Source organism: Aulonocara sp. 'chitande type north' Nkhata Bay, linkage group LG16 (assembly GCF_057382095.1).
Source record: "Aulonocara sp. 'chitande type north' Nkhata Bay isolate Kocher_YH1m ecotype deep benthic linkage group LG16, A_spYH_male_GT1.1, whole genome shotgun sequence".
NCBI classification, from domain to species: Eukaryota; Metazoa; Chordata; class Actinopteri; order Cichliformes; family Cichlidae; genus Aulonocara; species Aulonocara sp. 'chitande type north' Nkhata Bay.
In genome coordinates, this window is record NC_141359.1 from 8900132 (window position 1) to 9139906 (window position 239775).

The 239775-nt window shown below is 40.4% G+C and overlaps 11 protein-coding genes and 1 long non-coding RNA gene across 28 annotated transcripts in view; 9 read left to right on the plus strand and 3 right to left on the minus strand.

Annotated features, from left to right (window-relative positions):
- Positions 1 to 570, plus strand: part of LOC147310946 (interleukin-1 receptor type 2-like) — a 7200-nt gene extending 6630 nt beyond the window's left edge. Inside the window, exon 10 of the mRNA XM_086266305.1 lies at positions 1 to 570. This exon is cut by the window's left edge and continues 656 nt beyond it. The gene's annotated coding sequence lies outside the window, so the exon portion shown is untranslated.
- Positions 571 to 10000: 9430 nt separating this feature from the next.
- On the plus strand, positions 10001 to 18952 carry LOC147310947 (interleukin-1 receptor type 2-like). Of its 2 annotated transcripts, none has more exons than XM_086267251.1 (9): positions 10001 to 10399; positions 12634 to 12711; positions 13147 to 13399; positions 13917 to 14109; positions 14504 to 14672; positions 16341 to 16403; positions 16582 to 16714; positions 16818 to 16972; positions 17921 to 18952. In XM_086267251.1, exons 1-9 carry the CDS (start codon positions 10309 to 10311, stop codon positions 17950 to 17952), a joined length of 1167 nt encoding a protein of 388 aa, XP_086123377.1. In that variant the 5' UTR covers positions 10001 to 10308; the 3' UTR covers positions 17953 to 18952. The 2 variants fall into 2 exon arrangements, with proteins under 2 accessions (XP_086123377.1, XP_086123378.1); XM_086267252.1 differs by lacking the exon at positions 10001 to 10399 and adding an exon at positions 12241 to 12510.
- Positions 18953 to 20102: 1150 nt separating this feature from the next.
- On the plus strand, positions 20103 to 50033 carry LOC147310948 (interleukin-1 receptor type 2-like). 5 transcript variants are annotated; one of them, XM_086266800.1, is made up of 9 exons: positions 20103 to 20249; positions 43715 to 43792; positions 44203 to 44455; positions 44973 to 45165; positions 45572 to 45740; positions 47415 to 47477; positions 47656 to 47788; positions 47892 to 48046; positions 48996 to 50033. In XM_086266800.1, the coding sequence occupies exons 2-9, from the start codon at positions 43717 to 43719 to the stop codon at positions 49025 to 49027; spliced, it is 1074 nt and encodes a 357-aa protein (XP_086122926.1). In that variant the 5' UTR covers positions 20103 to 20249; positions 43715 to 43716; the 3' UTR covers positions 49028 to 50033. The 5 variants fall into 5 exon arrangements, with proteins under 5 accessions (XP_086122926.1, XP_086122928.1, XP_086122929.1 ...); XM_086266802.1 differs by lacking the exon at positions 20103 to 20249 and adding an exon at positions 28967 to 29075; XM_086266803.1 differs by lacking the exon at positions 20103 to 20249 and adding an exon at positions 33389 to 33460.
- On the plus strand, positions 20796 to 24479 carry LOC147310949 (uncharacterized). Its single transcript, XM_086265614.1, has 3 exons — positions 20796 to 21045; positions 21141 to 24414; positions 24462 to 24479. The coding sequence occupies exons 2-3, from the start codon at positions 22003 to 22005 to the stop codon at positions 24477 to 24479; spliced, it is 2430 nt and encodes an 809-aa protein (XP_086121740.1). The 5' UTR covers positions 20796 to 21045; positions 21141 to 22002.
- A 1150-nt stretch (positions 50034 to 51183) lies between the features above and the next one.
- Positions 51184 to 83217, plus strand: LOC147310950 (interleukin-1 receptor-like 2). 4 transcript variants are annotated; one of them, XM_086265473.1, is made up of 12 exons: positions 51184 to 51330; positions 71905 to 71982; positions 72404 to 72656; positions 73174 to 73366; positions 73773 to 73941; positions 75606 to 75668; positions 75847 to 75979; positions 76127 to 76281; positions 77428 to 77568; positions 78585 to 78752; positions 79563 to 79843; positions 82129 to 83217. In XM_086265473.1, exons 2-12 carry the CDS (start codon positions 71907 to 71909, stop codon positions 82414 to 82416), a joined length of 1920 nt encoding a protein of 639 aa, XP_086121599.1. In that variant the 5' UTR covers positions 51184 to 51330; positions 71905 to 71906; the 3' UTR covers positions 82417 to 83217. The 4 variants fall into 4 exon arrangements, with proteins under 4 accessions (XP_086121599.1, XP_086121600.1, XP_086121598.1 ...); XM_086265474.1 differs by lacking the exon at positions 51184 to 51330 and adding an exon at positions 56556 to 56688; XM_086265472.1 differs by lacking the exon at positions 51184 to 51330 and adding an exon at positions 56620 to 56778.
- On the plus strand, positions 67995 to 69028 carry LOC147310951 (uncharacterized). The gene has a single exon (XM_086267392.1). It carries the CDS (start codon positions 68157 to 68159, stop codon positions 69012 to 69014), a length of 858 nt encoding a protein of 285 aa, XP_086123518.1. The 5' UTR covers positions 67995 to 68156; the 3' UTR covers positions 69015 to 69028.
- A 368-nt stretch (positions 83218 to 83585) lies between the features above and the next one.
- LOC147310952 (uncharacterized) lies at positions 83586 to 109202 on the minus strand. 5 transcript variants are annotated; one of them, XR_015125274.1, is made up of 6 exons: positions 108917 to 109202; positions 108442 to 108477; positions 107925 to 108077; positions 106828 to 106870; positions 100140 to 105945; positions 83586 to 83896 (listed from the first exon to the last, which is right to left on the minus strand). It is a non-coding gene; the product is annotated as an uncharacterized LOC147310952 (long non-coding RNA). The 5 variants fall into 5 exon arrangements; XR_015125276.1 differs by having other exon boundaries at positions 100140 to 106870; positions 107925 to 107997; positions 108450 to 108477; XR_015125273.1 differs by having other exon boundaries at positions 100140 to 106870.
- LOC147310953 (interleukin-1 receptor type 1-like) lies at positions 86561 to 103946 on the plus strand. The gene is made up of 11 exons (XM_086265475.1): positions 86561 to 86760; positions 91502 to 91715; positions 92487 to 92661; positions 98064 to 98238; positions 99114 to 99185; positions 99541 to 99667; positions 99925 to 100064; positions 100168 to 100314; positions 100491 to 100655; positions 102596 to 102784; positions 103086 to 103946. Exons 1-11 carry the CDS (start codon positions 86694 to 86696, stop codon positions 103277 to 103279), a joined length of 1665 nt encoding a protein of 554 aa, XP_086121601.1. The 5' UTR covers positions 86561 to 86693; the 3' UTR covers positions 103280 to 103946.
- Positions 109203 to 109354: 152 nt separating the features above from the next.
- LOC147310954 (interleukin-1 receptor-like 1) lies at positions 109355 to 131016 on the plus strand. 2 transcript variants are annotated; one of them, XM_086267160.1, is made up of 13 exons: positions 109355 to 109434; positions 110104 to 110335; positions 116326 to 116392; positions 116786 to 117035; positions 117189 to 117378; positions 119023 to 119173; positions 119423 to 119491; positions 124291 to 124417; positions 124716 to 124867; positions 124977 to 125114; positions 126356 to 126517; positions 126732 to 126877; positions 127180 to 127300. In XM_086267160.1, the coding sequence occupies exons 3-13, from the start codon at positions 116329 to 116331 to the stop codon at positions 127186 to 127188; spliced, it is 1458 nt and encodes a 485-aa protein (XP_086123286.1). In that variant the 5' UTR covers positions 109355 to 109434; positions 110104 to 110335; positions 116326 to 116328; the 3' UTR covers positions 127189 to 127300. The 2 variants fall into 2 exon arrangements, with proteins under 2 accessions (XP_086123286.1, XP_086123285.1); XM_086267159.1 differs by lacking the exon at positions 127180 to 127300 and adding an exon at positions 129643 to 131016 and having other exon boundaries at positions 109356 to 109434.
- LOC147310955 (uncharacterized) lies at positions 111454 to 115922 on the minus strand. The gene is made up of 3 exons (XM_086267609.1): positions 115232 to 115922; positions 115028 to 115145; positions 111454 to 114896 (listed from the first exon to the last, which is right to left on the minus strand). The coding sequence occupies exons 1-3, from the start codon at positions 115331 to 115333 to the stop codon at positions 114736 to 114738; spliced, it is 381 nt and encodes a 126-aa protein (XP_086123735.1). The 5' UTR covers positions 115334 to 115922; the 3' UTR covers positions 111454 to 114735.
- Positions 131017 to 146344: 15328 nt separating the features above from the next.
- Positions 146345 to 169185, plus strand: LOC147310956 (putative ribonuclease ZC3H12C). The gene is made up of 6 exons (XM_086265561.1): positions 146345 to 146443; positions 163426 to 164251; positions 165186 to 165325; positions 165479 to 165713; positions 165926 to 166032; positions 166202 to 169185. The coding sequence occupies exons 2-6, from the start codon at positions 163539 to 163541 to the stop codon at positions 167713 to 167715; spliced, it is 2709 nt and encodes a 902-aa protein (XP_086121687.1). The 5' UTR covers positions 146345 to 146443; positions 163426 to 163538; the 3' UTR covers positions 167716 to 169185.
- A 4363-nt stretch (positions 169186 to 173548) lies between these two features.
- LOC147310957 (radixin) lies at positions 173549 to 220380 on the minus strand. Of its 4 annotated transcripts, none has more exons than XM_086265563.1 (15): positions 220247 to 220380; positions 206380 to 206477; positions 189797 to 189880; positions 185478 to 185573; positions 185045 to 185167; positions 183262 to 183413; positions 182980 to 183063; positions 182717 to 182863; positions 181773 to 181869; positions 181504 to 181667; positions 178972 to 179102; positions 176972 to 177132; positions 176495 to 176587; positions 176206 to 176415; positions 173549 to 174229 (listed from the first exon to the last, which is right to left on the minus strand). In XM_086265563.1, exons 2-15 carry the CDS (start codon positions 206389 to 206391, stop codon positions 174065 to 174067), a joined length of 1719 nt encoding a protein of 572 aa, XP_086121689.1. In that variant the 5' UTR covers positions 206392 to 206477; positions 220247 to 220380; the 3' UTR covers positions 173549 to 174064. The 4 variants fall into 4 exon arrangements, with proteins under 4 accessions (XP_086121689.1, XP_086121691.1, XP_086121688.1 ...); XM_086265565.1 differs by having other exon boundaries at positions 220252 to 220352; XM_086265562.1 differs by lacking the exon at positions 220247 to 220380 and adding an exon at positions 220022 to 220236.
- Positions 220381 to 239775: the final 19395 nt, after the last annotated feature.

Sequence of the window (239775 nt, forward strand, 5' to 3'; positions counted from 1 at the left end):
GCTCAGTGTCAAGCATCAGGTCCCAGATTTCAGGTCCATCAAAAACATCCATCCATCCATCCATCCATCTTCATCCGCTTTATCCGGGGCCGGGTCGCGGGGGCAGCAGCCTAAGCAAAGAGGCCCAGACCTCCCTCTCCCCAGCCACCTCCTCCAGCTTATCCGGGGGAACACCAAGGCGTTCCCAGGCCAGCCGAGAGATATAATCTCTCCAGCGTGTCCTGGGTCTGCCCCGGGGCCTCCTCCCGGTGGGACATGCCTGGAACACCTCACCCAGGAGGCGCCCAGGGGGCATCCTTGTCAGATGCCCGAACCACCTCAGCTGGCTCCTTTCGATGTGGAGCAGCAGCTGCTCTACTCTGAGCCCCTCCCGGATGGCCGAACTTCTCACCCTATCTCTAAGGGAGAGGCCAGCCACCCTTCGGAGGAAGCTCATTTCTGCCGCTTGTATCCGCGATCTCGTTCTTTCGGTCACTACCCACAGCTCGTGGCCATAGGTGAGGGTAGGGACGTAGATCGACCGGTAAATTGAGAGCTTCGCTTTTACACTCAGCTCCCTCTTCACCACGACGGACCGGTGCAGCGTCCACATTACTGCAGCTGCAGCCCCAATCCGTCTGTCGATCTCCGGCTCCCTTCTCCCATCACTCGCGAACAAGACCCCGAGATACTTGAACTCCTCCACTTGGGGAAGGAACTCATCCCCGACCCGGAGTGGGCACTCCACCCTTTTACGGCTGTGAACCATGGCCTCAGATTTGGAGGTGCTGATCCTCATTCCCGCTGCTTCACACTCGGCTGCGAACCGTTCCAGTGCGAGCTGGAGGCCCTCACCCGATGAAGCCAACAGAACCACATCATCTGCAAAAATCAGAGATGAGATTCTGAGGCCACCAAAGCGAAAGCCCTCCGCCACTTGGCTGCGCCTAGAAATCCTGTCCATAAAAATTATGAACAGAACCGGAGACAAAGGGCAGCCCTGGCGGAGCCCATCACCCACCGGGAACGAGTCCGACTTATTGCCGGCAATGCGAACCAAGCTCTTGCAACGGTTGTATAGGGATCGAATGGCCCGTAGCAATGGGCCAGACACCCCATATTCCCGCAACACCTCCCACAGGACACCCCGAGGGACACGGTCGAATGCCTTCTCCAAGTCCACAAAACACATGTAGACTGGTTGGGCAAACTCCCATGCACCCTCAAGTATCCTGGAGAGGATAAAGAGCTGGTCCAGTGTTCCGCGACCAGGACGAAAACCGCATTGTTCCTCCTGTATCAGAGGTTCGACTAACGGACGAACTCTCCTTTCCAGCACCCTGGCATAGACTTTCCCAGGGAGGCTGAGGAGTGTGATCCCCCTGTAGTTGGAACACACCCTCCGGTCCCCTTTCTTAAAGATGGGGACCACCACCCCGGTCTGCCAGTCCACAGGTACTGGCCCTGATCTCCACGCAACATTGCAGAGGCGTGTCAACCAGGACAGCCCTACAACGTCCAGAGCCTTCAGGAACTCGGGGCGGACCTCATCAACACCAGGGGCTCTGCCACCAAGGAGTTGTTTAACTGCCTCAGTGACCTCGCCCCCGGAAATTGGCGGGTCATTCCCCTCATCCCCAGACTCTGCTTCCTCCTCGGAAGACGTGTCAGTGGGATTAAGGAGGTCCTCGAAGTATTCCTTCCACCGCCCGACAATTTTCTCAGTCGACGTCAGCAGCGCTCCGCCAGCACTATACACAGTGCAGGTAGAGCACCGCTTTCCCCTCCTGAGACGTCTGACGGTTTGCCAGAATCTCTTCGAGGCAGTCCGAAAGTCTTTTTCCATGGCCTCTCCGGACTCCTCCCACACCCGAGTTTTTGCTTCCGCCACTGCCCGAGCCGCATTTCGCTTGGCCTGTCGATACCTGTCGGCTGCCTCCGGAGTCCCACAGGGAACAAACCCTCTCGTCCACCGGGAAAAATCCCAATGTACCGGCAGCAAGCCGAGGGTATATTAGGATACCCATCCCAGCCCGCCACCTCTCAACCTCACGCACTAACTCAGGCTCCTTCCCCACCAGAGAGGTGACATTCCATGTCCCTATTGCCAGTCTTGGCAGCCGGGGGTCAGTCCGCCAGGGCCTCCGCTCCTGGCCGCCACCCGGCACACAATGCACCCGACCCCTGTGGCGCCTCCTGCGGGTGGTGGGCCTGCGGGAGGATGGGCCCATGTCTCCTCTTCGGGCTGTGCCCGGCCGGGCCCCATGGACTAAGGCCCGGCCGCCAGACGCTCGCCCTCGGGCACCCTCCCCGGGCCTGGCTCCAGGGCGGGGCCCCGGTAACCCTATCCCGGGCAGGGTAAACTGTTCCCTCGGTGTCCTTTTCATAAGGGTCTTATGAATCGCTCTTTGTCTGGTCCCTCACCCAGGGCCAATTTGCCATGGGAGACCCTACCAGGGGGCAAAAGCCCCCAGACAACATAGCCCCTGGGATCCCTGTGACACACAAACCCCTCCACCACGATAAGGTAGCGATTCAAAAACATCTTCCTTAATTTTGGTTTCACTTTTCTCAGGACTAAACTTATTTCTTAAATGCTGAAGTGCTGTTTCTGTCCAGTTATCCTCTTTGTGTAATACTTGGAACATCATCAAAGTTGGCACAGGTGAAAACATTGCAGTAGCAAACTGCTTTTTTACCACTGTTACTGGTGTGTTTATACTGTGTATGTGTTAAAAAGTGCAATAAATGTTCTCAGGGAAGCATCGTGTTCTGTTGAAGAGCTTAATTTGCAAACTTTCATATCTACACATTTAAATGGAAAAACTGACTTGACCTATGTCAAGTACGTTACACATTTTTGTTTATCATCTCCATCCACTGCCATGCCTCAAAATGCCTGTGTATACCTTTTGAAGGGGTGAAACAGAAACGCGCACCATTTCAACGAGATTTTAAGATGCAAGATTTGCAAGTGCCATCCATCCATCCATCTTCTTCTTATCCAGGGCCAGCAGAGAAGCTCAGACCTCCCTCTCCCCAGCCACCTCCTCCAGCTTGTCCAGGGGAACACCGCGGCGTTCCCAGACAAGCCGAGAGATTTAATTTCTCCAGCATGTCCCAGGTCTGCCCCGAGGCCTCCTCTCGGTGGGACATGTCCGCAACGACTCACCCAGGAGACGCCCAGGAGGCATCCTTGTCAGATGCCTGAACCACCTTAACTGGCTCCTTTCGATGTGAAGGAGCAGCTCTCTACTCTCTCTCTTCACCGCAACAGACCGATACAGAGTCTGCATCGCTGCAGCCACAGCACCAATCCCTCTGTCGATCTCCTGTTCCCTTCTCCCGTCACTCGTGAACAGAGATGGGCAGTAACGCGTTATCCGATTACTTTTTCAAGTAACGAGTAAAGTAAGGGATTACTATTGCAAAAAGAGTAATTAGATTACTGTTACTTTCCCATAAACACGCTGCGTTACTGTGTTACTAAAACCGTGATTTTTTGAGAAGGGTCTGGCTGCAGCCACTGGGGAGGGTCATATTGGGACCTCCACAGTAGCCGGAAACACGTGACCTCCACAGTAGCCGGAAACACGTGACCGCCACAGTAATTGGAAACACGTGACCTCCACACTAACCGGAAACACGTGACCGCCACACTAACCGGAAACACGTGACCTCCACAGTAATTGGAAACACGTGACCTCCACACTAACCGGAAACTCGTGACCTCCACACTAACCGGAAACACGTGACCGCCACAGTGGCCGGAAACACGTGACCTCCACAGCAGGCAGAAAGACATTCCTGCATGGATCATCGACTGTGGAAACCTTGTGGCGTGTCTAGAAATTTTTTGTTGGGGGGGCCAGGTAGGGGCACAGATTTGGAGAAGGGTGGCAGATGCAATTGGCAGATAATGTTAAAAAAAAATTCTACCAACCGTTCACCATAATTCAATAACCCTGTAAACCTAATAACCGAATGCGCTTTTAACTCTTATTAGAATGAGATTTTAACCACTACGGTGTTACAGGGCAAAAACATTTTTGAATATTAAAATACGTACATTTTTAACATACAATTGGCAAATTAGCCAATGCCAATGTAAAACTTCATCTGCCTATTAAAAGATAATCTTCCTACAAACTGGTGTTTGATTTTGAAACAGGAAAAAAGTGGGGAAACAACTGAAAAGACTAACATTTGAATAAAACCTGAAAGCAAGTAAATACTTTCTATGCTGCCTTATGGTAAACTTTGGTAATATTGATCAAGAACAACACTGGCTGATGATGAAATACAGTCAGCTGGCATGGTGACACTTCCAGTATTAACCTGCAGGGCTGGACTGGGACAGAAAATCGAGCATTTTGACTACAGACCGACCCACCAGGTATTAAAGCCATGAAGCCTTTGACTGAAAACAAACCCTGTTGTGACAGTGATGTACAGTCTTGTTGGTATATGTATGATTTCTATACATTTTACGTCAGATAAAAACTTTGTTCGCATGATTCAGATAATTATTTAATAAAAGCGAGACATTTTAAATGAGAATAAGAAAGAAAAGTATTTCTTTGTGCCCCCCTCTCCCTGTTAATGCCCTAACAGCCCCCCTGGCAAAACTTTGCTAGACCCGCCCCTGCACAGTTACCAGCTGTCAGCTACTTAGAAAAGGATCCTGGTGTTATTTGTGTCTCAGAAACAGCTCATAACTTCCCTTCAACTCATTCATGTCACCTAAAAGGTAAACCTATTTCTCCATCACCTGTTCAGCTCTGATGATTCAGTAAGGACATCTCCTGGTTTCATCTTCATGTTTCCCTCTCACCACATATCCAAACCGACATCATGACCAGCAGCTTTACAGCTGTGGCTCCAGCAAACATCAGCTGATACTAGAAATTAATATTAAATCAATTCTAACAACAGCTGATCAAGCTTGAATGTGCTGCTGTTGTTTAGCGCGACATCTGCTGGTTTCCTCTTTCTGGCGCAAAGTGGGCATAAATAAACAAGAGAGAAAAGCCGATCAGCTGATCATTGATCAGTTTCATGATTGAAGTAGGAACAGGAGAGGCAGGGGAGAGAATGAGAGAAGAAGAGGCAGCTGTGCAGCGTAAAGACAGAATAACTCCAGTTTTGTGTCTTTTTTTCATTATAGCTAACGGGACAAACTGCGTCTCTTCTCAGCTCAACACAAAACGTGTAATATTTTCTCTGAATGAGGGACCATTGCATTTTTTAAGGAGCCGTTGGCAACTCTACTAACTAACCTTATGAATAAAATAAAGTTCACTATCAGTAACATCATAGCACCCACCCAGCTGTATAGAAACTCCGTCATGCTAGCTCACGCAGTATGAGTTATTGTAACTGACTGTAAAAGGTCAGCAACATGAAAATAAACTGCACCTAAACTTGGTTCATATCTGACCCAGATAGACTGCAGGTCATAACTTCTTACCTGAAGTTCAGTTCACCTGACACTCGGACCGGCGGCTGCCTCGGGTCTCTGCTCCTCCTGCCTCCCCTTCCCTCATCCACCTGCTGGCCTCTGTGGAAGCTCCGCCATAGCCACCACCAAACAACTTAGTTTTTTTTACACATCGGCCAGCATCTGGCCAATCCACCACCTCTCATTGTTCATGCTGTTACAAAAAAAATAAATAAATAAGTCATCAGCCCACCGGGCGAATGCCCGGTATGCCCGATGGCCAGTCCAGCTATGTTAACCTGTTAATCTTTCGCTGAAAAATTGTTTTCTGCTGCGCCGTCTTTTGTGCTTGGCTCTCCTACCTTTGCTAACATGATGCTCATAGTGCAGAAGCCGATGCTGCATTCACTTACACTCGGATATCTGAACTTCACTGTGAAAACATAATCATACATTTAGCTTCGGGGTGGCACCGGGGTTGGCCTGTGCCCCCCCAGGTCACCCCCCTGGACACGCCACTGGATTGTAAAGGTTGGGACAGAGTCTTTCATGTCTAAATTTGCTGTTAATAATTATATAATTCTAGGAATCATCTAGTTTGCTTACACTTTGTTAGCGTTACAACAACGGTCAGACCCCCGCGGTATCTAAACTTTAGTAAGGAATGTGTGCACTTTTGACACCTCTGATTAGCATTTAGCGGTCAGTTTCAAACGTATTTGATTTTTGCTTGTTATGAACAAATTCACTTCACTACTTTTCACAATCTGTAACATCAATGCACATTGTTCCATTTACTGCATATTGCACTTTGTTCATGTCTCTCATTCCACCTGCAAAAACATTGTAAAGGTCGTCACAGAGTTTTATATATGTATAAATACTAATATTCTCTATTCCATTCTGTTCTGCTTTTTTATTGCCCAGATTTTAGTTTGCCTTTGTTAAATTGTCTGTTATATGTCAATCTATACGTATGTCACAAATAAGTGTCTTGTAAATTATGTTTTTGTAAAGAATTTTCTCCCAAATCTCTTACATGCTAACTGTAACGTGTTATTTCTGCTAAAACCTGAACCTAAATGTGTATATGGTGTTTATCTGTTTTTCTATCTGTTTTAGATGCAAATATCAATTTGGAGTTCTGCCTCCAAGCCAGAATTGCAGGAATGCACCACGTGTTGGCTGTTTCACTGCCCTCTGTGCCCCACTCTCAGCCCTACTGTCAGGGCAAAGATTGAGCAGCATATAAATGGACACATTAAAAATGCTTTGCCTTCAAAGGTATGTTGGTATTAAATATACCTCATAGTTAAAGTTATAAATATGCACTTCTTTTCAGCACCTCTGCAGTCTCTTTGTTGACTTAAATGTTGCTTTTCACACTGTGCAGTTCAGTGTATTCATCAGCAAGAGAAAAAAGTGTTTTCATTAAATATTTTTTCCTGTTCACCACATTTCCTGACAGCTCTTGTGATCCACACCATTTTGCTTTCATTATTGAGGATGGCTTGGATATTTTTGTTAATATGTACAATCTGATTGTTAGATAAACTGATTGCATTCTATATAACTACATTTAAATTAGATGTTGTTGTTGTTTTTTTTCTTTTTTTCTCTCTTACAGACAAAATGATATGCCGGTGCACTTTCACTGCCCGGTCTGCAACATGACAGTCATACAGCGTGGGGATATGGCAAGTCAATTATTGTCATGTCAGCATGCAGGACTGCTCCCCACTGAACTCTCCGTGGAGCCCCATCTCCCTCTCGATGTCTTGTCTCCGGCATCTAAACCATTTTCTGAATCTTGGGTAGAACATTCATGTGCTCTACCCTCTGTGCTAAATGAAACTGTGGCTTGTGGAAAGTCCATGAAAATGAAACGCCCTCACTGTGGTCTTAGTCTTCTTACAAAAAAACTTCAAGGCTCACATGATGTGAAGGCATTCAAACAGGTCAATAGATGTTTGCCTGGCCTGTCATCTGCAGTGTTTTTGTGTAGAGGGACTTCTTCCTCTTTGTTTTTCAGTTTGCAGAGGACATGGAGCTCTTTTTAAAAGCATGTGCTGATGAGCAGGGACTACGGGTCAATGCGATGTTTGACATTTAATGGACAGATGAAGGTAATGGCTGTTTGTTTGTGTTTTTTATGTGTTGTTTGCTTTTCAGTGTACAGAATTCCAGTTAAACTTATTATAAAATGTTGTTCACTTGTTTCCATACTTGTAGTAAAGAATTTAAGTGTAAATGTAACAGCATTGTTTATACTTGTAACTTCAGAGTAAAAAGCTTATTGTTGATATTAACATTAATGTATTATCCTGTAATCAATATTTTTTTTATACATTTTGCGCATTAACCCTCTGATCTCTATCCTGGCCATTTGGGGCCACTTCACTTCTTTTTTTGGGGGGAGTTTTTTTTTACTATAATAATGGATTGGATTTATATAGCGCTTTTCAAGGCACCCAAAGCGCTTTACAATGCCACTATTCATTCACTCTCACACACTGGTGGAGGCAAGCTACAGTTTTAGTCACAGCTGCCCAGGGGCAGACTGACAGAAGGGAGGCTAACACCAGTGGTAGGGTAAAGTGTCTTGCCCAAGGACACAACAACCAGGGATCGAACCAGCGACCTTCCGGTTACAGATGCGCTTCCCAACCCCCTGAGCCATGGTTGCACTACTACACTGCAGTGGACCAAAAGAATGACACAGGTTTGATCTTAAGGATCTAATAGTTGTGTGTGTTTGTGCATGACATTGCAAACATGTATTTGCAAGATAGACTGGAATAAATTATGATGCATCAAATATTGCACAGGCTGCAGTGAATTGTTGTTGATACAGGTTATTGAGCTTTGAGTTTCCCAATCAAACTTAGCTTTGACACACAACATTTCATAACAAGATACCATAGCTGGGGCGGCAGCATCTCTGCTGGGGACAGGAAGAGACTGAACAGGGTGATCCGAAGGGCCAGCTCTGTTCTAGGATGCCCTCTGGACCCAGTGGAGGTGGTGAGTGACAGGAGAACGGCGGCTAAGCTGTCATCCCTGATGGACAACATCTCCCACCCCATGCAGCAGACTGTGACAGCACTGAGCAGCTCCTTCAGTGGGAGACTGCGGCACCCACGGTGTGGGACGGAGAGATTTCGCAGGTCTTTCCTCCCCACTGCTGTCAGACTCCATAATAAAGACTTTAACTGATCAAGCACACACATCCATACATATGCAATAATACTAAGTGCAATAATCCTTTCTGTCATCGTTGTATTTTTACTCAGTTGTATATAGTATTTGTATTTGTATTCTATTTTTATCTTATTGTATATTTATTTTATTTTATTCTACTGTATATAGTATTTTATTTTATTCTATTCTGTACAGTTGTGTACTGTATTTATTCTTATTGTATTCTAATTTTTACCTCATAACTTTTGCACTGTCCACTTCCTGCTGTGACAAAACAAATTTCCCACGTGTGGGACTAATAAAGGTTATCTTATCTTAGCCAAAATATTAACTCTCAAAAAAAAAATTCAAAGCTTCAGCTGCAGCACACACAGCAACAAACACTGTTAGTAAACGTGTCCTGGAGTTTATGCAGGTGCAGAAAGTGCTGCTGCTTTAAGTCAGCCGAACAGCTTCCAGATCCCTGGAAAACACCTGCACATGCGAGGTATGGATCGGGTAGACTCGATTTGTACGTGTCGCTACCAATGACTGTATAAAAGTCTTTTAAACAGTCATTGCTGTGTCCCTGAATTGGGACACAGCTATAGTGAGACAGGGCCGAATTTTTTTGGACAGGAAGTGATGTCATCACAGGCTTACCCAGACAAATAAAGTTACTTTTAAGTAAAACTAAGGGAAACGAGCCAGTTCTTCTAGACTTTAAAAATCACAATTGTCAAGATGTATTAAACACAAAAAACAGTCTCAAATAATTGCCTATAGGGCAGCACAGCCTTAGACAACAGTAGGACTGCAGGCAGTTACAGCACACAGTTTTGCCTCGTGCTAGTCTTCAGACATGCTTGCATGTGATAGGAGAAACAAATATTTACAAAGAGTTCCATTTATTAAACTTAAAACTTATTAAAACTTCACACATCGGATTGGGTGCTTTTGATTGTGGTCCCCTTGGACCCCAAAACATTTGGATTTTTAAAGCACTAATCAAAGTAGAAATGGAAAGCAATAATGTGACATCATTGGGAACAAACTGACTGACAATACTTCAGCGGTCTGTGCTCACCCCAGTTGCCAAGATGAAGGTTAAAATAATAAGTAAAGCAGTTTTTTTCTCCAACGCTGGCAGAGTCAGGCAGTGACTGACTGCAGCCATACCACCCTGAGCATGCCCGATCTCGCAAGCTAAGCAGGATTGGGCTTGGTTAGTAGTTGAATGAGAGACCACCTGGGAATACCAGGCGCTGTGGCTCAGGTGGTAGAGCTGATCACCTACTAATTGGAAGGTTGGTGGTTCGATTCCTGGTTTCCCCTGCATGCCAAATATCCTTGGGCAAGATACTAACCCCAAATTGCTCTCCGATGCATCCATCGGTAGGGATGGGTATCGAAAACCGGTTCTTGTTGAGAACCGGTTCCCACTGTTTCAATTCCTTGGAATCGTTTGCCATTTTTGCAAACGATTCCCTTATCGATTCCAGTCGCCCCGAATGACGTCACCACGTTGCGGAGCGTCATTTACCTGGCAGGAAACATGGCGCCTAAGCGGCTCAAACGCTCAAAAGTTTGATTATACTTTATGAGAACCGATGACAACAGGGCAACTTGCAAAGTAGATATTTCATTTAAGGGAGGAAACACTACGAATATGCAAAAGCATTTGCTCACAAAACACGCGATGACCTTAAATGAATGTCGTGTTTTTAATTCCGCTCCGGACTCGTGACTCTCCCAGCAGCAGCGGTAACGTTTGCACGCCCTCTTCCGTTAATGCGGCAGGTAAATAATCAACTAACAGTGCATATTATGTTAGCGCGATCTGCCTTATTACAAGACCTGCCATTACTGTACATGTAGGTGACCATGATGAGAGAGACAGAGTCTGTGTCATGGTCCTGGGTCGTGCGACCCAGTGTTTTGTGTTTAGTCTGTTTTGATGTTTATTGATTGTTTAGGTTCATTTAGTTATTCCAGCTCATTTGTAATTATATTACCCTTGTATATAGCCTCCCTTGCCCTTCATGTGTTTATGTCCGTGTGTCTTGTGTTGTCAAGTTCATGCTGTCGCTTCTGTCATCTTCCCCTGTACTGAGTCTCCCTGGTTCGTGCGTCTATCTGTCATGAGTCATGTCTGCATGGTTATGTTTAGTTCATGTCATGTCTAATCTCCATGTTTCCTGTTTTACTTTGAAAGTCTGTATTGAATGTCAGTGTATTCAGTTTCACTCCTCCTGTCTTAAGTTCATGTATATCAGCTGCGTTCCCATGTGTGGCCACTTCCCCTGATCATCCCTCATGTGTATTTAGTCTCTGTGTTTCTTACAGTCTGTGTCGCGTCGTCTGTGTTCCCACCCTCCATGTTTCCATGCCCAGTCTGTTGTATTCTAAGTCATAGCCTTACCTTAGTTCATTTCCAGTTTAGGTTTCTGTTTTAGTTATTGCTTTTGTGCTGCCCTTATTCTTGTTTGTTTCTCTTGCGTTACCAGCCACAATAAAAGGCTCGCTTTTGTTTAAAGTTCACTCCCGTCTGCTCACTTGTGTTCGCACCTGGGTCCACCACACACACCACCGCACGGTCTGTCACAGCGCACCGTGACAGTCTGGCTCAGATGCTGGCAGTTCTCGCTGCAGTCTGCCGGCAGCGTCTCCTTTCAGGCAGGATAGACGAATGTCACAGAGCAGTGACTCAGTTTGTGGTCAAAGGCTTGCACCCGTTTGCCACAGCAGATGATTTTTGGTAAGTGAATGTGTTTAATTGTAGGCAGGGACATTACTGGATATTCTTGTGTAATTGCCACAGAACAATTTATGTTATACTTTGTTATTGCTACAGAAGAATATTTATTTTATTATTTTACATTTACAATTTTTTTTCCTGGGGACCCTGTGACACCCCATTGAAGAGCCGTAGGCTGGATCTCTGAAGCTCTCACTGTTGGGTTTGTAAGGCCATGTTACTCCTAAGTTTCTATCTTGTTCAAAGAGAAGATATAAAACAAAGTTCTAAGCTAATCGACCTTAGTGTTCTCCTTTTTAAAAAAAAAAAAAAGAAAAAAGAATCGATAAGAGAATCGATAAAGAATCGAATCGTTAAACAGAATCGAAAATGGAATCGGAATCGTTAAAATCTTATCAATACCCATCCCTATCCATCGGAGTGTGAATGTTAGTTATAAAGCACTAAGAAAAATGTGCTTGAGAATGGGTGAATGCACAAGTTGTGTAAAGTGCTTTAAGTGCTCAGATGAGTAGAAAAACGCTATATAAGAACCAGTCCATTTACCATAATTGGAAGGTTGGTGGTTCGATCCTTGGCTTCCCTAGTTTGCATGCCAAATATTCTTAGGCAAGATAATAACCCCAAGTTGCCCTCCGATGCATTCATTGGAGTGTGAATGTTTATTAGTTTCCACTTGAGTTTAGAAGTGCTTCTATGAATGGGTGAATGAGGCATGTTGTATACAGTGCTTTGAGTACTGCGGGAGCGTAGAAAAGCGCTATATAAGAATCAGTCCATTTACCATGATAATTGTTTGGTTGGAGACTTTGTATTTTCCAGTTTACACTTGAAACTTTCTCTCTGGGCTGCACTGCAGTTGAGGAAACTTTGCATTGTTAGTTTCAGTCTACTTTTCTTTACAAGACAGTTTCCTTCTTCCAGCAACGCCTAAAATTGCAAAGTTCTGTTTCCACTCAAAGAGCATTATGTAGCATTTGAGGTTTATATAAACAACTCCTCAAACGCAACAACACAAGTCACTCATGAGGAATGAGGAGGGAGGAAGCTAGATCGTGAGAGAAAGAGAAAGGGAGAAGCAAGCAGAGGAAAAATCTGAGGCAGAGTAAAGTCGTTAATTTCTGCTGATCATTGATGGGTTTTAAAGGCTCTGGTAAGTTGTTGCTTTCACTGCATAAAATTTTCCAGTTGTTGCCTGACTGCTATTTTATGATGTTTATATACTTTCTAGCATGAATGCTGTGTTGTAAATGTTGTGTATCTGTGTGTTTTTCAGCCATGGACTTAAGTCTAGTTCTGGTAAGCTTTGTGTTTTTCTTCGGGCTGTGTGGAATATGTAGAGGATCTGAAGAGGGTGAGTAACACTATTTTACACACACACACACACACACACACACACACACACACACACACACACACACACACACACACACACACACACACACACACACTGAACACATTAACAAATTTTTAAATGTTTCTGTAAATTTATCATATGTCATGTTTTTGCCAAGCTGCAGTTTGAGCCACTAGCATGATCTGAAGTATTTTATTGCCCTCTTGTGGCCAGGGATAGAATTACAACAACACTGATTTTTAACTCTGCTTGGGAAAGTTCAAGTAAAAACACATGGAGCAGGAAATATGTCACATCTCAGTTCAGTTCAGTTCAATTCAATTAATTTCAAACAAATAACAACATTATATTTGACTTTGAAATGTTTGATTTCTCAGCAATAAAAGGTTAAATAACTATTTTCTCTATTCCACACTTACATGTATGTTGCAGAGAACTGTACTGACTACAAACTCCAGTTTGAGAGGGTTTTCTCTGTTCCTGGAGATGTGGCTATGCTGAGAAGCACACTGGTGTCCTCAGACGTCTTTGATTTCAAAACTGTCCCGTACAACATCACGTGGTACAACTCGGTGTCAGGCCAAGAAATCAGCAGTCAGACTGGTCACATCCTGGTGCACGAGGAGACTCTGTGGATTCTCAATGTAACCATGAATGACAGTGGGGATTATGTGACCATACTGAGGTAGGAAGCACTAGTAGAAGTAGAAATATTAGAAATGAGTAGAACACAGTATTAATTTACACCTTACACAACTCATCGAACTGCCTCCATGATCTATCAGTAATCACAGTGAACACAGAGTGGTTTATGGCTTTTACTGTATTGGAAATTATAATAGGAGAATGACGAAACCGCCCACATCTCAGTACTTTCAAACACTTTTATTCCGATTGCCGTTCACACACGGGCTGCAGCTTTGCAGCTTGCAGCCACACACTCCAACAACAACAACCGGATTCCGCTCAGGTGCGTCCGCCTCCCGTGCAGCGGCACTGCTGCAATATTATCTATCCCCAACACAGAATTTGATTTAGATTTTCAAAATCTAAGATCAAGATCCCTTACAATTCCAACAAATTTAATATTAATATTGTTTGATTTTTGACTGTGGAGAAGGTCAAACAATGACCGTCACTGCCAGGGCGAGTGTGCCCAATTATCTATTCATTTATAATATTTCTGCTTAATTTCCCAACAGGACTCCTTCCCACTGCTACAGGGAGGCCAGCCGACTGGTGGTGGATGAAAGACCTACAGGAGAATGTGGAAGGCCGAGGAAAGCTTATCAGCTACTTACAAAAGGAGTCACTGACAATCTGAACTGCCCTCTGAAGAACGAAATGAATAAGCTGAACAGCTACAACATCTCTTCCTCCATCAAGTGGTACAGAGTGAGTTCTCCAGAATTGTTGTTGAGTGCTGCATGAAACCTAATGGTTTTAATGGAGAGACTGCACAGTAGCTGCAGCCTCAACTATTTACTACCACTATTCCAACTTCTATCAATACCAGGAATGTATTGAAACTCTGGGGAGATACGAGTGTTTAAAAATTGCAATTTGACTGACAGCAGATCCCAGTCTCGGTGTGTTTGTGTGCGTGCCCTTTAATTTTGTGGAAGTTTAATAATATTAAAAATCATGGAACTCTTTAAATGTCTATCTGAACAGATTAGGAGCATCAAAACTATCCCAGTGGCTGTAAACTGTTCTCCAATTTAAATAGTTAACATTTTTCTTCATGCATTGTTAATTTGAAAAAAGACTTATGCGTTTCTCCCTCTAGGGTTGTGACCCCATAGAGGACGGAACAGGCAGCTATGAGTACTGGGGCACCAGACTGAAAATTACCAGTGTGGACCTTCAACACAAAGGCACTTATACCTGTACTCTGACATTCACCCTGGGTGGCATCAAAGGATCTGTGTCAGAGACTATTAGCGCAGAGGTCAAAGGTGAGATTGTAGATTAAGAGAAACACTGAAAGGAAGTGAGGGGGCTATGAAGTGGATGAAGTGTGGAAGGGCAGTTGGTCCAGATGACATACTTTTGTATGCTAGGAGAGGAACTTTGGCTCTGAATGACGTAGTCAGGAATGGTGAAGAAGTATGTGAGGGAGGCCATGTATGAGGACAACGAGACAGTGGTGCGGGGCGCATTCGAAGTGATAGAAGGTGTTTAAGGTGGGGGTGGGACCAGGGATTGACCATGCTGTTTGCGATAGTGATGGACAGGCTGAAGATGAGGTCAGACAGGATTATGATGATGTGAATTATGATGTTTGCAGACCTGTAGTGAGAGCAGGGAGCAGGTGGAAGACAACCTAGAGCAATGGAAGTATTGACTGGAGGGAAGATAATGATAATGGCGGTTTGGAGATGGTGGCAATGATAAAGAGACAGGAGGCCGAGCTGGGGGATTTGAAGATCTATATAGGTTTATACTGGGTGTGACAAAAATGATTAAGATTAGCATTGAACATATCAGAGAGGCTGCTAATGTTAACAGTTTGGAGATAAATGTAAAGAGGAAAGGCTGGGATGGTTTGGACGCATGCAGAGGAGGGAAAGGGGCTATGTTAGACATATAATGCTGAGGATGAGCATCCAGGCAGGAGGAAAAGAGGTAGAACACAGAGAAGATTCATGGATGTAGTGAAGGAGGGCATGTGGAGGGTGGGTGTGACAGAAAGGGGCAATAGGGATAGGGCGAGATAGAGGCAGATGATCTGCTGTGGCGCCCCATGAAGGGAGCAGCTGAAAAAAAGAGGAAGAAGACAACAGAGTGATTTTTTTTGTTGTCCATATGTAAAGATGAATTATAAAATAACAGTGATGATACAATAAGTAACTGTATAGATGTGCACAATGCTCTTCAGTCATAAAGCTGGTATTTCCGAGCACTCAACTTGGTTTTCATTTACTTGGGTTTGACTGTGTCATAATTATCCCCCGCTAAGCCTCATGTAGCTTATAGGTTAGCACCTAGATACCTCAAATTATGATTCACAGATTCACTTAGTGAAAATTGTTATGTTATATCTTGAACAAGCATGTGGCACAAGACGGGGAAATACAAAACAAAAACTGTGTTTGCCTTGGGCTACACAAGATAAAGACCTCGTCAGGAGCCCCCACACAGCTGAGAAGGGCAGCTGTGTCTTTGTTCTGTTATTCAAGCAAGGTTTATGTTTGACTGCTAACTGACCGTGATATCCACTTCAGTTAGTCAGGCATATACAGTAACGCCCTCAAACACAAACAAAACAGAACAGAACAGCTCCCAAACACTTGCAAGCGAGCTGAGGTATCGTGACTTCTATACTGAGCGCAGTTGAAAGGACAGAATCACGGTTGCCCAACACATCCCAGCCCAAAGGCCTCAAAGACTATCTTGACACTACTGTACGTTGACAAAAATCCGGTGAAAAAAGCATAATCGCTTCATTTTAACAATAAAAATAATAACAGAAAAAGAAACATCAGTTGTGTTAGTAATAATGGTTTCTTAGGTTTGCTTACTGTAAAACTGTGAAAGAGAAATATGATTCAATTTCCATTATATCTTTGTGATTATTCAACCTCTACTGTAAGATACACAGTATTTGATGTTCTCTGTTTCAGGGGATTACTCTTTGGTTCCACAAGTGCATGAACCCTCCAATGATGTAATCAAAGCACAGAGCGGTAAGTCCTCTAAGATCTTCTGAGAAATGTGGTGTTCTGTTGATTTCATATTTATGTATCTCAGGCTTCATTTAGGCCAACATATTGGGTTGAAAGTCACAGACTTCTGCAGGGAGAGTAAATGCTAAATATACAGTTTCATGTTTATACTGAGTCACTGTTTTGCGCATGTTTTCAGGGTACAACTTCAGTAAAAGGTGCCTGGTGTTTGTGCCGGGTGTTGGGAAGCCTATCGTTGATATTTATTGGTTGGACAAAGATGGATTCTTTGAGACTAACACCTCTCACCGTGTACACATGTTAGAACAGCGGTCAGTACCTTAAATCTCCATCAATTTGTTTTATTTGCTTACTTTTGAGAACGTTGAGACTTTTGGGAATTTTAGGACGATCTCATCTCATTGTCTTCAACAGTTTGCTGCCCCAAGATGGCTCCAGTAAAGGTGCGTGGTTAGAGACCTGGCTGATATTTTCTGAGCTGAAGGAGGAGGACTTCAACATAAACTACACCTGCCGTGCGTACAGTGGCAGGGGGTTTCCTGAAAGATATTTCAGTCTGCAACCAGCAGGTAAAAACATTATATCTCACCTAATGTTGCTTACTAACCTTGAGGACTAGTGTATGTTCTCCCAATCAGTTAATCAAGTAATCTTTTCTCTAAAATATGAAAAAGAAAGAAGTCAAACTGACTGGTCAGTAGGTGGTGATTTCTCTTATACCAAACAGAGCTTCAGAGCAGCTTAGGACTGCAGTGCAAGTTACCATGGCGATGTACTCCAGTAAGAAGCGAACCTTCGTAACAGTGAAAAACCTGGATTTGAGCTTAGTGAAGTTACCTCACTAAACTCAAACCATGCTTTGTGTAACAGTCCTCAAAGTGTGAACGAGCACAATGTAAAAAACTTTTTGAATAACATCCGGTCAGTGAAAAAATTATTAACATTTAATCCACCAAAGCATTTCTATTAACTTCTTTTATTCATGTTGACTAGTTTTATATTATTTCACATGGGATAACTTTATTACCATGACAACAGATGTTCAAGGTAAATAAACTCCCAGTCAGACTAATCACAGGTCTCAGCACAACGAACTTTTAACTACAAAATATTAAAGAAGTCTATATCCAAAACATTATCTGTAGAAGATATTTATAAACTGTTACAAAGAGTTATGATTATTGTTTAAGCTTTTTGTTTATTTAGTTTATTTCATCACTGCAGTCGGCACGCTTTGAAAGGACCAACCTGAATTGGACTGCAAGTCTTTGTTCAAAGTGATAATAAGACAGGAAAAATGTTAGCATAATTTAAACATCTATTTAATATCAATAATTACACCAGATGCAACATTTTCATTAAGGGAATTGTGCCAGCTTTGAATGATGATCTTTTTTATGAAACTGAAAAATAAAATAAACTAAAGGGAAAACTGTTGTAAAGTAAATCAAATGTTACATTTTTAAGGTTCACTCGCTTTTTTGACATTTAATTCTCTTGGTTGTTCATCTCCCCAGATTCAAACATCACCGTTGTAACTGGTGCCTGACTGTAACGCACAGTAACCAAACTGATGCATCAGCAAAGTACTCCATCTTTATCAGGTTTGCCTGTAAAATCCACTTATAATGGCTGCTAACCAGCAAATGAATAATTTTATGTTAATTATTGAGGTTGTAGTTTGCAGTGGGGATTTACTGGAATGAATTAACCAAATATAAACAATGTTTTCTTTGTAACGTGGGAAAAATGTAATAGAGCTGTTGTGTTGTACTGCACAAGATATTACTACTGCAATCAGTGTCCACTGTATATACACATATATATGCAATAAATATTCTGAGCATGTTGTTCAGTAGACGAGTGTTGTGTTAATTTACAAACCTTTATATCTACACATTTAAACGGCAAACCTAGCTATCCTAAAAGAAAGTGGTTTGAGAAAATCTTCAAGGTGACCTGAATGTTTGACTTAGTGCAATGTACCAGTCATGATGTTTTGTTGCTATAAGTTAAGGTTTTCATAGGTGGTAGTGAGACAATCTTTCTTATATGTGTAGTCACACCTGAAAAGGAATTGATATTACAGGGCCATCGTTACATGTGTTATGAAAATTATCACTGAACACTTGGACATTTGCTGGGTTAATGAAGTCCACTGAGCAGGTTGGGGAGGAGAGGATGTTGTCTAAGCTAACATCCATCATGGACAGCCCCTCCCACCCCCTGCATGAGACTGTACGAGCACTGAGCAGCTCGTTCGACAGTAGACGTTTACACCCACGGTGTAGGAAGGAGCGCTACCAACAGGTCATTCTTACCAACAGCTGTCAGACTCTGTAACACAGTTTAACAATTTTTTGGTTATCTTACTCATCAGCTTGTTTGTTCACTGTACATGCATACGAACTTCAGTTGCTTATGTGTATAGGACCACTTTGTGTCTTGCATTTATATTTTATATCCCTCTTGCTATAAGATCTGTGTAACCACCAAATTTTCTTATTTGTGGGATAATAAAGGTTTATTCTATTCTATTACCAAGGTGAGCTGACTCTGATGTAATATCTGTCCTGCTGTCCACATCATCCTCCACATGAGAGACCCTGCAAACCCGTCATCGTTCGGCAGGATGTGACACAGAGCAGTGGGCAAACAGACCCAAACATTTCACAGGAAAAGGTTTTCGAGTGGGATCTACGGAAACTTGTTTTCACCATTTTAAAAAAATTCCAACCATAATATTTGGGGTTATTAGCTCACAATTCCTTGTTAGGTGTCTCACAATTTTTACTTAACCCCTAAGTTTTAGCTAGTAAATTGAAATTTTGAAGTCCCTAATTTGACATTTTGATGCCTAGTATTTTTTCATTGGCAGAAAAAGGCTTCCATAACGAGCCCTTGTGTACAGTGCAGGCAGTGTCCCTATTCCACAAATGTAAGAGTGCCTCATTTTCTACAGTGTGAATTTCCAGAGAATAAATGTGATTCATCTGCAGAGCACAAGCAGTTTTAAACAGTTCTGTGGTTCTGAGTACCACAGAGGCCTATAAAAACAAGGCCATGGAAACAGTCACCTAATTTTAAAACCACATCCTTGTTTGCCCTGTTTCACATACATCCAGTAAAGGGCAGATATAGACAATCAAACACCGCCACACCAACATCTAACTGCCTGACTGACTTTGTACTGTAACAGGGGAGAGCACACAGACACAGAGAGAAACACGCAGTCCACACAGAAAGTTCTCGATTCATCCTCTCCCCAGAAACAGGCTAAAAAAGCGCTCAAAGTGCAGCAGGACCATTAAAATCAAAGTTTAGCATAAGTTGAAACACATTTCACGGCTAAAGCTCGACGTTGTGTCAGGCTGACTCCCCGTGCAGCCACAAGAGGGCTCAGTGTGACCGTCATAACACGCAGAAATGTGGGAGACAGACGCACTCAGGCTGCTGGAACCACTTAACGTGACAGAAAACGGAAAAAAAAATCACACACAACAACAACAATTGCACTTAAAATAAAGATTGTTTTAACAAGAACTAAAAAGGTGCTCCACAGTAATTGGCGTGGAAGAGATCAGTGTATGTGTGAATCACCCGAACAGCACGCTCTCCTCCCAAAGATTGCCCAACATGTTAGGACATCATTTGGCTTTCAAAATATCTCCCAAAAAGGAAATTGCCACATGTGCTTAAGTCCTCACAGAAAGAGGAAGTATGAGCTGCGAAGGACACGTCTAAGATGAGATTTTTTTGTTTCCACCTTAAGATGTTTTTACAAGACTTTCACGTAAACTAAAGAGGCGGTTGCCTTGACAGAAGGACTGACATAACAGCAGTCTGGTGAGTTTCCTGTGTTAAACAATGGTATCTAACACCATAACATCAAAACCTCTGAACTCTAATCATCCATGATGCTTCTGCATGTGTGGCACTCAACACAGTCTCATTTCTAGATCAGTGTCATGTTGACCAAAACAGATTTGGTACGAAGTCCTGTCGGTGACGTAAGCGCCAGACAGACTTTAACACATTTTTTTCTGTTCCTTCAAGAGACAGATTCAAATGATTTTCCTACTTTTAATGCTTTTACGTACATGTGCCCAGATATTTTACAAAAGCATTGCTCACTGGAGCCTGAAGTAAACCAACAGAGGACTCAGAAATAAAGAAAAAACACGTGATATTTATTTAAGCTACTTTCTTCTCACAAGCACACGCCCACAAACACGCTCACAAATGCAGTTGGCATGCTCCCTCTTAACCGGTGTCATTTAAACATGGCAGACCAGCGGCTGGATAAAGGATGGGAGTACAATGGTCAGTGTTGGGGAGTAACGGAATACATGTACCGCCGTTACGTATTTAGAATACAGTTACTGTAAATGCTGTTAAAATGTTAAGTTACATAATTTCATGAATATATATAGTTTGCGTTGAAATGTCTTTATTTGAAATGTACATGTGTAAGGTGAGAGCTAGTGTCTCGTGAGAATACCCTTAACGAGAGCACACGAGACTTTTCATGGACTGCGAGGGAGCAGATGTCTCTCATGAAGCGATTTAAGCTAAAAGTTTACTAAAAGAAAGGGCAATACAAGGACTTAAGGACCTCTTTTCAGGACAAGCAGCCAACGAGGTATTTGTCATTTGAGAAATGTTTTTTATTTGTGTTTGGACTTAATATGTGTACTGTAAAGTTGCTAATTGTTTGTACTGTTCGCTCGTGACCAGTTCTCACGGCGTAATGGCGTAATGGCGTATCGGCGTACTGGTGATGGTGAAGCTGAGGAGAGAAGGCCCAAGTAATAAACGCCCGTTTCAAAGAACCGACCTGTGTCTGTGTTGTCGTGAAGAGAGCTACAGTGAGAACTCGCCTGCTCAACACGGGTAGGAGAGTACAGGATCGCCGCGGATGACGAAACGACGCGGATCCGGTGCATCACGTCAGATAAGCAGAGTGCATAACGCATATCGGCACAGCATTAACAAGCAACGGTGGTTAGACTGAGTTAAAGCGCTAATTTTCACGTTTAAGATCAGGAGAAGCTCTACCACAAAGTGAAGTTAAGGTGGTGTGAGAAGTGGTTAAATGTGAAAATTGCAACTAAGGGACTCATCTGTTATTCTTGCTTGCTTAATGTAGAGATTAATCCAATGTGTTTGCATTTATAGTTGTTGTACATCACAAGGTTTATAGAACAAACAAGTAAATATTTAACAAGCTCACAGGTTATGAGTAATTTTGAGTTATACAAAATCTGCTGAGTTTAAAGGGCACCTTATGTGAATTTTAAAGGGGTACTATACTGATGTGAAAACTTGAAAACCTTTAGTAATGTAAATGATAAGGATTTAAGGTATTTCTAAGTACATTTACACTGTTATTGTATATTTGTGATAAGGTGATTTTTGTTGTTCTTGTCTGTTTGAAACTTAAGTTCAGTATTGAAGTCAACAGTGTGTTGGAAGACTCATACATACATTTATGAACCTTAATTCAAATTAAGTTTATTGCAACTTTCACTTACACATAGTCCAGAAGAAATCTAGTTGAAGTTTAATAGCTGCACAATCACACTGCTATAATCTCAACATGTCTAACATAAGCAGAGAGACCTGCCATAAAGATGCTGAACAATCCGCTCAAGCTGAAGCTACTGTCACTGAATCTGCAGCAGAACTAGAGGGGCTTCGAAGAAGTGAGAGGGCGCGTACCCTAACAGAAAGGGGAAGAGCATACCAAGATGAGAGACTGAAGCACATTCAACGCAAATACAAAATCATCTATGAGAAGTGGAGGTGTCATGCACGAATAGGCAAAGAGTTATTAAGTGGTGATGCTTCTAAGGATGAGTTAACTGAGCTTATTGAGAACATCAAAAGCACCTGTTCTGATGTAAAGGTGGTTTATGAGGAGCTGCGTCAAGCGCAAACCCCTGAACCAGACCTGCGGCGCAGGGTTGATACATGCATGTCATTCTCAGAATTTATTATTCAAAGAGCAGAGAGACAGCTTAAAGGTCATGAAGCAGATAAAGATGAAGAGTCTTGGCCTGATGCTGGATCTGTTCTAGGCTCAACAGGTTCTGTTTCTAGACCACTGTCTCGTCAAGGATGTAGTTCTACCCACTCTAGCAGCCACTCTGTCAAAAGAATAGAGGCTGTAGCTGAAGCTGCTGCAACTCAGGAAGTCTTGGCAGTGTTGGAGGAGCAAGAAAGGGAAGAAACAGAACTTCAAATGTTAGAGGCTGAGAACCTAGCCAGACAGCAAGCAATCCAAGATAAACGTAGAAAACTTGCACGCCTAGAAGAAGTAAAGAAGCTAAATGCTGCTAGAGCTCGAGTGAGGGTCTATGATGAAGCTGAAGAAAACATAGAAGCAACTGATTTGTCGTATGGTAGTGAAGTACTGCCAGAGCTTAGAGTCGCTGACTCCACAGTACTTCCAGTCACAACCCATTCTCTCAATGCATCAAGTCCCCCATTTATTCCTCAATCCCTAGCAGTCACAAGTCAAGCTCCTTGTCCACAACAGCTACCTCAGTCTCCTCCAGCCTCAGTGTTGAGGCCTCAAGAGCAGAATAGCTTAGATCTAGTCAATGCACTAGTAGAAGCTATGAGTGCAAACCGGCTCCCAACACCAGAGCCTGGGGTGTTTACAGGAGATCCCTTGAAGTTCAAAGACTGGCAACTGTCCTTTGAAACATTAATAGAAAGGAAGAACATCCCAAAGAATGAAAAACTGTATTACCTAAGAAAGTACTTAGGTGGCACAGCAAAGAAGGCCGTGGAAGGATTTCTTCTATTGGGCACAGAAGCAGCATATGACTCAGCCTGGAAGCTTTTAGAGAAACGTTTCGGAGACCCATTCCTAATTGGGAAGTCACTCAGAGACAAGCTGCATGCATGGCCAAAGATAGGTTCTAAGGATGCTTGCGAGCTAAGAGAATTTGCAGACTTTCTCAAGAGCTGTGAGGCTGCCATGTCTCATGTCAAGATGCTGGAGGTCTTGAATGACTGCGTTGAGAGTCAGAGGATTCTGCTGAAATTGCCAGATTGGTTGGTTTCCAGCTGGAATCGCAAAGTGATGGAAGTCAGACAAGTGAAAGCTGAGTACCCACCATTCAAGGTGTTTGTTGACTTCCTATCAAAGGAAGCAGATCTTGCTTGCGATCCAATTTCCTCAATACAAGCACTTAAGAGTGTTGAAAGCGAGAAACCAAGGCATCTACGAAGCCAAATAGTTCAAGCAAAGACTCTGACCACAACTACAACACAGAGCAGTATTACATCATGTGTTTTCTGCAAAAGGACAGGACACATCCTAGACAAATGCCGAAGTTTCACAGAAAAGACAGTTCAGGATCGTGTTAAGTTTGTACACACAGAGAAGCTTTGCTTTGGATGTTTGAAGACCGGTCATCACTCAAGAAAATGTGATAACAAAAGCACGTGTGAGAAATGCCAAAAGAGACACCCAACATGTTTGCATGACGATAAGTTCAAGGAACGTCAAAGGCCAATCCACCTAAATGCAAGTGAAATTTCAAAGGACAAGGCAGACACCACAGAAAGGACCGCAACAGCCACTTCCAACAGAGTTATTCAAGAGGGTCTAAGCACACGAACATCTTCTATCTTGCCAGTCTGGGTGTCATCTATTAAGCAGCCAGATCAAGAACTGCTAGTTTATGCACTCTTAGACACACAGAGTGATACCACCTTCATACTAGATGAAGTAGCTCAAGGCCTGAACACAAACAGAGAGAATGTCAGTCTGCGACTGTCCACAATGTCTGCCAAGTCGACAGTTATTCCATGTCAGAAAATGACAGGTCTACAAGTGAGAGGATACAACTCAGAGAAAAGGATTCCACTACCACCTGTTTTCACAAGAGAATTTATTCCAGTAAACAGGCTGCACATTCCTACCTCTGAAACAGCTCTAAAATGGCCACATCTAGAGCAACTTTCAGAAAAGATTCCACCACAGTTGGATTGCGAAGTAGGCCTTCTTATAGGCTACAACTGTCAACGAGCCCTCCTCCCAAGAGAGATCCTGTCTGGTGACGAAAATCATCCATATGCGCAGCGGACTGATCTGGGCTGGAGCATTGTTGGTTGCTCATATTCAGCAAGCGACAACAGCGATCCAATAGGATTCAGTCATAGAATCATAGTACGACAAGTGACACCAACTGTGCATCCATCAGTTCAGCTAAAGAAGGAAGTGCACTTTGCGTGCAGGACTCAAGTCAAAGAGATCAACCCACTTGACATAATTAAGACTTTTGAATCAGATTTCACAGATCACTCAACAGATGATAATCCAGTTTCTCAGGAGGACCTCCTCTTTCTGTCTAAAGTGAAAGCTGGAATAAGACAGAAGGAAGATGGCCACTATGAACTTCCGCTTCCTTTCAAGACAGACAAACCTAATCTTCCAGACAATAAACAGTGTGCAGTTCACAGGCTCAGCTCATTAGAGCGTCGACTGAGGAGAAATGAACAATATTACACGGACTATGTCAATTTCATGAATGAAATCATAAGTAGAAGAGATGCTGAGAAGGTGCCACAGTCTGAATTAGACAACCAGCCAGCATGGTACATACCGCACCATGGTGTCTACCATCCCCACAAGCCCGGGAAGATCCGTGTGGTTTTCGATTGTTCGGCACGCTACCAAGAAACCTCTCTAAATGACCATCTCTTGACAGGTCCAGACCTGACTAACACATTAGTTGGTGTGTTGTGTCGATTTAGAAAGGGTCCTATAGCCATAATGTGCGACATCGAAAAAATGTTTCACCAGTTCCACGTTGCAAGGAAACATCAAGATTATCTCAGGTTCCTCTGGTGGGATGGAGGTGATTTGGATTCTGAACCCTCAGTGTACAGGATGAAGGTACACCTCTTTGGGGCAGCTTCATCCCCCGGTTGCTCCAACTTTGGACTGAAATACCTAGCTTCACAAGGCCAAGGCAAGTTCAGCAAAGAAGCCATTAAGTTCATCCAAAGAAGCTTCTATGTAGATGATGGCCTGACAAGTGTAAGGTCGACTGCTGAAGCTATACGCCTGGTAAAGGAATCAAGAGCTCTGTGCAAAACAGGAAATCTACGGCTACATAAGTTTGTATCCAACGATGAGAGTGTGATTGCAACAATTCCACCACAAGAATATGTTCAGACCAAAGATCTAAACATGGCTCTAGGAGAACTTCATATCGAGCGAGCACTTGGAGTTCAGTGGTGTGTTGAGGCGGATGAATTTCAGTTCAGGGTGGTGGTAAAAGAAAACCCACTGACAAGGAGAGGCGTTCTCTCAACTGTTGCCTCAGTCTATGATCCACTAGGTTTCGTGGCTCCATTCCTACTTATCGGCAAACAGATTCTTCAAACACTGTGTAGAGACAAGGTAAGCTGGGACGAACCTCTCCCCGAGCACATCCAGCCACAATGGGAGTCATGGCTCAAAGATCTGCCTCATTTGGCAGTTCTAAAGATTCCAAGAAGCTACCTTCCATCAAACTTTGGTGAAGTCTCACTATATGAGCTTCACAACTTTTCTGATGCAAGCTTCAAAGGGTATGGTGCATGCTCATACCTTAGAGCGGTGAGTGAAACAGGACAGATAAGTTGTTCACTTGTCTTGGGGAAAGCAAGAGTAGCCCCTACCAAACTAACAACCATCCCAAGGCTTGAGTTATCTTCAGCTGTGACCTCAGTCCGCATTGGTGATATCATTAGAGGCGAGCTGGAGATTGAAAATGTGCAAGAGTATTACTGGACTGACTCAAAGGTGGTCCTTGGCTATGTGAACAATGATGCTAAAAGGTTCCAAACATTCGTGGCCAACCGCATCCAGCGAATAAGATCTAGCACAAAACCTGAACAATGGCGACATGTCAACTCTGAAAACAACCCAGCTGATGGAGCCTCAAGAGGATTGACTGCAGTTCAAATGAAAGAATCTAGCTGGCTGAAAGGACCCAACTTCCTTTGGCAGCAAAATCTCCCACATGAAGTGGGAATGGTGGGAGAAGTTGAGGCTACTGATCCTGAACTTCGGAGAGCACATGTTCATGCAGTTAAAGCAAGAGAACAGAATCCAATGGTAAACCGTTTAACTAAATTTTCTGACTGGTCCAGAGTGGTGAGAGCCATTGCCAGGCTCAAGAGATTTGTCAGAGAGTTTAAGGGATTTCAGTCGAGAACTAATGAGTCGACTAATCTTGAAGAACGAAGAGAAGCAGAGATCTTCATCATCAAACTCGTACAAGAAGACGCTTTCGCTGAAGACATAAAGAAAATAAGAGGCAAGAAGGAACACACTTTGAGCAGGCACAGCAGGCTACGCCAGCTGAATGCTTTCCTGGACGAAACCAATGTTCTTAGGGTGGGAGGACGGCTGTCTCAGTCAGCCTTACACCATGATGTAAAGCATCCTGCGATTCTTCCGAAAAAATCTCATGTGTCAGCTCTGCTGGTCAAACATCATCATGAGCTTATACACCATCAAGGAAGGGGCATGACCATGAACGAGTTGCGCGCAAGTGGAATATGGGTCCTAGGATGTGGAAGTGTGGTCTCCTCACACATTTACAAGTGTGTAAAATGTAGACGATACAGAAGAACAACTGAGGTTCAACAAATGGCAAATCTACCAGGAGAGAGAATTGAGACATCTCCCCCCTTTACTTATTGTGGGCTTGACTGTTTTGGCCCCTTTATTGTGAAGGAAGGAAGGAGAGAGTTGAAACGATACGGATTGTTATTCACCTGCCTATGTTCTAGAGCAGTTCACATAGAAACCCTTGACGATTTGACAACAGACGCATTCATGAATGCACTTCGATCATTCATAGCTATTCGAGGACCCGTGCGCCAGCTAAGATGTGATAGAGGCACAAACTTTGTTGGTGCTAGAAAGGAGCTTTCTGAATTGCTTGAAGGAATGGATCAAGACCGTACAAGGGCGCTTGGTTGTGAATTTGTGCTGAATGTCCCATCAGCTAGTCATATGGGAGGAGTTTGGGAACGCCAGATTCGAACAATCCGAAGCATCCTGATAGCTATGCTCGACAAGTCCGCCAGCAGACTTGACACCACAACTCTAAGAACGTTTCTGTATGAAACAATGACCATAATCAACAGCAGGCCACTAAGTGTCGAGCATCTTCACGATCCTACTGGTCCGGAACCCCTCACTCCCAACCACATTCTAACCATGAAATCATCTGTAATTCTGCCACCCCCTGGACAATTCTGCAAAGAAGATCTCTATCTGCACAAAAGGTGGAGAAGAGTACAGTTTTTGGCCAATGAATTTTGGCAACGATGGAAACGAGAATACCTGCTAAACCTCCAACAACGACAGAAATGGCAGAAGCTGTCACGAAACTTGCAACCAGATGACATTGTAATATTAAAGGATGACAGTGCACCAAGAAACCAGTGGAAGCTTGCAAGGGTTGTGGAAGCCCTGCCCAGCGCAGATGGCAAGGTGCGAAAGCTAAAGCTTCTGCTCAGTGACACTACTTTTGATAAGGGAAAACCAATCACTAAATCAGTTTTCCTTGAGAGGCCTGTTCACAAAGTAGTTACATTACTTGAGGCCACCTAAAACACACGTAAAGCTAAATGACCTACACTTAAATGTACACTCACACATCACTTCCTTATAATTTTCATTGAGGAAAATCTCTCATTTTAAGTCAATGAGTGATTTTGGTGGGAGTGTAAATGCTGTTAAAATGTTAAGTTACATAATTTCATGAATATATATAGTTTGCGTTGAAATGTCTTTATTTGAAATGTACATGTGTAAGGTGAGAGCTAGTGTCTCGTGAGAATACCCTTAACGAGAGCACACGAGACTTTTCATGGACTGCGAGGGAGCAGATGTCTCTCATGAAGCGATTTAAGCTAAAAGTTTACTAAAAGAAAGGGCAATACAAGGACTTAAGGACCTCTTTTCAGGACAAGCAGCCAACGAGGTATTTGTCATTTGAGAAATGTTTTTTATTTGTGTTTGGACTTAATATGTGTACTGTAAAGTTGCTAATTGTTTGTACTGTTCGCTCGTGACCAGTTCTCACGGCGTAATGGCGTAATGGCGTATCGGCGTACTGGTGATGGTGAAGCTGAGGAGAGAAGGCCCAAGTAATAAACGCCCGTTTCAAAGAACCGACCTGTGTCTGTGTTGTCGTGAAGAGAGCTACAGTTACTTTGTTGAAGTAAATGGATTACACAGCAGAACTTTCCTGTTTCATATTGTGGCGGGTCAGGACTGTTTGGGTTTGGTTTGACAGCTATGTTCTGTTGTTCCAGGCGGCAGAGTTACGGTTGCCATGGTTACAGGGCGACACGCGCTCTCTCTGTGACTGTGTGTTTCCTGGGTGAGAGAGCGCCTTTTTGTTGTTGTTGTTGTGCTAAGCTAACAGGCAGAATGCTACAGGCATAGCCCTAAAGAATGTAGCCTTATGGGCAGTGTAGTCCGTGTTGCAGGGAGAATGGACTGCCATACCCGTTATGTGTCTGTGAGCGCGAGGAGGGAGAAAAAGGAGAGTGGAAAAGTAGTTATCGTAGCAGAAACGGGAGCGGGAAGCATGTAAATATAATAATAACCACTGCAGCCAAGAAGAGTGCCTGACGAGCCCAGTTGTAAGTAAGCTATTACGACTAGACTGTATGCTGTGTTCATGTTTTCCTCCGAAACAATAAGTTCCGTTGGAGCAGCCTTTCAACTCCTCTCTCTGTCTCTCGCTAGCAAACTTGACCCAGACAACAAAGTAAAGCTATTTTTCGGCTACGAGCCCAACACCAGAGGTCCCTTTACTATGGTTCGGACCCGCGGACCTTCAGTAACAGTAATAAATCACAGCAATAGTACATTCACGTAGTTGTAAAAAGCATGATAATATATTAAGTAATCCAAAGTATTCAGAATACGTTACTCTCATTGAGTGACGTAACGGAATACGTTACAGAATACATTTTGGGGCATGTATTCTGTAATCTGTAATGGAATACATTTTAAAAGTAACTTTCCCAACATTGCTGGTGGGATGTGGTGAAATCTTAAATTGTTTTAATGGCTCAGTGTGGGGAAAAGAATCATAAGTCACAATCATTTCTATTGAGAGCTCCAGTAGATTTTCTTAGTGTGCAGGCTGTAATCAACTGACCTGCTGCCCTCTGTGGATGTCCACAACTGCAAACTAACCTGTTTATCCTGCACTAACCTGTAGAGCAGGGGTGGGGAACTCCAGGCCTCGAGGACCGGTGTCCTGCAGGTTTTAGATGTGTCCTTGATCCACTTGGCACCGACACTGGCACTCGAGGCCCGGAGTTGCCTACCCCTGCTGTAGAGGATTGTCATGCAACCTTTAAATAACATGGTTCGTCTACTTCAGTTTGTTTTGCAGCACGTTTCACATATGAAAAAATATAATGTCTCATGTACAGACCCAATATCTGATTTAAAAACATTTGAAATTTCCAGTTTATGAAATATCACTTAGCAGCCCCTACCTTTACATCTAACCTCTCTCCTTCCTCTCCTCTCCTGTCCTGTCTTTCTTATCTTTCTCTATCTCTGAGTGACGTTAGCTCTCTTTCTTCTCTCTCCATCTGAAATACAACAGCTGAACCTTTAGCTAGACTGTGAGACAAACTGCACACAAACGGTTAAAAAGCGTTATTTCTTTTATAATCGCTCCTCTTCTGTAACGCTAGCTAGGCGCTGAGGTACTGATATTTATGTAAATGTAGTGAGTAAAAGCAAAAGGTTGCCAGAAAAAGAAATACTCAAGTAAAGTACAGATACCTGAAAATTGTAAATACAATATCACAAGTCACCAACAGTCTACACAGTGAGTAGGCAGAGAAAAAGGGAAAAAACCTTCAGGTTACTCACTTAAACAGAAAAGAGAACATTTGCTGCGTGAGCTCGGGATATGTCTCACTGCTGAATTGTAGCTTTGAACTGGTACACATTTCTCGCAGCACATCCTGTTTGAAAATGTGACATTTACTCAGGGATTGTACTCGATGTAGGGCTTGACTCATATCTTGACGAATGGCTGTGGCTCATGGGGATTCCTTTATCCACTGGGGAAGCCCGGGTGTGGCTTCACACCTCTGTATAATTGCTTTGGGCTTGACTAAAGAGACTTTAATTGAATTTCTGGAGGAATTTTTTTCCCCTTATCATTTGTTGCTTTGATGGACTACCTCATCTCAACTTTTTGAATGGGCTCTAGTTAGGACCCAGTATGTCCGGATTCTAGGTTATCTGAGTCAAGTGCCGAATACACAGATATGCTGAAGCATGTTTTAAGGATGCCTTCCTGTGGTTTGTGTGCTTTGACATTCACAAACACGTGGTTGCCTTATTAATGCTTTAATGCAGCGGTTCCCAAACTTCTTTTGCTGGGCCCCCCTTTGTTTTACATGAAAAATGTTCGCGCCCCCCACACGCACACGCATGCATGCACAAACACATCCTCCAACCACACACACCCATATTTTGCTCCATTGCGGTTTATTTCACACCTCAAACATTTAGTAAACAATTAAGCAAATACAAGTAAACTGCAATAAATAAACCACTAACTCTTTTATGCTACGTCCGCACCTACGCGGGTATTTTTGAAAACGCAGCTGTTTCATCCACACGTAAACGGCGTTTCGAATCAGCGAAAACTGAGATTTTCCTCCTTTTTTGCGTTTCCGTGTGGACGAGGAATACAGAGTTCGTCACGCAGCGTCAAAGGTATGTGCCTTTTTTCATGTCACGCTGTGCGCCACGTTATTGTTTACATGAGATGAATTGCAGAATGGCAGATAGAGACAAAATACTGTTAATCTGACTATCTGCAGGTTTTACACGCTTACATATAAACACGCAGTTACTGTCCCTCCATTTACAAAGGCAGAGGCGTCACGGTGTGATTATTTTACGTGTAGTTTTTTTTTTCCTGTGTAATAATATTCAACATTGCTATCAATACATTTTTCAAAAAATGCCTCTCTGTGCAAAATGGGTTTAAAAACATAAACAGCTGTTTGTCTCTGATTTAGACAGGGGGTTGTTATTTGGGTGTTTTTTTACAGTTTCTCTGAGCATCTTGGGATGAATCTGCTGGGACGTCTACTCCTTGGGAAGATTGGCAGTTGTCTTGAATGTTTTCCATTTCTGAATGATCTTTTCACTGCATAATGATGGACTTCATATTGTTTGGAAATGGCCTTATAACCCGTCTAATATTGACGGGCTGAAACAGTTGCTTCTCTGTGAACATTACTGATGTCTTTCCTCCTTTGCATTGTGTTGCACTCAGCATCAAGGCAATTAAACCTCTGCGATATTGATCTTGTCCGTTAAGTGGCAGAGGGGGGTGTTAATTAATTTCAGCTGCTTTGATGTTAAATTAAATACAGGTGCATTAGAGGGGCAACAGTGAAACAATGGCATCTTCCATAGAATAGCAGAATTGGTTAGTTCACCAGTGATGCTCAGTGCTTTTCACAGATGAGAGCAGGATCACCCTCAGCACATATGACAGACACTAAAGTGTCTGGAGAAGCTGTGGAGAAGAAGGTTTTGCTTGCTGTAACATCATCCAGCATGACCGGTTTGGCGGTGGGTCAGTGATAATCTGGGACATATCCATGAAGGGATACACAGACCTTTAGAGGACAGGCAATGGCACCCTGACTGCCGTTAACATGCCGAGTCCAAGGGTCCCTCTCCACCTGCGTCTCAGCTTGAGTCCATTGATTCGTCTCTGCAAGTGTGTGAGCACAATCCTGAATCCAAGAGTTCCAAACAAACAGCCTGAGTATAAGGGTCTCTGTCTTAAATGCAGATACCTGCTGAGCCTTCTGTGGAGTTCCTACATTGTTCCTACCCCCAAGCCTACACCAGGGTCTCCTTTGTTGTCAGCATCAGCCTTCTTGTTGTCAACCACCTGCTGCGACATGTGATTGCTCCATCTCAGCTCCTGGGCTCCCATCCATCTTTCAGCGTATTTCTGTCTCAGTGATCGCTGGCTTCCACACAAGCCTCTAGAGGAGTCCCCTCTCCTCCTTCAACACAGTCTCTCACTGAACCTCCACTGCTGGCATGTTGTCCATCTGCCTGACGTGTCCCATCACCAATGCCTGTCACCACTCAAACCATTAGAGGGTTTCAGTCACTGGTCTCTCAGGCAGCCCACAGAGTTGCTTTATCTGCACGATTGGCCACCTGGCCGGCCGTACGAACCGCCATCTTCCCCATGCTTGCCTCAATGCCGAGCTGATCCCAGAACTGTGTCTTGTGTGTTTGATTTTCTGGCTCCCTGCTTTTTCGCTTTTTGTTTGTAGTCCTGCTTTGGGGTCTCGTCCTCATTAAATCTGACAGTAAGGATATACAGTTTTTCTGCTTTCTGCTTCTTCTGGCTTAATCTTTTCAATTAGAACTATAATAGCGTGTATTTTCTTTTCCGCCAAAGTAAAATGAAGCGTTTTAAACATGCTTAGGGTGAATTTAGTTCTTCTGTTAATTCATTACATTATAGACATTTCTTTGAAAGCAAAGACTTTTTTTCTTTTGCGGAAAAAAACAACACAAAGATTTCACATTTCTTGCTGAAATCTTGCAACAGTTAAATATCCTGTGAATGAAAAGTGAGTTTTCAGTCATATTTAACAACAAATATAAATGTGCTTATGCTCTTGTAGACAATATGAGCAACTAAATATATTGTTTATATTTAACATCCGTGTTTATGTTATGGGCGTTTTTTCTGGTTAACAGTTAGTGAACCAGAATAAGTTATTTTTAGTTAACATAGCAGTGAGGGATTTGATTTCGGGAAGGTTTAGCTGATTTAACGCTGTGTTGAAATGCAAAGGAAGGAGAACAGAGAGCTGAGAGGTGCAATCCAAACACACTCTTCCTCCTCTGTGTCTGTGCGTCGTCCTGTGGAGGTGGAACAAAGCTGTTGAGTCACCGGCTGGGCAGCACGTTTGAGATTCCTCTCTGCATGCAAGGGTCAGAGGTGAGATTTCCTCTCTTAGGTCTGCCGTGTCGAGTAAACTGTCTCATCCTTCCTTCGCCTGTGTTGTGCCTCGGTGTCTCTTTTTCCTAGGTGAGTCAATATTTACCACTTACTTGTTCCTAAGCTGTTTATGTTCTTAATAATTTCTGACTTTTCTGGGGCAAACTCTGCCACTGAATGTGGCCTCGGTGCTCGAATTCTTAGAAATATGAGGTCTACCATTCGCCTGTTTACTTTTTCGAAAAAGTGCGTTTGTAATGTTTACCACAAAGGAGGCACACTTCCTTTCACACTATAGTAAAGATGCCCACTGCAGCCAACACAAATGTTTGATTTTTGAGCGATGGATAGATCTCATAGAGCAGGAATAGCAATACTGACACCTTTTTTCTTGTATAAAACTGACAGATGATGAGAAGAAAAAGGGACGATTTTCATGCCAAATCAAAAACCTCACATTAAAGGAGTGATTCATTTAGGTGCATTCTGGGTGGTTGTTCAGTGTGGGTTGTACTGTGCGGTTTTCTCGCAGTTTGTCATCTCCAAAGCTTATGTAGGAGTTCTTCCTGCATTACCGTGACTGAACTTTGTCAACATTTATAACAGGTTCCTGTAGCCACAGTGCTGTTTGTTTTGTGTGTTATCAGTACCCTGCACAAATATACCCAATGAAGGCTTTGATGACAGGAATGAGAGATTTGATTTAGGGAAGGTTTTTCTGATTTAATAATGTATTGAAATGCATATCGTCAAATCAGTTCAAGAGTTACACAGAGAGGCATTTGTTTGTCATGTTGTGCGGATATTTCAGCTTCTGTCCTTCCCCTTTAGACCTTTCTACCTCCCTCGGGAGTTTGGACAGTTATTTATAACTGTTATTTGTTTTAATCCAAGAGCAAATGTAGATGGCTGCTGCAGATGTAACATATGCACAGTGGTTTGGCTAGAAAATAAGAAAAAGTTGTGTGGGACTTCAGTCATTTTTCTGTTGTGTTAAAACAGGTTATTGCCCCATGTTTACATCAACTGTACATTGACTCTCCTGCTAAGAAAGAGGACACTGGATTTATTCTTTAGCATTATAAATGATGCATATGGGGATTAGTCAATACACTTGGTTCAGCTCTATAAACAGCAGCTTAAACACCAAGCTTGAACTGTGAACAATCCACCTGCAGATGTATGAGAGGGTGTCTGGTTGGGATATTTTCATAAACAATAGCCTATGAATATTTCTGTGTTGAAAGAGCAGGGTGATGAGGGATAGGCTAGACTGATGCAGGAGGAAATTAAGCAAATTGTCAAATATTAGTATAAGGAGGAGAAAAGAGGAAATTGAAGCAGGCACAGCTTGCTTAAGGCAGGGACTGCAGGGAGTGTACACAGTGATTTGACAGCAAAGGGAAAAAAACAAAACACTTGTAGGCTTCAGCTTCTCATGTGGATACGCAGTATAATCCCTGAACAAAATCTTGTAATTCTGGAGCATTCATCTGCATTCCCAAGCCTGCAGTTTGTTCGAGTTTAATAATAATAATAATAATAATACATTTTATTTAAATAGCGCCTTTCAAAGCACCCAAGGACACTGTACAACAGATAAAAACTGGAAATATACACAATGATAAAAATAGAAGATAAAAGTTAAAACATACAGAAATTTAAGAATAGGCAATTTTAAACAGATGAGTTTTGAGGGTGGACTTAGGTGAGTGGCGGCCGGTGAGTAGCGGCAGCCAGTCGCGCCAGCGTTCACTCAACCGGAAGACCTGGCTCATTCACAGCTGTATGTTACTGCTGCTCTTAGAAACTGTGTTTACTTGGACATTTAGACCCTTCTACATTATGTTCTCTTGCATGTTTAAGGTAGATAGCTTAGAGGAAAAATAACAGAGCCACAATAGAAAAAAACGAGAGCAGCCTTCTCACTGAGGATTTCACCTCAAACCAAAAAGCACAAACAAATTACCATTTCACACTACCTGCAATATTGTTTCCACAATGTGAAAAAACACAGTCACACTATTCATGTTCTCAGGCTCGGCTGAAGGAAGGGTAACTCCCGTTGCTTTCCCTTTTTCAGAGCTAAATGAGTCATGTATTTTGATAACCTCCCACAAGCTCCATGTCTTAAACTTAAGCCATTAACCCTTGTTCAAGGATGGCACGGTTTCTGCAGGCTAGTTTTAGAAAACTATTCCATCACTATTTCTGAGACGTCTCCCTTTGCGCTCTTAAGGGCTGAAATGTCATTTATATTAGAAAATTCCCACATTGTTCGTCTCTTATCAGGCCAGCAGGGATGGTCATCCTCACATTTCCGGGAAGGCTTCCTCATACTGCATCTTTAATTTAAAACAGAATTTCTCAGACATGGTTAAAAATAACTTGGTTTAGCAAACATGAGAACAAGATTCAAAGTGTTCTTAAGGACAGCGTGTTTCCTTTCAGCTTGTGAAAATAGTCTGATCTGATGCTTAACAATCAAGAGGCGTGAGCATCCTGAATTAGAGTGCAGAAAATTCTCTGGGTGCAAATAAAAACCTAAATAATTAATAAATATAAAAATACAGATATTTGGTTAGGAAAGGCTATGCAAACCATGAAATTCAGGTGGCGCTTGAGAATGCAAACACTATTTATTGGATTTAAAAGCAGCAACAGAAGGTAGAAACTTGGAGGTGCAAGAACAGGCGCACAGATTCTCCTCCTCTGCATATTTTAACAAATCCACAACAACTATACAAAGGAAAATAATCCAAAAGTCTTAGGCGTTATTTGAGCACACTAGGCTGTGTGCTCAAAGATAAATAAGTCATCTTTATGACTGACCTACAGGGTGTGTCAGTCTTGTGAGCAAGTTGTTACTTTTATTGCTGGTTGATGCGATTCATTGAAGATCTGGGTTTCAATTCTCCATTGAAATCACATCCTCTTCCCCTTAAAATAAAAAAAAGTTTGTTGTTTTAGCTTAGCTAAGGACTTTTTCATCATTCTAGGAACATGGAAATGTTAAAAAGCTGACATTTGCCACGTTTCTCCAAAACATTTCTGCGCTGTTCAAACTATTCACAAGATGGGGTTAAATGAGGTTAAAGGCAAATTGGAGGAAGAGCAAACTGAAATTGAGTAAACATGAACATTTAAATGAGTTAAAATACTGCTTAGAATTTTTTTAAGGACAAACTTTAGCAACTTAATGTTGGTTTCGACTGATCAGTCAGTCAAAAAGATGAACCCTGAGCAGTGCTTGAGTATTGTGATATTTCCCTTCCTGAAGTCCAGAGTTTGTCTCCTACAGCTGCGAGCTGTTTGTTAACAGCAGTTGAAAGAACATTTTGTTGCTGTTGCACGTTTATCTGAATCACAACCGGAATCTGTATGTTTATGGTGACGCATACAAAGTTTGCAACCTCTGTTTAAAGCCAATCACTGCTGAGCTCACTGCTGTTTGTTTCCACATCATCCTTGATTTTAAATATTTGACTGCCCTACAGAAAGCACTTGTTGTTTCAGGCTCGTGCAGTTTTAAGCTGCTACACCAAACCTGCTGACAAACTAATTTAATTCCAACATAACATGGAATTGAAAGTAAAATCCTGAGCTACGCATGCATGTAAAGTGTCTGTCTTTTCCTGAGATGTTCGTGTTATCAGTACCTTGCACCTGTGACCGCTCTTCAGTGTATGTGGCAATCGCTGCCCTATAAACAGATGGACAAAGTTCACATGACTGAACAGATCTGTAGACCAAATGAACATTTAACCAAATGTAAACAGAAAACAGACGCTTGTTCCTCTCTGTCAGTTTGCTGTAGCGAAATTTAAACATTGCACAAATTTGGTCCGTTAGCGAGGCCCATTTCCCAACAGCTTCTGTAAGTTTTCTGCCATGCAAGCATTTTCAATAACACTGCTGTGGTTTACAACATACAGCTTGACTTTGTCCAATGAATGCAAACAGAAAAGGTCGTGCTGAAGATGATTAGCAGATTTTATAAACTGTAGATTATTGCTTTAAGATATCTTAAGATACGAAATGATTTCCAGCAGCCTTGCTCCTCTTGCGCCCTTCCCTAAAGTGGTTATCAACACTATGATAACGATATTCTCATCAGCCATTCACTCCTTCCACCATCTGTTCCCAGAAGCAGACATCTTTAGTGCTGCTTGCTCTGGAAAAACTGCATCACTTTCTTGTTTTGTGCCTTGACTGAAACTTAATCGGGGAGGTTTAGATTCAAAATGCTTTCTGATTAATTCATCCAAAACTTTTATTATTATTATTATTGTTATTATTGAACTCTAATGACATTATTCAGAATAGTCATTTATCTTATAGTGGGTCTTGGTACAACTGCTTAGTATTGGTGTTTTAGCTCCTGTCCCTTTAAGTCATTTTTGCTCTGATTGGCTACCCCTTGCAAACAAAAGGTCTGAACAGCAAGCGAGTGGATACACTGTGATCAAAGGCAGATTTGTGTGCCTCACGCCGGATTCATGGTCCTGTGTTAAATTGACTGAACGAGAATAGATCGAATTGAAGAGAAAACTTCACTATATAGCCTTTTGGCAGTGACAATACAAAGTAATGGAGGTGCACGATACACAAAAGTATAAATACTGTCATTGGCATCTGTGAAGGCTACATCATATGGGAGGTCTGCTGTGAACTGTGCATGGTGAAGCTAGCATGTCACAAGTCTGTCATAGCTGTGTGGCCCTTTGTAGATGGAGTGTGATCTCTGAATAACAGTCAAATAGCTCCCAGCGAATATTAAACAGTTATGAGCTATTATAGATGATCCCTTTCTACCTGATCTTGAAGATCTTAAAGTAGACCAAAGACTGAAAAAGAGTTTATCTCTACTTTTGTTTTACTGAGAACTATATTTAATGTGAGCTTCCACAGTTATTACAGAGTATTTATGAGGGGGAAAAAGCAAAATAAAGAGCATAAGGTGTCCGCTTGAAGTTTATTATTGACTGTAGCTGTAATAGTGCATAAACTGTAGATCTTGCAACACTGCCAATGACAAAAATGATAGAGAATTTCTCTTCCAAAAACCCAAATAGTGCTCAAAATAGGCAGATCTTGGCTGGGAAACCTGCTTCTTTCCTGCCAGGAAGCAATATTTTGAGCTGCACTGATTAGCCATTGTCTGCAGTTAAGGATGTTTCCAGTAATGTGTGAAAGTGGTACCAAGATAAGGTGCTGAAAAGTGTAATATTACACAACTATAAATCTATTTGGAGTTAAGGTGGTACACCACCATTTCACAAAGAGTGCATGTGTGGCTCTGAGTCATTCAAAAGTACAGTAAGAAAGAAAAAGTTAAGCGTCATCTGACTTTTGGTAAACATGAGCTCAGTCTGAATCCACTGCGCAGCCAACCTCTGGGATCCCTGACCTGCCTGCTGGTTTACACCTCCGGTGACTCACTCGTTTCTGTCTTCTTCAGCCTCATGTCTGCAGCGTGACCCGATGAACCAGTTCACTTCTTCCCACGCTCGCCCCTCTCTGCCTGAACTTGTCTAAATAGCTCAACTATGCACTGGAAGCAGACACAGATATTGGGTCTAAAATGAATTAAAATTCAGCTCTCCTTTTATACCTTGAAAATATTTTTTGTTTAAATCTAAAGACCACTTAGCCAACTTTATTTTAAGCCGTGCTTATTTTCCATTATTTGTTTTGCTTTTATGAACAAAAACTGAGTGAATATAAGCTTTAGATAGATGGAGCCTGCTTTTGCATGCCTGTTTCTCACAGTCAAAATGTTGTGAACCTTTTCTTCTTAGAAACGAGATTTCTTCAGAAGAGCTTCTGCTCAAAACAAACAACAACCACTTGAAAAGTGCACGTGTAATCGAGATCCTGTGTGGTTTGCATGCAGTGTAAAAAAACACAAGCCAACAATAAAAGCACTAATATTAGCCAAGTCTCGATACCAACCAATATTGCCTTTGACGGTTGGCCTGTGAACCCAGGATAACACTTATTGAAGGCACTGGCTTGTTTTTATCTGTGGTGTCACACTGCATACTGGTTACATTTTTCCCAGAAAGATGTGAAACATTTTGATGAAACAAAACTAAACAAACACCACTCAGTGTTAAGACACGTTCACAGCGTTCACTGGAGCCCTCTTTAACCACAAGCAATCTCCCATTCATTATAGTTTTCCCATCAGCAGTAGCTCTTCCTGTATCGTGATACACAGGTGAGAATTTTGAGGTTTCGATCATTTCCTTTCCTTCTTCCCACAGCAGCTGCACACATTTCGTTGCTACTGTGTTCTTCTAAAAGCCTTTGCTTGCCTTGGTGCAGATTGTCAAAACTTACCATACCGATTTGTGATATTATGTACCAATTTATTTCTTTTTACTTAAAATTGCAAACGACTCAAGATGTGCTGATAGATTCATTATCGGACCATCGCGAAACATCGGGTAGACAATGCAATGAAATCATGGTCATATACACTAAAAACAGTTTCTGCCCCAAAGCTGTTAAAGCATTATAAACGTTTTTAAATTACTACTGATGGGAGGGGGGGACAATATCATGAAAGCCGGGACTGGCACACACATTTGTTTAATATCTGTCATTTTTTTAAATTTATATTTCCTTTTATTTTTTTCTATATTTTATCACCTTTTCAACACAGGAAAGCACTGCACTTGTTTTGTGTGAAGTTTCCACACTATCTGCAGCTACAGACTCTGCGGGTGTGAAGTCACACAATGTTAGAAAAAAAATCTGTCATTAAATCTCATCTGAACGTGACCTCATACAGAGTATTACAGCTGCTGTTTCAACCAGTTCAAGCATGTATGCTAAACTACTATTCATACAGAGTTTCAGAAGATGGGTGGATGAAGTCGGTGGGGGTGAGGGGAATTTATGAAACAATTGAGATTTTATTTTAACTGCTTGTGTGCTGTTAATGACAGGTTTCTGTACCATATTTAGGAAAGCAATGTTTTGTTTTGTTTTTTCCTCTGGCGCTTTCCAACCACATCCATGCAAATAATTCAATAGGAAGTTAAAACCAGCAGTAACAGTCATTTTGGATCAAACATGAATGGATCTGTTAAGATGTTAATCACTCAGTAAATCAGCATGTTTGATTCAGATCCATGTAGAAAATGTACCGAGTAAGTCACTCCTTACTCAGTACACTCATGTCTGCCTTCTGCTTTAGTCGTGTACTTTAATTGTAACTGAACCTGATGACTGGACTCATGACTGGACTGATTGTGTAATACCAGTACTAGTTCAGTGAAAGGCTGGTAATATGTAATTCTAAGTTAAATGCCATTTTCTCTGGTCTTCTATTGGTTTTAATAATTGCCCAGACATATGCGTAAACCACACTGAACTGATGAGAAAACCATGCACATTTATGCAAACTCATGAACTGATGTCAGCCAGAAGAAACAAGGTGCTCAGGTGTGAAAAAACCCAGATGTTGCTTCTAACGGCACTTAAAGCTGGTACTGAATTCCTGGGAAGATTTTAAATTTTATTGCTTCTTTATTAGAAAATGTCATATGCTGGGCTTCAACTCAGATTCTCTGGAACTTTCAGTCACAGGAGCTGATTCAGGGAACTAAAAGGTCCCTTCAATCCACTGTTTTTACACATGGGAACTAAGTTACGGTTACTTTCACACAAAAGCTGGTGAAGCAAGACCATCCCTCTGGCTTGTTGGGAGGTGTGGGCGTGTTTATTTCTGCTTGAAAAAGTAACTGCTGGGACCGTAACATTTTACTTCTCTGATTCACTGCCGTGGTTGTAACAAGCACTGCACCTTCTTTACATTCGCCCTCGCTCTCACTCGACCACACCCTGCCCTTCTGTCTGTGTCCCTGTCGCCTCCAGAATGTTTTCATAGAGGTGGCCATACAGGGGTGACACACCATAAAACCAGAATTTCCAGTTTTAATATGCTGTCGGCAAATATAGTTTACTTGAAAAAGTATGACAAAGAGCAAAATGAATGTTCTGCCTGGTTAATTGTCGATATCAGCTGATATCACTAAGAATAGGTACATATCAAAACCAAATAAGATTTTAAAATCCATAATAATCTGTTTTGATTGATTGATTGATTGATTGATTGATTGATTGATTGATTGATTGATTGGAAGTCTCAACCATTGTTTTAATGATTCTCAGCAGAGCCGAGCAGAAGCATCGGCTCTCCCAGAATGGAGTTATCCTTTAACCCTGGAGAAACCATGGGGTCAAATTTGACCCCATGGTTTCCCTAGTAAGCCAATGGGGTCGGCTCTGGCCCCATTGGTTCTCCAGGGTTAAGAGCAAACTTGGTCAGGAAAGACAAATAAATATTACAATCATATAAGAATTAGAATCATAAATATTAGATCAGGCAAGAGTGTGAACTGTTGCCTGTCTCTATGTTATGTTATGCCCTGAGATGCACCAGTGATCTGTCCAGGGATTTGCACCAGCTTGTCTGCAACCTTATTACATTATTACCAACATAGGGCAGTCTTGCCCGGAGGCACTAAGGCGGGGCAGCAAATTTTGGGGGTTGCCCAGCGACCCCCTTGGTGGCACCCCTGCCCTGTACAGGCCCACATTTTGCACCTTTTGAAGACAAACTCTGGTTTATCTGCTTGTAAACACAGTCCCTGCTTACATGTTGTTTAAAACTAGATCAAATGTTCAGTGCCAAACACAACGGGCTAAACAGCCGCAATCTGTCGAGGTTACCAGGTTACCTCACTATGTGTAAACAACCACATTAAAACTACGGACGCATGCAGTTAAATCAAATCGGTCTCAGCGCGCACTTTTTTACTACAAGCCACATTCACATTCATATTCGTACAACACTTTAACAGTCATAATCACACTCGCACTCATCACGGTGGATGCGATAGGAGCAATTGTGGGTTTCAGTAAACCAATGACCATATTAAAGTGGGATTTGTTATTTGTTATTTTATTTAGTTCAAATTGTGGTGCTTTTATTTTGAAGGTCAAGCTTGCCTGCGTAAACAATCATTACGCTGCATGTGTGTGTAAGTGGGCGTAGGCTACCGATGTGCCAAAAAGTGATCGTCTGCCAAAAACTGATTTCTGGCATTTGCCAAAAAGTAATTACAAGTATTTAAACTGCCATGAATAAACTTTTGGCCTTTAAACAGCGAAGCATATCAAATGTATCCCTCAATAATATAAAATAAGTCATCTTGAGCCACAAAACAACATTGGTATCACAAGCTAGAAGCCGCAGTCAGTTTTTGACAAAGTGACTAAGAGGATAGCAGAAATTGCAACTATATAACAATAGTTCCATAAAGATATTTTTAGTGGCCAAAAGGGGACTGGATTGGTTTTAATGTTGGTACAATAACGCAGAGTCATAAAGATACTTAAAAAACAGGTCATTTAAAAATTTTATATATAACCCCGTAAACCCTGTTCACTAAAATCTACTTACCAATATAAGTAAAGACATTATACATCAAAACAAACAAACAAAAAAACACACACACGGCAACACTGGAAATCAGTTTTTGGCAAACGATCACTTTTGTGCTCGTTAAAAAGTTTGGGCAACCAAACTGTTCTAGAAGTGGATAATTGTAAAGAAACCTCGGAAGAATGGCGACTATCTTTGTTTATCTTAGTAAACTTTATTTTATGTGTTTTTGGCGAACTAATGGAGGCTTGGGTTGTGCATTTACTTAGTCCCACTTGACACTTTACTGTCTGGGGGTATGATTTGCATAGCAACAAATCTGATGTCGTCCGACACTCATACAAATTCACCAGTTTTAATTCAGTTCCTCCTGAGGGGTTAATACATTCCATGCAAAAATGTAGAGGCTGGCCAAGGGAGCAACACTTAACACTGGACTGTTATCAGGAATTCTGGGTCTGCTTCCAGTCATAAAGCATTACGCAGCATTTTGGCTTACACACGCAGCTCCTCAAATACCAGAGCGCTAGTCATTCACGATCAAGAGAAGGAGCTAGATGGCGTGAGAAAGGAGAAGTGAGCAGGAGAGAGAAAATATCAGGCAGTGTACAGTTAGCTCTTTCAGTTTCTCTGGTTTTTGCTGGATTTTAAAGGCTCTTGGGCTTTTCACATTCTCTGGATGTAATTTAAAGACGCAGGAAGACCTGGCACTAGGTCAGCTGATTTCCATTTCAGGTTTTTGCTGTGACTCTTAGCATGTTCACTTCTAAATGTTCTGTATCTTTGTTTTTCAGCCATGGGTTCAAGTTCAACACTGGCAAGCCTTGTGTTTTTCCTTGGTTTGTGTGGAATCTGTAGCGGATTTGAACAGGGTGAGCTGAGTAACACTGCTTCACACACACACACACACACACACACACACACACACACACACACACACACACTGAACACATTAACAAATTTTTAAATGTTTCTGTAAATTTATCATATGTCATGTTTTTGCCAAGCTGCAGTTTGAGCCACTAGCATGATCTGAAGTATTTTATTGCCCTCTTGTGGCCAGGGATAGAATTACAACAACACTGATTTTTAACTCTGCTTGGGAAAGTTCAAGTAAAAACACATGGAGCAGGAAATATGTCACATCTCAGTTCAGTTCAGTTCAATTCAATTAATTTCAAACAAATAACAACATTATATTTGACTTTGAAATGTTTGATTTCTCAGCAATAAAAGGTTAAATAACTATTTTCTCTATTCCACACTTACATGTATGTTGCAGAGAACTGTACTGACTACAAACTCCAGTTTGAGAGGGTTTTCTCTGTTCCTGGAGATGTGGCTATGCTGAGAAGCACACTGGTGTCCTCAGACGTCTTTAATTTCAAAACTGTCCCGTACAACATCACGTGGTACAACTCGGTGTCAGGCCAAGAAATCAGCAGTCAGACTGGTCACATCCTGGTGCACGAGGAGACTCTGTGGATTCTCAATGTAACCATGAATGACAGTGGGGATTATGTGACCATACTGAGGTAGGAAGCACTAGTAGAAGTAGAAATATTAGAAATGAGTAGAACACAGTATTAATTTACACCTTACACAACTCATCGAACTGCCTCCATGATCTATCAGTAATCACAGTGAACACAGAGTGGTTTATGGCTTTTACTGTATTGGAAATTATAATAGGAGAATGACGAAACCGCCCACATCTCAGTACTTTCAAACACTTTTATTCCGATTGCCGTTCACACACGGGCTGCAGCTTTGCAGCTTGCAGCCACACACTCCAACAACAACAACCGGATTCCGCTCAGGTGCGTCCGCCTCCCGTGCAGCGGCACTGCTGCAATATTATCTATCCCCAACACAGAATTAGATTTAGATTTTCAAAATCTAAGATCAAGATCCCTTACAATTCCAACAAATTTAATATTAATATTGTTTGATTTTTGACTGTGGAGAAGGTCAAACAATGACCGTCACTGCCAGGGCGAGTGTGCCCAATTATCTATTCATTTATAATATTTCTGCTTAATTTCCCAACAGGACTCCTTCCCACTGCTACAGGGAGGCCAGCCGACTGGTGGTGGATGAAAGACCTACAGGAGAATGTGGAAGGCCGAGGAAAGCTTATCAGCCACTTACAAAAGGAGTCACTGACAATCTGAACTGCCCTCTGAAGAACGAAATGAATAAGCTGAACAGCTACAACATCTCTTCCTCCATCAAGTGGTACAGAGTGAGTTCTCCAGAATTGTTGTTGAGTGCTGCATGAAACCTAATGGTTTTAATGGAGAGACTGCACAGTAGCTGCAGCCTCAACTATTTACTACCACTATTCCAACTTCTATCAATACCAGGAATGTATTGAAACTCTGGGGAGATACGAGTGTTTAAAAATTGCAATTTGACTGACAGCAGATCCCAGTCTCGGTGTGTTTGTGTGCGTGCCCTTTAATTTTGTGGAAGGGAAACAAACAGTTTAATAATATTAAAAATCATGGAACTCTTTAAATGTCTATCTGAACAGATTAGGAGCATCAAAACTATCCCAGTGGCTGTAAACTGTTCTCCAATTTAAATAGTTAACATTTTTCTTCATGCATTGTTAATTTGAAAAAAGACTTATGCGTTTCTCCCTCTAGGGTTGTGACCCCATAGAGGACGGAACAGGCAGCTATGAGTACTGGGGTACCAGACTGAAAATTACCAGTGTGGACCTTCAACACAAAGGCACCTATACCTGTACTCTGACATTCACCCTGGGTGGCATCAAAGGATCTGTGTCAGAGACTATTAGCGCAGAGGTCAAAGGTGAGATTGTAGATTAAGAGAAACACTGAAATGAAGTGAGGGGGCTATGAAGTGGATGAAGTGTGGAAGGGCAGTTGGTCCAGATGACATACTTTTGTATGCTAGGAGAGGAACTTTGGCTCTGAATGACGTAGTCAGGAATGGTGAAGAAGTATGTGAGGGAGGCCATGTATGAGGACAACGAGACAGTGGTGCGGGGCGCATTCGAAGTGATAGAAGGTGTTTAAGGTGGGGGTGGGACCAGGGATTGACCATGCTGTTTGCGATAGTGATGGACAGGCTGAAGATGAGGTCAGACAGGATTATGATGATGTGAATTATGATGTTTGCAGACCTGTAGTGAGAGCAGGGAGCAGGTGGAAGACAACCTAGAGCAATGGAAGTATTGACTGGAGGGAAGATAATGATAATGGCGGTTTGGAGATGGTGGCAATGATAAAGAGACAGGAGGCCGAGCTGGGGGATTTGAAGATCTATATAGGTTTATACTGGGTGTGACAAAAATGATTAAGATTAGCATTGAACATATCAGAGAGGCTGCTAATGTTAACAGTTTGGAGATAAATGTAAAGAGGAAAGGCTGGGATGGTTTGGACGCATGCAGAGGAGGGAAAGGGGCTATGTTAGACATATAATGCTGAGGATGAGCATCCAGGCAGGAGGAAAAGAGGTAGAACACAGAGAAGATTCATGGATGTAGTGAAGGAGGGCATGTGGAGGGTGGGTGTGACAGAAAGGGGCAATAGGGATAGGGCGAGATAGAGGCAGATGATCTGCTGTGGCGCCCCATGAAGGGAGCAGCTGAAAAAAGAGGAAGAAGACAACAGAGTGATTTTTTTTTTTTTTTTTTGTCCATATGTAAAGATGAATTATAAAATAACAGTGATGATACAATAAGTAACTGTATAGATGTGCACAATGCTCTTCAGTCATAAAGCTGGTATTTCCGAGCACTCAACTTGGTTTTCATTTACTTGGGTTTGACTGTGTCATAATTATCCCCCACTAAGCCTCATGTAGCTTATAGGTTAGCACCTAGATACCTCAAATTATGATTCACAGATTCACTTAGTGAAAATTGTTATGTTATATCTTGAACAAGCATGTGGCACAAGACGGGGAAATACAAAACAAAAACTGTGTTTGCCTTGGGCTACACAAGATAAAGACCTCGTCAGGAGCCCCCACACAGCTGAGAAGGGCAGCTGTGTCTTTGTTCTGTTATTCAAGCAAGGTTTATGTTTGACTGCTAACTGACCGTGATATCCACTTCAGTTAGTCAGGCATATACAGTAACGCCCTCAAACACAAACAAAACAGAACAGAACAGCTCCCAAACACTTGCAAGCGAGCTGAGGTATCGTGACTTCTATACTGAGCGCAGTTGAAAGGACAGAATCACGGTTGCCCAACACATCCCAGCCCAAAGGCCTCAAAGACTATCTTGACACTACTGTACGTTGACAAAAATCCGGTGAAAAAAGCATAATCGCTTCATTTTAACAATAAAAATAATAACAGAAAAAGAAACATCAGTTGTGTTAGTAATAATGGTTTCTTAGGTTTGCTTACTGTAAAACTGTGAAAGAGAAATATGATTCAATTTCCATTATATCTTTGTGATTATTCAACCTCTACTGTAAGCTACACAGTATTTGATGTTCTCTGTTTCAGGGGATTACTCTTTGGTTCCACAAGTGCATGAACCCTCCAATGATGTAATCAAAGCACAGAGCGGTAAGTCCTCTAAGATCTTCTGAGAAATGTGGTGTTCTGTTGATTTCATATTTATGTATCTCAGGCTTCATTTAGGCCAACATATTGGGTTGAAAGTCACAGACTTCTGCAGGGAGAGTAAATGCTAAATATACAGTTTCATGTTTATACTGAGTCACTGTTTTGCGCATGTTTTCAGGGTACAACTTCAGTAAAAGGTGCCTGGTGTTTGTGCCGGGTGTTGGGAAGCCTATCGTTGATATTTATTGGTTGGACAAAGATGGATTCTTTGAGACTAACACCTCTCACCGTGTACACATGTTAGAACAGCGGTCAGTACCTTAAATCTCCATCAATTTGTTTTATTTGCTTACTTTTGAGAACGTTGAGACTTTTGGGAATTTTAGGACGATCTCATCTCATTGTCTTCAACAGTTTGCTGCCCCAAGATGGCTCCAGTAAAGGTGCGTGGTTAGAGACCTGGCTGATATTTTCTGAGCTGAAGGAGGAGGACTTCAACATAAACTACACCTGCCGTGCGTACAGTGACAGGGGCTTTCCTGAAAGATATTTCAGTCTGCAACCAGCAGGTAAAAACATTATATCTCACCTAATGTTGCTTACTAACCTTGAGGACTAGTGTATGTTCTCCCAATCAGTTAATCAAGTAATCTTTTCTCTAAAATATGAAAAAGAAAGAAGTCAAACTGACTGGTCAGTAGGTGGTGATTTCTCTTATACCAAACAGAGCTTCAGAGCAGCTTAGGACTGCAGTGCAAGTTACCATGGCGATGTACTCCAGTAAGAAGCGAACCTTCGTAACAGTGAAAAACCTGGATTTGAGCTTAGTGAAGTTACCTCACTAAACTCAAACCATGCTTTGTGTAACAGTCCTCAAAGTGTGAACGAGCACAATGTAAAAAAACTTTTTGAATAACATCCAGTCAGTGAAAAAATTATTAACATTTAATCCACCAAAGCATTTCTATTAACTTCTTTTATTCATGTTGACTAGTTTTATATTATTTCACATGGGATAACTTTATTACCATGACAACAGATGTTCAAGGTAAATAAACTCCCAGTCAGACTAATCACAGGTCTCAGCACAACGAACTTTTAACTACAAAATATTAAAGAAGTCTATATCCAAAACATTATCTGTAGAAGATATTTATAAACTGTTACAAAGAGTTATGATTATTGTTTAAGCGTTTTATTTATTTAGTTTATTTCATCACTGCAGTCAGCACGCTTTGAAAGGACCAACCTGAATTGGACTGCAAGTCTTTGTTCAAAGTGATAATAAGACAAGAAAAATGTTAGCATAATTTAAACATCTATTTAATATCAATAATTACACCAGATGCAACATTTTCATTAAGGGAATTGTGCCAGCTTTGAATGATGATCTTTTTTATGAAACTGAAAAATAAAATAAACTAAAGGGAAAACTGTTGTAAAGTAAATCAAATGTTACATTTTTAAGGTTCACTCGCTTTTTTGACATTTAATTCTCTTGGTTGTTCATCTCCCCAGATTCAAACATCACCGTTGTAACTGGTGCCTGACTGTAACGCACAGTAACCAAACTGATGCATCAGCAAAGTACTCCATCTTTATCAGGTTTGCCTGTAAAATCCACTTATAATGGCTGCTAATCAGCAAATGAATAATTTTATGTTAATTATTGAGGTTGTAGTTTGCAGTGGGGATTTACTGGAATGAATTAACCAAATATAAACAATGTTTTCTTTGTAACGTGGGAAAAATGTAATAGAGCTGTTGTGTTGTACTGCACAAGATATTACTACTGCAATCAGTGTCCACTGTATATACACATATATATATATATGCAATAAATATTCTGAGCATGTTGTTCAGTAGACGAGTGTTGTGTTAATTTACAAACCTTTATATCTACACATTTAAACGGCAAACCTAGCTATCCTAAAAGAAAGTGGTTTGAGAAAATCTTCAAGGTGACCTGAATGTTTGACTTAGTGCAATGTACCAGTCATGATGTTTTGTTGCTATAAGTTAAGGTTTTCATAGGTGGTAGTGAGACAATCTTTCTTATATGTGTAGTCACACCTGAAAATGAATTGATATTACAGGGCCATCGTTACATGTGTTATGAAAATTATCACTGAACACTTGGACATTTGCTGGGTTAATGAAGTCCACTGAGCAGGTTGGGGAGGAGAGGATGTTGTCTAAGCTAACATCCATCATGGACAGCCCCTCCCACCCCCTGCATGAGACTGTACGAGCACTGAGCAGCTCGTTCGACAGTAGACGTTTACACCCACGGTGTAGGAAGGAGCGCTACCAACAGGTCATTCTTACCAACAGCTGTCAGACTCTGTAACACAGTTTAACAATTTTTTGGTTATCTTACTCATCAGCTTGTTTGTTCACTGTACATGCATACGAACTTCAGTTGCTTATGTGTATAGGACCACTTTGTGTCTTGCATTTATATTTTATATCCCTCTTGCTATAAGATCTGTGTAACCACCAAATTTTCTTATTTGTGGGATAATAAAGGTTTATTCTATTCTATTACCAAGGTGAGCTGACTCTGATGTAATATCTGTCCTGCTGTCCACATCATCCTCCACATGAGAGACCCTGCAAACCCGTCATCGTTCGGCAGGATGTGACACAGAGCAGTGGGCAAACAGACCCAAACATTTCACAGGAAAAGGTTTTCGAGTGGGATCTACGGAAACTTGTTTTCACCATTTTAAAAAAATTCCAACCATAATATTTGGGGTTATTAGCTCACAATTCCTTGTTAGGTGTCTCACAATTTTTACTTAACCCCTAAGTTTTAGCTAGTAAATTGAAATTTTGAAGTCCCTAATTTGACATTTTGATGCCTAGTATTTTTTCATTGGCAGAAAAAGGCTTCCATAACGAGCCCTTGTGTACAGTGCAGGCAGTGTCCCTATTCCACAAATGTAAGAGTGCCTCATTTTCTACAGTGTGAATTTCCAGAGAATAAATGTGATTCATCTGCAGAGCACAAGAAGCTTTAAACAGTTCTGTGGTTCTGAGTACCACAGAGGCCTATAAAAACAAGGCCATGGAAACAGTCACCTAATTTTAAAACCACATCCTTGTTTGCCCTGTTTCACATACATCCAGTAAAGGGCAGATATAGACAATCAAACACCGCCACACCAACATCTAACTGCCTGACTGACTTTGTACTGTAACAGGGGAGAGCACACAGACACAGAGAGAAACACGCAGTCCACACAGAAAGTTCTCGATTCATCCTCTCCCCAGAAACAGGCTAAAAAAGCGCTCAAAGTGCAGCAGGACCATTAAAATCAAAGTTTAGCATAAGTTGAAACACATTTCACGGCTAAAGCTCGACGTTGTGTCAGGCTGACTCCCCGTGCAGCCACAAGAGGGCTCAGTGTGACCGTCATAACACGCAGAAATGTGGGAGACAGACGCACTCAGGCTGCTGGAACCACTTAACGTGACAGAAAACGGAAAAAAAAATCACACACAACAACAACAATTGCACTTAAAATAAAGATTGTTTTAACAAGAACTAAAAAGGTGCTCCACAGTAATTGGCGTGGAAGAGATCAGTGTATGTGTGAATCACCCGAACAGCACGCTCTCCTCCCAAAGATTGCCCAACATGTTAGGACATCATTTGGCTTTCAAAATATCTCCCAAAAAGGAAATTGCCACATGTGCTTAAGTCCTCACAGAAAGAGGAAGTATGAGCTGCGAAGGACACGTCTAAGATGAGATTTTTTTGTTTCCACCTTAAGATGTTTTTACAAGACTTTCACGTAAACTAAAGAGGCGGTTGCCTTGACAGAAGGACTGACATAACAGCAGTCTGGTGAGTTTCCTGTGTTAAACAATGGTATCTAACACCATAACATCAAAACCTCTGAACTCTAATCATCCATGATGCTTCTGCATGTGTGGCACTCAACACAGTCTCATTTCTAGATCAGTGTCATGTTGACCAAAACAGATTTGGTACGAAGTCCTGTCGGTGACGTAAGCGCCAGACAGACTTTAACACATTTTTTTCTGTTCCTTCAAGAGACAGATTCAAATGATTTTCCTACTTTTAATGCTTTTACGTACATTTGCCCAGATATTTTACAAAAGCATTGCTCACTGGAGCCTGAAGTAAACCAACAGAGGACTCAGAAATAAAGAAAAAACACGTGATATTTATTTAAGCTACTTTCTTCTCACAAGCACACGCCCACAAACACGCTCACAAATGCAGTTGGCATGCTCCCTCTTAACCGGTGTCATTTAAACATGGCAGACCAGCGGCTGGATAAAGGATGGGAGTACAATGGTCAGTGTTGGGGAGTAACGGAATACATGTACCGCCGTTACGTATTTAGAATACAGTTACTTTGTTGAAGTAAATGGATTACACAGCAGAATTTTCCTGTTTCATATTGTGGCGGGTCAGGACTGTTTGGGTTTGGTTTGACAGCTATGTTCTGTTGTTCCAGGCGGCAGAGTTACGGTTGCCATGGTTACAGGGCGACACGCGCTCTCTCTGTGACTGTGTGTTTCCTGGGTGAGAGAGCGCCTTTTTGTTGTTGTTGTTGTGCTAAGCTAATAGGCAGAATGCTACAGGCATAGCCCTAAAGAATGTAGCCTTATGGGCAGTGTAGTCCGTGTTGCAGGGAGAATGGACTGCCATACCCGTTATGTGTCTGTGAGCGCGAGGAGGGAGAAAAAGGAGAGTGGAAAAGTAGTTATCGTAGCAGAAACGGGAGCGGGAAGCATGTAAATATAATAATAACCACTGCAGCCAAGAAGAGTGCCTGACGAGCCCAGTTGTAAGTAAGCTATTACGACTAGACTGTATGCTGTGTTCATGTTTTCCTCCGAAACAATAAGTTCCGTTGGAGCAGCCTTTCAACTCCTCTCTCTGTCTCTCGCTAGCAAACTTGACCCAGACAACAAAGTAAAGCTATTTTTCGGCTACGAGCCCAACACCAGAGGTCCCTTTACTATGGTTCGGACCCGCGGACCTTCAGTAACAGTAATAAATCACAGCAATAGTACATTCACGTAGTTGTAAAAAGCATGATAATATATTAAGTAATCCAAAGTATTCAGAATACGTTACTCTCATTGAGTGACATAACGGAATACGTTACAGAATACATTTTGGGGCATGTATTCTGTAATCTGTAATGGAATACATTTTAAAAGTAACTTTCCCAACATTGCTGGTGGGATGTGGTGAAATCTTAAATTGTTTTAATGGCTCAGTGTGGGGAAAAGAATCATAAGTCACAATAATTTCTATTGAGAGCTCCAGTAGATTTTCTTAGTGTGCAGGCTGTAATCAACTGACCTGCTGCCCTCTGTGGATGTCCACAACTGCAAACTAACCTGTTTATCCTGCACTAACCTGTAGAGCAGGGGTGGGGAACTCCAGGCCTCGAGGACCGGTGTCCTGCAGGTTTTAGATGTGTCCTTGATCCACTTGGCACCGACACTGGCACTCGAGGCCCGGAGTTGCCTACCCCTGCTGTAGAGGATTGTCATGCAACCTTTAAATAACATGGTTCGTCTACTTCAGTTTGTTTTGCAGCACGTTTCACATATGAAAAAATATAATGTCTCATGTACAGACCCAATATCTGATTTAAAAACATTTGAAATTTCCAGTTTATGAAATATCACTTAGCAGCCCCTACCTTTACATCTAACCTCTCTCCTTCCTCTCCTCTCCTGTCCTGTCTTTCTTATCTTTCTCTATCTCTGAGTGACGTTAGCTCTCTTTCTTCTCTCTCCATCTGAAATACAACAGCTGAACCTTTAGCTAGACTGTGAGACAAACTGCACACAAACGGTTAAAAAGCGTTATTTCTTTTATAATCGCTCCTCTTCTGTAACGCTAGCTAGGCGCTGAGGTACTGATATTTATGTAAATGTAGTGAGTAAAAGCAAAAGGTTGCCAGAAAAAGAAATACTCAAGTAAAGTACAGATACCTGAAAATTGTAAATACAATATCACAAGTCACCAACAGTCTACACAGTGAGTAGGCAGAGAAAAAGGGAAAAAACCTTCAGGTTACTCACTTAAACAGAAAAGAGAACATTTGCTGCGTGAGCTCGGGATATGTCTCACTGCTGAATTGTAGCTTTGAACTGGTACACATTTCTCGCAGCACATCCTGTTTGAAAATGTGACATTTACTCAGGGATTGTACTCGATGTAGGGCTTGACTCATATCTTGACGAATGGCTGTGGCTCATGGGGATTCCTTTATCCACTGGGGAAGCCCGGGTGTGGCTTCACACCTCTGTATAATTGCTTTGGGCTTGACTAAAGAGACTTTAATTGAATTTCTGGAGGAATTTTTTTCCCCTTATCATTTGTTGCTTTGATGGACTACCTCATCTCAACTTTTTGAATGGGCTCTAGTTAGGACCCAGTATGTCCGGATTCTAGGTTATCTGAGTCAAGTGCCGAATACACAGATATGCTGAAGCATGTTTTAAGGATGCCTTCCTGTGGTTTGTGTGCTTTGACATTCACAAACACGTGGTTGCCTTATTAATGCTTTAATGCAGCGGTTCCCAAACTTCTTTTGCTGGGCCCCCCTTTGTTTTACATGAAAAATGTTCGCGCCCCCCACACGCACACGCATGCATGCACAAACACATCCTCCAACCACACACACCCATATTTTGCTCCATTGCGGTTTATTTCACACCTCAAACATTTAGTAAACAATTAAGCAAATACAAGTAAACTGCAATAAATAAACCACTAACTCTTTTATGCTACGTCCGCACCTACGCGGGTATTTTTGAAAACGCAGCTGTTTCATCCACACGTAAACGGCGTTTCGAATCAGCGAAAACTGAGATTTTCCTCCTTTTTTGCGTTTCCGTGTGGACGAGGAATACAGAGTTCGTCACGCAGCGTCAAAGGTATGTGCCTTTTTTCATGTCACGCTGTGCGCCACGTTATTGTTTACATGAGATGAATTGCAGAATGGCAGATAGAGACAAAATACTGTTAATCTGACTATCTGCAGGTTTTACACGCTTACATATAAACACGCAGTTACTGTCCCTCCATTTACAAAGGCAGAGGCGTCACGGTGTGATTATTTTACGTGTAGTTTTTTTTTTCCTGTGTAATAATATTCAACATTGCTATCAATACATTTTTCAAAAAATGCCTCTCTGTGCAAAATGGGTTTAAAAACATAAACAGCTGTTTGTCTCTGATTTAGACAGGGGGTTGTTATTTGGGTGTTTTTTTACAGTTTCTCTGAGCATCTTGGGATGAATCTGCTGGGACGTCTACTCCTTGGGAAGATTGGCAGTTGTCTTGAATGTTTTCCATTTCTGAATGATCTTTTCACTGCATAATGATGGACTTCATATTGTTTGGAAATGGCCTTATAACCCGTCTAATATTGACGGGCTGAAACAGTTGCTTCTCTGTGATCATTACTGATGTCTTTCCTCCTTTGCATTGTGTTGCACTCAGCATCAAGGCAATTAAACCTCTGCGATATTGATCTTGTCCGTTAAGTGGCAGAGGGGGGTGTTAATTAATTTCAGCTGCTTTGATGTTAAATTAAATACAGGTGCATTAGAGGGGCAACAGTGAAACAATGGCATCTTCCATAGAATAGCAGAATTGGTTAGTTCACCAGTGATGCTCAGTGCTTTTCACAGATGAGAGCAGGATCACCCTCAGCACATATGACAGACACTAAAGTGTCTGGAGAAGCTGTGGAGAAGAAGGTTTTGCTTGCTGTAACATCATCCAGCATGACCGGTTTGGCGGTGGGTCAGTGATAATCTGGGACATATCCATGAAGGGATACACAGACCTTTAGAGGACAGGCAATGGCACCCTGACTGCCGTTAACATGCCGAGTCCAAGGGTCCCTCTCCACCTGCGTCTCAGCTTGAGTCCATTGATTCGTCTCTGCAAGTGTGTGAGCACAATCCTGAATCCAAGAGTTCCAAACAAACAGCCTGAGTATAAGGGTCTCTGTCTTAAATGCAGATACCTGCTGAGCCTTCTGTGGAGTTCCTACATTGTTCCTACCCCCAAGCCTACACCAGGGTCTCCTTTGTTGTCAGCATCAGCCTTCTTGTTGTCAACCACCTGCTGCGACATGTGATTGCTCCATCTCAGCTCCTGGGCTCCCATCCATCTTTCAGCGTATTTCTGTCTCAGTGATCGCTGGCTTCCACACAAGCCTCTAGAGGAGTCCCCTCTCCTCCTTCAACACAGTCTCTCACTGAACCTCCACTGCTGGCATGTTGTCCATCTGCCTGACGTGTCCCATCACCAATGCCTGTCACCACTCAAACCATTAGAGGGTTTCAGTCACTGGTCTCTCAGGCAGCCCACAGAGTTGCTTTATCTGCACGATTGGCCACCTGGCCGGCCGTACGAACCGCCATCTTCCCCATGCTTGCCTCAATGCCGAGCTGATCCCAGAACTGTGTCTTGTGTGTTTGATTTTCTGGCTCCCTGCTTTTTCGCTTTTTGTTTGTAGTCCTGCTTTGGGGTCTCGTCCTCATTAAATCTGACAGTAAGGATATACAGTTTTTCTGCTTTCTGCTTCTTCTGGCTTAATCTTTTCAATTAGAACTATAATAGCGTGTATTTTCTTTTCCGCCAAAGTAAAATGAAGCGTTTTAAACATGCTTAGGGTGAATTTAGTTCTTCTGTTAATTCATTACATTATAGACATTTCTTTGAAAGCAAAGACTTTTTTTCTTTTGCGGAAAAAAACAACACAAAGATTTCACATTTCTTGCTGAAATCTTGCAACAGTTAAATATCCTGTGAATGAAAAGTGAGTTTTCAGTCATATTTAACAACAAATATAAATGTGCTTATGCTCTTGTAGACAATATGAGCAACTAAATATATTGTTTATATTTAACATCCGTGTTTATGTTATGGGCGTTTTTTCTGGTTAACAGTTAGTGAACCAGAATAAGTTATTTTTAGTTAAAATAGCAGTGAGGGATTTGACTTCGGGAAGGTTTAGCTGATTTAACGCTGTGTTGAAATGCAAAGGAAGGAGAACAGAGAGCTGAGAGGTGCAATCCAAACACACTCTTCCTCCTCTGTGTCTGTGCGTCGTCCTGTGGAGGTGGAACAAAGCTGTTGAGTCACCGGCTGGGCAGCACGTTTGAGATTCCTCTCTGCATGCAAGGGTCAGAGGTGAGATTTCCTCTCTTAGGTCTGCCGTGTCGAGTAAACTGTCTCATCCTTCCTTCGCCTGTGTTGTGCCTCGGTGTCTCTTTTTCCTAGGTGAGTCAATATTTACCACTTACTTGTTCCTAAGCTGTTTATGTTCTTAATAATTTCTGACTTTTCTGGGGCAAACTCTGCCACTGAATGTGGCCTCGGTGCTCGAATTCTTAGAAATATGAGGTCTACCATTCGCCTGTTTACTTTTTCGAAAAAGTGCGTTTGTAATGTTTACCACAAAGGAGGCACACTTCCTTTCACACTATAGTAAAGATTCCCACTGCAGCCAACACAAATGTTTGATTTTTGAGCGATGGATAGATCTCATAGAGCAGGAATAGCAATACTGACACCTTTTTTCTTGTATAAAACTGACAGATGATGAGAAGAAAAAGGGACGATTTTCATGCCAAATCAAAAACCTCACATTAAAGGAGTGATTCATTTAGGTGCATTCTGGGTGGTTGTTCAGTGTGGGTTGTACTGTGCGGTTTTCTCGCAGTTTGTCATCTCCAAAGCTTATGTAGGAGTTCTTCCTGCATTACCGTGACTGAACTTTGTCAACATTGTATGTGCTTTTTCACATCCTGCAATGCCATGCAGCTGAGTAATTCCAGACCAACAGACTCATCAGGAATATTCTGTCCTAAAATGCCTAGAAAGTTTACAGAATATTATATAATGATGACATGACATTAAGGTCTTTAAATTTCAAATTTATCGATTCATGTATTTTCATGTATTTTCAAGAAAGGTAAAATGATCTTACGTGAACACTTTGCTGTCGCTGCACCCTGATAACAGGTTCCTGTAGCCACAGTGCTGTTTGTTTTGTGTGTTATCAGTACCCTGCACAAATATACCCAATGAAGGCTTTGATGACAGGAATGAGAGATTTGATTTAGGGAAGGTTTTTCTGATTTAATAATGTATTGAAATGCATATCGTCAAATCAGTTCAAGAGTTACACAGAGAGGCATTTGTTTGTCATGTTGTGCGGATCTTTCAGCTTCTGTCCTTCCCCTTTAGACCTTTCTACCTCCCTCGGGAGTTTGGACAGTTATTTATAACTGTTATTTGTTTTAATCCAAGAGCAAATGTAGATGGCTGCTGCAGATGTAACATATGCACAGTGGTTTGGCTAGAAAATAAGAAAAAGTTGTGTGGGACTTCAGTCATTTTTCTGTTGTGTTAAAACAGGTTATTGCCCCATGTTTACATCAACTGTACATTGACTCTCCTGCTAAGAAAGAGGACACTGGATTTATTCTTTAGCATTATAAATGATGCATATGGGGATTAGTCAATACACTTGGTTCAGCTCTATAAACAGCAGCTTAAACACCAAGCTTGAACTGTGAACAATCCACCTGCAGATGTATGAGAGGGTGTCTGGTTGGGATATTTTCATAAACAATAGCCTATGAATATTTCTGTGTTGAAAGAGCAGGGTGATGAGGGATAGGCTAGACTGATGCAGGAGGAAATTAAGCAAATTGTCAAATATTAGTATAAGGAGGAGAAAAGAGGAAATTGAAGCAGGCACAGCTTGCTTAAGGCAGGGACTGCAGGGAGTGTACACAGTGATTTGACAGCAAAGGGAAAAAAACAAAACACTTGTAGGCTTCAGCTTCTCATGTGGATACGCAGTATAATCCCTGAACAAAATCTTGTAATTCTGGAGCATTCATCTGCATTCCCAAGCCTGCAGTTTGTTCGAGTTTAATAATAATAATAATAATAATAATAATACATTTTATTTAAATAGCGCCTTTCAAAGCACCCAAGGACACTGTACAACAGATAAAAACTGGAAATATACACAATGATAAAAATAGAAGATAAAAGTTAAAACATACAGAAATTTAAGAATAGGCAATTTTAAACAGATGAGTTTTGAGGGTGGACTTAGGTGAGTGGCGGCCGGTGAGTAGCGGCAGCCAGACGCGCCAGCGTTCACTCAACCGGAAGACCTGGCTCATTCACAGCTGTATGTTACTGCTGCTCTTAGAAACTGTGTTTACTTGGACATTTAGACCCTTCTACATTATGTTCTCTTGCATGTTTAAGGTAGATAGCTTAGAGGAAAAATAACAGAGCCACAATAGAAAAAAACGAGAGCAGCCTTCTCACTGAGGATTTCACCTCAAACCAAAAAGCACAAACAAATTACCATTTCACACTACCTGCAATATTGTTTCCACAATGTGAAAAAACACAGTCACACTATTCATGTTCTCAGGCTCGGCTGAAGGAAGGGTAACTCCCGTTGCTTTCCCTTTTTCAGAGCTAAATGAGTCATGTATTTTGATAACCTCCCACAAGCTCCATGTCTTAAACTTAAGCCATTAACCCTTGTTCAAGGATGGCACGGTTTCTGCAGGCTAGTTTTAGAAAACTATTCCATCACTATTTCTGAGACGTCTCCCTTTGCGCTCTTAAGGGCTGAAATGTCATTTATATTAGAAAATTCCCACATTGTTCGTCTCTTATCAGGCCAGCAGGGATGGTCATCCTCACATTTCCGGGAAGGCTTCCTCATACCGCATCTTTAATTTAAAACAGAATTTCTCAGACATGGTTAAAAATAACTTGGTTTAGCAAACATGAGAACAAGATTCAAAGTGTTCTTAAGGACAGCGTGTTTCCTTTCAGCTTGTGAAAATAGTCTGATCTGATGCTTAACAATCAAGAGGCGTGAGCATCCTGAATTAGAGTGCAGAAAATTCTCTGGGTGCAAATAAAAACCTAAATAATTAATAAATATAAAAATACAGATATTTGGTTAGGAAAGGCTATGCAAACCATGAAATTCAGGTGGCGCTTGAGAATGCAAACACTATTTATTGGATTTAAAAGCAGCAACAGAAGGTAGAAACTTGGAGGTGCAAGAACAGGCGCACAGATTCTCCTCCTCTGCATATTTTAACAAATCCACAACAACTATACAAAGGAAAATAATCCAAAAGTCTTAGGCGTTATTTGAGCACACTAGGCTGTGTGCTCAAAGATAAATAAGTCATCTTTATGACTGACCTACAGGGTGTGTCAGTCTTGTGAGCAAGTTGTTACTTTTATTGCTGGTTGATGCGATTCATTGAAGATCTGGGTTTCAATTCTCCATTGAAATCACATCCTCTTCCCCTTAAAATAAAAAAAAGTTTGTTGTTTTAGCTTAGCTAAGGACTTTTTCATCATTCTAGGAACATGGAAATGTTAAAAAGCTGACATTTGCCACGTTTCTCCAAAACATTTCTGCGCTGTTCAAACTATTCACAAGATGGGGTTAAATGAGGTTAAAGGCAAATTGGAGGAAGAGCAAACTGAAATTGAGTAAACATGAACATTTAAATGAGTTAAAATACTGCTTAGAATTTTTTAAGGACAAACTTTAGCAACTTAATGTTGGTTTCGACTGATCAGTCAGTCAAAAAGATGAACCCTGAGCAGTGCTTGAGTATTGTGATATTTCCCTTCCTGAAGTCCAGAGTTTGTCTCCTACAGCTGCGAGCTGTTTGTTAACAGCAGTTGAAAGAACATTTTGTTGCTGTTGCACGTTTATCTGAATCACAACCGGAATCTGTATGTTTATGGTGACGCATACAAAGTTTGCAACCTCTGTTTAAAGCCAATCACTGCTGAGCTCACTGCTGTTTGTTTCCACATCATCCTTGATTTTAAATATTTGACTGCCCTACAGAAAGCACTTGTTGTTTCAGGCTCGTGCAGTTTTAAGCTGCTACACCAAACCTGCTGACAAACTAATTTAATTCCAACATAACATGGAATTGAAAGTAAAATCCTGAGCTACGCATGCACGTAAAGTGTCTGTCTTTTCCTGAGATGTTCGTGTTATCAGTACCTTGCACCTGTGACCGCTCTTCAGTGTATGTGGCAATCGCTGCCCTATAAACAGATGGACAAAGTTCACATGACTGAACAGATCTGTAGACCAAATGAACATTTAACCAAATGTAAACAGAAAACAGACGCTTGTTCCTCTCTGTCAGTTTGCTGTAGCGAAATTTAAACATTGCACAAATTTGGTCCGTTAGCGAGGCCCATTTCCCAACAGCTTCTGTAAGTTTTCTGCCATGCAAGCATTTTCAATAACACTGCTGTGGTTTACAACATACAGCTTGACTTTGTCCAATGAATGCAAACAGAAAAGGTCGTGCTGAAGATGATTAGCAGATTTTATAAACTGTAGATTATTGCTTTAAGATATCTTAAGATACGAAATGATTTCCAGCAGCCTTGCTCCTCTTGCGCCCTTCCCTAAAGTGGTTATCAACACTATGATAACGATATTCTCATCAGCCATTCACTCCTTCCACCATCTGTTCCCAGAAGCAGACATCTTTAGTGCTGCTTGCTCTGGAAAAACTGCATCACTTTCTTGTTTTGTGCCTTGACTGAAACTTAATCGGGGAGGTTTAGATTCAAAATGCTTTCTGATTAATTCATCCAAAACTTTTATTATTATTATTATTGTTATTATTGAACTCTAATGACATTATTCAGAATAGTCATTTATCTTATAGTGGGTCTTGGTACAACTGCTTAGTATTGGTGTTTTAGCTCCTGTCCCTTTAAGTCATTTTTGCTCTGATTGGCTACCCCTTGCAAACAAAAGGTCTGAACAGCAAGCGAGTGGATACACTGTGATCAAAGGCAGATTTGTGTGCCTCACGCCGGATTCATGGTCCTGTGTTAAATTGACTGAACGAGAATAGATCGAATTGAAGAGAAAACTTCACTATATAGCCTTTTGGCAGTGACAATACAAAGTAATGGAGGTGCACGATACACAAAAGTATAAATACTGTCATTGGCATCTGTGAAGGCTACATCATATGGGAGGTCTGCTGTGAACTGTGCATGGTGAAGCTAGCATGTCACAAGTCTGTCATAGCTGTGTGGCCCTTTGTAGATGGAGTGTGATCTCTGAATAACAGTCAAATAGCTCCCAGCGAATATTAAACAGTTATGAGCTATTATAGATGATCCCTTTCTACCTGATCTTGAAGATCTTAAAGTAGACCAAAGACTGAAAAAGAGTTTATCTCTACTTTTGTTTTACTGAGAACTATATTTAATGTGAGCTTCCACAGTTATTACAGAGTATTTATGAGGGGGAAAAAGCAAAATAAAGAGCATAAGGTGTCCGCTTGAAGTTTATTATTGACTGTAGCTGTAATAGTGCATAAACTGTAGATCTTGCAACACTGCCAATGACAAAAATGATAGAGAATTTCTCTTCCAAAAACCCAAATAGTGCTCAAAATAGGCAGATCTTGGCTGGGAAACCTGCTTCTTTCCTGCCAGGAAGCAATATTTTGAGCTGCACTGATTAGCCATTGTCTGCAGTTAAGGATGTTTCCAGTAATGTGTGAAAGTGGTACCAAGATAAGGTGCTGAAAAGTGTAATATTACACAACTATAAATCTATTTGGAGTTAAGGTGGTACACCACCATTTCACAAAGAGTGCATGTGTGGCTCTGAGTCATTCAAAAGTACAGTAAGAAAGAAAAAGTTAAGCGTCATCTGACTTTTGGTAAACATGAGCTCAGTCTGAATCCACTGCGCAGCCAACCTCTGGGATCCCTGACCTGCCTGCTGGTTTACACCTCCGGTGACTCACTCGTTTCTGTCTTCTTCAGCCTCATGTCTGCAGCGTGACCCGATGAACCAGTTCACTTCTTCCCACGCTCGCCCCTCTCTGCCTGAACTTGTCTAAATAGCTCAACTATGCACTGGAAGCAGACACAGATATTGGGTCTAAAATGAATTAAAATTCAGTTCTCCTTTTATACCTTGAAAATATTTTTTGTTTAAATCTAAAGACCACTTAGCCAACTTTATTTTAAGCCGTGCTTATTTTCCATTATTTGTTTTGCTTTTATGAACAAAAACTGAGTGAATATAAGCTTTAGATAGATGGAGCCTGCTTTTGCATGCCTGTTTCTCACAGTCAAAATGTTGTGAACCTTTTCTTCTTAGAAACGAGATTTCTTCAGAAGAGCTTCTGCTCAAAACAAACAACAACCACTTGAAAAGTGCACGTGTAATCGAGATCCTGTGTGGTTTGCATGCAGTGTAAAAAAACACAAGCCAACAATAAAAGCACTAATATTAGCCAAGTCTCGATACCAACCAATATTGCCTTTGACGGTTGGCCTGTGAACCCAGGATAACACTTATTGAAGGCACTGGCTTGTTTTTATCTGTGGTGTCACACTGCATACTGGTTACATTTTTCCCAGAAAGATGTGAACCATTTTGATGAAACAAAACTAAACAAACACCACTCAGTGTTAAGACACGTTCACAGCGTTCACTGGAGCCCTCTTTAACCACAAGCAATCTCCCATTCATTATAGTTTTCCCATCAGCAGTAGCTCTTCCTGTATCGTGATACACAGGTGAGAATTTTGAGGTTTCGATCATTTCCTTTCCTTCTTCTCACAGCAGCTGCACACATTTCGTTGCTACTGTGTTCTTCTAAAAGCCTTTGCTTGCCTTGGTGCAGATTGTCAAAACTTACCATACCGATTTGTGATATTATGTACCAATTTATTTCTTTTTACTTAAAATTGCAAACAACTCAAGATGTGCTGATAGATTCATTATCGGACCATCGCGAAACATCGGGTAGACAATGCAATGAAATCATGGTCATATACACTAAAAACAGTTTCTGCCCCAAAGCTGTTAAAGCATTATAAACGTTTTTAAATTACTACTGATGGGAGGGGGGGACAATATCATGAAAGCCGGGACTGGCACACACATTTGTTTAATATCTGTCATTTTTTTAAATTTATATTTCCTTTTATTTTTTTCTATATTTTATCACCTTTTCAACACAGAAAAGCACTGCACTTGTTTTGTGTGAAGTTTCCACACTATCTGCAGCTACAGACTCTGCGGGTGTGAAGTCACACAATGTTAGAAAAAAAATCTGTCATTAAATCTCATCTGAACGTGACCTCATACAGAGTATTACAGCTGCTGTTTCAACCAGTTCAAGCATGTATGCTAAACTACTATTCATACAGAGTTTCAGAAGATGGGTGGATGAAGTCGGTGGGGGTGAGGGGAATTTATGAAACAATTGAGATTTTATTTTAACTGCTTGTGTGCTGTTAATGACAGGTTTCTGTACCATATTTAGGAAAGCAATGTTTTGTTTTGTTTTTTCCTCTGGCGCTTTCCAACCACATCCATGCAAATAATTCAATAGGAAGTTAAAACCAGCAGTAACAGTCATTTTGGATCAAACATGAATGGATCTGTTAAGATGTTAATCACTCAGTAAATCAGCATGTTTGATTCAGATCCATGTAGAAAATGTACCGAGTAAGTCACTCCTTACTCAGTACACTCATGTCTGCCTTCTGCTTTAGTCGTGTACTTTAATTGTAACTGAACCTGATGACTGGACTCATGACTGGACTGATTGTGTAATACCAGTACTAGTTCAGTGAAAGGCTGGTAATATGTAATTCTAAGTTAAATGCCATTTTCTCTGGTCTTCTATTGGTTTTAATAATTGCCCAGACATATGCGTAAACCACACTGAACTGATGAGAAAACCATGCACATTTATGCAAACTCATGAACTGATGTCAGCCAGAAGAAACAAGGTGCTCAGGTGTGAAAAAACCCAGATGTTGCTTCTAACGGCACTTAAAGCTGGTACTGAATTCCTGGGAAGATTTTAAATTTTATTGCTTCTTTATTAGAAAATGTCATATGCTGGGCTTCAACTCAGATTCTCTGGAACTTTCAGTCACAGGAGCTGATTCAGGGAACTAAAAGGTCCCTTCAATCCACTGTTTTTACACATGGGAACTAAGTTACGGTTACTTTCACACAAAAGCTGGTGAAGCAAGACCATCCCTCTGGCTTGTTGGGAGGTGTGGGCGTGTTTATTTCTGCTTGAAAAAGTAACTGCTGGGACCGTAACATTTTACTTCTCTGATTCACTGCCGTGGTTGTAACAAGCACTGCACCTTCTTTACATTCGCCCTCGCTCTCACTCGACCACACCCTGCCCTTCTGTCTGTGTCCCTGTCGCCTCCAGAATGTTTTCATAGAGGTGGTCATACAGGGGTGACACACCATAAAACCAGAATTTCCAGTTTTAATATGCTGTCGGCAAATATAGTTTACTTGAAAAAGTATGACAAAGAGCAAAATGAATGTTCTGCCTGGTTAATTGTCGATATCAGCTGATATCACTAAGAATAGGTACATATCAAAACCAAATAAGATTTTAAAATCCATAATAATCTGTTTTGATTGATTGATTGATTGATTGATTGATTGATTGATTGATTGATTGATTGATTGATTGATTGATTGATTGATTGATTGATTGATTGATTGATTGATTGGAAGTCTCAACCATTGTTTTAATGATTCTCAGCAGAGCCGAGCAGAAGCATCGGCTCTCCCAGAATGGAGTTATCCTTTAACCCTGGAGAAACCATGGGGTCAAATTTGACCCCATGGTTTCCCTAGTAAGCCAATGGGGTCGGCTCTGGCCCCATTGGTTCTCCAGGGTTAAGAGCAAACTTGGTCAGGAAAGACAAATAAATATTACAATCATATAAGAATTAGAATCATAAATATTAGATCAGGCAAGAGTGTGAACTGTTGCCTGTCTCTATGTTATGTTATGCCCTGAGATGCACCAGTGATCTGTCCAGGGATTTGCACCAGCTTGTCTGCAACCTTATTACATTATTACCAACATAGGGCAGTCTTGCCCGGAGGCACTAAGGCGGGGCAGCAAATTTTGGGGGTTGCCCAGCGACCCCCTTGGTGGCACCCCTGCCCTGTACAGGCCCACATTTTGCACCTTTTGAAGACAAACTCTGGTTTATCTGCTTGTAAACACAGTCCCTGCTTACATGTTGTTTAAAACTAGATCAAATGTTCAGTGCCAAACACAACGGGCTAAACAGCCGCAATCTGTCGAGGTTACCAGGTTACCTCACTATGTGTAAACAACCACATTAAAACTACGGACGCATGCAGTTAAATCAAATCGGTCTCAGCGCGCACTTTTTTACTACAAGCCACATTCACATTCATATTCGTACAACACTTTAACAGTCATAATCACACTCGCACTCATCACGGTGGATGCGATAGGAGCAATTGTGGGTTTCAGTAAACCAATGACCATATTAAAGTGGGATTTGTTATTTGTTATTTTATTTAGTTCAAATTGTGGTGCTTTTATTTTGAAGGTCAAGCTTGCCTGCGTAAACAATCATTACGCTGCATGTGTGTGTAAGTGGGCGTAGGCTACCGATGTGCCAAAAAGTGATCGTCTGCCAAAAACTGATTTCTGGCATTTGCCAAAAAGTAATTACAAGTATTTAAACTGCCATGAATAAACTTTTGGCCTTTAAACAGCGAAGCATATCAAATGTATCCCTCAATAATATAAAATAAGTCATCTTGAGCCACAAAACAACATTGGTATCACAAGCTAGAAGCCGCAGTCAGTTTTTGACAAAGTGACTAAGAGGATAGCAGAAATTGCAACTATATAACAATAGTTCCATAAAGATATTTTTAGTGGCCAAAAGGGGACTGGATTGGTTTTAATGTTGGTACAATAACGCAGAGTCATAAAGATACTTAAAAAACAGGTCATTTAAAAATTTTATATATAACCCCGTAAACCCTGTTCACTAAAATCTACTTACCAATATAAGTAAAGACATTACACATCAAAACAAACAAACAAAAAAACACACACACGGCAACACTGGAAATCAGTTTTTGGCAAACGATCACTTTTGTGCTCGTTAAAAAGTTTGGGCAACCAAACTGTTCTAGAAGTGGATAATTGTAAAGAAACCTCGGAAGAATGGCGACTATCTTTGTTTATCTTAGTAAACTTTATTTTATGTGTTTTTGGCGAACTAATGGAGGCTTGGGTTGTGCATTTACTTAGTCCCACTTGACACTTTACTGTCTGGGGGTATGATTTGCATAGCAACAAATCTGATGTCGTCCGACACTCATACAAATTCACCAGTTTTAATTCAGTTCCTCCTGAGGGGTTAATTATGGAACGCCAGGACTGCCATAATGAATTAATTAAATACACCATTAAATAATTAATTAAATGTGGCAATAATTAATTAAAATTGGAATTAATTAATTAAATAAATAGTTATGACACATGTAATTAATTAATTATTGACACATTTAATTAATTATTTATGTATTTCACATTTTAATTAATTATTGACACATTTAAGTAATTAATTATTGACACATTTAATTAATTATTTATGTATTTCACATTTTAATTAATTATTGACACATTTCATTAATTATTGACACATTTAATTAATTATTGACACATTTCATTAATTATTGACACATTTAATTAATTATTTAATGATATATTTATTTATTTCATTTTGGCAGTCCTGACGCCTGGCTCTCGTCATGAAATAATTTTATCTGTCAGCCTCACCCATCAAACTCAGGGGGCGGGGTTAACGCTGCCCATGCAGCTTCTCTAACATTTGATTGGTTGCCGTGCAAAGTAAGTCAAAACAGGTCGATCCTAGAAAATCGATTGCTTGTGTAGACTTGGGGCAGCCAGTTATCCCAGAATGCAGATCAAATCACAGGCAGCAATGGTGGTGGTGTAGTTTTAAAATACCCCGTTTTTCTGTCACCAGCTACACTTTTAACAGTGTTTTAGCCGCGAATGTCGCGACGTATGTCTGGTCAGGTTGTCAACATATAACATGTTTGCAAAAGTGCTCAGATGTTTTCAGAGATTTCACTAGCTCTGCTAACAGTTAGCATGCAGAGTGCACCCAGGGGGTTACGTTAACCGGTTTGTTTACATATTCCACTCTCCGTGTTCCACATGTTGCATTCGCAGATTCTCATTTTCACCGAACGATCGTCTCTTTCCGCCTGGTCTTGTGTCTCTGTGCTTCTGTAACATAAAGAACGAGCTGACATTTTTCTCACGAAACCAGCGATCAGCTCAACAGACCCTCAGTTTACCTGCATGCATCCTCCTCCTCATCTGTCAGCTGTTTAACACCTGCTGCTAATTCAAGAAACACGCCTAGTTACCTGGTGATAGTCACAGTTTAACTGGGCAGCCGGTGCTCGATATAACGCAATGTCAGCGCATTATTCTGCACAAGATAAGTAAATATAGTGTTTTCCCCGAGCGCAGAGCTGCTGGAGCTCGTTTCCTTACAGAGCACTTGTGGTGGGGCGTGGTCTGCGGGGCCGTGCGGACGCACCTGCACGGCATCCGCAATCACGCCCGCCGTGTTAAAACACGGGGACTCAGGGGTTGGTGGTGGTGTGGTGTGACGTGAATCAAATAAAGTTGGCTCTGAACGTCGCTCCGTGGTCCCGCCGTGCCTTATTCATGCCACATTGGTGCCGAAACCCAGGAGGCGGCATGGCGGGTACCTACCAGAGCCAGGAAAGGAAAGAGCTGGCCGAGAGGGTGGCCGCTATTTCGGCCACCCAGCGGAAGCAGGCGGCGGAGGTGCGTCGCCAACAGGAAGAGCTGCGGAAGGAGAGCGAACGCCACCTGGGGAAGATGGCAGAGCTGGCAGCGCTGCTCTGGGCCTGGGCGCCACCCCCACAAGTGTGTCCCGAGGACAGTGAAGCGGTGGAGGAGCCGTGTGGGTCACCTCGGCAGCCGGAGGTGGTGGACGAGCCACGCGGGGGTCCGAGCCTGCCGGAGGAGGAGGAGCAGCCGGGTGAAGGGCTGCTCCTGCCGGGAGCGGTGGAGGAGCCGCTCCAATCGAAGGCCGAGGACGAGGCGGGCGAGGGTCTACACCTGCCGGAGGCAGAGGAGTCGCTCCACCCAGAGGTGGGCGAGGGGCTGTGCCTGCTGGGGGCGGAGGCGCAGTGCGGGGAGCCGCTCCAAACGGGAGTGGCGGAGGCGGTGGCGGAGCAGCTGTGCGGGGAGACGGAGGTCCCTGCTCCAGGGCAGCCTGTGCAGCCGGAGTTGGAGGCAGAGGAGCGGGACAGCCCCGCTAGGCCGGGGATCGGCGGGCTGGCTAGTCCAGCCTCGCTGCCACCAGTCGATTCTGCGCGCCTGACGTCTGCCCAGCCGCCTGTGTGCAGGAGCGCACGGCCATGCCTGTGGGGCCGTGTCCGCTTGCTACGCGGCCGACCTCCGGACCAGCTTCGCCGTTGCCGCTGGATGCGCGGGCGGCCACCAGAACGGACGCGTCCCCGTCGCTTGGTCAGGGGCTGGGGCGCCGATGTGTAGGGGCCGAGTCTCGCCCCAGTTCGCGGGGGGGGGGGGGGGGGGAGTAGGTTCGGCCAGAATGCTCCCCGGCCTCAATCGGGCGATGGGGGTATGTGGTGGGGCGTGGTCTGCGGGGCCGTGCGGACGCACCTGCACGGCATCCGCAATCACGCCCGCCGTGTTAAAACACGGACTCAGGGGTTGGTGGTGGTGTGGTGTGACGTGAATCAAATAAAGTTGGCTCTGAACGTCGCTCCGTGGTCCCGCCGTGCCTTATTCATGCCACAGCACTTTATAGGCGAACAGCTTTATCAGCGGCTGATGTCCAATCACCGGCACACAGCTTTCAAACCTCAGCTGAGTTTTAGCTCTCAGTGGTTAAACGCTGGACTTCATTCACTCAGGTTCTGTCTGTCGGGTCACGTTTACTTCGCTGTTTTATTTACAACTGAGCAAATCGGTTTGGCTGAGGTTAAAGTTACGTTTCATAACTGCATAGTTTCACAGACGTTTAATGGTTCACTGGCACATGTGTTAGACTGAACTATAATCTAAATATCATCTGTTTTTTAATAGTTATTCAACTGTATTCTAAGCACCAGCTGTCTGTTAGAATGTGTTTTTTTTTTTTTTTTTTTTTTTTTTTTTTTTTTTTTCTCTCTCTGTTGGCAGAGGTATAAAAATGCGCAGGAAAATCTGACGTGCATGGCAAACTTCACCGACGATATTTAGGGAGGAATAAACACACATCAAACATAAATGAACCATTTGCCTGTCTCCATAATTGAGAGAATTTTCTCTTCTTATGTCAACACTCTCTCTTTTTTTTTTTTCTTTTTTTTTTCTTTTTCGGTCATGTTATGTTTACCTGTCAAAGGCTTGTTACAAACTATGAAACGCATTGTGCAGACTTCTGGATGTTAGAAGAAAACTAATACTGCTCATGAATGAGACTAAAGGCAGGAAGGTGTCCTTTAAAACTAAACATGTTAATAGGACCTCCCTGTTTATATCATAGTTTATGATATAGCACGTGTATTTCAGTAATAGCCTGCTGAGGCCACTATACGTGCTGGCCTCATATCAAATGTGAAGGCAGACTGAGTCTATGTTTGACGTTTGTTTATATCTAATCTTCCTTTTCAAACATTTAAACAGCAGCGAGTCTGCAGCTGAGGGAATACAAATTCAAATTGTCGGAACAGGTTTGCTCGTTTCTTGGATTCATTTGGTGATTTATTAAATGTATAATTGTTATTCTAATCTGCTGCTGAGTCTCTTACACTTTTCTTTATGCTGTATATTTTCACGTATCTGGAATAGTTGGCAGTTAGATAGTCAGCTGGGAAACTTTGTGTTAACTCATGGAGCTGAGGATATCGTGGATATGCTGACCTCGCTGCGTGGTGTACAGAGCGAGGTCAGCATGATTAATATTCACAATAAAAATATTAGCCGAACATCATGAAGTCTGTATGTGTTTCATAGTGTCGAACAACCTTTGTACAGTTAAAGCCAGCAGTTACTACATGACGGAAACACCAACGTTATCTCTTTTATGTGTTTATACACAGGTCACGCTGATTACTGAACAAAAACCCAAAGATCAGATGTTAAACAGATTTATTTGCTCTCTCTCCTCCTTAAACATGTTTTTAATGTTAGTTATAATTCAGAATTGGCGACTGAAACACGTAGGACACATAAGAACATCAGGAAATAAAACATCGATAAATATAACCTCAGTAAAAGAAGTCAGCGGGGGTTACTACAGCTGTGTACCGGGGCCTGCGCTTTGTCGGTGGGATTGCTTGCGAGGCGAGCGGGTCTATCCCACGCTTTGCCGTGAGACTGGGCAGACATCTCCGAAATCATCGAAACACTTTTGCAAAGAGGCTGTATCTTGACAAACCGACCAGACACATGAAGATTAAACCACTACATTCTCGGCTAAAAAAATATTAAAACGGTATTTGGTGACACACAAACAGGGTTTTTCAAAGTTCAGTTCTGTTAGTTTCAACATGCCGGTTGTTGTGTGCTAGAAACAATGGCCACCAGGCCAAAGCAATGGTTTTGACTCGATCAGCGTTAACCCCGCCCCCTGAGTTTGATGGGTGAGGCTGACAGATAAAATTATTTCATGACGAGAGCCAGGCGTCAGGACTGCCAAAATGAAATAAATAAATATATCATTAAATAATTAATTAAATGTGTCAATAATTAATGAAATGTGTCAATAATTAATTAAAATGTGAAATACATAAATAATTAATTAAATGTGTCAATAATTAATTACTTAAATGTGTCAATAATTAATTAAAATGTGAAATACATAAATAATTAATTAAATGTGTCAATAATTAATTAATTACATGTGTCATAACTATTTATTTAATTAATTAATTCCAATTTTAATTAATTATTGCCACATTTAATTAATTATTTAATGGTGTATTTAATTAATTCATTATGGCAGTCCTGGCGTTCCATAGTTAATACATTCCATGCAAAAATGTAGAGGCTGGCCAAGGGAGCAACACTTAACACTGGACTGTTATCAGGAATTCTGGGTCTGCTTCCAGTCATAAAGCATTACGCAGCATTTTGGCTTACACACGCAGCTCCTCAAATACCAGAGCGCTAGTCATTCACGATCAAGAGAAGGAGCTAGATGGCGTGAGAAAGGAGAAGTGAGCAGGAGAGAGAAAATATCAGGCAGTGTACAGTTAGCTCTTTCAGTTTCTCTGGTTTTTGCTGGATTTTAAAGGCTCTTGGGCTTTTCACATTCTCTGGATGTAATTTAAAGACGCAGGAAGACCTGGCACTAGGTCAGCTGATTTCCATTTCAGGTTTTTGCTGTGACTCTTAGCATGTTCACTTCTAAATGTTCTGTATCTTTGTTTTTCAGCCATGGGTTCAAGTTCAACACTGGCAAGCCTTGTGTTTTTCCTTGGTTTGTGTGGAATCTGTAGCGGATTTGAACAGGGTGAGCTGAGTAACACTGCTTCACACACACACACACACACACACACACACACACACACACACACACACACACACACACACACACGAACACATTAACAAATTTTTAAATGTTTCTGTAAATTTATCATATGTCATGTTTTTGCCAAGCTGCAGTTTGAGCCACTAGCATGATCTGAAGTATTTTATTGCCCTCTTGTGGCCAGGGATAGAATTACAACAACACTGATTTTTAACTCTGCTTGGGAAAGTTCAAGTAAAAACACATGGAGCAGGAAATATGTCACATCTCAGTTCAGTTCAGTTCAATTCAATTAATTTCAAACAAATAACAACATTATATTTGACTTTGAAATGTTTGATTTCTCAGCAATAAAAGGTTAAATAACTATTTTCTCTATTCCACACTTACATGTATGTTGCAGAGAACTGTACTGACTACAAACTCCAGTTTGAGAGGGTTTTCTCTGTTCCTGGAGATGTGGCTATGCTGAGAAGCACACTGGTGTCCTCAGACGTCTTTGATTTCAAAACTGTCCCGTACAACATCACGTGGTACAACTCGGTGTCAGGCCAAGAAATCAGCAGTCAGACTGGTCACATCCTGGTGCACGAGGAGACTCTGTGGATTCTCAATGTAACCATGAATGACAGTGGGGATTATGTGACCATACTGAGGTAGGAAGCACTAGTAGAAGTAGAAATATTAGAAATGAGTAGAACACAGTATTAATTTACACCTTACACAACTCATCGAACTGCCTCCATGATCTATCAGTAATCACAGTGAACACAGAGTGGTTTATGGCTTTTACTGTATTGGAAATTATAATAGGAGAATGACGAAACCGCCCACATCTCAGTACTTTCAAACACTTTTATTCCGATTGCCGTTCACACACGGGCTGCAGCTTTGCAGCTTGCAGCCACACACTCCAACAACAACAACCGGATTCCGCTCAGGTGCGTCCGCCTCCCGTGCAGCGGCACTGCTGCAATATTATCTATCCCCAACACAGAATTTGATTTAGATTTTCAAAATCTAAGATCAAGATCCCTTACAATTCCAACAAATTTAATATTAATATTGTTTGATTTTTGACTGTGAAGAAGGTCAAACAATGACCGTCACTGCCAGGGCGAGTGTGCCCAATTATCTATTCATTTATAATATTTCTGCTTAATTTCCCAACAGGACTCCTTCCCACTGCTACAGGCAGGCCAGCCGACTGGTGGTGGATGAAAGACCTACAGGAGAATGTGGAAGGCCGAGGAAAGCTTATCAGCAACTTACAAAAGGAGTCACTGACAATCTGAGCTGCCCTCTGAAGAACGAAATGAATAAGCTGAACAGCTACAACATCTCTTCCTCCATCAAGTGGTACAGAGTGAGTTCTCCAGAATTGTTGTTGAGTGCTGCATGAAACCTAATGGTTTTAATGGAGAGACTGCACAGTAGCTGCAGCCTCAACTATTTACTACCACTATTCCAACTTCTATCAATACCAGGAATGTATTGAAACTCTGGGGAGATACGAGTGTTTAAAAATTGCAATTTGACTGACAGCAGATCCCAGTCTCGGTGTGTTTGTGTGCGTGCCCTTTAATTTTGTGGAAGGGAAACAAACAGTTTAATAATATTAAAAATCATGGAACTCTTTAAATGTCTATCTGAACAGATTAGGAGCATCAAAACTATCCCAGTGGCTGTAAACTGTTCTCCAATTTAAATAGTTAACATTTTTCTTCATGCATTGTTAATTTGAAAAAAGACTTATGCGTTTCTCCCTCTAGGGTTGTGACCCCATAGAGGACGGAACAGGCAGCTATGAGTACTGGGGTACCAGACTGAAAATTACCAGTGTGGACCTTCAACACAAAGGCACTTATACCTGTACTCTGACATTCACCCTGGGTGGCATCAAAGGATCTGTGTCAGAGACTATTAGCGCAGAGGTCAAAGGTGAGATTGTAGATTAAGAGAAACACTGAAATGAAGTGAGGGGGCTATGAAGTGGATGAAGTGTGGAAGGGCAGTTGGTCCAGATGACATACTTTTGTATGCTAGGAGAGGAACTTTGGCTCTGAATGACGTAGTCAGGAATGGTGAAGAAGTATGTGAGGGAGGCCATGTATGAGGACAACGAGACAGTGGTGCGGGGCGCATTCGAAGTGATAGAAGGTGTTTAAGGTGGGGGTGGGACCAGGGATTGACCATGCTGTTTGCGATAGTGATGGACAGGCTGAAGATGAGGTCAGACAGGATTATGATGATGTGAATTATGATGTTTGCAGACCTGTAGTGAGAGCAGGGAGCAGGTGGAAGACAACCTAGAGCAATGGAAGTATTGACTGGAGGGAAGATAATGATAATGGCGGTTTGGAGATGGTGGCAATGATAAAGAGACAGGAGGCCGAGCTGGGGGATTTGAAGATCTATATAGGTTTATACTGGGTGTGACAAAAATGATTAAGATTAGCATTGAACATATCAGAGAGGCTGCTAATGTTAACAGTTTGGAGATAAATGTAAAGAGGAAAGGCTGGGATGGTTTGGACGCATGCAGAGGAGGGAAAGGGGCTATGTTAGACATATAATGCTGAGGATGAGCATCCAGGCAGGAGGAAAAGAGGTAGAACACAGAGAAGATTCATGGATGTAGTGAAGGAGGGCATGTGGAGGGTGGGTGTGACAGAAAGGGGCAATAGGGATAGGGCGAGATAGAGGCAGATGATCTGCTGTGGCGCCCCATGAATGGAGCAGCTGAAAAAAGAGGAAGAAGACAACAGAGTGATTTTTTTTGTCCATATGTAAAGATGAATTATAAAATAACAGTGATGATACAATAAGTAACTGTATAGATGTGCACAATGCTCTTCAGTCATAAAGCTGGTATTTCCGAGCACTCAACTTGGTTTTCATTTACTTGGGTTTGACTGTGTCATAATTATCCCCCGCTAAGCCTCATGTAGCTTATAGGTTAGCACCTAGATACCTCAAATTATGATTCACAGATTCACTTAGTGAAAATTGTTATGTTATATCTTGAACAAGCATGTGGCACAAGACGGGGAAATACAAAACAAAAACTGTGTTTGCCTTGGGCTACACAAGATAAAGACCTCGTCAGGAGCCCCCACACAGCTGAGAAGGGCAGCTGTGTCTTTGTTCTGTTATTCAAGCAAGGTTTATGTTTGACTGCTAACTGACCGTGATATCCACTTCAGTTAGTCAGGCATATACAGTAACGCCCTCAAACACAAACAAAACAGAACAGAACAGCTCCCAAACACTTGCAAGCGAGCTGAGGTATCGTGACTTCTATACTGAGCGCAGTTGAAAGGACAGAATCACGGTTGCCCAACACATCCCAGCCCAAAGGCCTCAAAGACTATCTTGACACTACTGTACGTTGACAAAAATCCGGTGAAAAAAGCATAATCGCTTCATTTTAACAATAAAAATAATAACAGAAAAAGAAACATCAGTTGTGTTAGTAATAATGGTTTCTTAGGTTTGCTTACTGTAAAACTGTGAAAGAGAAATATGATTCAATTTCCATTATATCTTTGTGATTATTCAACCTCTACTGTAAGCTACACAGTATTTGATGTTCTCTGTTTCAGGGGATTACTCTTTGGTTCCACAAGTGCATGAACCCTCCAATGATGTAATCAAAGCACAGAGCGGTAAGTCCTCTAAGATCTTCTGAGAAATGTGGTGTTCTGTTGATTTCATATTTATGTATCTCAGGCTTCATTTAGGCCAACATATTGGGTTGAAAGTCACAGACTTCTGCAGGGAGAGTAAATGCTAAATATACAGTTTCATGTTTATACTGAGTCACTGTTTTGCGCATGTTTTCAGGGTACAACTTCAGTAAAAGGTGCCTGGTGTTTGTGCCGGGTGTTGGGAAGCCTATCGTTGATATTTATTGGTTGGACAAAGATGGATTCTTTGAGACTAACACCTCTCACCGTGTACACATGTTAGAACAGCGGTCAGTACCTTTTTTACTCTAAATCTATTTAATTGATCTGCTTTATCAGTGAACCAATGTTCAGAGTTGATGTCTTTTGAGACTCCTGCCTTAACAGGCATTTTGTCACATCACCTTTTAACTGTTTCATCTGATTGTCCTCGACAGTTTGCTGCCCCAAAATGGCTCCAGTAAAGGTGCGTGGTTAGAGACCTGGCTGATATTTTCTGAGCTAAGGGAGGAGGACTTCTACGTCAACTACACCTGCCGTGCGTACAGTGACAGGGGCTTTCCTGAAAGATATTTCAGTCTGCAACCAGAAGGTAAAAACAGAGTCTCCCCTAAACATGATATTTTAGTTTGTCTCTAACCTTGAGCAATCAAAGCTTTACATTTGAGAATACCACTCACAATTACTTAATCAAGTAATCTTTTCATTTAAGTGATTATCTTATACATGAATAAGAATTAGTTAATTACAATACAGAAAATGTTGCCTTCAATGTAAATGTTTTGCCTCTTGATAGGTGTTAAACCACCAGCTAAACCAAACACATTAGCAAACTTTCTACTTAATGAACACAGTTCATAATAGCAATGCAGTCAAATTGCTGTTAGGGTCCCACAGCTGAATAAATAGCTGAATGAACTGTTCATATACAGTAATTGTTATGACTTGGACCTGTTAATAACTTAGTATGAAACCTGCACCGCTTTAGTCAAACGCACAGCAAAATGAAAATCTGAAAATCTTTTGAGGTCAATCAAATAACAAGCTTTGATAAGTATTTTCACAATTTTACATATTTTAATAAGTCATCATGGTAATGTACCTCACTAAGAAATCACCTGTATAACAGTAAAAACCCAGGATTTGGCGAGGCCTCAAAGAGCAAACGAGGCTCATGTAAGAAACATTTAGTATCATGATAACAGAGCCATGTTCAAGGTAAATAAAGTCTTACTATGACTTTATTTACACTCTGTTGTCTTCTTTAGCTATGCTAAATGCTATGGCATTTAGCATAGCATCAAATATTCAGACAAACAAACAAAATAACAAAGGAGTCTATATCTAAAGTATTATTTCTAGAAGATTAGAAATTGTTACAAACATGCATGAATTGTAGTTCTCGGAGGCATTATTAGAACTATGACCAGCAGAGGGAGCTGTTCAGCCTGCTCAATCTACTCAATATACATAATTAAACCAGAGGCAAAATTTCATGCTTTCAAAGATGCTGGTGAAAATATGAACATTACAAGAGGAAGTAGCTGAAAAACAGTTACATTTTTACACTGCTATGTTATGCTGTTTTTATACCAGTTAAATCTCATATAAATGTTAATTTGACTGAAAAGTAATTTTTTAGACATTTGAAGCCATAATGAATTTGGAGCCAGTGCATCAGCAGCAAATATATAATCTAAAATTTTATGTCTGGTATGTTTGCTGTTCATCTCCACAGATCCAAGTGGCATAGCTATCGGATCTGTGCTTGGTGGTATGATGGTTCTGTTTATCATCACCGTCACCCTATACTACCTTTTTAAGATTGAAATAGTGCTGTGGTTCAGGAGAGCATTTCCAGTCTTTTACAAAAATAAAGGTAAGTTCTCAGCAGCTTTGTAGTTATTAATGTGCAATTGATTTACGTATTATAAACAGAAAACAATAGCAACAATAATGTCATCTAACAGTACAGTACTTAACAATGGAAATACCCCAAGCAATGTTTTCAGCTTGCACCTTTACTTCACACACAGTACCCACATATTCACGACAACCTACAGAGTCATAAACTCTGCATGTGTCAGCAGCGAGAACAAACAAAGGAAACAAGCTAACCACAGGACAGCTTACTCTGCTTCTCATCAAATGTCATTTGCTGATTATGAAAGAAAGGGATAGCAAACACTGGACTGCTTTTGCTAAAAGTCGATGATTCTTAAGACTTCAGAAAGCATCCACGGCTGAATCAGTAAGAAAAGTACTGTTTGAAAACCCGAACAAGAAGGAAAACAGCGTTACCCACACAGTTTGACATATGTGAAATCGTATATGCAGATAGCGAAACACAGAAGTAGCACGTAGTTTGATGTGGTAACACCTCAAAAAGAAAGTGCAATTGCAGTAGCTACGTTGAACATTAGCTTTAACGTAGCTACTGTTTGCTGTCATCATCAATTAGCATATTGGTAACTTTATTTATTTATTTGTTACACTGTTGCTTGAACAAATTGTTTCATGCTGAATTTATTCAGTGAATTTAAATGTTTTTACACATGTTTGACATAATGTCTCCAATTTGCTTCCAGTCTAAGAAACAATGCAGGATAGCTGCACATGCTCGGTGAACTCCAGGCATATCTGCCGGTTTCCCGATGGCTTGGTGTCTTGGGGTCATTTTGCAATAAATTACATGCAATGTACCTGTCCCTGCCTGCTTGGTAGCACACTGTCTGACAATATAAATCTAACTTCTTGTTGCAAAGCATGAACACAGCAATAATTAGAATAACTGAGTTTATAGATGACAGCTCTAAATATTTAATTGAAAGATCAAATTTTGAGGGTTTTAGTCGAAACTATGCATGTCATAAACTTTTCCTTTTCTTGTGTTAGACTTGGATGGGAAGCTTTACGATGCCTATGTGGCATACCCACAGCCCTGTGACCTCGGATTCAGCAAGGATGTGGAAACATTTGCCCTTCAAACACTGCCTCATGTGTTGGAAAGGGCCTGTGACTACAAACTCTTCATAGCAGGCCGTGACTGCCTGCCTGGGCAAGGTAATTTACCCACAGCAAACAGTACGGAGACATGTGGCCCAGAGCCATTTTTTAAACCACAGAGCCTAACTTGCACTGTTTGAAGAAGGACTGGCATTTAGTATTATAAAAAATAATAATAACAACAATTTCATGCTTTTCTTTAAATTAATTTGTGATTTTTTTTATCCCACCCATTATTGGCAGATCACTTCAAGATCTTAAATATTATTAGGCTGTTTTACACGTAGCAAGCTTAAAATCTTGAAAGACTATCCAAAAAGCTTCTGTTTGCATTTCGTTTAGCTGGTCATGGTGTATTTTTAAGTAAATACCATGGGCTGTAGGTGGTAAAAGCTAGCCTCTTTTTGTCTTCACTTTCTTCCTTTACGAAACTGCATGAGATAGAGTATATATGAGAAAGGATTTATATAAGTTGTTTTGTGGTGATCTTGTCTTGCCTTTTCAGGGCGGTCAACAATAACTGCTAGCTAGAAATGCACAAACACAGATGAATTCCCCAGTGTTGTACACATCAGCTTGTTTCATTTTCAAATATTTTGCCTGTTGCTGTGACTTCCTAAGTAGAAAATATGTGGCAAAGCCAAATTATTTATTTTTTGTTCATGCAGTTAAAAAGTAGCATTGCATTAGCTTGTGAAGAAAGGCAATTTGGCTGTCTGCTGTGATGGTTGCATTTACTTCTTTTCAGTTTAAAAAGGAATAAACTTCTAAATATAACTGTTAGAGCTGCATATAGCTAAGTTTAAGTTCCCTTATTTAGCTCCTATTTTCTAACCGTGTGTTTTCATTATTTGTTCCCTCCTGCAGCTATGGTGGACTCTGTTGAAGAAAACATACAAGCCAGCCGCCGTGTCCTCCTTCTCTACACTGCTTCCTCTTTTACCACCAAAAGACATACAAGCAGCACCAGCAGTAATAATAACAACATTTCTAAGAGCGGTGAATGCGATGATGAAAGTCAAAGAAATGCCAGTGACAGCTTTAGCATTACAAGCTCTGATGTTGGTGATAAAGTCTGTAAAGACACAAGGCAGCAGCTGGAGTGTGTGGCAGCAATGCACCGAGTGCTGATCGAGGGCTCCCTCAAGGTGAGGAAATAGACACTCTTCAGAGGCACGTCTCTGAAAAAACTGCCAGACATCAGACTAATGTCAAACAGAGGCAATTGCATATCTCGCTATTAAACATGAACTCCTACACGATCAGGAGCTGAGCAAAAATTGGCACACAGGTACATATTAGGTCCATTCTTATGTACACTACCGGTAAAAAGTTTTTGAACACACCAACTTTTCCAGTTTTTTATTGAAAATGATGCTGTTTAATGTTTCATGCACTCTGAAATAAAAGCATAGTAAAAAATAAGCAATAAAAAAAAAAAAGCATGGAATCAATTTATAGACCAAAACTTTTGACTCATCAAAGTTGCCACCTTTGGTAGATGATAGCTGAACACACCCGTGGCGTTCTTTCTACAATAAAAATCAAATATTCTTCACAAAGTTCTTCCCATATCTGTTGCAGTTCAGTTCACTTGTAGGTTGCTTTGCTTTCACTCTTGTGTCCAGTTCATCCCAAACCAGCTCAATGGGGTTTAAGTCTGGAGACTGTGCTGTCTGCTCCATGTTTTCAAACTTATCATTTCGTTCTTTTTCCCCAAGGCAGTTCTGGCATAGCTTGGACTTGTGTTTTGGGTCATTATCTTCCTGTAGGATAAACCCCTGCCCTACTACGTGCATACCAGAGGGTATTGCATAGCACTCCACAATGGTGTGGTAATCATTTTGGTTAAGAGGGCAAAACAGCCCCAGACCTTCACACTTGCCCCTCCATGTTTCACAGTTGATACCACACACTTTGGAATCATCCTTTCGCCAATTCGATGTTCGTGAAGATTTCAAATTTTGATTCACCAGTCCATAATGCCTTCTTCCAGTCTTCAGTAGTCCAATGGTGGTGTTTCATGGCCCAGGCAAGCCTCTTTGTCTTATTCTGACGTCATAGCAAAGGCTTTCTTGCTGCAACTCATCCAGTCAACCCTGAAGCTCAAACTCTTCAATTGAAATTACTTACTATGGCCACTATTGAGCTGTGCTTGAAGCTGTTGTCCTGTGAGCCACCTATCACACAAGATGTTAGCTCTCAGAAACTTGTCCTCTGATTCATTTGTGGCGTTTCATCTGCCAGACCTCTTCCTGTCAGCATTTGCCCCAGTTTCTGAGTGCGTTTTGATGGTGAAGGAAACTTTATTCACTGAAACCTTTCTTTGTAATTTCTCAGTAGGAAAGACCTACATTTTTAAGTGTTATGCTGGTCTGTCTCTCTTCCATTGTTAATTGCCTTTTTTTCTCGCCATTTTTGTAGCAACACACCACTATCTGCAGTACAATACTGTTCACAGATGCTCACGAGGGTTTGGTACCACAGTGTGTTCCAACATTGCTTTTATGCAGACAGAGGGGGTTGTAAGTAATCCAGAAAAACTGGAACACCTGTAGGAATTAGTTGCACTAGCTTCAGCTTGATCAAGCTTGATTAATCTCAATTGCTGCAAAACAGCTTTAAATTGTTAAAATATATTATGTCCTCTGAAAAAGGCGACACGATTTTTGTATAATTCTGATATGCACATTATATTTCAGTTTTGGTTAACCTTACCTTTTTTTTAAGCCTCTGACAGTTCAGCCCTTCCCTTGCACCAGTTCAAGCTATTCATTGGACCTCAATGTAATGAATTGCAATAAATACTTGGAAAAACTGGGGTGTTCTAAAACTTTTGACCCGTAGTGTATGACAGACATTATGAGGTCTTTGTGTTCCCTAAAACCACAAGGAATGGGCTAAAATGACAACAACACATAATTATTCATGTAAAAACATGAATTTTGTATAAGTCTGTATTTCATACAGATAGATAGATAAGTATAAGGGAAAAATATTACAACATCATAATATTTTGTGATGTGTGAGCTAGATGCAGATGCCCAAATCAAATTCATATGGCTCCGATCTTGATCAGATTTTTTTAGTATGGATTTCCATTCTCACCTATATCAAGCTAACTGATCAGCTAAAGAGGCAGCTGAGAAATTTATTTCTGTGCTAAATTTTGTGATGTCAAACATGAGTGTAACAGGAGGACTGATGGGCATTTCATAAGTACTGACTGTACTTCTATCCCAAAATCAAAAAATATTAAATAATAATGATAAATGTAAGAAGTGAATGCAGAATTACTGATTAATGTGAAGTTCAGAGCCCAGAGTTTATTTCCTGTATCTGATTCTAACTACAACTTTAAACAGAAAGATACCCTTTTGCCTAATGTGTATTAAATCATTCCACCGAGTCTAATCTAAGCTCTGCTTTGCAGGTGGTTCTGGTTGAGCTGGAGGAGATCACGCCTGCTCAACTGGCTCTATTTCCAGAGTCAGTGCGTCATCTGAGGAAGAAGCAGGGTGCCGTGTGTTGGTGGAAGAACCAGAGGACGAGGGAAAGGTGGAAGACGTGCATGAGTGGAGCTGATGCAGAAAAAACTGGAACAGACTCACAGCTGTCAACATCCCTCTCCCCTTCCTCTAGGTTTTGGAAGGAACTGAGGTATCACATGCCTGTCCGGGGCAAGAGGGTAGTGTATCCTGAAACAATCGCCTTTCTGTAATTCTGATGGCGATCTGTGTTTGTCAGATATTGAACCAGAGAGTACCTGGTTTCTAATGTAAATGTGGCAGTTGCATTTACTCACTCACAGGTAGATCGTGGGCACTGTTATCAGAAGCAGTGACACCAAGACCCTGAGTCAAGTTTACAGCACAGGCAACTCCAAATGTTCTCTCAGCAGAGATGTCACCTTTACCTTCTGTGGAACTTTTCAAGTAACACATTGCAATGAGTATAAAAAAAGTGTAAGAAATGTGGAAAGTATTGGCTAAAGATGACAGCTGGTCATGGACAGATCAGTGCAGTGTCTGAATTGTCCACAGTTTGTATGTGAACTTCTGACAATCAGTAACAGAAGGGGCCTGAAAAATAATGCAGATGAAAATAGCTTGAATGGTCGTACAGTTATTTTATTACCACAATCCTCAACATCCCAGCTGACACTGGGCGATAGGCATATCAGGAAATGTACATATGTATGATTAAACTTGTAAATATGTAGAAAAAATATATAAATTAACATGTAAAAACTGTAAAGAGGAACAACCAGAAAAGTATACATTCATGATGATTTTTTAAATTTATGTATATTATTTGTAAAAACAACATCATGAAATGAGGCTGCATAAAAATCTAGGTTAAAATGTATGCGCTAACATTTTTAATCAATGATTTTTTTTTTACTTATGATTCTGGGAAATTGTAAATACTCTGTTTTCTATTTGAATTTTGTTTTAAAATGTGACTATTTTGCAAATAAAAAGATTATTTTCAGTTTTTACTCTTTTCCATTCCTCCTCAAGAAACATACACCACAAAGACACTGGGTCTAGTATTATAGCGTGTTTTTTTTTGTCAATTTACTTCACATTTCTGCTACACTGATTTTACTTAAATATAAAATTCTTCCCCAATCTTAAATCTTTGCTTAAACCATGTAACATGTTTGTCAGTGTACATGAGTGTCATAAAGGAGCTCCATATTTGTGAAAATAAGAATGGAAAATAAAAGAAAAAGGTTGCCATCTGGCAGCTGTGCATGGATGCTATGTTAAAAAAGGCTGAACATTTCAAATAGCAAGACCATATCATGCGTCTAATCTACCTAACTGCAGCAGGTAAATCAAACAAAGGGGCTAAAGAGATTATTGGGTACATTTATACACACACTTAGGATTTGAAGTGCCTTTAATTTGGTTACAGATCATTTAGAATATTAGTTTGGGTTCATTCACCAACCAACTTCTGGTTAGTTTAAAGAGCAAGCATAATATAAACACTCAGTTGGTCACTATCAAACACTGGCTCATGTTAATTTCTTCCTTTAGCTTTCAGTCCCTGCACTGCTCTCAACTTGCGTCTCAGGTCAGTCACGACTGGGAAGCGCCACTGTAGTTCAACCCTGTCGTGTCTGGTTCCAAGTCTCGTGGGCGTAGTCATTCGTTCCCTTTCATCATGCCCAGACGTGTAACTGGATCTCACTGGTCATAGACAAAAAGAGAAGGAAACAGACGAGAGTGAAACAGATACGAAGTTGGATTTTACAACAACGTCGAATATAGGAATTTTTAAAAAACAAACATTTGTTGATTTTTGTTTTAATGATGCTTTGAAAATCAAACATTTTTGTAAATCTTAGAAGTCATCATTACATTTCCACAACCATCGGATTATTTTGAACTTAACAGTGACTCATGATTTACAAGTCATTCGAGACGTCAAGGGAAAGAGCAGAAAACGGCATTTTTAACACTATTGCATGTTGAGAAAACTGTGATTGCCATTTCGTCATTAGTGAAAATAGTCTTGTGATGACTGTCTGTAAAATTCTTTGAAACTGGAGAAGAAATTGTAGGAATATTTTTTTTTAAGTTTGGATAAAATCCAATATGTTGAAAAACGCCACAAAGAGCTTTGAGGTTTGAGAGAGTGGATCCTAGGGAACGTTTACATTTTTGTTTTGAAAATCTGGCTGACGATTTTCACAGATTGACGAAAAATCAAACTGCATTGTAAATGTAATAATCTGAAAACACTGCGCTGATCCAAGCTCCAACACAGTTTCTGGGAAGTTTCACAGCTTTTTCCAATAACGGATTTGCAGCCGCATCCGTGTTTGTTTTATCGCTCTTTGAACAACTAACAATTCCCTCGTTTTTATTCATCCTTATCTCAGTGTCACACTAAGAAAAAGAATACGAAATATTGGCTTTGAGTTTAACTAAATAAACTGTTTTAGAAGGAAGTACTTTTTAAATAAATACACTCAACAAAAATATAAACGCAACACCTTTGTTACTGCTCCCATTCCCCATGGGATGGACGTAGAGACCTAAAATTCATTCCAGATACACAATATAACCATCCCTCCCAAACAGTGGTCACAAATCAGTCCAAATGTGTGGTAGTGGGCACATCTGCTATATTGAGATAATCCATCCCACCTCACAGGTGTGCCACATCAGGATGCTGATCTGACATCATGAGTAGTGCACAGGTGTACCTCAGACTGCCCACAACAAAAGGCCACCCTGGAATGTGCAGTTAATTAATTACATAACACTTAAAAATCATTTTAAATAATGTGGAAAAAGTAATTGGAGGAAGATAATTTTTATGAGTAAACAACTTAAAAATATGTTTTTAAGCTACCAAATATTACATAAATGGTAATTAAAATCACCTTTGATTATGGAGGAAAAGTTAATTCCCCTAACTCAATATAGTTTGTTGGTTCAATCTAATTTCAACATAAGTTATCGTAACTCAAAAAGAGTAATGGAAACTGTTGCGTTAATTTTTTTTGTTGAGCTTAAACAATAGTTTTTAGAGTGTACACTGCTAGTTAGTTAAATGCCATTACATTATTACATGAAAACAACTGTCAGTTTCAAATCTTAACCACCAACAACTCGACCTATATCTGTCAAGTGCTACTTAGCTGTGGTTGAATAACTGTGCTGCACCTGTACTGCAAAGCAAGTTGTACTTTTTTTCAGTTGAGAGGAAATTTCATACCGGGGTAGTGGAACAATATAAAATAATGCAAATACAGGAGGAGGAGTAGGAGGATGGAAAATCCAGCAAGTCACTGCAAGTTCACTGTACTGTAAGTGACAGGCAGACTTTCTGTCTCATAATTCAGAGTAGAAAGTCAAAATTATAATTAAAACTACAGCTGTAATTGTACAGATAGTTCTTTCTATTTTTGTAGTAACTTCATATACGTCACAGGTGAGTTTCGATTAAGCTTTATGATTACATCTTTTTTAAATACTTGGTGTAGGCTTCTTTGAATTTTATAGTACTGGTTTCACATTGACGTGGTTTCACTCTGTTGATTTTATCTTTGTCTTTCTGTTCAGCAATATTTCTTTTGATTGCTTTTACACAAAATATATTGGCAGCAGATTTTCAATTTTGGTCTTGACATCTATTTATTTAAGGCACTGAAGTTTAAATACTCAGCGACTGTGATTTTCACTTGCTTCACTGAGCTTTGGAAGGTTACCACTTTACAATAATGCAAACTTAAAGAGGGATATCTGAGTAAACTGTGAAAATATATACGATGCTGACAAAAATTGCCATGTAAAACATATATCAAGTGACGACTGAAGACCATTCAGGGTAAACCCTTACTTTAAGTATTTATCACAGCAGTTGTGAGATATAAGGCTTACTCATTTCAAAAATTACTACAAAGTTTATTATTAAGACATTTTTATAGGAATGTCATCATTGTTTTTCAAAGCCCAGAAAGCCCAAAATTGGCATTATATTTTGGGAAATTCTGATTTTCTATTAATATGAAGTATTTTTAAATAAATATGTGCTGCAGATGAACTTGCCCATAAATTCCCTTATATATAACCTGACTCCGATCCACTTTATGTTAATGACCAAAATGAGTGCAATTCATATATGAATTATTACTTTTCGATGACGTAACAAAGACGCATGAATGATTTACATCAGCAGAGAGTTACTACAAATGACAAAGAGAATTTTTTTTCTCAACCTTTGACAAAGAAACACCAATCAGTGGAACTTCCTGGGACTTTACTGGGAGTGTTTTGGCTCTGACTTCCTTGTGAGAGCTGAGAACACTCCATCTTTCACTTCCCTTTAAGGGAAGCTGTGCTCCCCAGGAAGTATGTCAAGAAACTTGTATACACTGCAAAGAATACGCTCGCCTGACAGGATGGCTCGTGTTCTCAAGAAAATCACACCGGACTTTACTGAAATGCAGTCTGTTGATTCCCTCAGATAAGAACTATGGCAGCGGCAGGTTGGGTCTGCTTGGTGACTGTTCTGCTGTCTCTGTCATTTGTTGTGACGCGTGGTAAGTACTGATTCTCCAACTTCTTCTGAACACTTAGTTTCAGCTGAGTGACAAGCTCTGTCTGCTTTATGCCAATGTCGTGGGGTTAGCTGTCATGGTTTATAACCAGTTTAACTGGTTTATAAACCAGTTAAACTGTCTGTTAACAGACAGGGCAAACTATCCTATAGCTTTGCCAAATACATTTATATGTATGCATGTATGTATGTATGTATGTATGTGTATATATATATATATATATATATATATATATATATATATATATATATATATATATATATATACACACATATTGTACATATGTATCCTAACTCAAATGTTACCATAAATTAATCATAAATCAGTGATCAGAATAGATACTGGAATAAAAGCTGATTCTTCAGTGTTCCTTGTAGTGGATTTATCTATTCATACATCTGTGGTAGGGGACTGCACAGAATGCATACGGCAGTATGATAAAATCTCTATTCAACTGATAGGTTACCTGGGTAGGTTTTGCTATCAAGACAGACAATCACGACAGAAAAAGATAAACTGTGGTTTGATGAGTAAAAAAAGCATACCCCTCAACATTCCTCTCACGACAATGAAGTGATTCTGATAGACGATAACGTCAAAAAAACAACAACTGAAAGGTCTGTGGGGTTTTTGATGATTATATAGGTCAAGGAGACCAAACATTTATACTCAGACTTTGATGTGTGAATCTCCAGGAAGCGTCTTAGCTAAAAGATGTCAGCATTAAAGTTGCAGCACCTGTGCACGTCAGGCTGAACATAAAGGACAAGGTTTTATAAAATGCTCCAGCAGAGCCAAGGATCCCTCGCCAAGCGTGGCACCAATAATAAAACAGTTGACTGTAATAAGCAGAGTAATCTTTTTAAAAGTACTACTCTAAATATTCTGTTATACCTGAATACTTTGATACAGGCTAGCTGACATGACTTACCTCCATATTATTACATGGAGGTAAGCTGTACACAGATAAGAAGTATTAGTGTAAGACAAACATTAACAGCTATCTGCTAAAATTACTAAGCGTTGCTAAGATACGGCTGCACGTTGCACTTTTGTCAGCTGGGTTTGACTAGCTGTGACGAACAAATGCTTTAGAATTACCTGAATTTCACAAGGTTCGCTGACGCAGCCTTACAACTTCACTAACAGTTAGACTGTGTAATACAAATTTCTTCTTCTTCTTACAGTAAACTGGCATGATGAGGTGAAAACAGTGTTTATATCTTGTTAATCCTTTAAACCCTGAAACATAAAATCATTTTATAATTTTTTTGATAAATTAAAACGAAAAAAAGAAATGTGCAAAAGTGCAATTTAATGTTCACAGTAATGTGAAGTACAGTATAACAGGTTTAGGATTAGGGTTAAAAAACGGATGATGTTGAGCTCTAAAAAAAACCCGATGAGGGTTATGTCTCATCAGTTAATGCTGTATGAGGTGTTCCACTGATGACAGATTTACAGCTTTGACAGGAAGTGGCAAACAAGACTCTTCCTCACTGTTTGAATAATCTGCGCCCAGGATGCAATCTTGAGCAATAGTGGAAAAGGCAGAACATAAATTGCCTACAGTTTTTAAAATCCCATAACCTTTTTGTCATTAAACAAGCGAAAATGCAAACATTAGCAGCAGTTTCTATTAACACTAAACGCTTAAACATTTAATGTAAAAAGCACCAATTTAGAACAACTGCACATTCGTGAAAAATCCAGTTTGCCTACTGTCCATAGCTGAATACACACAAGCTGTGGCAAGAAGTGCGAACATAGTGTGTAAAATTTCTAAACAAATTTGACATATTTTGATGTTTATTTTAATTCCGTGAAATGTCGTTCTAGCTGTCTGTATGAAAAGCTTCAGAAAGCTCCTGCACATTACCATAAACAGGAGGGAGCCTATGGTAATATGTAATAAGGGCCAGTCTGATTGTGTGATTTTTAATAATAAAAAATACATCATCACATTGGGCTGATAACCTCGTTTTCAGGTATCGTGTTCTCAGCCCATCGACCAAAACTTCGTTGTGGCTCCTCAACTGTGCCTGAAGACTAAATATGTTAAAACACGTGGGTATTTTCTACCACAGTAACAATCTTGTTAACCACAAACGTCATGTATCTCTGACATTGTGAATAGCAAAGTATTTTAGATAGCTCTAAAAGTGCTGACTCTTCAGACCAGTCAGAATATAACTTGATAAAAACAACTTTGCACATATCTGCAACATCCATTTAACTAAGTAAAACTTAGATAACTAAAAACTCAAGAAAAAGGTAGAAATGATTTGGTACAGTTTGTGCAGCAACTGCTCTTTTTCAGAGCAAACATTTAACCACTTACCACAGGTTGCTGCATATCTCATACTGTTTGCTCAGCACAAAAGTGGCACAAAATACGATTATCATAGAATTTCATTTACATCCAATACACCATGATAGCCTTCTCCTTGTCTCCCTTAGGTGCAATACTACAAAGTGTAAATTTTCGATGCAACATACTATTTTATTCTATTTATAAAGTATTATATTCTATTGTTTTCTTAATTTTTGGTGCTTGTAACTTTGTACTGTCCCCTTTCTGCCGTGACCCAACAAATTTCCCATGTGTGGGACAAATACTGGTTTATCTTATCCTATGTTATTAACAGACGGGGAAGAAAAACGGGAAAGCATCCCTAGTTCTGTTTACAGATGCCAAACAGTTACTATTAAATTCAATAATGAAGTGGTGGTGGTGACATATCTTTGCACACCTGCATGGACGTGCATAGCCCTTCTCAGTGGTTGATAACCTGCAATATTAGAAGTTAACAAGTTGCATTAGTCATTGTTACGAAATGTTTGCTCTTTGACTGTAGCAAGACACCCATTTCCAGGAATCCATATTGGTGTTGTTCTACTTTGGACATGGCATTCACAGCTTGGAAAAGAACACAAATGTCTTTTCATGGAAGTTTGGAAGTTGGCTAACAGCTAGCTAGGTCCACCAAGGGGTGTTTGTCCTAAAAATATCTTTTATAAACAGTATGAAAGATGGGCCACCATCAGGTCACCCATGAGTTTTCAACTTTTGAAACTTCAGTGTCAGCATTTTGGTCCGACACTAGCTGGAGGTATTTCCCTGCCTTGTTGTTGTTATTTATCTTTATGAATGACCTAACATTGGTTGTGTCCTTGACATGCCATAAATGAAAAGAAGAACAGAAAAGAACAAACAGCTGTAAACAGAAACTCTACGGCGAGTGACAAGATGGGTTAAATCGCAATGGGCATTGATGTTTTCACACATTTATTCTGAGGAGAATTAAATTTGTTACCCAGAGCAGAGGTAATCCTAAGGTATTATTTCACACCATTACTGGTATTATTACTCCTGGTCCACCTGCTGCCCCCAATTTCTTCAAATGAAGATTGTGAAAAATTTCTTTCTTTCTTAATAGAATTTTTTTTTTAGTAATGTAAGAAAACATTTTTCCCCATCAGCATTTCTTACTCTGCCTCAGCCTGTTATTTGAGACAGCTTTTTATCGGTTTCACTAGCCGAGCTGGAAAAGTTAGTTAATTCAAAGAAAGTATCCTCCTGTTCATTTGACAGTTTACCTGCATCGTTACTCAAAAATGTCTTCCAGTCTATCGGTCCCTGTGTGCTCACCACAATTAACACGTCACTGGTAAAGTCCCTGTGCTGTACATCGCATCTAAAAAAAACAAACAGCAGTTGCAGGCCAATCTCAAAATTACCACTAACTGCTAAGATTTTAGAAAAGGTTGTGGCTAAGCAGCTTACAGCAGTTTTGGACAAACACGATATTCTTGACAAATTTCAGTCAGTCAGTGGCTTTCGTAGACCTCATTCTACTGAAACAGCCCTTCTTAGAGTCTCCAGTGACATTTTGATGCAAAACGATGCAGGAAAATGTTTTGTTTTGCTGATGTTGGACCCGACGCCAGCTATGCATTGCTTTTAAGCCCCAAGATCTATCTATGCTGCAGATTCTGAATGAGTGCTTAGAATCCATTAAAGGTTGGCTGGATGACAGCTTTCTCCAACTTAATGAAGGACACACTGAAGTCCTTGCATGTGGCTCCTGACTTGTACCTATGATAATGAATGCTGGTCCCCTTTCGACATTTGTGAAATCATCTATCAGGAACCTAGGGGTAACCTTTGACCCGGCTCTCACATTGGATGTCCATGTCAAATCTCTGATTTGGTCTTGCTTTTATTACTTAAGAAACATTGCCAAATTAAGTCCTATTGTATCTCGTACTAAACTGGAGATTATTATTCATGCATTCATTTCATCACGTTTGGACTACTGTAATTCACTGTTTACATGTCTAAGCAAAAACTCCCTGGAACGTCTGCAGGTTGTTCAGAACGCTGCAGCAAAGCTTTTGACCAAATCCTTGAAGTACTCACATGTGACTCAGTAGTCTCTTTTAAAAACAACTAAAAACACATCTTTTTAGAATTGCATTTCGTTAACTTTTTGTCTGTTTTTGTTTTATACCTTGTTATCTCTGTGTAAAGCACTTTGTGATCTTTTGTCTAGAAAGGTGCTATATAAATAAAATGTTACTTACTTTACTTACTTAGTCCTATTCTGTTCTATCTGTTCTTCTTTTGGAGTAACATGTCTTCCTTGTAGATTGATATATTTTTTTAACATCTTACATTAAATGACAAATAGTTGTTCTCCTGTTGCACTGTCACCTACAGACCACCGTGGGGAGATAGATACCTTCCATGTGAGTGCTGGCCATTTCTTTTTGCTGAATTGCTACACAGCAGAGGCTCATGATGTCGTGATCTGGAGCAGAGGGGAGAGTAAAGACAATCTGAGCCTGCCCACTGGAGTGGAAGTGAGGGACAGGTTACTTTGGTTTCTACCTGTCCAGATGTCCCACAATGGATCTTACACCTGTCAGATAAGGTATAAAAATATCTGTATGACTTCTCTTGCATGAGTTCTCCTGATCCCTGCAGTTCCATGCTTCTAGTATATTTATAAATGTGCTTTAACACACGTGCACAGACAAACAAAACCTACTTTATAATAAAATGCTGTAAAACCTAACAGTTGTATGCAGGCTATGATCAAGCTCTGTTGTATTGGAAACCCTTTGTCACTCATCCAAGTGACTTCTTCAGAAGTCTCCAATGAAAACGCTACGTCCAGATGAACAAAATCAACCTTTTGCGACCTGTTTTATAAGATATGCCAACTAACCTACTAACTGGATTTTAACATCTGTAAATCTTTGATGTTGCACTTTTAGGAGACTGTGTGAAGGTTGTACTGGGAGCATATGGAGCCTCCTATACAACAGGGAGACGGGATTGGCCATTTCTAAAAATGAATGTGTTATTTATCCAGGAAATGATCAAACCATTAAGAGCAAATGAGCAACTGGATAAATATCCAAATATATATGAGAGGAGGGATATCAAATCTCCTCAGTTCCAGCCTTCAGGCAGTCTCTGTACGTGTGTGTGCTAATTTATATTCCTAATGGATGTTATTTTTTTTTATCTTATATCTAATTAGTGCTGAACAGATATATAACTTCAGCTTATCAGTGGAATAGAGGCATAACTGAAACATCAATTCATATTTTAGTCATATTGTCTGTAACCATTTAGGATAAACAAAAAGTACAGGGATATTTCTTGCTGTTGGCTTTACAATTCTTTTTCTTTTCAGGAATCAGTCTGGAGTATTATTACGGAGGCTAAAGTTTTGGGTGTCAGTGTCTAGTGGAGAGTGTCCTTATACCGTTGAGAGCATTTCCATCACAAAAGGAGTGAGCGACAGTCTTCCTTGTAAACAGAAAGAAATCTTCGGCCTGAATAGCGTGGTGAATGTACGATGGATGAAGGTATAAAGAGGCCTAATACACTTGTTTTACTGCATTGACATGTTTGCCTTGTTAGGACCTGATTTGAGTACAAAGAAAACTGTTGCTCATCAATATTATTTTGCACCTAAAAAAAGCTGGCTGAAGAACGTACTGGCGGTCTGGTCTCTGCCCTCCATATACACCAATCAGGCATAACATTATGACCACCTGGTCCCCCTTTTCAAGTCAAGTCAAGTCAAGTTGGCTTTATTGTCACTTCAACCATATACAGTTTAACAGTACACAGTGAGGCGAAACAATGTTCCTCCAGGAACCAAGGTGCTACATGCAACATAAATTTACAACATAAATTAACAGAAAACACTCAACTAGCCAACTAAGAGACCTAGTTAGCTGGCTAGCAGAGACAAGACAGACTGACCTAACATAAATTACAACATAAATTAACAAAAAAACCCAAACTATCTAACTATCTAAGGAAGACTTTTTTTTGTTATCAGACAGCAGACAACAAAGTGCACGTGCAAATGTGCAAACAAGAGCAGCAAAGTGACAGAATGATAGAAAAACACAACGTAACATAATACAGTGGGGCAAAAAAGTATTTAGTCAGCCACCGATTGTGCAAGTTCCCCCACCTAAAATGATGACAGAGGTCAGTAATTTGCACCAGAGGTACACTTCAACTGTGAGAGACAGAATGTGAAAGAAAAATCCATGAATCCACATGGTAGGATTTGTAAAGAATTTATTCGTAAATTAGGGTGGAAAATAAGTATTTGGTCAATAACAAAAATACAACTCAATACTTTGTAACATAACCTTTGTTGGCAATAACAGAGGTCAAACGTTTACTATAGGTCTTTACCAGGTTTGCACACACAGTAGCTGGTATTTTGGCCCATTCCTCCATGCAGATCTTCTCGAGAGCAGTGATGTTTTGGGGCTGTCGCCGAGCAACACGGACTTTCAACTCCCGCCACAGATTTTCTATGGGGTTGAGGTCTGGAGACTGGCTAGGCCACTCCAGGACTTTCAAATGCTTCTTACGGAGCCACTCCTTTGTTGCCCGGGCGGTGTGTTTTGGATCATTGTCATGTTGGAAGACCCAGCCTCGTTTCATCTTCAAAGTTCTCACTGATGGAAGGAGGTTTTGGCTCAAAATCTCACGATACATGGCCCCATTCATTCTGTCCTTAACACGGATCAGTCGTCCTGTCCCCTTGGCAGAAAAACAGCCCCATAGCATGATGTTTCCACCCCCATGCTTCACAGTAGGTATGGTGTTCTTGGGATGCAACTCAGTATTCTTCTTCCTCCAAACACGACGAGTTGAGTTTATACCAAAAAGTTCTACTTTGGTTTCATCTGACCACATGACATTCTCCCAATCCTCTGCTGTATCATCCATGTGCTCTCTGGCAAACTTCAGACGGGCCTGGACATGCACTGGCTTCAGCAGCGGAACACGTCTGGCACTGCGGGATTTGATTCCCTGCCGTTGTAGTGTGTTACTGATGGTGACCTTTGTTACTTTGGTCCCGGCTCTCTGCAGGTCATTCACCAGGTCCCCCCGTGTGGTTCTGGGATCTTTGCTCACCGTTCTCATGATCATTTTGACCCCACGGGATGAGATCTTGCGTGGAGCCCTAGATCGAGGGAGATTATCAGTGGTCTTGTATGTCTTCCATTTTCTGATGGTTGCTCCCACAGTTGATTTTTTCACACCAAGCTGCTTGCCTATTGTAGATTCACTCTTCCCAGTCTGGTGCAGGTCTACAATACTTTTCCTGGTGTCCTTCGAAAGCTCTTTGGTCTTGGCCATGGCGGAGTTTGGAGTCTGACTGTTTGAGGCTGTGGACAGGTGTCTTTTATACAGATGATGAGTTCAAACAGGTGCCATTCATACAGGTAACGAGTGGGGGACAGAAAAGCTTCTTACAGAAGACGTTACAGGTCTGTGAGAGCCAGAGATTTTCCATGTTTGAGGTGACCAAATACTTATTTTCCACCCTGATTTACGAATAAATTCTTTACAAATCCTACCATGTGGATTCATGGATTTTTCTTTCACATTCTGTCTCTCACAGTTGAAGTGTACCTCTGGTGCAAATTACTGACCTCTGTCATCATTTTAAGTGGGGGAACTTGCACAATCGGTGGCTGACTAAATACTTTTTTGCCTCACTGTAATAAGGTTTTGTGATGATGAGTTGAGGTAGTGGAGGAACAGTAAACATTCCTTAGTGTAGCAGCAAAAATCAGGAAGTACAGAAGTTAGTGCAAAAAGTCCAGTAATAATATTGTGCAAAAGAGCATTAACAGGTTGGTGTGTACGATGGTTTGGTGGTGTAGGTCAGTGTGTTTGCGCTTGTGTTGATTAGTCAGTCCAGTCTCAATGTTTTGAGGTAGTTGAGTTAACCTGAGTGATAATGTTTGTGTGTGTGTGTGTGTGTGTGTGTGTGTGTGTGTGTGTGTGTGCGTGTGTGTGTGTGTATCAGTCAGTCCCTTTTTGCTGAGGAGACGGATGGCTTGTGGAAAAAAGCTGTTGCACAGTCTGGATGTGTGTGCCCGAATGCTTCGGTACCTTTTTCCAGATGGCAGGAGTTTGAAGAGTGTGTGAGGGGGGTGTGTCCAATCAGCCACAATGCTGGTGGCTTTGCGAATGCAGCGTGTGGTGTAGATGTCCTCAATAGAGGGGAGAGAGACCCCGATGATCTTCTCTGCTGTTCCCACTATCCGCTGTAGTACGCTTTTACTGTCAAAACAGACATTACCCCTCGAGACGTGGACCCCACAAAACCCCGGAAAGTGTGCTGTGGTATCTAAGCAACAGATCCTATTAGGGCTGAACGATTATGGAAAATAATCTAATTGCGATTTTTTGCCCCAATATTGCGATTGCGATGCGATATGCGATTATTTTTTAAGGTCTTTGTCTTCTGTATTATTAAACAAAGACAAGCAATACATCATATAGTATGGCCAATACTATATTACATTAATTTTAAACTGTTCTTTCCTGGAAGACAGACCTCTGTTATGATGACATGAGGTGATGCATGAATTGATGACTGACATTTTTATTTAACTTCTTCAATCACAACAGTATATTTGAACATACACAATAGTTTATTTTTAGCTTACAAACATCTGAGCATAAAGTGCTGACAAGGAACCCTGGTGTAAACATTAAAATGAAAGTCAGTACAATGTGCAGATTGCAGAAATATACATAAACAAAATCAGTGGCTTTACCACACTCAGTTTTTCGTCATCTGTGAACTACTAGACAGTCATTCAATTAAAAAATAATATTAAATAAATAAAACTAATAAATAAAAAATACACACATCTTACTGATCTCTGCAGTCAGTAACATTACACATAAAGTGCAAACATAATAGCAATTGTATAAACACACACACAAACACGCCTTTAAAATTTAAAGGCGTGAAATTGGACGGTCTAGTTCTGATTAGCGTCACCGCTGTCTCGGTGGAGTTTAATAAACTCGGCCGTCTGCTTCTTGCTATCTAAAATATAACCAGACACTGGTGTAAATTCTCGACTGTCTCATACTTCTGTTTAATAAGTTTTCTGTTTGACGTTTAGTCAGCTGTGTGAAAACCAAGGAGGAACCCACCCGGGGGATTAATAAAGTTTTATTTTATCTAATCTAATAACTTTAATCTCAGCCAAACCGATTTACTCACGAACAAACAAAACACTGAAAAAAGCCCAACAATAACATTTTTAGGTTGTCTAAGTGACTTATATATTACGTTTAACCCGAGCAGCGAAACTCCGCGGTGATCTGAAAATGATGTGCCGGGAGTTGTGCCGTTCTCGGCCGCATCAGTAACCCTCGAGCTCCCGGCTAGCTGTCGAGCTGGTGGGTAGCAGACGCCTCTGAAAACGTCGAAGCACTTTTGCAAATATGGGATATCTTGATAAACCGAGCAGATATTTGATGTTTACACAACTACTTTCTCGCCTGAAAATATGTTAAAAGTTTATTTTGTGACCCTGAAAGATTAGTATGAGTAATTTTAAAACTTAGTAGCGGCCGCCATTGTTGTAAACTGGAGTTTGGCTGGGCCGCGCTTATGAATTCTGGGATATGGTAGTAATTTGGACAGCCTTCGGCACGTCGCTGTGACGTAATCGGTCTACAAATGCGGCCTCAGGAGGATGCAGCCCATGAATTTGGACATGTCCAGAGTATAATCGCAGCCTTTGCGGTTAGAAAATTGCACTTGATCATGTCGCGATATTATCGCAAATGCGATATATCGTTCAGCCCTAGATCCTATAATTCCTATAAGTTGGGAGGTGGAGACTCCATGGATCAGGCTTCTTTGTCCAACACATCCCACAGATGTTGATTAAATTGAGATCTGGAGAATTTAGAGGCCAAGTCAAGATTCCAAACTCATTGTTGTGCTGCTCAAACCATTTGTAAACCATTTTTTGCTTTGTGGCAGGGTGCATTATCCTGCTGCAAGATTCCACAGCCATCAGGGAATACTGTTTCTATGGGAGGTCATACATGGTCTGCAGCAGTGCTTAGTTAGGTGGTACATGTCAAAGTTACATCCTCATGGATGGTTTCCCAGCAGAACGTTACCCAAAGCAAACTGTGATCCACTATGTATTCTGACACCTTTCTATCAGAACCTACATCAACTCTTTCAGCATTTTGAGCTACAGTAGCTCGTCTGTTGGCTTGGATCACACTCCAGTTTTGGAGAGGCTCTCACCCAGCTGTGTGGCCAACACAATTTGGCACTTGTCAAACTCGGCTCAAATCCTTACGCGTGCCCATTTTTCCTGCTTCTAACACATCAACTTTGAGGGCAAAATATTCATTTGCTGTCTAAGATATCCCAGCCAGTAACAGGTGCTAATAAATCAGTTTTATTCATTTCACCTGTCAGTGGTCATAATGCTATGCTATTGGTGTATAATCCCATTTTATGGAATATAATATCATGAAGAGTGGACAGAAACAATTGCTGATAAACTATCAGTGGAAACAGCAGATATAAACTAGGCTAGTTTATACACAATCGCTCCACCTAAAGTGCTTAGGTGGGCCAAATCCCAGGCTTCTGTTTTACAACTTCCATAAATGTAACACTGCCCCCTTCTGTAGATATCAGGGAAAAATGTGTGCCAGATCTGCCCCCCTGGCAGATAAGACTGGTTGCCACCCAGGCCAGCAACAATGTAGTACTATGCATTTTGTTACCTGGAAACTTGCGACCAACACATTTTGAGATCACTATGCCAGTTTTTTGCTTTTTATTCATGTTTTCCTTTATTTCTGGCTCTTCTTTCTTGTCTTGAGGCTCAAAAATGCCTCTCAAAAATATGGCACTGTGAAAACTAACTACAGGATTGGTTTCTGTCTGCAGGATTGCCAGCTCATTCAGCGGCAAGGGAAACCCATCTCTGTTGATATGAAAGGCAACATGAGGCTTCCTCAAGCCTCAGAGGAGGACAATGGGAAATATACCTGCCTGATAGACATTAACTTGGATGGCAGGAATTATACCGCTTCACGCAGCATCCTGTTGACTGTTAAAGATGGTAAGTACTGTAGAGCTCTCATATTGAATCCTTAATTATTCTGGTGTCATTTTTTAATATATTACTCTGGCTGTACATAATTATTATTATTATTTTGTTTTGTTTAATCATAGACTTGAAGACTTAATTCAGGGGGTTTAACAAAAAAGAAATAAATCATTGGATGCTTTGGCATACGAGTTGTATCTCTCCATTTTCATTATTTTTCTCTTCTCCTCATGCTGTTGTAAGTTAAATATGTCCAAAGATGTTTTCTCAGAACATGCAGGCTCTTCTTGTTTTTGAGTGTGAACAGTGGTTTTCACCATCTGGTAAACCATCTGTATTTACATTCATAAAGGCATCTCTTGATTGTATATTCTAGACTCTGATAACGACACCATATTTCCTTGAGTGTTTACAACTGTGGTAAATGTTGTTTAGCCTTTTTTTTCTTAAATCTAAACTCTAGTAGGTTTGTTTGGTCTTCTGGGGCCAGATTCATTTCCTTAATTTGCATCAACGTCTCAGTGAATTTTACAAGTTCCAGTGAAATGCTGAAATACAAGTTTAGCTATTGGACTCAGATCCAGATGTCTTTAATTAACTTTGTTTATCATGGAATGACGAGGCAACAGGCCTCATCTCCCATACTTTTGAGCGTCTGAAAATGGGGGATTATGGATAAAAACGAGTGTAATTCCTAAAGAGTTCATGCAAAACCTCGGTTAAACCTCTTGAATTAAAGCTAAACATCTGCACTTCAATCACATCTGGTTTGTCTGATTTAAATTAGCCTGTGATGGTGTACAGAGGCAATATATACAAATGCTTATGGAGCTAAATGTATATTGTCCCACTTTCTTTATTTTTCCTTCCTTCTTTCTTTCTTGCAGACCTCCCAGAAAAAGTTTTTGTAGAGCCACAGCTGGTGACCCCTGACAAGCAAGAGATTACAGTTGAACTAGGCAAGTGAAACACTAAATAAAATGCATTAGAGTGAATGTTAGTGCTATGGAAAAATATTATAAACACCTTTAAATATCATGAAGTCTTTGACACCATTATCCATTTATTGACTGTATGATCTTTATGATAAATACTTGACAAACAGTTGTTTTTCAAGTCAAGATGACAATAAAGTCCTTTAAAACCTTTGCAATGGTGCTTTGTCATCTAGCGACTGAACAGAATTAGTCAGAAGCCTTTTGAAAAGTTTCCGTGACGTTAAATTTCATTTGAGCTAACTTCATATTTTTGTTTGATCAAAACGGGAAATGTAGACTGACAGTTTCTTTGTTTTTTACTCTCACTGCCCACCAGGTTTGAGAGTGGAGCTGCAGTGTTTAGCATTCATAGGCTACAGTGAGGATAACGAGTCTTCACTGCACTGGACTGTTGGCAAGGATTACGCTGAGGACCTCGAGGAGATTAGTGTGTCCCGGAAAACGTGAGTTTTACATTACCATGGACGGGGCTATTAATAGGGCGAATACAAAACACTGCATTATACTGCATCGAGATTAAATCAAAACAACACAATGTGTCAGACATTAAATGTCACTTGGAGGCAGAACTTCTTTTCTGAGTAATAGACTGTAAATGTTGCAACTGTAGCAGCACAAAAAACTTAACACCTAACATTTACATATTATTCTTTGATTCCATGATTCATTCTGACTGACTGATTGTTTCTGTACCCTTTAGTATTCATAGAGAAGGCAAAGTATACGAACTGGTCATTCTGTCCATCGCTAAAGTTCATCGCAAGTTCCTGAATTTTGAGTTCGAGTGCCATTTAGAAAGCCTAGCGGGAGAACAAATCAGTGTGGTGAAGCTTAAAGAAGGTAATAAAGATATATATAGACATATACATATAAATGTGTGTGTGTTCAAGAATTATAGTCGTCTGAGACACTTGCCTTACGTTTGTCTCCTTCCTCTCTCCAGCTGACCGCAGTTCTTTCCACATGAGTTGGGCTGTTTGCCTTTCTGCATCTCTGGCTGTTCTAGCCTTGGCTGCGTGCTTCTTCTTCTTTAAAGTAAACCTGATATTGGCTTACAGGGATCTGTTGGCACATTTTCCCAAACAACAAGGTAAAGCCGTTATCAGTTGAACTTAAGTTTTTGTGTGGCATCATCTGACGAGATACTACTAACCTTACAGCACAACTAACACAGTACTGAAAGCCGTGAAAGCTGGATGTTGATTCACATTTTAAAAGGATCAAACGTTATAAAATGAACATAAACAATCATTTAGATTCTGTCAGTTCCAGATGGGAAGCTCTATGATGCCTACGTGAGTTTCATCCATTCCAATGCCATGAGTTCAGATGAGGGCGCGAGGTTTGCCATGCAGATCCTGCCTGAGAAACTGGAGGAACAATATGGCTACTCTCTGTTTATCAGAGGACGGGATGACTGTCCTGGCGAAGGTAAGAAGCAGATATCCATAATATGTAAACAGAGGTAGAAAGACTTGTCTTTCTAGATGTAGTGTAATTCTTGAGGTTGTTAAGGTCATTCTCCAACCCCCAAAAGACGGGAAAACATACAAAGGCTTTGAGCTGTTTATTGTCACAAACTGCTGTTCACAGTTTTTATTAAATTAAGACATCAAATACATAACCAACGAATCTAAATCAGTTGCTATGATGCTTTCAGGTAAAAGACAAGTAGAACTAGTTGCATTTTAAATGTGGTTAAATTAACGTTTTTAATGACTTTATAAAACAAGAACTGGTTGCTTGATTTTCATTTTGATTTTCTCTAATGCACACAGACTCAAAGAGTCAAATATATACATACACTCACTTAAACCTCTAATAAGTGGTGCTGAAGCCTCTACAACAGGGGTCTCAAACTCCAGGCCTCGAGGGCCGGTGTCCTGCAGGTTTTAGATCTCACCCTGGGTCAACACACCGGAATCAAATGACTAGTTCGTTACCAGGCCTCTGGAGAACTTCAGACATGTTGAGGGAGTAATTTACCCATTTAAATCAGCTGTGTTGGATCAAGGACACATCTAAAACCTGAAGGACACCGGCCCTCAAGGTCTGGAATTCGAGACCCCCGCTTCTACACTATCTGTTAACTTGACAAGACCAAGGCCTATTATCTTTGTGCTACTAAAGTCATCAGCGATTACAACTGATGTTGTAGTCAGTCAATACTTCTCTTTGCCAGCATGAAAAGGATTTGTTTGACAGCACTCATTAGATTGACCAATACTCAGGTCTCAGTGAAGATCTAAGAAGGACAATTGTAGATTAGGGCTGCCACAAACGATTATTTTGATAGTCGACTAGTCACCGATTAATGGATCATGCATCCATTGGACGTAAAACGTACAGCTTATTGCACCAGCAGCATCTGCTCTTATATAACTATCATTAGCTTACAGCTTTAAGTGTTTAAGGTATGTGCTAACTAAAAATAAAGACAAGATGATAGTTTATTAAATTTTAATGAAATCTGCAGGTTGTTTCAGTGAAGTTTAATAAACTCAGCCGTCTGCTCCTTGCTATCTAAAATATAACGGGACACCGGAGAATTCCGTTCAGAACTCTAACTACAAAAAAGTACAAGTTTTTTGGATGCGCCACTGCTTTGCCACTATCTGGAGGATGACCAAATAATGTTGTCCTCAGATCAGAGAACATTAGTTAGGAAAAACTTCAGCGGAACCACCAGGACTCAAGCCTGCCATGACCTGGAAGATAAAGTAAAGGCTGTTGAACCAAAGAACACTGTAACAGCTGTGTAGCATGGTGGCGGCATTGCTATTGCATTCATTCTCATGATGAGTGTATCTAAACCTTTGACCACAACTGTATCTGTAAGAATTCTGTTTATAGTTGCAAAAAAAAGAAAAAAAGAAAGAGAAGTTTGAAAAGAAAATAAGAGCTTCTTGGTTAAACTCCTAGTATAATACATGGGAGAAATTGGATAAAAGCCATGTTTACTAAATTACTGGAACACAGTACAGTACAGTTAAAAACAGACTTAATACTTTCTTGAGCTGATGTCTAGCTATCCTCTGTATTTCTGTTTTTCCCTTTTCTTTTTGTGTTCTTCTTATTGCTCTAGTTTATTTCCTTTATGTTTGTATTGGTGATACATTGCAATTCAATTCAGTTTTTATGTATATAGTGCCAAATCACAATAACAGCTGCCTCAAGGCACTTACAAGGTTCTTTAATTTTATTAATGCAGACTAAACTGGTAAGTTAAAAAAAGAAGAAGAAATGAGTGCCTGGAAGAAGCCACAGTTCTGCCCAAAATTATAGTTTGTGCTGTTGAAATGGGCTGTCTTCAGTTTGCAGACAAAGAGTTCTAACCTGCAGTTTTGTGTCTGGCCATGAATCCCTTACAGCAATACACGATGCAACAGCTGCTGCGATGCACCAGTGCCGCAGACTGCTTATCATCTTATCACCTGAGGCGAAAACGGAGGAAAGCACTTGCATATGTGACAATCAAAGCCAAGTGTGGTATGAGCAGAAAGTTGGCCTTCATTATGCTTTGACGAAGAATGATCCCAGAGTTATCCTGGTGGAAATTGGTAAATGATTCCTCATTTTTCAAAAATCTCTAGCCACATGAATTCTGTTAAGTCACGGGTTATATAGCTCAGCATTCATGCCCTATTTGGTCATGTATAATTCTTTGCAGGCATCACAAACAGAGATTTTACTTCCAGCTTTTATGCTAAGCTAACTTAGTACATTTTGATAAGGAATAAAGTGTGTTCATCTCTGGACTTGTTGCACTCGGTCAGGACTTCGTTTAATAATAATTAAAATGTCAGCTTATTAAACGTGTTTATTTTCATTTATATTTAAACTGTTTTTCTTTTTTGCCAGATGGTCCAGTGGATTACAGTCACTTGCCAGAGTCTGTGCGTTATATCAAGAGGAAACAAGGAGCCCTGAAGTGGAAGAAAGATTTTCTTGCGCCACACAAATTCACAGAATTATACTCAAAGAGAAACTTTTGGATAAATCTCAGGTACCACATGCCCCCAGTACCTACAAGAAGGCTCCAAACTATTGTCTAAACAATATCTTAAAGTTTTATTGATGGGATTCATCCATCAGGCCTGTTTCTTGGAACACTTGACAAATGGAAACTTTACGTGCTTACAGCTGTCGTCACCTGTATTTTTAAGACTCACTAGGACTACAATAAGCAAGCCCATATATTCTTCTGCACAATGAATTTCACAACATGTGCAACAAGGATGGAGGCATCTGCTGGACTTTTCTATTGGTGCATGTTTGCTATTACTTCCTTCATAAGTGATAGCAATACATTTTTTCTACATTTGAATTGTATTTTTTTATGCCCTTATAATATATCATCAGGCATGCTAGCAACTTTTAAAATTGCACCTTTCCTTTATAGAAGGGCTGTGTACATACATATGTTTACATATTTGAAAGGATAATTATTTTTTATGTTGACAGCATTGCTTATTTTTATACTGAATGATAGATTTTTGAATGATACATATTTATATTCTGTTATTTAAGTATTTGTGACTGAGTATAAATGTTTAAGTATTATATATTTTGTATTCTTTTTTTCCAAGTTTCCCTTCCAAGTATGGCTTACTGATTGTGTCTCTTCATCACATCAGTTTACTCAGAGGAAAAGATTTAAACTTATTCAGTAGAATAGTTTGAGGCAATGGCATTCCATCAAGACAAGCACCTAGTCAAATTCAAAATTAGACATTAATTAAAACATAGCAAGAGGAAGCGATATCTCTACTTTCGTGTCAAACAGTGCTCTGTCATGATGCGCGTCGCCTGTTTGCATTCATCCCTACATCACTAGAATATTCTGGATGCTACTGGGTATAATTGTCGAAAGCTGCACTTGCCTGGGATCTCAATGGAAACAGTAGCGTGTCTCTGTTTTATGGGCATGTCTGTGTCCCATGAACGATAGCTGGAGCTTGTCAAGCCAAGAGTCCAGCAGCTTTTTCTGACTGATTTTGCATGTTCATTGTGTATAAAGTCCAGTCTTTAATGGGAGACTGATAGAATATTAGTGCACTAGACAAGATGCTTCACTGCTGTCAGATCAAGTAACAGCTTTGCTTTGTGTGGAAACACAGCTAGCATTAGCAACTAGAGTCTTCTGTGATAAGTTTCCTCTTATTGGCCATCTTGGACAATATGTGTGATGTAGAGGAATTAGAGTGCTGTGTAACTGTAATTATACAGCACTCTAAAGGAGTAATGTGTTAATTACTCCTTTAGCACATTAGCAAGGTAAAGCTTGATAACAAGGAGTGAGCGCAAGATCCAGTTTATTTAAACAGAAGAGGTGCAGTCTCATGTTCAGGGACAGCCACTACAAATATGATTAAACGGTGAGTATAAAGCATTTAAAAATTAGTCAAAGGAGCTTGCAAAGAAAAGCGTCTGGACTTCTTTAAGATGCTTGAAGACGTTTCACCTCTCATCCGAGAAGCTTCTTCAGTTTTCTTTGCAAGCTCCTTTGACTACGATGACCTGGATGACTGAGAACCTTCACAGACATTTAAAAATTAGTTCAGCCTTAATAACTTTGGCAGTATTTTTAATCTATACAACACAGATGAGGAACATTTCACCACAGCTTTGTTTATAGTGTTTTATTGCCACTTTTGCTAGAAGAATGGTTTTAAAAAATCCCTCCATTCTTCATGGTCACCTAATAGTAAATTAATTTCAGTAATGTAGAAGATATTTAACTATACAGGTAAAAATATTTACAATTTTCAGCCAGGTTTGAATATAAACGCAAACATGTCCATTTAAGAAGGCTGTTAGCATTTGAAACATCTCTTTAAAAAGGTGTTGCTGTTTTGTATTATGATTTAGTGCTTTGTATGCTGAAGAACAGGAAACCAGTCACAACTGAATCAAGTCATTTTAAGGGCAATACACCTTAAACACAAGATATCATGATCTTGAAGTGGAAAAACCTCTAAATGGAAAACTCCCCTAAAAACAGTGCGCTAATATTAGCCAGCTGATGTTTTGGAACCTTCCAAGATCCTCCGTTTAACGGAAAGACACCATCTAAATACACAAAATAACCATAATGCTGCGCTTTTTCTTGTTAACAGTGCTGTGTCCCTTCCAAAGGCCAGATGATGCTAGGGGAACCATATAATAATAATAATAATAATAATAATTTAATAAAAATAAGTTTGTGTGTGAAGAGGGCCAGGTTTGTAATTTAGATTTATCGAAACACAAATATATCCAGATATATGCAATTTAAACACAGTAAAAGTTTGCAGGTTTGACACTGATCCAATCTCCTCTTAAATAAGTACAATACGCATAAGATGTTACCTTCACTGTATACATGCAGAAAAAGATAAATGAAAAATTAAACATTCAGAACTGTAAAAGCATCTCTAAAACTATTATAAAGATTTTATACTATACTGTCAAAGACTTAAAGACAAACAATAAAATTAAATTTCATGACTTAGAAATCAGTGGCATATTTAACAGTTTTTGATTAGTTTCAGACTAATCCTAACTGATACTTTCTGTGCACTTTGTGCAATTTGTTTTCAGTGTATAAAAAAAATCCCCTCTTTTACTTATCTTGGTCATTTGATCTCCGTGTACTGCCAGCATCCTGTGTTTGCGGTTTTATGCGGCGGGAGTCGTCGGTCTCTTTCTGTTTGTGTTGGCTGTCACCTAGACTTTATTCCTGACAAAACAGATTTTCTCTGAATTTTCTGAGCACTGACAGCTATAAAAGGCACGAAATGACAGATCAAATCATGTTACCACTGCTTGTCTATATATGATCTATATATTGGAGGGGTTCTACTTTTGGCTATCACCGAACCCATTTCCATGCCTTAAATCTGATTGCCTGAAAACAGCAAAACCTAGTGAGTTCACTAACGGGTCACTCATCTGAAAAATGTTTCTCAACAGCATATCAACACACTTGAACGATGTAAATCTGCTTAACTTCAGCGTATTACGAGCTTGTATATATGTTATCATTATCATAGTGATATTTAGCTCAAAGCATCCAAATCTGGCTTCAGCTTCAGAGCTGCTGTGCGGGCTGAACTTAAAATTATATGCAAACATATTATAACTTGGTGCTAAATATTGAGTAAAGACTGGTGAGAAAGAAATTAGTCAGTTATGCACAAGCATTACTCATAAATGATTCTCTCATTCATCTGTAGATGGATGTACTGCTGGAACCCAAGATAATATAGTGCATCAATCTCGCATGTTCCTGAGAAAGGCTTTCCACCCACATTAACAAACTTTGTGTTCTTAGGGAGTGGGATTCCCCATCAGGGACTTCAACAGTCAAGCTGTTCCTCTCCAAGTCTTGAACAATTTCCTCTCTTTGGTTGCCTCCTAATTACAGCTTTTTCCCCGTTAAACTCGCGTAACACGCAGGTCCAGCACACCAACAGTTTCCAATCCAGTCTCTTTATCACAACAAATCCACATAAATTCTAATTAAAGTGAATCAACTTCCTGATGTCACTGATTATTTTAAGAGCAAAACCCTCCAGATCAGGTTAAAACTATTTTCCTTTAAAATGTTCACTTATCTCACTGGAGTCTCCAATTTCAGCCGGCTTCCCTTCTCCAACTGTGTCCTACAGAAAAACAAAGAACATCCTTCCTGTTTTCTCTCCCCTTTATTGAGAAGGGCTCAAATCATTACCAATCAACTACTCTCTGTACTCAACTCTAAATAGCTGGCAGCTGAAGAAGAGCTGCAGAACACAAAGACAAAACACAAAAACACCAAAGCATGCAATAACTCAAATGGAAGATGATGCCACTAGGGCTGGGCGATATGGCCTAAAATTCATATCGCGATATAATTTGAAGCATGTGCGGTAACGATATATATCACGATATATTCTTTTCTTCTGTATAACGTATTTCCCACACCATAAGGCACACTTAAAATCCTTTAATTTTCTCAAAAATCGAGATTGTGCCTTATGTATGAATTCTGGTTGTGCTTACTGACCTCGAACCGATTTTGGCGTGCAGAAATCTGTTAAAAGATGTTTTAGTACAACTTTGGTAAGCCGCACTGCTTGATGGATTGTCAGAGCATTACGGCTGCCGTAGTGAGTAACGGAATACAGTTACTCATATCTTGTATTTTAAATACATAACGGCGGTACATGTATTCCGTTACTCCCCAACACTGATTATGGCAGAATGCAGGTCCCAGATACATGGGTTGCCACTAATACATACTAAGTTGTGCTATAAGAAGAATGACTTTATTGATCCCAAAGGGAAATTGCTATGTCTGATATAGCTCATCTGCAATATTATATGAGAATTAAAATATATGACTACTGACTGACTGATAAGAATATCTGGAGCTGATAGAACATCTGGAGTAATGTTCTATCTGTAGCTGTTCTTGATAAATAATGCTATGTAAGAATTAAAATCAAAAAAGGTTTTTTATGATTTCTGTGCTTTTGAGGCTGCAAATGTTATTATTTTCAGATTTAGTTTTTCTGACCAACAATTCATTTTTAATTCACTGTAAATTAATCCGCAAATATCATTTTCCTGATAACAACCCAGCCAACCCATACCAATGGATGCAGCATAAAAATCTTTTACTGACCTAATGCAATACATATACACTTTGTAGTTAAAGAATTTTAAAGTTCTTACTGTCATCATGGCAGCTACATCCTTTAGCTTTGTGCCCTGTTCCCCCGATCACTTTGCAAACACTTTCAGCAGACTGTCAGAGAGAAACTCAGCTCCGTTAGAAACCTTGACTGTAAAGGCATGGTTGGGATGCACTGGAATGCTTCATTTTATCTGAAATGACATAAAATAATTTTGAAATAACAGCAGGCACTGTGCTTGGTTAATCAGTAATGTTTTGTTGAATAAAAACTGTTTCCAGATCTTATGGGATTAAAAAAAATCCAAAGATGTTTGTTTCTGATTTGCAACCCAACAACCCAGAAGTTACAACCTCATTTTAGTTCAAGTGTGAGTCCAGTAATCACCTTTCTGACAATACATACTGGTATAAGTTAAACCTATATGGCAGATTTTGGATTTCTCAGTTGTATTAATAGGGTGGTCTATTTGAGTATGCATACACCTAATAACTATAAAAACCCTATTATAATTAAGTTACAGAAACCTTAAGCGAAAATAGAATATACTTTCTCACCATAACACCTTGAACCCACAATCCATCAGCTGACTCCTGGTGAAATGCAGAATAGAGGTCATCTCTCAATGTGCAGCAAAAAAACAAACAAACAAAAACAAAAGGACAGCAGGTGAGGGCAGGAGGGGTAGGGATGTAAGCTAGCATAATGCCGCTGATGATATTAGCTAAAGCTGTTCAATGTCCAAAATCTCACTAACACCTCGGTGCAGTAAATACACAATGTAACTGAAGAGTCAGTTGTCAAATCTATTCACACAGAAAACCAGATTATGTTATGAGTGCCTCGTAATTAGGTTTAATGTGATATTACGGCTCTTGTGCCAAAGACAAATTCAGATGAAAAAGCGCCAATTCTTTGACAACAGATAAAACAGCAAATAAGTTAGCGGCTCTTTTTTAGCATATTACATGATGACACTCTAGATGTTTAACTACATTTAAATAAATATTAATTCAAAAAATCAAGACATACCAAAAAACATAGAGTTGGCTGCTGGACTTGACTGAGATGGATGCCTTTTTTAAACCACGATCCAAAGCCCGCGAGATGAAATCACGCGTGGTTTCACGAGATTTAACGTTGCTATCGTATTGACTTACTTCACCTGAACATGATATGAACAATTTAATACACCCTTTCTGCATATCATGTAGTTTTTACACTATATAGTTACATTTAACTTTAAAACATGAGGCAATTGTGTTAAATACATGCAAGATGCTTACATAAATCCAAGAGATGGCCAGTCCCTTTTTTTCAGTGTACTCCAGGCCAGAACTTTGATCAGTGGGGAGGGTTTATTGACTGGAAGTGGTGAAAGTCACATCTGTTCAGGGAATCCCCTAACTGGAAACACCCACATGCAGTGCTTACTTGAAAGGGCATATTTGCCCATTCCGCGTAGTTTCCAGTCATGGAAAATGTGATTATAATTCCCAGAGTGGGATAAGCCGAGCATTCCTTGGTGTTTGAGCGGGTCTCACTTTAAGGTGCGTGTATGGGCTTGTGATCCTGTTGTAAAATTAATTCTGTCATGCTGGATCACAGTGTAAAAAGTGTCTCTGATGTGATAATGAACTTCACATGTAATTTTTCACCTACAAGAAATAGTAGAAACTGTATATTAGAGAACACCAAGCTCACATTTCAGTGCCACTTTATCTGCTATACCTGAACTAATAATAAAACTATTGCAAGCAGGCATTACAAGACAATCCACCAAATGGGGGCTCAAGCATGTGACCCTAACATTACTAAGTCAGAATCGAACTTACCGATCTTGCCCGTTTTAATATGAAATGTCACAGGCTCAGATTACCTTAATTATAAAGTCATAAGGAGGATCATCAGGCACGTCTGTTCAGATCTGTATAAACAAGCTCTCACAATACAGATATATTACACAGGTACACTGCTGAAAATGTACATAAATGATATGAACATCTGTCATCCATCCATTCTCTTCTGCTTATCTTTAGCTTAAAGATTTGTAGCAAATTTTCTTATGGCTGAAACACATTTAAATAACATAAACAAGAAAATGTGCCTAAACATGGGTGTTCATTTCTAATTTTGATCTACCGAGTGGCTTTTAGTGATATAGATTTCTATGTTACATCTACACCCCGTCAGCATTAACATGTGGTTGTTTTGTTCAGGTGAATGTGTAGCTTTTCAAGTCTGCCTGTTGAAGTAACAGTCGCACTGCTGTTGTTGTGACTGTTATGTAAGCATGGACCCCGGGCGGGTCCAACATGAGAGACGGGAAACAGGCTGGTGACGAAGCATGTGTGCATGAGAGAGAGAGAGAGAGTGAGAGAGAGAGAAACAACCATACCGGCAGCTTCGAGCTGATTACACTCCAACGGCCAGCACACACACTTTTGTGAGGTAAGCAAACACTTTCATTACTACTAACAATTTTAACTTCCTTGCTTTAGGATATGCTAAGGTTCTAAATAGGTATACTCCAAGTTAAGTGACAGAAAGAAGAACTAGGGTGAGAAGATAACTTATAAACTTTATAAAGGCTTTACAGATCTGTTTACAGATCTTCTCAGATCTCTTCCATAGTTATTTCCACAGCATCTGGAAAACAGAACAGTTAAAGCTAGCAATTCTTTAAACTCATAGTGGATCGAATCAGTATTCAATTTGAATTATTCAAGAATTATTATAAGACTTATTCAGGATTTTAACACTTTGATTTGATATGAGCTCAAGCTGCAAAATTATAAACTTCCTGTTTAGAAGATATGATTCAAAGTGAAACTCGACTGAGCAGTTACAAATATTGGTGAACATTTGTAGCAATTCTATGTGAACAGGCTCTCTACTGAAGATGAATGTGGTGTGTCTCTGTTGCTCTCAGACATGTTTAAAAACATGCCAGAGATGCTACAACTATACTCTTGACAGACAGATTGTTATACTGTTGGCACTGTAACACCATGTGACTTGTGTTCACTTTGTCCTTTTGCTGTTTTTTTAGCTGTTATTTCTTATTCAGCCACTGAGTCTGTCAAGGACATTGTGAGAAGTGTTGCACTGTGCAAAAAGTCCTTAAATGACAAGATGATTAAGTTTGATAACCAGGAATTATTTGATAACAATCTTCACAGGTAATCAGTGTCATATTCAATTTCATCTGAAACTTCTTCTGACAAGTTCCTGTGTTATCGGTCCACTGAAAGGCTTCTAAGTTGATAGCTTTCTCCAGCAACCAGCTGGCTCAAAACCAAAGGAAACATGCAAGCCTGAGAAAAACAAAACGCACAGCATTCTGTTCTTTTGAACAACCAGTGATGAGAGAGCAGCATTTTAACTGATTTCATAACTCAGTGATTCCTGAGATTAGGGACAAAACAGGTTTTAATTTTCTAAAATATATTTTTTGATTTTTTAAAAAGTTGTTTCAGCTACTTTGACTATTAGCAGCTTCTCTATTCTATTGTTTATGCACATATGTTTTCAAAGTAATTATACCAGGTTTAAAAGTAAGATTGTTTTGGCTTTTTATTATTAGAGTTACAGTCATACATATTTTCAGAAGCTTGTATTTAATCTCTATAAGAAACAATCACATTAAGCAGAATGCAAATTACACATTGAGAAAATTACGTATTTTTATAGGAAGATCATGAGGGAGGAAAATATATGGTTTTCCAAAAGAGAAAAATAAACAAAAACTCCATATTATGGAGTTGACAAGGTGCTGATGGTGGTGACACAAATCTGACGGTGTTGACACACTAGTAGAAAACAATATATTTCTTTCAAAATGACCATTAAACCTTAGCAACCTTTGTAATATCACAAGACACATCATAACAATTCTGTTTTTGCACATGTCAAGTTCTACATCTTAATAGTTCACCAGCAAGTAGCTGCCTACTACTCCTTGATTCCTAAAGTTCTGTGGTTGTGTGTTTAGACCCTGCTGGACTTTCTCTCCTTTTGTCTCTGTGCTTGTTTCCAAAACCTTCTCTTCTGACTTTTTTCTCTTTCTTTCAGATCACTGATGTTCTTTATTTTTCTCTTTTTCACTCTATTTCTCCATCTTTCCCTTTCCTTTATGAGAAACTCTTTCTTCAACTCAGGCTGGCTGTTAACTTTTTCTCTCCTTTTTTTTTATCATCCCTGTTCCTTCTCTTTCATTCCTCTACTGACAGCTTCCCCTGTGCTATTGTAGCCTGAAATGTACCATTTTGTAATTACTATAATTTTTCTGAACCTTATGCTTTTTTACAGATTAAGGATGAATATTCACAACACAATTATGCATTAAGCAATAGAGATGCTATCCGGTCTTTAAGTCTGATGTCATTAGCCGTTTCCAGGTCCAAACTCCGCTGCAGATCCCAAAGTCAAAGGAACTCTGCGGCATCACTGAGAGTTACAATCTGTCTAAATTCTTTCATCTTTAATAAAATGATCAGTGTGGCTGCTCTACCAGGTGTAACATCCAGGCATCCATGAAAACAGAATATATGAAATTTAACAGAGTTAAAGTTAGATTGCTTGTTTCCACCTGAACATGATAAACCAGCTCTGCTACCACTTCCAACATAAATAGAGACAGAAAATTGAACAGCAGTGACTATTGTCAGGTTACTGAAGTTGGGCTAGCTGGTATATAGTGATGTGCTACATGATCGCTAGTGACACAGCTATGTTAGCATAATATAAATACAGTGAAGCTGGAGGATGAATGCTAACTTTTTACCACTTGATAAAAGTTAACGTGAGGGTTCCCGATGGTTAGGCTGACGTGATCACTGACTGTTTTTAGGCAACACGTTCTCACTCCCAAAGCGTAACATTTTACGCTAGGTGACAAATCGTCAGCATATTACGCCTCGGGAGTGAGAACGGGCTCTTTTAGGGGCTTGTTCTGATGTAATAGAACAAGATAAAAAGCATTAAAACATTTTAACAGCACAACAGGCTTAATAAACACAGAGTAGTTTGGGCCCGGAAGCAGGATTCATACATCATCACTTAAAGACCAACTCTCGAGGCACAGCTAGCTCAGTAGACGCCACATGATTTGTAGCTGCCCACTGCATCACTGAGTGAATGGGTTAAATGCAGAGGACTAAGCATTTTCCTACAGGATTAATAATATAAACATAAACAATGAGATTCAAGATAAGACAAATTTGATAATATTTGACACATCTGTGAAGCAGAAATATCAGTAAAATACACAGGACGTAATATATCTGAAATATTAGTAAAAAAATAACTTAATATAAATGGTGAATAGCACACGTTTGTGGCATTTGTCAACACCATTAGGAAAAGGGTCAACACCGTCAGACAAAAATCCTGATGGTGTTGACAAAATACCCGACTTTGTCTCATAACACATGTTTATCTGACAGAAGCCATCTTGTTTTTCATCAGTTGCTTATGGCTTTTACAATCTACCTAAATTAAGCTCTTTTTACAAAAAAAAGAATTAAATCTTGCATTACATCGACTTTGGTGGTGACACACTATGGTTGTGACAAAGAGTTTTATCAGAAAGGTATGCAATAAATGACATTAAAATTTAAAAAAAATTATCACAGCAGTGACCTCATGGCATGTGTATCAAACAGGAAGTGATAAAGGGGTCCTCAGAGTGTAAGCTACCCACAATAATTCCTGATTTTTGATGTACTTTTAAAAAAATCTGATGGTGTTGACAAAAACTCTGGACATGATTTTAATCACTTAAAAAATATGTAAAAATTAATTTTCAATTGCATATTTTGATATTAGGTATTGAATTAAATACTTAGTGACAAGAGCCATGATGTTTAATTTTACATTACTTTTAATTTTTTTTTCTGTATTTTAATATTATCACACCTGCTTCTGGACAATGGATTTTTAAGGTACTGGTAATGTATTGTACCATTTAAAATAAATAAATATGTATAAAAAATGCAAAATCATATAAAAAATTGCCTTGGTTTGTGTAAGGAAGAGGACTCCCTTACTGCATTTATTTATATTATATTATCTGTATAGCACTTTAGAGCACACCTTTCACTTTATTAAAAGCACCTTATCAAGCACTTTATTTAGCATTGCACTTTAAGCATGGATTTGCACAAAAGAAGTTTAAATATTTATTGACTATTTATTGGGAATTTTAAAATCAGTTGGTAGCCTTATTTCAGATCCTGCACAGCTGCTCATCATCAAGGAATGTGGTAGATAAATATAAGAATAAATAAATACATTTTCACATTTACATATTAATAAATATTTCACACTTTAATGTTACACCAAACCCAATATTATAAAAACCCAGAAACCCAAGCACAAAAAGATTCACCACACTCTCTTTACCAATGGTCTCTCCTGGAACCTTTAAATGGTGTCTGGACCCCCGGGGATAGTGATGGGCAGATGAAACTTCATGAAGCACTGAAGCTTTTCATCCAATTGGTTCACCCCAGCGCAAAGCTTCTTGAAGCTTCATTTGCTCTAGTAGGACATCTACTGGACGTAAAAATATTAGTTGGCAAGAATTTGAAATGTGGCCTTTTGCACACAGCCTGTAAATGTCAACAACAAAAGGAATGTGTAAAACATGTATATTGTAGTGATGGCAGTATACTGTGTATATTTATACTGGCAGTATGGAAAATGATTATTTGGAAATGCTTAAAATGGAAATGATCATTTACTGTGAGGTGAGGTGTGGTTGGGGTGTGGACAGTAGTTGTGCTTTTGTAACGTTGAGGTATGGACAGCTACACAGTCCTGCCTATTCACATTTTATTCTGTAAAAACTAAATTTTCACTGCTTTTATGACCTTTTTAGTGGGGAGAACATAGCTAGGATTTAATGATTTAACAAATCTTTTGAATCCTTTGTCCTCCACAATGCTAACTGGCTGGGAGTCCTCAATCACCATGGTAACCAGGTCTTCATCTATTTGAGATTGTTCTCCTGAGGAAAGACAATAAAGACAAAGCACAGATATAAATATCACACACGTAACTTATTACAGCTGTATAATATTGTTATATCATGTAGTAACATTACTGCATGCTGTATTATCATGGCATTTGATGGCTCACCTGGTCTTGCTCCACAATCGGTGTTCCCCTTATTCTCATGCAAAGCTCTGTAGTGCCTAAGCATGGATGAGGTGTTGTTGTTATATCCCAGCTGCCTGGCACATAGCAAACACTTCACCTTGTACAAAAGTCAAGACAGCTCAACATAAATTGTATTGCACCATCAGTATTATGAAAATACATCTTCTGTAGAAATTTACATACCTTGTTGGGAGGAATAAGATCAAAATGTTCCCACACAGGGGAGGACATCCTCCTCTTCTTAGCTGGCTCCATTCTCTCCTGACTTTCTCTCCTCACTCTCATAAACCTCCAAACGGTCTCCAAACTCTCACTAACCGCAACTTTCCATCAAACACCCACATTTTTGAATGAAGTCTGAGGGGTTTATATCGCTGTCATAGCTCGCGGCAAAGTTCGAAACACTTCATGAACCAGTCACGTGGTACAGCCGGGCAGTGAGGCTTCGGCGTCATCATTTTCAGCTCCTCCCATAAATGAAGCAAGCCTCGATACGCGCATCGCGGAAACGCCCCCTCCATTACTCGATACAGAACGTCACATCACTAGTTTCCAGCCGCTAAGGGCCGCCCTGTTACAGTTTGTAACGTCGGGTTGCGTTTAGTGGTTGAGAGGAGGCGGCAAAACACTTAGCAGGGTAGCCAAAAGAATACACACTCACACTGGCGTTGGGGATTCCACAGTGTGTTCTTTAGTATACCTTCTCTTCATCAACCATATAAGCCCGGTTGAACGGCTGCAGCTTAACAAACATAGCGCACAGTGTTCGTACAACCCATAACGTTGCAAACAAAGGTGTCTGGAGAGGTAAAACATAAAATCCGTCCCTCCTCATCTACTAGCGTGCAAGCACATGTCCACACCATCACAGAGAGAGAGAGCAGAGCAGTGGCACAAACCGATGACACCATCAACCCTCGACTTGGGTGTCTTAAAGGGACACCACACCATAGTGGCTGTTGTCTTTTAGGCAGTTGGGTTAACACTTGTATGCATATTTTTAACAACAAAATTGGGTTTTATCTGCCGGACATGTTTTGTCCCTTATCTCAAGAATCACTGAACTGTCACATTATTTGTGGAACAGACAGGGAGAAGCACTTTAAGCTGTTGAGGCCATGGTAAAAGCTTATGTGCAGGACTGACAGTGTATGAGTAAAGCAAGTCAAGTTAGTGTAATTAAATATGAAATATATCACATGATTCAGAACAGTGTGGTTTGGCTTTGAATGTCCTATGTCTCTCTCTCTCTCTCTCTCTCTCTCTCTCTCTCTCAGCTAATGGATGCTTTCCAGCTTCTCTTTCTTGTTGCAGTGGTGACATCCATATCAGAATGGAAATCAGGTGGTGTATACAGTACACGATTCATCTGCATGTGCTAAACCGCACATCTTACACCTTACAATGAAACCTGGTGAAGCAGCACACCCAGTATTAATCAGGCTCAAAAGGCCGCTGATGTGAAATGCATATCATGACAATTTTGAGCAAGTTGTAGAAAAAGTTATATCAAAGGTTATCATTGATGGGTCAGCAAAACATCAAAGCCAAAATGTAGAAGGTAAAAATGTATGGCAAGACAGAAAGGCCATAAAAATCATTGAAAAATATTAAGGCAAAAAAGAAAAGGAACATTTCATAAACATTTTCATTTCATCGTACAGCATTGTAGCATCTGCAACACACCTTTCACATTTGCATTTGCACTTATCATCACTCTATCTGCTTCTCCCTCAGTTTCAGATTCTGGCAAATCACAATGTGAGATCATGAATGAGGAGAGCATTACAGTGCTTGAAGGGGAGTCTCTTTTTTATGTACCTTTTATTTTAGAACCAAACTTCAACAATAAAAATTTTACATGGTACAAATATAGCACCCAAATTCAGAATATTTCCTCTGATAAGAAAGCCAGGGTGCATTACCAAGGCGAAGCACTGTTTCTCTTAAACCTCAACATTTCTGATTCTGGAGATTACGCTGCTTGGTAAGAATCATCTCTACGAAATATGTTACAAAATTTCTATCTAGCATCTAACATTAGTGATGGTCTGGGTTTTCTTGAACTCTAAAACAATTTTCTTCTTTTTTTTGTCTCTTTTTTTGTTAATGTGCTTCCCACTCATTGATTCACTTTTAGGGAAATCAAGTCTTCAGGACAATGTTTTAACCACGCTGTGAAAATTGAAGTGTTCAATGCAAGTTACAGAGGAAGCAAGATGTTAAACTACGGAGAAATCAAAAACTCTGACCAGAGCAAAAAGGTCCCATGTCCAGAACGAGTCCGAAGCACATGTAGTGCATTCAAAGGAAACATCACCTGGTACAAGGTAGGCCAAAAAGCCCAGGTCAGCTTCCTGTTTGTTTGGCAAACTTGCAAACCTGCACCATTGCCTTAAATGCATCCAGGAAAGTCTACAGGTCATCCACCTCTGCCACTACACATATAATGGCTAAGTGACATCATGGAGCCCTGCTTTCAAAAACGGACATAGATGTGTGGCTGTGAAGCTGGATTTAAGAAATACAGTTTTAAAAATCATGTTCAGTGGGATGATTCATGTCATCTTATGTCAGTATAGAAGTTGATACTTTAGTTTATGTTAGCTAACTAGGGACAGAATCAAAACTCAGAGGAAAATAACTGCACTTGAACCAGTGTTGGTCAAGTTACTTGAAAAAAGTAATCAGTAACTAATTACTGATTACTTCCCCAAAAAAGTAATCCCGTTACTTTACTGATTACTTATTTTCAAAAGTAATTAATTACTTAGTTACTTAGTTACTTTTTAAAAACACGATTTACAACCTGAAGAGGTGATAAAGCGATAGATCTTTCAGCCCAATTCTACTTTTTCTGCATAATCCATCATACAAAATGTAATCAAATGGAAAAGTCTCTTTTTAAAACTTGTTTTATCAGTTTTAAGCTTTTAACTTTATGCATCAAGCAAAAATTAAATTATATGCACCATTCTCTGACTTGAAGAAATTAGTTTAACATTTAAACCTATATTCTGCACATTCCAGCACATAAAATATTTTTTGTTTTTACACTCAGTCTTTCAAATAGATGCAAGTAAAACACAGCAGAAAATAAATAAAATCAAAGACTAGCGGTCCTGTTGCTCTATTTTCACCTGTATAGCAGGAGTGCCGCAGCGGTCAGTTGAAGAATCCGCAAGTTTCTCTGTGAATTTCCCATTACGTCGTTGCTCACTCGGAGCTTGTTTAGGGGGGAGGGGGGTTTACGGTGGCCCCTAGAGACAAAGCACGTTACAAACTCCAAAACACTTGCAAACTCTAAAACACTTGCAAACTCCAAAACACGTACAAACTCCCTATAAAGGTGTGTGTTTGCCAGTTGTTTGTTACGCTGAATGATTTGGTGCTTGGCCATTTTGAATACACGTTTTTTTGGGGGGGATTTTTCTGACTTTTCGGTAATCGTTTTTGGATCAAGGCCATTGGATTAATTGATGGTATGACCCTGCCTGGTTTATGACTCTGGATACTTTGCTAAAAAGGTGCAAGAGCTAGTTGCCAACCAGCATCAAGCTGCAAAGCTGAGAGGTGCCAGAACTGACTGCTGATGGTAATAAGTACCAGTACTAACCAGTGAAACCAGTGGGGCAAAAGATGATTCCACTGGCCCTGGAAGTTGATGACATTAAAATGTTGCTTGACTTCTGAACAAAGGAATTTTATTTAACTTTTTAAACATTGTCCATGTTAATACCAGTGTACATTTTTATGTAAGATAAAAGTGTTGGTTTCATTGCTATAGCAAGAACCTGATTGCAAGTTAATAAAAAGGGAGCTACTTTAAAAACTTCTAAACTTTTACAATACAACAATTACAAACTAAGCCACAATGATGTAATTGACAGGGCCATTGTGATGATTTACAAAACAGACCATGTTCATTGAAGTAAAATGTGTTGCTTTCCCTATTTGTGCCCTTCTCGGTGCAGGACTATACTCTTATTGAAGATCAGCATGAAGTCGAATTGAGAGTGCATAATGCTACCAAAGACCACGAGGGCCTCTACACCTGTATTTGTACCTGGGCATACAATAATAAGGTGTACAGTACGTCAGGTTCGAGGGAACTTATACTTCTAGGTGAAACTGCATTCTTTGGTGTTTAGTTCTGGATACCAACACAACACATTGCGACACCAACATAAACTTGACTTTATAAGTGAAATTGTAATGGCGTGTTGATTTAACATGTTTAATAATGAGCCAGAGCTAAAGATTTGTATGTATGTCACAGGTTTTCCTGATTTTTCAAAACAATACCCATATTATAGCATACCAAATGTCCTATTAGAGGATTAAAAATGTCTCACTCTTTTTGGTTGCTCGCAGAAAAAGCTGTGCACTACCTAGAAATTTTGACCCCAGCTGATGAGTCGCAGGAGCAGTTTGCTGATGAAGGTAATAAAATCTCATCTTCATGTCAACATGTTGCTGTCATAACAATTCAATTCAATTCAATTTTATTTATATAGCGCCAAATCACAACATAAATCGCCTCAAGGCGCTTCATAGATACAGAGAAAAAAACCCAACAATCATATGACCCCCTATGAGCAAGCACTTTGGCGACAGTGGGAAGGGAAAACTCCCTTTTAACAGGAAGAAACCTCCGGCAGAACCAGGCTCAGGGAGGGGCGGGGCCATCTGCTGCGACCGGTTGGGGTGAGAGAAGGAAGACAGGATAAAAGACATGCTGTGGAAGAGAGACAGAGGTTAATAACAGATATGATTCAATGCAGAGAGGTCTGTTAATACATAGTGAGTGAGAAAGGTGACTGGAAAGGAAAAACTCAATGCATCATGGGAATCCCCCGGCAGCCTACGTCTATTGCAGCATAACTAAGGGAGGATTCAGGGTCACCTGGTCCAGCCCTAACTATATGCTTTAGCAAAAAGGAAAGTTTGTGTTAGGTGTGGCTGTGTGCAGGCAGGAATAGGACCCAAGGTGCAGACTCCGGAGACAGACGTGAACTCAAAAAAGGCTTTAATTTAATACTCAAAATATAACAAAACTAAAAAAAACTCAAACTTAAACTAGAGAAATGACAGAACACACAGCTAAGAAAACGGTAGATCGCAACACAGACACTAAGAAACACAGGGCTTAAATACACAGAGGGAGCAATCAGGGAATGAGTAACAGGAGGGAAACACAGCTGGGACAAATTAGAACTGACGAGACCAAAGAAGCGTAACCTGAACACACTGAGATAAGACAGAGACCTTCAAAGTAAAACAGGAAGCACATAACACAGACTGAACAAAGACGCAGACTCACATGCAGGCACTACAAAGGGAACAGAGACGTGGGACCAGGGCAGACACAAACACTGACTGGACACGGGGATATAGGAACTAAGGATACACATAGACGCGAACTAGACAAGGGGATGCAGGTGATAGGGGAGACAGAGCAACTAAAGAAGACAGAGACATAAACCATAAGACAGAACTCAAAGAAACCAAAGACTAGAAAGTATAAATAATATCGTAAACTCAAAAACCCTGGGTCAACGACCCAGGCATCCTAACAGTTTGAAGCCTAATCTTAAAAGTAGAGATAGTGTCTGTCTCCCGAATCCAAACTGGAAGCTGGTTCCACAGAAGAGGGGCCTGAAAACTGAAGGCTCTGCCTCCCATTCTACTTTTAAATACTCTAGGAACAACAAGTAGGCCTGCAGAGCGAGAGCGAAGTGCTCTAATAGGGTGATATGGTACTACAAGGTCATTAAGATAAGATGGGGCCTGATTATTTAAGACCTTGTATGTGAGGAGCAGGATTTTGAATTCAATTCTGGATTTAACAGGAAGCCAATGAAGGGAAGCCAAAACAGGAGAAATCTGCTCTCTCTTTCTAGTCCCTGTCAGTACTCTTGCTGCAGCATTTTGGATTAGCTGAAGGCTTTTCAGTGAGTTTTTTGGACATCCTGATAATAATGAATTACAGTAGTCCAGCCTGGAAGTAATAAATGCATGAACTAGTTTTTCAGCGTCACTCTGAGACAGGATATTTCTAATTTTAGAGATGTTGCGCAAATGGAAGAAAGCAGTCTTACATATTTGTTTAATATGTGCATTGAAGGACATGTCTTGGTCAAAAATGACTCCAAGGTTCCTCACAGCGTTACTGGAGGCCAAGGTAATGCCATCCAGAGTAAGAATCTGGTTAGATACCATATTTCTAGGCTTTTCAGAGCCGAGTACAATAACCTCAGTTTTATCTGAATTAAGAAGCAGAAAGTTAGCGGCCTTCCAGGTCTTTATGTCTTTAAGACATTCCTACAGTTTAACTAATTGGTGTGTGTTATCTGGCTTCATGGACAGATAGAGCTGGGTGTCATCTGCATAGCAGTGAAAATGTATGCTATGTCTTCTAATGATACTGCCTAAGGGAAGCATGTATAATGTAAACAGAATTGGTCCTAGCACTGAACCCTGTGGAACTCCATAATTAACCTCAGTGTGTGAAGAGGACTCTCCATTTACATGCACAAACTGGAGTCTATTAGATAGATATGATACAAACCACTGCAGTGCAGTACCTGTAATACCTACAGCATGTTCTAATCGCTCTAATAGGATATTATGGTCGACAGTATCGAACGCTGCACTGAGGTCTAGCAGGACAAGCACAGAGATGAGTCCACTGTCAGAGGCCACAAGAAGATCATTTGTAACCTTCACTAAAGCTATTTCTGTGCTGTGATGAGCTCTGAAACCTGACTGAAATTCTTCAAATAAACCATTCCTCTGCAGATGATCTGTTAGCTGTTTGACAACTACTCTTTCAAGGATTTTTGATATGAAAGGAAGGTTGGAGATTGGCCTATAATTATCTAAGACTGCTGGGTCTAGAGATGGCTTTTTGAGTAAAGGTTTAACTACAGCTAGCTTGAAGGCCTGTGGTACATAGCCGATTATTAGAGATAGGTTGATCATATTTAAGATTGAAGAATTAATTAATGGCAGGACTTCTTTGAGCAGTTTTGTAGGAATGTGGTCTAAAAGACACGTTGATGGCTTGGAGGAAGTAATTATTGAAGTTAACTCAGAAAGATCAATTAGAGAAAAAGAGTCTAACTTAACATCAATGGTACTAAGAGTAGCTGTAGATAATATTACATCTGTGGGATGATTACTGGTAATTTTTTCTCTAATGATAAAAATTTTATTGGTGAAGAAGTTCATGAAGTCATTACTAGTTAACGTTAAAGGGATTGTTGGCTCAAAAGAGCTCTGACTTTTTGTCAGCCTGGCTACATTGCTGAAGAGAAACCTGGGGTTGTTCTTATTTTCTTCAATCAGTGATGAACAGTAAGATGTTCTGGCTTTGCGGAGGGCTTTCTTATAAAGTAGCAAACTATTTCTCCAGGCTAAATGATGATCCTCTAGATTTGTGACACGCCATTTCCTCTCCAGATTATGAGTCATCTGCTTTAGGGTACGTGTTTCAGAATTATACCATGGAGTCAGGTACTTCTGATTAGAGACCTTAGTTTTCACAGGAGCTACAGTATCCAGAGTCGTACGTAGTGAGGAGGTAAAATTATTAACAAGATAATCGACCTCTGTTGGGGTAGCGTTCAGATAGCTGCTCTGCTCTATGTTGGTACAGGGCATTGAAGATGATAACAGTGGGTGGATTATATTCTTAAACTTAGTTACAGCGCTTTCAGAAAGACATCTACTTTGATAAAGTCTACTCTCCACTGCTGTGTAATCAATTATTGTAAATGTAAATGTTATCAGGAAATGATCAGACAGGAGAGGGTTTTCAGGAAACACTGTTAAATGTTCAGGTTCGATGCCATATGTTAAAACAAGATCTAGAGTGTGATTAAAGTGGTGGGTGGGTTCTTTTACATTTTGAGAGAAACCAATTGAGTCTAATAACAGATTAAATGCCATGTTGAGGCTGTCATTTTTAGCATCTACATGGATGTTAAAATCACCCACAATAATTATTTTTTTATCTGAGCTGAGAACTAAATCAGATAAAAAGTCTGAGAAATCAGACAGAAACTCTGTGTAAGGCCCAGGTGGACGATAGATGATAACAAGTAAGACTGGTTTCTGAGTTTTACAGCTGGGGTGGACGAGGCTAAGCATCAGGCTTTCAAATGAATTAAAAGTCTGTCTTGGTCTTTCATTAATTAATAGGCTGGTGTGAACAATTGCTGCCACACCGCCCCCTCGGCCTGTGCTTCGAGATTTCTGGTAGTTAGAATGACTCGGGGGTGTTGATTCATTTAAACTAACATAATCATCCTGCTGCAACCAGGTTTCTGTAAGGCTGCAAACACTGCAAATACTTGGTTAATAACAGTGATCCTCTGAAAGTTACTCAGTTAGCACTTAGCAGGACTAAAGTTGCATCCATACAGGGAGTGACTGACTCATCACTTAAGAAGGGGGGAGGTGGAGCAGTGTGTTTTTGGGGACCAGTGCCTGATGATGAGGGTAGCACATCTGTCTAATTAACCTCTCCTCTGGCAGTAGGTGTGGGGGCCAGAAACAAGACAAAGCCAAAAACAGAAAGAGAGAAAGATTGTGTGTAACGCTTTGTGTGAATAAAATTGTTTGTAAAATGCATCCCTCTGCCCTTCCTGGGGAGAGCTCACAGTGGCAGGAGCAACTGCCACACTGGTGCCCAATGTACCCGGTGACCCAGGAAGGAGTGGCGGCTTCTCCAGCACTGTCACCTCCACTCTCTGAGGTGGACTTATTTAAAATGACGGAGGTGGATGACCTGTAGACTTTCCTGGATGCATTTAAGGCAATGGTGCAGGCTTGCAAGTTTGCCACCTTCCGTTTAAGGGAGTGTTGCTGCAATCAGGGCTTACAGGCATCCTAGTGCCAGTGGAAACTAAATACAGGAATAAACATAGAATTAGGGCTGTGTTGCACCCCCTGATGTTTGTTACCGATTGGCTGGGGTTTGACAAACTGGTGGAGGTGTTAAACGAGTGGCCATCGGGAAAGATTTTCAAGGCATCCTATTACTACTCCATAGCTGGTCACATGGAATATATAAAAACTCTGGAAAGAATAATGCCCCAGTTTTACTGACTGTGCATTCAGGGGAATGTGCGCCTTTGTCGTGCATCTTACCCTGTATTCCAGTGGGTTAACCCGTCCTCTTTCTTTCTTCATCCTTCCTTCTTTCCCTCCTTCTTCCCTTCCTTCTTTCCTTCCAGGCTCGGAGATTAAGCTGAATTGCTCAGTTTTGTGTGGGACTAATGTGAAACATGACTGTAATGCCAGCTGGTACATCAATGGAATTCCTTTCAAAAACAGGGATGGTTATAGTCAAACTACCAAAATGTAAGCCTCTTTTATACTTTACACAATGTACACTTAATGTTTTGCTAATCCTTTGAGTGGATTTCAACATGTAGTTTAAGGTGCTTCTAAGGTGTTTTACAGAATAAGTTAACATGACCTCTTTAAGTGCTATTGTTTAAGAGTCACACTTAAGAGAACCTCAAAGATCTGTTGAAAATATGTTAAATAGTAACTGTTATGTATTTCCTCTCATTTGTCTGCAGTGAACCTTTCTGCTGAACTTTGTCTTTGACCCTTTGTCTTCTTTAACAAAACAAACTCTTATCTTCTTTGTTAGAGCAACTGAGGAACCTTCAAAGAATACCATTGCCACTGCAATCCTCACCATTAAAAAAGTGTCTGCTAAGGATTTTCAACAGAAGTTTAAGTGTTTTGGCGAGGGCTATTATTACGTAACAAAGAATGCCACTTTAACTCTTAAGCGGAAAGGTCAGTCACAGGGCCATTGATTGTTTTTTAGCCTTGCTAACAAAAATGTCTGTTGACTTTTAGCGAAGCATGGAAATGTTATTTTACACTATAATTTTGTGTTTCCTAGAATCCATAATTCCACTTGCCATTGGAGGAGTATGCATGTTATTCGTTGGTGTTTTTGTCGCTGTTTTGGTCAAATACTTTGCCATTGACTTAGCCCTGTTCTTCAGACCCTACTTCCCACTAAGCAGTAGCAATAAAGGTAAGAGAGTAAATATTTTTCTTGGGGGCTTTATTATCTTAGTTTTGTACCAACAGTAAAGGAATGAAGTACAATGCTAATTAGTCAGTTTCAGAGGATAGACCGAGCCAGTTTAGCTGCTACTCCTGCTCCCTAGCTTCAGTGCTATACTTTAAGGAAAAATGCACCAGTTTAACACATCCAAGACTTAAGAGAGGAAGATGTTGTGGTTATAGACCCTGAAATATTATGTCAAAACAAAAGTTACTTCCTAAAATATTCATCAGCTTGTTTGCTACAAAATAGTGGTATCCAGTGGTTTTCAATATGACAAATTAGAAATATAAGAAAAATGCAAGAGTAACCAAATTGAATAACAAATAAGTAAACCTGAAGTGTTTTGGTTCCTTCTGAAGGTTCAAACAATATATAAAAAATGCTGGTTCACTTTGGCTATGGTGAACAAGTAAGCCAAATGCCTTTTGGAGAAAGCTTTTGAGATGGCATGACATAGACTCTATTAATCCCACACTGTGGCAATTCACATATTACAGCAACACAGGGGTCCATAAAGTGCAGTTGGAGCGATAATATATACCCAGTTTTCAGCAGCCATTTATCATGTGTGCATATTCCACAGTCTCAAAACTGGTTTTGGAAAGGTTAAACCAGGCGAATATTAAGTTTCTACATTGGCCTTCCCAAAGCCTGACCTCAACCATATTGAAAATTTGTGAGTGACGCCCAAAAGCGAGATGATATCACAAATTTAAACCTACCAGTTCTGCCAAGTAGGGTGGTCAAACATCCGTCCAGAATTGAGTCAGAAACTTTTTGGGGGCTGCTAAAAGCATCTGGTCAAGGGGCATCTTACCAAATATTAGTGGTAGTATTATTATCATATATTTGAGCCTGTATGCATAATCTTGACTCTGCATTTGTGGGATGAATTGAAACCTGTCCTCCCAATTGTTGTTGGGTTTTTTTTTGTATGTTTCAACTCATTAAAGATGTATGCTGTACAATTGTTCCACCCTGGAAAAAGAAAGGTTCAAAGAAGTTAAAAATTACACATTCATGTCAATGATGAGTGTTTGTAACTTCTGACCACAACTGTTCAAACACAAATGACTTATTGTGGTGACAGGGTCACTTTACATCACAATGAGCCGATAAGGAAGAAACATTAATAAAAAAACTGAGAAAACCTTGTCAAAGAAAGTACACATAAATTTCCACTGATTTGTTTGTTTGTTTCCCAGACACAAGTTTATATGACGCCTATGTGGTCTACCAGACACCAATGGACAAGATCACTGAGGACACACTCTCTCAGTTTATCACACAGACTTTGCCCTCTGTCCTCGAAGATAAGTGCGGATATCGGCTCTTTATCCACGGGAGGGATGACATACCAGGGGAAGGTCAGTGTTTTATGTGCTTTAATTGTAATTTTGGACATCAACAACCAATATATTTTGTATTTGTGATTCAGGTATTTTATTGTCTGCAGTGTTCTTTGTAGCCCAGCTTAAGTGTTAAAGGGATACCAGTGTTGTGCTGCCTAATTTAAAGAGCCATCATGTACCTGGTTTTTTTTGTTGTTGTTGTTTTTTTCTTTTTGTTGTACCACAACAGATCGTCTGGAGTTGGTGGAGAAATGCATGAATCAGAGCAGGAGGCTCATGGTCATTCTCACACCAGATCTGGGATCAGGCTCCATGACGACAGAGCGATGGCCTGCCTCACCCCAAACCTCAGTGATGGGAGGGTTTGACTGGCAGGTGAGAACTGAGACAGGGACTGCCTGGGAGTATGCTCATTGGCCTAATGACCTGTGATTGACAAATCATTATTCAAGGACTTGTAAAGCACCCAAAGTGCTCATCCAAAGGCTTTAAAATTGGACTTCACAAACCAGTGAGTGGGGTCGAGGTAGCTATGTTCATCTTTTATGCTGTCACAATCCACACATCAGAATTCTCTGGCTCACAGAAACCTGGCAGGTTTGCATACTAAGAGACTCACATAAATACGCTTATCCAGCGTTTCCCACTTTCTCTGTCTGTCTTTCTCTGCTTTGCAGGCAACGTGAGCAGGGGCCTTTGTAGCATCTTTTTTAAATGGGGGTGGGAGTTGTGGAACCAAGAACAAGGCACACAAGGAGGTCCACAAGAAATTGTAGGGCCTTGCAATATAAAGTGCGTTGAGGCAAGTGTTGTTGTGATTTAACGCTATATAAATAAAATGCAATTTAATTTCACTGAAACTGGAATATTTAGTTAGAGATCAATTCAGTGCAGAATAATTTGCTGTAGAAAGCATTAGACATGGAGTGAGGACCCTGCCAACTGCTTGGCTTTCCTCCTCCTGGCTTTGTAGGAGGCGAACAGGGCAGGAGGCAGGTCCTGAGAGGAAGTACACTTGTTGCCACTGGATAATGGTTTAAGAGGCTTGGTGCTAACATCCTCTCTATTTTCTCCACAGTAGGCAAATTTGTTTTGCTTAATTATCTTTCTTTAAAATATGACTGATTTAGCCACTTCACACTTCTTTTCAATTTCATTTAATTACATACATTTTTGTTCCTTTTATATTTGTCTGTTTGAAATTTTGAGCTGGCTAATGACAAAAGTTTTCAGAATCCTGTGCAGCCCTGTGTCCCATTTCAGATTTATTACATGAAAAGTTGTGTTGGTTGCACAAGTATAATTTTGTGTTGGATAACTGTTTTGCAGTGTGGAAAAAAGTATTGAAAAGTTATACTTCTACTTAATTAGCTTAATGGTGCACAGGGTGTATAATCAATATAACTGCACAATATATTTTAAATACTTATAGTATATACCTATTGTGTGGAATTACACTTCAGATTCTTTTATCATTTTAAAAAATACCTACAAGTGGAATCCAAACTGTAATATTTGCATCCAAAATATAGTGGAGTAGAAGCAGAATATGGTACAGCACTTAAATAAAGTGCAAGTAAAGTAGTCAAGTAAATATAAGTTATATTCCTGTACTCTAATTTATTGGTATTGCATGATGTAAGATACTGGTACTCTAGTACAATACCGTCGGTGGGAAAAGTACAATACTTTTACAGCAAATCTAAGGAAACAAGTGCACATAGGGGGAAAAAAATCCTTGTGGAGAAATGTAGCATAACCTCCACACACTGTTACCATTACATTTTTATTCAATTACAACTTTTTGGTCCTTGCAAACTTTGTCAGATACAGAGATAAAGTGTCCATGCAAACATTTGCATCTATGCATGCATTCAGTAAGGTTCGGCCAATTAAGGATGCCTGGCTATTAGACATGTCACACAGACTGAAATATTGGAAATAAATAAACATAATGGTAAATGGGACAATGTGTGGCTGTTATACTATATTTCTCCACAAAGACACTATTTGAAGAAACAGACATTTGACATTTGGGGACCACGGCCATGTGCTACAAGTTCAATACATCCACTCCATATGGCTTTATACACGATGACCATCAACTTTATTTTGGTGTAAGTAAGCAAACAAGCAGTAATAGCAGTTACACATAGTTGAATAGTTGGTGCACAATTGAATATTTTGAATTTCATTTTGAATTTTTCCTTTCAGTTCCATTAATTTATGGTTAGTTTTTACTAATTTAATTGTTGGTTTGAACCTTTTTATTAACATAATGTGGGTGACATGTTAAGAAGTTTAGAAAAGGCATTGCAGTTATCAGGCGTCACTTACCTTGACACTAGCAAAGGTAAGTGACATATCATATCTTAATTTATTCATGTAAATAGGGAGGCTTCTTCACACACTAAGGTTAATTATGGAGTTACACAGGGTTCTGTACTAGGACCATTTCTATTTACATTATACATGCTTCCCTTAGGCAGCATTATTAGAAAGCATAGCATACGTTTTCCTTATTATGCAGACGATACCCAGCTTTATGTATCCATGAAGCTCGATCACATACACAAATTAGTTAACCTGCAGGTTTAATTGAGATTATTTTACTGAGCCATAAAAATATAAGAAAAACAATTTTGTCCATATAACTACCCCTTTTTCACTCTCTGTGTGTTCATACACTGCTCTGCATTTAATCATCAGTTCTTATTAATCTGGCTCTTGTCACACCGTGTTTTTTCTCCTATCTCCCCTAACCCCCAAATGGCTGCGCTTCCTTAACCCTGGTTCTGATAGCAGTTTCTTCCTGCTAAAAAGAAGTTTTTCCTTCCCACTATCACAAAATCCTTGCTCATAGGAAATTTTCTGATTGTTGTGGTTTTCTCTCTATTGTCATAGGATCTTTACCTTAGAATATAAAGCGCCTTGAGGCATCTGTTGCTGTGTTAATAAGGAATAGATTGATTGTTGTGAAAACAAATGATTCTACTTATATGTGTATTATGGCATCATATTTTTATACTTAAGTTTATTCTATTTTTTCAATGTGTAGCACTACTAGATAGCATTTATGTAAATAAAAATACTAAGTGTACAGTGAAAGGGTGACTAAAGTGTTGTTGATGATTTACCAGGTGGGGCTCCACCATGCATTGGTCCAGAGGGAACTGAGTGTGATTTTGATCCAGCTAGGAGACACGGGGCAACAGCAATACACACACCTCCCCCCGGGCTTGCAGCACCTGATTCGTAAGAGTGCCCCTTTGAAGTGGCCAGAGGGCTCTGGAGGCGCTGCAGCATGGAACTCTCGCTTCTGGAAGAGAGTGAGATACCTGATGCCTGCCACACCTGTCAAAAAATGTGCACAGTCTACTATTATCTAATACATCTTTCAACACATTTTGTTTAATGTTTTGTACATATATTGGGAAATGTAAGAAAAGGATGATCAGGATTTATCTTTTATAAATCCCAAGAAGCCATTTGTCATGGTCCGGAGTCTGTGAATCCGTGTTTATGTTTTGGTTTATTATTATTCTGTGGTTTTGTTTATTCTGGGTTTCTTGTACTCTCCCTTTTCACGTTTCATGTCCCTATGTTCTGTGTCCCTCAGTCTGTGTTAAGTTTGTGTGTTGTGTCATTACGTGTATGTGTTTCCTGTTTTATTGTGAAGGTCTGCGTCTTATGTGAGTGTTTTCAGTTTGCCTCCCTGGTCTCGTCACGTTAATCACTCCCAGCTGTGTCCCCCACCTGTGTGTAATGTCCCTGTGTTTCTCTGAGTGTATTTTAGTCGTGTCTTCTGTCGTAGTAGTTGCTGGTTCGTCTGTGTTGTTCCCCTCCACTTTCCTGTGCATTTTCCCCGCATCTCTGTTTCACGTCTCAAGGTTTCAGGTTTGTTTTTGCTTAGCTTTTCCCAGTTTAGTTTACTCTTAGGTTTTGGTTTTCGTCCACCTCGCCCCTGTTTGTTTCACCTTTTTGTTAATAAAGCTCACTCGCAACTTAAGCAGTCTGCATCTTGGGTCCGTTAATAATTCACACACGGCTTGCCCCGGCATTACTCGAAGCTTTTCAACGCAGTCCTCTCTGGTGACATCTGGTGGCCAAAAATATGAAGAGCTTTACCCTGTGTTCACTTTTAAGAACACTGGGTAAAGAGATGGGGGGAGGGGACAATAGAATCATAAAAGGTGACTGCTGCATGCAAACCACAGAAGTCACGTAAGTCACATTGTGACTACGTTGCTGTTGCTAAATGTTTAATATTAGTGAACTTTTTCAAAACCACATATAATTTCATTAATAATGTTTATGTCAGGCTGGTGTTCATCGGCGTAACTTTGTGCTGAACATCGGGGGGTCAAGATCTCTGTCTAAATAAATAAATCTGGGTGAATTCCCAGATGATTAAACATGCAACTATTTTGTTGGTAAAACCTGAAGTGAGTAAAGAAAATTAACAAGATAATGCACGATAATAAATAATCTTATTAGGGGGGATTATATTGGTTGGGTCTGATTATTGGGGGGGTCATAACGCCCCTAACCCCCCTAGAAATTACGCCTCTGCTGGTGTTGCATATTCTTAGTTTGTTGGTCTTTTCTTTCTTCCAAGGTTTTATTTTCTGCTTCTATTCCATTGTCTGCTCTTCTCCTCTAGTTGAAGCTTCTGTTCTTCAGTTTGTTTAATTTTGTTCTGTAAATGTTTCAAATGTTTCTCTGGTCGAACATTTGAAGTCTGAGAAAACAACTGCTGCGAACAAACCGACTAAAAATTGCTGCTTGATCTAAGATTCTAAAGGCGTCACTCACTAAGCCAATGCGATTGTCGATTGACATTTTTGAATGGGGATATTTGTTTTAGCCGGTTTTCAAATTTAAGGTAATATTTTAGTGTTTCTTAGTTTTAGATTAGTTGGTTAGTCTAGTTTTTTGCTTAATTTAATGAATAAAAATAACTGCAAGCAAACTAGTGACAAAGATGATGATGAATAATGAAGGGAACATGAATGTCTGCACCCGATGTAACTTGCAGATTCATTGAATGGTGTTAAAAATCAGGATTTAAAACCAAAACTGACCTGGGAAGAAAGAGAAATATATTTTTGTTTTATTTTTGTTTATTTTTTTAAAAAATTTGTCTTCTTCTTCCTTCTGGGATTTGGATACAACGAGTAAAGTATGAATATTATGCACAAAAATACACTATTACCCATTTCTTGTTTTTAAATCAAATTCAAATCAAATTCAAATTTTATTTGTCACATACACAGTCATACACAGTACGATATGCAGTGAAATGCTTACACAACTGCTCATGACCTAAAGAAAAAAGAAAAGGCTATGAATAAGATAGGAAATAAATATGAAAATTAAAAAGGGTAAATTTAACTAGGAAGGAATAAAATAAAATATAAAAATTAAAGTTAAAAATGAAATAACTGTACAACACAAATTAGAATGAAGGGTAAATTTAAATGGGAAAGAATAAGATAAAATATATAAATTAAAGTTGAAAATAAAATAACTGTACAACAAAATACACAATACACAGTATAGAAATATATAAGAATGTATGAAGAAATATAAATATATATATACACACAATAACAGCAGCTGTACAAGTATTAAATGGAAATGAAGAAATATAATGTCCAGTGTTGTGCAATCCACATTTGTAAGTGTCTTGTGCAGTGCAAATATGCTTAAAGTGATATAATTAAGATGAATTATTCTTGAATGAAGACACTGATCTGACACATGTTAAATTTAACAAATTATGTTTATTGTCCCCCCCATCTCCCTACCCTGTGTTCACTTTTTAAAACACAGGGTAGAGAGATGATGGAGGAAATGAAAGGGGGGGGGGAGAAGAGGGTAAAGGAAAGGTAGAAGGCAGAAAAAGAAGGGATAGAAAGAAGGAAAAAGAAAGGGTAGAGAAAACCCCAACGATCCCCTCTGAGCAAGCACTAGGCGACAGTGGGGAGGTAAAACTGCCTTTAAACAGGCAGAAACCTCCGGCAGAACCAGGCTCAGGAGGGGCAGTCAACTGCCGGGACTGGTTGGGGGGTGAAGGTGAAAAAAGAAAAGGGATGAAGAAGGGAGGGGAGAAAGTAATTGATGGAGAGGTGTTTGGAGAGAAGGGGACAGAGGGCAGAGGAGAGCTGAAAATTTAGATGGAATACAGGAATTGTGTGAATTGTGTATTGATCTTGAAAGACTGGATCGTTTCTTTCTTTCAAGATTAAAAAAAGTTGGTGACTAAGTATTTGGTCTGAATGGCTTGGCGATGGCTCTGCCCAGTGCGCAAAAGAACCTGACAATGGCAGAACGCTTCGCTTTTGGTTTTCCCAGATGATCTTTTAAACTAGCCAAAATGCATTTTGCAGTTTCACTTTCTTGTAATTCCATTGAAACTATAACACGTTCTATAAAGCCCATGGTGTTGTAGAGGTCTTTCAGAAGTTTTTTGTCAATAGTTTTAAAAGTTTTGGGTGTAATATAAATCTCTTCATCCTCCAGTTCTGCCCATACATAGTCCAAGAGCCAAGTGACGATGTGACTTGGGTCTTGATATGTGCACGGCAGGTTTGCCTTTTTAAAGGTTGTAGAGATTAATAAATCAATCAATCAATCAATCAATCAATCAATCTTTACTTATAAAGCACTTTTCATACAAAAAAAATGTAGCACAAAGTGCTTTACATAGTTAAAAGCAGCCCACCCCACCCTCCAACTCACTCCCCACACTCTCATTAACATAAATGATGTGAATACACACATATCCCCCCCCCCCACACACACACACACACATACACACACGCGCACACTTAAAGAGTAAAAATTGGGCTGGGCTCGCATGAGCCAAGTGAGGAAACACTATAACAGGGAGCCGTCTGCACCGGGAGCCGGTCACAGACCGCAGCCTCCAGGCTGGGCACACAGCAGGAGGGAGGCCAAGGAGCCCCCCAGCCAGGCTGAGAGGACCCCCAGAGACCCAGCAGCCACAGTCGATCACAGCCCCGGTGCAGAGAGCGCCCTCTGAGGAAACACTGGAGATATGACACAATAGGATATATACAGGGTAAAATGATAAAATAAATAAGAACAGGATACAATATAAATATAAATATAAATAGAGTAAGAAGATTAAAAAATGAATAAGAATAAAATCAATAAATATTAGGTAAAGTCTAAATTAATAATAGAATAACAGGATAGAATAAATAAGCATAAAATAAATAAACGCTAAGTAAAGCTTGTGCAGGATGAGCTTAAGCTTTGCTTTTTTTTCTGCTTTTCTGGCTTTACATTAATAACGCGTTAGTCCCAACACTGATCATAATTAACCTAATTAACCATAATTAACTCCCTGGAGGACAGATAATGATGAGATGAGATGAGATGAGATGAATTGCCCACAACTGAGACGACAGACCTTGCTGACCATACATAAAATACACAAACATCATATTGGAGAGACAGGCCAGGTTAGGTAGCAAAGGAAAAAACAGTGAAATGTGTAACACAAAGGGATAATCCAGGAATGCACAGATATCATCACACCATAACACAATAAAACACAGACAAACAACATTCCAGTGTGCACAGCTGGATCTGGGACCGCTGCAATCTTTGATCGCACCTCCAGCTGATCCGCTGTCCACATCGGATGGGAGGTAAGCATGGGAGGAGGCATGGGATTTGGGGAAGGGAGGGTGACGGTGAGAGTGTATCAGTATCAGTGTACATGTGTCTGTGCGTGTGTGTATCCCGTGTTCAGCTGAGAGAAAGTGTCACCACGCCCAGTTAAGCGAAGGACAACAGTCTCCAGTGGACCCATGGGGCCTTAAAGGAGGGACAAAGAGTGCTGACAACAGTCCTGTTTATCATGGAAGAATTTTTGTTGTTCCAGTCAGCTTTGACCTTGGCAGGCCTTCAGCTGGTGCCAGTGCGATAGCTGCATGAGTGAAGACGGTGAATGTTTATGTTTAGTGTGAACAGCTGCATCCAACTTTTACAGTTGGTCAAATGTCCGTCACTGGTCACCAATTCTCTCAATTCCCATTCTTCTTCTCAAAGATCTTACCCATTTCAAAGCTATGAGCTTCTCCAAGATGTTATCCATATTGGGTTTAATAAACACAGTCTGAGTATTCACAGTCCTGCCCATTGTCTATTACAGGGGTGTCGAACTCCAGGCCTCAAGGGCCGGTGTCCTGCAGGGTTTACATATTACCAAGCCTCTGGAGAACTTCAAGACATATTGAAGAGGTCATTTGGGACTTAAATCAGCTGTGTTGCATCAAGGACACATCTAAAACCTGCAGGACACCGGCCCTTGAGGCCTGGAGTACCAGGGTTAGGGTTAGGGTTAGACCCTATCTTGGTCTATCATGTCGGCCATCCTTGTGGGATTTTGAACAGCTGTAGCCGGTTCTTGTTCTTCGATAAGCCAGGTCCAAGCCGGCTCCAATCATCCAGAACTCTGTTATCATGTTTCTGAATTGGTAGATGTCATTCAATGTCCTCAATTGAGAGTGTCGGCAGACACAGGACGCAACCAACCATCGAGTATCCGACAGTAAACGTCTCAGCAGGACAATCGGACTCTCCCAGGCCCAGGAGGATTTCAATTTCGTTACGGAGCCAGTTGATCAAGTCCATAATTTTTTCCGGTTTTAAAGAACAAGACTGAGAACCTTTGAGGGTTAGAGTTAGAGGAGACTAGACACAGACATAAGAATTCCGGAATGCGCCAAGGTTCCTGAATGTTCGGAATTCCGGAATGCGCCATAGTTCCGGAATGTTCGGAATTTCGGAATGTGCCAAGGTTCCGGAATGTTCGGAATTCCAGAATGCGCCAAGGTTCCGGAATATTCGGCATTCCGGAATGCGCCAAGGTTCCGGAATGTTCGGAATTCCGCGCCAAGGTTCCGGAATGTTCGGAATTCCGGAATGTTCGGAATTCCGCGCCAAGGTTCCGGAATGTTCGGAATTCTGCGCCAAGGTTCCGGAATGTTCGGAATTCCGGAATGTTCGGAATTCCAGAATGCGCCAAGGTTCCGGAATGGTCGGAATTCCGCGCCAAGGTTCCGGAATGTTCGGAATTCCGGAATGTTCGGAATTCCGCGCCAAGGTTCCGGAATGTTCGGAATTCTGCGCCAAGGTTCCGGAATGTTCGGAATTCCGGAATGTTTGGAATTCCAGAATGCGCCAAGGTTCCGGAATGGTCGGAATTCCACACCAAGGTTCCAGAATGTTCGGAATTCCGGAATGTTCGGAATTCCGGAATGCGCCAAGGTTCCGGAATGTTCGGAATTCCGGAATGTTCAGAATTCCGGAATGCGCCAAGGTTCTAGAATGTTCGGAATTCCGGAATGCGCCAAGGTTCCGGAATGTTCGGAATTCTGCGCCAAGGTTCTGGAATGTTTGGAATTCCGGAATGTTCGGAATTCCGGAATGCGCCATAGTTCCGGAATGTTAGGAATTCCGGAATGCGCCAAGGTTCCGGAATGTCCGGAATTCCGGAATGCGCCAAGGTTCCGGAATGTTCGGAATTCCGGAATGCGCCATAGTTCCGGAAAGATCGGCATTCCGGAATGCGCCAAGGTTCTGGAATGTTCAGTATTCCGGAATGTTCAGAAATCCGGAATGCGCCAAGGTTCTGGAATGTTCGGAATTCCGGAATGCGCCAAGGTTCCGGAATGTTCGGAATTCCAGAATGCGCCAAGGTTCCGGAATATTTGGCATTCCGGAATTCCGGAATGCGCCAAGGTTCCGGAATGTTCGGAATTCCGTGCCAAGGTTCCGGAATGTTCAGTATTCCGGAATGTTCAGAAATCCGGAATGCAACAAGGTTCCGGAATGTTCGGAATTCCGCGCCAAGGTTCCAGAATGTTCGGAATTCCGGAATGTTCGGAATTCTGTGCCAAGGTTCCGGAATGTTCGGAATTCCGCGCCAAGGTTCCAGAATGTTCGGAATTCCGGAATGTTCGGAATTCCAGAATGCGCCAAGGTTCCGGAATGGTCGGAATTGCGCGCCAAGGTTCCAGAATGTTCGGAATTCCGGAATGTTCAGAATTCCGGAATGCGCCAAGGTTTCGGAACGTTCGGCATTCCGGAATGTTCGGAATTCCGGAATGCGCCAAGGTTCCGGAATGTTCAGAATTCTGCGCCAAGGTTCCGGAATGTTTGGAATTCCGGAATGTTCGGAATTCCGGAATGCGCCATAGTTCCGGAATGTTCGGAATTCCGGAATGCGCCAAGGTTCCGGAATGTTCGGAATTCTGTACCAAGGTTCCGGAATGTTTGGAATTCCGGAATGTTCGGAATTCCGGAATGCGCCAAGGTTCTGGAATGTTCGGAATTCCGGAATGCGCCAAGGTTCCCGAATGTTCGGAATTCCGCTGGAACCTTTTTTTCTGCTTTTCTGGCTTTACATCAATAAAGCGTTAGTCCCAACACTGATCATAATTAACCTAATTAACCATAATTGACTCCCTGGAGGACAGATAATGATGAGATGAGATGAGATGAGATGAGGTGAATTGCCCACAACTGAGACGACAGACCTTGCTGACCATACATAAAATACACAAACATCACATTGGAGAGACAGGCCAGGTTAGGTAGCAAAGGAAAAAACAGTGAAATGTGTAACACAAAGGGATAATCCAGGAATGCACAGATATCATCACACCATAACACAATAAAACACAGACAAACAACATTCCACATAGTTCATAGTGTCACAGTTCACGTTATTTGCCACTTCCCTCTTAGCTCTGAGTCCCCTAGTTCATAGTTCTTGCTCTGTTTTCAGCCTCTCATAGTTCATGCTCTTAGCTCCTGTTCAGCTTTTATTGATATTAACTCTCCTACAGTCCCTCTTCCCCTCCTTCTCATTTGGTACCACCACCTGGACCTTTTGGAGGAGGACAAGTGAATCTTCAATTCAGAAGCATCCAGAGGAGGAAGCAGGGGCAGCCATTTCTGGCACATGTATCACTCTTTAGAGAAAAAAAGCTATCCATAACGCAAAATTTAGAGTAATTTTTTTTTCGAGTTAGCTCTGCCAATCAGCAACCCATGTGAATGGTTTAATTTCCTGGATTTTGTTAATTTGTTACCTGGAAGGAGATGGTGCCAATGCATGCGCACTCAAAATCGGACCGTGAGGTAGCAAACGTGGACAAATTTGCGCCAGGTTATTCAGTTTTCAATGCCCTCTAGCAAATGATGAATGTATAAAAGGCATTAACTGTGGTTATGTCGGGTTTCTAGAGACGACCTGTGACACACACATGTAATGGAGCTGTCAAAAAATTATTAGCTATCCTGACTTCAGGTCTTAGATGAACAGTGAGTTGGAATCCAATGTGTGGGTCATGGACATTACCGAATGCTGTGATTCACAGACAGTGGCTCAGGAGCCACACGTGTCTCACAACACATTATATCTGAGTCAAAGGTTTCAGGTGTTTAAAAACTGGGTCCCAAGGAAAAGATATTGGTGAAATATGACTTTAATCCAATTTGGGGTACTTTTTTGTCTTCGTGTGTTTTCTTATTTACAACTAATATTAATATTAGGGGGCAAGGAGTGACAAAATTAAATACATAAATAAATTAAATACACCATTAAATAATTAAATGTGTCAGTTATTTAAACTTGGAATTAGTGAACTAAATGAAGATTTAAATATTTCTGTTCAAACATTTAATAAATTACTGTCACGGCTGCCGGCGTGAGCCGTGTGGTGTAGGAGGAAAAGGACCCAAAATGCAGGCAGTTGACTGGTGATGAGAATGAAGTTTTATTTGCAGAAGTGGAGCGACTGAACAGGTAGTGAGACAAGACGAATGACTGAAAAAACCTAGACTGGGAAAACTAAATAACAAACCTAAGCATGAAACGGGGAGCGGAGAATGCAGAGAGACATAGTTACACCGAGAAACACAGACGATCCGACGATGAACAGAAGCCAACACACACTATAAATACACACTAGGTAATGAGGAGATGACATGCAGGGGTGGACACAGCTGACACTAATGGACATGATGAGAGGCAGACCTACAAAGTAAAACCGGAAACACCCAGACTGTTTTGCAACAAAAACACAGGTAGGGATAATAAACACGACAACCAACCCAAATAATTAATACAGAATCAGAATAAACACCAAACACAAGATGAACCCAAAAAGAAACACAAAACGCTGGGTCAACGACCCAGGATCACGACAATTACTTATTTTAAATTTTATTTGACTAATGACATTAAACCCAGGGGGTTAACACTGTTCCAGTCAAAACCATTGCTTTGGCCTGGTGTACACCAATTTCATTTACCGAGGTTATATCTATTGTGTCTTTATTTCCTGATGTCCGTATGTGTCATACTTGTTTGCCTGTCCCATTTAGTTCTTTAGCTGTCAGAATTGTCTGAAGACCAAGAAGGATACCCAATGGATTTACTTTGCTAAATGGATCATCACAGCCTTGCCGTATTGGTCCATTTGATCAACCTTTGTTGTTATTGTTTATTTTATTTTATTTTCAGTTGTTACAGACGGGACAGACATGACTGAGGGATAGGAAAGGGAGAAAGAAAGATGAAGAAAAAGAAAAACAGAAGGGAAGAGGGACAGTGAGAAAGGGTCAGTCACCAATTCTGAATCATAACTAACATTAAAAACATGTTTAAGAAGGAAAGAGAGCAAATAAATCTGATTAACATCTGATCTTTGTGTTTTTTGTTCAATATCAGCATGACCTGTGTATACATAGACAAACTTTATTAAAAGAGATAACATGACGTGTTTCCATCATGTAGTAATTGTTAGGTTTAAATGTACCAGAACAGTTAGACACTATGAAACACATACAGACTTCAAAATGTTTGATTAATATTTTTATTGTGAATATTAATCAAGATTAAAGTAACAGTGTGCAAAATCTCAACACTAGATGTCAGTACATAGCAGACTGCATTCAACCCATTTCTGTTTTCGTACCCCTCCCAGTCCAAATACACAATCCCAACTAAGGTGGCTTCCATTTATCTGTAGTGAGTGTGTGCTGTCAGTCCGCTGTTTAGCTCAGCAGTAGCAATATGTATCGACATCTATGGAGGAAAACGCAAAACTTTGTGGTTGAGTCCAATATGAGTCGATGAGTCACTGAAGCTCATTTCTGTCTGAAAATGATACTGCAGTGTTGTTCAAGATATCCTGAACTTCTCTGTCAATAAGTGCTGCCCTTGTTAGTGACACTTTGAAGTGGAGCTAACTTTGTTAAATTCAGACTCTTAGCGAATAAACTCTCATACAATGTGAGAGTGTAATCAAATTGTTTATTGGAGGGAAAATGTGATTTTTAGGACACTTGAGTCTAACATTAGGTAATATAGCATTAGCTTATTGCTGCTGTGTTTTAGCCAGCTCAGTGTCAGCTGTCTGTAGGTAGTAGGGTCGCATGTTTAATCTACTAACAATAAGTAATTGTGATGAAATCAGGAAAAAATGAACATGTTTTACACATTTCATGTGTTAGAGCTCTGACTTCAGTTCAGTAGATTTAGCTGAGGAGAAAGAGGATGACATCTTATCCAGTTATCGCCTTCCCTTGCATTTTTGCTTCTTTAATGAAGTAAACCAGATGATAAAACACGAGTATGAACCTTCCTGTCTTAAGTCTGTAGGTGCAGACACAAATTAAAATTTCTCTAGGCTAAATTATTACTATTTTATTATTTTAAATTTTGCTAACTTTCAGGGATTTCTCAGTTGAACAAACATGTTTTATAACTCATAAGATATTTTTTTCCCCCAATCTAATTTGCAGGGAATTATTTCTATGTTGTTGGAAACGGCATAGAAATACTGGACTGATACCGTTTTTAACCAAACACGTACATTTGGACAGTTGTGAATCCAATGTACCAAGCAAACTACCCACTAGCCAGTAAGCATTCATCTAGCGGCTCTAATCTGTATCTCTTAATTCCAACCTGAGCTAACAGAATTATTTATTTAGAGAATGAATGGTGGGTTTAAATACTTGGATAACACCTGGAACAAATAGACCTTTTTCTTTTTATTCTTGTACTGAAAATCTTGAGAGATGGTTTTTAATGGCATTTAACTTTAGTCAGAGACGTACAGCATAATATTACTCAGTGATATAAGATTTAAGACAGAACACACATAATACCTTAAAGGAGTGAGGCTCTAAGCGGTGAGGCCATTCAATTTCTCTTGGTGAATGACTGTAAAAATCTGTACAGCATATTTTACGTTGATATTTCTCTTCCTGCATTGTAAAGCATGGTAATTTTAGTGTTCAATAAACTTTCAGTCCAATGACCGGCTACGTGGGTTTTATTAATTAACTGAATGACAGATAGCAGTTGGGTTCATCAAAGTTCAAATCTGTCACATTTTACAGTAGAATATCCAGGCAATAGATGGGTCATTCCATATGAAAAGCAACCAACTGCACCAGTTTAATGTTTCTGATGGAGAGGAATAGAAACAACCGTTAGTTTGATCTGTTCTCTGATTATTCTGTGGAAAAAAAACAACAACTTTTGAGTCCAACTTTTAAAGGATTTCATCACCATGTGAGATAAGCCAGAACAAGTTATGCCAAATAGGTTTGTTTTTTTTAAACCTAGTGTTTGATATTCCCACTATAGCCTTAATTCATTCTGTCAAAAATAATTTACCAGTAATCTACAATCCTTTTTAATTCTGTGGCTGTTAGGTGGAGACACTAGTTGGTTTTACATATCAGTTTCAGTTCCAAACTTTTAGGAGCATTAAACTTTCTGTTGTTTGGTTTAATATAATGAATAAATCTAATTTTATTAAGCATGACAGACACAGACGTCTTCAGGGATACAGACCACCATGAAAAATGAAGTGGCTTTTGAGGGGCTTGGAAAGTTTAAAAAGTCTTGAAATTTGGCCCACAGATTCAATGTGATGAAGGCTTTGTTGTTATGTGATCACTTTCCTTGAATAGGGCTTTGGAGCGTGATGTCACGGGGGTGGGCGTGGAAAGGATTTTGGCCCGATCCGCCATTTTGGGGGTCTAAGTAAGGAGCGAAAGCATAGCCATGGTTCGTACTTGCTGTGTGGTCGGCTGCAATGTTCGATCTTACGACCGGCACGGGAATAAGTTTCGATTGTCTTTTTATGCTTTCCCAACCTGGAAGCAACATGAAGGAGCTCATGTATCGGATATTACCAAACGAAGGCGTCTAGCCTGGATAGAAGCCGTGAGACGAGCTGATATCCAGTTCTGTTACGTCTCCAGATATATCAGCTGGTGTGCTCAAGACATTTTCATTCCGGTAAGTTCTAAATATGTTCACATCACACTTTATAGCTGAATAATATCATCGTTGGTGGTCTCGGAAGTTATAGAAATTGCGATCAAACATAGAATGGAGTGACTTGATTGGTTGATGTAAAGACAATAAATGAAATGAGACAGGAAGGACACAAATTGGCGTTAATAATTTACCCGATTATCAATGTGTTAATTTGCATGTACTTTACAATTATGGGCATATAATATGATAACGATATTTTAGCAGTTCAATGATAAATGTGTAACATTAATTATGGTGGGGGGTGGAAAATGGCTATTTCACTCGATGCACTCCAGCTGACTTACTTTGACGACGTACTCAGAGTTTGGCGGCTTGAAAATAGCCAAATCTTGCACCCAGCTATTTGTAAATTGGATGTGCGCCTCCAGTGACTTGTAATTACGAAACTGGTTCGCTGTGTAAGCGCTTACTCCACAAACAAGATACGTGAAGATATCGGGGTAGGACAGTGGCGGTAAGTCGTCTGGGTCTTTACTCCACTGCCGTATTTCATATGGGTCCAGATTTGCGATGCACTCTATTTTTTTTTTCCAAGTACCGCTGCTTCGCCTCTGGACGCAATCGGTCTCTATACCGTCCGTTTTCTTTTGAGCTGCTTTTAAGCATGTTTCTTGTCGTCGTTGTTCCAACACAGTGTGTTTGTTTTGATTCGTAGACCCCGAAAATGGAGCTGCGCTCCCACAATGCATTGCGGCGTGACGTCAACTCCAAAGCCCTATAGCGCAAAATGGCTCCACAGCGCCCCCTACAATATTTCAAAACATCAGCCCCTGCTCTGTGTTTTATCTATGAGTCTGAAACCTGGCAAGCTTAATGTAAGATATCAAGATGTAGAAAAAAGTCTCTTGGAGCAATATCCCAAATCCAACAGGAAGTCAGCCATTTTAAAATTAATGTGTAATTTTAGCGACATTTTCCCCTCTTTTCAGGCACCGTTCTTTGACGAACTCCTCCAAGGGATTTCATCAGATTAATGCGATATCGTCTGTGTGGAATCTAAAGACCTTTGTGATGTTAAATTGCGAAGCTTTTTACGTTCAGGGAAACGGGGTGGTCATGGCGGCACGTGGAGTTTCAATCACTCGCCAAAAAGCAGTAATCTGCTGTCACTCAAAAACACAATGTCCAATCTCTCTGGTCGCAGGCATGATGAGACTCGAGCTCGGAAATGTTTGTTATGCCATTTGTCAGTAATGTTTAGAGCGCCACCTAGTGGGACGACTATAATCATGATTGAATGAGATGAATTGTTAGCTGGTGGTTAAATGCATGAATTCCATCAATCAGATCGGACGTGCTGGTTGTAGGTGTTGGGCGTGGCTCGACATGCCGGGGTGCGAGGGCCCTCATAACGCTGCTTGCAGCTTTAATTCTGTTTTGTATTTTCTTATTTAATGCAAATGCTAATATAATACAAATATTACAAAGATTGTAAATGATTTCTTCTGCTTTGTCCTTGTCCATGTTATTAACATGTAGAAAATTATACATGTTTTTGTCCTGTAGAGGGAGACAAATATTACTGTTACTGTGTGCTCATCTGCCCTCTTGACAGAATATTTGTCACAAAGTAAGGTTCCTTAAAAGGAAAGGGGAGACTGAAAACATCCGATTACTTGTTTTAAGTTATTAGCATTTTATATATATATATATATATATATATATAGAGAGAGAGAGAGAGAGAGAGAGAGAGAGAGAGAGAGATCGTCTTATTTACAAATTCCCAAGGGAACTCACAAGTGCAGATTTGTAGCAATGGTGTGGAAATTGAAAGAGTTTCTTAGTGTGATAATAGATGATAAAATAAGCTAGAAGTCTCATATAAGTCATACACATAACAAAGTTTCAAGTTTTGTATATCTTTTGATGTGTTACTGAGGTTATTAAATAAATAAATAATACATGTAACAAATTGCAATGAACAATTTATGATAAACAGCACATAAACAGGAAGAAAAAGTGTAGGCTGATAGTTGCTAAGTAGTGGAAAGAAGGTGGGATTAAATAACCTTATGCTTCTTCCTACTCCTTTTTGAACATGTAAGACATTTATAATTAATTATTATTGATTTGTTTTCCTTTTGTTTTCCTTTTTTGTTTGTCTCTTTTTCTCAGTTTTTGTTGTTATACTTTTTTAACTTGTTCAAAATAAACATTGTATTCACTTCAGTTATATGGACTTGATTGTCTAAATGGTGGATTCAATAATGAAGTCTTCTGTTTTAAATGAAGAAATTAAATTAAACTAACCTCAAACTTTAGATACCTTGTGTTTTATTCTTCTAAACACAGATACTCTGCATTAGGACGCATCTCCTTACTTAGTACCAGTGACTGTTGTGGAATTCTTCATCTTATTGTTCCTGTATTTTGCTTTGAGCATTTAAACATCACAGAATCTGTTCAAAGGAATACGTTTCCACTTCCTTTTGTCTCTGAGCCAGAGAGAGGAGGTTAATGGCGCCATGTAAAAATAATTTGAAATTCTAACAGTTTTGATAATAAATTTTGAAAACTTATAATTGGTGCATATTTGTCTTCTCTCTCATAAAAACCCCTAAACATAGCAATTTTAACCTCTCAAAACAAAGCTTTCATAACATGTATGAGAAAACTGAAAGCAGAAAATGAGAAATTGAAAGCTCAAATACGTGAGCGAAATAATCGTATAGAAATTAGAAAAGCTTTAAGCGCACTGGAAAATGAAGAAAAAGTCCTGCAGGCATGCAGCAGAAGGCTTTATAAAAGGCATGCTGATGTCTCCAAACAGGTTGTTCTTGATGAAGATTGGAGGCAAACATAATAAACCATAATAAACCATAATAAACTGAAAGAAAGAAAGAAAGAAAGAAAGAAAGAAAGAAAGAAAGAAAGAAAGAAAGAAAATAACAATGTGTCTAAAGAAATTGATACTGTTCATGAAAATGGATGGATTATACGATCTAAAGGCTGTTAAGGCAAATTATAATACTCTGTATCGGTATCTTGGCTGGTAGGAGACTTTTTCTGTGCTTTCACAGCTTGAGGGGCTGCGGTCAAAGCTTGTTAAGGAACAGACTTTGCATCAGCAGAATAGTGAACTTAGAGCAGAGATCGACAGCCTCAGGATTTTAACTTCTGCTCCCCAAGCTGAAAAAAAAAAAAAAAAAAAGAACATTACACAGCACAACAACATCCTGCAAAAAGAAGTGAATAAACCAAAAACGAAAATGAGAGGCTCTGCAAGAGCAATGCGAGAATGTATGCAGACAATGACATGCTCTAAAAACAGAACTCAGCAATTTCACAGACTCAGTAAGCACAGGGTGGGTAATCTCAGACTCAGAAAGCACCTTTTATGAGCAACTACTCAAAGAAATCACATAGATCTCTGATTTTGAATCTGGGCAACATGGTAACGAACCTAAACTTCGTGAAAGAAGGTTAGCACGTCAGTGTACTGTGTGAAGTCTGGCTTTAGTATGTTGCATTTGCTTTACACCAGGTGCTCTATTTTACCCCTAATCTAAAAAATTTGCTTAAATTGGCATTTAATTAAATTACAGTTACGCAAAACCTCAACCAGTCCTGGCAGATGGCTGCCCCAACCTGAGCATGGTTCTGCTGGAAGTTTCCTTTTAAACCAGTTTTTTCTTCCCACTGTTGCCAAGTGCTTGGTCACATTCGATCTTTGGGTTTTGCTTTTTTTTTTTCTTTCTTTTTTCTTTTTTTTCCTTTTTCAGTTTTATATTTTTTGTGGATTGTTTTTTTCTTTTGTTTTTGTGCTTTGTTTAATATTGTCATGTCTTTATCTTACAATATTAGACAGTTCAATTAAATTTCTTTAGCTTTCCATTTCAAAAATTGCTTGTATGCAATATATGTGCTGCCTTTAGTACCTATAGTATTAGGGGGGAAACGTAGTCATGTTTCCAGAATTTAGGTATTGAAAGGTTTTCCAAATAATGGTTGAAGTATCAAGTCTGTCTGAAACTCCTTCATAGACTATCCCTGTAAGGAGTGTTTTTCTTTTTGTCTGTGGTAAATTAAAGAAGAAATTCAAACATTTTGCCCATTTTTTTCAAGAACACACTTTACATGTAATAACAAAGCAGTTCAAAATTTTAAGCACTTAATATTGAGATCATCACTGAAAAGTACAACACATTGTCACTAAGAATAGACTTAAGTAGGCTTTGATGTGCAAATAGTGTGAAATCATTCAATGCACAAACTGGAGCATAAAGGGACATATTTTGTGAATATGCTTTCACAATAGACTGTGAGGCGTAGCAATATCGTCTCTGGAGCAAAGTGCAAGAAACAGATTTCATGCAGATGCAGATCATGGCCGCTAGGTGGAGACTCTCAGGCAGTCACAAGGAAACGCTCACTGCTCGGCTGTTCTGTAGATTTCCTCTCTGACAACCACGAGATCCCGAGAGCAGCAGCGTCAGCATGCAAACTTTGCACTACCATGAGAGTTTTTACAAGGACACTTGTCGTAACATGTGATGGAGAATGAATTCAACACGGGAGGATGCTACGATAAAGTAAGTGGACATTATTTTGTTTTCAACAAGATATACAGTAATGAATAGTCATCATTAACGACATGCATAAGAAATGAAATACTATATCATGAAATACTACATATAATAGGGATCATATATGAATCTTTTCACACTGCCTGAACAAAAATGCACCAAAAGATTCCTTACTGATTCTTGGCAGTTTACATTTAGGGAAAAGAGAAGATATCAGTAAAGTAAAACATTATAAAAACTGGAACCAAGAATACAGTATGCACAGGAAATATTTTAACTTTAGTAAAATCAATATGAAGTCGGTGTAGCATCACAGACATGTCCAAAGATCGTTAATAGATATGGGACAGGTGTATAGTTATTCTATGTTGGGTTTTTTTTTAAAAAAACCAAATATTTCTGTAAAGTGATAGTGCTGAATGAACTCATGGTCAGTGCAGCTTATAGTCTGCAGACATAAGTGCAGTATACAATATAATTAGCTAATGTTGGGATAAAATTTACTTACTAAAATAATTCCTCATTAAGTATATTCAGTTTCCTTGTTCGTGAACACATACAAACACACTGCCACTCACTTTCTCACTAAGCCCTTTGTGCTCAAACATGTCATCTAAGCTGGGAGCTTGATGAATTGAGCAGGAACAGGAAAAACTGATCTGTGACACAGTGGCACAAAGGCAAATGGTTGTGAAGAGGTCATGGATTTTCTACACAATTTGTGACATGATTGATTGATTGATTGATTGATAATTTTAAGAGTCTTGTAGTTGTTGATTTGAGGTATAATCATGTTGGGCATTTGCACCATACACTGCAGATGGGCACAGCAAACGTTAATAAACGAATGAAGGAAGGAAGGAAGGAAGGAAGGAAGGAAGGAAGGAAGCCTGAATTATTAGGTTCTGGTGAGTGCTGTGTTTTGCGACAAATGGCCATCTTTAGACATTATCAGCTAATAATGTCAGCCATAAACTGACATATGTGTAAAATATTAGAATTTAAAAAGCAACTGAAGCACAAACTTCATGAGTGGGATGTACCACACAGCAGACCATAACCTTTTCAAGTATTGCAGTTAAAAATGCTCCAGAAGGCAACAACACCACAAGTAAAGAGATGTAGCTCAGTGATTTGAATAAGCTGCTTGTGTTGTAGTTTTAAAAAAATATAATTACTGTGCATGAGATGATTTTATGAAGGGGGAATAGACTATAGAGAGTTTTACATCAAACCGTTAAGCATAGCTGATGCTGAATTATGAAGACTGGCTCATTTTTGGAGGCAGACTCGTGTGACTTTTAGAGAAACTTCTTTTTTTTTTGCACTTGCACAGTGATGTCTTCACTTTTTCAGCCACAGAGGTTTACACTTGATTTGCACCCATACATCCTCTGCATATGTCCCCAAATGACCTTTTACCTCCTTCGCCTGCTGCACTGAGCTCCAGACATGACTGTGGCCCGCCAGGCAGAGCATGTGTGTGTCTGTGTGTGTGTAAATATGCATGTGTTAGCAGAAGTAGGACCACGGCACGCTCCCATTGAAAAGAAAGGGTGATGGTAAGGCCAGAGGTCTCTGTGGATGACGTTTGGCCCGGCAGCTGCTGGAGCTGCTCCATGCTTTTGTTTCTCTGTGACCCTTCTGACCCGGCACTCGCCCTGATGTCAAACACACACACACACTTTCGCACACCTGCACATAGTCAGACACATGACCCCGCATACACACACACACATGCAAGGATGTGCAGGCATATATGTAAATTTGATTATTTGCTAAAGCGCCCTGTAGACACATACACACACACAACGGTGCTCAATAGGCCAGGCCCTGTGGGGACGATCCATCATGACTTAATCACAGAGCTGTGAATTTATGTGTGAAACACCGTGTACATGTGCCTGATTCACTTTATGTAGCATTAAGAAATTTGTTTTGCTTCAGATCATTCCCATATTTTTTCTTCTAATTCTCACAGAGTGCTCGAAAAAAGTGAAAAAGAACTCAAAATCCCGCTAGCATTACCATAAACATCAAAAGACTTGGAACACTGAAGTAGGTCTGCAGGTAGAAGCTTGAAAATTGCCACAGGTAATTGGCAATACAGAAATATGGATGTTGTAGCATCGCTTTTCAGTTCTTTAGAAACAGGGGTGTACTGACAGGTCACCGCTGTCGACTGTTTGACTGATATTAGCCTGCAGGCAAAAAGGACCTGTATCAGTGTCAGTTGCTGATATTTCTCTGTCGAGTCCTGGCGAGCTTTGCTGGTAGCCAAGTCGTGTGTTGTGTGCCATTATAATTTGGTTTGTAATTTCCCAGCAAACAGTTCAATCTGATGCAGTAATATATTGCCAGTGTATGTTTCAGTCTTTAACCGCTTTCTGACAAACCAACAGTGAAAATTATCCTCAGTTACGGCCCTAATGTGCTTTTTAAAACTACAATTCCAAAGATGCTAGCCAAGTTGCCATGGAGGTTTTATTGGCCTCAGCTATGTGGTAAATCTCAGTAATGTGTGGCTGCAGAATCACTCCATCTCCATTACACCAAATACAAGCCTGCAGGAAACAGCAGGTGGTGTGTGTGCGCTCTAACATGTTTTCATGCTGCCTCCTTAAGTGACCCAGAGGGCACTGGCCTGAAGGCCAACCTATTGTTCTTTCAAAGTCCTGAGTGACCCCATCCCATTCCCCCCCCACCACACACACACACACACAAACCCCACACACACACCCGACACACACTGGTTTGTTTGACTTCCCTCTTCATAGGTAGCAGCATGTGTAGAGCCTGTTAGCATAGTATTGTGTGTGTGTGCGCGTGTGTGTCATTGATACCAGCTGGACTACCTCTTCCCCTGCCTGTTTCCACCCCTCAGGCCTTGTTAAAGGGCTGGAGTAATCCTTGCAGCCTGGATCAGTGTTTATCCAGTGTACTGTTTGAAGATCTGCTGCAGACCCTGCTCCTGGCACTTACTCAGCCCTCAGCGTGGATTACCTTTACACCCACACTTATTTCTATCCTTTTTGCTCTGTCCTTATTTGTTTTGATTACTTAGATCATTGATTTTAGAGTAAAAAGGACTCAACTGGATATTCACTGTTCAAGGACATTAAAATAATCTTTTAATGGAGGTACTCAGGGTGGTGTAGACAGGTTAAAGGTTATTTAAAGTAATCTGCAATCAGAGCTCCAGAACTCTGAAGTGAAACGCACACGACGCAGACCAGCATGTTTGGTGCAGCATCAAAGATTATAACAGACATCTCTAAAAGTTTCAAGTTTAAATTTACCCAGGTTGAAGTTTTAATTTTCCTGTTGGAACTCATTCGATACTGCAGAATGCTTAAAAAAAAAGGAGTAAAATGTGTTTTAATACAGTCCTAGTCTTGCAAAAAAGTAGTTTTAAATAGTAAAGGTGTGGGATATGATGGTGCAGAATTAGGTGAATTAGATCGGAAATGTGTACCTGTGAAATGCAGGCCACTTTTGATATTGATTCAATCACCGGTTGTTGTTATTCATCCAGATATAGGTTGGGACATGTATTAACCCATAGTTATATCATCCAGTTGCGCTGTTTTACATGGTGGTTTTCAGTGTAGAGTTGATATGTTCTCTTCTTGTCTGTATTTCCTTATCTGAATTTTAAACTCAACAAGACTCAGCGCAAACTAACCATAGAAATCCTTTGTAGAGGAACCACTTTGTAGTGACCCACTATCACACATGAGTGAGATCCTGTTCCAAAGCTGGGTAGAATATAGACGAACAACATAAATATGGATTTTCTGGATTATGGACACAATATAGAAATCGCTTATTAAAACACAAAACCCCAATTTTCAAAATGCTTTTAAGAACAGATGCATCAACCAAACAACTCTGACTCAGACGTGCAGTAACAGGCTTTACTGTCATGGCTGTGATCTTTATGTCAGATTAGGTAGCGCTTCCATATGCTTCCTCCTTTGTCTGAGGCAGAAATGCTGCTCAGGTCAAACAAAACTACTCGGATTTATCTTGTGTACACAGCGGCGGCGGCGGCTACTACACCGCGCAACACTGTGCCGTGCTACACTTCGATAGGGTTGGTAAGGTGCAGGCAGGCGGCCGGGAGCAGGACACCTGTTCATCCTGCGACTTGAAGCAGATGGTCCACATGGCGCCTGCTCCCCCGAGGGGAAAAACTGTCAGCTGAGCCCCAATTAAGGAGTCACTGCAAGTCATAGGGGAGCGGGGAGTGGGGGTGGATGATAGAGAGAGAGAGAGGAAAATCAGTCTGATAATCAAATAACTGTGACGTGATAATTGAACAAATCAGACTGTGGAATTAAAAGACATGATACTGCTGGTTAAGTTAGGAGCCCTTCTTTACTTTACTAATTACTAACCCCCCGACATGTGAGTCATCTAATCAGCATACACAGATATATGATATACTTAGCTATGCTTTTGTCACTTGAAACTAAGCAGTTTGTTTTTCCAAGTAAAAAAGTTTCAGATAATTTAATTGGACGTTTTTCTTTATGGTGAATTGGAAAGACTTATGTGAGAAAAGTGTGCCATATTGGAAAGATGCATCCTTTTAAGTAAATCTGTGCAGTCACTTTCAAACATTTTGTGTGCAGAGGTTTAAAAGGGAAAAACCAAAATGTGTAGTCACAGTGTATTCATATCTGCAGTAAATAGTCACACAAAGTTCTGCTTTTGATTGCTTTTCTCTTAGCCCGTTTGAGTCGGTTGTTTTTGCTGGCGCATATCAGACTTAAATTCCCTTCTCAAACAGTTTCACATAATCCAGGTCAAAGTTGTGTTGCCTTTTGTTCAGATGCAGCATCTTTTTATCTGAAGGGATGTTTGTTGTGTTTTTTAAAAATGCTTCTTTAGTTTTCTGTGAAGGTTAGAGTTCGCCAACTGTCCCCAAGTGTCTAAACAGAGCTTTGCAGAGCCACACCTACATGCTGTAGCTGTGTGAACTGTCACTTGTTTCAGAAATGGGTGGAACAGCCGGTCTCCTCTGCTCTTGGTTTTTAAGCTTGGCACTTGTTGCAGGGAACACAGAAGCAATAACAGACAAAAAACTTTGCTGAAGTGAAACCTTGTTTAAAACAATTAAACCTTGTTTAAAACAATTAAACCATTGTCATCTGTGGAGGTTTCTTTCTTTACGTATGCTTGGCCTCTTTTCCCCCTTGCAAACATCCTAGATGTTTGCAAGGGCCTAAGCTACGATCCAGTTTAGGCATAAAGTTAATCCTGTCAGGGAATGTTCTTTTGGAGGGCGGAACATATCAGTAGCCTCTGGATTGGTTGAATTATTATTTTCCCTTAAAGATGTGGGAGGATAAATCTCAGATTTCAATTTAGTTTTATTTTAAAGCTCCAAATCACAACAACAGTTGACTCCAAGGCGCTTAAAGTTACAATAACGCAGAGATTTCACGGCGTAGGGGCTGTTGACATCCCCAGACTAGCTGTACTTTAAGACAAGTTGCCTTTGTGATACTTTTTCTCTCTTCTAAAGGTCATCGCCAATCATCTGTGCTGGTGAATCATGATGGCTAACGCCGCATACGATCCTTGCTGTCATTCAGGGCCTTTGAATTTCCCATCATCCAGGAACCATGCAAAGGGACTGGGGCTCTGTTTGACAGAGTTTTTTTGTTTTTTGAGGAAATGAGTGTGTTCAAAGCGTGTACACAGTAGACAGTACAGTAACAATTCACACCATAAGGGAACCAACGGCTTAGACAATGGATAATACAATGAAGCATTTCTTTAGCAGAAGAAGTCCACATTTCACACTATAACTACCAGATATGTAGATGCCAGCACATAACACACCTTTATCCATCTGAGGTTTCAGTCATCATCGGTGATGACTCCAACTCAAATCAGTCAAAGAAAAAAAAATCAGTCTAACTGACACACATTTAAAAAATAAAATTAAAAAAAATTATTTAAGGGACAGATTCAGAGTTAATGCCTGTGATGACTCAGAGGGTTCTTTGTTTGAAACTTTGACAAACTCTGCACCTACATCTTTTTAAAGTCTTCCCTGTAGAGGGAGTGACACCATTATGCTGCCTGTGTTTATCATGGGCGTACACAGAACAGGTATTACTGCTTGATGTGGTCAGATTTGCATTTAAAGAACCAGTGATGCCTACTGTAAAAACATAGCGAGTGCTCAACCCTGAGGGATAAATTCTGAGGCTTTAGACAACAATGGGAGCAGGCCAACAGTTTTGCATGGCCTGGACTTTCCAAGTGAGCCAGGTTTGGCCGCTTTTCATGTTAAGTAATTTAAAGTAATTTTCCTGGATTAAGAACCATGTTTACCACATGTAAAGTTGTTTACCATGGGTTTTTCCTAAGCAAGCAAAGGGGGCCTTATATATTTTTTCTCTTTTTGTTTTTGGAAGACAAAAGACAGAAGATTAACTGGCCAACCGAAAAGTAAAACAAAAAATAAGGGTCACTTAGAGAAGTTGAGACAAAGAATGAGGGGGACGCACGTTGTGGATGGTGTTGGGAAGAAGTATGCGAGATGGGGGAAGACAGACGAACTAGAAACAGCTACGGGAAAGCATCGTCTTTGTAATAATTGTCGTTATTTTATTTATTAAGAGAATTAAGAAAATGAAAGGAGACCTATTCATCTTTACTTTTGGGCTCTAATAAAGTAAAGTTCAATGTAATCTTTATTTATCTTGTATTGGTGGAGCGTGGGTGTCGAACATAAGGTCCGGGGTCCAGAATTGGTGTTGGCCAGGCAAAGACTTGAATCTGTTGCATTGGACACTTTGGAAAATGTGAAGGAGGGCATAAAGTTTTGGACTTTTTTAACATATTTTAGTTACATTTTTCAGCATTTTCTGCTTACAGAGACATGATCATTCATATTGCACCACAGTAATTAAGCAAGACAAAAAATTAAATAACAGAAAAGTTCCAGTTTTTTCACTGTTGACTATAGACAATTTTTTCACAATGGGTCTCCAAATAACAACATTTTCTGTGAATTAATGGAAACTTTCTGTTTTATAGTTACGGGACAATCTGCACAATGAGCTACTGTAATTTTTTCTGTAATTTTTCACATCTCTTAAAAACGTCATTGAAAATTTCTTATATTATGTGGAAAATCTAGGACATACTGTTGGAGTTGCACTTCCTTTTCTTATATTAAGCTGTGTCAAAGATTTAATATGTGGTTAAACTTCTTCACACTGATAGAAGTGGGAAGTTCAGTGGTCCAGCGCCTTGAAGATCAAGGTGGACTGTATTTGACCCCTAATATGAAATTTGACATTCCCGGTGTAGAGGTTGAAGCCCTTCAGTATTAACGCCCCACCCTTTGAGCCAGCTTTCTTCTAATTGGCTGCCCCACAAAAACAGACGGTTTGAACAGCAGGTGGCTGCTGTGCATCCACAAAATTAGCCAAAGGGCTACTTTTCATTTTTAGTCCCCGATCAGACAAAAACAACAACTAAGAACACAGACCTACACATCAGATTGCAATTCAGTAGCGCACTTCTATATTTCCCACATTCCCACACACATTTGACAAGAATTCAATTTGCAGAGTCATGAAAAATTTATGAAGTTCTCAAAGCAAAATACGATCAAACCTGGGACTAGTAGTATGCACCTAACCGAGTGTCTTGTTAGTGTAGCTTTATGAGTGGCATGCCACATAAATGACTTTCCACTGAGACTGTGTGGGCTTAGCTGGAACATCTTCCTGACTGTCGTCCGCTGGCAATATTGACTGCATTTCAAATGGAAACATGCCACATATGACTCTACACGAGACAAGACAGATTTGATCAAAGAGCCATTAAAGGTCAAAGCTCCACTACGTGAGGTTCAATTTGAATTTAAAGACCTGAGATTTGGTATTGAGATTTTTTTATCAAAGAATTTCAGAAATTCGATTATGAAACGTCTCAAATCTCAACAACAAAGCTACTTTCAGCTGCTCCCTTATTTACAAGGGCTTGCCACAGCAGGTAGCTCCACCATGTTTGATTTGGCAGAGTTTTTTATATCGGATGAAATCCTGTCTACTCCCAGGACCTAACTGAGATCTTTTGCTTTTTGCTAGCCAGATGTGTATAGATGACGTGCACGTGTAAAAAGTGTGATGTGAAAATAGCACTTGAGCCCATAAAATGATCAGGAATGTTTGAACCATGGTCGCTGATGAAAGGAGCTGAGGGGTCTTTTTTCTAACCTAGACTTCTACGCAATTGGAAGTCTTTTTGCAACTAAAGCAGTCGCCCCCTGCTGGTCATTAAGGATACCTCCGGTTGGCTTAACTTTTCAGTTTTTGACTCTGGTATACAGTCTGTTATTTATATGTCAATCAACATTCCCTCGCTGACATCTACATTTAGATTAAAGGAATTTAATCTGCTCAGGAGCACAATCTTCCCCTTAGGTGTTTGCAAACCTCACACAGAAATTGTTAAAGATTACGTTTGTTCACGGGATGTTTTAAAATGTGTTTTTATTATTCTCTGGAAAAATAAAATCATAAATATTTTTCTATCTAAATTTGAAATGACTGGTTAACTTGAGCTGTTCAAGTCCAGCCCGACCTCCTTTGAGACTGAAAAATTCCTCCTGATTGTAATGGCTGGGGGTTTTTTGTTTTTGTTTTTTTTACTGCGTTAGTTTGGTGTCTTTTGCTCACTGCAGCTTCCTTCCCCACCTGCTAACTTTCCATAAGAGAGATGCATACGCACTCGTAGGCGATCACACTCCTGACACCCATTTTGGGAAGCACACACTACTTTTAACATAATTGTGTCATTGTCTGAGTCAAGCCAGTCCTCCCACCATGAAACAAAGATGTAGAAGGCAACAGCCGTCTCCACCGAGCCAGGTGTTACGCAGGGCTCCATTCTGGGTGCTGTTTTTTCTTTCTTTCCTTTTTTTTTTTACTCATTCTTTCTTGTTGTGTATCTGTTTGTGTGTGTGTGTTTGTGAGTGCATGTGCGTGTGTGTCTGGGTGTAATAGCTCTAAGGACGGTGTGTCCGTGTGCAGCTGCCCGCTGAGGGCCCTCCTTTGTATCCCCCTCCCCTCTATTGTCAACTCATGCCTTCTCGTCCATTCATGGCTGATGGTCTGCGGATGGTCTGGTGATGTGTGCGTGTGTCTGTGAGGGGTTGGGAAGGGGTGGAGTTACCCTACTACATCTCACAGTCCCTTTTTTATTGGTGGAGAGGGGGGTGATTGGCATGTGTACAGAAGGAGATTTGGTGAAGAGACGAAAGTGAGCTGTGCGAGGAGATTTCTGTGCTCGTATTGGTGGGCAGACTCACAGTGAGGAGGGGACGGTAGGTGCCTTAAACTCCATCTGCTGTCAGTAACACTGCTAGCCCTGCAGCTTCAGGACACATCACTCTGCTTTGCAACAACAAAAAGAAAAAAAAAGGAGAACTTCATGGTTGATCACTTAAGACTGCTGCCAGACTCGACCAGGAAACTCATTTTTTGCTCAGCCCCACTTGGACTGGCAGCTTTCTCCAGTTCTCTAGTGGATACAAGACATTTAACTTCCTTTTTTTCCATTAAAAGAAAATCGGGCCATACTCCTGGGCTTAGTCCTCACCACTTTACTGGGTCATTTTCTTTTTTAAAATCTTTCCCACTTTGTGCTTTGTTGCTGATATGATCCAGAGTAGCATGTCAGGAGACACTTTGTAGGAGTTCTTGGTTCTTCTGTGCTTTACTGCCTTGCTGTTTCTCGTGGAACTGTTCGGTAAGTCTTACTAATTTACTTTTGTGCGTTTAGCTTGGATTCGCGTTGGCCCGTTAAAGGCGCTGATAACACTGCTGTCATACTTCATCCTGGATTATCTGCAGTATTTTGATGGGTTTTTTTCACTCTTTTTTTTTATCATGAAATCTCTGTAACCATATAACCTAATGATAAACATATGTGACCAGTGAACAGACGTGCTGTAATACTACAACAGTTAAAGCTGCACAGTCTTTGTTGCTGTAACGCTCAAACGGGGACATTTATAGACTAATAATACCTGTTAGTTACTGAGTGTGATTTTTAGGACAGCGCAGTTCACTCTGGAAGGTTGTCGTATACATAAGCATCACAGTCTGAGCTCACAAGTGAAATTAAGACAAGGCCGTTTGTGGTTTTAAATCAGGGCTCTTTGGGGGATTCCTTGGGTTTCCCCCTCAACGGGTCATTGGTTAGGTTTCACTTCAATTAAATTAATGTAAACAAATTATAGATTATCATATGTGCTGACGAACGTTAGCAGGGTCTGGACCACTAAATGTCTCCGTATGATGGCCTTTAGTTGAGCAGCGAGGGAGGCAGAATCAGACTCTGCACAGCTTAGAGGTGAAACCGAGTGCTGTCCGCTACCAGAAAAAGCCACATGACAGACAGTGGTGATATGTATCAATGAGGATGAATCTGGACACCACCAGTTGCAGTCAGGGAGGGTGTAGGAACAGGATGCTTTCAGGGAGGTCCCCTGTGGCTTCAGCAGGCATCTGTTGTCCCCACCACCACTCCCCCAATCCTATATGCACCCCCACCCCCACTCTCCGCACCCTCTTTGTCCCCCTCCCAGCCGGTCGCTGGCGTGGCAGACTGGGTCACTGCTGTACTCAGCCGGCAAATGGCAGCCATGCGGTGGCCCTGAGGGACTGGTCGGGGTCTTTCCTCAGGGGAGCTCATCCTTCCACCCCACACCCAAGGGGGCTAACCCGGGATCACAACACATATAATGATACGCACAGACCACTGTCAGGATGGGCAGGGTAGGTCAACGAAGTGCAGACTGCAGCATCTGCTCAGTATGGAAAGACTCTCAGCTTCCCCTCGATGAAACACTGACTCACCGAAGTTTGGTAGACAAGTTATTCTTTCCAATAAAATACACACTCAAAATTAAAACTCACGGTAGCTGGCAGTTTGTGAGACTCTTTCTTTCTTTATTTTATCCAAAGGGACTTAAAGGATCGTTACAGTTCTTCAAGATTTTGATGCATGTAATTAAGTTTTTTAGGAGACTAATCAACGGCTATGCATGCTCAGCTAAATGGTTTAAGCTAATCTGTCACTGCAGCTCATCTTGTAATATATGGCTGCTCAACAAAAACAGTATTCACCAGCAATTGCATTTTTTTTCACCCATCTCTGATATTTCATACTGAAAAGAACAAAAAGGTTGGTGATTTGACACTGTGTGGTGGCAGAAGCTAAAAAACTCACCCTGTAACTAAATATAAAAACTATGTAAACTCTCTCCGTGTATATTAACACTATACAGTCATCTGATAGGCTGAGTTTCCTCCCTACAACCAAGTCCACATTTAACCAGGAGACAATTGCTTGTTTTCTGTACTTCAAGATGGGCTATTCCGGATAGACAGCAGTGAACAGAAAGTTCATTCAAAACTAAAGTTTAGCATGTGTAGGGATCACGCCAGCTCTGAAACCACTAAGCTGTTGGAAGACACCCACTCTTATTTTCATGTCGGCTGCACACCTGTGAATTATCGCGACTGCATCTTGCATTGTGGTGACGCTGTCATGTTACCAAAGACTGACAGATATACAAACACCTTCCAACGTACTCAAAAGTCTCCTTTGTAGCACTTCTTGCTGCTGTACAGGACTCTTGAACTGCATTCTTGGTTTATGATCCACACCCACAGCATCAACACTTATAAAACTAAATGAAGCAATAGATGCTGCTGTTCAGTGCTTCAAAGTTTAACTGGACATTTTCAGATATTGTACAAATCCACCAGCGATATTATTTATTTATGTATTTAGTATGTTTGAAACACAAACTATAATAGCTTAATTGTCATCCAGGTCTTTGTGTAGTATTAAGTAACATTAAAATGGAACTGAAATATTATAAGAAATACTACAAGGAACAGCTAATGGCATTCCTCGTGAGTTATTGGAGTTTTTTTTTTTCCTCTTGGTTTTCCCAAAAACTTCCATGCAAATACATTTGTGTATTCACACTCCTTTATATGGCACACGTATATAGTGCAGAGATCACACCACATGTCACCGGACTGCCTTATAAGTGGGTTTTCACACTTGCTGTGTCACTCTCACATTTCTGCTGACTCCTCAGATTCCGTCTGGCATCCTGCGACTGAAGTCCGCGCGGCTGATGCATAAGCAGGCATGCTTTGCATGTTGATGTGCTGGTGTGGGGGGTGAATGGGTTTAAAAAAAAAAAAAAAGCCCCTGCCTCCGTCTGTGCATGCTGCTCGGGCCGAGAGAACAATACTCCCATCACAGGAGGACAGATTGTGTGGCAGCTGCATTGTTGAAGGACGGCACGCCAGACACACTTCTTCCCCCCCGACACACACACAAACTCACTCTCGCTCTCTTCCCCTTTGTGCCTCTTTTGTTTTTTTTCTGGTTTTTTTTTTTGTTTTTTTTGCTGGACTAAATTATTCCGGCTCTCTTGTGGCATTCAGGATGAAAAACAGCGGCGGTGCAGCTTAGACGTCGGGGGTCGGGACATTAAGAGGCCCCTGCTTTCCGGTGCTTTAGCGTGCGATCTGAGAAATTCTTCTTTAAACTATAACCATAAATAGGAGCACATACAGAGTGCAGAAGTAGCTCTTTTGAAGTGATTTGCAAACAACTGGTGAAAAAATGTATCTTTTGAAATAAATGTTCAGTCTTGTATGAGGAGCAGCTTCATGAAGTGAACTGAAGTCTTCCAATGCTACCAGACAGTATTTGTTCACCTTGTGTCAGCACATAAAAAAAATCTGCATTATTTGTCCAGAGCAGCATAACAGAGTATTTTTCTTTCACAGAAATCTTTTTTTTTTTTTGACATCGTACTTTGAAGAACAACATTTGAAGAAGATGCACCAAACTTGTAAATAACATTCCCGTTCACTTCTCACAGATCTCAGGGCAGTTTCATGCACTGGAAGTACCCTCCGTGGGTATTTCCACAGATAAACAACCTTACATGCAAACACACAGTTGTTGGTATTTGTTTGTGATGTGAACCGTTGTCACTAAAAACTGAAGCAGGCCCACTCTGTCCACATCATACCAGTTACAGGTGGGGTGTTGAGGCAAGTCATCATATGACTGGTTTTCAACTGTCACTTCCTTTTTCTATGCCTCTGTTTGAAGATAAATTTTTTTGTACCTTTGAGGTACCCTCAAAGGAGGATCTTGGCTCTGTCTGTTTTTTTATGCATGAAGCCAACAAGACTAAACTAGGTTAACGGGTAATTTGTATACAATGCTTTTTCTTGCTTTCCTTCATATATATTGTGCTAGAACAGTGGATGTTCATGTTCAATATGAACCAAACATGAGGCATCACGCTCTGATTCACAGAATTTTTATCTACTCTTGGATCTGTATGTCAGTGAGAGTGGATATTATATGAAATAGTCATCTCTGGCAATCAGCTTGGGCTGAAGAAGCCCCACCCACCTGGTGTACAAACCTGCTGTTTATGAAGGGCAGGAACTAGGCCGAGCGTAAATAGTTGATTTTATTTTTCTTGGCTGGTTCAGTTGTACAATTTTTGTGATCTGCTGATACAAACAAACAGCATTTTTTAATGTAAAATATTAAACTTCACTGGATATAACTTATTTCCCCCTAAACTTGAGTAAGTTAGAGGATATTTTTCTTGCTTAAATATCTAAAAACTACATGCTATGTGCAAAAATGAAAGAGTTGCTTTAAACCACCTTTATCCAACATATTTTACCTTACCAAACAAAAGCTGGTGCAGCAGATTTACTTAAGAAAACTAATGTCAGGTGCTTACACTATTTTTCAGTATCTTTATATATTTATAACTTTTCTCTTTTTCACTCATCTCCATAATGTTTACCTTGCCTCCGTTGCTCATACCGAGGCTGCTAGCAGCTAGCTGGTGGCTTGCTCTGAGCGCTGGACAGCTTTATTTCTTTTCTTTTTCTTTTTTTTCAAATGTTCATGTTTAGCTGTGTGAGGGTGATGTAAGTGTGATTTAAGAATATTAAATATCCAGCACTATCAAATAAAGGTACTATTTTGAACTTTAAAATATGCCAGGCTTATTTAGTATGCTAAATAAAAATATGGAACCAGATATATAGTATTTCTCCCCACACCCTCTAGCAGATCATTACATGAAGGAACCTTTTAAAAACAAGCGCGTCCATGCTCACAGGTCCACAGACACAAACTACACCCTTTTTGGCTCCCACCTCAAAGCACACTGTGCGCTGTCGATCTTACGTGCTGCACAGTAATGTTTAATATTTAGTATTTACTGTTATATTCCCATATATCATCGTGATGTTGTTTATTGTATTGCTCTCGTTTTCTTCTGCTTGTTTTCTTTTTTTCTTTCTCAACAGGTGATCCAGGTGATTGATATATGCATTTTTTTTGTCTGCTTATTTAGTTGGTTTTTGTTTTTTTGCCCTTTATCCCCGTCCCTCTTCTCCGTTGTTTTTCCCCCTCTTCCTTTCTCCCCTTTCTTTTCCTCATTCAAGTCTGTCCCGTATCTAGCAAGTGAAAATAAAAAATAAATAAAATAAACAATAAAAGGTGAATCAAATGGACCATTACGGCAAGGCTGGGATGGTCAATTTGGTAAAGTAAATCCGTTGGGCATCTTTCTTTGCCTTTAGACAATAATTCTGATGGCAAAGGAACCAAACGGGACAGGCAAAAAAAAAAAGACATAGTATTTCTGAGGAAATGAGCAACATTTAAAGTCAACTCAAAATGAGGTTATAGCTACCAAAAGCATCGGTAATTTAGTGGATGTTTTGTGTGAATACACTGGAAGTAAACAAAGACATTTAATTTCTTTTTTTAAAGTGGTCACTGAACAATTTACAGATCACTCTTTGTTTCAGCCAGTCTGTGCACCCCCACACAACCAGCAGGCCACACTCAGAGGTTCTGAGCAACATTAGGGGTTTCTCTCATTTGCTACCACAGATGGAACTGAGAAACATTCAGGAAGGCCACATAAACACAAACACTGACTGCAGTGTTAGCTGGTGTATCACTGACTGAATTTCATAAACATTACTTAAGATTTTATGTTGTGGATTTAAATAGAAGTACAGCTTTATGTAATGTAGTTTGTGTCCAACTGTGAGGATTTCTTCTGGGCTTTCGGTGATCAGTAAACTAACTGGAAAACATAAAACATGTACTGTGTTTGTGTTAATGGGCAGTTTGTAATTTTTCTTTGTCATGGTAGCTCACACAGCTGTAACAGTAACGCTTGTTTGTGTCAGAAAGAGCCCTCTTTTTATGATTTTGATAGGACGATTTGAAATAAGTGGAAAATGTGTTTTTTGACTCATGTCACGGCCAGCACCTCCTGCCTCTTAACATTAGCTTTGTCCAGTCAAAATGGATTTAATTTATCATACATATATCCATGGCTTTTTTCATAAATTATTCTTAATTATAGTTAATCTCCTGTTGGCTGCTCATGTTTGTAAATTTCGGCTGTACCTTTTCTTGCTGCACGTTTAGATTTTGAATGTGCAAAATGTGCCAAGCAGTTAAAAATGCATTTGATTCTGTATGACAGCTTATTCTTACCTTTACTCTGAGGACACAGATGTGCCAAACAGGGCTGCTAACAATAAAATCATGTTTGCAGTGGGTTTTCTCACTTACTCAGTGAGACAGAAAAGTTAACGCACTCTGTTGAGTTATCACACAAAACGTGTCCGATGACTTGCCACAAACTTTGCAGATCTTTGTAATTACTGTAACGTCACGTCGTCACGTTCATTTCGGTTTCCATTAGTGAATGCAATCACTAAACGCATATGAATGAATTTTGCTCATATTTGTTTTGAAATGATGTATCAAGAAGAAGCGCTTTTCTATGTTTGAGTATGAAGTCACCACAATATGAGGAGACAAACAATGTCAATCCCATTTTAGAAGTTACAGCTAGTGCATGCATTGATTAGGTAAGCGGAGAATCTGCCTGTTGGCCAAAAAGGCTTTTATTTTATTTTATTTTATTTATATTACTGGTGTGAAGCAGCAATGAAGTGTTTCATATGGCAAGATCGTTGGCCTATTTCTCACTGAGCTGTTGTTTCAAAATGTAAAGTAATGTATTTCACAAAATAAAATGCATATGTCAATAAGAATAAGAATGCCTGCATATGACAGAGTCAAGTTTTGTACTCTGTACATATAAAATGAGGTGCTTTAAATCGTAAAGTATCAAACTGAAGAATTAAAAATGCCTTAAGCAGAGGGCTGGATATGATTCAACAGTGTTTCTGACAGTGCTGCTGTTCTTTAGCAGATGAAAATTGCCCGTGCTGCACAGTTATTACGTCTGTGCTGGCTTCCCCTCATTTGCTCGAGGGGAAGGTGTTTAGCGTTTTGTCCCAGAGCTGTTATTTGTTTGACAACACAACTCATCACTGTTAAAATGCAAATCAGTAGAAGTTGGTAAAGATAGTTTTCAGCCTGCATGTTTTAAGCATCATAAAGCGTGCACCATCAGCAGCTTTTCATTTGAATCTTGCAGTCAGAACTTAATATGCAAATTAGCTATTGGAGCAGACAGACTCTGTCAAGACGCATCCCAGGGCAGAGGAGGTGTTGCTGCTTTGGGCCCTGCGTTTTTTTTTCCTTTTGATGAAGAAGAGGCGTGCTTGAGATGGGAGGAAGAAGCAGAATAAAATACCCTTACAGCTGCTGGGGAGAATTTTTATTATCATTGGGCCATACTTTAGATAAACAGATTTTTTGGTTTTTAATGTTTATGACATTTCAATTGTTTTTTATGTAGAAGTTAATGGAGTACTGACCACGAGTGTTTCTGTATTTGAACATAAATGCAGTGTAGTGCCCTGTGTCCTCATGTGATGGTATCACATGACAAGTGAGTATATACTGAGAATTTAACCAGTTCCTTTTTATGTTTTAATTCCCAGGTACCCTCACAGGACTAGTTAGTAAGTGAGTTAAGTATCAGTAGTAACAGTGGGGTCAGTCAGGTGTTTGGGAGGTCACGGAGGTAGTGGAGCTGGATGTATGAGAAGGATTCATGGGCCTGAAGGACCATCTGGAGGATGGGACAGGCCACATCCTCAGCCCAGGGCTGGATCTGGACTACCTACACGTGGAAGGTGCTGAACGGCAGGCTGGGAATTTAGGAGCGGGTGTCACTGTTAAAAGCAGCAATACTGCTGGTAGCAGAGGCATTAGCTCTATCATTCATTCAAGCAGCAGTAGCAGTTGCAGTAACTTTTCTGAAGAGAGTGCTATCTCTGACAGTGAAGATGAAAGGCTCCAGACCGGGTCTGGTTCTGACTCTAAAACACCGCACCACGATCAGCTTCACCTACACCAAAGGGAGGAGTCCTCAGTCTTTCAGCCAGTCAGGCTGGACCTGGCACCAAATACATCTCCTGGAGACCCCCCGGAAACATCTCTGACTGACCCCATCACACACTGCCGTACGAAGGTGGAGTTCGCTCTCAAACTAGGCTACCCCGAAGAGCTAGTGTTGCTGGTCCTGAGGAAACTAGGCCCTGACGCACTTATCAATGATATACTGGGAGAGCTGGTTAAACTGGGAACCAAAATAGAGATGGATCAGCAAGGAGGTCAAGCTGTCTCACAGTCTCCCTCGTCCTCTTTGTCCTCCACCTCCAACTCCTCTCTGGATTCTTCTCGGCTACTGTGCCGGTCCCACCTGCTAGAAGACAAAGAAAACCTGCGACCTGTTGTTGTGGATGGAAGCAATGTAGCCATGAGGTGAGGAGGAGAAGCTTTGGAATATACTAGGGTTTTGTTCTGCTTTCATGTATCTACCTCTTTACCTCACAAAGAGTGTAGCTTTATTACTTTATATTAGGCTTAAGAGCCTAACATATATAGCTAAGCTGAAAGCCATATAACACACATTTAGAGAAATGCTTATTTGTTGAAAACATGCATTGTTTAGTTTTCTGAATTTTTGTAAATCCAGTTTTTACCAAAACCATTTAAGAAGATATCAGTTTAAAACTATTAATGTTAGTTACATGTTACATACTATACATGCTGAGACAAGCAGCAAGACTCCGGCATGCAATAGAGGAGACATCGGTGAAAACAGGTGTAAGATTGATTTAATCAGATTTACTAAGAAACGAGTTGGAATACAGATGGGTTGCAAAGTGGCTTGCAGTGCTTTATATTGCCAATTCGATGCATAGAAGGGTATCAGCTAATTCTAGCTGAGCTTGAGATTGTGGCCTGTGTGAACTAATGCTATGCCTTTGTAGTTTGTATCACTGGTTTGTAATTAGTGACACAAAGTGAAACAATTGTTCATTGTGGGAAGATGTAATACGATTATGTAATTTTTGTTTTTGCTAAATTGTTTTTCAAAGTCTCAGCAGTCAGGGAAGACAACTATTTTAAAAAACAGTTCTTTCTCTGAGGGTTGGATTTACAACCTTAAACCTCAGATGGTTACAATCATTAGTAAAATGCAAAAACACATCTTCATCAACAATATCAACCTGAGGATACTCTACATTCAGATGCCTAATTCAAGAGTTTGACTTCTAAGCTTTTTTTGTGTTACTTGATTATAATTCAAAAAACATGAAAAACCTGCCATACTGACAGTATGACTATGACAAGCAAACAGGCAAAGTTTAATCTTAGCTGTGTGGCTGATGCTTGCCTTCTGTTTGTGTAGTCATGGGAACAAGGAAGTTTTTTCCTGCCAAGGTATCAAGCTAGCAGTTGATTGGTTCTTGGAGCGAGGCCACCGTGACATCACAGTGTTTGTCCCTGCTTGGAGAAAGGAGCAGTCGCGACCTGATGCTCTTATCACAGGTAAAAATTACAGTCGTTGTCACAGTTGAAAGTCCCAGAATAACAACAGTGTGAAGGATGTGATTTAATATCCTGCTCTTGGAAGCATTTCCTATTATCCATTAACTCTAGTCTTTCTCTCTATATTTAACTATTGCACCTCTCCTTGTTCAGACCAAGAGATCCTGCGGCGTCTGGAGAAAGAAAAGATCTTGGTTTTCACTCCATCACGACGCGTTCAGGGACGTCGTGTGGTTTGCTACGATGACAGATTCATCGTCAAACTGGCCTACGAGTCAGATGGTATAATTGTTTCAAACGACAACTACCGTGACTTAGCAAATGAGAAGCCAGAGTGGAAGAAATTTATAGATGAGCGCCTGCTGATGTACTCGTTTGTAAATGACAAGTAAGCATATCGCACCAGCACAAGAAGCAAATCTGTTGGATTTCCTTTTAACGTCATTGTTTCCCTGCACCTTTGAACATACTAAATAACATGCTGTCTTTGTGTTACTCTAACCAATTTGTTGTTAAAAAAAGGGAGAATTTCAACTTATGTCTGTGTTTGAAAGAACTCAATATTTGCATCTAATTTCAGTCTGTTAACTGTATATTTAGATTCATGCCACCTGATGACCCGCTGGGACGCCATGGACCTAGTCTTGAGAATTTCTTGAGAAAGAGGCCTGTTATTCCTGAACATAGAAAGCAGCCATGTCCTTATGGTAATAAAAAAAATGTTTAGTTATGTTTCTTATCAAATGCATGCTTATCAGCTATGCTGCAGAAGATGTCTGCTCTTGCATAGTGGAATTAGATAAAAAATTGTACGAGAATAAATGCTTTTTATTCCAGTACAATGACAAAAAAACTTCACATTTTTTCTTCCATTAGGAAAAAAGTGCACATATGGCCACAAGTGCAAGTTTTATCACCCTGAAAGGGGTAGTCAGCCCCAGCGAGCTGTGGCAGATGAACTCCGTGCCAGTGCCAAAATTTCATCAGTAGCTTCAAGAGGCCTGCTGGAACATGCCCTGATGGCGAAGAGCCAAAAAAATGGTCAATCAGAAGGAATGGCTGAGGCCCCGCTGATTCGGGATACCGGAAAGAAACAGCCAAATCGGAGCCTTCAGAGCTCCTTCAGTGAGCTCTCAGAGGACAAAACTCAGGTCAGTTCCAAAGTGGAGGAACAGAGGAGAAACAGCAGTCTTAGTGGCAGCTGTAGCAATAACATTGTAGCACATCCTGCTCCAGGGGGACCGCCTTCATCGGGACATCTGGAAAGATGGGAACACCCTGCTGGAAGTACTGGATGCAGCTCCGGTATTGCCGGGGCTTCAGGACCAAACAAAGCTGAATCTTATTACAGATGCAGTTCTCCAGTGGTGGGCTACAACTCTGTGGTAAAGGCTTATTCGGGACTCAGTCTTGTAGTGCCACAGACTCCTGAATGCTTCTTTCCAGGTGAGCTCGGCACAAGTTCACTGGCTTCAGATTGTAGCAGTGAAAGCAGTGTCAGCTCAGATTCTTTCTCTCCCGTGTTAGATGATAGCCCCAAGTGCCATCACCATCATCCCCACCACCACCACCATCATCATCACTACTCTGGCCAGTACCCTCACCAGGCAAGCCGTGTTTCTCCTAGTCTGAGCCAGCATTCTCCTCGTGGCTATGTCCATCCTCAAGGACTTTGGAGACAACGTGATTTTGGCATAGAAGATACTCCAGCATCTGTCGCCTCTCGCATTTCGCCACATCACGTCAACACCGCTTCTGTCTACATCCAACCCCAGCAACAGCTTCAGCTGCTCGCCAATTTTCCAGGGGAACCACCTCATCCACAACATCCACCCCAAACACCCACTACTCATGCCCGGTCTCAGAGCTTCCCTCGAGGCCACAATATGGTGGGCTCCCTTTGGCCGGAACATGGGCTTCAGGACAGAGTGTGTGAAGGCTCACCAGTTCATTCTAGAAGAAACTACTCTGTGCGAACCCAACAACCTCAGCACCAGCAGAACTGGGACCCTAATTATGAGCCACCCCCTAAGCCTTACTATGATCTGTTTTCCTATAAGAGTTTTCCACAAGTCCATGGACACTCTCCTTGGGGCCAGCAAGTTCATTCATCACCACATGGCCTTTTAATACCAGGTCTTCCATCGCTTTCACAGCAGTCTCTTCCATCTGTCCCTACCCACAAGAGCCACATGCCCTCAGCAACCCAGCACGCAAAGCCAACTGCCTTGGGTCGATACCAGGACCTTAGGGAGAGGGTGTTTGTTAACTTGTGCGGCATCTTCCCTCCAGATTTGGTGAGGATGGTAATGACCAGGAACCCACATGTGACGGATGCTCAGGAGCTTGCAGCTGCCATTTTAATGGAGAAGTCACAGCACAGCTCTTGAATAAACACAGTGAAGTTTTCATCTTAACTAAACTCGTATTTGCGGGGATATCCTCTGTAAGCTTAATAAAAAAAGTCAAGTTGGGCATACAGAAACCAAAATCACAAGATACGAGACTCCTTCAGCTGTTAACACGCTGCCTTTTTAATGCTATTATTATACAGAGAAATACCAAAATTGCCATACTTTTTTTCTAGAAATATGCCTGCTACTTCTGAACGTAACATAGGAAAAGGTAGGGGTGCATCTGCATGTTTCATCTTTTTTGGTTATGAGTCAAAACAGCACTGTATTTAGGGAAGCTTTTAAGGTGTTTCAAGGGTGGCAGTATTGTTGATTTTAAACTTATTTATTTGTTACATTTAAGTTATTTATATAATTTTAAAATTATTTTAGTTTTATTGCACTTTTTGTTATTTTTTTTTTCTTCAGATCATTTCTTTTGGCAATCATATCAGGGTATAATTATAGCCGTTTGCGCTGTTTCTCTGTTTCTAATTTTTTTAGTCACTGAGATGACAACATTGGGTATGTAGCTCTAACATTTTCAGCATTAACGTGGCACGCACGTATTTGCCACATTGCAAATACAGCCCGACCATAGTTGACGCTCAAGTAAGCCCAACAAACGGCTTTCTTTCTGTGCTGACAGGTGGCAGATCAGTTGTTGCGAGATTTTGTGGATTTCCCCCAACAAGGAAGTGAAACTTAACCAGCACCCACAAAAGAAGATAGCAAAAACTCCACTTGAAAACCCCAAGCTCTTGTTCACTTTTGAATGAGAGTTATTTCCTCTGTTAGGATAGCCCTGTCAGCTGACTTCACGGTTCATCACGCGCTGTTCCTTTCCATCGCTAAACAATATCAGTGTGCTAAATCAGGTTCAAAGTGTGGCAACTGGAAATGTTTATGGGGAACAGATTGTTGGTATTGTTTTAATTTAAATTATGTGTTAATTTATTATACTTAATGTTTGTGAATGTGAGACACGGGGTATCGTTTATCAGTGGTGGAGGGTTTATCTGCCTCTAATGCTTTGCATACAGTTGTGTTAACTGCACAGATCCACAGTTTTTTGTTTTTTTTTTAGTTTATGAGACATTGAATAAAAAAACAAAACAGGCACCGGGTGAGAATCATAACCTTAAAATCACTACATCACCACTGAACTACATTTTGGACCATGGTAGTTTTTTACTTTGCAGGGTTTTTTTCTCAGGAGATATTCATGTTTGGTTTCAAAGTCTGTGGTTCTGTTAAAAAAAGACAATAAAAATAGTTTTTAATAACTTCAACTGATCCTGACCATCACAGACCTCCTTAAATACCAGCAGGGCTCGTATAGGTTTCCAGTTATCCTTACTTTTTTAACCATATTTTTTTTATTTATATATTTATATTCATAATAATTTTGCAGTGCCCAAGGTGACTTCTGTGAATTGCCTGTTTTCTCCCAAAAATCGAGGGGCGGGGGGGATTTAAAATATATTTTTAGTGTTTTAAAATTATTTTTAAGTTGTGTCTTCTTAATGCAGCTTGCTTGGAGCTGTGTGTTTTTGAATGAAATTATGATAATTTATTTTTACTATCTCTGCCAGTGAGGTTATTTTTATTACCCGAGGAACTGTTTGGAAAGCTAACTCTCTCGCCTGGTTAGCTTAATTTCAAGTAGCCTGATGACACCTCTCTTAGTTGATACAAATTGTATCCTATATGGTGAAAATAAACATTGTTTTATATGAAAATGTGAGAACAAGTTTTCAGTTGAATATTTTTATGTGGCAAAATATGTCGCCCGTGATAGTTCGGCTTTTATGTAAGGGGGATTCTTGTTCCCTGTTTCCGGGTGCAGTAAAGTCTCAAGTGCACTTTTTGGATATAGTTGTGTGTATTGTCGGTGAACGGAAAGCAAGGTGGAGTCTAGCTCAGAAATGGTGAAACCTCTAACACTGGTTAGCTAGAGGCTAAGTGGGCACACGCTCATAAAACAGTAAAAGTGATCAGGGTTAAAAGTTTTATAACAGAAAGAGCTTGTTAAAGTTGTTTTGTGATGTGATTGGCTGTTATTAAAGTTTCCTGGCATCACACTCCATGGGAGCAGCAAACGCTGTAGCTAGCTTGAATGTTCCAAATGTTTCTTAAACACTTTCCAGAAAATGTATTTCTTTATTTCTGTGGAGCTTTCTAACATCAAAAAACTTTATTCTCAAACCCTGGAGAGTTGTATGCAAGGCATGAACAAATGTGAGTAACAGTCTGTCAGGTTTTTGGTTTTTTTTTTACACATTTTTTCTCTTATCATTAGCCTACATTGTTATCCGCTATGATGCTAAAGGCTAAGTCTGTGGTAACCCTGCTAGTCTGGCACTATGTGCTAGTGTTTGCTAAATGGGTTAAGACACCCTACAGTATAATTTAACAAACTTCTAAAGTTATTGTGTTTACATTCTGATAAATATTAACAACTTTATTCAGTGTACAAATACATATTTTTCTATTATTACAAACGTTTTAAAAAGGTATTTTTCTAAATGTGTGTATTTTTTTTCTCAAAAAAAAAAAAATCCCTAGAAAGTGTGTGTTAAATCATGTCCTGACATCATGCTGTGAATGGATTTCTTCATAGCTGTTGCTTGAAAAAGTGAATTCCGACTGAACATGAAGCAAATTTCTGTCTTGAATTATATACTTAAATTTAAGTATAGCTAATGTGCTGACTACACAGATGTAAATGTTCTTTAGCTAGCAACATACAGGCCACATTTGGAATGACTACAGTTAAATCTCTTCTTTTTTCCGTCTTATGCATATGTCCATTTAATATTCTGTCTCTTTAGCTAGCAGTGATCAAAAAGAAGAACCTGGCTCTCAAGAATCCTGGATTTAAATATGTTGGAGAATTCTGCAACAACTAAGATGGTTCATATCAGTTCATGGGGAAAAGATCTGAAATGATAGACAGTATCAGAGATGGACCTAGCCACCGTGACGTCAAGCATTGAGTAGCAAAACCCCATTGAAAAGCACAAGCGTTTTCTTGCACCATCTTAGTGTTTTGAATCTGGACTCGGCAACTAGCATATCCTGGATTATCATTACTGTAATAAAGTACTTTAAGCTGCCCTGTTATTTCTGAAAGGGTCATCTATATATGACAATCATGGAGACAATTTTACCATCAATTATAGCCATGATTAGTCCCAATTTTGGCTCTCTAGGGATGGTCACACAGTCCTTGGAACTGGTCTGCAACTTCTGGTTGTGTGGGAGCAATGAGTAGTCTTTGACCAGTTGGCAAGTAGCTTCTGAAGGAGGATGCAAATGGATTGCTAAAGCCAGGGCATAATAAATATTCCACCACCGGCTGGCAAAAACCTCCTTGCGACTGCTTTGGTTGCTAGCAGGTTGGTAGCAGTAAGCATGGAACACACCAACTTCGGTTGCAGTTTTTCTATGCCATAGGTGGTAGTTAGCATTTTCCCTGCAAACTACAGACGATGGTAGCAATCTGCTGACAACCAAAGCAATAATAGGAGATTTGTATGTGTGTAGTGAACTCAGATTTGCCTCCTGTTCAGTCTGAATGCGCTTTATTTGCATTTTGAATTTGCATGTGGGGTTTGTATTAACCGATGACGAGCAACTTGTCATTTGTTGCTCATTTGACTAAAATCATGATGTGTGTTTGTATTTTATTAGGTGTTTTATCAATAGAAAAAATGTAAAATGCCGACAGTCCCTGTTTAGCACATTTATTCACATGTTTATTTTTAGTGTGCTTTAATACAGCTTCATTTCTGCTACAGAAATAAGTAAGTGCCATCTCTTCAGGGACCACAGCCAAGGAAAAGGCTGTTTGTTGCTCATCTCTCGGGCTAGTGGTGCTTTTATTAAACCAAAATTAAAAAGGAAAAAAAAGTGTTAGACCATTGCTGCTGTTTCACTGTATATTCTGCTAGGGAATAAAGTGGTTCTTTCTATAATGTGATCCAGGATTATGGTGGTAAATCACAGTATTGATTCATACATAGAGTTAACAAATTAAAAGGAAAACCTAAAAGGAGAGGAGGAGGGAATTTCTGGGTTGCATTTGTCCCCTTGGAGAGAAGCGTCAGTTGTTCTGGGGCGTCATATTTATCCTGTGACAAAACATTTCAGTTCAGATGGCATTGATGAGTTGATCACCTGACTCCAACCCCACCTGCATGTTAAACAATGCTTCCCACCACCATCATCAAAACACTAAATGCGGGAATATCTGATAGAAGAATGAAACTATCCTTCCAGATGAGTGTCAGAGACGTGGAAAATTGACATTGAAGCCGTTTTGTTTGTATTTGGTGGACCAGCGCTGTATGTTGTCACTCATCACTATATTGATTAAGGTGATTAAAATTGTGCTTCACAACAACTTTTTTGATTTTTGGTTTAATGTACAGTACTTTCACTTTTTCGCCCCTGTATGAGTTTAACTTTTTATTCTATAAAACCACCATTCCAGAGTCGGTTTCACCAAACATTTGTTGTGCTCGATTAAGCTTTAGAGATTGAAACCCAAAACAAGAGCACATAAAACAAATGTGACATACCTACAGGATCAGGGAAAATGTGGCTGAATGAGACATGTTGACTGTTCTTGTGAGTGATGTAAAAGTGACCAATAAAAGCCTCACTTAAAGCTTTCACGTCCTGCCTGGTCTGTGTACATGCTGTATTTTGGTATAGTGTGATTTGAAATAAGAGTCTTTTAATTTTCCTTCATGAACATTTTTATTTGTATTAAATGTAATGTGCCTACACTGAACCACAGATGCCACAGAAACCTGCATGATCGCTTTTGGATGGACCTTATCACACCGATTTTAGAAGAGTTTTTCTTTTGGGTATTTTGGACACAGCAAGAGAAGTGACATCACTGCTCTACTGCAGTTGTTTACACTTGCATCACTCTTCCTGTTTTTTGACGATCTATCAGCTGTGGCAGGAAACAATGAAAAGTGCTGTGAAATGTTTCCATTAAGTTATGAAAATGAAACTTTCCACTTTGCGACCCCGTGAAAAAATTAAGTAAATTCCATGATTCAGTAGCTGTAAAACCACCTGTAGTAGCAATAACTGATCTGTTTTCTGTATAAATTTCTGTCATATTGTGGAGGATTTCTTTACAGCTTCAGTCCATTGAGGTTTGCAGGCATTAGTTTACTCATATTTTTGCCATTCTGTTACAGATTTGCTGGTGTGCTTTGGATCATTGTCTTGATGACCTAGTTTGACTTCATGATTCATGACTGACTCTATGCCTGCGAGGTGTTCAGCTCCTGTAGCTGCAAAGCAAACCCAAATCATGACACCTCCACCACCGTGCTTGACAGCTGGCATGAGGTGTTTATGGTGATATGATATGAACTATATTTGGCTTTCACTTTGCTGGGACATCCACTCATGGGAAGATTATGGTACTGTGTTAAACCACAGCTAAATGCACCACAGCAGCGAACTCCCAACACTTCTGCTTCTATAGAGGTGCTCAGGCCACATCCTGCAAATCTGATACTCATTCTGTTTGACGGAAGAGTCAGGACCAAGATCATACCATAGGTGTATTATTGGAAATATAAATTCATTCTTTATTGTGAGACAAAATATATATTGAAACAACTGCCTCAATGGAAAGAGAACGCCAAGCAAATCTAGTTTGCTTATCTGCCTGCTAACGGCTCTCTGTGAGCACACAACCTGTTAAAGAACAAGTTAACTGCTGAATGTGGACGACAGCGTAACTGTACCAAAACAAAATGACAGCAGTGAAAGGGAAAGAAATGACACGAGTAAAGCAGTTTAAAAAAAAAAAATTTAAATTGTTCTGCTGAAGACAAAATAAAGGTACAGATTAAAGCGAACTCCCAACATCAATAAGCTATAGCTACAAATGATCATTTTATTTTGTTGAATAAAAGAAACCATTTCGGAACAGTCACGTTTTGTCTAAAGGTTGCGATATTGTTTAATTATCAAACATGCAAGCATTTAAATTGCTAGTAATGTACAGGGAGACGACACGTTGCTTGCTATTTGTCCAGATTGATTAAAAGACGTGTGCTTCATCGAGGCGAGGGCAGAGCTCTAAAAAGCAGAAAGCTGAGTATGTGGCTGGCCAGCCGCTGCTAGGCAGAGCTTTGGCGAGGTTGAAGCTACGAAGCCCTCTATCTCATCTTTCTCCGGGGTAGAGAAAAGGTAAGCTATCCTGCAGTGGCAGCAGGTTTTGGGCTTTACAAGGAGAGTGAGGCGTTGACATGGCAATGAGACCAAACGGTCTCTTTTCAGTGTCGTGTCCATCCACGTTTCTGGCTCACATGGACTCAAACTCATCTATACGCTGCTTGGTGTTGCCCTGGCGGATCTGCCGTAGGGTTTTGTACTTGTCTCTGCCCGCTTTGACGTTCTCGGCATGTAGCATGTCGTTCTGCGTTTTCTTGGTGTCGTCCCGAGCCTCCGCCAACTCCGAACTCAAAGCCTGGACGGAAGACAAAGGGAGGGAGGTGGTGAGACACAATTCACTTAAGATCGACTCCATCGTTGCTCGAATGAAATATTTGCTTAAATTTATATCAACTCCTACAGGGAGTTGATACATACAGGGAATTTTGGCTTTTGTTTATTCAGTCAAGTTTTAAAGACCAGAAACACAAAGACACATTGTTGTAAAGATCAACAAACGGCCAAGAAATGCTGAATTCCGACAGCCGGCAGCTTGTGGTTGCTCCCATATCATAATAAGGATGAAAAGCAACAGCTGCCGTTCAACAGGACATCGGTACATCTGAGTGATAAAAGAAAACAACCTGCCAGGCTGGCTTATGCGCCACCTGATTTGCAGATAAAAGGCAGTGTTAATGTATTTTCACAGCTGCTCTGGATTCAGACAAACCGCCGCTGTAACCGAAGCTGCAATCAAATCTGTCGTATATTCTAATGTGCAGCAGGAAAACTTACGAGCTTTTCACTGCACAGGCTACTTTCTGCGGATTAAACTACAAAATTCAGACCCAGATCTTTTTAGCAGCTTTACCGGAAAATAACTTTGCCACAGTGTCTACGCAGCAGTGGTTTCAGAAAGGATGCAGTCCTTCCACCAACGCTTCACCTTAAGATGTACAGATTGTACGATAGTGCCAATGAGGACAGAAAATTAGTGCAATCTTTGTTTTTCCAATGATTGCATGTGTTGAGAAACATCAAAAACTCGACCGACTGATACACAGTACTTCCTCACTTTGTTCACCACACTGAATAAAGAAGTACATTCAAAGTTTTGCAGAAATTTATTAATAACAACAACAAAAAAACCCCATCAAATTGTACGATTCTTGGCTTTTGTCTAATAAACTGAAAGAAGCATTATTTATTTAGTCCTTTCAGCTTTGTGACAGTCCTGAAGTTGCAAATGATGCCAGATACACAGATTGCGTTGAAAAGTGGGATTGGAGGCTTTGCATTTGCACTGACAAACTCGACTGTGCCGGTCTTGCAGAAACCCGTTTTCTCAGGTGGTGTTTCTGTTGTAGCAAACTGGCAGCAAGTGTGTACGTGTCTGCCAGCTTGGATGTTTGATGAAAGGAGTTCTCATTAATGCAGAGAAAACACACACATACAGTTTTTGTTGTGTGCATCTAAAACAGCTCACTGGACACTTTATTAGGTACATCTACTCAACTACTACGTGCAAATAGCTAATCAGCTAACCACATCTCAGCAACTCAGTGCATTTAGGCATGATCAAGATGACCTGCCTAAATTTAAACTGAGCATCAGAATGGGAGAGAAAAGGGACTTTGAGTGACTTTGAACATTAAACAGTTGTTGGTGGGCTGTCTGCCTTTCAGAAACTGCTGATCTACTGGGATTTTCCCCACACACCCATCTCTAGGGTTTACAGAAAATATTTTCTCTTCTTAAAAGCAAAAAAGAAAATATCAAGTGAGCGGCATTTTCTCTGGGTGAAAACAGCTTGTTGATGCCTGCAGACAATGGCCTGCTGCTGGAAACTGCTAGAAAGGCAACAGTAACTCAAATAACCTCTTGTTACAATCAAGGTATGCACAAGAGCATCTCTGAACACAGCCAACTCACACCTTGAAGCAGATGGGCTACACCACACCGGGTGACACTCCTGTCAGCTAAGATCAGGAAACTAACAATGACCACGACAAGAAGATATCTGAGATCAAATGGTCACCAGCTGCTCTCAATCCAACTGGGCACCTTTGGGACGTTGTGGAACAGGAGACGCACATCATTAATGCATGCAGCAACTGTGTGATGCTGTCTCGTCGATATGGACAGAAATCTCTGAGCATTTTTCGAGGTCTTTGTTTAATCTTTGCCGTGCAGGATTAAAGCAGTTGCCCAGCAAGTGGGACCTAACAAAGTAACCAGTGAGTGTGTACCTTTGGAAGAATCCCTCCCCCAGAAACTCAGGCTCATTTCTACCTGTAGCTGTTTCTTAACACGTTCGTTCTTCTGCGCCTCAGTGATTCGTTCCTCCTCGCTGCGGTGGCTGGTGACGCCGTCGCTGAGAAGCTCGGCACTGGCCTCGGCGTTCGTTTCATCCTGCTCGTCGTTTTCTGGCGCCGGTGGAGATGTCATGGCCGTCTTAAGTTCTTCCCTGGTCTTCTCCAGGTCCTCTTGTGCTGACAGAGCCTGGAAAGAAGATACATGCATACTTAGAAAGAGTAATGACAACCACACAAACACACAGACACACAAACACAGGCATTACTTTGTGTTGCCATTCTGTTGCTTCCTCTTCTTTTTTTCTCTTTGCGTCCTCAAGCAGAGCAATTTTGGCAGTGAATTCTGCTAACTCAGCAGCCTGTGGAAAATAATAACACATCCAAGCAAAAACTTATCACAAACATAACTGACATTTCAAGCACACAATGCTATTTGCAATGCAAAATAATATGAAGCAGAAATAATGATGCAATTCTCATATTTTAGGGAAAGGATGGTTCTGGTGGAGAAACACAGCCTTTGCTACATGGTTACAATTTTTTTTTACATTATGTATTTATTTATAAAAAAAAAAAATTCTAAATGTGAATAAAAGAGGAAAATGATGAATAATCACTGAACTGGTCAAACATGAATCTATAACAAAAAACTGTTATGTGGTTTTTCACAGATCTGGTGGCATCTACACCTGCACCACAGCACCAGTATAAATGAATGAATATCCACGTGCGTGTGCAGGTACCAGTTGTTCCTGGGTCTTCATCTGGTCAGCGGCCTGCTGAGCCAGCGCTGTCTTGGCCTCCTCCGCCACCTGCCTCTCCCTCTCCAGCCGCTCTGCTTCTTCCTTCGCCCGCTTCCTCTCCTGCTCCAACTCTAGCGCTCTGCGGGTCTGCTCCTCCAGCTCTGCAGGCACACGCATATCAGCGTCTCAATATGCATCGCTAACATGCAGTGACCACAGTTTCAGATTTGTTTTTTAGAGTTTTTGTTTTCTATTCAGTTCAGTTTCCAGAGTGGATTTGATCGTGTCAGTTTAGCCCCTTTTTGCTCTCAGATTATTTCGTTTTTATGTGGTCCAGGGTTAGTTTTAGTGTTTTAAATGGAATCACCTCTCAGCTTATGCAGGCATCTAAAGTCTTAATACAGAAATCCATTTATTTAAAAAAAAAAAAAAAAAACTGAAGTCAAAATGAGTTAACTAAAATGTTTCTCACATCTACTTTTAAGCTTTACTTGCAACCCTGGATGTAAAGTCGTCAACAAATATAAAGTTTTTTAAATAACATGTATTTTTAATGATGAACCGAAAACATTTTATTTTTACCCGGTAAAAAAAAAAAATCCAAGTTAAAGAACTGCAGCAGACCAATATTTTCAAACGTCACGTCACGAGTTCTTTAAAATATGTTTATTTTTCATTTTTTAAACTTCCACATTTGTACCTGTACAGTCCAGATACAGAGTGGTGAATCCAACGCTTCAAGCATTTCTTAGATTAAAAACACTCCAGGTGTGAATTGTTCTTAATCTTCTGGGATCGGCGCCAGTACAGCCTGCTGCTGCCTGCGGTCTGCACTGCAGCTTCTATGTTATGCAAATTCAGAGAATTAGTAATAAGATGATGAACCACAGATGCTGATCCGTCTTAGATAGCAGTTCCCAAATGTTAAACATCAGCCAAGTAACGCAAACTTGTGGGTAGGTGTGCAGATTATCAGATTAGATACACTTCACAATAACCCTCACTTCAGGATGGGAAACTGCATTTGACCTCCAGGGAAAGAAAAACAGCTCCCTGTTCAGTGATTAAAACATTATTACCAAATGTCTCTTATCAGTTCAGTACTGAAACCACAATTAAAGTTATGTGTGAAATGACATAAATAAATATAAATTATGTCACTATAAAAGACTTGTGGCTACAAACATGTAATGACTCCCAGGACTAAAGGAAATATCTACGTCTCACAGGCTGACGAACAGAGGACGTGCAGAACGAGGTGAGAGTGACCGGTCGGTTTGTTTTTACCTGGCTACATCAGATGATCTGATATCGTCGAGTTGGTGTTGTTCCCACATCATCATAATAAATATTGTTCCAGGTTCAACACTGCAAGTGACCAATCACATTGTTGTGACGTAATACTAAGGAAATGTCCAAATATAATTATGCTCGACTCTAATCTGCTACTATGTGTCTTTTACACAGCTGGAACTGCAGCTGCTAGACCACAGCTTAGAAAGTTGATCAGACTGTCACCAAGAGTACCTGTTAAATCAATCAAATTAATTTCACTTTGATGTGCCAACAAACTCTCCTCTGACTGTGGGTCAGCAAGCTTTGTAGTTTAAATGCATACACTTTTTTACGTTATGTTATCTAAGTTCTCTGTGATCTAAATCACCAGATCTTTTGCCTGATCTGCAGCAGTCTGAAATTTTAGTGTTCTCTGTTCTCTAAAGTTTTTTAATCACCATTTTACCATCTTCATCTGTGATTGGTGTAGGAGGTGAAAGGCCCCCCTTTAATGCGAGCGTGCACAGAGCCTGAGACAGAGAGCTAAACAGAGAAAGCTGATAACCATCACCATGACAGCAGTTATCTCCGAGTGGGGCTTAGGTTTTGCTGAGCCAGCTAAAGCAAACAAAGCCCAGCCGTAATACTTCCTTGAGCTTCGTTTGTAGTACACCCCACTGTCACACACGCGCACGCACACACTAGTGAAGTGGGTGGAGACGTACCTTTCTGAGCTCTCTGAGTTTGCTCTTCGATCTGCCTCAGCCTCTCGATCAGCTCTTCCTTCTCTCGCTCTATTCGCTCCTTCTCTTTCTCTGCAAGCTCTCGCTTTTTCTTCTCATTCTCCAGCTGTGCCCTGTCCAGACCACAAAGAAAGCAAACGTCACATGATTGTGTACCGACAAAACTCAAGAGGAAGGTTTTAAAGGTTTGTGTTGAGTCTGGCTCCCTGCTGCTGTGTCTCCAGCTTCATATCAATTAACCATTTAACCCAGTTTCCCACAGAAAGCTGTGGTTCCTTTGTTCATGTGAACCCGCTGACACACACAAAAAAACATGTTTTTTCAGGCACTGCGTGCACACTCAGATCGACTGACTACTCAGCTTACATCATTCTTGCAATATTATGCCAAATTTACCTGTTTATCCATAACAACCACATAATATTGGCACACACAGACTGAAGATGATAAAACAATATGTTTTAGAATCACTTACAAAAAAACAAAAAAAACAAACAAACCCTTATGTAGTCAATAAAAGACACTTTTACCAATTTGTTAAGTAAAACTAAATCTACCCACACACACAAAAATTCAGCACAAAGTGAAACCAATGCTGGACACATTGATGGCATTTATAAAAATCGCCACATCACCTGCTACCAAATAGAAATATGTGGAAATTTACAGTTAACAGAAAAAAGTAAAGTTCAGCCTTATGATTTTCTTCAAAGCAGCACTGCCCCCTAGTGGCCAGAAAGGGTTACTAGCGTACTGTCACTTACAGTGGGGCAAAAAAGTATTTAGTCAGCCACCGATTGTGCAAGTTCCCCCACTTAAAATGATGACAGAGGTCAGTAATTTGCACCAGAGGTACACTTCAACTGTGAGAGACAGAATGTGAAAAAAAAAAAATCCATGAATCCACATGGTAGGATTTGTAGAGAATTTATTCGTAAATCAGGGTGGAAAATAAGTATTTGGTCACCTCAAACAAGGAAAATCTCTGGCTCTCACAGACCTGTAACGTCTTCTGTAAGAAGCTTTTCTGTCCCCCACTCGTTACCTGTATGAATGGCACCTGTTTGAACTCAATATCTGTATAAAAGACACCTGTCCACAGCCTCAAACAGTCAGACTCCAAACTCCGCCATGGCCAAGACCAAAGAGCTTTCGAAGGACACCAGGAAAAGTATTGTAGACCTGCACCAGACTGGGAAGAGTGAATCTACAATAGGCAAGCAGCTTGGTGTGGAAAAAATCAACTGTGGGAGCAATCATCAGAAAATGGAAGACATACAAGACCACTGATAATCTCCCTCGATCTGGGGCTCCACGCAAGATCTCATCCCGTGGGGTCAAAATGATCATGAGAACGGTGAGCAAAGATCCCAGAACCACACGGGGGGACCTGGTGAATGACCTGCAGAGAGCTGGGACCAAAGTAACAAAGGTCACCATCAGTAACACACTACAACGGCAGGGAATCAAATCCCGCAGTGCCAGACGTGTTCCGCTGCTGAAGCCAGTGCATGTCCAGGCCCGTCTGAAGTTTGCCAGAGAGCACATGGATGATACAGCAGAGGATTGGGAGAATGTCATGTGGTCAGATGAAACCAAAGTAGAACTTTTTGGTATAAACTCAACTCGTCGTGTTTGGAGGAAGAAGAATACTGAGTTGCATCCCAAGAACACCATACCTACTGTGAAGCATGGGGGTGGAAACATCATGCTATGGGGCTGTTTTTCTGCCAAGGGGACAGGACGACTGATCCGTGTTAAGGACAGAATGAATGGGGCCATGTATCGTGAGATTTTGAGCCAAAACCTCCTTCCATCAGTGAGAACTTTGAAGATGAAACGAGGCTGGGTCTTCCAACATGACAATGATCCAAAACACACCGCCCGGGCAACAAAGGAGTGGCTCCGTAAGAAGCATTTGAAAGTCCTGGAGTGGCCTAGCCAGTCTCCAGACCTCAACCCCATAGAAAATCTGTGGCGGGAGTTGAAAGTCCGTGTTGCTCGGCGACAGCCCCAAAACATCACTGCTCTCGAGAAGATCTGCATGGAGGAATGGGCCAAAATACCAGCTACTGTGTGTGCAGGCCTGGTAAAGACCTATAGTAAACGTTTGACCTCTGTTATTGCCAACAAAGGTTATGTTACAAAGTATTGAGTTGTATTTTTGTTATTGACCAAATACTTATTTTCCACCCTGATTTACGAATAAATCCTTTACAAATCCTACCATGTGGATTCATGGATTTTTTTCCACATTCTGTCTCTCACAGTTGAAGTGTACCTCTGGTGCAAATTACTGACCTCTGTCATCATTTTAGGTGGGGGAACTTGCACAATCGGTGGCTGACTAAATACTTTTTTGCCCCACTGTATGTAGTTGTCATACAAAGTGTGCAGTACTAGGAGAAATACAGGATAGACTGGTGGGAAATGACTACCATTTAAAACTGCTGGTATGTATTTAGATATAAACTTCATGCAATAAATCCATTAATAGGTCTTTTTGCGCCGTACCTCTCCATCTGCTTGTGGTGCTTCTCCTCCCTGGCCTGAGCCTTCATCTGCTGCACCTCAATAGTATCAGGCTTCCTCCTCCTCATGTACAGCTCGTGGTTTCCCATACACAACGCCAGGATACGCTTGTTGATCCTCAACCGTGGGGCGTAGAACACAAAGTCCTGGAGGAAGCCGGCATAAGAAAGGTTAGTAAGTAAAAATTTTATTCTTCTGTGGGGGGGAAAAAAACAAAACATTAAACAGTGTATGAATTCATCAGCACTTACTGGAGCCTTCTTGTCAATGGGCTTGATGACAAACTTCTTGTCATTGAAGGAAATGTTTCTGATCTCGCTCCAGGGGAAACCGATCTTTGGTGACAACCTGAGGCAGCAGAGAGAGATTTTACTCCACTTAAATAAACGCACGAGCTGGTAAACATAAAACTTCAAAACAACAGTGGCTTTCAGACGATGGGTGCCCATTAAAATCCTGGTTTTGTTTCAACAATCAGTTGTGTACCACTGTTCACAACCATTAGAGGGAAATAATGTCAGTGCATCCCAGACCTCATTTACATACTCGGACTAAATATCAAAAAAGTGTTAGAAGGTGGATTTAACGATTTAAACAAACGACTGAATTACGTTTTCTTGTGTAATTAAGTTCTAAATCAGCGGTCTCCAACCTTTTTTGCGCCACGGACCGGTTTATGCCCAACAATATTTTCACGGACCGGCCTTTAAGGTGTCGTGGATAAATGCAACAAAATAAAACTAGTACCGGTACCGAAAAAGAAGATTTATTCATAACACACGTGAAAAGACCCAGGAAAACTGAGTTAACGATAACAAAATAACGCTGAAAACCGATAAAAACCCTGAAAATCATACATTTCACACCTGAGCCTCAACTCTCGCGGCCCGATACCAAACGACTCACGGACCGGGGGTTGGGGACCGCTGTTCTAAACCGCATTAGTGTATGTATGCCAGCCATCAATCTCTGTTCCACTTTTTCCCCAAATGAAACCGAGCAGCTGTCTAACAAAACGTCTCTTTTTGTTCCATTTTGCTCCTTCTTTGGTTAAAATGACGTATTGGTTTTCATCCGCTACATGAATGATTTCGTCAAACAAATACTGAGCTGAGTCCCTGATCACAAGAAACAATGACGATATCCACGAATAACACAACAAGTACACATCCATGCAAATGTGTAGATTTATTACTTGTCTTCATGCTCGTAGATGTTGAGTCCCAGGGCGTCGACCCCGAGCCACAGCTCTGTGCCCTTCTTGTTTTTAATTTCAAAGTAGTTGACGCCATACATCTCCAAGTCCTGAGCGATCTTCAGATACTCCATCATCGCGTCCTCCCTGCACACACAATAGGAGAAAACAGTTAGCAGAGAAACATGCAGGAGCCAGTGAATGAAACTTTCCATGCAAAATAATATGAAACCATAACCATGAAACTTTCACAATACACTCACCTGAGCATGCTTCTGTGCTCCTCGTGCCACGTCTGTATTCTGTCCTCCCACTGCTCCTTTGTCAACTTGTGCTGCTCCAGAACTCTACAGGACACGCCGAGGAGAAAAGGACACAAGCGACACAACACAAGAGTTAACAGTGAAAACAATAACACAACAAGCACTCCTGGGCTTTTAATCATGCTAAAATGTACACATTTTTACTCTTAACAAAGAGAGACTCTGGAATCAGATATTTCATTAGACCCACGTGGAGTAGCATATTATGTCTACTGATTTTACCTCTGTGGCAGTAGCCGGTCAGATGCCAGGTAGCCAGGCTTGTGAATATCGTTGTTATAGTCTCCGTATTTGGCCTGAACGGCATACGAGGCCAGCAGCACGGCTGTCTCTGGAGGACAGTAGTTCTCATCATTCAGAATGGCCTCCTTTACCTGCTCAGAGGACACATATAAGCAAAAACACACAAGCGTCAAGATCTTCTGACTCCATGATTCATGGGTAAAAAAGAAAATTCTGTTTTTCCAGCAGAACTGAGTTGAACTAAAATAGTAATGCAGTCCAAAGATGTTTTAAAATACATTTATATCATTAATTAGTAATTCCTTTCACACTCTGGCTTTCTCCCATCTGTCTTGTCCCTCTCTGTTTAACCCCAACAGATGGCTACGCCTCCCTGAGCCTGGTTCTGCTGGAGGTTTTGTCCTGTTAAAGGGGAGTTTTTCCTTCCCGCTGTTGCCAAGGGCTTGTTCATATGGGGTCATCTGATTGTTAGGGTGTCTCGTAGGGTTTGTAACCTACAACATAAAGCGCCTTGAGCAGACTGCTGTTGTGTTTTGGCGCTACAAGCCAAATCATCTTTGGCAGATGTAAGCCAATGCAAAGCATTCCATCTTAAGTCCAAAGAAGGAATTTCTGAGTTAGTCGGACTTCCAACTCAGAAGTTGGTGATCCCCCACCAACCCTAACTTAACAGTCCAAATGGCGGCAGTGTATGTAAACATTTGTGACTTGTAACCTACACTACTACATATGTGTGTTTGAGACATAAGCCAAAATAAATAAATAAATTAAATAAGCCATATGCAGAACACTGGCCATGCATGTGCCTCATTAATGGCTCTACCTTTACCTTTGCTAAGCACTGAAACAAACCTTGTTTATTCTTCCTTTTCTGACATTCCTAATGAATGTGCTGAACTTGGGGGTAATGTCACTTCCCAGTTCCGCCTTCCAACTTACGATGCAAATGGAACACAGGACTCTGTTGCGGACACGGAAACATCACAGCTGAGCAATCATTCCTGTTTCACCTGGATGGAAGCACACTGCCTAGGCTGCATGAACAGTTGGTGCATTGTAAAGTGTAGTCTCGAAAAACTGGCAGGCAAGTGCACCTCAGGTGGCGGACTACAAGGACGCTTCAAAGAAGCATAACGGGAATCACTGCTCACCCGTGGTGTCTCCAGCTGTCCGCGCCCACAACAGAGTATAATTGAGGCCTTTTACTCATATATCAGAAAACTGGAGGTGACAACAGTCAGTGGGTGGGCTATAGTTAAATGAATGTAGAGGAATTACAGGGATTTTCACTAAACAGCAGGATTCAGAGAATAGTGTTTCTGTCAATATTATTCTGCAGCGGGGGATGCACATTAAACATGGTTATTAAAACAAAAACAAAACCCCCCAATTTAGCTGACAGACATTGGCAATGCAGATAGGGAAATAAATAATGATTTAAAACTCCAGGAAAAGTATTTCAGCTCGTCATCAAACCACCTTTCAATATTATATTTAATAAATGTAAGCCAGCGGCAACCATACGTACTCTTTTATTTGCTGATATGTTGATCCATCTACTGCCAATAATTGATGTAGAAAGCAAATATACCGGTAAGCATGATCTATACTAACCACAATAGCCACATTACATGACACCAGCTCAAAAAAGGTGTAATTATTGTCTTAGATAAGAAAGGCTCTTTACAGCTGTAAATCCAGCTCAGTTTTCATGCAGGTTTACCCCGTACATGAGCTTGGCAGCCTGAGCAGTTCACAGTACCTGCAGGAAGAAAAGTTTCTGTGTGATCTCCTGGATGAGCTCCTCAGAAACATCCTCAGGGAAGAACTTTGCTCTGAACTTGAACTGCAGCGGATTCTCCTTCTTGACATCCTGCTGGGTCACCTGGAAGGAACACCCGAACACAAGCCTTCATCATCTGCCCTTTACAAAGTGCATGGGACATGAAAGTCCTGAGAAAACTAAACTGAAAATACATTAAAAACAGATCTCAGTGTTCATGGTCCATCCTCTACGTCGTTTTATAAAGTATTAACAACAGGATGATGAATGTTTACCATTTACAAGGAGTCATAAGATTAAAATGTTTTCTTAATGTGAGAATAAATTCAGTTGTTACAAAGAATATAAACATAAGCATGCTTAAGCTATGCTGAGGGATGGATTTCTTCCTGTGTTTTGAGCAGCCTCTCACCTTCTTATTGAGCTTGAGCCACGTCACGTAGCCTTTGCTGTCTGTGTACTGCAGGCCGAAGAACCAGACCTCCCTCAGACCGACTGTTTTCACCACCTGAAACCACAAATATATCTTATGTTTTCCACTTCCTCTTCAAAAAGTCTCAAAATTTCCCCGACACCTGTAGTCAGTATGACTGTTGTCTGTACTTGCAGTTTCAGTTCTTTCAGGATTTGAGACCACAAATTGTACGCACTGCGTCAGATAAAGTAAAAGTGCTCTGTCATCTCACTGGTATCATGTACTGACAGCAATCTTACCAAATCGATGCATCATTAAAAAGTGAAACTGAATATTTTCCCCTCGTCTTTCCTCCCTGTTCTCAAACACAATTCTCTGTTTGTCATTCACAAACTATTGTCTCACATACACACACAGAGAGGAAGCGTGAGAAAGAGACACAGATGATCCCAGAGGGGATTGTAGACACTCTCTCAGATGTTAAGGTGATTTACACAGTCAATACCACGCCACTTCTACCATGTAATTAACTCTTTCTCACGCACAGAGAATAATAGAGATGCTGACATAAACAAGCTAAATACCCATGTCGCATGCACGCACAACTGCGAAAGCCCCCACAATCGCCCATCCAAAAAAAAAAAAAAACAAAAACCACACCGTTGCGATGGTAACGGTACAATCAATTACATTTGCAAACACACACACATACGCCTACACAGAGCGGGCCTCCAGTGGGACTGTGGTACGAGGAGACAGCTATGTGGATAAGAGACTTCAGGATGAGAGGGGAGGAATGATGAGTGTAGCAGAGACGGGGAAAGGCGATCAAGCTGCCTGGACCTCTGAGCAGGACTCTCATACTTTCAGGCTAGATAAAAACATTTGCTCACACGGGCAGTTTTACAAGCGAGTGTGATCATCACCCATCACAGGCTTACATGTTTGGGTTAGTTTGTCTGAAAAGCTTTTCCATCATGATGTGGCCTTTTATCATCCTGTGTGTGTGTGTGTGTGTGTGTGTGTGTGTGTTTGAGTGAGCCATTTATAGTGAGCTCTGCAGCCTCTTTATCAATGAAGCCCTCACTTCATTCATGCGAATCTGGATCACTGCGAAGGAATCAGGACATGCAGCACAGTTTTTCCCTGTGCTGCATGTCATTTGCCTTTGCCTCCGTTTGCCTTCTGGACATGTGACTTCCTGTACTGTAGGTAACATAGCCAGGCTGCATTTAAGGGATCACAGGATTATAAAGGATGCAGAAGAAATATAGCTCCTGAAGCACGTCAGTTGTTGCTATGCATATCAATCGCACTTTATATGACGGATGGTTTAAAAAGAACTACATCCGAGTCCTACAAAAAGACAACCATGTCAGCATCTCCATGACCGAGGTTGGTACAGACAATCTTTATCAGCTGATCGCCTCTGACAGTTCTGCTGCCTGCAGCGAGGACTATAATACTGCACAGTACTACAGTGTGTAGACTGGTGTGCTTCATGGAGCACTGTAGTGAGATGTTGCCACACTCCTGGACCACAGTGTGGCTTCAGGACTTCTTGTGGATGTTAATTTGAAATGTGGAGGGACTGTACTAGCTGTAATTGAGAGGTGGTCTAACATGAAGTAATGTCCTTTTAGATGTTGGAATGCATTCATATCCTCATGAGGGAATTTGCTGTCATTATGGGTCCAATCCAGTCTGAATCACACTGTTTGGATTCCTCTGTGGAATGACTGTGGCTCTGGATATTTAGTGGATCCAGACCACGCTCTGCACCATTTACAACAAGCAGCTGAACACTTTGTCTAACATTCATTTCAGCTCCGCTGCCACAGCAACAGATACAAAGTCTTTTCCACTTTAAACCTGTTTTTTTTTTTTTTTGAAGATCACAAAAAGGCTCATTTTTAATAGTTTTTAAAAAAATAAAATAAAATAAAATACATTTTTAGTACCAGTTGAGGTTTGGTTTTCTTTTTATTGTGCAAAGTTGTTTTTCCACACTTTGGTTACTGTAACACTGTAATTTTCAAACTTTTGGGATATTTCTTCTTATTAACAAAAAAAAAAAAAAAAAAAGTTTAGAAATATCACCAAAACAAATCCATCAAATAAAGATTAAGGTAGTTTCCTACATATAGCAAAGTTACAGCAGGAATTGGGCATCTCTGGACTGAACAAAACTATTTTATCAAACTCGCAGAATTCTTTCTAGGAATTCTGACTGCACATTGGCTAAATCCATACACCTGTAATACCTTGGCTGCCTGCGTAACAGCTTTGCCCTTAATGATGGGAATTACCAGAACAGACAACACAGCGATAACAAGCCTTGAAATAATAAAGGGAGGAAAACAAAGCGAAAAGACAGGAGCTATCTTCATTTTGGAACAATTAAGATTTGTATATTCATGTAACATAATCACAATAATTTCTCCAAATATCCACCATCGTATCTATTTCTAGCTGAATAAGTGCTATAATGTGTGAAGGGTAGAATTTTCACTGATATTAAGAATTCTGTTCAGGTAAATAACTGATTTTTAAAGCTTTTTTAAGTGTGTACTAATAACAATTAGCCGATGTTGGTTCGAAGCCTTCTCAAGTAGCTCTAGTGAAATGCTCAAAATCACCACAAGGTGGTGCTACCTCCTTTTTTAGAGTTGAAAGGCACACAGACAACAAGGAGCTCATCTGTATGGCTACTGAATGTAGCCCTGTGGAGACCTGTCATTGTTTGGTCTCTGTTGAGTCCTGTAGAACAAAGAATCAGTGTCTTCATTCACATGTCTGAAACCTGCCAAAATATCCCACACCAATGCTATATAAGCCACTCACATGCTACAAGATCTCATCATTCAATACTTTATCCCCACTGGCTTGTTCATTTATAAGCTGCAAGGCATCCCGTCTATTGCTTACTTTCGGTCGCTTTTAAAACCAAAATAATCTCAAACAAATGAATATTTGGTATTCTTTTTATGAGCGTGAATATAACAGAAACACACTGAACACACATATCACTGTACGCTGACTGTAAACAAGCATCCTTTGGCAGATTCGGTACTATGCAGCACAAGTGCACGCACACACACAAATCACTGGGCATTTGACAGTTTGTTGCTATGGCGATGCATAGGCACAGGCAGCTGAAACGTTCAGATTTGGTGCGTCTGTGCGTTTCATAGAAAGAAAAGCGATATTAGAGAGTAATGGATGCAGAGACTTTGTGAAGTCACCAAAAAAAAAAAAAAAAAAAAAAAAAGAGCCAATTCATGTTAACTACAAAATTAACTAATGTGTTAATATTCCAGCGTCACGCAGTTTTACACCTGCATTTCCTGCAAGATTAAAATGTTTAGTGTCAACAGAAGCTGGCATCTTTCTCAGTGGTTTCCACGAGTCAGCTACAACCACCAACTGTCATCATCCTTTCAAACAATCAGATGAGCTGATCAGTGTCAGAATATGAATGAGAAAAAAATAACTGTATAACAAATGTTAGGAAAATCTGTTTACGAGTCACAGAAGCAAGTCATTAAGTGAGTCTGATTTCTCTATGGATCCTGGTACCCAAAGGTCAAAGGCACGTTCATATTGCTCAGCTATCCACAGCAGGAAGCAGAACACACAAATACAAAAACAAAACCACAGTTTCACTGGGTGTGTATATTGCACAAATACTACAGATATGATCTGCAGCTTTAGACTGCAACAAGTCCTGATTTCTGCTGTTAAAACAGATCTATTACAAACACACAGCCTTACTCCCCTCATGCTGTACAGAACATGAAAACAAAAGCGACAACAAAAGCAGAAAACAAATGTGTCTCTCTCGCATTTTGTCTTCACAGTATTCCACCACAACCCCAACAACCCTTTGTAGTCTGACATGAAACGACACTGAAAGCTGCCCTTTTACTTCCCAGACAGCGTACACACGTACACAGTTATGCACACCATCCACACAATACTTCCACCCATCTGCTGACTCCTGAAAGCTCCTCTTTTGAACAAAGAGTGCTTTATATGTTTTCTTTGTACAGAACCAGTACCAACCCGAACCCAGCCAAGCACGCCCTGGTACACGCACCAGCACTTAGTTTCAGTGTTGCATTTCATTAGTAATCCATGAGTCTTTCAGTAGGTCACATAGTCTAAAATACCTATAGTGTCTATTCTAACAGTAGAAGTCATTTTGAACCCTTCTAGCTGCAGAAGAAGATTTGGTCCTCACAATCTGAGATCAAAACGGAATAAATTAAAAATAAGACACTTACATCTTTGTGTTTACAGTATGCGACTCTTACCTGATCGAAGAGCTGTTTGCCTGTTGTGTTGGGCTGGATGGCAAACTCCAGCTCAGCGTCCATGGTGGTGACGCGCACATTGATCTGTGAAACACAAGTAATGGATCAGTAAATGGTTTACTTAATTCTACTTGTTGAACACGGACGATATATAAAAGACAGACATACTCAGTGGGATGTTACCCTCAGGGATATAGTTTTCGAGCATCTAGCCATGCAGTCAGCCTTTACGAACATTTTTGAAAGATTGGGTCATTTTCAGAAGCTCACAGAGCTCGAGTGTGGTACTGTAATAGGACGCTAGCATTGCAACAAGTCAGTTTGTGAAATTTCCTCCCTTTCAGATATTCCACTGTAAGTGCTGTTATTGCAAAGTGGAAGTGTTTAGGAACCACAATAACTCAGATATGACGCAGTAGACCACGTGAAGTTGCATAGTGACATTGCCAAGTGCTGAAGTGTGTATTGCAGAAAAGCACACTTAACAACTGCAATGGTCCAAAACTCTTCTGGCATTAACATCAGCAGAAAAAACGTGCACCAGAAGCTTCATTTGGGTTTCTATAGCTGTGCAGCTTGCCAGCATGCTCTGCGAGTGTCAGCTGAAGACTTATACTGTAGAAAATGTAAAACCTGATTTATGTGGTTTGAATGTTTCCCACAGACGACCATGATGCAGCATAAAGGCAGTGATGGCCACTGTATTTGGTCAAAGATGATCCACACCTTGTAACCATTGTGACACTGACAGCAATGCAGAGTGTTGGAAAACCCCTTCAGTAAATTCTAATTTGAGATCACTGAGTTGAAATAAGAGGTGGCAAAGGAGATCTAGAAACTGTCGAGAGGTCACTCTACAGAATCTGTGATTTTAAATAACCAACACAAGTGCTATATACAGTGGGGCAAAAAAGTATTTAGTCAGCCACCGATTGTGCAAGTTCCCCCACTTAAAATGATGACAGAGGTCAGTAATTTGCACCAGAGGTACACTTCAACTGTGAGAGACAGAATGTGAAAAAAAAAAAATCCATGAATTCACATGGTAGGATTTGTAAAGAATTTATTCGTCAATCAGGGTGGAAAATAAGTATTTGGTCACCTCAAACAAGGAAAATCTCTGGCTCTCACAGACCTGTAACGTCTTCTGTAAGAAGCTTTTCTGTCCCCCACTCGTTACCTGTATGAATGGCACCTGTTTGAACTCATCATCTGTATAAAAGACACCTGTCCACAGCCTCAAACAGTCAGACTCCAAACTCCGCCATGGCCAAGACCAAAGAGCTTTCGAAGGACATCAGGAAAAGTATTGTAGACCTGCACCAGACTGGGAAGAGTGAATCTACAATAGGCAAGCAGCTTGGTGTGAAAAAATCAACTGTGGGAGCAATCATCAGAAAATGGAAGACATACAAGACCACTGATAATCTCCCTCGATCTAGGGCTCCACGCAAGATCTCATCCCGTGGGGTCAAAATGATCATGAGAACGGTGAGCAAAGATCCCAGAACCACACGGGGGGACCTGGTGAATGACCTGCAGAGAGCTGGGACCAAAGTAACAAAGGTCACCATCAGTAACACACTACAACGGCAGGGAATCAAATCCCGCAGTGCCAGACGTGTTCCGCTGCTGAAGCCAGTGCATGTCCAGGCCCGTCTGAAGTTTGCCAGAGAGCACATGGATGATACAGCAGAGGATTGGGAGAATGTCATGTGGTCAGATGAAACCAAAGTAGAACTTTTTGGTATAAACTCAACTCGTCGTGTTTGGAGGAAGAAGAATACTGAGTTGCATCCCAAGAACACCATACCTACTGTGAAGCATGGGGGTGGAAACATCATGCTATGGGGCTGTTTTTCTGCCAAGGGGACAGGACGACTGATCCGTGTTAAGGACAGAATGAATGGGGCCATGTATCGTGAGATTTTGAGCCAAAACCTCCTTCCATCAGTGAGAACTTTGAAGATGAAACGAGGCTGGGTCTTCCAACATGACAATGATCCAAAACACACCGCCCGGGCAACAAAGGAGTGGCTCCGTAAGAAGCATTTGAAAGTCCTGGAGTGGCCTAGCCAGTCTCCAGACCTCAACCCCATAGAAAATCTGTGGCGGGAGTTGAAAGTGCATGTTGCTCGGCGACAGCCCCAAAACATCACTGCTCTCGAGAAGATCTGCATGGAGGAATGGGCCAAAATACCAGCTACTGTGTGTGCAAACCTGGTAAAGACCTATAGTAAACGTTTGACCTCTGTTATTGCCAACAAAGGTTATGTTACAAAGTATTGAGTTGTATTTTTGTTATTGACCAAATACTTATTTTCCACCCTGATTTACCAATAAATTCTTTACAAATCCTACCATGTGGATTCATGGATTTTTTTTCACATTCTGTCTCTCACAGTTGAAGTGTACCTCTGGTGCAAATTACTGACCTCTGTCATCATTTTAGGTGGGGGAACTTGCACAATCGGTGGCTGACTAAATACTTTTTTGCCCCACTGTAACTGGGAAGGAGAAGGAAGCGTGTACAGGAAGCTGCAACACATTTAACAGGTTAAATGAAATGTAATAGGAATTAATATATTACATTTAGAAAAAAAGGGAACCCTAAGTGTATATTAAAAAAAATAACTAAATATATATATAAATAAATATGTGGAGGAAGCAGAACTGCTAAAAACAGGATGTGAAAGTTCCTAACAACGTGTGAAAATCTAAAGACTGTATTGAAAGAAAGCAAATATAAGCAGCTTGGAAAAAAGTAAACTGGACTGATCTGAGGCTCCACAGTCTGCCGGTGGGACTGCCTGTGCAGCTGTGTGCGAGTCCCTGTCAGACTTCTATAAATATTCCCAACACATAGTGACCACACACACACACACACACACACACACACCTTCCATATTAGGTGCAGTCTGTTTACGCTGCTTATCCTTCTTCCCGTAAACTGAATAGAGGAAGTTTTCACTCCACTTTTACCAAGACCTGTCACTAGGTTTCCGATTTAACTGTAATGTAAATAAAAATAAAAAAGGGGGGTACTCAGTGAAAACTACAATGACTCAAACTAGGGCTGCTCGATTAAGGCAAAAATGATAATCACGATTATTTTCACTGAAATTGAGATCACGATTATTTGACGATATTTATTTAACCCTTTAAGACCTACTATAGAACCAAGTCCACCAGAGCTTATATTATTTTTTTACATGCTGTAGTGCCATTTGTGGGAGCATTTCAAGTTGCTATACATCAATACAACTGTTATAGCCCATATTTTAATAATATGTATGCATTAAGTCCACAGTAATTACATAAATTGCAAAGAAGTGCAATAAACTACAAAAAAAAATTGAAAATCGCTTTTGTTTTGTTTACATATATTTCTACTTGGAGAAATTTAAGAGGCTTATCCCTCAAAACTTTAAATACAATAAAGTTGCAAAAAATAGTTTACAACAACAGGAAATTTATTTTGAGTGTCTTCATAGTTTTATTTTGGAGATACAGCAATTTTTATATACTGCAGGAAAAACAAAAAACAATCCTATGATGCAAATTTGCAAAGAAAACAGCATGTGCATCATTTCACTGTGGGAAGTGTTACGAACAGCTGATAGGAACGGCAAAGCGTGTTTCTGGAATATTATGTTTTTGTTCCTGCAAGCGCTTTTTATGCAATTTTTGCAAAGCTATATGTGGAACGAAACCGTGACCGAGGACAAGCTGATGGCATCAGATGTAAGTACAACTCCTCCGGTTTCATATGCAAAACAAATTATTGCGCTAGCTTACACGGTTCAGGTTCTACAGGGATTTAACAATAGTTACGCAAAACGGAGCATGCTGCTCTGATCGGCTTTAAAGGGTTAACAATGACTTTAAAAAATAATATAAAATAGTGTGCAACACCACTGAAGTTTTTTTTTTTTTTTTAAACTACCAACGGCAGTCACTCTCCAAATAACTTCTGCTTAGCTTTCCGAGCTTCCCTCGGGTCCTCTTAATCAGCGGTCTCCAACCTTTTTTGCGCCACGGACGGTTTATGCCCGACAATATTTTCACGGACCGGCCTTTAAGGTGTCGCGGATAAATGAGGGAGGGGCTAATAATCGGCTCAGTCATTTTTAATGATCGTTGAAAGCCCAGATCGTAATCGTGATTAAAATTCGATTAATTGAGCAGCCCTAACTCAAACTAAAATAAGAACCATTTCTCCTGGATCTTTGGGGTTCACTGGACATCTGTGCTTCCGCATAGAAGAGTGGAAGTTTGCACAAGAAACAACCATAATAATTTGGAGAATGCGTCACTTCCTCAATGAGTTATGATGTAGTGCTATTCATAAGAAAAGCCCAGACAGATATCTCAGGAAAACACACCGTCTCTGCGTGAATTCAGGAAATTTCACCTCATTTTAAATTTTAACACAGTAACATGTTTTAAAAGACTAAGAAATCCAGAGATCAGATCAGCCTTCAAAACCACACCACTGCCCTACAGTAATCCTTTCCAGACACTTTTAATAGTAATGAACTCATACTCATATGCAGTACATAAATATGCAATCGCACATTTCTCTTGGTGTGCATCTATTCCTCTCTTCCCACTCGAGGTGCAATACATTATAATGCCCTGTGCCGCAGTATGAAACCCTCTCTGCAGTGAAACCAACCACCAACTGGCACTGTCCTCAAGTAACCCTGGCAGAAAGTGAGAGGGGAGTGAGAGAGGCACAGAGGAGATGAGAAATAACAATGATACAGTAAAAACTACCAGTCTTATGCCGTTTTATACTACTATAAGAAATCTATGCAATCGCTTAACTTATACCTTCCCAGAAATGCAAACACTGCAGCCACCTTAACAACTGTCTGCTTTGCAGTAACCCCTGTGAAACTACATGTAATAGAATGTAACTGTATCTAGCTTGCTCACTATGCTATCCAATAACTACTGTAATCTGCCAGTGTGGACATATGGAGTTTTTCTTATTGTCATAGTTCTGTCAATCCTGCATCAGCTCTGAAGTATAAATGCATACAACGAAAGCAATAAAATGCACTTCAAGTACAAAATTGCTGCATAAGGAACTAGTAAGGTGTGTGTGTGTGCGCGCGCGCGCGCGTAATATTTAGAGACACACAAAGACAAAGAGATGATGCCTACGCATCAATCATAAGAAATCACAGACAGCTCTACTGACCTGAAAAATATACGACAGACAGTGGGTACACACACACACACACACACACACACACACACACACACACACACACACACACACACACACACACACACACTAAAGTGTGTATATTATACTCTATATTTTCCCTCTCGTCCTGTAATGTGTTGCATCTTTTTGTCTGCAAAGATACTAATAAATTCCCAATAAGTTCCACACCAAAGTGAGGTCCTCTCTTGTAAAAAACAAAAAACCCCACACTGTGCTAAACTATATACCACCAGCCGCAGTCCACACTTTTTAGGCGACTCCTCTAAGACAGTACGGACTATACTCATAACATACGGAGGTAGGACAGAATGAGCAGCTGCTTCACTGTATGGATTTATTTTATTTTATTATTTTATTTAATTACTCACTATTTACACACTCCATTTCTGACTCTACAATGTCTCAGCTACAAGCATGATAAATAACCCAATAGCCTCTGTGCACTTCTGGCATCTGAACAACTGAATTACTTTTCTTGTCGATGGCAACACTCCCACCAAAACCAGGAGAACCCTTTGCATCAGCATGTTGCACAGTCACAGCAGCTAACACTCCCGTAAGCCTTGTCCACATGCCAGAACTATGTCCCAACCACACTGCTGATGGATCAGAAACTGTGAAAGTGCCAGTTTGAAAGCAGTACACACAAAGACTTGGCGTGGGTTACTGACTCTTAATGTCAATGAATTTCCTATCACATGCAGAAAGAAATTAAAAAAAAAAAAAAAAAGGTCCCAATTCAAGTAATTTTGAAAATGAGGGCATCATTTAATGTTCTTGGTCTGACATTGCATCCAAGGTTGATCTTACGAGACTCGTTACCCAACAGCTCCTAGGGGGCTGTTCCTACGCACACAGCTGCAACACATAACCAGCTACCTCATTTTTGTCGGGCTGACCGCAGCACAAGATTGTGGATGTTTGCTACACTGACTGGGCCTCAGTTTTAACACCAAACCCTTACTCAACTATTATTGATCACCACAATCATTTTTGATCAAGTTTCTGTCATTAAACTGGATAAACAGGAATTCAGACCCAAATAGCTTTTCACACTGTTACTGTGTAGCTGTTACTTTAAATATAATTACTCATGTTAATGTATTGATAATGTGCTTGTGAAAAATGAAGTGTGTTTGAAGTCTGAAGAGGGAACAGTGTTTGTGCAGTAGATGCGGGGAAAGCATGGGAACACTACCATATGGTGGTGTGTATATGTGTGTGTGTGCATGCATTTAACAACAAGACTGACATTTGTGCGTATGTATGAGTGCGCAGCCATATGGGGCATATGACGTGCACACACTGTACACCATGTATTCCACATGATAATACCTCACAGCAACATCCCAGTGGCACATTTTAATGTAATTTTCTAAAAAGCCATGTGGGCGTCCTAATGAGGGATTTTAACACTTGACAGGGTGGCCTAGAAAGGATCGTCCTCTCTTGAGATGAAAGAAAAGCTCATCGGTTCAACAGACAGGCAACAGTAAAAGAAGAAAACGCTAAACCGACATTAAACAAGCGAGGCTAAAATGATTGTTTGTGTTATTTCTCCCACATGTTTTAGTTCAGAAAATGCATTGTGCAGATATCGACTTCAAGTTATCACTGACTAATATGTTTTTTTTTTAAGTTGTGTCTGACCAGTAGCCCAAAGACATGAAGTTACAGTAAAAAACAAAACAACAACAAACAGCCCAACACCACCACATTCTAACAGGCTGACTTGTAGAGAAATCGCTACGATGTATGTTTTGCCATTTTTAGTTGCAAAGAAAAAAAAAAATACCTGAAACAACTCTTTATATAAAGTGTTCACTATATTGTACATGAGACTCCAGCTGTAGATTTGTGTGTACGCATGTGAGCAAGAGCTGTTTTAACATTTGTATTTGTGTGTGTCTGTGTGTGACAGAGAGAGAGTGGGACAAACTGATGAAGAACCATGCCATGTCTTCTTGCTGATAGCTGTTAACAGATAAAGCAGGCGGTCTCAGCAGTTTACTGACCACAGTCTATTCTGTTACTGTTGACTCACTCCAGCTGATAAAACTTAGAGAAACACATAACATCTTTTTGTTCCACATACACGCAGCAACAACAACGCTCAGGTCATGGCATCAAAATTAGATTTATGCAATCAGCGTGTCAGTTTTTCTACTGTCTATGTCATAAACTCATTATAGTCTATTCTAAACAGGACTCCCGTTAAGTACACACAAGTGTGCGCGCTAACAGTCACATAGCTTGTTGTAGTCAGACAACATGTTGAAACACAGCTTGAACTTGTTACGACACAAACATGTTTAAAGTTAAATAGCTATGATAAATAAATACATTATTAATGTAAACTTTACAAAATTCATGAGTAAATTTCACAAGCACCGCTTTGAGTGATGGCACAGGAAGATCCCTTTGCTTTCACTTGGTCGACAACAAAAGTAGCTGTTTGTAGAAAATCATGCCTGACTGCAACATGACACCTCATGGATTTGTTTATGTTGATGTAGACTGTTAACAATATTAACCTTATGACGTCAATCCACATGATCAGCATGTCTCTGAGGACAGCTTCTTATGATATCTTGACTGACAGCCATTAATATGGGACCAGACACCATTACCACAAATGAACACTGGACTTTGCCTGGAGAATCAGGTTGTGACATTGACCAAACATGGAAATTCTCTAATGTAGCACAGACCAGTATAGAGTCCACATGACACTACTAGAAATAGTCTGTTTGGTATTCAGCTGCGAATTTAGAATTACCTGCACTAGGGCTTGAATCAAAACCAACACTCAGATCCTCTAATCGAACTAATTGTTCCCATGTTTGTTATTTCTGCTTTTTTTGTTTGTTTGTTTGTTTGTTTGTTTTAACTTCTGTTAATACTTCCTCACTATGTACTGTCTGCTTCAAAGCACACTAGCATGTGTGTCGTCACACGGCTCCAGGCTTTAACATGCAAACATCATGGAGGAAAAGTCAAATACTGAGCTCTACTAGCTTGTACCAAATAAAAATTGTGTGCCTGTTATTTGGACATACTTTAGTAAAGACAACATCAAACAAAAACAAAAAACAAAAAAAAAAGAAGAACACAGAAAACTGCGTAAGGTAACAGCGGCAATCTGTTACAACACTTGAAAAAAATCATATTATCGAAAAAATTTATATCTCCTAGCTTTAGGAGTTGAGCAAGAACAGAAAACTATGGGGTTCATGTGGCTTTTTAAAGAAGGTTAAAGACAGTTTATTGTCCAATCTGGATACACGGGGCATCTGTCTTCTCAGGGGCATCTCTGTCAGGTATATAGAAAAGTAAAGGTCTGCAGGGCATGTGTGAAAACAGCCATGAAGAGAAAGATCCATAAAGTTGAGTGGAGCTACAGAGAGCAGAAATATTTATTTGCACTGCAGATGAGCTGAAACACTATATACTATATCAGTTTTTGTAATAAGATTCCATCTAAGGAGACTCTGGAGAAATGGATCCCGTGTGCCTGTAGCTCCAGTGTTTACCAGCATCCTCCAGTCCCTGCATGTTATTCATAACAAGTAGTGACAGCTAAATAGTAGGCTAGTGTGTACAGGCTCAGGCTGCCCACGCAATACAGCCCACCTGTTGACTGTTAGTGTGTGTGAGGGAGGAACACTCTCAGACAGCCATAATTAAAAGCTGTTGGTAGCTAAGCTGGTTAACAGAGGCTTTAAAGGCAACCGGGGGCTATGCTGCCACCTTCAGCGCTTCATCATCATGCATGATCTTTCCATTTATCTCATCTAACACCTGCCCTCTGTCAAGCTTCATCTCCTCACCTCTGCCTCACCCGTTTTCCATTCATCGTTTTGCTTTCCTAGACCCATTGTTCTTCCACACCTCTTTTTATTCAGCACATTAATGACTAGTGTGTTTTGCTTCGGGTTTGTTCAAATGGCTGTTTGTATTTTCGCTCTCAAAGTCAGGTATTATGGATTCACAGTAAAAATCCATACATCAGCGCTGGGAAATTACACAGTAATGAGGGCTGATGCGGTCTTAAGTGGGAGAGGATAGCATGGAAGATCTCGCTTTGCCTGCAGTTATGCAGAGAAAAAAAACAATACATCCAAGCAAGAATAAAAAGTGAAGGGCAGCACAAATCTAATACTTTCCTCCAGCTCAGGAAACAGCGAGAAAATAAAAGGTGGATTTTTCTTCCTTCTCCCTCAAATTATTATTATACTTTGGTTACCATTGGTTACCAATACAAACAAAATTTGTGGTGGAGCCACAACATACAATTTTTTCCATCACATATATCCTTTATAGGGTCATCCCATATCATACCTTCTGTGATAACCAGTATGAATTTAGGCAGTATATAACAGTGTTCTGCAGCTATTTTGTGCTTCTACTTAAAACCTTCCAGTTAACAGTTTGTGCTTATATTTGACTTGTGCCGTGTCATTTGCAATACTACTGACAGAGCATTATATCACTATAATAAAATAAAGCTGCAGGCACCTTGTTTCATTAGATTTACACTTTATATGAGGCAGTATGCCATCAGTAACAAGGATGGAAAAGTAATCCTTCATTTACTTATAAATGCTGCTGCCTGAAAGCTGAGTGCCAATAAAAGCATTCAGTATTTTTTTTTCCTACACTGTCAGAAATATAACTGCAAATTTTCTTAAAATGTAGTCTGTCAAATGTTGAGGCTATACTGCCCGCCTCTTACTGGTTTCTTTGTAAAACCTGATTGGTTGGCCCTACAGTAAGCTTCATTTGGTTGGCTGTGCGGCACAAACTAACCCCTGAGAAGGAGGCTCACTAACAGTCACAGCTGGGACAAATTAACATTGTTCAAAACCATGTGAAAGTGGGCGTTAACTATATTACTAATGGTAACATAATGGGGATTGGAAGGCCCCAGCTAATGTATTTCACTTATATCATGAAGTTCTTTATTATTTTATGTATAAATAAATGTATCAATATTGAGAATGTGTTTTCGAAAGTGTTAGATCTGAGTACTAATCAGTGGAGAGGCAGTGAGAATTTACTGTAAAGTAAGTTTGATGGATTTCTGATCAATACTATAGTAGTATTATTGTATTACTATTGTAGTAGTAATTCTTGTGAATTGCAAATAGATATACATCTCGCCACAGTGTTAGCTCATCAGTCTGTGGATGAGCTGAAAGTTATTTGAAACCATTATATGCATCAATTTTGAGAATTTTTTTTTACTTTTTGCCAGCTCACAATAAATGTGACACAAACTACCTGCCACTGGTGTCAGTCAACATCGTCAGTATTGGCCGATACAGATACTGTATATCAGTGCATCACTAATGATGACCATCAGTATGATGGCATCCAGCTTTGTCGAATGATTTTCCAGATTCTGGAAACTGGTTGCAGAGATTTCCTCCCATTCAGTCCCAGCAACATTAGAGAGGTCCATACATAAAACTGCTGAATGGAACCTTGCCGTTTTTACACCACACCAAGCTTCCATTGAAATACAACTGAATCGTTTGGATGGTTAAAATCACATCATACGATTATTTCTCCAAATCACTAAGTTGTAGATCACAATGAATAAAAGTTTACAATTAAAATGTTAATGTTTTATCTACAAATTTTGAAAATATAGCTGAAGCAGTGACTGAATGTAGGGTGGGGAGAGGAGGTGGAAGTAGTGCTGATCTTCACACCCTCCCTCTAATTAGATTTAGTGACTTGATAATTCCCATTATATAAATGAAAATGGCTGTGTAAAATATTTATAGCCTCCAGCGAGGGCTCACTGCCCCCTCTCTACAAGCCCCTGGCCCTCAGGGACACCAACGCCAGGAGGGGCAACATGTGCAAAACGCCGCAATAAATCAATAATGTACGATCCCCCGCTGCATCTCACACCCTAGATTAAAAGGCCTGATGCCTGCTCATTCCTACAAACACACACACACAGCAAACAAGTAAACAACACATTCTGCATTCACCCAGGCAGACATGTCGCTGAAACTTCAAATATTTTCATTAAAATGATCATCAAGTGAAATGAGTAGAGAGAAGTGGGTCTCTCTACAAACGCTGGCTTTGCGTGTGGCCTCTGTGAGCAGCTAAACTTTTGGCTTCGACCCGGCAGATGAGGATGGGTAAAACAAACATGTCGACTGTAATGATACACGATACGCACATCACAGTCAAGCCAGGCTCCGAACATCTGAAGTGTCAAAGTCTAACTGATCAAGACCTAAACCCGGCAACCTCGAAAGGGAGTCTTTTCCCTTTAATTCATTTTTTAATTTTAAGTGGGCAGCACACAATCAAACATGTGTCATAAATAATGACACATGCACACAGTATATTAAGGGTAGACATTTTTTTAACCGATTTACTGCCATGGGACTGCAAGCCTCCACCAACTAGGGCTGTGCGATATGACCAAAATCTCATATCCCGATAAAGGAATTCTATCGTCCGATAACGATATAAATCACAAAAATGTAACAATCTCCAATCTCTGTAAATTCTGTGAATCTCGGGCAGCTCGACTTGTGTGAAGTGTTTCCAGCTGCGCGTCATGTAGCTGGAGTCGAATGTTTTAACAGATGCATGAAACTATACATTTTTAGACATAAGTTGTAACGGCCGCCGTTTTCTTTGTGAGTATTTATTACACGCCGTGCTGCGGGGAAAAGCCTGTTCTAACGTTTGAGTCTAAGGTTTATTTTTTAGCACCTGGCGGCTTTTTTTTTTTTTTTTTTTTAAATAATCTGCTCTTTCACGTGATTCATGTGAAAAATCTCAACAGGATCTTGAGCTTTATTGTGAAAGGTTTATGTGGAACATAAACAAGCGGACACGCGATGCTGTTACCGTCGTTGTTGCTAACGACAACGCATAAAAACAGGCGCTTGTCCGTCCCTAGTGTGGTTATATTAAATATAAGAGAAAGAGAGAACTTTAAGAAATTAATAAAAACTACAGTGACCATCAAAACCATGAAAAAAATATTGCCGTAAACAGTTTATTTTGCGACACCACGAAACAAATGATAGCGTAATATGAAACGATAGACGTTTTTATATCGTCATCTGATATATATCGTTATATCGAACAGCCCTACCACAAACAAATCAAGCTTACATCATTGTCTAGACTCCTGATGGATATATGTACTGCAAGAAATAGAAGTTGGCATTGGCGGCCAAAGATTAATGTCTCTAAATGTAGAACAGTTTTAGCATTAAGAAATCACCAGAAAAGTGATTTTGCAGAACATAAGAAGTTTGTCAATTTCTGTTAAAAGCTGCATAAAAGTTCTTGGGATTTGAACAGTAATAACTTACATTATGCAAGGTCACATTCAGCTTGATCTCAGATGTTGCTTTAGTGTAGGGCTGCCACGATTAGTCGACTAGTCACAATTACGTCGACTATCAAAATCGTGGGCAGCTTATTTTGTAGTCGACGCATCGTTTGAAGCTTTGTAAGATCCCAAAAGACACAGGAATAAGTAGTAGGATTTAAGAGTGTAATAACGGACTGAAACAGAAGATGGCAGCACTGCATGTACAAGGATGCCAGCTGCCGTTAAACCCCGAAGAAGAAGAAGCAGTGTCTGGTATCGTAGCGGTGTCCAAATTCAGGAACCGCATCCTCCTGTGACTCCGACAAATGCGTCCTTCATTTCCCCAGATTTGAAGGATGGGTCGGGTGTATACTTCATGGCCCAACCTATCCAGAATTCACAGCGCAGCCCAGCTCAGTTTCCAACAATGGCGGCAGCTAGTTAGTTTTAATATTACTCTTATTATTCTTTCTGGGTCACAAAATAAACATTTAACATATTTTCAGGCGAGAATGTAGCTGTATAAACCTCAAATATCTGCTCAGTTTATCAAGACATCACATATTTTCAAAAGCGCTCCGACGTTTTCAGAGACGTCTGTTACCCACTAGCTCGATAGCTAGCGGGGGCAAGGCTCACCAGAACCCGTGAGAACACCGGACTCCCGGCAAATCATTTTTAAACCCACCGCCGTCTTTCGCTACTCAGGTTAAACATATATAAGTCACTTGATAACTTAAAAATGTTATTGTTTGGCTTTTTTCAGTATTTTATTTGTTCCTGAGTAAATCGGTTTGGCTGAGATTAAAGTTATAGTTTTTACACAGCTGAACAAACGTCAAGCAGACAGCTGATTATCAGAAGTGTGAGATGCTCGAGAATATACTCCGGTGTCCTGTTATAGTTTAGATAGCAAGGAGTTTATTAAACTTCACAGAAACAATCTGCAAATTTCATTAAAATTTAATAAACTATCATCTTGTCTTTATTTTTAGTTAGCACATACCTTAAACACTTAAAGCTGTAAGATAATGATAGTTATATAAGAGCAGATGCATGCTGGTGCAATAAGCTGTACGTTTGACGTTCAATGGATGATGATCTGATTAGTCGACCAATTGCAAAAATAATCGGTAACTAGTCGACTATCAAAATAATCATTTGTGGCAGCCCTACTTTAGTTCAAGTGTCCTTATAGTCAAGATCCAACCAAATCCAAGCTCAAGGTTATTGTGAAGGTAGGGTGTGGTATTGTGTTTCATTATCAAGGTTATCTGATGAGGGAATATAAAATTCTCAGTCACAGTACAACATGTGAAAATGTGAGGAAAGAAAAAAGAAAATTTCATTTCAATTTCATTTCACTGTTTTTGAAGAATTCACCCTCTGTTTTTACAGCAATCAATTTCTGGGCTGCTTCCTAACACAGACTCGTTTTGTACAACCCCCTCTGACCTACATGAAAGAAGAAGGAAGGAAGCAGTCAGTAGCAGGGGTCGTCCATGTTGGGTTAGGGGTGTGTACTTGCCATTAAAACACTGCTTAAGGGAGGATTACGATCTAGTGCAAACTCACTTTTTAATGGCTTTCCTGGGGCTAGCTAGCTTATAGCCTGTCTTGCCTTTTGAGGGTCTTTCTTTGTGCCCCAACAAGACAAATGCTTTGCAGACCTTTCGGGTCACCTCAATTGTTGATGCGTTTTTCCTGTCTACAGTTTCTTCTTTTGTTGCTTATTAGCTTGGAGCTGAAGGAGTCAGGCTAGCTTATGTGCTCAATGGTTATAGGTATGCCTTCAGGGGGAACTCAGCTTTAGCTTGTAATCCAAAGTGACATTTAAGCATTTTCAGGAAACCAGAATGCATAAATGAAGCAGTGAAAGGGCTGATGTGTTTACTATTCAACCGCTAGGCTTAATGTCAAAGTGCATTGTAATGTAACCAGAGTGGGAGTTCCCCTCAAGGGTAGCTTGGGTGTCGTTTTTCTAGACTGGAGGTGAACAAAGTGCCCATCACTCAGTCCTCTCCCAAATCCTCTTTTATCCCTTTGTTTTCACTCCCGATGGTCAATTTCAATAATCTGCACTTTCATTACAAATTTCTCCTTCACTCCTGCACCCCAACCCCCCATCTATCTGTCCATAGCGCTGTCTCCATCCTCCCACCACACAATTTCTCCAGCAATTCCCATCTGATCTGGCTCAGCACCATCTCTGATTGTTTCGCAGAGCTAACCTCTTTACGTAAGTATTCAAATTTGTTGTAAAAGCCTGTAACACTACCCCAAATTATTTCATATCACAAACCCTCCGAAGGCATCTTTATGGACAGGAACATTTTATCGTCTTCTGCTCTTCTGTCATTTTTATCCTTTTTCTTATGAGCCGTTTCATCATTTTGCATCTCTTCATCTTTCTATTCTATTACCTTGTGTCTTATGCTTCACCTCCCATCCTCTTGCTGCTTCTCCCCCACAATCTCCTCTTTCCAGGAATTGTGTCTGGCCTAATTCCCCATTACCGAGATTGATGGGCCAAGGGTTCAGTCCTGTCGCTCTCTGGCTCAAGAAAACCGTGTAAGCAGCCAGCGTGTACGTGCAGCAGGATCATAAAAGCCCCGTAACGTCCAGCTTCCTGCCCTTGCTTTAGTTTTTAATGATCACTATCTGCTCCATCTGTAATCTGCTTTGAACCCATTATTATTATTTGCTTGAGGTTTATAGCGATGCATTGAGCTGGTTCACCAAACTAAGGCTGGAAAACCACAATTGACTTTTACTAAACATCTGGTTCTGTTAGATCTTGGTTAGTATTTAAATCTGGAATAAAATTCTATATTTCTTCATAACCACCGCCTTTAATTTTGTTTATATCATGCTGAGGAGTTTACATTGTGTTTCTAAAGTAATATTAAAGTAATAGACAGAAAATACATCACAGCCATCAAAATATAATCCTGTTATTTAAGCGGCAGTGCAATCTCAGCCTCTACACGTTTGTGTCACAGCAAAATGAAAGCTCCCAGTGTCCTTCAGTTTAAAAATAGAGCAGAGAAAGCCCTCTTTGTGGGTTTTTTCCCCCTCAACAGACAGGACAATCCCACAAAGTGGACGACTGTTGTGCCTCTGTGCATGAGTGTGTGTTATCCCAAAACTCTGTGTTGTCCTACAAAGCATTACTTCTGACTAGTAGAGCTGAAAAGAAAGTCTAGACTCATGTAATTCATGTCACCAGTACTATTGCCTCCAGCTACACTTGAGGAAAAGGAAAAGAACAATGGTTTCGGTTTTCCAACCAGAACCCAAAACCCATCCTGAGCTTACAGCCAACCATTTTTCTCTGACAGAAGCTTTAGCCTGAGTATTCAATGGAGGAAAAACCAAGAGCTCAGCAGATACTGTACATAAAATGATGATCCTCAGGTTGTGTGGTTAATATCTTCTTGAATGTTATATTTGTAAGAGACAAATTGACTCACTGTGATAAAAACAAACAAACTAATTGGTGTTTATGTGTGAAAGCCCCTGAAACTTCAAGGTTGTTCACATATACAGGAAACCTAAATTTTGCATTGTCTTTATTCTAGCCCCAGAAATCAGAAGTGTGCATAAGTGTGAAACAACCCAAACAAACCCACTGTCCAGCAAATGCATTAGCTGGGCAAATTTAGAGCTAATTGAATGGGCTGCCATCTTCTAACATCCTCAAGTCATTCATTTCTTTTATAATCATTTGCAAAATGCAAATCCAAACCTTCAGGAACCTTACATGCTGCTGACATGAGCAATTAGATCCTTGCTTTGCCCATAGCACAGAATTAAAAAAAAAAAAAAAAAAAAGATACAAACCTAAATCGATGCAACAACTCCCCCAAAACCCTGCAATCTGATGATTGGGAAAACCTTGCAGGACTTAAGAATAGCAATACAGGGAGTAACTATGACATGACTCTAGTAAGTGAACCATTCATTCCTGATGTAGGTACTAACCGGTTTGGGCATCTTTCTCCGCTCTCCTGTCCCCTGCTGCTGATGAAACAGAAAGAAGTCGTCCTCCGTCTTCCTGCCTCACTCCGGGGCACCAGCGCCTGAGACACAAAGCAACAATGAAAGCAAATGTCAACAAATAACAGAAAAAAACAACATAAGGTAGACTTAGCCCCAGGGCTCTGCTGTAGTGTGTTTCTTCTATATTTCTTGGTTCTCTTATAGTACAATTATACATTTGTGCTGAAGACAGAACAGTGCTATGATTAGAAAACAGAAAGATAAAAACAAAGGATCTGCTGATTGGGTTCATGCTGACAACAGTTTGCACTGCGTTTCCTTTCATTATACCAACCACTTCCTTACGTGGTAATTTTTCTAATATACACTTCACAGCCCTGTGACAGCTGGGATAGACTCCAGCTCCCCCACGACCCTGAATTAGATAGGTGGAAGACGATGGATAAACGGATGGATGGATGATTTCACAGCATCTGCTGTAACAGATAAACCTCCCACATTTTAGTCACACTGTGCATACATAAACTAACTGAATTCACATCTCCTCACTATAAATGTACATACCTAGTCATTTTTAATACTGCGGCTACAAAAACACTGCTGACACACACTCAATGCTAGAGCCCGACCAATACACGGGTCTAGTACTGCCACCTTGCAGCAACAGAGTTCTGGGTTCAGATACCCAGGCTTCTGAGGGTGGCCTTTCTGTGTGGGGTGTGCATGTGCTCCTTGTTCCTACGGGGTTTTCTCCAACTCAAGAATTTTTTTGCTCTCTAAAAGTCAGCAACTGAAGTGAGTTTCCTGGATGTACGCAAGGTGCTTTTCATTATGCTCAGGCATGTAAACTCCTCTTAGCAAGGATGTGTGAGAGCTATGAGGAAGCTGCCGAATGAGAAATCCTGTCATCAGTTAAGTGTAACGTGCTGCACGGCTGTATCAACAGAAAGGCCCAGACTGAATTCTGGATTCAAACCCAGAACCTTCTTGCTGTAAGGCATCAGTGCTACTTTCCACACCACCGTGTTCCTCTGAATTCCTACTGGTTAGGAAACTTCGTTGCAGACGAACAAGCTGTAGTCAGTTCACTACCATCTCTGCTGCTACGGTGCTGCATGCACTACTGCACATATTTATTTTTCCCCACTTTAAAACTTAGACCTTGTGTACAGATCAGTCTTCACTGGAGTTTCCTAACGACCTATATATTGATTTGAACTGTTATCTGGACAACTATATAGCACATAGTTGTCTAACAGTCTATCGCCTCTGTCAGTGCGCCCCAGGGCAGCTGTGGCTACAACGTAGCTTGCCATCGCCAGTGTGTGAATGTGTGTGTGAATGGGTGAATGACTGAATGTAGTGTAAAGCGCTTTGGGGTCCTATGGACTAGAAAAGCGCTATACAAATGCAGGCCATTTACCATTTATCAAACAATCTGTTACTGTTTAATCTGATGTTACAATTCTTTATTGTAACATATTTACTTTGTGTGTCTGACTATGTGATGTTTCATTACACCGCAGTCAGTCACACAATATAACTGTGTGACTGAACTGTTATATTACCTGTAAAGGTGGGATTAGGCCTCTTCAATAATCCTTTACGTACATCTCTTTCTAAACCATGTGTGCGCTGACTGAAAATAGCCCTGACAAAACAGATTTATCAGTTGCTGCAGGTTAATAAGGAATAAGGGGAAATGCAAACCTTTCCAAACAGAACACTGCTGACATGGTCACACTGTCAAAACAGGACAAACTGGCCATTTGATATAAGATTACGTCACAAAAATCACTGAACCACTATTAACTTCATGTTTTACTGCAAGTACGTTATGAAAAAGGGACAAACTAAACTAGCAACACTTAGCAAACAACCATACTGTACACACACAGATGTTACTGAGATCCTTTGACTACAGCAGAATTCCTCAGTGTTCAGATGAAGCTGTAACAGAGGAGCAGTCCTAAACTCAGCATAAAAAACAAATGAGAACCATAGAGTAGGTAGAGGACAGTGGTTAGTTATAGAGAAAATCAGGGAAAGAAAGAAGAAACAGAAACAAACCAGTAAGTGGGGACAAAACGGGTGGGGGTGGTGGGGGTTTACAAAGCCCTTTGCATGATCTCTATGACAAATCATAACTTGCTTACTGAGAAATGTTATGTTCTCTGGACAGTGTGGGTTTATCTAGTACATCTTGTTACCTAAAATGATTAGAATGTAAGGAGAGCAGTTAGTAGGTGTCCCGTAGGTGCCAGATCTTTGTGATGTGTGGGGCTAGAAATAGACCTTCCACAAGTGTCAGCACATAGCATTAAACCAGGCTCAGACACAGGCTTAGGCTCGGTCTGACAAGAAAAACAAAGTGAAAGATTTTGGTTCTCTAAATATCTCAGAGTTACTGGAAAGGTTTACACTAATTAATATGACCACAAGAAGCCATCCAAGAAGAATTATGGAAGAGTTCTTCATTTTGTTTTTATTTTCGAAATAATGATGGAAACTAGGTTTGGTTTGTAAACTGGGACAAATAAAACATTCAGTATGTCATAAAGATGGTGTTTAGATCTAAAAGAAATTGGTTTCAAAGTGTGTGTTCTCAAATTGACTTATCAGTGCAGTCAGCCTCTGCTATGCTTTGTTTGTCTAACTATTAGTGAGTGAATTTAAACAAACCTACGCCTCCAAGACTAAAAGAAAATTATTTTGAGGACTTCAGCCAAGAATTTACATGTCTCTGCATAAAACATTCTTTACAATAATCACATTTAAAGGATTAGGCTATTGAACAGAAAAAACAGTAAAAATTATTTAAAGAATAATTAACTTGGACAACTACATTGAACTGCTAACTAACCTCAGTTAAATACTTTACAGAAGTCACTGCAGATCCATTTAATGTGGTCAATAACTGCCCTACATATTTCCATCCTATTAGAAGGCTGGCAGTCCCTTTGATGTGTCAGAAAACTGTACAACATGACCTGCAAATCAATGCACTGCTCAGTCTCAGTCAAGCCTTCCATAATCACATCAGCGTCTTATGAGGCCCAAATCCTAAAGGTCTACCTGGCTCAGAATACATTTTCGTTCAAAGAGAGCTTTGGAAGCCAGATGAGCTTCTTTCTTCAGGTGCAGAAGCATCTCAACTAAGCCAAGATTGTAATACGAGTGACCTCTAGACTACCGCTTGAAATAGTACTTGTTAAAATAGGAAGATGTAGGACAGAATCATGTTTTAAATCATTATTCTAGAAGAAGAGTGAGCAAAACTAATATTACTGTTTGAAACACTGGCACCTTCAGAGGGCAGGAACATATTTAAGACTACTAAAGATTGATTGTACTGTCAGCAGTAGCAGCAGCTGTAGTTTGACCACATCAACTAGGACAATATGTCTGTGAAGGTTCTCAGTCATCCAGGTCATCGTAGTCAAAGGAGCTTGCAAAGAAAAGCGTCTGGACTTCTTTAAGTTGCTTGAAGACGTTTCACCTCTCATCCGAGAAGCTTCTTCAGTTCTAAGGTCAAATGGTGGAGAGTCCCAGATATAAACCTAGTGGGAGTGACCCCCCACAGAGGGACAAAAGGACCCCCTGATGATCCGCTAATCGCCTGAGCCAAGGTGGGAAACTGGGCGTGGGTCCCAATCAGCCAGAGTTTCGGGTGTGTTCATTGTGAAACCTGGCCCCACCTTATCATGCGAATTCCTGAGATCAGATGGCCCAGGATGTGAGTGGGCGTTAAGGCGTCTGGGAAGGGATCTCAAAACTGGATTATAGATGGCAGAGAGTTGGTGTCGTAAACCCCCGCCTCTGTTCAAAGATGGTCGCTCACAGTGGACATAGATGGCTTCTTTCACTCCTCTTTCAAACCATCTGTCCTCTCTGTCCGCACGTTTTGAGTGCTTCCTTTACATGTGTGTCACACATGTAAAGGAAGCACTCAAAACGTGCGGCTATCCTAAATGGGCGTTCTTAAAGTCAGCAAAGAGGCACAGAAAAGAAGATCAGACACCAGCGAGGGAGGACAGACGCAACAACATTGTCATCCCCTATGTAGCCGGTGTATCAGAGAAACTCAGGAGAGTTTTCTCCAAGCATGACATCCCAGTGTATTTCAGACCCAGCAACACGCTCAGACAGAAACTGGTTCACCCGAAAGACAAAACGCCAAAACACAGACTTAACAATGTGGTGTATGCTGTACAGTGCAGCGAGGAATGCTCAGACCTCTACATCGGAGAGACCAAACAGCCACTTCACAAGCGCATGGCACAACACAGAAGAGCCACCTCCACAGGACAAGACTCAGCAGTCCATCTGCATCTTAAGGATAAAGGACACTCTTTCGAGGATGCCAATGTTCACATTTTGGACAGAGAGGACAGATGGTTTGAAAGAGGAGTGAAAGAAGCATCTATGTCCACTGTGAGCGACCATCTTTGAACAGAGGCGGGGGTTTACGACACCAACTCTCTGCCATCTATAATCCAGTTTTGAGATCCCTTCCCAGACGCCTTAACGCCCACTCACATCCTGGGCCATCTGACCTCAGGAATTCGCATGATAAGGTGGGGCCAGGTTTCACAATGAACACACCCGAAACTCTGGCTGATTGGGACCCACGCCCAGTTTCCCACCTTGGCTCAGGCGATTAGAGGATCATCAGGGGGTCCTTTTGTCCCTCTGTGGGGGGTCACTCCCACTAGGTTTATATCTGGGACTCTCCACCATTTGACCTTAGAACTGAAGAAGCTTCTCGGATGAGAGGTGAAACGTCTTCAAGCAACTTAAAGAAGTCCAGACGCTTTTCTTTGCAAGCTCCTTTGACAACTAGGACAATACTATTACTGACAGTTGTGACAGCAACTGAACGCACCCCCAAGCCAAAGTTTCATATCACAAAAAAGCTCTATTCCGACAGGACCAGTTTCAGGTTTCTATCACACAATACTGCTGAGTGAGGTCATCTTCTAGCAGGTAAATAGACTGAAAGAGCATCCAGTACAAAGGCTCAGTCACAATGCTAGAAGCCACCAAGTGAAAATCTGGCATTTTCAGTCCTGAGGAAAAATTCAGTATTCCACGTTTGGCAAGTGATTGATAGCATTGACATTGACTCCTAAAACCCCAATTACGCAGGCCTAGAGACAGGTCGGTGACCCCCGGTATCACAAAATCCCAAATGGAAACTAGCTGGTAATTGTATCTGCTTACCAGCTTTAAAGTAAAAGTTGCACCTTACCACTGCAACTTTTACTTTGAAGGCAAATGTTCCATTTCCAGTTTGCGTTGCACATTTTCAAGTTTCATTAAAGGTCAGAGAGCAAATGATGATGATATGGTCTGCATGTAAGTTGTAAGTTGGTGTCATCGATACAAACGGAGTGACCGCACAAGTCTGCTAGTGACACCATCTTTGCAACAGATTTCAACATTGAAAACATTAAAATAAAATAAAATTCAATCAATCGCCAGCTGGTCAGGAAATATACATTTTATCTTTAGTCACAGGAGGTCAATGTGTGGGTTTGCTGGTCAGTCACTAAGACTGTGTGGCTAACTGAGGCTCACAGATAAACTGCCACTCAAACGTTTGGACACACCTTCCCATTTAATGGTTTTTCTTTATTTTTACTACTTTCTACATTGTAGATACATACCGAAGACACCAAATATATGAAGAAAGATATATGGAATTATGCAGCAAAGAAAAAAACTGATAAATCACTCTGTCTTATATTTTAGATTCCTGAAAGTAGCCACCCTTTGCCATGATGACAGCACTGTAAACTCTGAATGTGCTCTCAGTGAGCTTCATGATGTAGTCGCCTGAAATGGTTTCACTTCACAGGTGTGCCATGTCAGAGTTTATTTGCGTAATTTCTTGCCTTCTTAATGGGGTTGGGATCATCAATTGCATTGTGCAGAAGTCGGGTTTGTACACAGCTGACAACCCTGTTTGACAAATTTTAGATTTCATAAGTAAAGAGACACAACAGTCCATCATGACTTTAAGAACTGAAGGTCAGTCAGTCCAGACAATTGCTAAAACGTTGAATGTGTCCCCAAGTGCAGTCGCAAAAACCATCAAATACTATGGCGAAACTGGCTCACATGAGGATTGCCCCAAGAAAGGACGACCAAGAGTCACCTCTGCTGCTGAGGATAAATCCATCCAAGTCACCAGACTCAGAAAACACAAGTTTCCAGCACCTCAGAGTAGAGCCCAGATAAATGTCACACAGAGTTCCAGTAGCATCTCTACATCAACTGTTCAGAGGAGACTGGTGTGAATCAGACCTTTACTGTATGGTCAGATAGCTGCTAAGAAACCACTACTAAGGAAAAGCAACAATCAGAAGAGTTTGTTTGGACCAAAAGACCCAAGGAATGGACATCTGATGAAAATCTTTGGTCTGATGAGTCCAAATTTGAGAGTTTTGGTTCGACCCACCGTGTCTTTTAGATAGTCACCGTGAAGCATAGAGGAGGAGGTGTAATGGTGAGGGTGCATTACTGGTGACACTGTTGGGGATTTATTCACAATTGATATCACGTGGAACCAGCATGGCTACCCCAGCATCCAGCAGCGACATGCAATCCCATCCAGTTTGCATTTAGTTGGACCAACATTTATTTTTCAACAGGACAAAGATGTCAAACACACCTCCAGGCTGTGCAAGGGTTATTTGATCAAGAAGGAGAGTGATGGATTTCTGCACCAGATATCCTGACCTCCACAGTCACCTGACCTAAACCCAGTCAAGATGGTTTGGGATGAGATGGACCGCAGAGTGAAGGCAAAAAGTCCAACCAGTGCTCAGCATCCCTGCGAACTCCTTCAAGAGTGTTGAAAACTATTTCAGGTGACGACCTCATGAAGGTCATCAAGAGAATGCCAAAAATGTGCAAAGCAGTGATCAAAGCAAAGGGTGGCTATTTTGAATAATCTAAATTATAAAACATGTTTTGAGTTGTTTCACTCTTTTTTTGTTTACTGCATTATTCCGTACGTGTTCATTCATAGTTTTGATGCCTTCAGTGAGAATCTACAATGTAAATAAAATAAAGGAAAATCATTATATAAGAAGGTGTGTCCAAACTTTTGACTGGTAGTGTACATTGGTTTCCTGATATCAGCTGATATTTGCCCATCAAAGATACATCAGGGTTTCCAGTTTGTGCTGATAAAAATCTTTTGTAATTAAGAAATGTTGATCTCCATTATCTACAATACTGCACTATCTATAGGACATGTAACTGAGTACACTTGCCTGTCCGGGATATATCTCTACCACTTTTGGGATAGGAACTGAAAGATGGTGAACTATGGTTAGGCAGGGTGGAGTCAGAGGAAACTCTAGTGTAGCTCGCAGTCATTATGTGGAAATCTAAAATCTTTTAATTACGTTTCGTATCATTTCGATGCCAATGACATTCAGCTTTATCCACCCTAGTCCATCTTATTTAACCCAGATTAGTATAAGCTTGCTAGCAATTACCTTGCTTTGAACACCAACAATGCTGAGACCATAATTATAGCTCCTTGTGAACTATAACCTAAAATGAGTCAGACTCGTACGTTTTTTGTTCAACGGCTAAGTCCAGCATTCAGAATCTTAGTGTAATATTTGATTCTTCTTTGGGGTTCGACTTGCATATAAAATCTTTGTCTCGATTCCTGTTTCTTTCATTTAAAGAACATTTCTAAACTGTGACTTATGTTCTCCTTAGTTGAAATGGAAAATAATGTTTATCGTTTTTGTTTTTTCATTTAGATTACTGTAATGGCCTGCTTACCAGCTTGGACAAAGTTTTACTTTCACACTTCCAAGCAATACAAAATGCTGCGGCCAGGCTAGTAACATCTTCTAGAAAGCAAGTCCACATCACTAGCATTCATACTCTTTACACTGGCTCCCAACAGGTTTACGATTCATTTTAAAATCCTTGTAATAACATACGAAATAAGTCACGGCCAAGGTCCAGATTATATACACTGCTCCTCACCATCTTCACGGGTTCAGAATCTGTTAGTTGTTTGCTGTACACAACTAAAGACTGGGGAGAATGAGCCTTTAAGTCTGTGGGACCGAGGCAATGGAAGAGTCTACCGCCACAACTACGTCTAGTTGACTCTGTGGGTGCTTTTAAAAAGCAGTAAAAACTTTTAATAAAACAGGCTTTGTGTTGATTTTATTGGATTATTATTATTATTATTATTATTATTATTATTAATTTGTTTGTCTTTTAGAAATCTTTTTCTTAATTGTGTCTTATTTTATCTTTTTATTGGCTATTATGGCACTTAATGTTTTTAATTTTACTTTTTTTTGTGTAAAGCTCTTAATAAATGTTACTTACTTCCAATATTGGTTCTTAAGCATACCAGATATGCTGAAATTATATATTTATTGGACCTATGAATTATCTATATGCAAGTAGTGTATATGCACAAACTAACACCAGAACAGCCACTTAACTAGAGAGCTATGGAAATCACAAGATAGAAAGTACAGGTGATAGCAGGCTAGCAGCAACTGAACTTTCTAAATAACAGTGAGATTAATTATCTACCAAACAAACTCTGACAGCTGTTAACATACAGTGCAAACCAGATCCAACAGAGCTCTACTTGTGGTGGGAAGCACTGATATATAAATACTGACCAATTTGTATTGATGTTGGATTTTTTTAAGCACCCTAAAAACAGATATCAGTATCAGCACCACAAATGCATAAATAACTCAGACAGTTCCATCGCTCCTGCTGGCCTTAACAGCTTTTTCACTGGAAGCCCTATTACAATCAATGCAACAAATTCATTGTTGAAACCATTTTCAGCTGTAGGTAGGAAAGATGAGAAAGTGTCTCATAGATCTAAAATAACTTCATCCACAATTTAATAACAGCTAGACTGAACCAGAAGAAACTGAACCATTATCAGCATAAGTCCCTTGGCTGGAAAACTTAAATTTAAAGCAGGTAGACTGCAAAATCTAAAGCCTGGGATGAGTTTATCAGCTGAGTCACCTTGTGCAATTTTCTTCCAACCCTGTAACACCTTCTGCTTGCTCTGTGTCTTTCTATTTCACATCGAGGGTGAGAGACAGTGAGGAAGGACTACAACAGTGAATTGATGGAAGAAGAAAGAGAGAGAGAGAAAGTCGGTAAGAATTCAAAGCTTCACTTGACCCATATACCTGCAGCCAGCAGATAGGTGAAGACACTGAATGCTAAGAGAGTTGAAGTGGTTTTACGTCTGTGTTCTGTGAAACAGTATAAAGCCAGTCGTTCAAAAAAGAAAAAACCCACAGCACACACAGGTCTGCACTGTGTAGACAGGCTTAGAAAAAAGTGATGTAATATATTTAGTGAAACCACAGGGTCACTTAAAAAAAGATATAGCTTTCAGGTCCCCATTCATGCAAAAAGAAACCTCTCTCAATGTGAACATTGCTTTCTTTCATCTCTCTCGTTTTCCCAGTTGATATCAACACTGTTAATAGGGCTGTTTGATATAAAGATATATATCGGATGACGATATAAAAACGTCTATCATTTCATATTACGCTATCGTTTGTTTCGTGGTGTCGCAAAATAAACTGTTTACGGCAATATTTATTTTTTCATGGTTTTGATGGTCACTGTAGTTTTTATTAATTTCTTAAAGTTCTCTCTTTCTCTTATATTTAATATAACCACACTAGGGACGGACAAGCGCCTGTTTTTATGCGTTGTCGTTAGCAACAACGACGGTAACAGCATCGCGTGTCCGCTTGTTTATGTTCCACATAAACCTTTCACAATAAAGCTCAAGATCCTGTTGAGATTTTTCACATGAATCACGTGAAAGAGCAGATTATTTACGGATGAGAAGCAAAAAAGAGCCGCCAGGTGCTAAAAAATAAACCTTAGACTCAAACGTTAGAACAGGCTTTTCCCTGCAGCACGCCGTGTAATAAAGAAAACGGCGGCCGTTACTATGTCTAAAAATGTATAGTTTCATGCATAGGTTAAAACACGACTCCAGCTGGAAACACTTCACGCAAGTCGAGCTGCCAGAGATTCACATAATTTACAGAAAATGTTACATTTTTGTGATTTATATCGTTATCGGATGATAGAATTCTTATATTGGGATATGAGATTTTGGTCAGATTGCACAGCCCTAACTTAATATCAAAAAAATTTACAGACTTTTATAGATTTTCCAGTCGCCTTTACAGACCTCTGTTACTTGTCCCTCCTTTGCCATTTAATCATGTTAAGTTGGGCTGTGATTCATATTGGGAAATACTGTTCTGACTTTCTTTGCCATTTAAAAATGGCAATAAAATAAAATAAGTGGTGGTGGTGGGAGGGGGAAGGTAATGAAACCCCATTCAGAAATGTGGAGCTGGATCTCGTTCAATTATTTTCAACAGTTCTTGACAACATCACCGGTTTCCTTTATTCTGTTAATTTACATAGTGATAGCTTAAACATAAAAAACAAAGGGCGACTGTTGCTGTGAAATACTTGCAACGGTAAATCTCTGTCATTACATGTGTGTTTGCAGAAGCCACAAAATGTCCTGCTGTTAAGTGCCAGGGCTGACACACTCATAACTTTGAGCAGCTGTTACAACAGCAGGAATCGGCACCAACTGCTTAGAAAACAAAGCTTTACTTAAACCACCAAAGAGCCAATTGACCCCTCTGTGAATGTCAGGAGGGGAGACTTTGTGATAAAACGCAAATGGCTTGTCCCAGGTGTGACCTCTGAAACTAACTGAGCTAACACAAACTCCTTTCAAGCCACTGAAAAGGTGTGAATTTTCATGAGTTTCTCAAATATAATAAAATTTATGGCACAAACAGCAGCTTTTTTGGAATCACCTCCAAGCGCTCCAAGCTTACATGCTGACTTTTTTCCCCCTCTCAGTTGGAGGAAATGGGAGGCAGAGAATGGGTAGGATTGGGGGACGGGATGGAGTATAACGCTGAATCTCAACAGCCAACCGCAGAAGACCACGCTAATCAGCCAAAAACAAAGACTAGCTCCAGATGCATGTGTAATGACTATGGCTGAATTTGAAACCAGCCCGTTTTATTTACAGACGTGCATGAAGGACGTTTGCATTTGTTGTCCCTCCAAAACCGTAACCTCTGTGTCAGAATTCTTCACGCACTGAGTTACTTAAACCAGCTTTAAAGTGTGCAGGAAACAGAGCAGATAAAGGCAAAGAAAGTGAAAGAGAGGACATGAGATTGAGGCACAATAAATAAGGGAGAAATGAGAGAAACTAGATAGCATCAGTCTGCGACAGGCCTCTGGAGCTAAAGTATTGGCTCCCTGTTCCCAGCTGATACTACTACATATGCTCCAACGTAACAACTGATGTGACAAATTACACCAACATACATGAGACAGAAAGGCATATTTCTGGCATATTACTTAAGATGTTGCAAGCTGTCAGCCTTATGTTTGTGAAAAAAGTAGAACAACAGTAATAACTCACTGCGTTTTATATTTTTGATCTCTTTTTCCACTTGAACAGTTAAAGATTCACCATTACTTTTGTTGCAATGCAAAGCATGTTCCTGGTTCAACTCTGACCATTTAAACTTGTTACCCATGCATGAATGCACCTTCACAATGCACCGAATGACAATAATAGATGTTTCTGGCACATTTCTCCTTTGTTTTAGATGTAACTAGACTTGACAGGCATCTATAATTAACAGAAGAAATGTAAACAGACAATGTAAATACTGTCTCTAAACTTTTAAAGTGCTTACATAGACTACGATAGAATGGAAATAGCAACAAAACACCATAAAAGTCTAAATTTTCATTAACAAGGCTGATAAGGGAAAACTGCACTCAGTACGAACACAGCCATAGCCATAACATAGTAGAGGAGTTTCACATTGACAGCTGGTGTGTGAATACTCTGTCTAAATTCTTCCAGCTGGCAAATTGTCTTATTATGAACATTCTTTTGGTTGGTGCAAGTTGGTTTAAATTTTTTAAGAATAAAGAAAACCAGGGCCTATTCTCTTTCTTAAAATAGCGGAGGGATACTGCTGTTATTGCCATTTTAGTGTCTTTACATTTATCTCACGGTTACCATTTTTGATACAGTGAGGGTTTATTTACAAATACGAAGTTTAATCGTAATTAGCCAATGAGTAAGCATGTACTTTCAAGCCTTCATTAATAACTTCTGCTGTAAAGCTTTCTTCTTCTGCATTTAAGTGGTCTTACAGCAACATTTCTCAGGAATTAACAGCTATATGGACGTGTGGTCAGGACAAGCATTAGCATTCTCTTTTTGTGGCCTTGTGCCGTGGGATTATTCAACAGGTTACAAAAAAAAAAAAAAAAATAGCGCAGCCGAGAGAAATCTAAAACCAGCAGTCAAGGGTATCTGATGTCATGGTGCGGAGAGCCTCCTTCTCAAATGAGTTGTAATTCGGTCCCACGAGTGGGCGGGCTCGAGAGCAACAGGAGAATTTGAGCGATGGGAATAATGGCCAATAAATTCACTCGCTGTGCCTATCAGCAGCTCGTAATTTGCCTGACGCCGACAGAGCATCTGTTTGTGCCAGATGGACCGCTAGCGTCCTGCATGAGTGTGTGTGTGTGCGCGCGCTACTGTGACTGAATTGAAAACCGTTATTTATGTGCAAAAGCCATACTGGTCCGCGTGCTTCAAGCTTAGCGCCTAAACTTGAAAATGATAAACTAAGGCCAAGGTTGCCAACGTTAACATATCCTCATCTTGCTGATAAACAAAAAAAGTCAGACTTAAATCGAAGTTGTTATTTGTTTTTACGTTACAGTATCGCCTGTATAATCTTGGAGGCAGCGCTAAAAAAAAGCGGAATTTAAATCGACCGCAAGTATCTCAAAGTGCGGTGACCGCAACACACGAGTCCCCGAATGCCGTATCTGCACCTGCTAACAGTTCAGTGTGAACGATGTGCTAATCGTGTTTCAGCAGCGGCTGTTTTCGACATTGTTACAGAAAGAAAGGCGCGTTGTCAGCACCACAAAAGTTGCAAACGGCGCAAGAAACATTCTTTCCGCTGCGAGCTTTTTTTTCTCTTCCCCACCAGAGCATCAGTCCCTTCCAGCACGTGAACAGGACCTCGCCTGAATTTCAACAGCAAAGGCGGGCACGTTCAAGCTCTCCCGGGTAGCTGTTGAAATCATTATCGAAGCGCTCAGAGGAGCTCGTGAAAGCTCACATATATATTCCGCTTGAATCTCGAAGTAGACATGACAACTAATTGCCATGACTACCCTCTTCTGTTGCCTAACACCGACTGACACTGAGCCCTTCAGAGGAAAGCGACACGGGCTTACTCACCCGTCCTCCCGTCCTAAAACGTGCACGAAGCCGGTTAGAAACTGAGGTGAAGCCAAACCGGGGGCACGCCGCCTTTAACCTGCCAGTCAAAGTGCGCTAGAAAATAAGTTGTGCCGCTCGTCAGCGGCCCAGAGTGTTCAAATAAAGACACAGCTGCCGCTCTGCAGCCCAGAGAAGAAAATAAATCCCTTCTCATAATGGACGGCTTAAAGGAAAAGAAGGACGACAGGCAGAGATGAAGACTGTCAAACTCACCTCTAACGCCTAGCTGCGCTCGAGGATGTGTCCCAACTGTCACCCCCTCCAGCAGGCAGCAGTACTTTATATATCCACAGCGATTAAAAATAGACCGTTTCACGTTCCCGGACACGGTGCGTACTGAGAGTGTAGCTATAGTGATACAGGCTTCATTGGAGGGAGACTCCTCCGCTAGTCTCCCACGACCGGAGAAGAGGTAGTCAATATGGCTGACAAACTCACCGTACCGAGGCGTGGTGAGCAGAGTCCTGCAGATTCACCCACCCCTCCTCCTCACACCGTGCGACTGAAACTCTGCAGAGCAGCCCAGCTGTGGGGTGTAGGACTGGGGTTCAGGAGCTTATCACCCCACCCTCCAAAAAAGGAGACGTTTTATTACCTCACAGACCCTTCTGGTAAATGTGTTGGGTCACATTTTATTTTGAGAAGTGCCCCCCTGCTGCTATGTAATGTGGCAAGTGTGTGACTGTAAAAGTGTTTGTATAGACATTTAGCTAAAAGCACCAAAGCAGTCAAAGCTTTAACGAATGTAGACTCGTTTTTTATTTATTTATTTTTTTTTAATGTGCTAACAGTTTGCACTGGGAACCCTCAGTGTTTGTGTAAATCTTGCAGGCATGGCCATTAAATTAGAAACATGAAAAGAAGAAGAGCATGCAGCTCTAACTCCTTCACAGTGCTCCAGATCCGTTAGAAATCAGCTTCACATTGAGACAGTGGCAGAGTAATGGCAAAGTGAAATGGCTAGTGTATCATGCATTCAGCACATAGTGGTTCTGGTTCTTTACATCACCTGTGTTTTTATTTATTTATTTATTTTTGCAGCGTGCCCTGCTGACCCTTGCTGGTGAGCTAAAGTGATGAAAAACTCACTTTAAGGCACATCAGTTGGCCAATGATCAGCAATTTTACATTTTCATGTAATTCTTCTACATAAATCAGTCTAATAGGTTGGTTTTTAAGGCGGTATTTTTAAGGTGTGGTCATGAAAGGAGTCTGAGGATGACCAAGGGGCACGCATTAATTTACATCAAACACGAAACAGGACACTGCTGGCGGACCTTAGTGTCAAAAATAAGTGCTGGATTCATGCTGAATGTGTTGGAGTAAGACTGAAGGCACAAGGCAGGCGGTGGGACTGCTTTACAACACATATGCCTCCTTAGTTGTTTAGTCCCTATATTACCCATATGAAGTAGCAGATTCACTCCAGAGCTGCAGTGGTATCACAGACACACGTGAAACATTTGACCTCACAGATACGTGCCTTCAGTGAAAGTAGAACAATATCGTCGACACTTGTCTGTCGAGTTTTCCTTCCACCTCAGCAGGCGGTAGCGCCCATCTGCATCTCCTGAAAAAGCTCACCATTCATCCATCCCCGCCTGGAAATGAAAGCTTTATGAAAATAGCCGTGTTGTGAAACAGTCCATGTGGTTATGAAGAGGAGAGATGTGTCATCTTTGAGCTGTGAGTCACTGGCATTCTCAGTTGCCTAAACTTGAAGTTGTAATAAGGAAAAGGGAAAAAAAAAAAACCCACACAAGGATAATATCAGCAGATATCAATTGCTGTTTACATCCAATTAGAGCCTGACTAATGGCTTTCTGGAACTGGTGTACATTTTTGCTATTAGGAGCCTCTGATCTGACGGATTTGCTCATTAAGTTTATAATTTATCTTCCAAACATTTTACTCGCGCAACGTTTGGGAATAATCCACCCATTAAGTATGTGTAAGTTTGTCCAGGTGTCAAATATCAGCATACAGCATGCAGGGCAACTGAAAGGTATGTGTGCTTTCACGGCCGTGTCAGATGTCAGCCTCAAGGAGAAAGTGAAAGAATCTGCTTGAATATGGAGGCCAGATTATAATTGCATATCTCTAGGGGGGCTGATTCATCAGTTTGCATCTTTGGCCTATTTCAGCATCTCTGTCAAAAACGGGTGGTCATAAAGGGAGAACAGAAGAACAAATGGTCTGTGGTTCTTCTGCATTAGAGGTTCAATACTTTTAACATTGTGATGGCGCTCACATTCCTCCCACATATGGCTCCTCTTTTTTGTTCTCACCTCTTCAAGGCCGTGTCCTCTCGCTTTCACTCACCACGGTTTTGTTTTGTTCACTCGGCAGTTTTAGGAAGTAATGTAGTACATTAAATGGGATTACAGTAATCTCATGAGTGCGCTCCATGACACAGTGTGATTCTCTTCCAGTAACATGTGAATTAAGGTCTTCTGCAAACTGAACTAATGAGTCTGGAACACAGATAATCAAACCTTTCGATCCAAAACTGCAATATGCAGCTCTATTCTATTCAAAATCAGTCTATGATTCATCTCTTTGTTAGCCATGTTTAAAAGTTTGTTGGCTGAATGGTTCAGTTTTTAACTCAGAATTTGAAATCCTTTACTTTTTTGCTTTTTTTGTTTTGTTTTAAATTTAATGCATATATAGCACCCAGCCTGCATTTAACATAAATCGCACAACTTCAGGAAACATAATTTACCTGACTGATTATTTAAAATGTCATTCATGTAACACATTGATTGTGCAATTGTTATTTAGGTGTTCTTTTCTTGTTTTAATTGTTAAAGAGACAAGAGTTTAAGGGACTACTGAGATTTTTTTTATTGTACAACACTGACACCCGATGGTTGCGTACGTTTATGAGCACAAGTTGTTAGTCTCCAGGGAAACATCTGTTTTAAAGGGTGCTCCTGTTACTGTGTTTGGTAACAGATGAAGGCTAATATAGCATAAACCTTTGTTTATATGTATATAATCTGGATCTCCAATTAAAGGTGGAAGAGAAATAAAGATTGTTTATAAAGCTCAGATGGAGAGCCACAATCTAGTTGCATCAGTAGACCAAGAGAAAAAAAAATAAATAAATAAATTAAATAATTTGAGTAAACCTATAGGTTCTACAATTTCCCATATTTTTTTGCAAAAAGTCTGTAAAGATGCAACCACTAGAGGGTGTAGGTGGGCACTTTCCTTAACCATGACCTTAACCATGAAGTTCAGAGGTCAGTTGTAGATTCATGTGTGTGTTTGTGTGTGTTTGTGTGTGGGGTGGGGGGTAGTGGAGAAAAGGACACTGGCCTCACTTGTGGAAAAACAAAGACAAGAAAAAATAATTAGTAATAAATGAAAAATGTGCATTGAATTCACACATGGAAAGCAGACCTTGGTTAGTATACATTATATTATTTGCAGTGAAGAACTTACTACATTCTTATTAATACAAATGTTTAGGTGTTTGCAAACACAGAATAATATATAATGACAGGAATTTCAAAAATGCTGTCCTCATGTACCCAAGTGTTCTTCGCTCTCGAACTCTAAAAAATCCCAAAAATATCAAATGAATTAATAAATTCCCTCCTTAGTAACCCCGTTTAAATCCTGAGTTAAAACTGTGGTGTTACATTTCTGCATTAACCTCTTACTTTTATTACTGAGCCTACAAGACGAGGTTCACTCAAGGGCCTAATTTTCCTTTGTGAGGATTACTGCAGAATGTGCAGGAAATTTACCTGCAGGGAAAAAACCCCCCCAGTAAGATCCATAGGTGCTGATCCATTCATGAGCCTCTCTGCTCAATAAGGTTAATCTAAAAGAACAAAGTAAAACTTCTGCTCAAATATTTAACTCTCGCTGAGATTATGAAAGGCTTTTTAAAGCATGACTGATTAACAAGGCTGGAAGACTATAGAATATAGCAGGATCTTACAGTCTTACTCAAATGCAATCACACACACAAGATTGCGCGTACAGAACACAATCATTCATATCAGCACTTCAGAGACAAGTTAAATGTGCTTCAAAGTTTGAAGTACAGTGTACTTTAGAACAGGCCTTTCACTGATTACACACTCACCAGCAGTCTTTGTTGGTTCATTTAATACCCCAATGAGGGAGAAAATATCAGCTGTGTCTTTCAAATATTAAAATTTTTTGCCCCAAGTATTATTGTGTTTTGAAAAGACTCTAATTGCAAGGATTCAGAGAGTCACAGCGCAGAGGGTCCGTACCCAAACTAAGCATGTTTCCTCACTCAGTCAGTGCCTGCTCCTCTGCTATCTCCACATGCAATTCCTATGATCCAGAAACTTACCACTCAGCATTCCCTACTGCTTGATCAGTGACTATAATGCTTCAGACCAAGCCAAAACATTTTACCTTAATTCTTGTTGGAGCAAAACTTTTTCCTGGGCAACAGCCGAGGACACTTATCATCTTTTACTGCTTTTCTAGGTGTGAAAGTGTCTGACCATCCCACTCAAAGCAAGCTAAGCAGCTCATTTCTTTAGGCAAAGCCTTCTGTATTGGAATATTCCATCATGGTCAGAACCTTTACTGCTGACTTTGTAAGGAAAGAACATGAGCCTAAACTATTGGAGCCTCTCACAGCTAACCCATTTAAAAACTACTGAAGAGTGTCGACTTAAAACAAACTTCGGCCACTGTCCTTACCTATATGCTTTGCCCATTTCTTGCAGTTCTTCTGTACAGGAACAGTTGCGGCTCAGGAGGTAGAGCAGGTTATCAGCTGATCAAAAGGTTGGTGGTTCAGTCCAGTCTGCATGCCATGGTCTCTGACACCACCATTAGCATGAATGTTAAATAGAAAGCACTTAACTGTATCACAAACTGCTTGTATGAATGGGCGTGTGCTTTGAGTGCTCAGGTAGAGCAGAAAGGCCTTATATAAGAACCAGTCCATTCACCATTCTCTAACTCCTGAAAGAACTGGTGCAAATTTCCGGTGTGCTCAATGCACTTTTCCCCACCAAAACTCTGCTAGGAACGAGTGCTAGTAGGTGCATACATTGTGGTGAACATAGGAATTTAGTTATGTCCCATTCAGCCAAAAGACACAGCTTATGAGCAGTGCAGGGAGTGCTAGTTGATTAACCCCTTTTATCTTTAGGCAGCTCAAGCTTAGCATGCATGCATCCTCTTGATTTGATAATCAACTCTCGTCCTCGTTAGTACTGGAGACATAGTGGAGATGAGTATTCTCATCATTAATCCAAATTATCCAGCTAGCACATGTGTTGAATTGCTTCAAATACCTACCTGCTGTAACTCATACAAGTTAGGAGTTTCTTGATTTGCATCTCACTCATTCCAGCTTTTGGGCACCCCTTTTTTAACAACATAAATCCCCACATTGACTGATCTGTTGGAAGATTAGTTAGCTGGTGTCATTCCCAATGTCCCTCTGAGCGATACAGTCTATGTGAAATGTTCACTAAAGGGCAAGCTTTGTTGGCACCACAACTGTGTGACTGTGCATTTTGCAGGCTGGAGCCTCCTCTCTTCAAACTCTATTTTCACTCTATGTTCTGTATTTTGTGGTTTTCAAACTATGAACCCTTCCTCTCCTGCCGTTGTTTCCTTCAAGGCTGTGGATTGACATTGACCCTTAATGAAGCACGGTAACTTTTGTGGGGTTGGCAATCAAAAGCAATTATCAGAAGAGAGAAGGTGGATAATTTGCATATTCATAGAGTTTGACATACTAAATGAAAGAAATTACAAAAAATAATGTCAGGGCAAATGTCTCCAACAGCTGACTTATCAAATGAGACCTAATTTTAAACTCTTGAACTAAACACAGGCCAGAGTTATTGGGATATTAATTTTGCTGGAAAATTAAATGTATTACCTCGGTAAAAGTGGACTACACACAGTGCTGTGAAAAAGTCTTTGTCCTTTCTTGATTTCTTAGTCTTTTGCATATTTGTTTCAGGTCATCAAACAAATTTTAACATTAGGCAAAGATACCTGAGTAAAGGCAAAGTTTTAGATCATTAAACAAGTTCAGATTTGTCACATATGGCATGATAGATGTAAAAAAGCAAGAAATAAGGAATATTTTTTCACAGCACTATAAGGCGCTTTTGCATTAAAACATTCTTCTTTCAGCCATTTCAGAAGGAAACACTGGTTTGAAATCTGCCCAGTGAATTTTCCCATGACCACTTGGGAGCAGCATATCACCATTTGATGTCACATACAGTATTAGTGTGGCTCTTTTTGCCCTATGAAATATCAAACAAATGGTGCTGAGCAGTTTACTTTTTATGTTTGCGTTTGGCATTCCTTTACTATTGATTCCTTGAAGTTTAAAGCAAACACAGGTTTGACTTGTTTGATATGAGAGTCAACACAGCATACAGTTCCATCATGTCCTCATTATGTTACCTAAGAGTACAGTATAACAAACCAGTGTGTTTACACATGGAGGTGGTTTGCCCTCGTAAGTTGATGGGACTGAATGCTCTCTCACCATGATTTATTTTTCTGGCATTTATGCAGCAGGTAAAGTTTACAGAAACCAAAAACACCGTGAATAAATTATATAATGTGTTTCTGAAGTGATTATAGGGCTAATTCATGTTAATTTTCCATTTTTCTCTTTACTGGGGACTGAGGAGTAGAACATTTCTAATCATACAGGCATTTATGTTTCTCATTTCTTACAGTTTACCACCTAAAATCAAAGTATTTTTGAATCTTTTATTATTTATGCTCTTTTCCTAATAATATCTCCCAGGGAATGCATGTTTAAAGTAAAAAGTATACAGGTACTAGTGCAGAACCCTGTGGAACTCCATTATTAATGTTTTTACAGTATGTACATGAAAGACTGATTTTTTTACCTGAACAAATTGGAATTTATCTCTTGTATATGAATTTAATTTAAATTTGTGTGCAGAAGTAACCAATTATGAGTGAAGAAATGTTGAAGATAGAAAGTGAAAACTGAATAAATACACAAAACAAAATACAGTAATTTAAAATGCACTCATGTTTGAACACTGTTGCCTTGAAACATGTGGCTACTTTGCCAGGACTCTCCAAATAGCACAACTCGTTCAGGGCCATAGTGTCCCAGTGAACGAGCTGGGTGTCATGCTTGTTTTGTTGTTTGACTTTAAGAGTTGTCCGATGGACAGTAGCAGTATCTGAGTTCGGCAGCATCAGGACCCTAAACAAATGCACTCAGCTGTTGTCATCACTTTTGCAGGACTTATCTTAGTGGCCAAAAAGTAAAATGGTAAATGGTCTGTATAGCGCTTTTCTAGTCCCTAAGGACCCCAAAGCGCTTTACACAACCTGTCATCCACCCACTGGTGATGGCAGCTACATTGTAGCCACAGCTGCCCTGGGGCGCACTGACAGAGGCGAGGCTGCCGGACACTGGCGCCACCGGGCCCTCTGACCACCACCAGTAAGCAACGGGTGAAGTGTGTTGCCCAAGGACACAACGACCGAGACTGTCCGAGCCGGGACCGAACCGGCAACCTTCCGATTACAAGGCGAACTCCCAACTCTTGAGCCACAATTGCCGCACCTCGACAGCAAGGGCTGCGAGCTGCCGTCATCTTTCGACTTTGTCAAATTCACTCGCTCGCTCTTTGTCAACTGATCCTTTAAAGTAGACTGTGGGAAAAAAATGAAAATGTGTGCGGATCGATCTAAATATCAATAATATCAATATGAACACTGGAATTGATATTGGATCTATATAGTGCCATAGCATCAGTATTTTGTTCCTCTAAGTTCAGTTTGTAGCCCACTGAACTGTGTGCAATAATAATTTTTTTTGAAAATGACAACATACACCTCAAACGCACAACATGAAAAAGGTCTGAGCCTTTTGTGTTCACCGTCACATCTGTTTTATTTATACTCGATAACACATTTGTGTTATGTGCTTTACAGACAGGGAGGTTTAAATTCCTGGTTTCAAAATACATAAAAAAAACTGAAAGGTGTCTTTTTATTATGCTAACTCAGTATTGTGGAAAGTAAAAAGTCAATTAGTGGTCATAAAAATCTGCAAATTGATGATGATTCATCTCATAAAGCATGACACATTGCTCTTCCCTACAGCTGCCTTTATAGGTTAAAAGTATCAGCATCAGCACTGGCCCTGTATTTACTTGGTATTGTGTCCATAACAAACCACTAGTGAAAAAGTTTGTTAAATATTGGAACAAGATAACTTTGAAACATGTGCTTAATGTCGTCAAAGGGTGAATTTTAACCTACACTCCTCTTATCTTAAATCTAAGCAATCACAAAGTAAAAAATAGAATTTCAAAAAGAGAAAGTAAATAAACGCCCTACAACAAAAGCAAACCTCTAGCTAAGAGTTCTGGTAGTTAGCCACTGAAACCCCTCCCAAACCCAATGTTTTTTATTTCCTCATCTGGTGAGATACCATGTTGGAGCACTGCTCTACCGCCAAAAATTGCACTGAAGTATTCATGCCTTCGAGAAGTTATGACAAAGAATTAGAATATGTTAATCTTACAAAATTGACCAATTTAACTAGATTTATTTAAGTAACACAACAGGACCAATTTGCATTTGCGAGAAGAAGCCCGATTTGTGATTCAAACATAACTCAAGTTCTGGCCACGAAAATAAATGTATTTTCTTACTTTTCCTCCACTCTCATCAGATATACACAACCTTCAAGTTAGCTGGGGTGTCGAGCTCGGGCGACATAGACTTGGATACTAAACACAGAGTTTGACTTTGCCAGCAAGGTGACTCAGTGTTTTCAGCAGTGTAAAGATGAATGCCAAAAGCAATATTATGCAGGTGGAATAATGGGATTCTGGCTGGAAAAGTGGTGGATTAATCAAATTGTGGGCTTAACTGCAATAAGAATAATTACTGTAGTTTTCTAAACTGAATTGCCTAGTAACAGCAAATTTACCATTGAGTTGAAACACCGGGACTACGAAAAATGACAGAGCAGTCAGTGTGGGTTAACTGCCTTAATTGGCAACATAGTAAAACTCAAAGAGAAAGGCAAAAGAGAGGGAGACAGTTGTGTCTCTTCAGGGAAACAAACCCACTGTTGGAACACTGACAGCAAAAGATAATAAGACCATGAGGTCGACCACCTGCCTCCATCTCATCTTATCCCTTGCATCATCTTCTGTCACACCAACCCTCTGCATGTTCTTCATCTTCTTTACATGTGGTCTTCCTCTTTTCTTCAATCTTGCATACGCTTTGCTACTTTCTTTCTCCCTTTCTGCCTGTGAACACACCTTTTTCCTCTCCTGTGCCCAACAGTAGCATAGTTTCCACCAGCACCTATTTATACTATAAACAGAAAAATGAGCAATAATATAAGAAATTATTATAAATAGGTAAATAAGGCTGAAATGAAGTGTATTAAAGTAGACCCTGCCCTTCCTGTAGACAGAGTGGTTTTTAAAAATTTGCTACACAGATGTCTCACATACCTTCTTTCAGCTTCTTAACCTGCATTAAACGTTGTGAAAAGTTGTAAAATAGATGTTATAGTTTCACTAAAAAAATAGGCTAAACTGAACAAATGTTACACCTTTAATACTATTGATTATTAGATCGATCAATCTTTAGTAGAATAGGAGACAGCGCCTTCAGCTTTCAGGACGCTCTTCTGTGGTACCAGCTCTCAGTCTGGAAAGACACCCTCTCTACTTTTAAGATTAGGCTCAAAACTAGGTTTAAACAATGCTCAGTTGGTGCTAATGGGGCCAAAGTGTGCCAAGAAAATGCCCCCCACACCATTACATCTGCACTGACACAAGACAGGATAGATGCATGATTTCATGTTTACTAACTCTGGCCCTGTGACCCAACTATTAAAGCAGAAATTCAGACTCATCAGACTCAACACTTTTCCGATGTTCTAGTGTCTAATCTTTCCTGTTTTTCCTGCTTCTGATGCTTCTGCTTCAAGGTTCGACATGTTGAACATTACATGTAGCTGGGGGGTTGTTTGAGTTCTGTTGCCTTCCTATCAGTTAAAAGCGTGAAGATGGCATTTACATCCAGCGAAATGCTGCCCTCGGCTGTGCAGGAAAATCCCAGCAGACCATTGAGTAGCTAATATGTGAATGGCTGATTAGATATTTGCATTAACAGGCAGTTGAACCAGTGTATCTAATGAGTGAATTTAGCATCTTCTCTTAATCAGGACTGTGAGATCTGATCCATATCTGAAAGCTAATGAGAGCTTTTATTTTTTTTGAATGCAGCAAAAGGTGCTGAGCTGGTTCTCGTTGACGTGGCTGCTCTTCAGTACTGTCCCATACAGATGCAGATTATAATGTGCAATAAGGACATAAACTCACTTAGTAAATATTTGGTCTGTATTTCTCAGCAGTCAGCATGTTGCAAACTGAATGAAATTAGTGCAATCCAGCCATGAAGGCATTGTTTTACAGCAGGCTGTCAGGATTGTGGATCTGTTTCTGCAGCAGAATGATAACATCATACGTTTTAAACTACTAGTGTATACTTTGTGAGTTACACTATGGAGCCAACATATTGGTATAGCAACGTTAGTGTCTCAGTTTTCTCCGGAGGAGCACTTTCCCATGCAGCCAGTCACAGTGACAAGTGGCATGTGTCATCATCAGCCCGAGACCCTCAGTGTTTCCATTGCTTTATATGGAGGAATGAGAACATCAAAGAGTGCATGCCAGAAACTGGGAAGAGGAGTGAGGGGGCTGAGTAGTGGGCTGTGAGACTGAAGATAAAGTGAGGATAAAATAAAAACTCACAGTGACAAGAAGCAGGAGAGAAGAGAAACACATAGCAGCGGAGTGAGATAGACACGGAGATAAGCAAGTAAAGAAGAGGAGAAATAATTCAACACGACTCTTTTTGAGAGGTGTAACTCAGAGTTTCCCTACTAAGGAAGAAGTTGAGAGGAAACCCTGTCTTTCAGTAGATAACAGTAATACCCATATGTATCACCAAGCAAACTTTGATCGCTGTAACAAAAAATTTAAAAAAAGGAAAACAGTTACAGGCAATATTTTATTGTTGCATGTGGCCTCAGTTTTCTCTTCATTTTAATTTGGCTAACCTGGAAGTTTCTGCTTTGCTGTTTATCTTGGTAAGAGTGTAACAATTGCAGGCCTAAGGAATGCACTCAGTAGGTATCCTGAAACATATACAAAAGATGCATGGCCTCCTAGGTTGTAACGTTCTGGAAGTACCCTAAACATTTCTTCCAATGGCCACTAGGGGGCGACCCCTCCAATTACAAAAAGAACTGTATAGAAGCCTGCGAGAAAACAGTCCTTCATCTCCATTGATCTGCTATCCCACGAAACACGTTCCTAATGGGTCCATGGCCTCAGATGATCATAATATTTGTCCATATTATTTACTTTGTTATCCTGTCAAAGCAAGACAACAAAGAAGAGTATGCATTGTAACTGATTAGCTGCTGCTTTGTCAGTATGCAGTGCTCAGTCACTCACTTCCAAACACCAAAATCTTCACTCTCTGCCCGAGGTATCAATACAAGAGTTCACTGACCAGTGTCGGACACCCCAATTGGCTACGTCTATCTTTTATATACAGTCTGTGGTTAGTGTAACATTAGTGCATTACTAATAGCACCCAGGCTGTCTGAAGTTACCCTCTGAAGACCCGACAGTGAATTCAGTTTGTTTTACAATCCAGTCACAGTCAAAATATAATTTTCCCAGAATGACCTGTAACTAAGAAAAAAGTCCAGATGAAACACGTCCCCATTTTTGATTTTTGACAGCTTGTCGTGCTCTCACACTTTACTCATCCCCGCTGCCCCGAATCTCTGACCTATTTTGGTATTGCAGTGTTAGCGTCTTCTCTTCTGGGAATCTTCAGACGAGTTGGGGCTGTGTGTGTGTTTCCCAGTAAAGTCAGCACTTTGCTTGAACCATGAGTGTGAATGGGTTTGTGTATATGCATATTAGATAGAGGCAGAAACATGTCGTCATACTGCCCTGATACAGGTCAGTAAAGTGTCTAGAATACAGTCTCTTACCCAGTGTTAACTGACAAATGCAAAATTTTCACCTTCTTAACATCTATGTGGAATTATTAAAGTTAAATATATAACATCATGTGTTAAATTACTAGTGGCTGTCTAGGGAAATTTTAACTGAGTAGATATGATGCTGTTGTCAGTGGCGATGAGCGTGTTTTAGCTCTGTTGTGCCCCCGTTTTGATTCGATTATTGTGTTTGTTGACTTTTGTGAACAGGGATATTCATGCTCACAGTATTAAGATGTAAACAGCCATACACAGCTTGAAAGATGATATTTCACTCTTGTAAACACACGCTTTAACACTTTGATTGTGAGCTCAGACTGCCGGTAAACCTCCTCAGAATTGTGACTGCAGATGTAAACAGCAGTATTTTTGTTTAGAGTTGCTTTAAAATAGCATTTTTTTTTGTGGGAGCATTTGTGAGTGGAGATTGCTAAAGTCTGGTCAGATTTCATGCCATTGTTTGTATTTTTCCAAAGCTATTCGCTACTAAAAAAAATAGATCTAAAAAAAGAGAACCTGATTTTAATTCCAGTGATTTAAAACCATCAGTCGCTGCCACAGTAATTATAGGAGCCAGAGTTGAGCATAAGTTTTCCTTTCATCCATTCATCATGTGCCTTTTTCTTTTCCTCTTTTTCCTCTCGGTCATTCGTCCTCCTCAGATTTTGTTGTGCTTACTTTGTTTGAAATTTCCCTCAGTTGTTGTTCGTCTTCTCCCTCAAATCCAGCAGGTTCCATGATTAATCAGGGATAAATTCGTCATTAGTTAGACCATGGGAGTTTCTTGGTAGACCTTTCATCTTCAGAGCTGGCTTAATCCTTCATGGCATGGATTCAAGATGCTGGAAATATTTTATTTTTTAAGAGATTTTTAATAAATATCATGACAACATCATCCAGTTTGTCAGCTGCACATCCCTCAGGTGAACCTCACGTCCCACCGCATTCCAAAGGTGCTCTCTGGAACTGAGATCTGCTGACTGTGGAGAACATCTGAGCACAGTGAACTCGCTGTCACGTAGTCTGGCCACTTTCCTCTGACCTTTGACATCAACAAGGCATTTTCCCCCAGAGAGCTATTGCTCGCTGGGTTGTTCAGTGATGATATTTTGGGATAATTCACAGTAAACCCCGGTTGTGTTGGGAAATCCAGGTAGTAGCTTCTGAAACACTTAGATCACTCTCTCAACCGTGCCATTCAAAGTTACTGTATTCACTTTTCTTCATCCATGTTTTGTGCTCAGTTGGAACCCCATCAGGTTTTTCTTCACTGTATCTATAAGGCTTAATACATTAAGTTGGAGCCCTGTGATTGGCTGTTTGGTTAAACAGAAGTATCTAAACTATTCAATTCAATTCAATTTTATTTATATAGTGCCAAATCACAACAACAGTCACCTCAAGGCACTTCATATTTTAAGGTTGACCCTACAATAATACATACAGAGGAAAAACCCAACAATCATATGACCCCCTATGAGCAAGCACTTTGGCGACAGTGAGAAGGAAAAACTCCCTTTTAACAGGAAGTAACCTCCAGCAGAACAGGCTCAGGGAGGGGCGGGGCCATCTGCTGCGACCGGTTGGGGTGAGAGAAGGAAGACAGGATAAAGACATGCTGTGGAAGAACACATGATGATCATGAACACTCAATTTACCTTAAAAAGACTTTGTGTCATTTTTCCATTTAAGCAAAAAAACAAAAAACAAAAACCCATGCAATCCAATTTTAAGCCATGATAGAGAACCAGGAGGGAATCTATCTGCGCCTGTTAGGTTTAGGCACTTAACTCACCTCCATGTTTTCACTATTGCTGTGAGCCAGTAACTTTGCTTGGGCTGGGTTAATTTAAGGAAGGTGTATATGATTGTGCTTCTACTCTAGTCTTCGAGCAGCGTAGTGTCATTCCTTTCAACCTGATTATAACCTCCAGTTGCTGTAATAAAATGTTGTCAAATGAAACACTGAGATCTAGCAGAACAAATAAAGAGACAAATTGTGCGAGGCCTTCAAAAGACCTCTGGTGACTTAAAGCAGGGCTGATTCTGGCCTATGTTCTGCTCTGAAACCTTTCAAACAAATCACAAAGCAAACTCAGCTGGTTTGCAACAGCATTTTCATGCATTTTACAAACAGAGTCAGGCACCAGGCTGAAGCACGAGGACGTGCTGCAGATTTTGAATCAGAGGTTAATCAGAGGATTCTCATGAAGTTGATTCTGTTCATGTGGACGTAGCATTTTCAGTGGGAGAATTGGAAGTGATTTTCTTACTGGCATCAAGATAATCAGAGGACTGTTAATGAAAGTGATCAATCAGATTTAATGTGAAAGTGGTTATCCAGGTTAAAACAACACTGAGCACTCCAGTCTAAAAGACATGTTGATCAAGTAAACGCATGCTGCCAGCCTCTCATCTCAAAACTTGTCTTCTCTTAAAGTTTATTTGTAGAAAAGGTTATTAAGTCATCGCTAGTAGGGAATAAAAAGCTGAGCAGAGCTCTGAGTCATTGTCAGCCTGGCTACAATGTTAAAAAGAAATCTGGGGTTGTTCCCAGTTTCCACTAACTCTGATGAATAATATGTGGATCCAGCTTTACAGAGGGCTTTTTTATGCCTCCATGCTTGCAGCAGCAACAAGTAGAGGCGTTATGATCTTGTGACTGTGATATATTAGGGACGCCTTGAGGTTTTTCTTCAAAAGACATTCACTTGAACCTGAAATGACCTTATTAAATCTAGGTGGTTAAATCTTAATGTTCCAGCATTCTGTGACTTCACAATATATATTTTAGGTCATAACCCAAGCATTATATGAATCAAAATGTCTAAAAGCGTAAAGTGATGATGGATGGATGATGAGGCAGATTAAATCAGTTGCCAAATCATTGCTAACAGAGACTTGGATGACAGAGTGTGTTGCTTTTTGGTTCTGTTGGAGTTTTTATGAGTTCCTCATGAATAACTCCACTTCTGCTGTCATAAGTGGGCTGTGTGACCTGTTTATTGCGGACTCATATGCAGGGCACACGAGGCAGAAGTCCAACACAAAACAGGGTTTGGTGATTAGATCAAAATACAGGAATGGAGCTAGGGAAACCAAAACATAAGAAATCGCCAGGAAATACAGAATCAAGAGCTGGGGTTCATGCAGTTATGGAGGATGATGCAATAACAAACGCAGAGACAATGAATGCACTCATAAGATAATGAGGGGATAACAGGTGGGACGCGTGACTGGAAATATTAGGCACAAAAAATTAAACAGAGCACAACCCTGACCAAAATCAAACAGGAAGCGCGAAACAGCAGAATGAGGGGAAACAGAATTAATGTGACACATAGGAAAGAGAGGAGCACAAGACAGGGACACACAGAAATACAAAGATGGAACAGATGGAGGAACTGAATGGAAACTCAAAAGGGACCAACTAAAGGATGATCTGAGAGTAACAAAACAAAGAAAATAAGACAAATAATACTAGGAATTTAGCCATTTAGAACCAAATGCAAAATATGATATAAATAGAACTTGTAAATACAGAGTGGATTAGCAACAGAATCTTAATACTAAACATCAGCTAACCAAGAAATATGGAAACTCAATCCAAGGAAAAGCTAAAATGACGGACTTTAAGTAAGCCAAAATACAAACAGGCCACTGGGAAGGTAATAATGAACAATACCAGGAAAGATGATGAGCACAAACCTCGGCCAAGCCAGCTCAATCTCAGGGCAGTATTTACTTTTAAGGGAACAAAGCGTTATTTTTGTATATATTCGTTTTCTTTTCTTTGATCTATTTAAACCTACTTTAGGATGTCTTTAGTGCAGTAAAAAATAATGCATTTTGGGGTCAACTTTGGGGACAACAGCTGTGAAACGTAAAAGTGATATTTGGATGCAAACTATATTGTGACTCTTATATAGTCCCCATATACCAGTATCATGTACTAAATGCTACCGATAAAAACAAAGGCAGCACAATTTTAAGCAAAGTTTTAAAGATAAAAGACATTTTATGAGAGTTTGAACTCATTTGACTTTGAACAAGAGGTCAGGAGCACAAAGTAAGGTGATATTTTGAATCCCCATATATTAGTCCCTATCATGTCATCAGTACAAACAATGGTAGTAAAAAACATAGTTTTAAATAGTTCTATATAGCATTATTATCAATTTGACCTTTAGATCAATCTATTGCCCTTGAAGGTGAGGTCAGAGGTCACAGAGGTGACATGATATTTTAAATCTTTATATGCTACTTCCCATATGTTTCAAAGAGATCTTTGATCTCAGTGGAACTAACCTGGTTAAATAAAGGTTAAATTAACATAATAAATGTCACAACACACTTGTAAGAACCATAGTTTCAGTTTTTGACCAATAAATCACTAAGCTGACCTTGGTGGACATGAACCAAGTTCGAATTGATTGTCAACATGACGCCACTCTAACCCCCTAAAAAGTTTTATCAGAATTAATTCAAAATTTTCCGAGCTATCGTGTTTGCAAACAGAATGACACAAGCGCTACCAAAAACAAAACCTCAGAGGAGTTAAATATAATACTACGTTTCAAGAAGGATGGAAAAAGGAACAAAACATGAACATTATTCACTTCACAAACATACTAAACAAAAACAAACACTAACAGAAACTGTAAACAAGTGGCTCAAGACTCAGAGACCATGACATGTGCTTTAAAGCAGGGGTAGTGGAGCAGATGCTTCTTTGTTGTTTCTGCTTTATATTTCACTTTTGAGTCATGCAACATTACACAATGAAAACACATAAAACAGAAATATGATGTGGGCAAATATATGAAGCATAACTGCAAAATATTACAAGAGTAAGAACCACACTTTGTACAAAAATGCAAACACAAATGCTGAAGTTTTTCAGGTTCTATACAACAAAAATCTGAGCTTTTTTCCTTTAAGTTGTGTGAAATAAACAGTCCCCTCTCTCACCGCTCTTTGGAAACCTATAACCATTGTTCCGTCTGCCAAAAACAACATTTGCTTTCAGATGGTTTGATTCCCTCTCTGGCTCTGTTCTTAAAACAGAATCTAATCAGGATCACGATTAAGCCTGTTACAGTGTTTACTCTGTTCCCTCTGTTTGCCTTTGTCTTTCCCCTTCACTTCATTACGAAGCGCTTTCAGCTGAGGAGCTGACATCAAAACACTAGTTTGAAAAGGAATCTTCATCTGAAGTCCATAATGATGTTCTCATTTTAATGTGGTTGTGTTATGAGAGGATAACTTTCAGAGTGGAGGATGATACTTTGCCCCAGAAGGAAAAAGAATTCTAACTTCATTCCAAAGATGTGATTTCACCCTAAGACCTCAATGAAAGGACTCAAATTCATCACGCTCTTACCAAAGTAAATGTAGAACTTTCTGATCTTGGCAGCTCTTTGGCTCTATGTCTTCATTTACACCTCAGATTTCCCTTTTCCACTTGCTCTTTCTCTTCTAGCTCTGATTTTGTGTTGCTTACTTTGAAATTATCCTCAGTTACCATTCTGACTTCTCCTCAAACACAACAGGTGCTCCGATTAATCAGGAATGTATTTCACAGAACGCTGAAATTGTTTTTTCGCCTTGACCTGCTTTGTCTTATTTTCCATTTTTACAACGTGGCATCCAATTTTTTGTCAAGAGAGCGAAGTGGGAGGTGATGCATACGGCCTGTGCTTCTATTAGATCCAAGATGGCAGATGTTCAGCAGCGATGGTTGCAGTTGAATGGGGCCTCATTTGGCTCCTTCCGTGTGCTGGATATAAAACAAGTCATGTGAGCTGCATTCTGGTCCTGGGCCAAGATGATTTGCATAACTGGATCAAATATTTATATTTGCCACTGACCTATCAAAGTGTCTGGCTGCTGCAAGACTAGGAAACAACTTGTCATGCGATGCCTCCACTAAATCCTGTCATTAAGCGCAAAAATATCTACAATCAGTCGATCTTCACTTATGTCCAAATCCTCAAAATCGATGAATCTACAGAGCATCACTGCCAAAGCACAATATTCATATCTTCATTGTCTCTACTGACTGCTTTAAGTTTCATTTTGGGAGAAAAAGTAATTCTCATGTCAAATAAGACTTTAACATGACTGACATTCTAATAAAAGATATTAGAGAATACACACATCAATAGATCTGAAGGGATAATTTGCCTCAAATTAAACTGTCTCTTTTTTTACTTCTGCCTTTTATTTGTTCATATTGATTACTGTGTGCAAATTGCCTCAAGGCATCAGCTGTACCCATCCATCCATCCATCCATCCATCCATCATGTTCACCTATCCAGTTCAGGAAAAAAGCCCACAGTCACATATCAGCAGACTTGTACTTCAAGCTTTCCAGTGAGCTTGTTTTTTAAGGCTTTAGAAAATCAGCCAGTCACAGGGGGGGCAATCACAGATCAGGTCAACGAGACTAAAATGGTAGAAAAAGCAGTCCACATAGGACTTTTGCACAGTCTGCTGAGGACTTTCACCTGGGATAGATGTGTCTTTGTGAGAAATCAGCATGGTTGTAGTACATAGGAGAGGTTTGTTGGGAGGGGCTTACAACAGATAGCAGAGGTGCCCTCACTTGTCTGTTTGTCTGTTTGCTTTTTAGATTCTTGCACACTGCATGTTTGAAGGAGAAGAACAGCACGCTCATGTTGCATTGCTATTGTCTTTTAAGCACACGCCTCAGGCAAGACTGATTTAACAGAGCCTCTGCTGTGTTTTACAGATGGCTGAAAACACTCATTGTTGTACCTCTCCCCTGACCTTCTTCATGTATGATATGTTTGATAATAATGATAATGGATTGCATTTATATAACACTTTACAACGCCATTATTCATTCACTCTCACATTCACACACTGGTGGAGGCAAGCTACAGTTCTAGCCACAGCTGCCCTGGGGCAGAGTGACAGAAGCGAGGCTGCCATATCGTGGCATCGCCCCCTCTGGCCATCACCAGTAGGCGGAAGGTGAAGTGTCTTGCCCAAGAACACAACGACCAAGACAGACATGGCTGGGGATCGAACCGGCAACCTTCCGGTTACAAGATGAGCTTCCCATCCCCCTGAACTGTGGTCATCCCATATTGACAATGTTTTGAATGAAAAACTCCTAATTTTGTTTCATCCACTGCATCAGACCTGTTGCCACTGAGTTTCAGTCCAGTTCTTGTGCAATTTAACATACCCCAGCCTTTTCTCCCCTTTTCTCTTTCTGAACTATGGCTTTCTGAAAGCCACCCATCCACTGAGACTGAGACTGATGAGGCTTTGGCGAACAGTAGATGGATCAACTGAAGCACCAGATGCATTTCTCAGTTCTTGCATCAGGTCTTTACTGGACTGTTCCCTATTTCTTAAGGACATGACTTTCAGTCACTCTTAATCTACTGTAGATATTATTTAAGGTCTGCTTCTTCTTTTATCCTGCACATGTCCACTTTCCTCACAGTTTTTAAGGACACACATGAAAAGCATACTGAGACATGCCAGGTTTTTAGCTAATAGCACCTTGGGAATGATCTTGTTGTTGCAGAAATACTCTTTTATGTCAAATTGTGTTATCTTTGGCATTTTTCATTTCAGCAAAAGAAATGGAAACACATGATGTGCTTTAGCAACTCACTGGTTCATGCTTTGAGTTTGGCACCTTTTTTCTGCTTGAGTCATTCATAGGTACTATGATTAGATTAAAAACAAGTGAAAAAGCAGCCATGTCAAAAGAAACCTGTCAAAGGGGGTGAATGGTGACTCTTTTTGTGTGCTTTAGTGATAAACCTTCAGGTTTGTGTAGCTGTCATTGCTGTTATCAACTGCAAATTGCATTAAGACTTTAAATTTACAAAACTTTACAATTAT

Coding starts and splice junctions, on each gene's coding strand:
- LOC147310947 (XM_086267251.1), top strand. CDS start 10,309: ATGAATGTCGTGTTTTTAATTCCGCTCCGGACTCGTGACTCTCCCAGC. Junction 13,400..13,916: donor GATTATGTGACCATACTGAG/GTAGGAAGCACT, acceptor ATTTCCCAACAG/GACTCCTTCCCACTGCTACA. Junction 16,973..17,920: donor TTTCAGTCTGCAACCAGCAG/GTAAAAACATTA, acceptor TCATCTCCCCAG/ATTCAAACATCACCGTTGTA.
- LOC147310949 (XM_086265614.1), top strand. CDS start 22,003: ATGTCTAACATAAGCAGAGAGACCTGCCATAAAGATGCTGAACAATCC.
- LOC147310948 (XM_086266800.1), top strand. CDS start 43,717: ATGGGTTCAAGTTCAACACTGGCAAGCCTTGTGTTTTTCCTTGGTTTG. Junction 45,166..45,571: donor CCTCCATCAAGTGGTACAGA/GTGAGTTCTCCA, acceptor TTCTCCCTCTAG/GGTTGTGACCCCATAGAGGA. Junction 47,478..47,655: donor TGTAATCAAAGCACAGAGCG/GTAAGTCCTCTA, acceptor GCATGTTTTCAG/GGTACAACTTCAGTAAAAGG.
- LOC147310951 (XM_086267392.1), top strand. CDS start 68,157: ATGCCACATTGGTGCCGAAACCCAGGAGGCGGCATGGCGGGTACCTAC.
- LOC147310950 (XM_086265473.1), top strand. CDS start 71,907: ATGGGTTCAAGTTCAACACTGGCAAGCCTTGTGTTTTTCCTTGGTTTG. Junction 71,983..72,403: donor CTGTAGCGGATTTGAACAGG/GTGAGCTGAGTA, acceptor TGTATGTTGCAG/AGAACTGTACTGACTACAAA. Junction 72,657..73,173: donor GATTATGTGACCATACTGAG/GTAGGAAGCACT, acceptor ATTTCCCAACAG/GACTCCTTCCCACTGCTACA.
- LOC147310953 (XM_086265475.1), top strand. CDS start 86,694: ATGGCAGCGGCAGGTTGGGTCTGCTTGGTGACTGTTCTGCTGTCTCTG. Junction 98,239..99,113: donor CCTGTTGACTGTTAAAGATG/GTAAGTACTGTA, acceptor TCTTTCTTGCAG/ACCTCCCAGAAAAAGTTTTT. Junction 99,186..99,540: donor AGAGATTACAGTTGAACTAG/GCAAGTGAAACA, acceptor ACTGCCCACCAG/GTTTGAGAGTGGAGCTGCAG.
- LOC147310955 (XM_086267609.1), bottom strand. CDS start 115,333: ATGAGAGTGAGGAGAGAAAGTCAGGAGAGAATGGAGCCAGCTAAGAAG. Junction 115,146..115,231: donor ATCTTATTCCTCCCAACAAG/GTATGTAAATTT, acceptor CTTTTGTACAAG/GTGAAGTGTTTGCTATGTGC. Junction 114,897..115,027: donor CGATTGTGGAGCAAGACCAG/GTGAGCCATCAA, acceptor GTCTTTCCTCAG/GAGAACAATCTCAAATAGAT.
- LOC147310954 (XM_086267159.1), top strand. CDS start 116,329: ATGGATGCTTTCCAGCTTCTCTTTCTTGTTGCAGTGGTGACATCCATA. Junction 117,036..117,188: donor TCTGGAGATTACGCTGCTTG/GTAAGAATCATC, acceptor ATTCACTTTTAG/GGAAATCAAGTCTTCAGGAC. Junction 125,115..126,355: donor ACTAAGCAGTAGCAATAAAG/GTAAGAGAGTAA, acceptor TTTGTTTCCCAG/ACACAAGTTTATATGACGCC.
- LOC147310956 (XM_086265561.1), top strand. CDS start 163,539: ATGGGCCTGAAGGACCATCTGGAGGATGGGACAGGCCACATCCTCAGC. Junction 164,252..165,185: donor GGAAGCAATGTAGCCATGAG/GTGAGGAGGAGA, acceptor CTGTTTGTGTAG/TCATGGGAACAAGGAAGTTT. Junction 166,033..166,201: donor AAAGCAGCCATGTCCTTATG/GTAATAAAAAAA, acceptor TTCTTCCATTAG/GAAAAAAGTGCACATATGGC.
- LOC147310957 (XM_086265563.1), bottom strand. Junction 185,168..185,477: donor GGCTCAAGCTCAATAAGAAG/GTGAGAGGCTGC, acceptor TGTTCCTTCCAG/GTGACCCAGCAGGATGTCAA. Junction 183,064..183,261: donor GACCGGCTACTGCCACAGAG/GTAAAATCAGTA, acceptor CGTGTCCTGTAG/AGTTCTGGAGCAGCACAAGT.